The following is a 288358-nucleotide window of genomic DNA, read 5'->3' as shown; positions in this document are numbered from 1 at the left end:
CACATGTGTGCATATTTATAAACCCATTAGAGCAGAGGTCTTCAACAGGGGGTCCGGGACCCCTAGGGGGTCCTCAGAGTTACTACAGGGGGTCCGCCAAATCTTTGTGTGATAGGATTTTTTTTTTTTTGTACATTAACCACTTGAATATTATATCGCTATTCTGAGGGGAACATTAGCCGAAAATAGCCGATCTACAAGCTTTATGAGCTTGTAGATATTTTCGGCAAAGAGAGGGGGAAAAGAGCACACTAAGTACAGAGTGAAAGTTTACTTAGTGTTGATGGTTTAAGTGGTTAAATGTCTGAAAATACACATTAACATGAAACCAATGAAAAGCAACACAAGTTTATGCAATATAAGGATGAATTAGCTTTTGTTGAGCGTCAAATCCAGTACCACTGGACTTGTACTTTACTTGAGTATTTCCAATACATCTCATATGCAAATATTGTACTTTTACTCCACAATTCCTACAATTATTTGAAAACATTAGTATAACTTTACTTTAGCTTTCATTGTGATTATTATTATTATTGCAAAACATACATCCACTTCAGCCCTATATACATTTCGGCCATTTGAAAATAGCCCATCTACAAGTTCACAATGTGTCACATCATTACGAATTGTGAGCTTGTAGATCTGCTATTTTCATATGTTATACATTTGAGAACTTGAAATGGGACATTGTGCACAATGAGTACTTTACTTTTGGTACTTTAATACCAATACTTTTGTACTTTTTGCATAAGTACATTTTGAATTCTGGACTTTTACTTGTAACAGAATAAGTCTCAATACCACAATGTAGAAATACAAGTAAAAGTACTGTATTAAAACATGCTTGAGTCAAAGTACAAAAGTATAAGCATCAAAAATATACTCAAAGTACCAAAGTAAAAGTACTCATTCTGCAGAAATGTCACTTAAAGTTTTCAAAATGTATTCAAATATTTTGAAAATATCAAGAATGCAAGCTCACACCAAAGCAACACGTTGTGAGCTTGTAGATCTGCTATTTTTACTATCTCTCACACACACACACACACACACACACACACACACACACACACACACACACACACACACACACACACACACACACACACACACACACACACACTAATGTTTAGTGCTGAAGTGGTTAGTCCATGTTTTGTAATAATCAAAAGCTACAAAATAACTACTAACTCAAGTTTTCATATCATTGTAGTGGAGTAAAAGTACAATATTTATCTCTGAGATATAGTGGAGTAGAAGTAAATGTATTGAAAATTGGATCTCCAGTTAAGTAAAAGTTTCTCAAAATTGTACTCAAGTACAGTACTTGAGTACATGTACTTAGTTACTTTACACCGTACTAGGCCTGCAAAGCTGGTGTCAGCATCACGACCGTCATGGATTAACTTAAACCTTGTGTTTGCACCTTCCCCATTTACGGCCTGTACATCTACATAAACATTCAAATTTCAAATATAAAGTGCTTACTTCATGGCCACGGATGTTATAATTACGTACGAGCCCTCCAACTTACCTGCATCTTCCGTATTGTTCATTAAAAAGCATTTTAATCCGATCGGTGGCCATTTTCCTCATAGAGTTATAATGTAGCATAGTGCAATACACCTCCCAGCCGATAGGGTAGCGTAGTTTAAAGCATATGGTGAATAGACGGAGAAAATGGCCACTAATCAGATTAAAATGCTTTTTATTGAAAAATACGGAGGATATAGGTACTTCTGAGGGCCCGTACACTAGAATAACATCCGTGGCCATAAAGTAAGCACTTTATATTTGAAATATGATCGTTAATGTAGATGTACGGACCATAAATGGAGAAATTGCAAACACCAGGTTGAAGTTAATCCATGACAGTCAGTCATGTTTCAGGACTAAAAGAAAGACGGTTCATATTCACGGGAGGCATGCGTTAATCCGACAGACCTTTTCTCCGACTATGTGGCATCCGCGTGCGGTTAGGGTTAGGGTGATTCCATCAATTCCTTAATGCTAAGCTAAGTAGCTAACACACACCTGCAGAACACTTACCTGTTTTGTGGTCTGGATGGAGATGTTTTCACAGTCTGGTCACAGTGTGTTTTAACAGCTTTTTTCACCAACCTGTTAAACACGGATAACTCTACTCGACGTCCCTGTGGAGTAACGTTACTTTAGGAGTTGTTTATTTCACTATAAGAGTCTTTTTCCTAAGAAAACAGAGTGGGTCCTTTTAACTCTATGAGTGGGTCACAAACATTTGTGATTGCTGGAAGGTGTGAGGGGGAGGGGCTGACAATTAAAGGACTCTAATAGCCCCGCCCCTCCCTGCTTCCTAAAGCAGGGGTTCTCAACCTGTGGGTCTGGACCCCACATAATTTTTTTTGAGGGGGGGGGGGGGGTTCCCTGACAGTGAAGTGACAAATAAAGGACTTTTAAGACCTTTTTAATACCAAAAACACAAGTACTACATCAAAAGTAATCAACAAACCCAACATCAACAAAATACTATAAAAACTGGTCAAACATTGGCCAAATTGTCAAATAATATAAAATAGCCCAAAAAAATAGCCAATCTGCAAGCTCACAACGCCCCGCGTTGTGAGGCATTGTGAGCTTTTACATCTGTTATTTTCACAATATTTATCTGTGGAGTCAAACTAAATGTAACGCCTCAACTCCTACTTTCCAAGTTCTTGTCAGGGTGGGGGGTCCCCAGTTCAAAAATGATTATTTTGGGGGGTCCCCAGTTCAAATATGATTATTTTGGGGGGTCCCCAGTTCAAATATGATTATTTTGGAAGGTCACGGCCTGAAAAAGTTGAGAACCACTGTCCAAGGGCAGGGTTTCTCAAAGTAGGTGCCCCGGCCCCCGTTGCACCCTAGGGTGCCGTGACACAAGTCCAGGGCCCAGGGTGGGCGCAGAAAACGTTGATAATATTTGCAAATCATCAATATATCACTTCAGTTTAACCACTTCACCTCACTGCGTTCTTTTTCCATCTACTGTACACCAAATCTCTTTGCCAAAAATAGCCGATCTACAAGCTCACAACACGTGATGTTCCCCCCACACAGTGGTGGAAAAAGTACTCAAATGTTTTACTTAAGTAAAAGTATCAATACTGCAATCTAGAAGTACTCTGTTACAAGTAAAAGTCCGGAATTCAAAATGTTACTTGAGTAAAAGTACAAAAGTATTGGCATCAAAATATACTTGAAGTACCAAAAGTAAAAGTACTCGAATGTTTGAAAATAGCAGATCTACAAGCTCACAACGCGTCGCATCGCATCTATGTCTGAAAAGTAACTAGTAACTAAAGTTTTCAAATAATTGTTGTGGAGTAAAAGTACAATATTTGCCTCTGAGATGTAGTGGAGTAGAAGTAAAAGTCCTGAAAATTGGAAATACTCCAGTGAAGTAAAAATTCCTCAAAATTGTACTTAAGTACAGTACTTGAGTAAATGTACTTAGTTACTTTACACCACTGCCCCCACAATAGGGATGCTGGGGTTCAGGTGGTTAAACGACGAGTATAAAGTCCTTTTCAATCTGTCCTAATTTAAAGGAAACTGATATTCTGATATGAAGTTTTCCCCGTGACATGCTGTATCTTTGGGGGAAAGACTGTAAGAATGTAAGGCGCTTTAAAGTAACATTGTCATTCAGGTGGTGCCGTGGATGGAAAAGTTATTTACAGGATGCAAACAGAGCTACAGTATAACTACAGTACAGTGGTGGGAAAAGTACTCAAATGTTTTAATTAGTGTGGTTGCCCAACAGGGCAACCAGACTATTGTTATTAAGTATAGGTATCAATACTGCAATGTAGAAGTAGCCTACTCTGTTACAAGTAAAAGTCAGGAATTCTAAATTTTACTTGAGTAAAAGTACAAAAGTATTGGCATCAAAATATACTTAAAGTACCAAAAGTAAAAGTACTCGAATGTTTGAAAATAGCAGATCTACAAGCTCACAACGTGTCGCACCGCAACGCGTTGTGAGCTTGTAGATCGGCTATTTTCAAATAGCCTAGGTATAAAGTGGTTCATGTATGTTTTATAATGTAATAATTTATATCTGTGTTACGTCCCAGATGGTGGTCCAGGAGGAAGGGACGGTAACATATACCCAGATTATATACTTGAGACAGACATAGGATGAGGTTAAAGTAAAGTTGTTTATTAACCAACTGAAGTGAACAGAAATAAATGCCAAGTAACAAATACAGGGAGGGTCAGGTGGTGCCAAAGGAAAGAATGTAGTAAACTCAAGAGAAACAAAAATCCTTCCTACTCCAACAATAAACGGAAAATACAATGGGTGGCACTCACCTCTAGACTAGTGGGATTAAACACGGGAATTACCTACATGCAATATGTACAGGGTACCCCAGAGCTAAACTACCCCCCCCCTGTACTAAACTAGAGTTGGCAAAAAGGTCAACAAGTCTTTAAGAGACTGGAGGTGAATTAGTTAGGACATGTGCATGGAGCAAACAAATGATCTTGTGGAAGCATGATGGGGAAAGAGAAAGATGGCCGCCGTCACAGGTGCTTTATATCTGATGACGAAGGAAGGACCAACCGGTGGTGAGAGGCGGAGTTGAGTTGAGTGAATGGGCTGGACCTGAGAGTGAGTGAACAGAGAAGCAGGCAGAGTGTAGCAGGGAGAAAAACAGCATACACAGTCTCCCCATAAACATACAGTCTCCCCTTAACCATACCCGTAACAATCTGCAAAGTGACTAGTAACTTCAAATAATTGTACTGGAGTAAAAGTACAATATTTGCCTCTGAGATGTAGTGAAGTAGAAGTAAAAGTATAGACAACTGGAAATACTTCGGTAAAATAAAAGTACCTCAACATTTTACTTAATTACAGTACTTGAGTAAATGTACTTAGTCACTTTACACCACTGCAAACCAGGAAGTACAAAAATAAGCTTTGGAAAATGCTAATCACCACACAGGAAGTACAGGATGCACAGGAAGTCACCATCAAGTCAAGTAATCTTTATGTACAGTATATAGCATACTTGAGCATAAAGAAACGATAGGAGTTGACCCAAAGTTCTTTCCAATCGAGGATGGCCAAATGAAACACACGATAACCATAATAAATTGTAAAATCCACAAAAGCAAGACTAAAATGTAAAACACATACCAGTAAATCACAAGACTATTAAGAGTAACTAAACAAAACAAACAACTGATTAAAACGCTGTAAGGTATTACAAATAAATTAAATTAAATACATTCAGAGAAAACATCAAAGGTGGGGCAACCTCAAACTAAGCTAAAACCACGAGAAAAGGGTGGGTCTTTAGATTTGATTTAAAATCGTCAACGGGGCAGAACTTAACAGTGGTACAGAATGTTATGTTTCTCAAAACAGATTCTCAATCATAGAGCCATGGAGAAGCATGCATAAAGAGAATTAAAGAGTCCCTAAAACGGGGGGATGCCACATGGCAGAGTATGACAAGGTCCCTGATGTCAAAGTTTCAATCTTTAAATAAAGGCCTAATAAAGAACACATTTGTTCTAACGAAACCCTTACAGTAGACTAATAGTAGCCTTACATCACATCGTCTAGTTAGTAGTTGCGGGGTTGTAATGTGACGGTCAAGTAAGTGGAAATAACATCTTATTAGGCTTTGTTAGGTCTTATTAGGCTTTGTTAGCCTCTAGGAATTATGTTCCATAATTAGCGTATAACTGTGTTTGTTTGTTTCTGTCTAATAGCAGAGAACACCATTTCTAATAACACCTTTTGTTACGTATCATTTCTAATTAGAAAATAATTAAGGGATAATAGTGGAAAATAAGGGTATAACAACGTTTGTTTCTTTCTAATAAAAACATTATTGCTAATAAGAAACACATTATTTGTAATAACGGCTTATTATGTCAAATTAGTGTACCGTAAATTGTGCTGCGACCCTTTAATCAAACCAATCAGCGTATCGCTGCCATTCCCTTTAAGATCAGTGAAAGACGCAGCGCTATTTTCTGTGCGTCATGTGGTGAGATCAAAAGAGAAAGAAACATCAGGTTGAAAGGAGACATGTCCAAGTACAAGCACGGCCGTCATAATCTCTCTAACCTCTGTCTAATTATGTGACTGTCTCATGTCCAAAACACATCCGTGATATCTCTTGACAAACCAACAAATATTCACATTCTCAGTCGCCTATTAATAAAGCATCTCCCCCTTTCAATTTATCCCAGCAAATTTGCTCAGTGCTGCTACTGCTGCCCAAAAATATCTGATATCAAGCGGAAAAAAACGGTCGCTGCGTGACACGTTGTATGCTTGTAGATCAGATATGTTTGCCCAGTGAAAGTGAAAGCAAATTCTGCGCTTGGAGAGACGGAGGAAGAGAACTCCATTTGTTTCACTTCCAGGCTACGGGAAAAAGCTGTATAAACCTTAATTTTATTTTATTTCATAAAGGCGTGCATAATTGGATCTAACTGATACTATAAAACTGGATAATGAAAATAGTGTGAGTAGAGTTGATTATGGGGACTGCACTGTCCACACACAGTAAAATCCTCAGTTTAAAAATGGTTCCAAATGGACACAAATACGTTAGATTTTACACTCTCTGATTATTAACACTGAGGATTTTACTTTGCACTTACACATAGAGATACACATATTGTATAAGGGATTGGATAAGTGCCAAATGTATAAAATGTTTCAGTATAAAATGTGTCTCTGCAGCGTTGAAATTGAAATCCCCCATGTGGTGTGTTGCTGGGGCCTTTGTTATTTTACACAAGACTCACAAGGCTATACATAACTAAGAGGAAAGGGGAAAGATATTCAAGGGGATCTCTAATGGCTGATGATAATGATCTAAATCTTTAATGTCTCAGTAAGGGCTGCCATAAGTCATCTTTTGGGTGGCTGGGAGTTGCTAGAGGTGGTTCCGGGGAGCCAGGGGACTGCATCAGTGAACGCACTGATCATGCAGTGTGGTACTGCGAATGAAATCACTGCTATCATTAGCCAACGAGCTTCAGCCAGCACGGGTGGCTAATGGCCAAACAGAAGGCTGTGGGGAGGAATAGCTGGCAGGACGTATTGTCAAAAAGTGTCTTTTATGCTTCTCGTTAACTCCCCCGAACCAACAACCCCCCCAGCTCCAATGAGGCTTGGGAGAACAACGAAGTCATTTACGCGTGTACCCAAGCTTGGGTGTGGGTTTCATTCTAGTCTTTGCAGTAAGGACCAGCAGTCGTAAGATGTAGAAGGTCACAGGTTCACAGTTTCTCTATTCTCTTTATTTCAGGAACACCATGCCCTCTTTATGGCCCTTTTCACTTTTTATCTTACCAAGGCTTTTCTTTGAGATGTGAATGAGTGTTTTATTTTTATTTTTTAAATACATTTCACAGCACAGAGGAGAGATACAGCATATGGGGAAGATATAAAATGTTACATGCAATGCAGGTCATGATCTCTCTCTCTCTCTCTCTCTCTCTCTCTCTCTCTCTCTCAAAAAAAGGTTGCGAACCACTTCTCTGGCTACATCCTCATTCCAAAAGATCAACATATCTCATAACCTAAAACCCCTTTCCCACTGGATAAAAATAAAAACACTAACACCCACTAACATGGCTATTGTCTTTAGTGGGAACGGTTAAAGGGACTACACCATGCATTTAAAAACATATATTTAATATTTAATATCATATTGTTTATGTCCCTCAAACGTTTTTCAAAAGGTTTGAGCCTAAATCAAGCCTCAGATATACTCATTCCAACTAACTTCTCTCTGGCTTATAAAGCACTTTCACCTGCAATACCACATTGTCCTGTTTGGCACGGGGCGCTATTGAGCCAGTTTGTATGCATGTTATCTCCTGGTTCTTTGTGGAAAAAGAAACAAATAAAAAAAGGAAAAAAATAAAAAAAAGTTTGTTTTTTTTAACTGAAAAAACAGGAAGGATTGTCCCAGACCTGATTGTCTGGGTGAAAATCAGTTTGGTCTGTTTTGAGACCAATTTACAGAAAACCCCAGATATGCTGTGAAAGCCTGAGTGTTCAAAGTGGGGTATTTATGGGGATAGAAGAGAGGTAGGGGAGACCAAAAACACACAAAAAAGAAATTCATGGTGTAGTTCTCAGGAAAATGTAGTCTTCATTAGCAGTCACAGGTATTATCAGTTCCAGCTCCGATGGTTAGTGATTGAAACAGGACAGCCAGGTAGATAAGCTAATTTTAGACACTTTTCAGGTCCAATGCTATGAGAAAGCTTCTTCTGATTGGAGGAGAAGAGGACATAAGCAGAGCAAGAGCTCTATTGCGCAAGTAAACCATAATCACCAAACCGTAATCGTTTCAGTCCAAAGTAAAAGGGAATTTGTTCGAAGTAATTCAAACTTTTTTGTAATCAGAATCGTCTAGTATAACCCCCCAGCACGATGCCTTTTCATAATCACATTCAATCCCAAAACAATTACTGTCATCGGTTTGGATAGTTATAATTGAGAGACGGCAGAGAGTCAGTGTATGTGTGTGTGTGTGTGTGTGTGTGTGTGTGTGTGTGTGTGTGTGTGTGTGTGTGTGTGTGTGTGTGTGTGTGTGTGTGTGTGTGCGTGTGTGACAGATACAGAGAGAGTGAGAGAGAGAGGAAGAAGAAGAGAGGCAGTGTGTGTGTGTGTGTGTGTGTGTGTGTGTGTGTGTGTGTGTGTGTGTGTGTGTGTGTGTGTGTGTGTGTGTGTGTGTGTGTGTGTGTGTGTGTGTGTGTGTGTGTGTGTGTGTGTGTGCATGCTTGTGCATGTGTGTGTGTGTGAGGGAGAGTAAGAGAGAGAGCGTCTATGAAACACACTCATTTTTTATGAAAGAACATCACGACTGCTAAGATGACAGACATTGTTTTATGTATAATCTATTCTCTAACGTTAAAGTTGTCTGTCTGTCACGATGTGATGGGTCCCCTTATGTTCGTCTGAACTATTACACAGAAGTACAGTCTGGAGTAAAGGACTCATCTTCCTGTATGATGTCATACTCTACTTCCAGGTGATTGGTCTCACTCGTTATTTTTTCAGAACAATTTGGTCAATAACGTGTCCACCAGAGGACCGGAGCACAGGAAGACACTAACAATTGCTTTTCTCAGATCTAATCAATTTCTATACTTCATGATCTCTATTCAAACAGTCAAAGCCACGTCTAAACTTGCTCTGGTAAGACTCGGGCAGACATACAGTACCATATAACCCGTCCACACGTTCAATTGGGTGCTCTCTAATTTGTACCCCCATTTCAAAGAGCTTTCCTCATTTACCAGGAAAGCGTAAAGAGTAGATTATCACATATGTGTGCTTTTAATAGCAGGTGTGCATGTGACATTCGAGAAGATGCTTTCTCAGCACTGAATGAAGGGGGAATTGGATTTGATAGAACTCTTCTATTTAGTTGTCCGTTTAAAAAGGCAAAATACCCTGAGGTCTTTCAAATTATCTTCTTGCACGTTAGAATCTCTGCCTACGATTTTAGATGTAACTAGGTCACCCTTATTTTAAAACTTTCCAAAACCTGAAAAGGAAAGGGAGACTACAGCCTTATCCTTTAGTGTTATGCTTAGTAAGCTATTGGTAAAGACTTTTATGCCATCTCCGAGAAAAAATAGATATAACTATAATTGAACTGTGCCATCTGAGTGTCTTTTTAATCCCAGTTAATCCCATTTTTAGCCGTACGTTTTGACAATGTGAATCAGTCTGCCTTCCAAGAATTTGTGTTTTACTATGAAAGAAGAAAAGAAAAAACTACGATTCTAGGCCTATGGATATTTACCGTATGTTTGACGTCAAAAAAGGATGATTATTTTAGCTTGTTTCTTTGAAAATTCTCATTTTCCTAAGGGTTACATGGCACAGCATGAATTGCTTAATGATAGCAATTAGCTTGGCCAGCCCTCATTGAACCATAAACATTTCAGTTGAGGTTAGGGAGCAATACAATCACAGAGAATAACTTCACTGTTTGTTGTTAATGTCCTTACTTTTCAGGAAATGGAAAAAAATAACCTGTGTTCCAATGGATTCAAAGTAGATAGTATATAGTCAAGACATTTATAAAATCCCCAGACTTAACCACTTTCACTAAACCTGGCATTCCCTATCTTCAGAGGTGGATAGTAACTGAGTAAATTTACTTGAGTACTGTACTTAAGTACATATTCTGAGGATCTGTACTTTACTTGAGTATTAGATTTCTTTGATACTTATTGCTCTTACTCGAGTACATTTCCAAGACAAATATTTTACTTTTACTCAAGTAAATTCCTAGGAAGGCTGAAAAGTACCGAGTACAACCAGCCAACCTGAAAAGGTTGGCTGGTTGTTGTTTTTTCCCCCTAAAATGCAATTGGCCACACATTGTATTTGTCAAAGAAGGAACCCTATCCAATGTTCCCTGTAGCTTGTGCCCATGCGCCCACGCTCACACGGCCGAACGTTGATGCGCACACGGCCGAGCGATGAAAGAAACGCTGATATCTGTCGCGCACAGAAAAATACATCCACATGTGCTCCACTCAGTCTGTGTCAGTTCAATGTGTGTGTGTCTGTGTGTGTGTGTGTGTGTGTGTGTGTGTGTGTGTGTGTGTGTGTGTGTGTGTGTGTGTGTGTGTGTGTGTGTGTGTGTGTGTGTGTGTGTGTGTGTGTGTGTGTGTGTGTGTGTGTGTGTGTGTGTGTGTGTGCGTGCGTGCGTGTGTGCGTGCGTGCGTGCGTGTGTGTGTGTGTCAGTGCGTGACACACACAGACATTCGCTCCACATTGCAATCGCTCACGTTGTAGACTGCTCACAATAGTGCCTTGTTAAAAAAATAATCCAGCAAACAGCCCAAACAAAATAGTCCATTGAAGTAGATAAGGACAACACTTGTTGTCGAGGTAAGCACAACATTTTAGATCCCTTTAGAGAGTTTTGGCTAGCACTAGTATTTAGCAGTAACATAGGTACTTTTTTGCCTTGAATATTCTTGAAAGGCAAAGAGTGACATGGTTTTTAGTTTTTCACCTTGAAAACAATGCATGCGCCTTGAATGGGGAAACGTTTTTATTTTATTAGGACTCATAAAATCACAAAATGTCCCTCGGCTGGGACCCATTCAAATGACCACTCCTGGCACCCACTAACTACATTGAAAACCTAACATCACTGCTACTGCTTAGATCAGTGGTTCTCAACCAGTTGGTCGGTCCCGATTTTAGGGGGATCCCCAGATGACAGTGAAGTGACAATTTAAGGACTTTTAAGACCTTTTTAATACCTAAAAAAAGAAAGAAAATAAATGAAAAAGTCCATTCTGCATCAAAAGTAAGCAACAAACTATACTATAAAAAATGGTCAAACATTGGCCAAATTGTCAAATAATATAAGACAGAGGCAAACATTTTGAAAATAGCTGATCTACAAGCTCACAACGCCTGCGCCTTGCGAGGCGTTGTGAGCTTGTAGATAGGGTATTTTAACAGTATTTATCTGAGGTACTGAGTCAAACTAAATGGAATGCCTCAACTCCTACATCCCAAGTGCTTATACTTTAGTTCAGGGGTAGGCAACCTTTATTATCAAATCCCAAAAGATTATTAAAAATCTGTCTCGAGCAGCTTTTTTTGTGTGCTTTTTCTGGTGTTTCGATATAACTTTTTTTTTATTGTTTGCTAATTTCTCAAAGCAGATCAAGTATACCAGTAAGCTAGCAGCGTTGGTGGTGAAAGCAAACAAACCAAGCATCAATACATTCTTTATTTTCCTTCAATGATTAGTTTCTTATTTTTATCAGGTGTATGGGCGACCCTTTTTTTGTACTAATAACTTTACTTTAATAACTTAACTTTATGCCTAAAGTTAAAAAAAAAAAAAAACAGAAAGAAAACCTCTTATTCCTTTGCATACTTCTTTGCCCAAGCAACTGGGAGCCACGGGAGAGGTCCCAAGAGCCACATGCGGCTCTAGAGCGCAGGTTGCCTACCCCTGCTTTAGTTTATTTCAGTCAATTTTGTGGTAACATTACAGTCAGGGTGGGGGGTCCTCAGTTCAAATATGATTATTTTGGGGGGTCACAGCCTGAAAAGGTTGAGAACCACTGGCTTAGATGAGGAGTTATTTTGTTGAATTGGAATTGCTGAGGTTTTAGACATATTTTTGTTTGTTCAAGACAGTATATTTAAATGTAATATTTTGTGGTTATTTGGTTATTTTGTGCTGCACCACTAGACTATAAAGATATTAATTTAGTTTACTCGTTTTGAAACAATGCTGCACTAATTTGAAAAAAATACAGAAATTCATTGATGTGAAAAATAAGAAATGTACTTTTATTTTTACTTTTACTTGTACTTAAGTATTTTTAAAAGCATGTACTCTTGAATACTTAAGTATATTTAAAAGCAAGTCTTTTTTTACTCTTACTTGAGTAACATTTTGACTGAGCTACTTTTACTTGTAGTGGAGTAAATTTAACCAGGAGTACTCTGAACTCTTACTCAAGTACTGGGGTCGAGTACTCTATCCACCTCTGCCTATCTTGGGCATGTTAAATATATAGGTGAACATTTTAATACATTTTTTTTTAAATAAGTGAAAAGCGAAAGTTGCAGATCTACAAGCTCACAATACGTTGCACCGTGACACATTGTGACGTTGTAGATCGCCTACGTTTTCAACTTTTGTGTGATGCTGTCATACAACAAAGTATAAAATAGGGCATACATTTTTTTGACAAACACAAAATGATGAATATGGAGATACAAGGTTTATGACAGCGATGATATAAAACAACGTGGTGCTTCTGTGCTTCGGAGGTAACTAACTTTTCAAGCATGGAACTGATCAGGAACATGGAAGCAGAAAGCAAAGAGTAAATGATGCATGAGTAAAAGTATAATGTTTGTATAAGCAAAGGCTCCAGTGACCACACCATCTAGTCGTAAGGCCACCAATAGATCTATTTCACAAGGATCACATTTATCTAAGGGGAGAGTTTACTCCAAGTTGCTACTGCGACGCCACATGATATCAACCATTTTCAGTGGTGGAAAGTAACTAAGCAAATGTACAATTTTGAGGGTACTTTACTTTCCATTTTTTATACTTTGTACTTATTATAATTTGTTTATACTAGATTATTATACAAAACATACATTAACTGAAATCAATTAGCCCATGGGCCAGACCAGTGTCATTTGAGTGGGAAAAACCTTAGCGATATTAAATTGCTTCTAGGGTCAATGCAAGTAAATTAATGTACGTATGATAGCCTTTCCACAGGAGTAGCTTTTCATATTTATTGGACATTTTGTTATTTCCCCCTATTAGTGTATATATTATTTCCCAAAAAGCACACAAACAGCCAATATCAACCTAAGCCTAAGGCATCTAAAACATTTATAAAGGTAATGAAAGCAATGTGTTTGAGAACACAAGTGTGGAACTAAGAAGTAAAGCAAGTAAAAGTAAGGCAAATAAAAAAACAACAAAAGAACACTGTCATCTGGATGGGGGAGTTCCACATCATTTACAATCTACTTTCCATTCTAGTGAATTTATTCTGAGATGCAGGGTTGACGGACCTCTCTGTGGGGTCTCGTGTTATTGTGGAAGGGTCAGTAGCTGATGTGATAGAAGGCAGAAAGTACAACAGAGCAGCAGCACTCTATGCTTTTCTCTACAAAGCATTGATGAGGCTTGCCTGGAAAGGCTTCCTCCTCTGGCTAAAGAGCAAACATACAACAGAGGAGGAGCATTTTACAGCTTCCAACGTGGTGTCCATAAGGTGTCACTAACAGAGCTTTTTCATCATAGAGCTGCCAACATGGTCTTTCAGCTTTCTGGATGTTGTCCTTCTGGAGTTGTTGTTGCACCATGCACCCAAAAGGGTTACGGTTAGGGTACTTGACAACTTTCCAAAATCATACTTGTTGTATTTTCATCTGAATGCCTCAAGTCAAGACCTTATGATGTCCTCCCCACTATTGAAATTTGAGTGGTATATTCACCTTTGTTACACCTTTACTGTTCCTGGTAACCATTTGCTCACTAACACACTCAGACAGACACACACTCACTCAGTCAGTCAGTCAGTCAGTCAGTCAGTCAGTCAGTCAGTCAGTCAGTCAGTCAGTCAGAACACGGAAGAACAACAGAACCCAGGAAACACCCCGAAACCACAGAGGGAACGTCCCACCAGGAGGCAGACTACACCACCCAGGGACACACCCCAGAGGACAACCCAGGAGAGAAGGAACAGTGGAGGGAACCAAACAACACCAGAGGGACCCACCGAAGACACTACTACACAGAGGGAAACACCAGCACAGGAAGAAACAATCGAGACGAGACCTAGGAAACCACACCACTGGAGAGGCGGATCAAAGGATAATAAGGCCACATGGAGATTTGTACCGAACCGAAACATCATCATAATTGGGGACTCCAACCTGGCTCGGATCCCAACAATCACAGATGACAGAATCCAGATAGAATCCTACTCTGGAATGAACCTGGAATGGGCCGGAACAGTCCTGAGAAAAGCGGAGAAAAATGAGGACGCCACACACCTCATCATCTCAGTAGGAATTAACAACAAGAACCAACAATCAAGAAAAACAAGCTACACAGCCCTGAAGAGACTCCGCACTGCAGCCGAAGCAAAATTCCCCAATGCAGAGAAACGCATAGCACTAATCAACTACTCAGAAGGCCTAAGTACTGACCAAAAGGATACTCTGACATACATAAATGAGGAGATAAAGAAAGAGCCCCACCTCCCAAAATTGCCTGCAAACAGCTTCAAAACAGACAACGAAAACGTCCACTGGCTCAGGGACACAGCCGAATCCATGTTACAGCATTGGATAAACTCTTTAAACTAATAAGGCCCAACAGCTCAAACCGGCAGGGCCTTATGGAGTCAGATATAATCAATCTGTCTCATTATTTCCAACCAAACGAACACCAGAAAACACTTCTGGAAAAAGGTTTATCATTCGTCCCCACATTAGACCTCTACAGGCAACAATCACAAAACTTGAGAACAGATGTGTCAAAATACCATCGCAGACTCAAATTAGCCACACATTTTGGAGCTGGAAACGACACGGAAATTCCGCGCTTCCATCTTCCATCCTACTGGGAACCAGACAATGACAAACTACCGGACAGCCTAAAGCAATTGATCCAGATGGACAGAGCCACAGTACAAAATGTACCAGGACACCTGAAAGAAAAGAATAACATCACAACGGATCAGGTGAGAGCTCTAAGATCATTAGCTAACAACCGGGACATTGTGATTAAGCCTGCGGACAAAGGGAGTCGTATAGTCATTCTGGACAGACAACAATATGTTTTTGAGGGTTTAAGACAGTTGAATAACTCAAATCACTATGTGGAATTGGAAGCACCCATTTTTGAACAAACAGCAATAGAGGTGAGGGGAATCATTACAAAGTTAAGGGAGAAAAAGTTTATAGACCATAAACAAGAAAAATACCTACGGGGCGAAAATTCCCCCAGGGCTAGAGTCCTTTATCTTCTACCCAAAATCCACAAGGACCCAAACAGCTGGACTATTCCTTATGAAATTCCACCTGCACGCCCAATTGTCTCGGATTGTAACTCAGAAACATATGCCACAGCAGAATATATTGAGTTCTACTTAAACCCACTATCTGTAAAACACCCAAGCTATATTAAGGATACATATGACTTTATTGACAAAATAAAAAACATCACGGTTCCTCAGGGTGCCTTCTTGTTTTCAATAGATGTTGATAGCCTTTATACCAACATAAATACATTAGCGGGAATGACAGCAATCAGGGATATCTTTAAAAGGTATCCTGACAGACAAAGACCAGACGCAGAATTATTGGAACTACTAGAATTAAATTTGACCAAAAACGACTTTTCATTTGATGGGAAAACCTTCCTTCAGATCAGTGGAACAGCCATGGGAAAGAAATTTGCGCCATCCTACGCAAATATATATTTGGCTTTATGGGAAGAAACCGCCCTTAAAAAATGCAGATTCAAACCCACACATTATTTTAGGTTTCTAGATGATATTTTTGGAGTATTTGAGCACTCCACAGAGGAATTTGAGCAATTCATACGAGTCTTAAACACACATCATGCCTCAATAACAGTGAAATATGTCACAAACAAAGAACACATTGACTTCTTGGATGTTACAGTCTTCAAAGGGAAAGATTTTAACACCACCGGCAAACTGGACTCAAAGGTGTTTTTTAAGGAGACTGATACACATGCACTGCTCCACAAGACATCCTTCCATCCAACCCATTGTTTCGCAGGAATAGTCAAGTCTCAACTCCTACGTTTCAAGAGAATCTGCACACAAACAGCAGATTTTGAAAATGCCTGCAAAACTCTATTCACAGCATTAAGGAAACGTGGATATACAAGAACATTCCTCAGGAAATCATACAACACATTCCAGGAAGTGAAAGTAAGGAATGAGAAACCCACACTAGCCTTAGTAACCACATTTTCCAGCCAAAGTTTATTGGCAAACAGAGCCATCAAAAACAATTTTGAAAACAGGGGGGGAAACCTCCTACAGAACTTTAAGATAATTTCGGCCTATAGGAAAAACAAAAATCTGAAAGACTACTTGATCCACAGCAAATTGAAGCCATGGAACCAAGTAGCACGGGCAAGGCCTAACTACTTTAGCCCGAAACAAACGGTTAAAAACAGGACAAACAAAAACATTATTAGCCTAAGACAGAACATCACATACAACACCAGAAATTGTGTTTATCTGATTACTTGCCAAGTGTGTGGATTACAGTATGTAGGAGAGACAGGCAACTCCATAGCAATTAGAATAAGCCAACACAGGTACACCATTAATAATGAAAAAGATACCCATTTATTAATTGTTCAACACTTTATGACACATGGGATTGATGCCATAAAAGTATGCGGCTTGGAATTCAATGACTGCTGGACAATTGGACAGAGAAGATTCCATGAAAAAGAATGGATTACAAGACTTAGCACAAAATATCCAGGAGGCCTAAACTTCTAAACTGCCCAAAAAAACTGAAACTATCCACATACTCTTACTAAACTAAACAATAGAGTTGATCACCTACATCAACCACAAAGTGGAGGGGGAGATCTCATTGTTGAGCTAATGAGAATATCAATGAAGGCACATTGATACCAAGAGCCATCAACATTTGGACCATCAACAGGGAGCTAATTGTCTTCCAAATTGGAGGTGTGAACATCAGAACTGTGGATATGCTAACTTGTTTCCAAAAACTGTATCCCTTCAGTATCTACCCCATAGTCCTAAAAAATATAGTGTAAACACATCCTTAAATGGAATTAGGAAATAGTTTTAACCCAAGGGTATGCGGTCACCCTGACTCAGAGATTAGACGCCTCTGCCCTGCACAGTCTAATAGAAAGCACAAAGCTTTAGAAAATAAGTCTGCCTCATCCAGGCAGTTGGCCAGGAGCCACTTTGAGTGGCAGTTGGGATAAACGCAGTCAGTGGAGCAAACGCAGTCCGCACCAATAATATTTACGATTCTGTCCCTATCGGTACATAACTCGGACGGCGCTGAGTCGACTAGCAGCCCAGCGGCTGGTCGACGCGGGCACTCGCGCCTGGAGGCGCGAGGGCGCGTCTCCTCAGCCTTAAGGTCTGCTGAGTCGGCGCGCCTCCGTCATGGCCCATAACTTATAATTATAAATTATAGGGAAAACACATCCTTAAATGGAATTAGAAATTGGTTTTACCTTTAGTCTAGGTAAACTTAATTATTTGCAAAACATGACATCCCTTATTCAAAACAGATGGCGAATGCATTCTTCTCTTTATAGGGCCTACACAGGTAATAAAATTGCCTGTGAGACCTTCATGAATTGAACCTCAAGTCAGTCATCAGTCAGTCAGTCAGTCAGTCAGTCAGTCAGTCAGTCAGACAGACAGACAGACAGACAGACAGACAGACAGACAGACAGACAGACAGACAGACAGACAGACAGACAGACAGACAGACAGACAGACAGACAGACAGACAGACAGACAGACAGACAGACAGACAGACAGACAGACAGACAGACAGACAGACAGACAGACAGACAGACAGACAGACAGACAGACACACACACACACACACACACACACACACACACACACACACACACACACACACACACACACACACACACACACACACACACACACACACACACACACACACACACACACACACACACACACACACACACACACACACACACACACACACACACACACAAATCTTCATCATACAAAATCTAAAGTTTTAGATTTCCTTCTACCACAGCATGGCAAATTGCCCAATTAAGGATATGGGTTGCCAGTAGTGCAGACACACCCCAGGGAGAGGATATAAGGCGCTTTCCTGTTTTTGAATTACAGCAGGCCATTACCTTAAGAGGTGAAAACACTAATAAGCTATCAGTCAGCAAGGTCTATCATATACAAACATAATCCAGGGATATACTGTATAGGAATAAAAGAAATAACATTTAGAATTCTCCCACCATTTGTTGGCCCATGGACTAAATGGAAGACAAAATATACTGAAGCAGGGTCCAAGTTTGTATACGCTTGCTGGTGATTCCTGTGGCGTGACAGCCACAGGCCTAGTTAACGTGAGCTGATTGTTTTAGTTAAGACAGGGCAGAAATAGACTAACAATTGTTCTGCGGCTCCTCAGAGGCAGAGAACAGGTAATAGCCACCGTGACTGACAGTCCTTTGTGATGGCAGACGTTCCACCTGAGTGTCTAACTATCACGTTTCTAATCTTAATGAGATTCTCGGCGCTCATACAAATTGAAGCCTGGCGTATCATGGAGAGGCCTTCATAACAAACATGTAATAGTATCGATCAGAGTTATGTGGCGGTGGGGGTGGTCGTGGGGGGGGGGGGTGTAACCACGTGCAGGAAATTGAATTTGTGCATAAAAGAGGTATCTGGAGATGGATAGGCTTGCGCAGGGGAGTCTGTGCCTATTTGAATCTAGCGTGGCTATAAAATGACAAACTGCAAGAGGGGCTACTTATCTTGAAGTGCAACATAGGGGCCTTTTATTCCCTGAAAGATGAGTAAAAACCAGTGGGTGGTGGATTTAATCTCCAACCATAGACGGCTTCTTTCTCTGAAGCATTTTATGGGATGAAAATGAGACAAGTATTAATGTTCCCAGGACCCAACTGTGATAAAAAAAATTCGAGGAGCCACACTGCAAATTGGTAAACTTTGGAATTTACATTGTAGATCAAGATCACGCCTTTAAATAGAGCGTTTTTTGTCTCAGAGACACCTTCACAGTTCATTACCAGCCAAATCAAATGCTGAAAGCATCCATCTCAATTGATACACAGTGAATACAGCGACTGTACTGCAAGGCACCAAGCCAACGGAAATGTTACATCCACTGAGAGTTTGTTTCAAATAGTTTTTAAATGCAGCAGTCTATTTCCTACTTCAATCATAAAGATTTTCAAATCCATTAAATCTATAATTGTGAATGTATATTGCAATGGCCTTCACTTGTTTCATATACAGTAGGAGAGACAATACCATGCTTGAGAGATTGCTCATACTGCCTTGAACCCTGGAACTAAGAGTCCAGTAAATCAAGTTGAGTTCTTTTTTTCCCCTTTCATGTTCAAATGAGATTCATCTTTGTTTTGTTTTGACTGCCATGCTCATAACCTAGTTTTGCGGTGGCAGAGATGATGGTGGAGCGCTACATAGCACTCTTAGAAGAGCAAAGGAAGGCTGAGGGATGACACCCCCCAAAATCTAGATTAATGACAAGGATCAAGCAGCAGTTTCATCAGCGCCCGGCCACATCAATCTCCCGATGTTAGCCAAGACTAATGAGGCCCTAGGAAAACATCTTGATAATGAACCTTATAATGATGGATGATGTCAAATAGCGTAATAAAAGGAGGAAAAAAGGTTTATTTTCAGAGGGTATCAGAGGTTGACCACAGTAGGATAAATTTGTCTTTTGTTAGTTTTTTTGCATCAGATGATGCAAAGCATTTCTTTTGTCAAAAATGTTTATAGTGTGAGTTCACATTCACCCTCAGACATGGATGGTGGAGGCAACCAAACAAGGCACTAACCTACTATTCAGGAGCAGTTTGGGGTCCAGTGTCTTGTTCAAGGACACTTTGTCACGAAGCCAGGAGGAGCAGGGGATCAAACAGGGAACCTTCCAGTTCCCAGACTTACCCTTTAATGCAGCACACTTCTTTTGTTGACGTTTCTTTACTTTTGTCTTGACATTTTCTTTCATATTTTATTTCATCAGTACAGTGGACCAGGCCAAGATAAATACATATCTGTCTTAATAGTAATGTTTGCCACAAGCGCAACCAACAAAACACATTTAAGGGTAGGATTAGATCCTACCCTACCCTGCTCTGTTGTGTCCTTCTTTTGAGAAAGGCAGCAGAAATAAAAACAAAATATAACATTTTTACATGCAGAAAATGGCTTAACTTTATTGATTTTGAAAGTCAATTTTACTTCATACCACTGACCGCACCTCTCAGCTTATGTTGACAGAATGGCTTACAGCTAATTAACACTTTTCCATTGGCTGTTCTTAACCACACAAGACCTCAGGCAGGACAACCCCAATTTTCATGGTCAGCGTTATGTGTGATTACTGTAGGTCTATGTGGTACCATTATATATTGTACCACCTTGAAAAGTTAAACCTTACATGCCTTTCTTCAATACTAATCTTGCTGACAACTGAATGCCTTGGGACTTTGGTGCTGTTTTTCCTTTCTCCTGTGTTGTAATGCTGTTAACGCTTCAGCACAGTGGCTGACACTCTCATTATGCACTGAAAGAAAAATCAAGCCCCCTGCATTCTGACATCCCCAGTGAGAATAGGTGCTAATCTAATGCATGCAGCACACATTATTCACGCTTATATTTAGAGCAGCATAACAAAAGTGTTATTAGTGTTTTTTTGTAATTCAAAGTTCAGTCTCTCCTGCGGTAAAACCCTACAGGGAATAAAAGTAATCAGAAAGTCATCGGCCAGCAAGTCCAACTGGTTTCATGTCTGTATCAATTGTGTTGTGACCAGCCTTTTCCCCAGTGCAACGTGAGGGACATCATGTACACAGTAAACTCCTGATTTTAATTTGCAAATGGCCGGGGGATGAAATTGCTTTACTGTTTTTCTTTTTCCTTTGCCATGTCTTATGAACGAGTGCTAGGATTTCAATTTACACTCTGCCTTCTTGCTGATCTCTCTCATCACGTAACATGATGCTTCAACGGCTGACCCCGGCAATTGCTCTCCATTTTCTCACTTCTGAAACGGAAAAAGATTTTCCTATACGCAATTTATTTATTTTTGATCCTTCCGCATGATACTCCATTTCCAAGCATTAACCACATGAACCCTAGTAGCGTCCCTATTCTGGGCATATTATAATAGGCGAGCATTCATCAAAAATAGGCGAACGTTGGTCAAAAATAGCAGATCTTCAAGCTCACAATGGGTCACAACATGATTGGCTATTTTTGGCACCGAAACTTGGTGTAGAAGGAAAAAAGGAGGTGACCAATAGACCCCTGGGGGACACAAGTCAATGAAGTATATAGGGTTTAAATGGCTAAATAGATATCAGTAAGATTAACACAATGTGAAATGGCAGTCTTGATCTCTATAAGCATTATTATTATTTTTGTAAGCTAATACATTTTTACCCCTTTCCCCCTCCCAAATTAGTCATTGTGCCAATACATTCTTCCCACACATTTCTATGTTACCACTGCTATATTGCCCTACTGGCTCATCTGGAAGTGTGGAGCCCCCACAGGTACATTTCCCCTGCACAACCTCAGCATAAGCAACTCTGACATAGTAATTACATATAACACACCAGGAGGTCCTGGTGAGCTGCCTTCCAGACATGAAGTAAATCACTCCCATATCTCTAAGTGCCCAAAGGTGTTCCAGTAAAGTCTAGTCATGCTTCTGGGCTATTCCTTGTCTTTTGTTCAAAGGTGCAGTATTGTTTTGGTTTGAATAGACTATGATAATATAATTGTTCATAATAATGGGGATTTTAGTTTTTAAGTTACAGGCTTAATTAACCATGCAGTATTTCATTTTAGTTTGAGGCTAATTTCCTGAATAGCAAATACGTATTGCAGCTACAGTATCTATGCCCAGCGGGCATTTTTATTATTACAATTATATATTTAACCAGATAACTTCAAAGAAAATGAAGTTCAGTCTAACTGAGAGAGGAAAAAAAGGTTGAATTGGCTGTTTTGGTTTTGGTTATGAATTTAAATCTTCTTTGTTGGAGGACAGCATATGGAGTCAATGTTTGTGTGTACGTCAGCATTTCAAATACGATTATGACCCATTTGGATACAAGAAGAATACAATTGAGAACTTTGGCATGGTTGTGTAATGTCTGTAAGGTTGTGTAAAGTGGTGTGCGGTTTTGAAAGTTTCAGGTTGCTTAAGGTGAATGTATTTGTGTCAAGTAATCGTATATGTTGGTGATTTATTTGAATCTCAAGTTAAGCAAGTACATGTTGGTGCTTTTATTTATATCAAGTTTGATTAATGCACAGCGCTTTTCATAATACTCCAATCCTTAAGTAGATTATTACAGGAGAACAAGATGTATGCAATATTAGATGAAAATCTATTAGAAAACATTAAAGCACAAAGACAGGTGTAAAATAACAACTCAAGGTTGAGGAATTAACACCAGACAAGTGGTGGAACATTTTATCCAATTTGACAAGTAAGCGGTTATACAATGTTATATAAACTTGAAAACTAGTGAAAGTGGGTGGGGAATTTTGGCATCCCTTCGCCGCTGTCACTGGTGGACAAAGGAAGTGGGTGTCCTGCTGTGCTTGTAGCAGGCCTTTGTATTCTACGTATCTATCTGAAATGCACTTCATAATGCACTCCACTGCCCCCTTAGAGCAACACGGGCAGCAGAGGGACAAAAAAGAGAAGTCTACCAGGGAATAAGTCACCATTAGTATCTGTCAGAGTGTGGTGGGGGGTTGTGATGTGTGTATGTGTGTGGCTTTGGAATACATTAAAGTATATGCGCGAGAGCAGTCTTACTCAGTGCCCATTACCAACCATGCACGCTCACTCAACCATGGGTATCTATCCAGCATTAGCACTCCCCTAGCAGGCTGGAAACCGGCCTTCACAATGAACGCACACCAGTCATTTTCTGCAGTCATTTTCTGATTGCCTCTGAGTAATTTATATATATATATATATATATATATATATATATATATATATATATATATATATATATATATATATATATATATATATGTATATGTATATGTATGTGTATATGTGTATATACTGTATATGTGTATATATATATATATATATATATATATATATATATATATATATATATATATATATATATATATATATATATATATATATATATATATATATATATATACATACATATATATACATATACATATACATATACATATATATATAAACTGTATACAAACTTTTTCTTCACAATGGTCACAATGGTTTGTCAAATTGAAATGGCTTTATTTCACACGCGACTGGAAGGGATCTCTAATCGTTGAGGTGACATATTGTTGAGGGTGCCGAGAAGGAAAAGAGATAGTAGTCGGTTATATTTACATAATGACATATACATGATAAGAAATACAGACCCCCTGAGATGATCATTTTATGTTCAGCCCATCAAACGATCATTAGCATACTATCACACTGATGGAAAACAGATATATTTATATCTAAGTGAAGGGGGGTGGAGACGCACACACACACACACACACACACACACACACACACACACACACACACACACACACACACACACACACACACACACACACACACACACACACACACACACACACACACACACACACACACACACACACATTGTGCTTCTTTGAAATAAACAACGACTGTTAGATGACTATAAATAGTGAATATTTTCACATCATTTCTAATTTAACATGACTGCAGATATGCATATTGCTATTATGATGTTCTTTTCAATTAGGCCAGTAAAGGCCCCAAAGGCACCACATATATGTTCCACCCTCCCATGAGGGCGGAACATACTTGTACAAGCATGTACTATTATGCTTGTTCAGTATATTCACACTGCAAACTAAACCTCAGTGCATTTCAAGTCTGATCTTATATGTTTGTTGTTTTTGGTTTACTCTTTACCTTTACCACTTTGAACCTGGCATCCCTGTTCTGGGCTTGTCTTTACAGGCAATAGTTTTTTTTCTTCAAAAATGCAGAAAACAATTGGAAAATTACATATTTTAAAAAAATAGCAAACACAGCCAATCTACAAGCTCACAACACATCACGATGAGACACGCTCACTTGTGAGTTTGTAGATCTGCTATGTTTAGCACATGATACTGTGGTACGACAAAGTTTAAAATAAGGTTAAGTGTATTCACACCGGATGTGATAAAAACATATTACAGATACTAATTAGCACCCATGTGTCAGTAGCCAACAATGTTATTTTCACCCCTGGAAGCAGGCCTATAACATCACAAAGACAAGCACCCATGGTATCCGTATAGCTAATGTACTGTTTATGTAGGTACTGTAGGTAGAAGTAGCATCAGATGTATTTGTGGAGAAGTGGGGCAGGAGGTAAGGGCTTTGGTGTAAACAGTTGAATAGCTGCTGTGTGACTCTTCTTACCCAGGTACAAATAAGATACGCCATAGGAATAAGAATAATATTAATATTAATGTCACTATTCATGTCGCTTCAGGCGTAGATCCTGTACCGAGTTTAGTGATTGTAATGTTTGGTACAATTTGAACCTTTATTGTGAAGGTCACTATTGCCACTGCTGGAAGCAGGATGCTTTTATGTTGACAAGCACTAGACCGGAAGTCAGATAATGCCGGTACTGTAACCGAGACGGTAATAATAAACAAGAGCTCCCGTGCTAAACTATACTTGGAAGTGTACCTGTGTCCATTATTATACGGATTAGGCTATAGTACATATTGTATATAGTCAACCACAACATGGTGTCAGAGTAAAGAGTAGTTAGTTAGACTACGGACCCGCGTGAAACTTAAAAAAAAAAAAAAACGAGGGAAAATCGAAAATGGAGGCGTTCGGTGTCCCTACCCCGAAGATGGACTGGGATTCATCTAATCTTCCAGATGCCTGGCGGAGATTCAAGCAACATGCTGAACTCATGTTCACAGGCCCGCTCAAAAAGAGAGCAGAAGAGGAGAAATGCAGTTTCCTCTTGTTGTGGATCGGGGACAAAGGACGGGACATCAGCAACACATGGACGCTATCGGAGGCTGAAGCTAAGTTGCTAAAGACATTCTACGATAAATTCTCAGAATACCTCACTCCGAAAGCAAACCCCATATTTGCAAGGTACAAATTCCACGAGAAGACACAGGGAAGCGGTGAGACATTCGAGCACTTTGTGACAGAGCTCAAGCTATTAGTCAAAGACTGTAACTACACTAACAGTGATGAGATGGTCAGGGACCGTATTGTTTTCGCTACCAACTCACCCAGAGTGCGCGAAAAATTACTCAGCCAGGGGCCGGAGCTCACGCTAGAAAAAGCGATCGACATAGCCCGCTCCTATGAGATATCACAAGTGCAGCTAAAGGCTATGGCTAGCGACAGCCATGAAGTGCATGCAATCCACCATCGCAAACCTGGAAAGCCAAGCTTCACGAGAGGTGCTAGCAAGCACTATGAAAGCCCAAAGATGCAGGACAATGCCTGTAGTAAGTGTGGAGGACACCACAATAAATCAGCAGAGTGCCCAGCAAAAGGTAAACAATGTCTGAAGTGCCGAAAATTCAATCACTATGCAAAAGTGTGTAAAACTAAGTCCCACACCCCAGGTAGAGCAGTGCACAGAGATATCCACACAGTTGGAGAAGATTATGAAGATGATAACTCTGAGCTGTTTGTGGACACTGTTACTACAGGGAGGGATGATGAGGAAAGTGCATATGCAGACATAGGATTGGGGCCACAGAACAGAAAGTTGACTTTCAAATTAGATACTGGGGCACAAGCAAGTGTAATACCTGCCAAAGATTTTAATGCGCTAATGTCCAGCACACAATTAATGGCTGCTGACCGTAAGTTAACTGGCTACGGTGGACATGCGTTGGAAGTAAATGGCTACTGCAAAATAGCAGGCAGATACAAAGCCAAGTCAACCACAGAAAAGTTCTACATAGTGAACTGCAAAGGCCCACCCATCTTAGGCTACAAAGCATGCAAAGCCCTGGGACTCATCAAAGTGGTGTATGCAGTCAACAGTGACAAAGAGAGCAGCACCCAGTCAAACCACATACAAAGTGAGTACTCAGATGTTTTCAAAGGCATCGGCACATTCCCAGGCGAGTGCAGTTTCAGAATAGACCCCAGTGTAGCACCAGTTGTCTGCCCACCACGGAGGGTACCATTCGCCCTTAGAGATCGTCTAAAGACAGAATTGGACAACATGGAAAGGGACAGCATAATATGCAAAGTGACTGAGCCTACCCAGTGGGTTAATGCCCTAGTAGTGTGTGAAAAGCCAAAGACACACAAACTTAGAGTATGCCTAGACCCAAGACCTTTAAACAAGGCAATTCTGAGGCCATACTACCCCCTACCCACACTGGAAGATGTGACATCCAAGTTAGCTGGGGCAAAGTACTTTAGCATCCTGGATGCAAGATCAGGGTATTGGGCAATCAAGTTAAGTGAGGAGTCCTCACTGCTCACTACATTCAACACCACATTTGGAAGATATCGTTTCCTCAGGCTGCCCTTTGGCATCGTGTCTGCCCAGGATGAATTCCAGAGGAGGGTGGATGAGACATACGAAGGCCTAAAAGGAGTGGCTGGTATTGTGGACGATATTGTCGTGTTCGGGAAAACAAGGGAGGAACACGACAGCAACCTCCGAGCCATGCTCGACAGAACCAGAAAGCGAGGGATACGACTAAACCCAGAGAAGTGTCACATCTGTGTTCCTGAGGTGAGCTACTTCGGTCATAAACTCACAGCCAACGGTTTGAAACCAGACCCGCTTAAGGTGAAAGCCATTAGAGACATGCCACCGCCAACAAGTGAGGCAGAGCTTGAAACCGTGTTAGGCATGGTAAATTACCTGGCAAGATTCGCACCCAATCTGGCCGAGGTGTGTGCACCACTCAGACTTCTGCTAAGGCAGGACACAGAGTTCAAATGGGACACAACACATGAGAGTGCGTTTCAGCAGATGAAGGAGATCATCACAGCAGAGCCAGGGCCAGTGTTAGCCTACTTTGATCCTGAAAAGGAAGTGACACTGCAAGTAGATGCGTCAAAAAATGGCCTGGGTGCAACCATCATGCAGGAAGGCAGGCCAGTAGCATATGCATCCAAGCTGCTTAACAGCACAGAGCAAAACTATGCCCAAATTGAGAAGGAGCTATATGCAGTCCTGTATGGGTGTAAGAGGTTCCACGAGTACCTCTATGGGCGAAACATAACTGTGGAATCAGACCACAAACCGCTAGAGACTATTCTCCGCAAACCCTTAGCCCTTGCTCCACCGCGCCTACAGCGCATGATGCTCGCACTGCAAAAATATACCATAACTCTCATCCACAGACCAGGCAAAGAGATCCCGGTGGCCGACACACTGTCAAGAAAATCCCTGGATGAAGAGGACAAGTCTCTATCAGAGGCCATGGAGACACAAGTGCACACTGTCATCAGCACAGCTCCAGTGAGTGCAAACAGGCTAGATGACATTAACAAAGCTACTGCTCAGGATGAGCAGCTCTCCGCTCTAAAGCAAGTCATTCGGTCAGGCTGGCCGGAGACAAGAAAACAGTGTCACCCACTCATCAGCGAGTACTGGAACCACCGTGACGAGATCACAGAGGCTGATGGGATCCTTCTGAAGGGTGAGAAAATAATCATTCCACACAAGCTCAGACCCTACATGCTAAAATGCATACACACAGGACATTTTGGAGTAGAAAAGAGCAAACACAGGGCAAGGGACGTAATGTTTTGGCCAGGCATGAGTCAACAGATAGAGGAAACAGTCCTAAAGTGTGACATATGCCAAACACACCGTAGTGCCAACACTAAAGAACCCATGCTCTCACATGACATCCCAGAGACCCCGTGGGAGACTGTAGCAACAGATCTATTCACATGGAACTCTGAGAACTACATTGTCATATGTGACTACCTCAGCAGGTACTTTGAAATAGAACGCCTGCACAACATCACTACAGCCGCTGTCATTCACAAGATGAAGGCAGTGTTTTCAAGACAAGGAATTGCACGTACAGTCATTTCTGACAACGGGCCATGCTATAACTCACATGAGTTCAAGCTGTTTGCAGAGTCATGGGGCTTCCAGCACGTCACTTCGAGCCCGCATTACCCGCAGTGCAACGGCCTTGCCGAAAAGACTGTTCAAACTGCAAAGCGGATCCTCACCAAGGCCAAAGAGGACAAGAAAGATCCATACCTCAGCCTTCTGGAGTATAGGAACACGCCAGTCGACGGACTCAAATCCCCAGCCCAGATCCTGATGAGCCGCAGACTGCGTTCCATCCTGCCCACGACAACTCAACAACTTCGACCTCAGGTGACCCCCCAGGCCACTGTACGTGCAAGGAGAGAGAACTGCCAGCAGCGCCAGAAACAACACTACAACAGATCTACCAGACCTCTGTCAACGCTGCACGCCGGAGCGCCCATCCGTTTCCAGCAGGGAGATGGCACATGGAAACCAGCGACAGTCATCCGACCAGCTGAGACCCCACGGAGCTACCACATCCAGACCGGTGATGGACAGTCATACAGGCGCAACCGACGGCATCTGCTAGACAACCACGCACCCATCACACAGCAACCAGAGATCAGCGAGGACGACCCGGTCACTGCACAAGAAGACCCGCCTCACCCTGGTTCTGTCAGTGTACCTGCTCACACTGACCCTTGTCAACGCACAAGGTATGGACGTGTCGTTAAGCCGAGGCAAGTCCTTGACTTATGATTGATTGTAAAGGGTGTAGGCGGATCGCTGCCCTGAAATACATTTAAAAAAAAAAATAAATAAATAAAAAAAAGAGAGAAAAGTAAAAGAATTGTACAACATACTGTGATTTAATGTGTTTATAAGAAAAGAAAATAACTGATTTGTGATACTGTACTGTATTCGGATACTTACCTGTCATGAGATGTTCACCAGTTTAATACTGTCATTACAGTGTGATTCCCTGAAGTTGCTGCTAACATTTCACAGGAGTATTTCAGGATTTGTTCATCTGTTGGAAATACTTGTTCGCTAGTATTATTGTTGTTCCAGAAGAAGCACACTTAAATACTGCAGCACTTTCAGTATACTGAAGTTATATTTCTGCACTGAAGTTATTTGCACTGCCAAGGATTTTACAGTATACTGTGACTTGAATATTGTGTAGTTTGAGTGCCTTATTTTTCTGCATGTCATTGATGCACTGCACATCTTATTTTCTTGTTAAAGGGAGATGTAATGTTTGGTACAATTTGAACCTTTATTGTGAAGGTCACTATTGCCACTGCTGGAAGCAGGATGCTTTTATGTTGACAAGCACTAGACCGGAAGTCAGATAATCCCGGTACTGTAACCGAGACGGTAATAATAAACAAGAGCTCCCGTGCTAAACTATACTTGGAAGTGTACCTGTGTCCATTATTATACGGATTAGGCTATAGTACATATTGTATATAGTCAACCACAACAGTGATCATATGAGTTTCACCGTCGAAGTTACACCAGCCGAGTGTCGACGCATCTTGCACCCATTGTTTCAAATTAAAACAATACAGCGTTTCAGAACAAGCCATATACAAGGTTTTGACCTAGTCTTGTTTGTTTAGCCCAAAACCAGGAAAGCATCTGTGTCATTTTAGATTTATACGTTGCCTATTCAAAAATAGCCAACGCAAAAATAGTGTTAAAAATGTTCGAAAATAGCAGATATACAAGCTCGCCGTGCTGCAAGCTTGTACTGTATATCTGCTATTTTTGAACATTTAAAACAATATTGAAAGTGTGAGAACTACTGACTTATAGGCATGTATAGAATTGGCCTCAGGTCTTAATGGGTTAGTGGAGGATGACAGGAAGGCGAGGGCAGAGAGTGCGGGGGATATGATGTCCATCTACGGTCCTCAAAACGTTGATGATTATTGGTCAGGGCACTAACCATTCGTCTTTGGCAGCGGCCTTTGCATGTTTGCCTATGAAGCTACTTTTGTGTCCTGCAGGCAGTTAGCGTGATCCATTGACTGAAAATTGTATTCAAATGAGAGCCTCTAGCTCTTGTGAGCTAGTGGCTGATATGAAGAACTTTCTATAGCAGTGGTTCTCACTGTGGAGTCCTGCAACCCCAAGGAATACTTGAGGGTTTTACAGTGTAGATCAGGATCCCAGAGATAAAAAAAAAGAAGATAAAAATCGCATAAAATGGAAGTCCATCGCATAATGCATATCAAACTGGGGGAACCTTGAAATTAAAGAGACTGAAAATCACTGTTCTATTAGAATATGCTTGTTTAGTCAGATTCTTAACTTTTTCATGGGAAAGAGACATTTATACCAGGGAGTATTTTAATGTGGTGTAAATGCGACCTAGTTAAATAATATCCACACTAAATCTGGACCCTAGAGGCATGAACCCTAGAGGCATTTTAATCCTAACATCCCCATTTATATCTTTGCATACTGTAGTTCTTGGTATAATGCTGGTTTTGGCACCAACACTCATGGACCCTAAAATGGTGGTAATCTATTTTATTTTCAACGGACGTAATTTTTTCCCCCAACTTTTTCCTACAATTAAAACAGCAAGGGATGTCTCTGAAAAATGCTTTTTCGGTATTCAGCGTTTAGTTTGATATAATTAAGGCTAAATAGTTCTAAAGGGAAAATTACTGGAGTTTTATCTTCTATTTACTGAACTCCCTTTATCTTTAAAACACGTTTTGAACCTTTCTGGCATACAGAAGATGTTAATGAAGCTACCTATTATATCGAACATGAAGTCTACTTTGAGTGTTGTGTTAAATGTTGTTATGCTAATTGTGTGTTGTAATGCCAATTCAGTTACCTACAATAATAGCAAACAAATAGGCCTGTCAAAAGGGGCCGGACACGGGCACCAGTATTCATGTCAGTCTTCCTTTGCACGTGCTGGCAATGTCAACACTTTAATGGCACAAAGAATGAGGAGAATGACGTGCAGATGTACTATCCCTGGTTCAGGTGATTTGTTCTACTGGTCTGAGTGCCGGCGGAATGCAGAGAGAAGAGAGTAGCCTACAACAAGGTGAACAAAATAGAACAACCCCAGTGTGTGTGTGTGTGTGTGTGTGTGTGTGTGTGTGTGTGTGTGTGTGTGTGTGTGTGTGTGTGTGTGTGTGTGTGTGTGTGTGTGTGTGTGTGTGTGTGTGTGTGTTTTTGCGTTGCAGTGTCGCCCTCGTTCCATTCGGGTCAGTACAGTGCAGTTCAAATTATAAATAATTGCTTTGCAATTATGGTGAACAAGTGGACTCATGATGATGTTACACCCGCACCACCCCCACCCCCACCCACTCACCCATCGGCAAAATATTTCAACGGTCAACACATAATCAAAGCCACGGTAAGTGGTTGTGTCACCGGTCTGTGACAGATGCTTTTTTGTTTTGTTTTGTTTTTTATGGGGGCACTTACAGTATCTAAGCTTTTATCTAAACAAGGCCCAGGTGATATCAGCCCATGATTTAAAAAAAAGAATATTGTCACAAAATTGTATATCCTCTGTTTTTTAAAAGAGAAAGGATGCCTGTCAGAGGAGAGACAGGATGATCAAAGACCATTACTTGTACGTTGTTGAAGGTTATGTCATCTATCTCCATGTTCGGATTTTTCTGCAGATCTCTTGCATAAGCAGTTAAGTGAAGTAACTGGCTTGTCAATTATTCATCCCTTTGAGGGCTACCAGATGCCCAAGCCTCAAGGAATGCAATGTTAAGACTCCACGGCACATTTGATAACGTTGCAGGGAGCTGTTTACAGTGTGTCTAAACACTAGGGAGGTGAGCATCTGCCTAGCATTCTCAGGTGCAAATTCACAGTTGGATTAAATAATGAATAGATGCCAGTCTCACTCGTTTTGTAGTTTTTTCTCATTGACTTCATCAGATTTCATGTTGATAGATTTCCTGTCTCTCTGTTGGGGGAGAGTCAGCCTGAGCTTGAGTCCGTGTTCATAGCTGCATTTACTTCTCCCGAGTACGAGTCAATCGTTTAGCCATAAGTCGATCGGCTCTCTTGGAGGTGCCGATATGTGTTGTCCAGTAAGAGAGAAGAGGAACAGATCTCCACTGTCTATGAAGCAGCCATACTTCTTGCTGTGACTGATTATGATTCATGGGTGCATTTCATCCATCAGGGACGCATACAAAGAAGGCACCTAATGGCCCCCTTGGACAAAAGATCATTTGAGTTTTCGGCTCAGTTTATGATTTTTCATTGAGTTAATGTGTTTTTCATGGACTCTCAGGGTGAATTTGATGTGGTGTAATCTCTAGAGCCAGCTGCTAGTCCTGCTCTGATTAGCCACAGTTATCTGGGGTGGCAGGGTGAGGGATCGGACAGAATACGAATGGCTCCGCAGAGGCATCAGTGAGAGCTCAGAACCCATCAGTAGGAAATGGACCTGTCATTTACAATACCCCGGTGTTTGCAAATAATACACACTTCTTCATACACCATTCATTCACAGCGATGGCATGTGGTCCGTTTTCATGTTTTTCAGAGTGACCGTGATCCCTGCTTTGTCTCCCACCTCGCTGTTTAATGCCCGGAAATGCTCGGACATGACAGAAATCCCTCTGACCTCATCTGCATGGTGCCATGCCGCAAAATATATCTCAGAGCTCTGTGGACACAACTGTAGACTCACCGATAAGAGGATATGGCTTTTAATGTATTGCCAAACCCAGTTCACACAGAAATACCTCAGCTTAAGAATGTTGGTGGACAAAAGGACTATACAGTATGATGTGCGCAGCCAGTTAGTGTTCTGATTGAAATTACGCAATGCCATGCACAAGACAGGGTTTATTTCTTTTCTACAAATGGATGTTCGAAAGAATACATGATTTGAAATCACGAAAAACATCTATTAAACAATTTAAAATGAATGTCATACACTGGGTTAGTTATATCCGTTTGCAGTATAAATGGTCTGGTTGGTGTTTATTCTTACCCACCCATCATGTTAATGTTGTGTTTTGATTAAAGGTATCTACAGTAGAATTGCAGAATATGCTTTTTTTTTCAAATAACCACTTAATTAGCACACCCGTACAGTAAAAGGATATTGTCTGTCTTGTAAATTGTTTGGAGATTTTTTTCCGCACTATGTGGAAAACCACACTTGGGGGAAGATAATTAGCTGATGTTGCCTTCGTACATGGCAGCTGAAATGCACCCTATCACCCAAAGACACTTTATTATTAATTGTACAAGCAACTTCAGTGTCGTTGGACCATATTCCAAGGGAATTCCTCAGTCGTGACCACAGAACACGCAACAAATAGGACAGAATCACAAGTGCTCTCTTATGATTGAACATAAAAAAGAATGCATCAAAGATCTTACCACAAAAGCAAGTCTCTGGGCATTTTGGTGTCTCAGCCAGTTAGTGCACATGCCACATATAGATAGATTCAACCGCAGAGCCATGGATCCAAATCCAGCCCACGTTGTGTGTTCAGATCATCTTCTTTGTTTCTTTGCTGTGCTATCAAATAGAGCTGCAGCCATTATTCTTCTTTATTATTCTATCGACTACTATTTCAATAAACAAATTATCGAGTTCTTTGTTTGTCTATTTTTACATATCAACAAATCAGTAACAAGTCAGATTAACCGCTTAAGCGCTGTTGTATTAAAATAGTGGGGAAAAAATTGCCTTAAATAGTTTTCTTGATAATGACAGATTTTTTTTCGATTAGTTCAATTAACTATTGCAGCCCTATCAAATAAAGCATAAATGTGTCAAAAAATAGCAAGATATGGAAACGATATGGAGTATTATGGGTACAGTACGTACTGTATGTGTTTTATATTTTCATAAGTATAAAAATGGGTTTACAGTAATGCAGTTCAGATGTCCATGTCCATGTCTGTCTTCATACAGTACTTAGTAACAGTAACAGGGTTAGTCTGTATGTGTGTCCGTCTGTCTATGAGATTGTCTCAAAAACCGGGTACACTGTCTGCCAGTCGACCAAAGACGATCCTTCATCCATTTGACATTTTATATTTTTTTAAATATTTAACTTGCATTTCATAATGGAAGTCAATGGGGCTCAGATTAAACTGAAACCTTGCCCAAATTTGGAATCATACGTCAATCATACTTCTCAGGCTGACCACATTTACAGAGATCCACATAAAGCCATGCTGTTCACACGTGGATCGAATGGCTGACAAACAGTAGGTTGTTAATACTGATACGAGAGGCCTCGTATAAGCCCTTCGGGCTTCTTGCCTCCTCCTGGCACTTTTATTTTTATATTTTGTGTGCTGTGTTTTTGTATTGTTTTTATGTGTTGAGCTAAATAAATCAAATCAAATCAATACTTGATGGAATTGCATGGACAGCTTACAACTCCAGCTAATAAGCATAAGGTTTGATCTACCGTATATTTCCAAATAGTGGCCCGGGCGTTTAATACGCAAAATCGATTTGGACCCCGGGGTTTAAAAGGAACCAGGCGGGTATTTGCAGCAGGCTTTCTATTTATTTTTGTACCGGCCTGCACCGGGCCATTATTTGGTATACAGTTCCAATTAGGCTGAAGAAACTGCAAATAATAGCCTGGGCAGACCCAAATTAGGTTGAAGAAACTGCAAATAATAGCCCCCCTGCAAAAAATAGCCCCGGCGTTTGTACGGACCCGGGCGTTTATTTGGACGGGGCGTTTAATACGCAAAATGGTGTAAAACCCTGGGCATTTAAAAGGAACCGGGTGGCTATACAGTATTTACCAAAACACATAATAGATACTAAGGTGCTCTGTATATAGGGCATAGCAGTGGCGGCCATTTTGTGGTTCCACTCAAATTCAGTCTCCCATAGATTTTTCAAAAAATATTTACATCAATTATTTTAAGCCTAGAATCAAGCCATCCAGGGCCTTGGTGAATCATGGCCATAAAACATTTGATTCTGTGAAAAACTAAATTTTAATATATGATACATCATATTATTTAATAAATACCCTTTGTTTTGCATTTTTCAATATTTTTTTTTTCACGGAATCGAATGTTTTATGGTCATGATTTACCAGACTTAAAATAATTGATACAAATATCTTTGGAAATCTCTATGGGAAGAATGAATGGTGTGAATTTGAGTGGAACCACACAATGGCCGCCACTGCTATGCCCTATAAAAGAAATGAGCCTGTAGGATTATGTATGTGTGTGTGTGTGGTGGTGAGGGAGGGGAGAGGGTGGAGCAGTGATGTTATGGAGGAGCTGGGTGGGAGGTGTTATGGTGGAGCTCGGTGGGAGGTCTGCAGACAGTGTCTAGTGAGGCTCAGCCAGCATGCAGAGCCAATGACACACTCATTATGAAGACGAATGCAAAGCAGCATCCTCAGTCACCAGGTGCCCCCAGGAAAATATCTTTGGGGGAGGGGGGGGAGTGTGTATGTGTGTGTTACAAGTGTGTTTATTTGTGTACTGTACAGTGTGTGCATGCATGGTTGTGTGATGGTACTGTACATGATATATTAGCCTACCTATTGTGAGTTACCAAAGCATCACAGTAGTGAGCGAGCCAATAGGATTGCTTCCCAGAAAAGAAAGATCTACAGCATCGCATTGCATATGGGTACAGTGCAATACCATAGGGTAATTTTTGCAGCTGCCTTGAATTTGTCGTTAATACAGCGACGACAATACATCTTGAACACAATAGAGTGTCCCAGCCATATCATCTCTTTAAAGGGAAAAGTTAGCCAGAATAGAAGTGGTGGTGTATTTAGATATACAGTAATAGCTTACAGTAAAGTGATCTAAAAACTGAGCGATAAAACCACGTCATGCTCAGAGCAATTTATGCTTGTTCTATTTGCAGCTCGTTTTGTCCCCCCATTTCACACTGGTTGAGTACGCCACCACATCAAGTGTATCTCACTCAGAAGTAGACCCCTAGCCTAAAGACATCCCTTTGTGCTCAACACAAGGTCTTAAAACATGATCAAAGCCTAGAGAGAGTGTTTCAACTATAGAAGACACAGAGAGAGAGAGAGAGAGAGAGAGAGAGAGAGAGAGAGAGACACAGAAGCGTTGAGTGTTTTCCAGAATGTGGTTTGTTTCGAGTTAGCCTTGCTGACAGTGGTTTACGCTCACACCTTTCTGATAGATGAAGTCTAAAGCTTTCAGAGGTAGCTCTGGCAAAATGTCTTCTAATTATAACGCAGTCCCATCTAGTAGACACTATTAATGGATATGATCTTAAATTAGTAGGATTACTATTTTGATCTGATAATGGCAAAACCCTTTTGATTTTAAATTCCCCTGGTCAACAATTTCAAACGTTGCAACGTGAGGATGAGAGTCAAAGACAAAAACAGCTTGTGCGCAAATGGAAAGACAACAATTCAATATTCATTCAGGAGCATTTTGGTGTCCCCACAAAACCAAAACAGACATTAGACTAAAACAGAATCTCTAATGTTTGTGTCAAGGGTCTAAGAAGTATGCCTGTACTGTCCTTCCGAGCCCAATAATAATTCCTTACAAGAGCTATCAGCTGTTGGAGAAGAACTTAATAGCATACGAGAAATGATCCCCAACCTTGAATGTGTTCCAGACTTATGTCCTACAATTGCAAAGTTAAAGAAGCATTTCCTCCTTGAGCCCTGAAGCAAGCCATTTCACTGTCCATACACAGCCAGGCCATCAGGCTGCTGAATAGGTGCTGAGCTATCCTGGATTGCCATGTCAGTCTGGTAATCACTCACTACTCATTTTTTATATCAGCTGTTATTAGATATATCTTTTTTTTTTGCAGAGACTGCGGAACTCTTTCAATCACTTCATGTAAATGTTTTTGATATTTGGTATTTTTACACTTACTTTCAATCTTATTATTTATTTAAAATGTGACTGCAATTTGTGGTAAGCTTGCACAAAATGGTTTCATGTTAATGCTTAATTACAGTGTACAAGATAAATTTCGCCTTGGTTTCAGGTTTTTTAAAGGTACTAGACCGGCGCCCGTTGGGCATCGGCCTACTTGGGAACGATATGTTGGAAAGGAAATAATACAAGTTGGGAATGCATGCCCCCACCCGGTTATGCAATACCCATTGTACCCGTTGTCCTGTTGTACCCGTCTGTGTCCCTTTTATGCCCATATATAGGGATCTCTGTATCTATCTGTTCTTTTCCCTTTCATGCCCATATGGAGATCCCTGAGGTCATCATCGGTTGGAATGGTGGGTCTAGACAACCGGATCTCCATATAAGCCCATATGGGCATAGTGGTTGGATCTGCAGTTCTGGACAACCAGGTTTCCATTTACAGTATGCCTATATATGGGCGTATCAGTCGGATTGGCGGTTCTGTAGAACCGCCTGTCCGACCAACTCGACGCCAGGCACGGCGCTCCCTCGTGTCGCTGGCGGTTCTCGAGATACGTGAACCACAGACGCACACCCACACGAACAGGCGGACGGACAGAGATCATGAAGGAGGAAACTGAAACTGAAAAATGATCATCTGGAATTGTGAGTAGATGAGCCCCTGTGCAGCAAACACATTAAACTTAAACCCTATACTTAGTTGACGGCTCTATACTAGGCCCCCTGAAAATAGCAGATGTACAAGTTTGCGATGAATTGTGAGCTTGTATTATTAGATCTGCCACTGAATGCAGATAAATGTTTGCCTCAGTCAGTTAACCCCCAGCTTATCCCCCAGTTATCAGGATGCCCCATAATCTCAATCAGGATATTTGTGCATGTGCCCATGTCCATGTAGATCTGCGTGTGTGTCTTTCTGCAGCTGATCTTGTGTTCTAGTAGGTCGATCAGCATCATATTTCTGCATACTGCCAGCAGGCCAAGTATCTCAATTCCTAAATATTTTTCAAATAACAGTTGTCATTTTTGCATATTATGAATCGCAGAGCAATCGTTCCTCCAGGCTATGTGATACACATACAGGGGATATACTGTATATGGGATCTATACTACTACCTAGTGAATGCAAAAAGCAACTCTATAGTCCCTCCAGCTATTGGGATGTACCCGTACTGGCTAATCGCAGGCATGAAAACATGCCGGGGACAACTCCACTTTAAACACCAATGTATACATTAATCAATGTGTCAACATACCCCGATATCCCCGAAATAACAAGAGACTGTTGGCTATTTTGGATATTCGTCATACAACAAGTATAAGCCTTAAGTGGTTAAAAGCACACACGCACACACGCACACACACACACACAGAGTGAACTTCAGATGTGAGCTTGGACTACAAGGCACAATTCTATGTCCCGTTTCTCCCTCAAGCTAAAACAGCACAAGCCACCGTCTCCTCTCCTCCCGCTGTCCGTCTGGGAGCCAAGCGCCATGTTAAAGTTGATGAGAAAAGTTGGGCCCGATCGGCCAGCCATGACAAAAATAGATTAGTCAGAAAATGAGGGAGACAGACAGACTGTGTGTACGTGCGTGCGTGCACACCAGGTGTGTGTGTGTGTGTGTGTGTGTGTGTGTGTGTGTGTGTGTGTGTGTGTGTGTGTGTGTGTGTGTGAGAGACAGATAGAAGGAAATGGAGTAATAGGATATGAAGTGTAAAAAATGGGTGACACATTATCATTTCAGTTAAGTAAAACTTTTCGATTCACATCCTTCACATTGCTCATTACTAATGTTGGAGGGATATTCTGTTTTCTCTGTATTGGAACAAGCTTTTTTCACCCCCTGCTTTGAGCTAATTTTGGAGACCACTGTTTCATAGTGAAGACAGGGGAGGGTAATGATTTCAGCATAGAACTCCATAGTTCATCCAGCAGGTAAAGAAAAGTCATTATCATTGTTTTGTTTCTCCACCAGGTCAAAATGAAAACAAGTTATGGTGTAGGTGTGTGTTTACCTTGAAGTTCAAAATTACCATGCATGAACCATCAATTTTCTCTGGCATTTCTTTCCAACCCCCACCACTAGCTCTTTCCCCCTGCAATGATGAGTGTGGGCTTTCTCTTTAGTCTCATCTACATAAATAAATGCATTATGTGTGGGTCCTGGGGTTGTAGGGGGTAATTTATATCTCTAACATAGTTACTCTCCTCCTCACAGACCCTTCACGCTGAAATATGCAACCAGCGGTGAAAAATTAGCAGGCTGCTCCTTATAATGGCCTGTATTCTGATCTCGCTGGTGATGAATGCAATGATGGTCGGATGAAACTAGAATATATACCTACTGTGGTGTCATTAGTACCCTGGTACAGCATTTAATATGGCTTCAATATTCCAAACAAGCTAAAGACAAAGTCATTATCGTACTTCAGAAATCCACACTTTCTAATAGGATTTTGGTACTTGCCACTGATTGGAAGTTCCAAATGCGTAAGACTGCAGGTGCAGGTTTGTGGAATGCAGTGCACAGTGGGGCATTGAGGACAATGAAGTCTTGTGAATACTAAACACTGAATAATGCTGCACAGGGGAATACTGACCACCTGCATGCCAAACACAATTGCTCAGGTAGCCATGGTAACAAATATCCAATCGAAGTTATGAGTTTACTTTCCATCACAACTTATGAAACCGTCAGTTTAAACAAAGACATATTATATAATGAATACAGAAATATTACATTATTTTTTTATCCTACTCATAGACAGTCATTTGTATGTTTTACCTACCATTGCATCATTGTGCTCTCTATCATGTGCATCACTTTTCTTTCTCTCTTTGTGGACTTACAGTATGTGAAGATGGATTGACCACAAAGCAGACCTGAATTGGAACTGAGCTAATCTCAAAGGTTCCACCTCCTGTAGTTCACTCTTATACCTGTCAGAATAATAAAAGTGAATGACTTTTAATTATAGTCTTGGAGATACAGTGTGTGAGTTTGAATCGAACTAACTACCTGACAAATCACTGCAGTCTTGAGCCTCATCTGATTGAGTTTATGAGCTCAAGTTTTAGGTGTATCCATCATTATTAAACAGACAGCTTCCAGGCATGGCAGTAATAGAGAAATATGATCATTTACACATTTTGCGCAAGCTGACTATGTTCTTTAATTGCATTTTCTCAGCATGGGCTGAGCACAGTGACACATCGGCACTCACCTCGGATCTGTTATTGCTGATAAAGTTTTTAAATGATTGCTTTTGCTAATGTGAATAAATGATCCGGTGGGACGTCTTTGCGGTAGCCATTTCGTCTGCTTCACAATTTGCAGAGGAAACAAGCTTGATTTCCAAAACGGCGGCTATCGAGCCGCTTATATTGATCAGCACTCACCTCCTGGGGATGAGCGCTGCATATCATCATGGATCCATCAGGACATATTCTTTCCATATCAAGTGTAGGTAAACTGGGGGAGGGAATCAACCGTCCGACTGATGAAATCCTTGCTAACATTGCTAACTTTTCCTTCCAACCACAGAGGTGATTTGTGGAACTAACTTGAAACTTAATTGACTAGTTCAAGACTCTTCAGAAACTGTAACTGTTATGAAATGAGAATGGGAAAAAATAAGTGGGTATAATGTAGCCACTTATTTTTCCCATTTCATCACATTTGCACAATCATATAATGATTGAGTCATGGACTGAGGTTGTGCCGAAACTGAGCTACAGTAAGTTGGGTTTTAGGAGCAGAAGGGAGGTGATTATTTTGGGAGGAGAAGAGAGGGAGGTGGAGGAATGTGAAATGAGCAAGAGGGGTGAAGAGGTAAGCAGATGGCCATTTCCTAAATGGAACATACTATTATGGCATAACAGGAGAAAATGCATGGTATTTCCTCCCACCTTGGGGTAGCTATAGCTGAATGGGTAGAGGGCCCGTCTGGGAATCAGAATGACCCTGGTTCGCCGCCCCGGTCCGCCCAGTCTGTATCGAAGTGTCCCTGAGCAAGACACTTAAACCCTAACTGCTCCCTGGGCACTTAGAGTAATAGCGCCCACTGCTCCTATTAGTTAGAATGGGTAAATGCAGAGCACAAATGTCATGTATTTGAAGATGTACAGTGACATTAAATACCCCAAAGGAGTGGAGTTACAATAAAACTGAATGATTGTCTTGGGATAGGTGCAGCATTGCCATTGTGGGGTAATGGAGCTATAGAATATATCTTGGATACACTTGGACTTTTTGTCAGGGAACTCACAATTACAGCTGTTGATCCCGGCCTGGACCGCTACCGTAGCGGTCCAGGCACCTGGGCTCAATGTAGCCCGACAGCGCGTTGCGGGTTCGAGTCCCGATCCCAACGGCCTTTGCTGCATGTCACTCCCCATTTCCTGTCAGCCTACTGTCCTATCCATAAAGGCACAAAAGCCACACACAAAAAAGTTTTTTTTGAGGATTCTCCATTGTTTGAATGGCATCGTATCCTTAATGTAAATTCATATATCACTTATATCTTAGTGGATATTGTCCAAACCAGATTAGACTGACCAGTGATTCCAAACCTTTTTTCTGACCCCCCCCCCCCCCCCCCCACATCTGACAAAAGACATGCCCAAAATAAGGGTGCCAGGTTGAACGTGGTTGAGAAGTGGATGAAAGCAAGCCCCCCCCCCCAACCCCCAAAGTGATCTTTGGCACTTTGGCATGGGCCCCAGGTTGGGAAAATTCAGGATTTACAACCACAAAAGGTGCATAAAAGTGCATGTATTATTTGACCACATTTATAACAAAGTGTAAATGTGTTGGCATGCAGCTTGTACCATAACTTAAAACAAGGAACAGTCAAGAATGGGCATGCTATGCAATTTCCCAAGTGCTTGCCATCGTTCTAAAGGATATAAAAATTATGAGGACTGACAAGCACAGCAATCTGCATTTTGCATAGGCAAGAGAAATCCGATTTGTGTATACAAGGGATGAATTTTAATGTGAGGTGTGTAAATGTAATCTCTTGCTAACTTATATCTACATCCAATCCAAATGTGAGAGAATTATGTTAATGCTGTGTGACTGTTCAACAAGGATGAGGCAGTAAAAGGGTGGCTTAGGCCATGTCTATCTGCATTCTCCACTAGGTCCAACTACAGCGTGGCTTCATCTCTGACTTCACAACTCTAATCTGTATCTATGACATATATGACTCCATATTTGGCCAAGGTTTCATCCTGACTCACTAGGACATCTGTGTCATTTCAAGATTCATTTGACTATTCAAAAATAGCAGATCTACAAGATCATGGCCGCGCTACAAATGTGTAGATCTGTTATATTTGAAAAAACGTGAAAATGTGTGCAAATCTTTATATATATTTTTTAAAGCGAACATTTTTAACTCCAATCTTTGCTCTTTTTTGGGGGGGGGGGGTTCCTGGAACAAGATATTTTGAGATGGGGGTCCACGGCCAAATACATATAATTCTGGGGATCTCTGACATGAAAGAATTGGAGCACCACTGATATTATAGCAACATACTATTTAGAAAAAAAACAAAAAACATTTTTAGATATGTATTTATTAGATATGTATTTTAGAAATATTTTGTTCCCCTCCCAGAAGCAACAAAAGTTCGCTTTTGAAGAAAGAAAATAGCAGATCTACAAGCTCATAGATCCGGGAGCTTGTAGATCATTCGGTGCTGCGCTATGAGCTTGTATGATCAGCTTGTATATTTGCTATTTTTGAATAGCCAAAGAAATCTTAAAATGACACAGATGCGTTCTACGGATTGAATGGGTTATGGGCGGCTTGGCTTGAAAGAGTCTACCCAATGACGTCACCCGTGCCCAAATTCGTACTATCCAAGCCCCATTGACTTCTGTACTGTAAAAAGTGATTCAAAAAGTGAAAGTGAAATGTCAACAACGTATGTGAACAAAAATGAGTGCAATGCTATGTTAATCTAGTGCCAGTTGGCACAAGAAAGTTGTCCGCTGATCGGTCGACTGTGTGGTTTAACATTTGTGTGTGTGTGTGTGTGTGTGTGTGTGTGTGTGTGTGTGTGTGTGTGTGTGTGTGTGTGTGTGTGTGTGTATATATATATATATTTATATATATATATGCATACATATATATAGTGCCCCCTCACCGCTGTGCTCTGCTTGCCAATCAACCCTGTACATCCACCTCCACATTAATTAAACCTGACTTGTTCCTATTCCTATAACTCCCACGCCAGTCTGGCCGAGATATAACCGAGAGAATGTCAGACTTTCCCTCTGAGTTTAGTTAGGATATACACAGTGTCGTCCCCCACAGGCAAAGACCATATCAAAGATAGAGCAATTCACTTCAGAAAATAGTTTTTTCCCACTTTCCCCCCTTGAAACGAATCTGAAATACAGCCCCTCCTGTGCTGATTGTCCCTTCCAGCTGTGAAGCTTCCTCTTTGCATGAGTGCTCTCTTCCTCCTGGTGCCGTAATAGACTACATCTCCCTGAGATCGTCCATTGATGAATCATTCATTCAATGAGTATTACATTTATTGGGGCCTCTGTAACAACCTCATTCACATCTATTTTATAGGGCTTTTATTCTATGCCCCTGGAGTTGGCGTGCCAGAGTGAACGTAATGTCTTCCATGAGAAGAGTAGATCTTCCAAATGGAGTCTAATGTTGACATCCTCCATTTGCTTGATGTGCTTTACGGGTGCAAGGGGGCCAGCGGCAGCGGCGGAAATCCTGCCTTGTTCGTGCACAGGTGCCATCTTGGTAACAACAACTAACACAAGCATGACTCGCCTGTCTCTTTTACCGCCCCCAGCAAGCACTCATTTTAGCTTGAGCCACGTTGTAATCAATATGAGTTACAGCCTTAATTTTCCATGTAGCCTTCAGTTATCCTCTGTTACACACACCACGTTATTCCATACAGTATATACCACCTCTTCAACATGGAGACTAACACCGGCATGCATTAAGCTCAGTGGGAAATCAATGTGATTCCACGGGCCTGCAGAGTACGGTTACTCTAAGGTCTCCTGGAGGACTATTGTCCTGTGAAATGTGTTCATTAAGCTGCGTTGTAGTCACTCACCACTTCTGGGAACTCCTTCACACTCTCCAGAACCCCTTACCACAAAGACCTTTTGGGAGTACCCACGGTACAAGAGGAATTAGATTATTTCTGTTAATGGTTAATGAGAACAAAGTATGTGTCGCTGCTTGATTAATGAATTTCTTACAGCTAGATCACCCAGAGAGGTGGGGCATCATAAGGCCCAAGTGCGCCCTCCTTCTTTTCAAAGCGTCACTGTGCTGCGCCAGTGTTCATCAGAAGTAAAAACCTTGACTCTTAACCACATGAACCCTAGTGTCTCTATTCTGGGGTGAACATCCACTGAAAATAGCCAATCTACGAGCTTATACAGTAGATCGGCTATTTTCGACCAAGATGAGTGCAAACAGAAATATATACTAGCATAGACCCTGGTAGCTATTTTCGCTGTTTTTATTTTAAAACATTTTCTTTAAAAAAAAATCATTCAAACTATTTAATTTTAACCCCTAAAATCTATATATTCTTTAATTGATCAAATTGATTAGTTAGATTAACTGTTGTACCACCCCTACCCCCGTTAGGTAACATGGTTCTCTTGTGCAACAACGCAATGCGTTGTGAGCTTGTAGATCAGCTATTTTCAGCGAAGATATTTGGTGTAGAAGGGACCAAGTATAGATCCCTGGGACTCCGGTCAACGAATCAGACAGACAGAATCATATCACTTCAGTGGGACTATCCTTTTGTGGTCCTATTTGTAAAATATGTTCTCCTCGGTGGGAGATATGGCTCCCTCTTGTGTGTATTCAGTATCAATTCCCCATAAATAGTCCTGCCAGAATTGTGTTAGTTGATAAATTGATAAATCATGACAAACATTTATGGATCGATTAGTCATGATTCTCACAAGACTTGTTTCTTCTGCCCGATTCATCAGCATGGTCTGTTGTACTGTAAGTCCAGGTTCAACACACACACACACACACACACACATACACACACACACCAAGAGAGGAGCATGAACATCATTATAACAGGGGTGCTCAGTGGTGAGCAAATCTCCGCCAGGAGGCACGCCTCAATGATAATAATACTTACACTGTCTAACTGCCTCTCTCCCTCTCTCTGTATCTCTGTTTCTGGTGCACGTACATGCGCGCACACATGAACCAGAACGACAGAATAGGCGAAATTATTTTTTCTCTACATTGCAATTACTGTACAGAGTTAGAATTAGGAAAGAGACAATAGAAAATAACAGAGCAGAACTAACGGGAAGACACAGTCAAATCAATATACAAAGTCCAGCACCTTTAATCTTACAAGGTGCATTAACATGGTGGATGCAATAATACCAAAAACTGCACAATACAATAATATTGTGATAAGTCCATGATATGATATTTATCATGTTATTTAAAATAAATAAATAAATGAAAGGACTAAAATCTGTAGCACAAAACTTTTCCCATTTGTGTGTCATAACAGGAGCTGTGACTATAACGTAGCTTGTGACATTTGCCCATAACCTAAAACCATTATTATGTTGTTGATAAATTACTAATACTCATGCTAACAAGCAACTATTTGCAATAAAGTATTCAATCAAACTAATTAATGATTAAAATGTGCACCTTAAAATAAAGTGTTACCTTATTGGGCATTCAATATTGTTAGATAACCAGCAGAATGAATTTGTCTCATTCCTTCATTAAAACCTCACCAGCCCTTCTAAGAGAGGAATACTGATGTTTCCATTCTCCTTATCCTTTCTCTTAATGACTTATTAACCTTTTAACAATGAGGAGATTTTTTTTCTCCACCTGTTAATTTTATTCAGTAGTCTTATCATTTGCAAATTCCCTATTCCAATTCATGATTTGTCTCTTAAATGGAGTGCTCATGAAAGAGCAAACTGCTTCTCTGCTGTGTGCCCCTGGATAAGTAACTGATTATTGAAAACCAGATAGGCTTTAAAACAAAAAACTCCCCAGGAAAAACTTAACCCTTAATCACATAACAGCTACTCAAAAGTGGAAATGCAAAAGTCCTCCACTAATGTAGCAACCAAGTTGTGCATGCTGGGCCAATGGCAGTGAGTTGTTTGTTGAAGCAAGACTCACCGCAGACTGTGTAACAGTTCTCTGAGTCAGGCCTAGGGCGCACAACTGATTATAAATCAGGCATAATGCCTGATTTACACTCAGTTGCACGCCCGTGTCTCACGCCAAAAATAGCTGATCTACAAGCTCACAACACATGAGCTTGTAGCTCTGCCTTTTTTGGGGCGCGAGACACAATGCACAAACCAAGGATAAATCAGGTTTTAGATTGTCTTCACCCTCCAGGATGGTGAAGTCTGCTCACTGGAGCAATGGTACGCCCATCCAGCTTGATAGATTTAGGTGTCAACTGAAGATGCTTTGTTACAGAGCTGTCTTTTCTCTTTCAGATAGAAATGTATAGGTTGGGGGTTATTTATTTATCTGCAAGGGTGGAGTGGAGTGGAGTGGGGTGGCGGAGGTGGGTTGGAGCCATTTTCCATATCACCAGTGACAGTAAGATAAAAGGCAATGACAAGTAAACCTCTGCTTTTATGCTGGTGGGAACATTCCCTGGAATGATCAAAACATCAGAAATGTGCAGTATTATTCTCAATATGAATATTTCCATCAGTGCTTTTAGAATAGGATAGACTATATTAGAATATAATTCATCATATTAGCATAGAGTAATGGGGGGGAAATCCACACGTGGATATTTGTTGGCTTTGCTGACTTGATATAAATACATTTACATTAACAGCTTTAACCACATGAACCATAACACCCTGGACATAACACAATATGCAATCATTTGGAGAAAATAGCAGATCAACAAGCTCACAATGACACATTGTGTGGGAGCTTGTATAGATCGGTTTAGCGGGGGACCCCGGTCAACGAAGTACATTAGGGTTTATGTGGTTAAAAGGAGAAGACACAACAGATGCACAATCAAAACATAACATGCCAAAATACTTTACAATAACATTTTAAATAATACAGGGTCAGAATTAGGATAGTATACTGTATGAGATAAATGTAAACTTTAAAAGAAATAAACGGTCTGTGATACTGTCTCCCAGTGCCCTGTCACCAGGGATCGATTTGCTGGGGGGGGATCCATGACTCTGCTTTTGATATCCCCCCTCTTGGTCATTCATTTTTATCACCGGTAAAGATATGTTTTATCCCTGCTTCTGGTCAGACTAAATAAAATGCATTTGGAAAATATAGACTGTTTGATGTGTTTGATACAACCATCCTCTAGACTTAGTAAACTGGACCTGGACAGCTTTTTTAACCGCTACGCCAAATCTCTTCGCCAGAAATAGCCGATCTACAAGCTCACAACGCATAACAAGGCGAAGCGTTGTGAGCTTGTAGATCTGCTATTTTTGGATTTTTGTTTTTTATTTTGGGAGAATTTGTCAATAATGTATTTTATTCCAAAATAGTGAAAATAGCACAAAGCTCACAATTAAGCTTGTAGATCTGCCATTTTCTCTATTTGTCATACAAAGAAGTATAGGGCTAAAGTGCCCCTCACCCCTGCCGAGAGATTGTCAACGGTCATTATACAGTATTTCATAAATCCCAGATGCTCTCGACTGTGTGTGGCTAGTGATTTAGCTATGGCCATGTCTGTCATTTCATTACATGTATTAGTGTCACTGCATCACAACCACAATATTGTGATATTGTGATTTCCAAACATCAATCATTATTGAAGTTCAGTAGAAATATTTTAATTGGATAAGAAGATAAGAAAAAGCATCCCGCCATAAATAATATATACACAAATGGAATCTGATGAAAAATAATGAAATGGCAGCTACTGTGGAAAAAAAGAAATATGTGCCTGAGATTTCTTTTTTGGTCCCCTGCCGGGTCAGACCTCTGTGTAAATGTTTAATTAAAACATGAAGGCAGGGAGGCAGAGCGGGAACTGTACATGGGAGTGCTGTGCTTTAAGCGTGCTGTGATCTTATTACACAACCAAGCAAATTGGACATTAATTAAAAACAAAGCTGATTTATCTAAAAAGTCTACATCTAGGATATTGGCAATCACATGCTTTAGGGAGAAGGGTTAGACTTAACGCAGGTAAGAGATTTAGATGACTGACAACTAGGGCTAGGGTTATATTACTTCATTAACAATTGGGGAAAAAATCAATATTGAGATATAAAATAATTTTGTGGGGGACTCAATTAACCACATTAACTCTGGCTTTCCTGTTTTGGGCATGTTTTTATAGGTGAAAACCTTCAAATTAGAAAATTCTTCAAAAAAACTTCAAAAATAGCAGAAAATTGCTGTAATAGCATGGTTAACTTTATTTACAGTACTCCCACTCCAATCGCTAAGGTGTCCTGCTGTGAGAGTCTTACACTTGGTAATGCAAGTAAAACGACTAACACACAATCAAAGCCCAGAGAAAACGCAGGGAGTGACACATGGGCTTTGAGAGAACGCTAGATGCTTGTATGTATAGATCACTGCTGCTGCGTGGGAGAGTGTGTGAGATCAGTGTTGTTACCGTCTGGCTGAGCATTAGGTTTCATGGTACATTTCTCCCTGTCAGGATTGTCTCTCACAGATGGAAATGTTATTAAATCCCCCCTGCTCTGCAGCCCTGATTGATCTGATCAACAAATAAGACATTACTCACATGCCATCCATCATCTTGCCCAGACCTGCACACCCACACACACCAAAAATATCTCAATTTAAAACCACCACCAAAACAACAATGCCATGCCACGGGTTGAAAAACAAATGTATTGTTTGTTAGTCCCCCCCCCACACACACACACACACACACACACTCCTGTGCGCGCGCACTAAGATGTGTTTGCACAAGTGGATGTGAATGTGTGTGTGTGTGTGTGTGTGTGTGTGTGTGTGTGTGTGTGTGTGTGTGTGTGTGCGTGCATGTGTGCGAGTGTGTGCCTGTGTCACTACTTGTCTTGCAGAATATAGGTGTCCTGTGTTCCATATGATAGAACACTACATGCATTACTATGGTTTATTACACATCTTTGTTGAATGCTTGATTCTGATTGGTCAATTAAGGCATTCCGCAGTCTTTTATTTCCTGATAGCAGACCGATGTTCTACTTTGTCTTATGACCATTAACATTTTTATTTTATTTTCAGCAAGTGACATGATTAGGTTTAATAGACTACTTCCTCTGTTAAGTTGGAAATGAAGTGAAGCTTATAAGCCAATATAATCATTTAAAAACAGTATTTTGTGTCAAACGTTAGATTTTGTTTTGGGATCATGTACAATGACACAGCCATTTTAAAAAAATAAGCCCCTTCAGGACTTTACCCTCTCGGGGGCTTTATTTCGATTGTATGTTGTTCTTGTCTTGTCTTGGAAACAAATCTCAATAGTTTTATTTTGTTTTAATTCAGCCAGGCCTGGAATTTAATCATTTCAGGGGCTACTCATATTTCCTTGTATCTCCCTCTGTCTCTTTCTGTGTTTCTCCTTCTCTATCTACCCCCCCCCCCCCCCCCACCCCCCCCACCCCCACACCCTATAGCCTGGGTCTGCCTGACGTTTATTCCAGTTAAGGGGGAGTTTTTCGTTGCCACTGTTGCAAAAATTGCTTGCTCAGGGTGGGACGATGTCGGGTCTCTGCTCTAAATGTAAAGTGTTTTGAGACAACTTGTGATTTGACACTTTAATTAAATCGAATTGAAAATTGAATTGAAGGACTCTTGGCCTTTGGTTGTGTACATTTTTAGGGCAAAAATGCCAAACACCAGGGCAGCAAGGCCATCAAATGAAACAATGATTTTAAATCCACGGAAATTATAATAATTTAATCTTTATTTTACAAAAAATGACTGACTCCGGAGAGTCAGCCATTCTTATGCTCTTAGATCTCACATTGGCCTTTGACACTGTGGATCATAGTATCCTTATCTGGCGCCTCGAGCACTGTGTTGGCATAAAGGGTACTGCCCTAGAATGGTTTATGTCTGAGAGAAGCTTCTCAAGCAACTATGGTGGCTCGTCATCGGCTTCAGCATCCCTGCCATGTGGGGGTACCCCCGGGATCAATCCAAAAATAAGAATTAAATAACATAACCCTAACCTAACCCTAAAACCAAAATAAAGTAACCAGAAAAAAAAACGTATCAAAATCCACCCAGAAGCCTAGGGCGCTGATCAGCCCAGAACCGGCCCTGCTCCCAACTATATATACCTCTGAAAAGAGATGACACCAATGCACTGAAGCCACTGCTTGACTGTCTTGTGGACATCAAAGCCTGGATGGCCTTATATTTTTTTCATTTTAATGACAGGAAAACAGAGGTCAGAAATTTTACACCGGGTACTACTGGCAAATCGCCTCACCCTGACTTAGGCCCCCTGACTCCCTACGTGAAGCCCAGAGCGAAAAACCTTGGTGTCATAATGGACAGTGATTTTAAATTTGATAAGCAGATAAATGCTGTTATAAGATCCTCCTTCTTCCAATTATGGCTTTTATCCAAGGCTAAGTCCTTCCTGTCTTTTAGTAACTTTGAAAGAGTGATACATGCTTTTATTACGGCTCACCTCGATTACCGCAATGCCCTGTATGCCGCATCACCCAAGCCTCCCTCTCTCGTCTGCAGCTAGTTCAAAACGCTGCAGCACGCCTTTTAACAGGAACCCGTAAGCGTTATTGGATCCATTTGTCCAGTTTGTTTTTAAATCCTTAAAGACAGGGTGCCGTGATTTTCAGTGATCCCCCCCCCCTAAAACATAATCATCAGGTATTATGGTTATACTAGGAGGAAGATATTTTTTCAAAAAAGTGTAAAGAAAGTGTTAAAATTATGTTTTTATGTGGGCACGCCTCCAGTTCATTAAGTATACCTGGTTCTCACCTGCCCTGCTTCTGGTCTGACTGAATCAATTTTAGACTGTCTGATATGATTGATAATTAAATATGCAGAACAGTCAACCCCTCAAAGATATAGAATGAATATAGGCTCAATACTGGGGCCTTTGCTCTTTAGCCTATACATAAATGATTTACCAACTTGCTGTAAAAGCACTACCTGTCAAATGTATGCTGATGACACAGTCATTTATGATAAATGATAAATGTCATTTATCGGCTGAAACCCCTTGTGAAGCAGCAGAGATACTATAATCTATGAAATGGAGGATGTGTCCCAATGGCTTAAAAGGAATCACCTAACTCTGAATCTTGAAAAGACATTAGCAATGAGCTTTTCAATAAGAGGGAGAGTAAATTATGAACTAAACATAACAATAGATCAAGAGGAAATTGAGGAAGTCAGTGATTTCACATTTCTGGGTGTCATTCTTGACTCTGAACTTAAATTTGATAAGCACATAAAAAAGTTAAGCAAGACCCTAAAAACGAACCTGAACTGTTTCAGAATGATCATGCAATATTATGTACCACTGCACGCAGCCCGACTGTTTATGCATGCCATGACATTTTCTCGTTTATCATACTACATGTATGTTACTGTTTGGAACTATAAAACCAATTACATCACTTTATAAACAACTTAAGCACTTACAGTGACAATAATGGATAAAAAAACTAATGAATTGGCACCATTGCATAATTCTTAGGAAATACAACATTCTTAGTTTCGACATCAAATTGATTTTGAAATGTGTTAATGATCTCACCCAGCTGTACTTTGTCCTAATATGAGAAAGACAAGCACTAATAGAATCACCACAAGGGGATCAGCCAATGGCAACTGCAGGGTAGCAATGCGCAACACCACAAAGAAACTGATCTCAAAATATGTAATGATAAGGTTAAATACTGGTTGAAATCAAACCAAAGCTGCGAACACTAACGCTGTCACGATTACAAATGTGAGCTGACGATTAATCCAATTAATTGTCAGACTAATAATTGCGATAAACGATTTAATTGTGTTTTTGGCATTGAACATTGGAACATAAGAATAAAAGATACATTTCTGTTTACCTTTTAAATAACTGAAATAGACAAAGACATTTCTGACATTATGAATTTAATACAAAAAAGGTAATTATAGGAGAAATAGCTGATAAGCTTACAACGCGTCACAAAGTGACCATTATATGCTTGTAGATCAGCTATTTCAGCTTTTTTTTATGTATTGCAAATTTTTGAACATGGAAACGATAATGACAAAATAATTGTGATTATCTCAAATAATTGTGCTCATTGTAATTGGATATTTTTTAACTAGGTAACTTGATACAGTCTTTTTTGTATTGTCCCTGTCAAATATACAAATACCAATAAATCCCCAATACTGCAGAGCTTATAAGCTCCCAGCAGACAATATGGGAAGATAAACTGTTTGATGAGGCACAGAAGAGTCAGTGATCAGACAACTGAGGACAGATTTGGGTCAGGGTGTCATGGATGGGTTGCGGTCAAATCAGTTGAAGGCCACCGAAGTGTCACCCAGACACGACAGGCACACAAACTATGCTGTGTGTGTGTGTGTGTGTGTGTGTGTGTGTGTGTGTGTGTGTGTGTGTGTGTGAAGCATTTTTGTATTATGTACCAATATTATTGTACATGTCCGTACAAGACAGAAAGAGAGGAACTGATACATGCACACTCACTCACTCACTCACTCACTCACTCACTCACACACACACACAAACACACACACACAAAAGCGAAGCATTTTTGTATTATGTACCAACATTATTGCACCAAATGCAAATCAGGCTATACTGTGACACCTGTCTCAGTGGAAAGTCACCCAAGTTGCCAGATACAGCAACCAGAGTATCTGTAACAACTGAGTTTCTTCCATATCTGTTCTCCACCCCTTAACATATTTTCCTATCTATACACTAACGTTTGTAGAAATGTGAGGAACTTAGTGGATATGTTTACATGAACACTAGAAGGGTGGCGCTGAAACTCAACATATCATTCATCATTCAAAAGTTGATTCATAAATGCCACATTAATTCAAACCTTATTTAATGTTTATTGGTGGAAATTGTTATTTCATTCCATACAAACATATTAATTATGCTTACCAGATGGAGATTATTCACACTAACTGCTGCGTACTGTGTGCATTTTAATGCAGGTGCTGTTTAGATACCAACACAGAGCGAAGTGTCTGATTAAATACATGTAAATTGTTTTGCTGTTTAACCTGAAGTAAGCTTATAAATCTAAGCGCACAACAAATACATCTAATAAATAAAATCAGATCATCTGTTTGTGTTTATGCAAAGTTTTAATCATCAAAAGTGAATAAAACCAAGGTTTCTTGTACGTGCATCTATCACCTGACGGCAGGCTGTTGGAAGGAACGAGAGATGGAGAGAAGATCAAGTACTGAGTTGGCCTAGGGCCACGGAAATAAATTCATGCCATCAACCACAATACAATAATAATAGTACTTGGTCAATAAGATACAGATTCTTAACTAATGGTATATTACTTTGGTTAGGTCATAGTTACTTCAACATTAATTGATGATGAAGACAAGGAATTCATGATTAAAGCTTAAATAATGTATTAGTTAATCATAAATTAAGCGTTAATTCAGCGTTATTTATCTAGCCCACTCACTCAATTCTCAATTGGTAATGGCAACAAAATACAATATCAGGATGTGTCTACTGTGGCTAGTTTAATGTTGCAATGCATATAACTGGGTTCAGGTGCAAAGAGGCCCGGGTAGCTTATTGTAGCTATACTATTATTTCACCGGCTTCGAATGCTATCAATGCATTGAATGGGAGATTATCACGTTTTATCAGACCATTGAATGGGCGAAGTAGGCGAGCTACCGTCTACCCCGCGATTTGTCAGACCATTCATTGGGCGTAATCAGGAGCAACTGACCTACCGACGGAGGCGGAGCAGTCCCCACAACAATATTTACGATTCTGTCCATATCGGTACATAACTCGAACGGCGCTGAGTAGGCACAGGCGAGGGTCGCCTGAGACTGCGCGCCTCCGTCATGGTCCGAAACCGAAACAACCAAAACCAAAACCGAAACTAAAGTATTTAAGTCATCTCCGTCGGTAGGTCAGCAGCTCCTGATTACGCCCACTGAATGGTCTGATAAATCGCGGGGTAGACGGTAGGTCGCCTACTTCGCCCATTCAATGGTCTGATAGAACGTGATAATCTCCCATTCTATGCATTGATAGCATCCGAATCAGGTGATTATTTTATATATTCATCAGAAAACTCACATTACTCATGAATCACCCAACACAAGAATTGAATTTTATAACAAAGAGAATAGCATTTATTTCACAACATGTGAACTGAGTGACCCTGCCTCAAAATACTTCTGACCCTGATAAAATAAAACAAAATAAAATACAATAATTCCCCAAAACAAATAAAGAAAATACCCCAGGGTTTGTTTGACTCAGTTTATGGTACCAGTATCGTTGGCGCGCTGTTGGAGCTCATAGGAAGAATCCTCACAGTTAGGTAGACTATGGTCTGTACTCACAGTTCCTTAGAAAAACCTGTGCAGGAGCTGCAGTGTCCACACTCCTAGTTCCAGGTGAGTAGTGGCTGTGCTGTAGGCAGACCCAAATGCACCACTCTGTGTGCACGTGGACCCTCTGTATGCAGTGGCGAGCTCTGAGCACTTCTATTGCTACAGCTGGTGCTGCAATGTCCTGAAGCACACTATATCCAAAAGGAAAACCCACACACTAATTAACTTTCTATCCTTTACAACAATGTATTTTTTTAATCAATTCTCACATACTGTAGTATTCATACTCACTCAAAACTTGGTGCAAAAAGAAATATCCTCCTTACACTTCTCCTCCTGCAGTCACAAGTGTTAGTGGACAGCTCAACTTGTGTTTGTTTATGCTTTAGCTTAGCATTAGCTAGGTTACACTGTCAGAAACTGGTTGTGCTAGACATCTGACTGTAACACACAACTCTCCCGTTTTTCCTTAAAGGCTAAACTGGTACAAAACCACTCTGATGCAAACCCTGTGACTCTTAACTGAAATGCAATTGGATTTGACCAAAATCCGAATGTATTTAAACACTGTTTGTCCACTAGTTTTTTCCCTCTGAAAACACCACAGTGACTTCCTGCTTTGTTTTTAAGTCCCACCCTCTCTCTCTCTCAGTAGGTTGGCTCAGGTTGATTGACACCTCTATCCCCCAATAACATTTCTTCCCTGAACAAACAGCAGTATAGATTGAAAAGAATTAGGAATAAAATGCAAGCACATCTGTAGCAGGGTTCTCAAAATAACATTATACAGTGTACACAAATGTAACCAAAATTATGCAGGGTACTACACTAGTGTTACCGAATTGGGACTTCCTGGGAATACAATAGCTCCTAGTTGTCCATATTAATCCAGTCAACAAAACTACCAAGGATTCAAGGAAGATGCAGAAAACAGAAAACAGTTGTGTACAGATGATCAAGTGATCGGCTGTGGCAACCCCTGATGGGAATTACCGAAAGAAGAAGCAGAAGAAATCCATATTAGTCCAGTCAACTAAACTACTTTGCACACAATATCCTATTAAAATTTGGCTTAAGGGAGGACCTCTGACGTCACGTTCATGTCACCATGACTCAGCCATAACCATATAAGGTGTTCCCAATACAGCTACGCCCAAATATGGAGTGTGTTGTCTAACCTCAATGTGTCGTCATGGCATCAGGCGCAAACAAATCAGTCAGCTCCATATATGGGCATAAAAGGGACAAGGGCTGGCTGACAGATAGTGGGCAGAGTAGCGGCCCAAACCTCTAGTGAAGAGAATCTTCTGAAACAAAGAGCGCAATTAATCTTTACCCCCCCTTGCATAATTAATCATACCTGCTAATATCTGTTCTTCTGATATCTCCCACTGCAACCTATCATTATACAGCAAGACAGGGTCTATAACGGTATGGCTCTCATGTGGATCTTGGACATCATGTGGACATTACATCAGTCATCCATCTATGACATATGACTCCATATTTGGGCAAGGTTTCACCCCAATCCGAACACCTTTGACCGCAATTATAAATCAAAGGTATACAAAATAAATGATATACTGTATTATGGAGGTACTTCCTTGGCCTACACACACACACACACACACACACACACACACACACACACACACACACACACACACACACACACACACACACACACACACACACACACACACACACACACACAAACATAATATCCATGGCCTTCAGACTGGCCGAGATAACTACTTAAAATGTGAGAACTATTATGCACTGTAATGCATAGCATTCTTCCAGACCTTCCCTTTTTTAACTAGCCTCCCTTTTGCTGGCACAGCCAGCTGTCCTTTGCTCCCTGCCTTTCCTAATTTCCTTGGCACAGCTAGACCAGCCAGCGTCTGGCTTTCTAATTTACTCTGGCATGGCAAAGTGAACAGGTGAGCTCCACTAATGGGGCTGATTACTGTGTGTGTACCACGCTGAGGAATCGACATGTGCAGGGCCATTTAAACACCAGGAAAGATTGAGAAATATGTTCTAATGACAGCCTGCCCACCCCTAGCACCCCCTGCCCCCCCACGGCTTAATTCTAAATCATGTGGAACAAGTGCATATATATACACATTTGAAAACGGGTTCTAATAGTCCGGCTTAAAAAATGACAAAACAAAACACTGAGAGACTTAAATAATTTGTCACCATTTAGAATGCAAACTGCGCAAGGCATTTCTGGAGACTGTGATGGAAATTTCTCAGCAGAACCGTAATGATCCTCTCAAATTAATGCTGGGTAAATTAGTCTAATTAGACAAGTGTGCTTTGCCCTAATTATGGGCTGAAATGCACCATTGACTATGCCAGTGTTTTTTTTTTAAAGTTCATCAGGGACTTGCGGTGCTAGGCTTGCGTTTCAGGGCTCTCGGCCGTGCTCCAAATGCTTTATATCCTGCAGTTCAAAATATTATTCACAGTTGACTTGACTGTGCTCACAGCAAAATCCTTTACTACAGTATATGATGCCAAGTTTTACCCCTCTCTTCTCTGTCGCTCTTTATCTCCTTCCCTCTCCTTCCCTTTTCCGGTCTTTTCATTTTGCCATTGGAAAGGCCATCCAATGTGATTTGAAATTGCATGAGAGTTGCCCTTCAGATTTAAGTAGTTGGGCACCTCTAGTTTGAAGCCAATCTAATCCTTGTAATCATGGATTGTACTCAAACCCATTTTTCCCAGTGGCTGGAGGGAGGGAGAGGGTGGAAATGTGAAGAGAACACAATCCGTGCTGGCGAAGAGCTGTGACCCATACATGCAATACAGTGCCTTATTTCTCTACCTTTTAAGAGATATGTGCTAGGGGAGTAAAAGTGACAGATAATGCTTTCTAGCCTGTTCCCAGATCTGCATGCAACCTATACAGAATGACAGGTGCATTTCCCAAAAAGAGAGACCGTAATGTTTTTCTATTTAGAACTTGACAGTCTGCCTTCATCATAACATGAGCTTAAGGGCTTCCGAAGCAGCGTGATTATTGTAGCCCCCCCCCCCCCCCCCCCAGTGTCTCTCCGCACAGGAATTGAATTCCTTTATGGGGAGATGGAGGCTGTTAAAGGCCTTGCCTGAGAGGGCATTGATAAATCAGCATACTAAGTGAATTTTCTGTGTGCCGTTTCTCTGACCTCCATCTTTGCAGTGAGACGGGAAAATCCATTCCTTTCCCCCCAAAGAGCGACCTTACCTATTTCTATCTGCGAGAAGTTTATGAATTTGCAAACAGTTCATCCACGCAATGTTTACTAAAGTGTCTGATAGCTCTTTTCCCTACAGGATTAAATATTTGAGTGACCCAATAGCATGCTGTTATCCGTCTATCCTGCCTTTGTGTAGTGTCACCCTAACCCCTATTACATTGTGGTAAACTCACTTTGCTGTGTTGAGGGATAGAATGGGCTTCATAAAATGGTTCTATTCTGTGCTGTACTTATTGTGCTGGACCAGTGCTTTTTAATTGGGTTCCCACTGGCACCAGTAAGGGATTAACATTTTAAATAACACAACATTAGTGTTTACCCATTAGCTCTTTGTATGACCCTGTCAAAAGGGGTTCTGACGATTATTGGTCCCTGGCCTAACAACCATTTTCATACATTTGCACAGGTTATGGTGCGGAGAGCATGAATAAAGCTTCAAATATGACATAAATATGCTATGGTAAATATTGATGTAAACTTCCGTTGTTTTCTATCAGCTGTGTAACTGAAATAACAAACAAAACAATGTAATCTTGTAATAGGTAATTGAGCACTAACAACACATTTGCAGCACCACAACCTCAAATAATCCAACTTTGGGATGTTATTCTTACAACGTGCCCATTCAAGATAATAGCCCCTGAACTGAAATTGTTGTGCTGCCATTTGGGAATTGGATGGAAATCAGGTTTTGCTTAGGTTGAAGACTATTTAGCTCCTAGAATGTGATTGCAACTCCACAGTGCTGTGTGCAACATTACTTCTGTTTTTGAGCACTTGACTTTAAAATCATGTGCGGAAGGACATTTAAAGTAACTGCACGTAAAAAACAAGGCAGCTATAGTAATCAAAGGGTGGGGAGGTGTTGTGAAATGGTGGTTTTCATCATCTGCTGTATATTCACTGCATGTCCACATTAAATGTTTGGCACAATATGTGACAGTAATTCAAGGTAATCTGATGAAAATGTTTTCTGCCTGTGTCTGATGTAGTCAGTAGATACATACTATATCCTCTGACTTTGATTGAAATGAAGTTATATTTCACCCAGGTGAATGCAGTGGTCCAAGCAGCAATGTCAAAAGTAATGTCACAGCGTACAATTTGACGGCGTACATTATAACTAAGCCGAACCATAACCCTAATCCTTACTTTACACTAACCAAATTATAGAATAATATTTTTTAGGGCTATTGGGAAGTCAGAAAAACACACAGGCCTCTAGTTTGAGGGCTGTAAAGTGTCACACTGGGCTGATAACTACCTGCAGCGTTTTCACCGGGTTCCACGTCAGCACTAAACAGAATATCCTGTCAGCACCAACCTTCCCAAGTATCATGAACCAAAACACCATGGATGTGGCATTCGGATAGGTGTATCAGCATTATTCTTCTGACAATGTGCAAGTTTGACTATGTATTGCAAAGTTTCCCTGACGGCTATATCTAACCTGCAAATATTACCTCTGTATTCTGTTATTTGGAAAACCACATAGACAACCGCATAGACTGAATTGGGTGCATTGACCAAAAATAAAAAGTGAAATACAAGATAAATCAGTGTTTCTGTGGTTGATTAGGTCCACCTTTTTAGTCCCTTAGAACCATCTGTACTAATTCCACAGCTGTGTCAAACTTAAAAACCTATAAATCGTGCTTCTTTTAAACAGTACGATTTTAAACGTGTAATACATTAAAAGCCCAGTGTTTTACATGCATTTACAGTACATGCACATTAATAATATGATCATACACCAGTTGGACACTCAAAACCAACACAATACCCCCTAAAAATACAACACACAAAACTTGACTGTCATTGTCACACATTTGTGAGTTAGCATAATCTTGCTAAAGACTTGCTGCTGAAATGGTCTTTATCGGGTGACATGGTCCATATCGAGACGTTTCCTTGTGAAACAGAGGCTCGGTGCGTGAAGTCCGAGATCCACAGTGGAGCCAAGTCTGGAGTCCACATTGGAACAATGGACAATGAGATCCACATCATTTTCTTAATAAATATAATGCTATAAGAATTCTTCAATAAATTACAAACTAAATCTGATATAGCAATTGCAACGAATGACACACTTGTCCAAGCGAAGTATAGTGCACTTAGTTAGTCAATTATTGGGACAAAGGCTTTTATACTGAATATTCCAAGTATCATGAGGGTCATACTTTGCATGTCAATTAACATCAGTGACATTGGCTTTGAGGTCTCTGAAAATGATTTCACATAATTAACTTTTCACTTTTCACTTTGTTTACCAGATGGCAAATAATAACTGGCTTGCACATTTCCAGTGTCAATGAGACTTAAAGGCTAGGGGGCACTTCTGTTCACCATGGAAACAACTTCAGTTTTGTGGTTTGGAAGATGAGAGCAGTGGCTTGCCTTTAGGCACAAAATGTCCCTATTAACACAAAATCAAAAGGTTTCACATAGACAGTGTAATGTTTGAGACCATGAAATCCCACAAGAAACATACAGTATGTCCCATGTTTCTCTAAACCTCTCAGTCACAGCTTTCCGACTCATTTTGTCTCAATGAAGAAAAAACATCTAAAAAGGGATGGATCGGACCGCTCTCCACACAGAAAATACAAAAGGTTTCACAAATACAAGACATACTGTAACGCTTTGGAAACTCTAAGGAGAAGCAGGCAATAAATAAAAAAAATACAAAAATGCATGATGCAGAGGCTAATTACCCCCGATATGATGGGGAGGGGGTCATCTAAAATAACCTTTGATCTGGTAAAAAATGTACTATTCAGAATTAACTTTGAAAGATGATTAGGCCGCTATATCAAAGGTATAAAATTTGCAGAAAATATTGCACACCCTCCGGTTGATCAGTATTGAGTATTATCCGTGGCCACATTAGTTAATTATAAGTGTTAATATTGGGACTTTGGAGTCATATCTGATGCTATGTTCTTCTCTGTAATCATTGTGTTTTTTAAAATGATTTGAGCTGTGCTTCAGAGTTTGCTAACTGAAGTCACATGACAGCATTACTTAGAATATTAGATATACGGTATGAGGAAGGCTGTTTATATTTAGACCTGCAGGTGTTTATCTCTTATGCTGAGCAGGACATTGGCTGTTAATTACATTTAATTTCCGTACGGTACATCCAAGCTGTTTTGATCAAGGTTGAGTGTGGGGGGAACGGGCTGTCATCAAACATTGCCTTCAGCTAATGTCAATCCATGTGAACAGTCACATAATAATTATGACAGTGCAGATATGCAGTTATGTTCATGTATTTTTCACTATCAGGTTTAATCTTTGATGATAAAATAACTGAATCTCTCCTCCATTTGTGATTCATCAGACTATAAATTATGCATCCAAAAATGTAAAACAGTTGTTTGGAACACATGGCTCTATTTCTAGGAAGAACACAACAGCAGTTGAAGAACAAATTGAGAAAAAACATTTAACGTACACTCGGAGGCGTGAATATTGATGCATTCAGTTTTGGTATCAAGTCCCCTCAGTGTGGACCCGCTCCCCCCCAAATCATGTGTTTTTTGTTAAATGTCTATCTGAAGCTTCCCCGTGAAGATCCTGGTAGTTTCTTGTGTTTTGCATATCTCAAATCATTAATATAGTGTTAAAATTAAATCTGGTAAATCTAAATCTTAGTGATAAAAGAAACAAGCGTTCCTCGATCCTTGACAAGACACTAGGCAAGTTCTTTGACATGGGCCTGTCACTGAGGAACAATTCAATATTAACCATTTTAAGCTCTATACTTCATTGTATGACAAATAGCAAAAATAGCCGATCTACAAGGCTTTGCAAAACGTGTTGTGAGCTTCAAGATAGGCATGCTATTTTCATTATTTGTTTTACATGTAAAACAAGACTGTCTGTCTCAGGCGCACTGGGGTTTCAGACGATAAATGCACGCAGTTGTGTTTTAAATGCGGAATCCCAGATTTGACGACCAGGCAGCACAGCAGCTTTACTGTTCTACCGCGGTTCTGGGGGCTTGGTTCAGAGTATGGGAAGCCATTGGCGACCCTTCATTAGCCAATAGGGAGAAAGTGAGAAAGTAACGAGAAAGTGACGACTATTTGCAGCGTCTGTTTATTGACAGCTTTGTCAAGCTGTAAAAAGAAAAAAATAAGATTTGTGTAAGAACTGTGAACAAGTGTGTGAGTGGGTGGGTAACACTTTACTTAAAGGTCGGGTCTATAATGCATTATAATTGCATTTAAAATGCATTATAATGTGGTTATAAGGCATTATAACACTCGTTATAAATGTTTATAATCATGTATGACAAGTTGACAACGTATTATATAATTTATAACATATTATAAGTGCTGGTCATAATGCATTATAAGCTCAGTGGAAGTATAGGAGTATAAGTGTATTTTAATGCATTATGAGGTGTTGCAACAGTTTTAGTCACACTGTTTTAGGTTTTTTGTCTCCACCAGGTCCAAGGTCGTCCGTCCGCCCGTCCGTCCGTCCGTCCGTCCGTCCGTCCGTCCGTCCGTGTGTGTGTGTGTGTGTGTGTGTGTTCGTCCGTCTGTCAGCGGACAGCAATCTCCAGCATCGTTGAACCGATCGGTGTGAAATTGTGCACACTCACACCCTGGAGGCAAACTTTTCACATCGGCCTGTTATAGCGCCACCAGGAGGCAGATTTTTGCTAAATTTTGCTTTTTTTCATGCAAATCGGTATGCATTATCTCTGTAGTCATGTGATCAAGATGCATCTGTCACATTTCTCATATTCCATTCCGATTGGCTAAGTTTGGCCTCCAAAGTTTGTGGGGGTGGCCGTTTTGCACAAAATGCCACACATCATGAATGCAGCGCCCGATTGCTGGAAACTTGTACGCACATCCCCACTAAACCAAGGAAGAATGTCCATCCCAAATTTTTCAAATCTCCTCATGTTGGCGCTACAACAGCCCACTTGACGTTTTGGCCTATAACTCTTGAACCGTAGGTCTAATAATCAGCATATTTTTCCCCTGGATTCCTTGGATCATGACTTATAGGCCCTGTTTGTGCCAGATTACATTTTCTGCAATAATTACGTTTTCTTCAAAACACACTTTTTGTTACTATTCCTGCAGATTTTGTCCAAACTCACACACATTGGTACACATTATCTCTAAGGTCATGTGATCAAGATGTATGAGTTAGATCTTTTAGATCCCATTCTAAGTGGCTATGACCAAAGTTTGCAGGCCCTGTGCTCCGAGGAACACACTTTTCTAGTTTGTATAAGAAGTTACATTAAATGCAGTGAAATGCTTTCTTCTAGGTGCTTTCAACAATGCAGACAGAGAACAATCAGAATTCAAGTAAAAGTATAATGAAGGCAAGTAAGGAGAGAACATATCTAAAACAAATGATAGTTTATGTAAAGACATGACACATGACAGATTTTATGACAAAAATGTTCATTGTGCAGCTAATCAGGGAGAAATGGGCACAGTCTGGTTCAAAGCTGGTAGCGCTTTCTCTAAACCTTCAGAGGGAGTTCCATTGTACATGGGGTTTGGTCCCTTTGTTTTCTTTTTTTAGAGGGAATTAATCTACTTTGTACTGTCGTCTTGGTCTCCTGCGTCCCTGTCTTTCCTTGACGAGTTGGAGAGCATCTGTCACGGAGGTCTCTGGTCGTTAGCTCGTCTGTCAGCCTCAGACAGGGGCTGGCTTGTCACTTGTCATTTCGAGCGCCGCATTCAGTCTAGCAGTTTTCTTCGGAGACCCACCGTCTTTGTCATACATGCCAATATTGATTCTGACAACCAGGGTTCTTTTGTTTTCCACGGCCCCCACTCTCGGTATCTATCTGTTTTCTTCCTTTTTTCCCCCTCCTTTCCTTTTGTAGGTGTCAGTGCATATCTGTTGGGGGGGCTGACGGTGTGTTTGGGTGTGTGTGTGCAGGAGGTTTAAATGTGGATAACCATGGGAGCATGTAGGAGATGTATCATCAGTTCATGCCTGAACGTGCTCTAATATACTAAGCGTCAGATTTGCTTGTATGTTGTAGGAGGTTTGATTCACTGGCTCCCTGCTGTATAGTGGAAGTCACCAAGACTTGCACGTCCCCCTTCGACAAAAGAAAAATCCACCTCAGTGAAGACAAAGGTCAATTCCATGTAGGTGGAATATAAACTCTATTCTGCTATAGTCTATTGTAATATATACTTACAGCGACTCACATCTCTGCAGGCAAAAGCTCCACAATTTTCCTGAGTCCGCCAAAAACAGCTGATCTACGACTACAAACCTCACAATGCATCTCAACATGTCACAACATTTTGAATCACGTCTGACGGAGTATACATTTTTGTTCCAATCCAGTACTTTTTAAATGAATAAAACTTTATTTTCTTTATGGTAAAGTAAAACCAGCACACCTGCAGTGGTTAAAGGTGGTCTCCTTACTATTTCACTGAGGGATTTAGAGTAGGACACCTCGTTGACAAGAAGCCCTGCCTGAAGCGCATACATCAATCTCTCCCGTGGGCCAACAGCGGATTCCCCTCTTGTATGAGTGGTAGATGTTTGGTCTCAGACCCGGTTTCAGTTCTCTTTCGGGAGAGGGCATAAAACGTATGGATTGCAGCTTTAAGCATCCTGGGTGAGACTGGACTCTGCAGACCTCTCTCAAAGACATCTTATCAGTATCTGCATTAGCAGCACAATTCGTCGGTGTCGGTGGGAACCTTGTATGTCCAAATCCGTTCATTTTTTATCATTTCTTTTTAATTTAAATAGTGAAAATAGCTGGTCTATAAGCTCATAACTTGTTGCATCGTGACACGTTGTTAGATTGTAGACTGGCTATTTTCACTATTTTGTGTGACACTCTTGTATGGCAACGTAGGGCATTCATTTACGAAAAAACATAAGAAGTTGAAACACGGAGATACAAGGTTGTTGCCCGACGGCGACAACATGGACGAGTCAATGAAGGAGCTGAGTCGTGATAACAAAGTGCCCTGTTAATAACCCAAGACTTGACCTCTTGGAGATGGGGGACATTGGCTTAATTTGAATGGATTACCTGCCGTGTGTCAGGGTCGGAGATGTTATGGGAGTCCAAGTACACTAGAAGGTCTTCTTTCATTTAGAAACAGACAGTAGGAAAATACTTAAACACTACACAATCAACATGCACAAACACTGCTCATCCAAACTACCGAATTTAGGCTTCTAAGAGAGCAATTTGCCCTACTCTCCTGATATCGCCATAATGCATCAAATCTGTTTGTTCTAATTAATTTATATATAAAACCCATAAGCGAGAATTTAGTGTGTGTGCGTGCGTGTGTGCGTGCGTGCGTGCGTGCGTGCGTGCGTGCGTGCGTGCGTGCGTGCGTGCGTGCGTGCGTGCGTGCGTGCGTGCGTGCGTGACAAAATGGACTTAATTCCTGAACTGTTAAGATAGATGCATTTTTGGCTGCGGAAGAAAAGCTAATTCAGCACGGTACATCCTGGAACAGGTTAAAGTAATAGTCTGATCGTGATTTGTCTTAAATGTTTTAGCTTTTTTACTTTGTTTATTGCGTATTGTTAATCATTGGGCCTTTAAACTCCCATTTGGCCCTATATTGTGGCGACAGTTTACGAATCTGAGGGGGAAACGAAAGCACTGGTGAGTGGTGAGATGTCATTTGAGGACAATAAGGATCAATCTGAGTCTGGAGGCTGAGGTCATAATCACCACAATACATGAATAAAGAGCATGTGATCACAAAGACTTTTGTCTAAAACAATGAATCCCAACCTGTTGGCCAGGGCCCACTGGTGGGCCGTGAGGATATTGCAAGCGGGCACAACACAATATAATTAATATTATCACAACAAAATGTCATGGTATGTTTTTATTTTGATACCGATAAATATGAACTTAAAGTATACTACGTTAGTTAGTTCCATGGATCCAAGCTGGAACAGAATTGATTGAAACATTTGAGATTTTCAAGTGGGCCCTGATCCAGAAAAGGTTGGGAACCACTGAGAATATAATATGCATATTTCACTGAACAAATAAGCTGTGAGTTCTTATCGAAGACATTTGAAAATAAGCACCTCTCAGACCAGGCAGAGCTCAGACAAGCAAGCATAAACAGATTTGCTTTTAAACCATAATATTTTAAAGTCCCCCTCCAGACACGTATTAAAGCATGTGAAAAATGCTCTGCTATGATTAATATGTTGTTTAACATGGTTTTCCCCACATCTACTCTTTCTCCCTCATTGAGAAAGTCTGTAGCCATGAATATTAAAATATACACATGTCACATGACTGCCTCACACCCCACCCACCCACTGCTGCTAAGCAAAGTGGTGTCAGGTTTCAGCAAGTGGCTAATTGTTCATATTGGAACATGATAGGTTTGAGGGATTGGTTGACATCACACAGCTGGCTCATAGAGCTCCCCAGCTTCAGTAGAAGAATGTGAAAATGAGGCTCTGGTGGAAAGTTCTGCATATAACAATCTGTATAATCAAAGTCATGCCTCCAAGAGGAGTAAACTGTAGGTGGCGAAACAAAATGAGCGGAGGGAGACTTTAATCGGCTGTAGCTTAGACAGGGTTGACAAGCAGTCTGGTAATCAGAAGGTCACTGGTTTGCCTCCCGGTCCCAGGGGGTCCCCAGCTAAATGATTGGTAGTTAGGAAGCAAATGGATCCTTACGGCTCTGTAACTCAGAGAGTGTAAGAATTGAACCAAAAGGACCCGTAATTCAGAGTTAAATAAACACTGAGGATAGAAAGCACTGAGCAGGTTAAATTGGGGTCCCAGAAATATATTTCAAAAACAGGGCACTGTGGCTTAATGCATATCAAATTGGAGGTCCTTGAAATTTAAAAGGTTGAGAATCACTGCTATAACAGACTCGGCTCCATGTCAACTCCTCTTTGGGATACTTCTGCATTTTAGATTTTTCCATTTAATGTGTCTTGTGTGATTATTGTTCAGTTTACTGGGTGTTTTATGCCTCCGCTGAAAACCAAATTGCACTTTGTACGACAAACAATAAAGTGGTGAATGTGATATGTGGCTGCTGAGAAATAAAACAGGACAGGAGTATGACATGGTCAATAACATCGCAGCTGTGCTGAGGTTGCCAGCACAGCTCATAAGCCCGAGTTGTAGATCATCACAGCTGTGATTTTCACCATAATGTACACTCTTGTGTTCTATTGCAACATGAATTATCATAAAAGTGCCTTGTATTGTAGAATACGACACCAATAATTTGTATATTAATAACAGCTTAATCTTGTTAACATCTGTTTCCTTGTCACCGGTGCAAAAACGAGAGCTTTTTTGTCTTGGCTAGGCAACGCAAATATAAGCCAACTAGTCTTAGAGGCTGTGACATTATTTTGGCTTATGGCTGCTGTGACAGAAAGTTAATGGACAAAATCTCAGGGGCAAATCAGGGCATGATTTCAGCAGTTTTGCAATGAGCAGCTTCAGAGCAATATTGTTTTGTCTGGCATAATGTTGAATGTGCATATACGGTACAGTAGTATAGCCATATGTAAAATTAACATTATACATAGTATTTCTTTTTTTAAATATTGAATTAAATATAGTTGGGGATCTGAAAGTGGATGGATATTGCATTTGAGGTGTTACGGTATATCATTAGATATATCATATCAATTAGCATCACAGGTAGGAGCTCTTTCTATCGTCTGAAATACAGGGCTTGCATAACATAACATACTGTATAATTGTGACTATACTGTACAAGACAAACCTCTCTTGAGAACACATGCAGAAAATAAGTATATTACCAGCATAGTTTGATAAACAGTGTAGAAAACCCCTTACAATATTGTTGATAAAATAAGATTTGTGAGCATGTAGATTGGCTATTTTCGGCAGAGAGGTTTGGTGTAGAAGGGGGGGGGGCGGACTAAGTACAGAGTGAAAGGTCAAGTTTACTAAGTATTTAAGTGGTTAAATGTCGGAAAATACACATGAACATGAATCCAAAATACATCGATGCTCGTGTTGTCAAACAATGATTCATCTCTCTCTCTCAACTAAGGGGTCCTTGGTCTGAAAAATGTTGAAGACCCCTGTATTATTCCATAAAGTGCATATAGGCAAATGCTATCACTGCCATGACAATCTTGCTATCAACACTGCAAACTTGTAGGCCAATCTTCTACCTGTGCTTGACTTCTTTATCAAGAGGTAACCGAAAATATTGATCAAGACAAAGTTGCTGATGATGAATTTGCAAAGATGAGACATTTTGTTTGGTAAATTGTCTGCATTTCACACATTCACACACTGATGGCAAAGGCACCCATGCAAGGCACCGACCTGCTCATTCAGAGCAGAGAGGTTCGGTGTCTTGCTCAAGAACACTTAGTCACAAAGACAGGAGTAGCCAGGGATCGAACCGGGGACCTTCCAATTCTCACTTCTCAGGTGGCTCATAATATTGACAGGAATTATCTGGGATTGCTTGGACTGTGAGGTCGAAACGCAGAAAGACAAATTAGTTTTTTTTTCTTTGTTATAAGCTGTCCTTTGTCCATCACTGGTTGAGAAACACTGGTTTAAACAATGCTAATCACTAGGCATGTAACGATTCACTTAACTCACGATACAAATCACGATACTAGGTGTCACGATACGATTTTCCCTGTGTTTTCTCTTATCCTCTTTTCAATACAGTAGCAAATGACTGAAAACTCTTTTTTATCGATTCTCTTACAAAGATCCTGTATTTTCTTCTTTTTTTTTTTTTGCATCGTGACAATGTTTTTATCAAATCGATTTAAATTGTCACCAGTTTGAATTGATTTGAATCGATTTATGATAAATCGTTACATGCCTACTAATCACACTTGTTTCTGTTGTGAACGAACTCTACGGGTAAGTCTGATGCTGTGTGGCAAGAAGCCCATTAATCACTCCTGTGTGTTGCCAAGACCACACCGCAAAAAGTGTGATTCTGGTACAATCACAAGTTTTATCCACATATTATCGTGCATATTATTGTATTTGGGTAGCAAAACAAAACAAAAAGTTTTGTTTTAACCAAAAACTCTACCTTCAACTCATTAACCGCCAGAGTAAAACATTGTCTATAGCCGGCTTTGCCAGCGATTCAGAGCGTTTTCACTAATCTTTGAAAAATCATAAAATATTATTCTTCAGTTCAAACGATCCATCATCGCTGTAAGAGATGTATCCGAGTCTCATAGAATCGGCGGGGGAGGCATTTTTCCGAATCCATTAGAATGGGTGTGAATGTGGCAGTTATTTTTGCGATCACGTGATTTCCTGCTTCACTTCTTCACTGGGAGTCAAATGGTGACTCATAGGTTAGCGAAGAGCGCCATCTAGCGTATAAACTGAAAACACACAACATGCGTCAAAAGACGCCATTGGCGGTGTGGGCGTTGGGCAGACATACGTCAAAACACGTCATTGCCAGTCAATGAGTTAACTCACCATAAACCACTCGGCACAAATGCATCTGCTAAATGCCTAAAATGTGATGGTTAACGTTACTCTTTACAGAGGAGAAATAGAGGGCCTGTCTGCCAGTGTGCCTGTACTGTAAGGACCTGCACACCTGACAAGGTTTGAGACAAAATGCTAATTCTACCAACTCAGCGTTCAGCCAAAGCCCTTCTCTCTTGGATTACCCACTTTAGTTTAGCAATAATACGGAGCAGAGCTCCATGGAGCTGGCACGGTGATGAGGGACACATGTGACACACACACACACACACACGTTTGTATTACTATACTTGTGATCCACATTTTATTATAAATCCAGATTTAAAAAGAAAAAAAGTAAATTTTGACCCTAACCCTAGAGACGATCTGCTGATCTGAGCTTGTAGATATGTTTGGTGTGTGACGCCGGCACGCAACTAAGTATAAATCAGGCAACTCCAAGCCTAACCCCTAAACCTACTGTAACTTCTAAATGACTAATCCTAACCACAACCTTTTACCAGAAAACAACCATTATTCTTGTGAGAACCAAGAAATTGTATTCGATGTCTATTTCTTAAATTCTGCTACATTTGTGGGGACATTTGACCCACACAATTATAGTAATACAAGTACACACGCACTAAAAGAGCACAGCAACAAAGTACTTTGAAAAAGTGATGGATAGAAGTTGCCATGACAACACAAATGAAGAGGACCTGAGCTAAGTCTATCTGTGTGTGTGTGTGTGTGTGTGTGTGTGTGTGTGTGTGTGTGTGTGTGTGTGTGTGTGTGTGTGTGTGTGTGTGTGTGTGTGTGTGTGTGTGTGTGTGTGTGTGTGTGTGTGTGTGTGTGTGTGTGTGTGTGAGATAAAAGGTAAGGAAGGTAAAGGAGACATCTCAGTTAATGAGGGATACATTGAATCTCTCGCGGCTCTCTTAAAGTGCAATGTTTGTCTTCCTGGCATGGCTTACGTTCAGTCAACCTCTTAGAAGGTAGGATAAATGCCAGGAAATGGAAGAGCATTCCGGATGTCCACTTTAGTCTATATGGAGGCAATTCTGCCAGAATTACAATTCCATAAAGGGGAGATCATTGTGGGGATCTGCTCTTTAGCTCAAAAACAACTTCAGTGAACCACTTTCAACCTGGCATCCCTATTTTGGGCATGTCATTTTGACAACTTTATTTATGCATTTTCAAAATGTCAAAGACATACAAACACAAAAGCAATGCCCCATAAAAGAAAACAAAAACAAATGCAAAGAAGAAGAAAAAGATAGATGTGCAAACTACTATACTAAGGGTCTTCGAGTATGCCCAGCTGCTCCTTTAACATACACAATCTTAAGAGGCTGCATGATGACATATAGAATTTATTGACCAAACCTTGTAGAGTGTATTTCATTTGAAAATATAGGACATCTTTGATCCATTCCACTGTGTACGAGACGGAGCCACGGAGGAGATACTTCCTTCCATTTCAGAAGTATCAAGTGTTGGGCAAGAAGGGTTCAGAAAGCCACAAGATCACATCGCAGAAGATTACTCCAAAACGTGAGGAGCAATTATATGAAGATAAGTTGAAAATGGGTGAAGTTGTCCTTTAAGTGGTAACTTTTCTTTGCCACCCCCTGTTTTTTTTTCCTTAAATGACGCCTCTAAATGGATCTATATCCGGGAATCTCCTGGACAACCTTGCTTTAGTCCAGTGCGCCCGGTGTAGTATAATAAATGTGTTTACTATATTCTCCCAGATCTCATCTGTGAGTATATCATCACACAGGTCTTGCTCACATCTTTTCCAAATAATACTAATAGAAGAGGATTGTAATGTTTACTATAACTCTTAGATATCATGCCCTTGAATGACCTAACTGACGCCTGAAGAAAATTTTCAAAATATTTTCTTGCTGTAACAGTAAGATCCATCTAAAAGTACTAAACACTTGACACTCCATAATTATTGTCGACCTCAACCACGATTGAGTATTGCCATGGGACAGCTGCCAGTTAAAATGCAGGAGATGTTTCTACAGGTGTTGACATGGAGCTTGTTGAAATGCAATTCAGCATTGAATTGATGGCCAGGTCTAAAGAAGAGGAGGACTTTTGGTCACTTGTGAGTAGAGAGCTATCCACTGATTATGTCGTGTGCACTAAAGCTAAATGCTTACTTTGGCTCCACCTTCTTTGTGTAAAAGGGCCTTTTCACAAATGAAAATAATGAATCCAATTATAGAACTCATATGACAGTCTCACATCTCACATCTCAGACTGCCAATCACTATCAACCAGATTTCAAAAGGCTTGCAGATAAAGTGCAGTCACAGCAGTCTCATTAAAGGTGGGCTGACAGTATTGTATCTGTCATCATATCTGTCAAAAGTATCAAACTGATGGATGTACAAATATATGGTCATGTGTATGCTTTTTTTGTGTCAATAGAAATCTATCAATTGAACAGAATATCTGTAAATGTGAATATTCATTTAACTGAGAAACTGAATATTGTGCATTTGAATAACAATTTAAGTTTAATGTCCATGTGTGCTTTTATTTGTTTTCTTTCTTCCTAATAGTTTAGCATTGGCATTGATTACACAGATATCCGTGGTTATTCTTATTTAGACTACTAGCCTTTGTGTGGCTGTTTCAACCACCTCCATCACCTCAGAACCCTACTGCCTTCCCCAACACCAGTGACCATATAATACAGACATCAAGACCGTGGAGACGATGTGCTACCTAGGGCAGCACCATCTCTAGCAGGATATCTGGATAACGAGATCTCATTGTGTTAGCCTGGTTCCAGACGAATCTGCCTTTGCAAAATTGCATGCACTTTAGCCCTCTGCAGATTAGGTCTGGCCCCCCTCCATAGAGATTTCAATTCTCTCCCTCCGCAGTTGTGCGGAGCCAACCAGGGGCCAGTATCCAAATGTGGGCGGGCTTATCACCTTATTTGGAGCAATGACGTACAAGGAAGCACTGCTCTGATTGTTTCGTTCAAGGAAGCACTGCTCTGATTGGTTTAGGTCTAACCAATAGAGTCCGATTGGATCTTTTTGTAACCGCCCCTTGGAAGAAAATCTACCGTTGATAGGGACCAGACTAATATCCACGCAGTGTGTCGTGTGATATTGTCTGGCTACGCGAGGCTATCATTGTGTACCTCTAAAGCCACCTCACCAGTTTGAATCGATTTTAATCGATTTACGAAAATCGTTACATGCCCACGGTACGGTTGCTAAAACATGGGACAAACAAGCTACCGTCGTCACATCCAGCAACGGTTTCACCAGAGGTGCCTGGACAAGGTATCGAATCTCGAGGTCCTGCAGAGGTGTCGTCTACCCAGCGTTGAAAACATGATCATCAAGACTCAGCTCCAGTGGGCAGGTCATGTTGCCCGGATGCCTGATCCGCCATAGCCATAGCCATAGCCATACTGGAGACGTACTGAACGCCTGACGTGGCAGTGATTCTCTGCATGTCATGTGGGAACCATGGAGTGATTAATATTTAATATTCCTGCTCCGATGATAAATATCTATTATCGGTACTGGCTCATTTATTCCCTGGAGAGTCATTGCAGACTTGTTATTATGTCTGATAATAGTGACTTAGGCTGACTTCTATCTTTGGAGGATATACAGTATGTAGACCACTTAAACCCCTATTCTAAGTGACACATAAATGAGTTGAAACTGTACTTGGTCTGCTGTAGTTTCCTTCTGTATCTCTTTCTCTCGAAATATTTCATAACATTGGATCCATTTTGGATTCAGTTTTGTAATAAATCTCTAAGATTTCTATATTTTAATTCAGTATTTCCAGTCCGTCTTTCTGTCTGTCCATCTACAGCATCCATCTATACATGTGTCTATTTAGCTAACTGTGTCTCTGTCAGTCTCTCTTTCTCTCCGTCGTGCCACCTTTATCACACGCGCGCGCATGCACAAAATTAGACACATTGGCCTGTCTGTCATACTGAAGTGCTGTACTGTGCTTGATGTGTAGAGTAGCACAGATCACAGCCCTATAGCCGCCCAGTGTGTGGCGAGTGGTGCTTTTTCTGTTTAATGAGGATTGGCACAGAAGGTGAATACAGCTGCCAGGGCTGCCATTAGCCTGAGCATGGCGCTCACGCTCACCGACGACTCTCTCTGCATTTGAAGCTGGAGGCAGATGGCTATGCCATCACCCAACCACCATGGAGTGTGTGGGGGGATTGACACAGAGAAAAAGTATATAGATGTACTGGATAATTATGTGTGCATATGTATGTGTGGTAGTTGGAGTTCATGTCTACAGTATTTCTATACCGGTGTGTGCGTGCGTGCGTGCGTGCGTGCGTGCGTGCGTGTGTGTGTGTGCATGCCTGCGTGTTGGGAGTACAAGAGTGGTCGACAGGGGTTGTTGGGCAATAGGAGGATCGTCATCAATATATTTGCATTATTTTATTCCTACAAGCCCTCAGGTATGCCTGAGGCCATGTTCTCTAGACTGCTATCCTTTGTTTTATCTACTGTAAACTTGGCATCATCTCAAATGCGTGAGGTGACTTCATATTTCTTCCCCAAGCAAAACGCACACATACTGTACATATACACCTGGAGGTGCTTTTTCCTTAAATACCTGTATATATAACCCTGTTTGGTAGAGCACGCCTGCAACGGAAATGTCGGGAGTCGCACAACATTAAGAGGTCTCCCTCACTCCTAATTCTCAACAAATCTCTGTGATTCAAATGTTCCTATAATCAGCAGAAATGAGTGTCTATTCCTTGTGGAAATTGTGTTTATATAAGATGTTAGTCTATAATATTCAAAGACAATGATTTGTGCTGCGCAAAGCCATTCGCTCCAAACCCACACACTTTTTATTAATCCATTGCGCAGGAAATAAAGGATGGATTACAATAATATAACATTCTCTATAATCAGTTACAGGTGGATGATACTTAAGCCATCAAAAATGTTTTTATTGAAAGGCAATCAAAGGCCAAAGCTTGTGACGCAAACGTCGGATAGTGTACATAAGCGCCTCAGTGAGGCTGCAGAGTTTTAACACCGTCCGCGGTGCTTCTGAATTAAGTTATTGTCATTACAATTTTACTGTAATGCACAAAAGAGTTAGCCTGGTATCCAGCCTGCTTCGCAACGTTCGGCGGACTTTTTTTTCTCTCTTCGCTTCTCAGTCTGGAATGCCTCCTATCTCCAAGGAGGCGGGACATGACAAACGTTTCGAGTCGTGCCGTGGCTTCTGATTGGTCTGTGGTACAAAAAAAAACAGTGTGATCGTTGTGATTCGTCATTCGTTTGAACAACATCCAATCAGCAACGACGTTGCCTAACGTAACATATGTAGTTCCAGTGTAGTTCTGCAAAACGAGTCAATGGGGTGCATTCCAGACTGATAAGCGGAGAGAGAGAAAAAAGTCCGCCGAACGTAGCGAATCAGGCTGGATCCCAGGCTACAAAAGAGTGACTGTTAATTCCTTCTGTCAATTAGTTGTGTTTTCTATCAGCAGTTGCCAGTTAAGCTTATCAAAGAAATAAAATGTCATTTGATCTATGTTTGCTATAGGCTAACCACACCGACAAGACCATTCAGTAGAATTAATCCAGAACACAATGTGTGAGTGATAATTCTGTGAATCAAATATATTTTTATTCCAAGGCAACGTCGGACTGGACTGCCTCTTTGCTCTTCCATGGGCAGAGAGGGAGAGAGCGTAGCACTGGACCTAACGGCTTACGCAGCCTGCTCTGAAAGGCAATGGCATATGGCACGCTGATTGGTTTTATTAATGTAATGCCCAAACCATACCAATGCATAATGTAACGGGTAGTGCAGGTGTTGGCCCCTTCCGCCATGCTAAATCCCCAAATAGTGGGTATCGCAACTTGGGCGCAAAATAGAGCCCTATCTGTATCCTTAAACCTTTTTATAACCATCACTGTAACTTTACCCTTGGCCCTAACCATGACATATCCCTAAATCACATTAAATGTGAATATACTCACTTTCCACGATTTTTCCCACATATCTTTAAGGGGATAGTTAAAAGAAAAAAAGAAAGAAACAAGGCCACTCACAGACATGCACAAACACCCCCACACACAGGCATGCACATTCCACAGACTCACTTTTCAGCCATTAATCCATCTGCTTTTTCCCCGCTCCTGGGAAGCCATTAGCGATGTTACCAAAAATTACGCTCTGATTAAAAAAGAGCACGGCTGGTTTCCAGGGTTCCTGCCAGAGATGTGGTGAAATTGGCCTCCCAGTGCATTGCAACAACACTCCAACCCACCCTCTTCTGATGCCAGTCCCCGTCCTCAAACACAGATGGAGGTGACTGCCATATCGATTTTTTTTGTGGCATCGTGGCTAAAATGCACTCTTAATGTCCTAATTCAAAGGGTCATTTTCCACCCCAGGTACGGATCACGTCTAATTAGCACCGATCATTCCCGTGTGCCTCCTGTAATTAAATTATGAGGAGAGGATGACACATTTGGCACAGCCTGCCGCTCAATCATGGAGACTCACAGATGATTATGTGTTGATTTGAGCCTGCAGTGCTGGAGGGCCAGGAGGAGGGAGGGAGGCGAGGTTCAGCACAGCTGTCTCCAGATGTGCCCACAACTGCTCATGGGTAGACCTCACTATAGACCCTTGTTTGTTACTTTCATGACTGCCTGCTTAAACGCTATATGTCATTGTATGGGAAATAGCTAAAATAGCTGATCTGCAAGCCGCATCAGCTACATACAGTATAAGCACACACTACCTTCAAGAACCTTAAGCGCTAGGACCAACGGACAAACTGTTATTTTTCTTAATACTGCTGCTATTCATTGATTATTCCTCTCTTTCTTTTTTCTTTCCTTGATGTTGTATATATGGTTTTATCATTATTATTATTATTGCTGCTGCTACAATGCCAGAACAAAGTAATTCACCGGCTTTGAATGCTATCAATGCATTGAATGGGAGATTATCACGTTTTATCAGACCATTGAATGGGCGAAGTAGGCGAGCTACTGTCTACCCCGCGATTTGTCAGACCATTCATTGGGCGTAATCAGGAGCTACTGACCTACCGACGGAGGCGGAGCAGTCCCCACAACAATATTTACGATTCTGTCCATATCGGTACATAACTCGAACGGCGCTGAGTAGGCACAGGCTCGCCTGAGACTGCGCGCCTTCGTCATGGTCCGAAACCAAAACAACCAAAACCAAAACCGAAACTGAAATATTTAAGTCATCTCCGTCGGTAGGTCAGTAGCTCCTGATTACGCCCAATGAATGGTCTGATAAATCGCGGGGTAGCTAGTAGGTCGCCTACTTCGCCCATTCAATGGTCTGATAGAACGTGATAATCTCCCATTCTATGCATTGATAGCATCCGAATCAGGTGAATAATCCTACTCGTACAGATGTGCCACTTCAAAACTTCACATGTCCTGCCATCGCCAAGACAGTACATTTTCAGGGGATTCCCAGGGCAATAAGAGGGACAAAGAAGGGCATTTAAAATGCTGAATTATTTTGATGATCACTGCTTTTATGATGCTAATTAATTTGAGAAACTGGTCAAATCACCTTTCGCCTCATAATGAGTCTGACACCTTCTTCAACACACATTCTTTTGTTCGCATGTATATGGATGTCTGTTGAAGGGAAAAACGGGGGTGTGTAGTGACAACTTCTTTTCAGGGGGCAAAACAGTGCATTTTAAGGGCAGAAAAGGGAGGAAAAAAATGCATTTTCAGGGCACTTTCAGGGAAAGAACAGTAACGTGTGAAGTTTTGAAGTGGCACATCTGTATGTACCCATACACAAGATGTAAGAATAAAGAAACATTGAACCTTGAAATCTTGAACCCTGAACATTTGACAACCTACAGTACCATTTCAGCTATCTTTGGAAATAATGAAAATTTTGATCATATAGTTTTAAAACCCAGTTTTAATTAAAGAATATATATAATCTTGTCTCGGGGCTTTGCGATCTCTTGTATATAACCCTACTCTACATCCTGTTTCAGCAAAGCATGAGAAACTGGTACTCGTACTCAATGTACTCAAGCGCTGTATGTTCTGCTGATGTGCAGTGGTTAGCAACCTCCACTCCTTCACTCAAGACAGCTCTGGTCGGTTTATCTGGCTGCGGTCACTCTGTCTGCTCCTCTCTCGAGTACGAAACGATTGACTCGAAGACGGAACGTAACTCAAAACAAACACAGGCTTTTTAATATTGTCTCTGTGCAGCGAGTTCTACCAGGAAATTGTCCTTCACTTCACAAACAATTCTCTGCGGCTGTGTGGCCGTGCTCCACTGGGTTGGGTATTGCATAAGCGGAGGGGCACGCGTTCCCAATGGCTATCGTCCCCAACGTGTGTCGGCCGAGTATCCTTATAGGTTACGTTCTAATCTACCTATAAATGCACAGATTCTCAGCATGTATGTCTGTGTGTCCCCCGCATATCTCGAGAACTCTCCGACCGATGGACTTTAAACTTCCTGTGCGTATCGTATCGCTGAGGACCTATGATGTCCTCAGTGATACGCAATATGATGTCATAGTACTGACGTCAAAGACTGGCCACTATGATAATAGGTACTGAAGTACTCTGACAATGGCTGCAATGGGTACTAGGATAACAGGTACGTACAACAGGTACACTGACAACATGTACAACGGGTACAATGGGTACTCTGACAACGGATAGTCTTGGACCAAGACTGATAGAGATTTTTGCGACTAAGTATAGCGTTTAAGTGGTTAACAATGCAGAATATAACGGAAAACAAGGTACCCGATGTGACGGGTAACATTTGTGGCTTTAGGCTGCATGGATATTTCTCAGAATAGTGACAATGAAAAAGGGTTTTTGGCTATTTTACCAACCTACCTCATAAAAAAGGGCGAGAATGAAAATCTGACACAGTTCAAATATTTCACCAAACTCAATTTTTTCCTATCATGTGCCCCATTGCACCATACAAACCAATTTGGCATCATGGCTACTGTGATCCCATCACAAGACATTCTCCAGTTAGTATCTCTTTTGTATTATGTTCATGTACTTGATGGACCATCACTAGTTTGAATTCAAAAACTCACCCAGTAAAACATGAGTTTTTACTTGAGGTGGGAAAGTAAGAACTATTCTCAAATGATAAATGATGGTGCATTTATATAGGGCCAATGTACATTACACTCACACCCCAACGGCGGAGGAAACCATGCAAGGCACCAACCTGCTCATTAGAAGGAGTTAAGTGTTCCTTACTCAAGGACACTTTGACGCACTTCAAACCGTGGATCTAACCGATTCTAAGAAGGCCGCTCTACATCCTGAGCCACTGCTGCCCCTATTTTAAATATGTTTAATGGTATACACTCATATACTGTATGCATCTCTCTTCATATATTATGCACTGCGCACACGCGCTTTTTTGGGGGGGGGGGTATGTTTATGTTTTGATATCAGTGATTCTATGACTAAATAAGTAATTTTGTGGGGAATACCACTTGCTATCTTCTATGTCTGCATATGCATTACGAATGTGATCCAGTCAGTAAATGAATGTGGCTGTTTAGTGGTCAGGTCTATTGTTAGGAGTGATATTAAAGTCCCAGATCAAACCTCACAGCAGCCATGTCTCCTGGAAAAGTACTCAGTAGTCAGGAGCTGCTTTGGATAAGAATAAATGAATATAAATGAATACAAAAAAAGGAATTAATCTTTAAAGGCAATATGAAAGTATCACTGTAGAGGAGAACGTTGTCACGAATAACAAGACTCAGACATACAGCAATACCACAACAAAGGATGCAGAATGATTATTAGAACACCACAGGAAAATGGAATGGGTTTGTCTACACGTATATGATGCCCTAACAGCCTTTCCACAACTACACCCTATGCAACCTGCAAGAAACAAGCAAACACAGAGAGAGAGCCACATAAATCAGTATTTCTCAAAAGTTTTCATGTTAAGGATGTATATGTATTTGGCCGCGGACCCCCAGCAGACAACAATTTGTGCCAGGGACCCTGAAAATAGTCAATGTACTGTATAAAACGGTTAAAGTGGTTAAACTGATTCTGATGCCATATTAACACATTTTGCTGGGGACCACCTGGAACCCCCTCAAGAACCCCTGGGGGTTCCCTCACCCCACTTTGAGAACCACTGACATAAGTAAACCACATTTAACCACTTGACCCCTCGTGTCACTATTCTGGGGTGAATATTTAGCAAAAATAGCCGATCTACAAGCTCACAACAAGTCGCAACGTGACATGCTGTTTAATATATTTAGTGTAGATGGAAAAAAGTAATGGGCCTAGTAGCCTATAGAGCCTTTGTGGGACTCTGGTAACAAATTATACTAGGGTTTATGCTGTTATGCTGTTACAGACAACAATTCAAACAATCAGGGCTACTTGAGCTGCCACTTATGTACCCTCAGTGGGAAAATTACTTTGTTATGATATGAATGTCCAGCACCGTACCACTCTGAGTCAAATGAACACAATCCAATAATAATCCAGAACTGAGGACTCCTCACCTGACAGCTGCCTGCAAGTGGAGCGAAAAGCCATCTTGGCGAGATTGATATTGATTGTTCTTTTTACAAGGCACCCCTTGTGCCTTGTTGTGCCTTTTAATCTGGCAATAAACACCTTTAAACCATGGAAGAAACCCAATCCCTATGTATCCAGGAGTGTGTGTGCGTGGGCGCGTGCGTGCGTGCCTGTGCGCGCGTGCGTGTGTGTGTGTGTGTGTGTGTGTGTGTGTGTGTGTGTGTTTGTGTGTTTTAAACTTTTGGTCCTCTCTTTTGAAGGCAACATTGTTTTGGTTTTGTTTGGTTTTAAGGCTGGATTACGAGTCAGGCACAGACTTGATCAAGGCATCCTGTTATCTTTGAGGAAAGACTGAGACTGAAATCTTTCTACTACTGTGAAGTCAAACAAAGAATGCCATGAAAATAATCTTTAAGAAAAGGCTGGCAGTTACTGTGGTATAGGAGCACACTCTTGGGATACAGTGAAGTTCATTATCATTAATGGGACATTAAATAAAAGTCAGAGGAAGGCCACCCTGGCCTCAGGGTGTGCAGTAACAGCCAGGGCAGTGAAAATAGGCTCATCATACCATCATAACGACCGCTCTAACGTGCATAGAATATACAGGATCCTCATTAGCTCTCACCTCACAGCGGCTCTCCCTACCAACAGGGTAGATCAACTTACCTTTTTTCTTCGCCTGTTCCCCTTTTCCCCCAATGTAAGTAAGTTGTTATGCCAATTCCCGAATTCCCCTCACACTTGTGTGTAATCTGTCACTGCTGACCCCTAGTGGTTGGTCTCGGGCTGGTTGGCAGGGATGCTATTGGCTGTTGTCCCAGGTTTCCAGAAGGTAGCATACCCGTTTCCTGTTCCCGTTCAGTGTCCCATAAGGTGCATCCACACACAGATGTCGAGTCATCGGAGGTTCCATCCACTCCAATGAAATGGGAAAAAAACTGAAAGAAAAAAAATCATGGGAGTGGATGGAACTTCCGGTGACTCGACGTCCATGTGTGGATGCACCTACAGTTACGTTAAACACAAATGACACTTTTATGTGTTTCCCATTCAAATCTGATGCCAAAACTAAGATATGGGAACATGAACCTGAACAGGAAATGGGTATGCCACCTTCTGGAAACCTAGTAAGCACAAAGCCTATTGATACCCCAAACCCTTATTGACACACCTGGGATTGCCTGACAGGCAACATTTCTGCTGACAGTTGCCCTGACCAACCTGTAGGAGTCACTGGTGTAATGATAAAGATTGCCCTCGCTGTCTGGATGCCTGGCAAAGCCAGAGGCACAGTGAAGGATTCAGGACAGATGAGACTATAATGATAACATAGTCTTGGACTAATAATCATGATGACCTCTGTGTCATAATTACAATTAGCTGATCATCCTTGGTGATAATGTTGCTGAGCACAAAGGTCTATTATCTTGTGTCTGTCTGGCCTTATGTAGATGCCCTTGCAAGAGGCAAGACGACATGACTGCCTCTGGAACGTGGTGCTTCAATTTCCAATAATGCACTACCACAACACATAACATGTTAAGACTTTTAGTTACTGCAATTCAAAACAGCATATTCACCCAGGATAACAGTTAGATACATTTTGTCCTCTCTCCCAATATCCCATCCTTTGTCTCTTTCTTCTCATTCACTCTGCAGATAAAAAAGAAATGTGCTGTAGAACGTAGAAGGCTTCTACATTCTTATGGCTTATTATTTGATAACGGAAACCATTGAATTGAAATGTTCATTCACAGAGGCCTACGCTGTTCTTACTCTCTTATGGATCCAATGCGGAAAAAAGACACCTTGAACCTGGTTTCCTTTCATTGCTGTGCCTTTGGCATTTGTGTCCCTCCCTGAAACAGCCACAAATAACTCTGGTACTCAAACCCACACCAACATAGGCTACACACAAAAGTGCACATAACATCTCTCCTGGAGGTGTTACTCTGCAAGATTACAAGCCTAAGAGATGTGAGCCTCCGCTGTGCCTCTCATGCAGACACGGAAAATAAAAAAGACAGCTGTCCCTAATGACGGCTTTACCGCCCTAATCAAGCACTCATAAATGGCGCCTGAAACATCAGCTCGGAGCTGTCACACTGCATTCACTTCAGGCATTGTGTCTATTCATTTAGATGTGTTGTGTTTACCTTGCTTATCCTTCAAATAATCTCTGTTGAGAATAAGCTAATTGTGTATTTATTAGAGTGGGGCTGTGTATTGTTCCAGTGTTTGGGCACAGTGTTTGAGGTTGTCACAAGAGGAAAAGAAAGGGATTCTTTACATTTACTTTTAAATTATTTTTATTTCACCTTTATTTAACCAGGAGCAGTCCCATTGAGCTTCAGAACCTCTTTTACACGGGAGTCCTGGCCAAGACAGCAGCATAAACAAAGTTTCCCCCTAAAATAAATGCAGTATGGACTTTCACCAAAGACTGCATGGGTTCAAGGAATAAGAAATTGTCCATGTGATTGAAGATTAAAAACACTAATGGGCTTAAGAGTCAGTAAAGGAACATAAATAAGCAAAACGGCCTTGTAACGAAAAATGTACTATGTTTCATTTTTGCGATTTTGCAAGGATGATCATAGCCCTAGCTATTTCAGAGACTTCCATAATGTTGAGGGTTGTTCTTATTCTTTGCTATCTTCAAATCTGTCGTTGCTTAAAGGACATGCATGTTCAGTTGCTGGTCAATGCAAGCACCATACATAATCTTGACGTGAAAGAAACTCAAATTTTGTTTTTGGTTCATGTAAATCAGATTAACAATGAAGGTTGAATTGAAAGTTGATATGATGATATGAACAGAAATAATGGTACAGTTTTACAAATGAGACATTCAGTTATTTTCAACAGTTGGTGAAATGGGAGTGGAAAGTGGAGGTGCAAACTGATAGCGGCAAGAGTCGTGGAAGAAGGTCTCAAAAGTTTTTTACTTAAGTAATAGTATCAATATCACAATGTAGAAATACTCTGTTGCCAGATTATCATAGCTTTCACTACATGCATGAGTAATCACTAAGAGAACATCATGTACCGATACAAGTGTCAACGTGTAACGTATTGTATTTTTAGTAGCGTGGCAGTGTCGTGCACCAAAAATAGCAGATCTACAAGCCCACAACTGACTATTTTTGGTGTGCCACACCCGCACGCAACTAAGAATACAGACATAACTTTCTGCCTAAAGTTAGTCTCAATGTCAGTTCTCAAACAACACTGAAGTTAAATCCAGGCAAATGAATAAAATAAGAAATGTGTTATCTAACACTCATTAGTAGCCTACTTAAAAACAGCTGCTCACTGACATGATATAAAAATTATGTTTCCGTAAAAAGATTTCGCATTTGTACGTTTAATTAAAAATAAGGTAAACCCAGCGAAATTATATTTTCCAACCGGGGTCTCAGTCTCTCAGACAACGGAATGAATATTATTCAGATGTTAAGATTTTCATTAGTCTGCCTGTGAGGGTGCGAAGCGCTGAAGTGTAAAATCATTCAGCTTGTGCTTTTCTATCTGAAGATTATTGAATAAGGGCCACTCGTGGCTGTACTCTACACCATCTATGACAACCGGTGCCTTTTAAAATGTGGCATTCTGGTGACACAATGTGATCTGTGCCTGTGATGATAGTGCTTGCTCCACACCATTCATAGGAAAATCTCATTATATGGTTTAATTAGCTATTTCTTCCGTTCTAATTCACCCTATTGATACTTATTTCCAAACTTTGATTTTTTTTTTTTTAATTTCTTTTTACACACAGATTGATTTTCTTCTTTTTCTTTTCATGAAAAAGAGAAATCCTATAACCCATTTTTGCTGCCCTATGCTATAATATGAAAGTGTAAGATCTTCTGGGAAATCAATTAGTTTTCCCAGAGTAACTCTCATGTTATATGTGACTGGGGTAAAGCAGGTTTAGAACAGGCAATACTGTAGGTGAAAAATTCAAAACAAGTACATTTTTTATAAAGATCCCCCCAAATCTCACCAAATCAAAAGAAAATTCTAAAAACTTCAGAAAAAAACATTGTGTTCCTCCACCTTTTTCTTTTGACCCACCCACAACACATACATGCATCACACACTGTCATTTTGAAGCAGTCTCGTCACATGCATTCTTTCATTTGTATGGAAATTGGTGATACTGCACTACTGTAGTGACAGCCTTTGAATGCTGTAGTCCCTTTATGTTTTTAGTTATCTTTCTCAAGCAGAGATGATTGTCTACTCTAAAGAACTAGGGGACAATAATGATTGCCCTCTGCCATTTGTGGAACTGCAACAATGACGTTAACATGCAATATGTGCCCTTGCCAGTGGTTGAATGTTCAAGTACAATGCTTAGAGACCTTAGCTGATCAACAATTAAGCACTGTGTTCTGTAACTTCCTTTCACCGTCTTCCTCTGTGGATCCTCTAGTTTGGTAAATATAGTTTCTTCACAAGCACCTGACGCAGGTCTGATTCCCTTCTTGGGGTGCAACGGTTTCTTGGGGTACAAATCAGTTAAATCGATAATATTTTGTCTTAATCTATTTTAATAAAATCGATTTTTCAATATTTTTCCAAAACAGTGAAGATAGCCGATCTGTGACACGTTGTGGGCTTGTAGATTGTCTGCTTTTGCATGACACGATTGTACAATAAAGTATAAAATAGGGCTTAAGTGGTTAATCGGAATATTTGATTTAGTCAAAAACATTCAATTCAAATACATGTATTTAAAAAAATAAGTATCCCCCAAAAACGTGCTTCTCATTTGTTCGATTAGTCTAAAAAGTAATCGATAGAATACTCACTAATAAAATAGTCAATAGCTGCAGCCCTATTCCCTTCCAACAATACCAATGCTAATGTATCCCAGGTCATCTGGGACAGATCTGCTTCCTCAACCCAGAGTCAGAACTAAACATGGAGAAGGAGTTGTTATGCACCACATACTGTATGGAACTACCAGAAGACTGCAGGTCTAAAAACTCTTATTCTTTAAAATCAAAGTTACAACTTTTCTGTTTGCCACAGCCTTGTACAAACTTTTTTTTAATTTTGTTCTTCAAATGGCTTTTTATAATGTGCTTAAATGCTGTGTCTTAAAAGTCTCACAGTGCTTAATATTTTGTGTAAAGCACTTTGAACTGCCTTGTTGTTGAAATGTGCTATACAAATAACCTTGCCTTGCCTTGGCATGCCTTGAAAGTGCAATGCAAATTTATTTTTCAGATCACTGTGAAGAAAATAGGCTCTGTAACCTCATATCCATCACCTGTTCTGAATGTTAACCATAATTGGTGATTTTGTTTGTTTGTTTTGGATGCATGCTTGTTAGGAACAACTACTCATTCATGCAAGCTTAAAGTCAGCCAGACATCTTTAGTATTCTTATGCACCCAGGTTACCATCACCACATATGTCCCATTTTGGCCTTCTATGCAGGAACTTTTCTTTTTTTTTCATATCTTTAAAAGGCTTTTCATGGAGGTGAACTCACATCCGTAGAACTACGTTTTTTCCTCCTGTTCTCTGTATCATTCTCTCTCAAACAATGTCACCTTTGTCCTGTTTTGTTGAGGAAGCTCTGCTGGGGTTTGAGTACATACCTCTGTGACGTAAAACGCGTCACTTCTGTGACGCAGAACGTATCACAGTGGCCCCAAATAGGCTACGCCCATCACACTTTACAACCCGGAAGAAGGGGTGAATTCGCTTCATGCGCTGGGTGAGCAACTCGATGCAAGTGGATGGGAGGCGATATCCGGTGCCCTCTCTATTATTTTTAACTCTATGGCAGACCCCCGCCAGTCCTTGGGGAGGTTCAAGGAGATTTACATGAAAATGAATTAATATATCATCAAAATCAGTTTAACCATATTAACCCTATATACATCGGATATAAATGCGATGTGTTGTGAGCTTGTAGATCGGCTATTTTTAAAAAATCCTGATTTATTTTTATTTTCCAATATTTTTTTACCCCAATCTTGTATGTGGGTCCATGAAACAAAATATTTTCAGATGGAGGTCTGTGGCCAAATGCATATTAATTTGGGGGTCCTTGACATGAAAAGGTTTGTCCTATCTATACAACAACCTGTTATTAGAGAGTCGAAACATCTCACTGCTGCTCAGGGTGGACAAACCAACTCTATATCCAGTTTGTAACCACTGGCACATTTGTTTAAGGCAAGGATGGATTTAAGAATAATTTCTGTTACTAATCCCTTTACAACTGGATCACAGTTGAGACAGAGCATTTCATTGCTTATCTAAGCTGAGGCAGGTAAGAGACAGCATTATGGCCAGCATGAAGAAGTCCACAGCGACCACCTCTCGTCAGTCGTAATATTACACCAACCATACACTCATTACATATTCATCCCAGGTGCGAAAATGTAATTCATCACTTATTCAGAGGTGTTCCTGAAGGAAATCAATTTGCTTTCCAGAATTTCTTCTGCCATATTAAATGAAGGTCCTTTGACAGATGCTGTGTTATTCATTTCTGGTAGGCCTACAGTATGAGTCCCTGTAGAATCATCTCTCCCTGTTGCCTCTCAGGTCCCAGTGTAGCTTGTGTTAATGGAATTCACAAAACGTCGGCCTTTTGGATAATCTAGGTCGAACATCACTGAACAACACATGAGATGCAAAGTGTTGTTCCACTTAAATGTGTCAACCACCAGACATGTAGTAGGTTAAGCTTAGGATGTTAATAAATGTCTTGAGCGTGGCCACGCACGCACGCACGCGCACGCACGCGCACGCGCGCGCACACGCACACGCGCGCGCGCGCACACGCACACGCACACACACACACACACACACACACACACACACACACACACACACACACACACACACACGTTATCTCCCCAACACCCACACACGCTATGGCAAGTCTTACACGTTACAGTTGTATACTGTCTAGTGTAAGGTTATTCAACTGGTGGAGCGCAGAGCAGATCCAGCCCCGAAAACGATTTGTAACAGACTTTTCATCATTTCTGAAAATTCATAAAGAAATTAAAAACTTGTTTTAAAAAACAGCTTGAGTTTAATACAAAAATATGCACTCATTCAGTATTCTCTAATGGAAGAATCTGTTTTGCAGTACACCCAGAGGCTAATTGTTGTCAGTCAATACCTCCACATCAGGGGCATGTCAGGGGCAGGAGCATTCTCGAGGGGCCCTTTTGACAAAAATCATTTAAAATCATGTAAAAAAAAATGTATATATGATAACCTATAAATACAAAGGCTGCTATTGAACGAAGTAAGCGGCAAGACAAGCTTGTTCTGAGGGACACAAAAAATAAGAAGTTTCCAGTCGCATGTTTAGATGTTTTTAAATGATGTATAATAGACAAAACCACAAGGGAAAAGGTGTTGGATTTCCGATTTAAAATGACACTCCCACCTAAACTATATATATTTCTGGTCACAGATGTTGTGCAGTTTGACTGACTGAATGCTGTTGTTGTGACTTTCAGGGTGACGTGACCAGTTATCTGTCTCAGAATAAAATGCATGACCTTCTTTCCACTGCATGGCATGGTACTGTACATGTCAAAATGACACAATACACATCTGGGGCTAAAGCGCCTGTGTGTAATACAAATTGTCATAAAAGAATAGCATAAATAAAGGGTTGACTTAGAAATGGTTGACATAGACAGGTTGACATATATATATCATACTACTACTACCTACCACTAATAAGCTCAGATTCTCAGGAAAACTGTTAAATACGAAGTGAAACTTTTTCCCAATGTGTGGCAGTCATAGCTATAATATATCAAATCAATTTCCATATAAAAAAAATACATAATGAACCACTTAAACACTACAGAACTTTGTTGACCAGGGTCCCCATGGCTCTATACTAGGTCTGCTAGTTCTCTCAACACAAAATCCTTTTGCTGAAAATAGCACCTGCCAATCTACAAACTTTCAACATGTCGTGTTGCACTGTGAGCTTGTAGATGAGCTATTTTCATCAGATGTTTGGCCTAGAATAGGGACGCTGGGTTCATGGTTAGTTAGTCCCTCCAGAAAAACTTGGGCAAAAATCCTTGATTATGCAGGCAAAATCCTTGATTTTGTGGGCAAGAATCCTTAATTATGCAATGGAATATGCAGGGGTTTTATTTAGTTTGAATTTGCGGTTATTTGCTAAAATCACAGGAACTCGCTAAAGCTGCAGGAACTTGCGAAAGTTGTGAAAAAATGGGTGTAGGAGAAATGTGATTCTCCTACACCGTGTTCTTACTAGGCTACTAGTAGTATATAGTATACAGCAATGGTTCTCAAAGTGGGGTCCGGGGACTCCCAGCGGTCCTTGAGGGGGTTCTAGGGTCCCCAGCCAAATTAATAAATATCATAAAAAACTATTTAACCACTTTAATCATATATACATTGGCTATTTGAAAACAGTCAATCTACAAGCTAACAACATGTCGCTATGCGACGCATTGTGAGCTTGTAGATTAAAATCTTTAAAATAATCTTAACACAAATCTTGTATGGGGGGTCCCTGGCACAACATATTTTCGGATGGGGGTCCGCGGTCAAATACATATTAATTTAGAGGTCATTGACTGAGTTAGCTATATATGTCTGTTAGCTATAACAGACATTTTTGTCTACCTTACATTATTTTCAAGGCAAAAAAGCAAACCTTTGTCAACTCTCTGCCTTTCAATTATTTTCAAGGCAATACAATTACCTTATGTCACTGCTAAGTGAACTGCTATGCTAAACTCCTGTTTTACTCTCTCTAAAGGGAATGTTATGCTTACAAGTGTTGTGCTTAAATTCAAAAGTGGAATCGAATCATGGATTAGCCGTATCGTGACACCCCTAGTTAAAAACATGCTTGAACTGGGATCTCAAATTCATATTCTCAATTAAAAATCTAAATTGTTCCTCAGTGCACTCTGGAACCAGGCAGTTACTAAGCTAATATTATAAATCCTGATATCTTATTAGTGTGTGTGGGAGAGACACAGAGAGAGAGAGAGACGACAGACAGATTAGATACCGTTTCTGAAAAAAATGTGTTATAAAACCTTCAGAACGATAGACTGTTAGATTAATGGCATGACTCCGGGTTACCTGGTAACCTCATGTAATTTAGAAACCCCACATCTGAGTTTTGTGTGAGCTAGCGCATTCGCAGGGGATAAGCGCAGACTGTATTTTACTGTAATTGACTTTACAAATTAGGGACAGGGTCAATTTGCACTGCATAAAGGTCCCAGATGACCTCTGCAAGGTTCCTCAGGTAATAAAGTCCTGAGCGAATAGGGCTTTAGTCACTGTTGAACTCTGGATAAAGTTGTGTGTGCATGGTCATGCCTGTCACATGAATCATGCACAGAATTTGAGAGCAGCTTTCTATTGAGAAGTTACTGTCCCAGGATGTACAATGTGAAAAATGTATAACCCGTGTCCCCTGGTTACGCTCAAGGGCTGCTCCCTCTGACTTCCCTGCATACATTTGCACATTCCATGTATAAGATGACGTAGTCCATATTATGTTTCCGTACCTTGCTGGTGTTTACGTCATCATACTGCACGAAGGGGCAATGGCCTTTAGACCATTATTTACCAAACCATTGGTTGGATCCATTGTTATGGGTTGCAATTAAATAGCCTTTAAAAATATATACATTTCAAAATGTTCTCAAAAATCTAAAAGAAAAATCACACCCAGTATGACTAAGCGGTGCCTACTCTGATGAGTGTGCGCTGGTATTCAGACGGTACTACTCTGTTGAGTGTGTGATGGTATTCAGACGGTACTACTTTATTTGATGTGTGGGTGCTGGTATTCAGACGGTACTACTCTATTTGATGTGTGACATACAAAAAAAAAAGAATAAAACAAACCCTTTTCTAAAACGTAAAATATAGTGAAAATAGCAGATCTACAAGCTCATAGGAAGCATCGCAACCAGGCCTGGAATTTCATAATTTTAGGGGCAAGGCCACTTGGCCTTTGGTGTTGTCCATTTTTTGAGGGCACAAAGGCCAAATGCCATCAAATAAAACAAGATTTTGGTCCATTGAAAGAATTAATTGAATTTAAGAATTAAGGATTTAATAATACATATGTAGACTATCTGCAGTGAAATAAATAAAGTATGGTATTTACAATCTGATCCAAGCTCAGCCCTGCACCAAGACACTGGTGTCTACATATTGACAAGAAAGAGACAGAGGAGAAAGTGGTACAGTCAGCGGGGGCATTAAGGGCACTGTGGCCTCAGGGCATGCCATTTTTTTGAGGGGCACAAGGCCAAACTGAGGGGCAACGACGGCCATGGCCTTCGTGGCCTCCCTGAAATTCCTGCCCTGATCGCAACACATTGTGAGCTTGTAGATCAGCTATTTTCACTACTAAAAAGTGATTAAGTGGTTAATTCCTCTGGATGTTGTACATAGTGAGTACAGGATCGAGGTTTGCACAATACAATAACAAGTATTTACTTTGTGATTAGCTGAACTTGAACAGACCAACCGGCTGACAGATAAAGTGGTTTATCCACTTAAACACTGTATACTAATGTCATTGGAGTCCCACAGGGCTCTCTAATAGGGATGCTAGTACTTCCCAGTACACCGAAGCAAAATGCAGATCTGAAAGCTCACTTCCCTTTCTACCTTTTAGTCTTAGCTTAATGTTTTTATCTTTGCTCAATTTCTAGCCTTTTAACTATTTATCTAAAGTTGTTTATTTTGTTTTGTTTTGATGTAAAGCGACTTTCGGTACCAAGAGAAATGCTATATAAATCTGATGTTAATCATATTACTTGTAGGTCTGATATTTTTGCTGAATGTTTGCCCCCAGAATAGGGACACTAGTGTTCAAGAGTTATACTGTACTAGCTGCATAGTCACAGTTCAACCTACAGTACCAGTGCCCTGATGATCAGTGTATGGCTACAAGGGCACATCAACAGAAGTTTAGCTATGGGAAAGCCATACTTATTTAAGATTAAGAGTAATGACCCTTCTACCAATGTAGGACACAGGTGCAACCTTCTTAACCTACTTAGGTTAAGGTACATCCTAAGGAAATACCTTATTCTCCCGTCCTGGGAAGACTGACTAGGCACATTTTTCAGTTCAGTTTTATTTGCCAAAGTGCAGTGAACAACAGCAAATTAGCACATCACAGAATGACACATGGTATGAGGATTCAGCACATTGCAAAAACTGCAACAGTTGCACAAACATTACTCTACAGCAGCAGGGGGTCTGCAACTTGTCATGAAGTGCCTAGTGCCATGTTTTTGTTTTCTTGATAGTCAGTGTGCCATATGAATACAGTATTAAGTTTAACAAAGACACATTAGAAAACATCAGGACATTGTACCGATCATTAGACTTATAATAACCCCTCCTATCTCCCAGACTCTCACCCAGTCAGAGTTCAAAGTTTGCATCCCTGGACAAAGCATGTTTGATTGGCCCTGTCTTGTCTGCTTAATATTTGAAAGACCCCTCATGTTTTGTGTCTATCTTATTATTATTAGTCTTTAACATGTTGTTTGCTGAATGTCCAATATTAAGTGCCACTTTGAGGCGAAACATAAATAAATCCATATCTGTCTGTGCATGAGGGCTGGAATGCCCTAAGATCTATTTTAGTTTCTTTACCATTTTTGTCATTGTTCTCTGAGCCAGAGCTGCAGCAGTACAATCATTGCGAGCCAGTGTATGATGATGTAGTAGGCTACAGACTCCATGTTAGGGATTTAAAATCACCAGAGTAGTGTGGATGCTCAGTAGGTACAAATGAATCAAAAGTTAGGCTATGCGTTTTCAAACAAAAACATCTTAGTGTGGATGTGGCCTTACTCCCATACGCAAGCATCATTTATATTCAAAGATCGTTCCAGAATTACCATAGACCGCCACGGATGCAGGTTCAACCGCCTTGAGAGGATATGATTGGTTATGGCCTTGGCCTATCAAGTACAACAAAGTCCGTAGCCAAACCCCAAAACTCGATATTCAAATGTATAGCCGAAACCCCAGGGGCCTGCTGGACCTGGCCATGGAAGCCTGGGAGAGCCAACCGTCACATCACCACAGTGTGATCGAACACATCGACCAGCTGCAAGCCAGGGCGAGGAAGGTCTGGCCATTGGTTCGGGAGCCCAGTGCCGCACCTACAACCGAGGCACCAAGGTGCGCGAGTTCCAGGTCGGAGAGAAGGTGTCGGTCCCCAGCGACGAGTGCAAATTCCTGGCCAAATGGCAGGGGCCGTATGAGGTGGTAGAGAAGGTGGGGCCGGTCGACTACAGGGTAAGGCAGCTGGGCCGGCGTAAAGGCCATTAAATCTACCATGTTAACATTATGAGCAGGGCAGGGCAGGGCACCGGGTAGGCCCGCTGCCCAGCCCGGCCCTACTAATATCAGTCTCTCCCTAGATATTGCCTCTGGTTCCTATAGGTGAAGAGCTCTCCCCCTCCCAACAGCAAGACATCAAGGAGCTCCTGGGTCAAAGCCAGGACATTTTACAACGTCTTACATTTCGGGCCATGGCCCGGCCACCTTTCAGAGGCTGATGGACCAGGTGCTACGAGCATATGCAGCCGCCTACCTTGATGACATCGTCATCTACAGCACCAGTTAGGCCCTCCACCTACAGCACTTTGAAGTAAAACGTTCTCAGGTCTAATTTCATATTACCAAAACATGTATTGAAAGCTATGCTACTATTGCAACCCTGCTGTATGAACTGACCCTAAGAAGAAATGCCACCCTTCTCACATTGGCCTATTTACCAGAAGGCCACAATAACCTACCTGACCTGGCGGAGACCTGTCTTTTTTTTTCCCCTGACATTTCTGATTATGATTATGACTATTATTATTATTTACTATATGCCTTATTATATTTATCATGTAAAGCCGCAACCACATTTGTGTAAAATTCTGATTCTGATAACTCTGAAATACAATAAGAAAAGAATAGAAAAGAAAAGAAAAGAAACTGAAGAAAACTAAACTGGTTGAGAAAAACACAACTGACTTAGTTGCTTGCAATGCTGGCAATTTATAAAATATATATATTACAGATGTTCAGACTCAGTAGCAGTATACAGTTTATAGGCACTTATACACTCCTCTTGACTTGATTCTTTCCAGCCAGGTCAAGGATTTAATTAAACAGTCTCCCAGGCACAGCTTCTCTGAACTACTGGTAGGCACTCCAACTGGCTCTTGAGATATGTTTAAGTTGTCAATCAGTAAATGTTTGCACTTTGCATTGATTTCAGCGCGAAGTTCTCTATACCCTTTATTGTGGATGGTAGAATAAGGAGAGGACAAGAAAATAGTGTTGTTGAGGATGTAGAATGAAAGAGAGGCATTCCCCCTTTCTTTCTATGATATAACCATTTTGATTGCCATTTTTAAAACAAAACCAGAGACTACGTTCTATATGCACATGGTCCATTGGCATAAAATGAAGTCAAATCTATTTTTTTCAGTCCCGATTAGTAGCTTCCAGGTGATTAAATGATAAGTAAGCCAACTGTCTTGCATTAAGACATCCACCTGTTAGGGTCTTTGTAATGATTATGAGCAAGGATAAGGATTAGAGAGGTGACAGGGGGATGTGTGTTCCTGCAATTTGCTCCTAGCAAAGACTGTGGTGACTGTATTGTTGTAAATGCAAAACTATCTGGCCAACCATTATATTTGGTGAATAGGTTTATTTACATAGCAGAAATTATACTGAAGGATTCCATGTTTGATTCACCATCATCAATCAATATAGTACTCTAGTTTATGGAATTACTGGAGTGATGTAAAAAAAGAGTGATTGTATAAAAACAAGTGCTTCTGCGGTTCTTTGGCTCGTAATCATAGGAGAACTGTGTTTGGTGCTATATAGAAACACAACCATCCCAATTAACCACTGAGGTGCTATAGCACCTCAAACATCCCAAAGAACCACTGAAGAACACTGAGGTGCTATTTAGCACCTCAACAATCCCAAAGAACCACTGAGGTGCTATATAGCACCACAAGCTTAACAAAGAACCACTGAAGCGCCAATTTCTTTTAGAGTGTAGAACTGTCTATATTACCAGCATAATCGTTTCTCGTACACAGCCAAATCATCTGTTAGTTTCCCTCTGAGAGCATATACTTATAGGTTCATTTTTGCCGTTTCTGAAAATATTCCTGGTTGGGTGCAGGAGGTTCCACTGCAGGCTGTCACAGAGGACATGATGCTGCATTTAGTGATGGATGTGTAGATTTGAAGCAGAGTGGGTGGCGAGACGCTGAGCCTCTTCAATTTCAACTGCTCTAAACTTTCTCCGCACAACTTCCCAGTGAAGAGATCAGCATTTCACTTGGGATAACATGAATGAATGTAAAAATGATAGTAGTCGACACCATAATAACAGTGTTACAAAATGGTATGATATTACAATGACAGGATGAGAAACATGGAACTGTGGGCCCCCTTGTAACTGCTGCATGCTTGCTGCCATAATCCACAGTAAAAGCCTCCTATCCTACTGCACAATGTCTGTCTGTGCTTATTGATGGCATAGCGGTTTCAGACATTTCCTCCAGAACCACACATACCCCTGCTGGATTGTGATTGAATCCTGCCTGCTGGTGCAAGTACAAAAGGGCAGCACACTGCCCATTGTGCTTAATGTGTGTTCCTTTTGCTGAATCTATAAGCTGTGGTGCACTGAGAACTCTGCACAGTATAAGTCCATTTGGTTAAATTTGTACACTCTGAGTTACAAACGTATACATTAACACTATGTCCATGGTCTTGGTGAAATTTGATGGCACAAATAGTGTGTACTGCAGCAAGCATGTCAGTTACATGTAGTAGTACCGCTTTAATACATCCAATTCATGTCTGTTTCATGCAGTCGTACCATTGTAATTCATCCAATCTAGGGATGTCCGATATTGGCTTTTTTGCCAATATCCGATTTTCCGATATTGTCCAACTCTCAATTTCCAATTCCGACATCAACCGATATATGCAGGCTTTTTTCAACAAAACTAATGTCAGGCAACAACATCACATATCTCCTCATCAGCGTCATCAAGTGCGCGCCGGTGATCGTCTCATACTGCATTCATGCAGGCTCAGAAATGCTGAAGCCTACAGCAGTTGAACTAATAAATAAAAAACGGATACCAATATTTTCCAATATTACATTTTTATGTTAATATCGGCCGATGATATCGGGGGGCCAATAATATCAGACATCTCTAATCCAATGCATCCATCTGTAGGTATTTATAGTATTTATGTGAAAGTGATTTCATAGATTATGCATGTATTTTTCCATAAAGTTATAGTGTATGTATGTATATTATATTATTGTTAGTTGTAGTAGAAGATGTGTTGTATCCTTCTTCCAAGTTGTTGCCTTATTCTTATTAATGTGAAGACAGGAAGCTAATAATTTAATGAATGATTGGAACTTTCAATGTACAATCGAGACACTGCAATAGCGCCGAGATGTATTTTTTGTTGAATGGTGCCAGACCCTGTACTAATGTACAGGGTCTGGCAGTCTTCTCTAAGCAGGCCATTTCAAAATGTAATAATCATAACTGTAAAATCCTTACTGGTTTTATAGTAGCAATAGCCCAAAACAGCCCAATTCATATTGTGTCACTCACTGAAAATAGCTGATTTTCAAGCAAAAAATATGTAAATTAATGACAAAGTATAAATTGTGATAGTATAAAAAGTACAAACACTTTGAAACAGTCAGCAGAGCCTCAACTGCAGTTATATCAAATCAGATACAGAACACATTATGCAAGCAAACAAAAACAGAAAAATGTAAACCCATCAGCAGTGCTTGTGTATTTGAAACAACACATTTGTTTAGCACACACACACACACACACACACACACACACACACACACACACACACACACACACACACACACACACACACACACACACACACACACACACACACACACACACACACACACACACACACACACATTTCCCCATGAAAAGCATTCACCATACTCATTTGAAAGTACCACAGCTCTGTTTGCACTGACAGTCAAGCAAACGGCAAAGCAGCCCTTGACGATAACACAAACCCTGAGAAATAATAATTGTATACTTTTCTCAATACAGTGGTGTGTGCATGAACCATATCTCTCCATCACAAGTCTTATAGTATAAAAAGCCACAGTCGATTCCCTGCTTAATGTCTTCAATCTCAGGCTGATGAACACATTAGTTTTTGTCCTTCACTTTGTGTCACTGAGATGTTGGCTGTTTTTGGTCTTACAAGCTTTTTATACTTCTCTTAAACATCTATAATACAGTTCTTGCTATATGGGAGTCTACGGTGTAGCAACACTGACACCATCAGACCAAAAGTTGTACAACAGCCCTCATACCAAAAGGTCTGATGGCATATGAGAGGTCCATTCTGTACTAGTATACAGTACTAGGAGTTCCATGTTTGGACACACCAACTCATCCAAGGGTTTTTCTTCATTTTTAATATTTCCTACAATGTAGAATATCTTGGCATTTTTTCAGCCAGCTTCATGAGGTTGTCACTTTTCTATAAATGAGTGTATTTTTGCTTTTCTTAGATCACATGAACAGAGTGGAACAGTTGGCCATGCATTTAAAGCAGGGAACCATAGTATTATCCTCATCAGAGAATGTGGAATACTTTATTACTGAATGTGACATTGTATGACCATCAAAACATTACCAGTACAACAAGAAACAATAGCATTAACATCTCATTTTAGTGTATGGTGTGTTTGTGCTAGCAGTATTTGAAAGAAAATGTTTAACCACATGAGTCCTAGAGTTCCTATTCTGGGTCATAATAGACAAACATTTAGAGAAAATAGGTGAACATTCTGCGAAAATAGCTGATCTACAAGCTCAGAGGCTATTTGACATACATTAAGTGGTTAGGCATTTCAGTAGATAGCTGTCACAGTGCATCCCAGATCCCCCCTGGTAGCACATGTTAGAGACATGCATTGTAAAGGGTGTAGGTTCAAATTCATATTTCACCCTGCACCCTTCTAAAGCCCTTTTGTTTGTTACGTTTTGGCATGAAATTAACTGCATACAAAATGTCCACACACACACAATGACTTTTCCTCCAATGCTCCAATTCCTCCGTTTAGGCAAATCGTTTCAACCACATGATATCTTAAAATGTAACATGGCAGGTTGCAGGTTGCCATGAAACGTAATGCACTCAGCAAGGATTCGCCATACTGATGGTGACCCTGTGTGCTTTCTGCTATAGCTGCTAGAGGAAAGGGCATGAAACTTGCTGAGCACATCCATGTTCCCTAGAATATGAACCCTATATCTTTGAATGACCCCATGACCTATCTTAAAGCGACACCCTCAGGCCAAAATGTGTGTGTGTCAAACAGAGAGACACACACACACACACACACACACACACACACACACACACACACACACACACACACACACACACACACACACACACACACACACACACACACACACACACACACACACACACACACACACACACACACACACACACACACACACACACCTTTTTTCAACTATAAAAGTTAACTGTAAATTAACTGTGATTAAAGACATCCACAGCACGCAAAGATTGTGGGAGTAAACCATAGAGTAAACGGTAAGAGGCCGCCATCTAGTGGTGATTTCATAGCACCGTGATCTCAACAGAGGAACAAATAAAATACAATAAATAAACCTATTTTTGACGGTGTTAATACAAAACAGATTGTATGTTAATACATTATTGTATTTTTGTGATATTCTCGTGGAGTGAACGCAAGGGGCACTATAGTCCTTTCCCACCAGTATGTGCGTTATACTGAAATTGGTAACCTATCCAATTTGTGACATGCTTGTTTGGAGAAGTTACAACCTGTCACACATAGCCTAATAATACTGTTATTTCACCCATACGGTAAACAAAGCCGGTTGGATACAGGGAAAGGGAAACCATGGAGAGGAAAAACGCGGCGCGAACGCTATTTCGTTAAGTCATAATATCCTTATTTTTAACTCTATGGCTGGGTGAGCAGGGCACCGTGCCCTCTCTATTATTTTTAACTCTATGCATAATATTTGATGTCACTCGTTTCGGTGTAACACAATATTCCGTTCAGTGTTGCCATGTCACCTTATTATAAGCGACTTTGGGCTTCTTTTTCTGTTTCTAAAGTGTACCTTGCTTATTTAGGCTTGCTTCCAAAACATTTTATTATTATTTAAACCAGTGGTTCTCAAATATTTTCATGAATGTTTTGTGCCAGGGAGGGAGGGTGCATTTGTGTTGTTTGTTATAATGATTAAACCATATATATATATATATATATAAATATTCCACATTTTATTGCACGATTTTTTTTAAAGCAGATCTTCAAGCTCACAACGCGTCGCATCGGAATATTTGGAATATTTTCAAATAGCCGATAAAGTACTGTGCTCATGTGGCCGTTATGAGCTTGTTTTCTTAGACCTGGTTGCTTATTTCTCTCGCAAAACCTGGCAACACTGACTCCATTGCTATGGATACGGTCAAAGCTTGAGAGGAAGTGACTGTACTGTTTACACAATGTCTGCGAGCGCCGACGAAGTTGAACTAAGCAAGAAACATGAGGAAATGTGAGCTGCGCATCTCGTTTTCAAAACAAACCCTCACATTCATTTGACAAATCTTGTATGTAGACTACCACTTGGATCGTATTTGAGGATGTCGTTTGCATCATGTGCTAATGTTACGCTAAAGCTACTGACGTAATGTTGTCCAGTCGACGTGCCACGGCTGGCTATTATACCATCCATAATTGTATTCAGTAATACAGCCATAGATTAGAACCACTACTTACCCAATAACTGCTGCGACTTGGGAACAGCTCTTGTCATATAGTTTAATATCCATCTGAAAGGCAGAAAATGTGTATTTACCAGTGGTTAAGTACTTACATTTTTTACTTAAGTAAAAGTATCAATACTGCTCTGTAGAAATACTCTGTAAAAGCCCAAGTAAAGTAAAAGCCCAGAATTAAAAATGTACTTGAGTAAAAGTACAAAAGTATTGGCATCAAAATCAAAATGTACTTAAAGTACCAAAAGTAGAAAGTACTCATTATGCAGAATGTCCCATTTCACAAGTTTTCAAATGTATTAAATGTATACAAATCTTTTGAAAATAGCAGATCTACAAGCTCAAGGGTCACAATGAGTCGCATCGCGACGCATGCGGTTGCTCAGCATCTCCATTATAAAGCTCACCATGTGCCTGTCTGGGATGGTCTCCAGAAGCTTCATATGTTGCCCACACAGCCAGAAAGTGTCGTTGGCAACTGTGAGATTCCAGGCAGGTTCTCTCCTGCCTGGAATCTGTCTTCTATGCCGTGGCACATGAGGGTCACCTGGTTTGTTGTCGACCTACTGCTTCGAGAGCCAGCTTGTTCTTTGGGCAGATGGCCTTAGCACAACGCCAGATCTTTGGCAGCTGTGAGTACTGGAGGCATGCAGAGAGGAAGAAACGGAGCCAGTCGGTTGCCTTTTTGCCTTGATGTTTTATGTACTCAGGGTGGATGCCGTGTATACTGTACAGGTGCACTACCAGTCTTCAGGCGTTGGGTGGCCAGACTCGATTTCTTGAGTCGTGAAGTTGATGGAATCGCATCCTGGGGCCCTGAGCAGTTCATGGACTCTCGCTGATGTTGTCCTAGTGTCTGCATTAGGCAAGCGGCGGCCATACTCGGCTAGAGCGACGCCATGGAGTTTGCAGTAATGGGACACTGCGCATGAGTTGTTGACCTTCCGGTGAGCTTGTTCAGGGACAGGGTCTGCCACGCCCGGTGGCTGATTCCACAGTCTCTGTCCATCGTTGTCTCTACGTTTCTCGTTAAACCTGCAAAATAGGTGTATGTATGTATGTATGTATGTATGTATATTACATATTACATACACATTAACTCACAATGGCTGGCCAATGCTACCAGAGATTGAAATCTCTGTCTTGTTATTATTATTAGTAGTAGTAGTATTTTATGTAAGTCACTCTTCTTTTATTCATAATTATTAGGCCACATACTGTCAAAAACTAAGCTTTGAAAGTGTTCTGTGCTGGGTCCAGTTTAGGAAGAAGAGCAGTGCTACTTGGATTGATGCAGAGCAGAAATGAACAGCAGAACAGCAAGAAGAGTCAGCGGTTGGTCGAGAGCCAAGCCGCCCAAGAGAGGAACGGCAGGCTCCTAGAGGTAACTCTTATGAATAAGATTTATTGTCACATCACAGGTTTACGGGTGTAACAAAGTGGGTGAAATTTATATTTTCAGTAGGTTCACTGCTCACTGGCTGCTGTAATAATCCTGTTCAGTGGGGATCAACACAGTTTTATCTTATCTGCCTACAACAGGATATACAGAAGCTAGAGGAGCGGCTCAATAGAAGGCAACTGCCACACCCAGATATCCTGGCATTGGAGGTGAGGTGCATCCACAACAAAATAAATAAATTGGATTGTTGTCATTTTGAATTTCTTCTCAATCTTTCAACTTCATTACAAGTCTTTTAACTGAATTAAATGAGTATAAACCTTTACAGCAATCAATCTACCATATGATTAAGCATTTTACATGGCATGTGTGTTATAATGTACTTTCACACAACACACATTACCACAAAATACATGAGGATACATGAGTCAGGACGGTGGTTTGTATCTATGGAAACATAGAAATAAAAGCATAGAGGCAACATGTCAAGAAAAGACCATACTGGTGGTCTGGCATGTTTAGATTTTCATTTGTCTATCAAGCCACACAACTATTCCACAATCTTCAAATACATAGAGTCTGTAACTACACCATGTAAAAGCCGCAAACGGACCGAAGCTGTCATCTGTTAATTATTTCCATTGATGAAAAAATATATATACATATATATATATATAGAGAGAGAGAGAGAATGTCCATTTCTGATACGCAGCAAGTTATATATACTTTGACTAATTTGATTTAGAGTAGGACAAATTTACGCGCCTGCAAAGAAACGGAAGTGGGCGGGAGACGGACATCGCTGTAGTTTCTTGTTATTTCAGTGGTTCTGTTGCACAAAACTTAGATCTGATTAAAGTTTTTCAAAAATAGAAAATTCTAAAATAGCCAATTGTAGCGGACATGGCGTAATAATTATGGGAAATATTAACGATAATTATGAAAATATTAAAAATATTTTCTGAAAAATCAAAATATTGATTTTCACCAAAAATTAAGGAATCGCGCAAATTAAGGGATTAATTCGCACCTCCACACAACCATGAAAAGGGCTACGCAAGAATCTTGGACACAGTAATGATGCATGGGTTCTGGTTAGAAAATGATTGGAAATATATGCGTTGAAATCAATTGGAAAGGACTTCCGTTTATACCAAAATAAAGTGTTTATTAAGATAAATCCTATGTAGATATTAAAACAACCAATGAAATGGGGAAAAGAACAATAGATCAATAACTCAAAAGATGATGAAACTGGTTAAAATCTCAACAAAATACAAAATCACAGATCTACAGTTCAATCAGGTCAAATCAGGAAATGGCCACATTTTGATCTACTAAAGGAGAAAGAGGGATTAAAGTCATAAAAGAAAAGAGAAAGATCAATGACTAAAAATAGCTAATCTACCCTTACACTACACTCAGGTTGCCACACCACATGTGAATGCATTATGCTCGCCTGGTCCATTGGGATAGGAGAGGAGATGATTCCATTGTCTCTGGGGGAGAGACCATGAGGCGTTGGCTAGCAGGTTTGGCTAGCATCCGGCTACCTCACTGCGTCACGCAGTTCTTCTCAGTCTCCACTCAACTTGGATTGAGGAGACAGTATGTGTGGCTTTTGGCCCACGTGTAGAGAGGGAACAGTTGGTCGTGGGCATCTGGTAGCGGTTCAGCAGTCCTCAGTCTCCATTCAAACTCGGATTTGAAGAGACAGGATGTGTGGCCGAGGGCCCACGTGTAGAGTAGAGGGAGCAGGGCGGTTGTTCCGGGTCAGCAGGGCATCTGGCTTTTGCTGGCTGGAGAGCTGGACGTAGGCTGTTGGCTCTTCTCGTTGGGGGGAGGGAGGACTCCGATCCACCCTTGTAGGAGAGAGAGAGGCACGGGGGAATGTTCACCCCGGAGAGATCGTCGTGGGGGGGGACGTGGCTATCGTCTGCCCCTGGGTCCTTTGAGAGCGTTGAACTGGGAGCCACCCAGCATGTAGAGCAGGAAGAGGGGACTTGGTCAACCCTTGGATCGTCGAGAAGCGGTGGAAGAGAGCAGCGGGGGACGGTGTCGGCTCGTCACCCCGGATTATTTAGAGAGTGGGAGAGGGGACTCTGTCGACCCTCAGGACATCAAGCGTGCAGTGGAAGAGAGAGAGAGAACTGGCTGAGCAGTTCTTCTTATAGGCAAAAGGAGGGGTCTCCTTCTTGGCCCATTGGGGGGTGTGTTGGAGGCAGCTGGGGTGGCAACCTCCTACCTTACAATATGAAAAACTAACACTTCTCTGCTAACTATCTTAGGGACTTCCTATTAACACATTTGACTGGATATTGGGAATCACAATGAAATTAGAATTCTCTAGATATTAAACATGACGGCATTATGTCAAATAGAAAGCAGGTAAGCATCAAAGTGTAATTAGCATGGAAGCATTTACATTTTACATCACCAAAGTTCATATTAGTGTTGTGGTCATAATGCAGGACAATAATTATATATTTTGAAGTCACAGAACATAATACATAAGCCAATTTATTCAAAGTTCTTGTTGCTCATTGTCTTGTGCTCAGTGAGTCTGTGTGTGTGATACTGTGTGCGCTTGGCAAGACATTCGTTGCATGTCGTAAAAATTCCATCCTTATCTCTTAAAAGATGCCGGACAGAGAGAGAGGTAGAGAGGAAACCAAAGAGCCTGTGTGTGTGTGTGTGTTTTCTGAAGACATTCCAATGGCCCATAAAGGTCCTCTTATCTGAAGATGCAGTTCTCTATTAGTGAGCTTGTTGGAGTTTGTTTTCCCTCTGAAAGGAGGGGGGGGGGGGGTCTTTTATGATGAGCTCCGGGTCCATTTGGTTATGAACTAAAAACAATATTAATTTGCTTTCTATGTTCACACCTGGCGGCCTCGGCATTATCATTACACAATCTACAAGGTCACAACGTGTCGTGCTGTAATGACATGGCAAATGGTGATGCCAGTGATAAATCCAAAGGTACACGCACACACACACACACACACACACACACACACACACACACACACACAGACCCTCTCATGAAATTATAGTAATTGCTTTGTAAACAATACCCAGGTACGATGGATGGCGATTATCCCACCATAATTGATGGAGTAATTCAGCATTTCTGTTCTATATCTATGTGTGTACCCATAGTAGAGACACAATCCTATCTCTGCTTGAATTCAGCCCAGCATGACCTGTGTTACATGTCATTCATTAGTATACTCTTGTTCTGGCAGATAATGTGGACATTCAGTGAGTCCGCATTTAAACCTAAAGCATTTAAACGTATCATGTGCAGATGAGATACTGGACATCTGTGGAGGAATCCATCCCTGACTGGGAGCAGTTCCTCCTGGGGAAGGGCCCCCACCCTACTGATCCACCCGGGTCATGTACTAGGAGAGCCAAACAGAGGGCTAGTGCAGCCCCAGATCACAGCTTGCCTCCTCGGCCAAAGGCAAAGCCTGTTAAATAACTGAATGGATGCGGTATATGTTGTTAAATAACTGAATTATGGAACCTGGTTGATAGGCCTATACTATATTGTATCTCGTGCAGGTAAGGACCAGCCTTTTTGCCATGTGGTTCCTGTGTGTGTGAAAAAATATTTTGTGAAATGAAATATGTCTTTGAGGTCTATTTGTGTGTGGTGTACTGCTGGCCACAAGAGGGAGCTAGTTTCATAGCTGAAAGAGAAAGAAAATTACTTCCATTGTGAGCTGTATTTTAAATCTTGATCAGGAACTTCACTGACCATCTGTTTATGTATTTATTGACTATTTGTATGATTATTTTGTATATAACTAGTGAAAAGAAACTGTATATTTGTAATCTATATTTAAATACTGTAATAAATATACTGTACATAATTCCACATTGGACAGCTCAAGTTGTTTCCATTGCACATATGTCCAGATCATCGTTGATCGCATATTATTTGCACATGACACTGCACTGTAAGGTACATACACAGTTTATAACTCTTTTCAATTATCCTGTTATTATAAATTTAAAAAAGTGAATTCCCTCATACTGTATATTGCACTGTCAATGGAATATGCTACGAAGCATTTCACTGCATCATGACAAATAAAACCTGTCATCTTAACATTTTGTAATTAGGTCTATAGTACTAATCTAAACATAAGCAACATTTGAACTATTATATATATCATTATTTCACCATTTATCATAGTAGGCTAATCACCTCATATTTTCATAAAAATGTGACTGTCTTTTGTTCTTATGTCATATTCCTATGCATAATTAGCATAATTGTTTATTTCATACCCTTTGCTAATTCCTTCAGGTTATTCTTTTGCAATTCTGCTCTCTTCAAAAGCCATTTAAACTCTTTATTGTGCTCTCGTTTGCACTTGATCTTGCCGTATATCTAATGCATTAGACAGGTTAAAATTATTAGCCCTAGCCATTGGAGCATGGTCTCACACATATCTCAAACCTTTGTGTAGCGTGTGGAGAGCCCTCTTTTGTATCTGAGCTACAATAAAGTTGTCCCTTCTCTATTACATAAAGGGCTGCCATAAGGATTTCTGTGTCCCGTGTTCGTTACACAAAAGACTTAACACAAGGACCTCTGTGTCCACTGAAATTGCTTTGTATTGTCCCTTTATTTAAGAATAGCTGGAGGTCAACCAGTTGGCATATGCTCATAATGCTCCATAGAAATGGGCATCCAATGACCCATTCACATCTGCAGATCCTTTAGGCTGTGAGGGGAAGTAATGGCAAGGGGAGAGTGGGGAGCTTAATATGATTGTAATACACCATGAAATCCTCAGTGTTTATTTAGTGTTACGGGTTCATTTGGTTACATTTGTGCACTCTGAGTTACAAATGGATAGATTTACTGTATCTTTGATAATGAGTTAATGAGTAAAAAAAAGAAAATACTCAAAATATCCATAATCTTCTCAAGTACATGGCAATCAGATGACATGGAGTAAAAAAGAATCCTCCCAAATAGTTTGGTTTACAGAACTGTTCAGTGTGTTATAACAAGGCAGACTAGTTTTGTGTAGGTGTAAGCAAATTGAAATGATTAAACGTTCATGACGTAAATAATAAACAAAAGTGTTATATTAGTCAGTAGCACTTAAAGGGATATTTAACTTTCAAAACAAAATTGGGTCATTTTATCGGACACGCCCCCCTTCCTATACAAAGTCCATTTTTAACATGTTAGATTCATCAAAAACACCCGTCCTTGGTTCTGGTGACTCATCCTGCCCTCCTAATACTTGAGGAGGCCGTATTTTTTCGATAACTTTTTTCATTTATTTGATTTATAAAAAATAAATGAAAAAAAAAACGTATTAGAAGGACAATATGAGTCACCAGAACCAAGGACGGGTGTTTCCGATGAATCTATCATGGTTAAAATGGAGTTACAATGGATTTGTATAGGAAGGGGGCGTGTCTGATCAAATGAATAATAAATATCTAAATAGAGAATCAAGAAACTTAAAAACTGTCTGGGGGGCTCACAAAAGCCTGAGTAGACTATAAAATGACGTCTGTTTGAAAGTCAAATATCCCTTTAATCTTGTAAAAATAAAAACAGCTAATAATGCGTTATAATATACGTGTGAGTTGTCCAAATATTGTGGTTTTGCATGTAGCATTGTGAACGGTATACTTTGAATAAAATGGTACTGGAGGCCTCTGTCATTTGCTATTTGTAAAATGTATAAGCTTTGCCCTATGACTGTTTCCATTCATGGCATTACAAAGTGGTCACAACAAGTCCCACATGTTAATTGGCTGATATAATATGAGCTCTTGGTTGGACATTGTAAGCAGACATGGGCAGTAGTGACAGTGTGTGCGTAATGAGAGTGTGCATGGGGACAGGCTGTATTAGCATGCTCTGGTGAACGCCAGGTTCTCACCATTTTGTGGATGGATGAAAAAACACAGCGAAACCTTCCACCTGCTTGCTGACTGTCAACATGGAAACCCTGCCACCCCTCATCTGTCCACAGAACACACACATACCGCACACACTCTCCCACAAACCCCCCCTTCTATCTCTCTCTATCCATGCCAGAGATGGATCCCCTTGCTTTAGCCTAATTGTAGTGATCAAACTTGTGGCGGGCTGACACGGAGTGGCGGCTTGACAAACGCAATCATCCGGATGGCCGGGGTTGAAGTGGCCATGGTTGGCAGCTGCCCCGGCTCCTCAGCTGGGGCCCGGGCGCCCAGCCCCCGGGGTCAACCAGCCACCAGTCACCACTGGCTGGACTGGCCTGGACTGAGGGATGGTGGCTGTGGTGGTGAACGGGTTGGAGGAGGGCATTTGGTTCTGGTTGTGGAAGGAGCTGTACGGGAGGGCTGTGGGGAGGTCATGGGCAAGATGGGGGGGTTGGCATTGGGGTATGCATGCAATCACAGGCGAGCGAGAGCACAAGGGATGAGGTGAGGTAGTAGTGAATTCTCTAAAATGGTTTCGAGGAACACGTTTTGGAGCCCTTCCAAATGACTTGCTCTGCATTATGTATTGTAATGCCGAGGGGCCCTGAGGTGGATTAGCCACGGACACCACAGTCTGTCCCCCCTGATGGTCCCAGTGGCTGGCGGGTGGAGGCTGAAGGGGCACCAGACCTCACTTAACTCTCTGCCTGCATTAAACAACAACAAGCCCTCAGACACCTGGTTCCCAAGCCCGCCAACTCTCAGTCTCAGCAGGGTTTTACCACTCAACCAAAGTCCCTTCTTCACCCTAATGGCAGATACATTTGGAGCCATATGATTATGCAATGTGGCCTGGCTATTGAGAGCCCACTGAGAGCCCTGTCGGATAATTGGCTGAGCCCAAAGCCTAGTAAATGGTTAACTGTCGTCTCCAATTGATTGGATAATGTGTAATTGCATGCTGCATTTCAGTCAATCATAGGCACTGGTTCTAGTGTGGCCGGGAAAGAGGGAGGGAAAAAATGAAAGAAGGAAAATATTTTCGCCAAGCTGAATTCTGCTTTCTATTTGTTTTTTGATATTTTTTTCAACTAATCTTTTCACATACTCATCACACATGTTGTTGTTTTAGCTTAATGTGATTTCTCAGATTACATTAAAAGTAAAGTTTTACATTCTTGCCTGTTGTATGGCTTGTGTACAGCCCTATGATCAAGTGGTATTTCCCTCAGTTGTCCTTTGATCATGGCATGTCATCTCTACTTAAGTGCCTTGCATCTAGCAGCTCTTTGTCTTTGCCTACACATAGGCCATGACTGTTGTCCCATGTCATGTTGTTCCAGATTAAATTGAATGTTTCATGTTGTACACTAAAAGGAAGGAACATTGGCCTTAAGGGAGCCTCGTGCCACTTGCCGTCAACTGCACACGTTTCAAGTATAGCATTTCCTATCAAATTGTCATTGGTTTCCTTGTGTCAATATGCCTCAATGAACTTCACAGGGCACCCCACCTCCTTCCAAATAATAGGTTTTGGACGGAGACACCTTTGCAGTTCTAGTGGGATATGCTTAAATTGAAAGGGCTTTTGGTCTAGTGTGAAAACTGTTGTCAAGCCTGATTTGAATATACCTAAGCTATTGGACAAATACCCTGTGGGGATGTTTGTGCTTGGTGAATTGCATTCAAATCACTGTAGGCTTATTGATCTCGCTTCTGTGGATGTCTTTTTTTTATTCTTGCCTGGTAAGTCAGAGTGTGTAGCACTATTAATATTGATAGATAGATTAAGTGAGAAACTGTGAGGGTGTGTGTGAATTTTGTTTCTGCCTGTTACTTGCGCCTTTTGTTGATATTGATTTCCTTGGCAAGGATCTGTTGACTGCACCTGGAAATGCTGCCTAAATAAGTGTACAATCTCAACACAAAACATTTAAATCAGACCTTTAAATAGATGATTCCAAAAAAATATTTTCTTTTTGGTAATGAAATTACTTTATATTAGTTATCTCTAGGGGTTTCTGTAGCATTTCAAATGCTCATCTATTAGTGAAGCAGATTTGTAAGTTTGTATTGGAGTTCATTCTAAGGGGGTCTTTTAATTGTGTGAACTCACAGAGCGGTACAGCAGAAGTAGACATTTCCCAGCAGGGCCAAGTCAGGTCAAAAGGATTAGCAGCCAGTGCCACCGGACATCCCCAAATTAACTGATCCTAGCCAACAATGAAGCACTGGTTTAATTCCACTAGAATAGGACTCAATGCAGCTAGGCTGCGATGGAGAAAATCACTCATTTGTTTGCAACTGGACCGTGTAAATTTGCTGATTAAATTGATATTGATGTGTTCATGATTTGCTATATTCAAGTGTTGACTTTATTATGGTTTGGTTTGACCATGTCAGATGGATCCAAAGCACTGAGAAGGAACCAGTACCTGTTCTGTACAGGCAAGAACTGCAAATGGATTGTATGGAAGCAGAGAGTTTGGAGGTCAGGGTCTCCTTTCTCGTTAAAGATGGAGGCTAAGAGAGAAGGTGATGGGGGTTTCATCAGGCTGCGTGGCCCCGAGCAGTTAGGACGAGGAGGCAGAGCGATGGATGGACGGATGGACAGACAGGTTGTGAATAGAGGTCAGAGTGGAGACTGACAACAGATCGGTGATGAGAGCTCTCTCCCTGCTTGGTTCCCACCAGAAGCATGTAGCCCAGCACCCAACACACCTCCCAGTCACAAAGCACCTTCTTCCAGCCAATGTGCCCTTGAGATGCCAAGGCGCATACAAGGAAGAGGGGTCCAAGCATGCACTCTCTGTGTGTGTGTGTGTGTGTGTGTGTGTGTGTGTGTGTGTGTGTGTGTGTGTGTGTGTGTGTGTGTGTGTGTGTGTGTGTGTGTGTGTGTGTGTGTGTGTGTGTGTGTGTGTGTGTATGTGTGTGTGTGAGAGAGATGTTTGTTTGTTTGTGATTAGATTTACATTATACAGAGTTTGGATTATTAGGCTAGCCATTCAATGGATTTGGTAACAACAAACATGGCATGTGACATGTCAATAACATTTTCCATAGTTGAAAGTCTGACTTTAAACAACATAGGCTACATCACATTTATCATTCCAGGTTTTTTTGTGTGTGTGTTTTTTAGCCAAAGCTTCTGCTCATAATGTTACATCTTGACCTAGCCTATACTGTTCCAATGCGACAATATAGGTCCAAGCGGCCTACACGTGCCTCCAACCGCGAAATAAATTGCTTTCCAAAATGATGTCGCAGCCAGGGAGGCTTTAATTGGAATTTCATGTGTGCTAAACTGCGGGGGGAAACTTGAGGCAGCTAACATTTGGTAGATTTAATTGGTCCTTTTCTCTCCTCGCTCTGCACTTATGAAACGCCGAAGCAACCCCCCCCCCTAATCTCTGCCATTTATTATCAATAGAATTGGCCACACAAAAGTACGCTTCTTCTTTTCTTCCTGTCTCCGCAGAGCCCTTTTGTGGTCCGTCAAAGGCTCAATCTTGGGTGATCCTGGTCGCGGAGATGTACTCGATTGTTGACAGATGATTAACGCGCTCTTGTCCCTATAATCTCTCTCCTCGCCGCGTCACGTGTGTGCAGCGGTAATGAGCTCCGTGGTCAATTAACGTGTTTCTGGAAACCAAGCCAGTTGCTCAGACGTCTGAGAGGCAAAGTGCAGAGAAAAGGGCAACCTGGCCTGCCTTTAGCTTGTTTACTAGGCCGACATTCTTTTCACTCGAGGAGGCGCACAGACTGGGCCTCGTGTGTTGTAGTCAGATGAGTTTCACTACAAACATGTCTCTGAGAGACTGGGACTACTTGTTAAACCCCCCTCGCGGTCTCTCTCTCTCTCTCTCTCTCTCTCTCTCTCTCTCTCTCTCTCTCTCTCTGCTCAGTTTAATACAGAGAACCGGGGATTTTGGATCTGAATTATGTGGACATGTAACCTGATGATCATCATCATGCGGTTGATATGCCTATTTGTGTCGCAATATGTATGTATGTATTTATTTATGTATGTAATTTGCTTATTTATTTAGGCCCGCCTACTCCTAAACGTAGGCCTATTCCTCTTTATTTATTTATGTAATGTTAGGCTAATCACACCACGTCAAAAACAGCCACGTTGTAAACTTGAAATAGTTCGTTTTCTGTATTAACCAGTTAATGTGCCATTTTCACTATATCTCACAGAAGTGTAGGCCTATATGCCTTATAACTAGGCTACTCGCCCCCATTTGAATAGTGTGCTTTAATGAAACAGGTGAGGCTGAGCGGTTCATTTGTCTAGTAATATTAGCCCACACTGCGGCTTCCCAAGGTTTGGCGCGGCTGCTAATTAGGGTTCTAAATTGCGGCGTAATGGAAAGAGCGACATTTGGGAGCACGCGTCCGTCTCTCATCAGAATGTGTGTAAGGATAATATTGTTCCAGAAGCCGTGTACAGCATCCCTTCAGGTTGATTAAAACGAGACAGATGAGGAGAGCGCATGGTTGGTGTGGCCCAAGTGCTCCATTATCTCTCATTGTGTGATGAACACGACTTGATGCGCCCAGGCTCCCCCTCGAGGGCGTTTAGCTGATTAATGTAATTCGCTTTCAAGAGTCCATGTTACCTCTGATCATCTGTGCCATTACACAGAAGTCAAGTGTAATGTTGCATTAGTGGGATCGTGTCTGTCAATAAGTGCCGAAGCAAAAGTGTCTGCATAACACACACAGTGGGACTGGACAGCTTTCTTTAGACTATCTTATATGTAGGCGCGTGCATATGATATAATGTGCATGCATATATATATATATATATATATATATATATATATATATATGGTAATGTGTGTATATTTATATGTATATAAATATACACACATTACCATGTGCACCATCCTGTGGTGTGCACATATTAATTTGCATTAATTAATATTTCAAATAGCCATATACTACCTATACCTCTCCTTAAGTTATAAAGTCATGCTGAAATGTCTGTCTCTCTGTGTGTGTGTGTGTGTGTGTGTGTGTGTGTGTGTGTGTGTGTGTGTGTGTGTGTGTGTGTGTGTGTGTGTGTGTGTGTGTGTGTGTGTGTGTGTGTGTGTGTGTGTGTGTGTGTGTCTCTCTCTCTCTCTCTCTCTCTCTCTCTCTCTCTCTCTCTCTGTGTGTGTGTGTCTGTCTGTCTGTCTGTCTGTGTGTCTCTCTCTCTCTCTCTCTCTCTCTCTCTCTCTCTCTCTCTCTCTCTCTCTCTCTCATAATAAGTAACATTATATAGGCTATTTTGATTATTCCGTTTTATTTGCAAAAATGTATTCAGAAGATCGAAAGCGTTCACACATTCAGTTTTAGGTATATACATATAACTTAGATATATGTACACATTAACAATTTCTGAGAAATTCATGAAAATGTCCCCAATAGTTTCACATTGATTAAATAACATTTTATTTATCCTATTATTTACAATTGCATTTTCACATATCACGGAATAAGATATAATGTTATATTATAGTCTTGTCTGAGGGCAGTACAAATATCTTAAATAGGCAACCCAGGAATATATATATATATATATATATATATATATATATATATATATATATATATATATATATATATATATATATATATATATATATATATATATATATATATATTAAACTTAGGGGGGGCTTAGGGCTCAGGGGGAGGTTCCAAATATATGATGGCAGTATGATGGAAGTTCATGCGTTTTAAATATCCTAGTTATGCAACCGGTGATGATATGACCACATGGAAACGACATGGATACAGGATAGGTGGGCACAAGGGACATCTGGGCACCTCAATGTAAAATTGGTTATTTTGTCCAACATGTTAAAACAAATGTTTTAAAATATATATATTTGAAAAATGGTCTTAAGTAATGTAAAGTTGTGAACATGCACAGTACATCATTACCAGACTTAATTGTATCCTTCAACTTCTTGTTTATGCGCTAAAATGACTGGATATACAGGTTTCGTAGCAATTTGTAGCAATAGAAATATTAGACCTTAATTGCCTAATGTTTAAGCATGTTCTCACATAAAAAATTGGCTACAAAATAGCCAATTTTACATCGAAGTGCCCAGATGTCCTATAGTGCTCACCTATCCTGTTACCAATAACATCATAACGTGGCTCAACTTTTGAGTTCTCTGGGGGCGGCAGAGGCTGCAGATAATGCTGAGGCGTTGTTATCATGCAGCTTTCGAATGTGCTTTTTCAGATCAAAGTTCCTGCAGAACCCTTTGCCACAGATGCCGCAGGTGAAGGGCTTCTTGTCATTGTGCGTGTGCATGTGGAAGGTCAGGTTGTAGACCTGATGGAAGGCCTTGTTGCAGATGGAGCACTTGTACTGTTTCTCCCCGCTGTGTGTCAGCTTGTGGTTCTTGTAATTTCCTTGAAACATGCAGAGAAGAACGAACAGTGGTGAGAAAAGTATACTCACATTTCTTACTTTAGTAAAAAGTTAAAATGTACTTAAAGTAACAAAAGTAGAAAGTACTCACTCATTGTGCAGAACTTATCTTATTTAAGTTTTCAAATGTATACAAATCTTTTGAAAATAGCACATCTATGATGTGATGCATTGTGAGCTTGCAGATCAGCTATTTTCAAATGGCCGAAATGTACAGAGCTGAAGTGGTTAATGTATGTTTTGTATTAATAATCAAAATCTACAAAGTAACTAGTAACTAAAGTAGTCACAAAAAAATGGAAATGCTCCAGTATAAGTAAAAAGAAAAAAAAAAAATGTGTCAGCCTACTTGAGTAAATGTGCTTAGTTACTTTACTTACTAGCTATTTCAGATCTGCTATTTTCAAAAAAATCTTCAACACAAATCTTGTATGGGGGGGTCCCTCCCTGGCATAAAATGTTTTCAGATGGGGGACCCAGGCAAGGCAACCTATACACTTTGGAAACAATCCCAAAACTGTAGCCTATATAAAGTGCAATTTTGCAAAGGCAGATTCGTCTGGAACCAGGCTACCAAAACTGCAACCCGCAAAACTATACCAATATTTACAAGCAGCTTGGCAGAAAACAAGCCCAACGTCGCTTATAATAAGCGGACATGGCAACACTGGAACAAACGCACTATATGAGCATCGAGTGGGCCCTGGTCATAATTGCACATGAAAGAGGCCCCGTTTTTGGACGCAAGGTCACTAGTTCACTGTTAAGTTATATTCAACAATCGTCCCGACCCCCAGCCTTCATTAATCGGGAGTTATCCGCATCGAAGTCAAGAAGTTGTCAAACTTTGTCAAAATCAAACCCCACAACAAGTAAAAACTGATTTTCAAGTCGGCTAAGGTCTGCTAACTGACCCATAGCAAATCCCACCGTCTTGTAGGCAGAGTTAGTGGGTGTAAAGTGACATGTCCCATTTCCATTGATCGCTTCAAGCGACCTGAGGCCAATTCTACAAATGTCTTCTGAATCCTAACAGTTTTCTGAAAAAACGTTGCTATATTGCGGTGCTCAAACTTTTCCATGTCAAGGACCCACAAAATTATATGTAGGCTATATGGCCGCGGACCCCCACCCCCAAGCAAAGATTAGAGTAAAACATTTTCCTTTTATAAATATATATGTATTCAAATATTTTCACAAATGTTCGAGATTTTTCAAAAATAGTTCGCGGCACCGAGTGCCACGATATGAACTTGTATATCTGCTATTTAAAAGATAATAATTCCTCCAATATTTTTGAACAGCCAAAGCCTATAAAATATGGATTTATACTCACGATGGGCCTCCCTATACGACTCTAGGTGAGCATGCTTTTTTTTTTGTAGTGACAGTGACATGGATACCAATGGTTCTCAAACTTTTATATTTCAAGGTCTCCCCTTAACTCTGACAGTATACAAATGGAACCAAATGGACCCGTTAGGTTAGGGTCCATTTGGTACCATTTCGTATACTGTTCCCATTTGGTTCCATTTGTAGCTGTCAGAGTTACATACTTGTAAGGGTAAGTTCCCTAAAGGAACCCAGAGAGTCCCTGAAATCCACTTTGAGAACCACTATATACAATAACAATAAGATATGATGTGGTAATTAATACAGTATTTTTTTTATCTTAAACTCTGATATAAAAACTTCTGTCAAGTTGTATTTTGTGTAGCCTAGACGCTGAGATTTGCATTGAATTAATGTCCAAAACAACAACCACACTAGAGAAAAGGGGAGGGGGAAGAAGCTTTTGTTCATAAAAATGGTTCAGAAACAATAAGTCATCCCTATCCCTATATGCCAAGTCAACATGCAAAGTGGTCTAGCATATGGAGCCAATGCCTATTTTGCACATGCGGTGTATAGGCTACAATAGACCATTGCAGGCTTCAATTCAATCAAAACACAATACTTCAATGAAACCTAATTTACAAAAACAATGTCCTATCGTACTCAACAATAGGCTACTGCACATGTTAGACACAGGACAGCTGCATTACTGCATAAAACACATACAAAATGAATGATCCATTAATGAGCTAAATTGTCATTACTTTAACTGTGAATTACCTTTCTGATGGAAACCTTTCCCACAGAATTCACAGACGAACGGTTTATAGCCAGCATGAATCCGTATGTGAGTATTCAACGTTGAACTTCTGTTGAACGCCTTCCCACACTGGTTGCATTTATGGGGTTTTTCCTGGTACAACAAAAATACAAAAACAGACATTATTATATAGATAAGACATATGTATACATACATACATACATACATACATACAGGCCAACATTATATAGGGTATATACACCGTGTGTGTGTGTGTGTGTGTGTGTGTGTGTGTGTGTGTGTGTGTGTGTGTGTGTGTGTGTGTGTGTGTGTGTGTGTATATATATATATATATATATATATATATATATATATATATATATATATATATATATATATATATATATATATATATATATATATATACACACCATAAAGCATAATTATATAAAGACCGATTACCTGCGTGTGGATGATTTTGTGTCTGCAAAGCGTGCTCGCCTGGCGGAATCCTTTCCCACACACTTTGCAGACGAAGGGCCTCGCTCCAGTGTGCACTGGCATGTGTCGAGTCAGGTTATAATGGGCATTGAACACCTGCAGAGCGAGTACAATTATGTAAATTGTGCTGAGGAATCCTTGTGAAGACGATTTTACCCCCGCATTTTCAAAGCATTGGCAGGTTCTTCATATTTTCAACAGTATAATAGTCCAGTGATTCCCAAACGGTTTAGCTCGAGAGTCGAGACCCCAAAAAAAGAGAGCCGGGACCCAAACTAGTGAAAATAGCCGATCTAAGCTCACAACGCCACACTTTGCACCACGTTGTGAGCTTGTAGATTGGCTATTTTCACACCTTCTTAAACATTTGTTTTCTAATTAATGGATTATTTTTTTTAAATGTAGTTATCAAATTATTTTGAAAAATCTTTGAGCTTTTTTATTTTCTTTACAAAAATAAAAAGAAGATTTACTCGCAAACCATAAATATTTGTCCGCGACCCGCAAATGGGTCTCGACCCACTGTTTGGGAAACGGTGGTGCAGCCAATGCATTGTTATTTCGTTTCGAGACCATAGTGTGGACCCACAGCAACACAGGATATTACAAATCTAATGTGCATTTTCTCGTTATTGATGACGGTTCCTCAATTTATTTTAATTAAGAATAACAATCCATTCATTTTATGAAAACAGTAACATTGTAAACAATATTTGCAAATAGCTACACATTTTCGGAATGCCTTTTTTTTCTTTACACAGAAACATTTTCCACATAATTGCGAGTCAACAAATATTAGCAGACTATTAGTTATTATATTTGTTTGCATACCTTTCCACACACTTCACATGTAAAGTTTTTGGGCTTTCCGTCTTGGGCGGCGAGTTTGTTATGAGCTTTAACACCGTTTTTCTCCGAGGTCTGCAGGCTGTGGTTCTCCTTGACGATCTGGTCCAGCTGCCCGGGCAGATGTTCCTTGTGCGGGTATTGAGGTGTGGGGAACTTGTCGACCGGCGCTGCAGTCCCGCTCAGCTTGGCGTTCTCCAGCAGCAAAAGTTTATGGTGCGCTGCCAGCGACGCCTGATGCGAAGTGGCCAACGCCGAGGAGAAAAACTGTCCGGTCAGCAACTCCGACTGCTGGTGGTAGGCAGAGTCCAGATAGTTGAGATAGTACAAGGAACCGCTGCTGGGCATCGCCATGGCCTGATGGATGACTTGGGGTTTTATCACCCGGCTCCCTGGCAACAGATGATGATGTTTCAAGGCCGCGTCCGCTTTGCCGCACATCCCGCAGTTCGCCTTGCACATCCCGCAGTTCACCTTGCACGTCCCCCTGAAATTAGCTTTCCAAAGCTCCGAGTAGCTCATGAGCGCCTTGGCCTGGAGGTCCAGGCTGAACGGCTGCAGCGGGATCATGCACGGCAGAGGCGAACAGAGACCGAGCAACCTCTCCTTCGGCTCCGAGGTCTTGGACATGATCCGGTCTATGGAGAAGGCCAGGGTCTTTGGAGGAGTAGCGGATCCGATTCCTGGCCCGTTCCTACCGCCACCACCGTCCAGTAGGGCTGTCACGATTAAAACATTTTAAATTGACGATTAATTGTCATACAAATAATTGCGATTAACGATTTAATCGTTTATGTCCTTGAAAACTGCATGGAGCATATGAACACACATTACGTTTCTGTTTTGGCGTTTAAGCTTTGTAATCAAAAGTTGCACGGGGCAATAAATTACTGACATGTTTAATCATTTACTTTTCTTTTTTTAATGTAAAAATAGTGGAAATAGCTGATTACAAGCTTACAATGCACATTGTAAGCTTGTAGATCAGCTATTTCAGCTTTTTTTTAATATTTAAAAATGCTTTTTTTTTTATCATGGAAACGATTTTGAGATGATGCAAAAAAATTATTGCGATTATCTCAAATAATTGCGATTAGACGGTGATGTAATAATTGTGATATGCAGGCCTACCGTCCAGTCGTGCAGGGCAAGCCATCGCCTTGTCCAGAGGAAGAGAACTGGTCATTATTATATGGAGCGAACTTGGTGTGAGCAGAAGCACCGCAGCAGCCAAGCAGCAGCGCCAGCCTATACTGCCTCCTCAGCTGCAAGAAGACACAAGAGGACAGACAGACACATCAGTTTAATAAGCACCTTGCTATCACAGTGTCACGCCATTTGCATTCAAATGACCATCCCCCGCAACAATAGCATCCAGGGGGTACCAGATTAATGCTCATTAACTAGTACACACAAAATTAACAGGACATTTCAGAGCTCGTTAGGAAGGAAGGATGGGAGAGGGAGGGAAAAAAGGACAAAAACATTCTCTTATTCAGCGCCTCGAATTATGTGGATTGGAAAAGTTTACCAAAAGATGAAAAAGGACAAAAAAAATACAAAAACATTCTCTTATTCAGCGCCCCGGATAATGTGGATTGGAAAAGTTTACCCCCCCCAAAAAAAAGACTAAAAAATGACCAAAAAATACAAAAAGGGACAAAAATCGTATTCAGGAAAATGTGGAATGGAAAGGTTTACAGCTAGAGAGAGTCAGTCAGTGTTGAAGTTTACCTTTTAGCAGCGACAGATGGATTGGATGGAAGATAGCAGCGTTGACTGCTCGCTGTCACATCTTGGTAGCGACCGCCCTCATCAGTGCTATAGATCACTGTCTCCTGACATCAGAGCACTACAACTCTTTAACTGGGTGACAAGGAGGACACGACATCAGAGTTCCCATGCATGCGTGCATGCTCCTGTTGGTCCTTATATACGAACACGGGGGTCGTGTGGTATGAGCATTAGCTAGCCTACTGCAAAAAAGTCCGATGGCCAAAAAAATATTTTTTTTGTTTTTGTTTTTTTATTTAGGCCTACATTGTAGACTACAATGATATAGGCATTACGTTATTATAATTATTATTTTATTAGGCTATTATTAGGTTATTAGGTTATTATCATTAGGCTATTATTATCATTATTATTATCATACTACTACTACTACCAAATTACTATTGACATCATTATTTGTTATGCTCAATTATATGATTATTTGTTATGCTCAATTGGAAGTGCCATGTTTTTAGATAGGCTATTATTTAGTTTGTTGAAAACATTGCATGTCTTTTTAGCCCCCATTCTTAATTTGAGCTGCTTTTGAGAGTTTCAAATTGTGGACTCTCTCACAAAACAATGATCTTGGGCCTTTTGCTTTTGACAAGTCTCATTTTTTTTCATTGAAAGTTCCTAATCCTCGGAGATGGGATAGCTTTTCCATGCTGGCTTATACTTACTATTTGTATAATCGAGAGCGTCCAATTTCCACCTGTTTAAGAGCAGGTTGCGAGAGCAGAACCTCCCTTGGATCCTATTAAACGTTGTTCCTCCTTCGCCTATTTATTCACAAGAACCAATTTTCCAGAGCGATTCAACAAGGCTCGGCTCAGCACAGAAAAAACAAGCTCTTTCACTTTTAGCCACTAAAGCACTGCGTGAACCTGGTTTTGTGTTCTTCTGAAATGGAAGGACGGATTAAAGGGGGTAAAAAGAAAAGACTTAGCCTGGCCAGAGGTATATAGGCTGTGCCGACAAATGAAAAGAACCCCTTTTTTTAAAATAGCATAAAGGTTTGCTGGAATCCACAGTTTTTGTGTGCTTGGCTACAATGACCAGTCGCCCTCTCGACTGAGGACGGTGTTGATTCCAATGTTCATTTTGACAGCAAATTCTGATTTAGTCTTTCGTCTTAGTCTTTTGAATAACACACCATTTAGTTTTAGTCCTATTTTAGTCTTAGTCTTACTCAACAAAATGAACACTGGTTGATTCATGTGTTTGCACTTGCAGGCGAATTAGTAACTGAAACCAAACACATTATAAGGAAAATAAAATGGTCTAATGAAGGGAACTTGGACCTGTTTGTCTTAAAATGCCTATAGGAATGTAAACTAAAAACAGGCTGTGAACTTTGATTGATTGATTGATTGATTGATTGATTGATTGAATACTTTATTAACAGTTTGCAAAAAAAAAAAAAAAGCACAGAAAGTACAGTTTAATACAAATACCATGCTAAAAGGATTTAACCCAAGACAGCACTATGCCTAGTTTCCATTGGGGTCCATGTGTATTCAATTAATTGAAACATTTAGCGACAGGCATTTGAGGCAAATATACAATACTATGCAATTCATTGCTATGCATTTCTGGTGATAATACCGGAAACCAAAACAATTATAAGGAAAATAAAATGGGAACTCGAAACAAATTGACTTGTTTGTCTTAAAATGCCTATAGGAATGTAAATGTAAATATAATGTAGGCCTACATGCAAGTGGAATAAAACATTCACGAGCGTGCACGCGAGAATGATGCGCATTATGATGGTACTCCGGCACTGTTCCCCATTTGTGGGTCGCGGACACATTTTCATGGGTTACGAGTAAATATCAATTTATTTTTTGTTTCCTACATTTTGTTTTTGATTATTATTATTTCAAAACATTTTCCAATCATTATTTTTTAAAGCAAGGGAGACAGCACATTTCTCTTTTGGGTCTCGAGCTAAAACGTTTGGGAACCATTGGTATACGGGCTGTGAACCTAATGCATTGTGTCAAATATAGGCCTATTAAACTATAGTCTATTATATTCCTCATTATACTTACTATAATATGCCTATGCCATTTTATATATATTTGTTTAAAGTATGCTGGACGCTGTCTGTATACCTGTACACCTGCTGGTCAGTGCAGAAGGATTACTGTTCTAATGCCACATATGTAAATTAGAGTACTCTAATTTGAGTGTATTCAGGCTCAATTATTGGCTCATCTACTGCACAATAAACATTGATCTATTGCTGTACCCTTGGCCCCTGCATTCAGCGCCACTATCACAGCAATTAGCTCAAGCATTGATTAGACGACTGTCTAATGACGACTGTCTCCTGCAGGTATGAGCCAGGGCTACCTGCAGCATTCTTGTTTTTATTATGGTATCATTAACAGACAGGCACTTTGTATTTATTTGTGTAGACCTATATTTATGTTTTATAATTAAAAATGACTGTCTATGCCAGTGGTTTTCAACCATTTTCATATCAAGGTCCATTTTTATTTGGCATTTGAGCCCAGGACCATCGTTTGATGAGATTTAGCCTCCCAGACCCAAAACTTAGAATATTTTGTTGTCGTTATAAGATTTTGTCCACAATTCCATGCTGTATTGATGTTGGTACCATAGGAGAGACAACAGGCAAAATAACAATTCTTCTACATTCTCTAATTATGTAGACTTCTTGTAAATTAAGTAATGCAGATGTTTTACAATAATTTAACTCTGGAGATCGGTAAAATGAAACCAAATGAAACCAAATGGACCATTTGGTTACCAACTCTCCATCATTTAGCTGGGGACCACCTGGAACCCCCGCAAGAACCACTGGTGGTCCCGGACAACTGGCTGAGAACCACTGGTCTATGCTACACCCCTGACTATGGCATGCAGGTACATCAGTAGTCTCCAACCATTCACTAGTGATGATAGGCTACATAATTACATAGTTGATATCAGGTTGGCACCAGGTTGAACATGAGCTATAGAACATTAGGGCTATATGCATGAGTAATTTGTGTGCAGCAACTATTACGCCCCAAATATGCATCACTTTGCCCTGTTTATCAATGTTTTGGTTGCACACGTTTTAATCCAATCCAATATTAACTTTGTACCAAATATTAAAATGTAAAAAAAAATGGACACCTTAAAGAAACATTGGTTTCTGATCCTCTTTTTTCTGTCAATTTGAGCCTTATCCAAAGTAGCCTACTTCACTGCATTAGTCCATATTGCCAAACATATCATGGTGGATCTGTTGATAGTCAGGGGTTATTAGCAGAATATTTTCCAATCTTCGAATAAATTCCTTACCAAAAAAAATCTTCACCAATGTGTTTGTAAAGGTGTCTAGTAACACATCTCACAAAGACTGAAATGCAGTCCCCCTAGGATAATTTTTGACAGCTCCTTAAAGTTGGGGTACCCACCATAACCTTGGTTAAAAAACAAACAAAAAAAACAACAACATTTAATTCTGTTTTAAGTAGCATGTGATGGGTCAAACTAGGGTGTTGTTATGATTCTGAATCCATTGCAAGCATTTGTTTTGCACCAAAACCACTCCTTGGGCTAAAAACGGCCATAGCCATCCTTTTCCAGGTATACTTTTTGTGTAAAAAGCCCATTGAGATTGGGTCGTTTTTAGCCCAAGGAGTGGTTTTGGTGCATAAATGCTTGCAATGGATTCAGAATCATAAAAACACCCTAGTTTGACACCTCACATGCTACTTAAAACAGAATTAAATTTTGATTTTTTTGTTGGGTACCCCAACTTTAAGGAGCTGTCAAAAATTCTCCTAGGGGGACTGCATTTCAGTCTTTGTGAGATGTGTTACTAGACACCTTTACAAACACATTGGTGAAGATTTTTTTTGGTAAGGAATTTATTCCAAGATTTTTTTTAATATCCCCTGACTATGAGCTTCTTACACTGTCCAATACCCGCCATCTTTGAGCCAGTGGGCAATTCATTGAAAATGCGAGCATCCAAAGACTGGACTCCAAGCAGTGCTGGACTTTGACATGTTGCAGAAATGAGAAATACATACATACAGCAAGACAAAATGTCACCATAAGTTAAGCAGCTTCACTGGTTCATCTGTTTTCACAATATAGTAAAAGTAATGCCGCTCAGCCTCAGAATAGTTGATGGTAAAATCCATCTCTGCAGCATGTCATGAAGTAATTGATCATTCACCTGTGTAGTTTGGCCGACAGTCTTTCCCTGCAGCACACATAATGGCCTGCCATAATTATGTTAACGATTTGCCAGGATTGATCAGTCAACTGAAAGGTGTTTACCTGTCCCCATAAGCATATTACATAGACAAGCTGTATTACACATTAAACTGTAAGATGTTGCACCTCAGCAATATACTGGACAATAAGCTGATCTTTGTTCACCACTTCACAGACATCCATAAACACTGCAACAAAGACTACCTGCCCACCAAAACGTATAGGGCTCTTTCATGCAAAATTAATACAAATAACTTGACTTTCAGTCAAAACCTGTGCACCTTGTACTCGCATATAGAAGGTTTCTGTTGAACCGGTCCTCCTGTCTGTGCCACCTACTACTATGCTCAACATATCCTCTAAGGACCCCCAAATGAATATATATTTGGCCGCAGACCCCCATCTGAAAATATGTTGTGCCAGGGACCTCCAGAAGAGAAGATGTTGTGAAATTCTAAATCATTCCAAATGTTTTCAAGAGTTTTCCAAAAGTTCCACAACAAGCTCACAGTAAACTTGTAGATCGGCTTATTTTTGAATAGCCAATTAAGTATAAACAGGGTTAAAGTGGCTAAACTGATTGTGATGCTATAGTAACTAATTTTGTTGGGTGCCCCCTGGAACCCCTTCAATAATAATGATAATAATAATCTTTATTTAGAGCACCTTTCAGACATATATATAGTTCAAAGTGCTTTACATTCAAGTTAAACAAAGAAATTAAGATCTTAATTAAAAATCTAGTCAAGAGTAAAATTACTCTTGACTGACCCCTGGCCTAGGCACACTGTAAATTCAGACACAGTCATATACGATGAGGTTCTAAATATGTCTTAAAACAGTTTTGTCTGCATCGCAAATCTTTGCATGAGCTATAGGCTTAACAGTCCAATGTTGTTGATGATATGTTTTGGGTTTTGGTTATCCCCTGTTTTGAGTGAAACGTGAAAACACATTATCCATGAGGACAATAATAAAAAAATCTGAATCTGAATTACAATATTTTTTATCATTATATCATAATCAATAGTACTGTCACTTCAAGAGTTATAATGGAGGGAGGCAGGAATTCCAAAGGCTTCAGCCTACCATCATAGACCCTATGACAAAATAATGTCCTGAATCGATAGTGTGCCTAACAGTAGCCTAGCACGTCACAGTCAGTAGAGGAAATCGCAGACAGTTGTCCTCGCACTTTCCTTCTGTGGTGACAACTTTCACTGATGTTAACCCTGAGGAAATGTAATGGGAAAGTGTGACTAGAGGGGGATTCTCTCAAAGAAAGCGTGGTTGTTCGATCTTGCCAATGCAACCTACTGTATGCTTTCACTCCATATGTTCACAGCAGGGCCTCAAGCTTGAGTTTTATTTTGACACCAACCCAGAAATGGCATATCTCTGTTCCCTCTGCTACAATTTTAAACCCTATACTCACACCAGTGTTAGTTAACAGAGCCACAGCCAAACTTAAGTGTCAAAATATTAAGTCAATTACAAAAACACACCTGGGTCCACCAGGGGTCTATCCTTTTCTCCCTCTCTTTGATGAAAATATTAGCCGATATAGAAGCTCACAAAATGAGCTTGTAGATCTATTTTTGCCGAATGTTCAATCCCAGAATAGGGACGCTAGGGTCAATGTGATTAAAGCGGAACTATGTAACTTTTCTTTTATGAATAAAAAGTAGTTTTGTCCAATCTGTATGGTATGTAGAGCATGTTAATACAATACAACTTGGGGTGGTTGTATTTTGTCTCCCTACTCTTCTATTGAGACATTTAGATTGTGTCAAAAGGTAATGTCTCACCGAGACACAGCATCTGACACAAATTTTGACCTGATGGTCAAGATTCAATTTATCTCATGAGCCAACAGGCAGGCTCTATTAGCTCAATGGTAAAAATGTCAGCACTTGCGTAGGAAACAAAGTTCAAATCCGGGGTAGAAGAGGAAAGAAACATAGAGCAGCTTTAAACAGGTTTGACCTGTCTTCGTAATTTAGCACCACTTACATTATATATAGCCTACAGTAAATTTATCAGCAGGCAAAATAGCAATAGGATTACGAGGGCCACAAAACCTGACAGTTAAAGTAAAAGTAAAATCTCACCCTGAGTAAATTCTCACCCTGTGAGATTTATTAAGGTAATAATTACCAACTGAAATGTTGAAAAGTATAAATATTGCAGTGGGAATTATGTATCATTGATCATCTCATTTTATATATATGGAAAATTCTTATGGGCATACATAGTGTATGCCATATCACATAGACTACAACACTACACAACATACTGATCATCCTCACAAGGTTTCATGAATATCCACCCAAATGTTCTTGATTTTAACCTTGACATTGATTGTGACCTTGAACCCAAAAGTTAATCATCCCTTTGAGAAAGCCTACTGATCACATCCACCACTGAAAATACGGCCATCAGTTCTTGAGTTATCTTGTTTACAGACAGACATGCATTACCCCCCAACCCCCAGTATGTATTGCTCCAGGTGGGGTTATACATTTTCCAGGTAAACACAAACCAAAGGATATTGTATATGCACTATGCAGGTATCACAACATCAACATGATTGACAGCTGGTTGCCATGGAAATCTATGGAGTCGCAGCATGCTATAGAAGGTCACCAATTTCGGTTTGTATGCGCACCATGTATGCGCTGCTTGCCAAGATCAAAACTAGACCATGCAAGATTACCAAATCAGACAACACAACAACATTTCTTATTCACATTACACATGAATGAATAATGCAGGTAGACCACCGCTCCACTCGGCTGAACATTTGCTAAGGTGCTGGAAGCATCAATAAGTCCAAACTGATAGAGCTTTCCACACGCTCAAAATAAAGTGAGACATTGCATAGATGTGTACCGATTCGACCAAATCACTAGGAGTAGTAGCACAAAGTGTGTTTTAAAGACAATGCCAAACTGTGGAAAATCTAGTAGGCTGTGGGGAGTTGCTTCATGATTTCTATTGTATGACCTACGGTTCAAGAGTTATTATGTTTGTCAGTGGAGACTAGCTTGGGATCAAGCCGCTTTGCAGGTTGTTGTTCCGGTCTGGGTCTACACAACGGATATGGAAGTGGTGCGTGCATGTACAGTATGTGTGTGCAAATTACCGGATATGGAAAGTGGGCTTTTTCCGGAGGCCACTCACAGAGTGGGTTCACTGTCAACCAAATTGACAGTGAAAATAATTGTCACATTGACATCATCCACTGGTCATAGTATCTAAGCTTAAAACACTGAGGCCCAGCCAGAATTTTCCAGGCCCAGTCATATTAGACATGGTCTGTATCCACCACTGCTACAGCATGTGGAAAACATATTTATGTCTACCTATATTGGCCTACCAAAGCATACTCTACTAGCTCCTCACAGTCACAGAGGCACTCATGCCACTCAAGCTGCCTCCCACTCCTTATCCTTCTTGACCTATTTACAGCATTTGATACAGTCAACACCAGCTCCTCACAAGGACCGAATTCAAGTGGTTCAAGTGATACCATGGCCCTATCATCTCTGTTCACAATTCTTCTATTACTGTAACATGGACAACACACAACAGTTTTTCTCCGTCCCTCCCGTCTGCCACGATGCAGGTGGAAGAGCTCAGATTCTGTATGCCTGCCTGACACCTCACAGTGAATGTCCTTCCATCACCTCAAGTTCATCACAGAGGAAACTAGAGTGACAAAGGGCCATGCACCAACCTACCTGCAGGATATGATCCAGCCCTCTATGCACAGCAGCCATATTGGACAGTAATTGGGCCCCTTCCTTGCTTCCTTCACAGGTGTTACCAATGATACTAATTAAGGATCTGTTCCATTTAGTGGTTCTCAAACTTTTTAATTTCAAGGACCCCCATAACTCTCAGAGTTACACCCCCTCAAGGAACCATGAGGGTCCCTGGACCACACTTTGAGACCCACTAGTGTTTCTCGTGAGCCAACATGCACAATATCAGCACCCTGACTCTGTTTGACCAGAATGGAACAGAGCCTTCATTAGTATCATTGGTAACACCTGTGAAGGAAGTAAGAAGAGGCCCGATTTCTCTCCAAAAATGGCTGCTGTGCATAGAGCCTATACAGGACATATGTCCCTCCCATCCCGACTAAACCCTGGCCAGTGATCCAAGCGACCTAAACTCTCCTGCCTCCCAAGCCGTGGAATGACCTCTCCCCCTAAGTAAGGAGTTCAAATTCACATCAGCCTCAGTCTAAACACTCATCTTATGTTATCCAGATGTATGTTGATTACTCGTTCACATACATTATTCAAATATATGTACAGTATATGCCGTTTGCTTGTCAACAGATGCTATGTTATTTAAGTTATATTCAGCGCTCTAATTGTAAATCTGTACAGTATATGACAAAAACACTAAATAAAATAAATGATTTCATTTAATTGTTTATTTTTTTATGTAGAATAAGCATAGAATGTTGTTATATATATTTTTTTTCTGTATATCGGTATATCTCAAAATGACCCCATTTAAAATTTAAAGTGAGTTCATTAAACACAGGAGTCCTTCCAAGGTGGCAATCTGAATAACCCAGAAGGACCTGCCCTCCGCCCATGACACCGCCAGAGGGCCTGGCCCCACACGGGCCCCCACACATCACGGGCTCCAGCACAACTGCACCGCCATTTGGGCCCCACATCCCACAGGCCCCAGCACAACCGCACTGCTCACACCATTCATACCCAATTCCATAGAGTACCCACTTGAGCAATTCAATCTATTATTTCCCCAGCAGTCTTTTGGTGCACATTTTCGTCTCCCACTCTTTTAAGGGCTCTCTCTCTCACTACCTCTCCCTCTCTCTCTCTCCTAAACATTAATCCCCTGGTCTACTTTTACTAATTTCCATGCCCCCAAACATTCTTGCTTACATCTATTTTCCTGACCCCTTCTCCAAGTGCAAGAGGTTCTCTATATAGTTAGTGGAACTGGCTCATGGCCCTTTGATACCTTTAACGGGGTGGTGCTGGTACAGTTGAATGGGGCCCCAGCCAGGGACAAAGAGCTCAACATGTAGAGGCCACCTGACAGCCCATGGGTCTCTGAATGGGACTAAACACATGGAGGGATTTGTTATTTCATTTCTCTGAAACTGAAAAACACAATGGACACCAAAGCCATGGGCCTGTTTTATGACCATCAGTCTGCCTCTGCTGTCTTGCAGAAATGCTTTACCAACATTTCACTGCTTGTACCTGTATGATGACTGAGTGACGAATAAAACCTAGTCGATTCTTGAAAACATATTATTCTCATTAAGTCACTCAAAGCCACATCCCACCTATTTGGATGTGAATTGTCATTACAATTGCATGCTTATTAGCATCCTATTGTAATGACATATTGTAATCCTATACAAGACCAAGCATCCCATTGAAATTGAAGATCTTGACATTAGTTTTCATAATTTCACCAACGAATGATTGAAATTCATCAATTTAAAAAAAGTGCCATGTTGGTGCTCTTCATCACATGATTTAAGAACTGCTTTAAAAATGTATGACATTTTGTCAGGCTCAACTCAAGAAGGTCCCAATTGCAGGAACTCATTCAAACATCAAACTCAAGAGACACCGACTAAATGCAGACTAGACTTGAAAGACACAAAAAACACAACATACATACACAACACTTGATTACAACACAAAACACAATATTCAAAAACTCAAACCAAAAGCCCTGACAACAAAACTTTGCACCAGCAAAGAGCATGCACACAGACAGCTGGCTCTTTAGCCAGACCAGGCTCGGGTGGACCAGGTGAGTCACCTCAGGGTAATCAAGGTAATGAAAGGGGAGGGGCAGAGGTGTCACACCATGACAGTCTTATGTAATGATGTTATGTGCCAATGTCAGAATGAGTGGGCCAGAAGCTACTGTGCTTGCTCTACCATGTCAAGTTTAAATGATTCACTGTGTGTGCGTGCGTGCGTGAGTGGCCTCGCACACAGGTGAGTCAGATGAAGCTAGACCATGTTCAGGTGTCGCTAGGAGGATTCGGGACCCTAGTGCATCGTACTGCAGCCTAACTGGAATCACAGGTGCACTACCAATACAAGGGCCTTCGCGGCAAAGAAATTACAGTTGTCCAGGTTCATTCAAATTCAAGGAAATGTTCCACAGCAGTAAATCTGTTACCTTGAAGTTGCAAATCTTTCCGGAAACATACTGTATGCGATATGTGATGTGTGCGATATGTGAAATGTGTGCTCTATTTATTTTAATGAACCTTTATTTACTACTGTGTCCTGTCAAAAGGCAAGGCCTCTTGAGGGCAGATGTTATAGGCCACTGGTGCTCAACGTGAGGTTCCGGAACACCCAGGGGCCCTTGAGGGGGTTTCAGGGGGTCCCCAGCTAACTGAATCGTACCAAAAAGGACACTTATGGGTCTACAAATGGAACCAAATGGACCTTTACACGTACATTTGGTTCCAGAGTTTAATTTAATAATTAAAATAAAATAAATAGATCACTCACAAGGGGATCCGTGGCCTAATTCATAACAAACTGGGGGGCCTTGAAATGAAGAAGATTGAGAATCACTGCTCTAGGTGAAGGATTAACTCCTGACATCCACCTCATAACAACAGTGGCCTCAGCAGTCCCAGGGTTTGACGATGATATGGTTGATCCACATATGGGCTTCACAAGCACGAAACAGGACAAACAGTCCAGTGCAATTTTCATCCTTTCAAAGGTACAATAAAATCTGCCTCTGAACATGGAGTGAGATTGCGTTAAACTGTAAGCTACTCTTTTCATGGAAAAAGATCTAAAATTAATCAGCGAGCTTGTTGTTCCCTTCTTAAGGCTGAGATAAGAAGGTTTGGTGGGGCAGCAAAACATAAGAGGCTTTATGGGCCGTCTTTATTAAACGTATCTGACATCTACCTGCCCTCACAAATGGCAGGAAATTCTGACACCTCTGAATACGCAGAGCAACAAAACAATGAAAAAATAAGTTGTTTTGCAGTCCTATACCGACTGCCCAGATGCCATTGTATGCAGTATAATGAATTGCTTATTCAAAACAAAGCAGAGGCCAATATATTTGGCAGCTTGAAGTTACACATTTCGGTTGATTTATGTGTTTGTGTTTTCATTTTTCATTATGTGCACATATGTCAGTGAGATGGCTTGATGGAATTGATGTGTCAGAACAACGTGTTGTCACATTCGTATCACTGCAGGACTCCCTGCTGCAGCGACGCGCCAGCAGATCAGTGGCCAGTTGTCACTGTGGTGGTCAAATGGAAATGCCTTTATTTGGATACCATTATCATTTTCCATTTCCTAGTTGATTGGAGCTTAAACGCCAAAGGAGCTCAGATCGTGCCAGCATAAATCTCTGGGCCCATTAATCCGTCTCGCTGTCCGCTCTCACATAAAACGGCCCCACCGTGCCTGCATTTCTCGGGATATTAAATATATAATATTCCAAGGCAGCTCACTGACACGGCGGATTGGAAGTTACAAATAGGGTATTTTGGGTCTACGCTGTTGATTATTATATAGTCTAAGCAGCAGCAGGCAGGGCGTGAAGCGAAGGGCCTCAGTTGAGACAATTAGGTCAGGGTGAGTGGTCTTCATAGAGCACATTACCACAGTGGGAAGCCTCACTTCATTCTCTCCCACATCCTCTAGCTACAGTTATGGAAACTGGGAAACTGATGTTTAACCACTTGTTAAAAAGAATTCTGTAATTCATGTGTCCTAAATTTCCTTTTTCCTCCAAGATTGAAATCCGAAGTCTATATAGAAACAAGGACATACCATGGTACTTATTCTCACTGGAGAGAAACCACTCTCTTATTATTATTATTATTAATAATAATAATTATTATTATTATTATTATTGGGGTACCTCATTTAAGGCCAGCCATCCCAAGTCTTATTTTCTTTTGATTTAGCCTGTGGATTAGTTTTTCCTCCTTCTACAGAATAATTAAAAGCTATCCTATCCTATTTTAATTTATGTCTACATTATATCTAATCCTCTTGCCTTTAGTTATATCTTCCATCTTGACCTCTTTGGTTTGGTTTTAGCCATTCTTGATTTGATCTTCTGATCCTTCTGGGCTCTCAAGATGATATGAAGCCTTAATCCAAGGCATTAATCTCAGACTCTTTCTTAGAGAAGGGGGGATTAAAATATGTATTTTTTGCAGTCTGGCACTCTGGCTGCAGAACATCGCCTTGTCCACTTTGATCAGTTAGCCATCTGTGCACCATTGCCAATCTTTGACTGACTCAATGATATAAGTATTGAAACTCAAGTCAGATCTTATGGACAAACACAGTGGTGCTGAAAAGCGTGAAGCACATGCGTTAAAAAAAGAAAGAAATGATAAGCATTTTGGTGTAGGTCATAAGAGGAAGGTAATCATGTTCTATGGGTTCCCCAGTTCTGACAAAGGGTCCTACGTTCCCATGTTCCCCAGTTCTACTTTACCCACGCTCTCATAGCTGTGGTTGTTGTATTACTTGACAACAAGGCAGGTGTGCCAATAGTGAGGCCTTGAGGCTCATGAGGCATGCCACAAGATGAGCAAGTGCCCACCCAGAGCAACCGATGGCCGAGTTGACAAGCACATACGTCGCCCTAGTTGGCAAGCCATGGTGGATGGAATAGGTTATCACCTGTTTCCAAACTGCACAGCACTTGACAATGACTTGCATTAGGCTAGATAACGTTAGTGGCCTATCTAGCTAGCGAGCAACAGACATGGCTGCAAGCGGGCAACATTAAAAACCTTTAACATAGGACCCTATGATATAGGACGTGGGGAGTACAGGTACACTCCTGTATGGAGTACAAACGCACCATTTGCATTAAAATGATAGTCATTTACAAAGACTTAAATATACGTTTGACTGCCTGACCCGAACTTGCCGCCTGATGGCCCCAACTGTGCTGTGGGGGAAAAACACAAAAAAACAAGGAATATAATTGCTTTCCACATTTGTCATTCACCTTTATTTCTTCTTGGCCCCTAGTGGTTTCTCCTAAGAGGCAGAAGCATGATAAATCCACCAGTAAATTTACACAGGGAACAAAACACTTTGGCCAGTGGATACAGTACCTGGGACATGCAGTACTTGCGCACAGGTAACAGGTACAACTCTAGGAATACAGTATAAAACAACAGTTGGCAGAGGGGAAAAGACAGGCAATCTTCACTTTCCTTTATAAAAATGTGAAAAAGAAAAAGAACAACCACCACACGTCCTGGAATGAAATAGAGGGCACATAAAAGAATGTCTCTTTTACTTTGTAAACAAATCAACTATTATTTAAATGCTATAAACATAACTAATAAAACATGATTTAAAAATATTTTCGATGTTTAAAAAAAAGATTCTGTAAGTACATAAGTGAGATAAAATAATCAAACTAGTTGTGTATAGTATATTGCACTGATGAATCTAACCTATAAAAAATAGTTGAGATTTTCATCTAGATAGGGAGAAAGGATTTAAAGGAGTATTGGGCTGGAACAGAAAAAAACTATGTAACAAAAAACATTGATAAATGAAGAAACATTGATAAATGAAGAGAGACTATAGGCAGTTTAGCGCGTATTTCAACACATACAATTCAGTGATTATTCTAGCGTCAGGCAGTTTATACTCATCCTCAGATGAGCAACATGGTATCACTTTCTTTGTAAAGGGCATGCACATTGCACAATACACCTCCATCTTTAGTTTAACCATTTAAACCCTGTATTGACCAGGGTCCCCCAGGGGTCTATACTTGGTCCCCTCCTTTATTCCCTCTACAGCAAATCTCTTCGCTGAAAATAGCTGATCTACAAGCTCACAATGCAATGTGGTTTCAGCAGATCTGTCATTTTTGCTGAATGTTTGCCTATTTTTGCCGAATGGTCACCTATTATGACATGACGCTAGGTTTCATGTTTTATATTTGGTGTCATCATTTGTTTCATCCAAAGTGGCTGGGAGCATTTAAGAGAGGGAGGGGACCGTCTACAGGCACAATTCTTGAAATGGGGTTTAAATTGGCAAAAATATTTGATGTAATATTAAAGATGGTCTTTAAGCCAAAGAAGCCAGTGCAAATACTGTAAATTGTTTATTTGAGCCCATCATGAATGAGATATGCAAACCCTTTACAAAAATGTAATTCATTGTATTTCGATTGCAGACATCATGGTCGTAAACAACAGGTGATTTAAATCAAATAGCAGGTTATTATCATTAAATGACAACCATTGTGCCATATTGTATGGCAAATCACATCATGAGAATACAATGAATACATTTCAGATTTTCGCACCACTTACAATGATGTACCATAGTATTCACTGCACATTAAAAGAAGCACCTGGATAGTTCTTAGATTTGCAGAAAGACACATTTATAGCCTTACGTATAAACATGGTACTGGACATTGCAAATAAAATGGTTCTCCATATTGCTTAGAAAACATTCAGGAGTGATGTTAGGCAAATTTGAAATTTCAGAAAATCTGAAACTCTTACCATAACCATACAAGATATATTTGAACAGTTTTAGTAGGTCAAATTGTTTTAGGAGTGGTAAAGTTGACCTGAAATGCAATAAGTAACCATTTGTTCTAATTGGTGTTTATTCATGGACATAGGATTGGTCACAACTGTGACTTCATACATAAGTAAACAGTTGGTACATGCATTGATTGGCTGGCTAAACACAGACACCAAACATTTTCACCCTCTCACCCTGAACCATACTACAGCATAATGGCCTTTATATGGATGTGCAACATGAGGATGGTATTAGGTATATTGTAGGATGAGTGAAGGGGTAGTTTAGTTAGGGATAAGTCAATGTTCAGAGTACTTTCTCTCATCTGTTCTGCCATCTTTGGCCAACATGTTGAACTAAGAAGAACTAACCTTTAAATATGAAACAATATATTCTCCCATGACTATTTTGTTAATTGCTCCACAGACTGCACTTTCATAGACAATATTCAAGAACTGCTAGTCCTAAACCTTCTTCATATGTGAATCACTTCTTGTGAAGCTGGGTTTCATAAAATCTCGTAAGACTGTGTTTCATAAGAAAGTTGAATCTTGCAGTGTGATTCCCTTTGATGATCATATAATTGATATCTGAATTGTAACCTAGAAGGGTATTTGAATGATGTGTAAAGTACAATAGAAAAGTATAAAGGTTTCCAGGTGTAGTAGAGACTATGGCTGAGAGTAGGTGTGGTTCAACAGGTAGCGTAGCTCTTCACGTCTGACAAAGCATTCACATTCTCATATTCTCTGTGGGTGTCAAACTTCTGCTTTATTGGACTGTACAATGGAGACAGACAGGAAAGCAATTGGGTCGAAGGACAGTATGACACGTGACGCAGTTCCTGAGTGGAATTTTAACCCAGGACGACGCAATGATGCGGTCAGTAACTGGTTGAACTATTAGGATGCCCTGCCTTCAAACTATTTTTTAATTACATAATCAGGCCAGTGTAGCATAGCTCAGTTGGGCAGTGTGAAAAAAGGTCAAGGGGGACCTTAGCTTCTTTGATCTAGTGGTCATCGTCCTCTTCGTCGCTGTCTTTCATGGATATGCCCTGCATCCCGCCTTCCCTTACGGAAGCAGTGGCCTCCTCCAGGGTCAGTCGATTTCTCACTGTATCGTACATCTTACTGTTCAACGTTGAGTCCAGAACCCCCTGCAGACGGAAGTCCCGATACTTTTTCTGACAAAAAGAAAGAAAAAGAAAAAAGATGATTACATATAAAAGACATGAAAAGCGTTGTTATTAGAGGTTTCAAGACATTCAAGATAGTACTCTTCTTAATTGTGTTTTCTTTGTTAAATGTGGGCCTGTTAAGCCATTTGAGACTGTGACAGTGATTATGGGCTATTCAAATAAATGTGACTCGACTTGACTTGACGTTGCTGTATATGCACTGGTTTAAATGTACTTAAAACAGATAGAAGTTTAGGGGATGAAATTCCTGAATTATTTTAACTGAAATTAAAGTTACATGTCCACATGACACACATAAGCAAAGCGTCAATGGGAGCTGTGGGTACCACGCACCATACAGTATGAGCAACAATGTAGAAAATTGCCTAGAATATCGTTCATAAAATAATATACATCACATACTGTTACCAACTATTGTCCATCAATAATTCGCTCTTCAAAGTGTTTTAGAGAGATACATGATTTCACTAGCTTGCACCCATATGCTGGAAATGCTAGATTTGTCCCATATGATGCATACAGTATGTTCTTGGCAGTGTTCTTTGTGGTTTGCGTCAGGTTACGGCATAGATTACCACACAGAACTGGGAATCTGTTAACCACTCACACCATTCCACTATCACACTGCAATATTATCACCTGGCTCCACATCCCAAACCTTTCTACATCCAACCAAGACAAAATGGGTCACGACTCCTAGCTCTTTAGGGCTCACGGTCTGAAAACCTTGAAAAATGGATACAGTAGACATTTCTGGTGGGGAGTTAGATCAATTCTGCCATCTGTGCTACTGGATTGTTATCTCTGTGGCAACTGGAAACTTTATTTTCCATATATATCCATATATTTTTCAAATGAATGGATACATTTTTTTCGCTCCACCAATAAACCAAAATGAGTTGTAAAACAATACAAATGTAAGAGTAAAACATGTGTCCTCACCTTTACTATCCTGATGAGGATCTTCAGTTGGTACACATGAAGCTGAAGATCCATGCGATCAGTCAGCCACGTTGCTAACAGATTCATGGTGCTGGTGTACCATTGCTGCAACATATACACAGACACACACACACACACACACACACACACACACACACACACACACACACACACACACACACACACACACACACACACACACACACACACACACACACACACACACACACACACACACACACACACACACACACACACACACACACACACACACACACAGTGAAGTGAGTAAGCATTGACATGCAAACACACACAAACACCCATGTGCATCCAAATTTGACTACATTCTCTATATTTGTCTATATGAAATATGCACAAATAAAAGTTTCATTCAGCATCTAACTCATGAAATCACAGTATATTAATTTCAGCAAACACAAAGAAAAATACCAACTGACATTTCAACTGCTAGAAAACAACACTGATCCAGACCTTTGAAGCTCTCTCTGAGTCTTTCTCATTGCCTGGTGCACTTGACAAGGAGGGATTTGATCACATCCTTAAAGCACATACTTTTGACACTAGTAGATTATTAAGGGAAAGGCCAGAGGATCATGTTGGTATACAGTCATTAGTAGGAAGCTGTCTGTCTTCACACAGACCTTAGCTTCACTGTTTCTATACAGAATCACAATAACCTCTTGAGCTCAGACCGAAATCCTTGAGAATACCCTTGAGGACCTATCAAATTGTTCCATTGACCCACACAACCTATTAAGGTCTTCTTAACCCAAAACCTAACACACACTTTAGCTTTAGAAACAACCTAATATGAACAAATAGATAGATACACATAAAGCATTCAGATTGCTATGCCATTGGAGGCAAAAATATTTTATTTGAATAATAATGTAATAATGTCAGTGAACTTTCAGATGACTGCAAACAAAACCAAACAAGCATTGTAAATTGAGTAAATGAGTAAATTGCAGTATCGCCCTTCCGTAACCTACTCAAGCCCCTAGTAGTCTCTAGGTGAGACAGTGTATATGTCGGAAATGGCTGGGAAAAGGGATAGAGTTCTGGCTGACAGAAAACCAGGAATTCCACGTTTTTTATGTCCACTTCCAGTTTATACCACGCTTACTTCCAATTTGCATCTGAATACAGATACGTTTATTTTTTTACTTGACAGATGGCTTTTCTCTACACCCCCACTGGGCTTTACCATACAACAATAGCTACGCGTGTGCTAAGCCTTTAGCCAAAGTAAACCGTGGTATGCCTCGGGGTTGCATTCTGGGCCCCTCACACATTTACAGTGGTGTGCAACACTGTCAAACCTCAAATGTTCAAACGCTGCAACTTGACAAAATCGCTCCAAACATCTACATCTGTCAGGGACAGTGAACTCAAATACCTCCTCCACAGCTAAAACAGAAGCTAAGCCGAGAGGGTGCAGATGTTCCTCTGTGGCCCCAGTGCAGTTACAGCTCTAATTGATGTGTAATGACGAGCGCAGGCTGATACTAATAGAAGCCGACTGACTTTCAACAGTCAGAGTCGGGGGCCAAAAGGAAGGGGGACGGGGAGGGGGACGGACGGGGGGGTCAGAAAGATTCTGGAAGACAGGAGAGGAGGAAGGGGTAACCACAAAGAGGAGGAGGGGGAGAGGACGGAGGGTAGAGAGCTAGAATGAGATAGAGGAAATGTAACAGGTTCATTTGATATTGCAGAGGCTAGGCATTTATCCTTGAATAGGATACAGCTTTATTAGGTTCATAGATAGAACCTAATAAAACAGAGCAATGTCACGGGTGAATCAGTGTGGTGACCTGGTGCCAGGAACTTCCTCTGCCGCTGTGTTCCTGTGAAGGCATCGTCATGGCAGCAGGCCTGTGATCTTGTCCCAAGCACAGCCCCCTGTGGAGAGGCCAGGCCTGGAGTGGCTGACTGATGGACTGTTCTCTTTCTCTCTCCCTCTACTCCACTTTTCTTTCTCTATATCCCTGGCAAGCCTTGTCATCTGCATCCATGGCGTCGGTCGTGACCATGGTAATAGGCTATGTGAGCATTTTTGTCGGTGTCAGTGGCACGTGTAGTTATGTTTAATAAAGCTCCCATACGTTTATCTTTTTTTTTTTTTTTTTTTTTATCCCTCGATTTTGTAACCCTTTTTTCACCCGGTGCCAATTTGCTAAGTGATCCTGGGCACTACTCTCCCGACTCCCCCCACCAGCCTAGGGAGGCCAGGGCCGAGCTCATGCCTCCTTCAATGCATAAGAGCCAACTGACCTTCTTGTCACCTGACAGGGGGGAGTTTCCCCGGTTGGACGTAGCGCGTGGAAGCAACACGTTATTCCAACCAGTTCCCTTCCCCTCCATCAGGCGCCCCAGCTGACCAGGGGGAGGCAGTATAGTGACCAGGATTACTACATGTTTTTGTGAGGGTATTAACTACCCTAGGAGACACGGGGAGAACATGCAAACTCCACACAGAGTAGGCCCTTTCGCCAACCCCACCTAGGGTATGGGCGCTGGTGACGCGGAGGAGAAGACACACCCCAAGCGCCCACAGCGTTCCCGACGGGAATCGAACCCAGGACCTTCTAGCTGTGAGGCGACAGCACTACCGACTGCACCACCGCGCCCCAGCTGTGAGGCGACAGCACTACCGACTGCACCACCGCGCCCCCCCCATAAGTTTATCTTAGTAGCGGGACGTGTATGTTCTGTGTTTGCATGTATCAGTGAATACGCATCAGAGAAAGTGCATGTCAGAGGGAGATTACATTAATTTGGAGTTTGGCTTTGGGTCGGGCTCTGGACAATAAATTGCAAGCCCGGAGTTTTGGCCCATGCAGGGCTCTATTGAGAAGCTGTGCATAGTCAAAGACCATTGTATCATCAAGGACACTCACCACCCTAGCCTCAATCTGTTCACAATACTACTACGACCACGGCCAGGCAAGCTTGACCGCAGTATCAATGGGTTACTTGTCGGACTGCTCTTCGTTATGTTCCTTTTGCGGACTACTTCCCTATGTGGATTTTACCCCATGTGGATTATATCACCTGCATAAGACATTTTTGCACAATATCTCTGCTCTAGTGCAGCACCTTATGTAGTGCACCTGCTGCCATTTTTAACCTCACCTTATTGCACCACATGTCTAACTACATACCTGCTAGTACTGATTGATTTGGTTTTGTGTCTTTTAACCTGTTTCTACCCTGTGCCTTTCACCTTGCTTTTCATGATTTCACCCACTTCTTGTGAGGTGACAATAACCTTGATTCTGTTCCCATGCCAGGCAGTGATGCATGCTCTCGATTTTGACTCTGTAGAAGGCCCGTAGGATCTTGGGGCCCATACCAATACCATCACCTGAGGTAACAGAGGAATTGCTGAGCCTTTTTCACCACATGGCTGGTGTGCATATTCTGGGTGAGGTCCTTAGTGAATGCAGAGGACCTTGAAGCTATCTCTACAGCAGACCCGTTGATGGTGATGCCGTCCAACCTCTCTCCTCTCTTCCTGTAGTTCATGATCAGCTGATTGTCTTGTTGACAGTGAGAGAGAGGTTGTTATCCTGCCACCACTGTATCAGGTTGTTGACCTCTCTCCTGTAGGCTGGTTTGTCATTGTCGTTGATCAGGCATATCACTGTTGTCTTCGGTGAACATAATCACAAAATCACAAAGTTGTTACAGTGTCTGACGGTCAGGCGATCAGCGGATTGTCCTCATGGTGGGTGCTGCTTGCTTCAGCTTCTGCCTATTGGATGGAGGAGTGATCCGATTCGCCAAACAGTAGGCGGAGGTGGGGTTTGAAGGAACTGCAGAAGGCAGAGCAGCAGTGCTTGACTACACTATCTCCCTGTGTGTTTAAATCGATGTGCTGAAAGTATTTTGGTAACATTTTTCTCAGAGATGCTTGTTGAAGTTCCCAACCACAACAAAAGTGCCTATGGGTGCAAGTATTCCGTGTTTGGCCCATAAAGTTCCTTGAGTACCATGTCGGCTTGTGACAGTATGTACACAGCTATCACAAATTAATAGCCATGCACTCCCAAGGCAGCCAGAATGGCTAATGTAAGATAAATATAAGTCTGGGAAGCAGAAAGAATGAATGTTTCTAGGATCACACTAAGCATTGTAGACATACCTTCTTGCCCTGGGAGCTCATTTGACCTGTCCAAACTAAATATGGAGAACCCCGGGGGTACAATGGCATGGTCTGGTATCTTCCTACAACCAAGTCTCTGAAAGGCAAATGATGCAACAATCCCTTGTTTCCTGCTTGAAGGAGATCCCTGCTCTCAATCTACACAGCATGTTGTCCAGGCACTGTCTGTATGTTGGCTAGCAGAACGCTGGGAAGCAGGGGGCAGTTGGCATGCTGTCTCAGCCTCACCAGCACCCGGCTCTTCATCCTTAGCCTCTGGCGATATCTCAGACAACGCCTCGACAACGATAAACGACGGTGCCTCCATGGTAGTGCCACTGTGGTACTGTATGTGGGTCCTCTCTATGTTTCAAGTGAGCAGGGGGTCCCAGTGGGAAGAAAATAAATCTGGATTGGTGTAAGTGATTTGTCAGATCTTTCATGTGCAGTACTGTACTTCTGTCATACCTCAAGTGGGTAGGTGAAATTAATACAAAGAATAAACATAAATCTCTCCCTCTCCGTTTCTCACACGCACACGCACACGCACACACAAGCCCTTCAAAGTCACGCTATCCTAAAATAGTCACATGCATCCCAAAGCTGCAGTTCCACAACCGCAGAGAAGGTCACAATACTTCAGGGAAGAATTAAGACACGTGTCTCCCTAATGGGAAATTTGAGAGCAAATTTGAAGCTTGCCAAGCTTGTCAAATGAACAGTGATGGCCCCTCTTGCTTTGTTCCTCTCGGCAGAGACTAACAAAAGCATCCGTTGGAACAGACGATCACTCCCCAGCTCTCTTTTTTAGGCTGCGTCGGGATCAGCAGGGGGTTAGCACTTGCTGACTGCCAAAACAAGCGTAATATGTCTCTGAATACATAATGCCATAACCCGACAGGGATCAAATCTGTGACATTCTAACGAGTTCCATCTGAAGGAAGGGTCTTGGATGGGTTGAATCAGGTTTTATGTGTGTGTGTGTGTGTGTGTGTGTGTGTGTGTGTGTGTGTGTGTGTGTGTGTGTGTGTGTGTGTGTGTGTGTGTGTGCGTGCGAGCATGTGTGCGTGCGTGTGTCGTTGCATGGTGTTGAACCCAGAACCTAAACACAAATGACATGCATGGCCTTCGTTATCGATACGCACGCGCTCACGCATGCATGCCTGCACGCACACATGCACGCACACGCACACGCGCGCACACACACACACACACACACACACACACACACACACACACACACACACACACACACACACACACACACACACACACACACACACACACACACACACACACACACACACACACACACACTCCTCTGCAGGTCCCCATCCCCCTCGGAGTGAGAGCTGGGAGACAGAACGACCTCCTGCCCCCTTCTGACACCCTCCTCACCACGCACACACACACACACACACATACACAAACTGCACGTCGAAGCTGGCGTTCACACCCAAAGCTTTACATGTTCCGGGAAGCCATGCTGCCTGGCAGGGGCTGGCACCAGGAGGATTCTGTGCAAAATCCACACACCTCTGCACTCATCCCCATGCACCTCCCCACCCCTCTGCGACCCCTTCACATGTATAGGTTATGCAGAAGCACACACACCGGTCCCCAAAGCCACACGCAGTCTCCAAGACTCTGCTGTCTCTCCTTCCACACATGAAGATCAGCATTGCAAACTATATGGTTAGAGTAGATATGAGCCCTCCACACCCAGGCCCACACGCACACATGCATGCACACACACCAGGCAGCCAACACAACTTATTGTAGACGGAGGTCCTCCTTTTGTGGGGCAGCTCCGGGCCCGGGCTCCAGGCCTGGGCTCTGGGTCTTTGTGCTGCTGAGAGCCAGGAATGTTGTAGCTGAGGAGGGGCCCCTCCACAGGGGGTACACAGGGATTACAAGCAACCTGGGACTCTGCCTCTTTCTGCCTCTGCTCCACTGTGTGTGTGTGTGTGCGTGCGTGCGTGCGTGCGTGCTTACGTGCTTGAGTGAGTGAGTAAGAGAGTGAGTGAGCTTGCTTGTGTGTACTGTATGTGTAAAAGAGAAAGAAAGGGAGATCGTTGGTGTCCCTGCTTGTGTTTGCCTGTAGTCAGCTTCCATTCTCTAAAGGTTGTTCTCCACCAAACCCGGAGCGTTGTTCAACCCACAAGTGCACGGCCGGCTAAAAGAGTCAAACGCCGACGGTGAAATAAAAATAAACAGCCGATCCACAAACAACGCCGTCGCGCAACGGATCGGAAAACAGCCTCGAAACGGCTAACCGGGTCCCGACGGTAGCTCCGGTAGACCCCGTCCAGCCCCGTCCTCGAGTAGAAAAAAGGCCGTGGGAGCCGAGACGGCCCCGAGGAGTCCCGTCAGCTTAGCGGTTTAGCCTCATGTGATCTCACTGCAAACAGCAGTGAGCTCTTTATGGTTTCATTCAAATAACAAATATAAATCATTTGCATGTGTTGATTTATTAGGCCATATGATAGGAATATCATAATATGACAGGTGTGTATAGCAACTTTAATTCATTTTCAACTGTTATACATTGGAATTAAAGCAATGTTTAGTTAGTGTGCGTTTGGCATGCGTGCGTGTGCGCGCGCACGTACATGCATGTGCGTACGTGTGTGCGCACGTGCGTGTCAGGGCTGTAGTCCTGCTGAGACCCAGCTGTGTCTGCAATTAGCAGGAGGCATGGAATGGTGATTGTTGCCACGGCTACACTAATGCCAAGTGACAGGCTTCCTTGTGAAGGAGAGGGAAGGCCGCTGTGTGCCATAATACAGAGCCCCACACACACACACACACACACACACACACACACACACACACACACACACACACACACACACACACACACACACACACACACACACACACACACACACACACACACACACACACACACACACACACACACACACACACACACACACACACGCACACATGGAAACACGTAATGAAACAACCCTGTCCATTAAAAGAAGAACTGTAGACGATTGAAGCTAGAGCCCACTTCTGGGTCGTGGCGGTCGCTTGTTAGCACCCCAACACGTCCACATCGCATCCCTGTTCAGGCACAGCTCGGGACAACTAAATTACCCCCCCAACCCCAAGGGGCAATTTAGGGGAGGGCTGCAGTGGTGGTGGGGCTGGAGATTTGAGAAGTCTTTAAATCTGACTACAAGACATTATGCACTTAGGACAAAGGCTCTGTCTAATCCTACCTGCTCTGCTTTTCAGGGGCCCACTGCTGGTCCATTCTAGTCCTGCTCAGTGTAGAGGGCCCATTGATGACGACACTCAATTACCATAGTAACTCACACTGGCAGGTTATCCCAACCACCGTGAGACCCCCCCACATACACCTTCAAATCCTTGCTCACCTCGTCACCTTAAAGCAGGACTAAGCTGATCCCCAGACCAATGGCCTTTCACTGGGAGGCTGATGATGCCCATCAACGCCCAATACTGGATGTTGTCATCCTCTGAGCTCCAACCTTTATTCTTTCTCTCTGCTGTCTTTTCTACACATCTTGGAATAGGGGTGGGTTTGGGGGGTGGGGTATAGGGGCAAAGGCACAGGGAGCTCTGAAAGGCAGAATTGAAATGGAAGTTTCAGGGCTCAGTGAGCTTGCGGGCTTCAAACTGTTCCTTGTGCTGCCCACACAAAGGCCATGGCTGACCGCTGCTGTGCCTGAGCACAGCCGTGATGCAGACAAAACAGGCCCAGTGTGCGTACTTAGAGCATTAGCCAGACGGCTGTTAAAGACAGACCACTGAGGAACAATCAACACAGCCTCCGTACATGCAGAAGCATAGGGAAACTTCACAAAGGCAAATGTTTATGTCCCTGAACAGCACAGAATCCTGTTGATCCTGAGTGTCCCTTTCAGGGCAGCAATGTGGGTCTTTTACAAAACAGCCATCTCTCCTTCCACTGGCAAGTGTCAGTTCTACCAGTAAAGAGAGCCCAGATAGGGAGCGACTTTATGAAAGCATTAGGTTCCATGGACACACACAAACGAGTGTGTGTGTGTGTGTGTGTGTGTGTGTGTGTGTGTGTGTGTGTGTGTGTGTGTGTGTGTGTGTGTGTGTGTGTGTTCGTGTTCGTGTGTGTGTGTGTCAGGGGGAGGAGGAGTAGGTGGGGGGCACATGTTGTGAGGAACTAACCAGTTGGAATTATGGTCAGCAGCGCGTCATTGAGTAAACACACAATGAGCAACAGAAAAGCTATGTGGTAAAAAAGAAAAAAAAGAAAAAAGCCAGCGGCTCCGGGGCCCTGAGAAAAGCGAGCCATTCTGCTGACAAAGAGCCGCTTAGAGGTGGATTGAGGGAAGGAGAAAGAGGGCTAAAGCACTTCTGGGCTCAGGGGGGGCACTACAGGGGGAGCAAAAATGGAATAAGCTAGCAAGCACTTGAGGGTCCTGCCAAGCACCTGAATGGGAGCGAGGGGCGGAGGGGCTGAGGGGGGTATGTGGAAGGTGAATGGCCTGCTTTTTGGGACCAATTTGTCTCTTTTCACCTCGTTCCCCCTGCCCCTGCTCTGACAGATGTACAAAGACGGAGCGGCACTGGGCCACTTATTCAAGTACACCCGCAAGCAGCTGTCACTTTTGTCGGACAAGTTAATCAAACACATGCCACCATACCTCCCTTTTGACAAGGAGAGTTGAGAGAGTGAGAGAGGGAGAGAGAGAGAGATAGAGATGGAAAAGGAGAAAAAGTGGTGATAGAAATGGAGAGATAGCATGTATATCCACAGTGGGGCCTGACAAAGAAGTTGTCTCCTTTAAACTTCCATTTCCCTCCTCAGGACCTTTCCAGAGTAGTGTCCTCAGTCTGCAAAGAAGCTCTGCAAACGCTGATAGAGGATTTATCCCTGAAGAAACGAAGAGGGAAAACAGAATGCTCTCTCTCTCTCTCTCTCTCTCTCTCTCTCTCTCTCTCTCTCTCTCTCTCTCTCATTAATTATAAAGACACTAAGCTGCTTACAGACTTCATTAAACAGAAGTGAAACCTTTTTTTGAGCAAGTTTTGAACAGTCATACACAGTCAGTCATGCTGTACTTACCTCATTCAGTTGGCCTTTTATTCATATTTTATATTTTCATCATTCTGACTGCAACTGTTATTTTCATGTTTATATTGGTTGTTTTAATCCTTTTAGAGTTCTTAACCTAAAGACATTATTGTCTGGCATGAAAAACAAAAACAAGAAGATGCATTAATGGTAATGGACTTGTTTTGAGATGCTGGGTTTCTACAGGATTAAATGTTGTTTTCTTTTCCAAAACAACAAACTAATCTGAATGGATGGGCCAGCATCGAGGTCAGCATAATGGATAACGGGAATTGACAGGGGGAAAAAAGATGAATAAACATGAATAAAGATGAAATATTTGAAAAGCATAAATACGTATATATTATTTTTAATTGAAAATAAGATATTTTCACTACTTTCCACCCTTACGATGTAGTGGCTTTTTACCCCCCCCCCCCATTCTTTCAAAATGCCTCCACTGAATAGAGTCGAACTAGAACAGCTCATTTCACAACCACTGGTGTTGTTATTGACACATTTCTGGTCTGGCGGGAGTTAAGTTTGCGTGTGTCCAAAGCTCAGAGTTGATTAAATTGTTCACTTGGTGCAGCAGTGGGGTGGGCTTCATGATCTGAGACAGCAAAGTGGTAAAGCGTCTCGGACAGTCAAGTGGTATGATGGCATCTCTCTCTCTTTCTCTCTCATCGTCTGGTGGCCTTCTCCTCATCATCGCCACAGTAAAGCCCTGACTTCAGCAAAGCACGACAGCATGAAGAACTGTTAAAATCTCCAATCTCAATCTGACCCCTGCACTCTCACCCTCCTTCTGTCAGTGTTGGAAGAAGTGTTCAGATTTCTGACTTAAGTAAAAGTAGCAATACCATAATGTAGAAATACTCTGTTACAAGCCTGTATTAAAAAAAAGTCTGCCTAAAAGTATGTTTATTATTATAATTCTTTAAATACTTAAAAGTTAAAATATTTGTTTAATCTAAAAATAGCTATTTATTGAAAATAGCTGATCTACATGCTCAGTGTGAGCTTGTAGATGGGCTATTTCCGAATATAAGGTATTCGTATAAGGGCGTAGCTGTATGTTTTGTATTAATAATCAAAATCTGCAGAAACGAGTAACTTAAGTTTTAACTGTAGTGGAGTAAAAAGTACAATATTTGCCTCTGAGATGAAGTGGAGTAGAAGTATAAAGTATAATTGAAAAGTAAAATTATCATGACCTATTTTTGAAGTACAGCACTTAAGAGTAAATGTACCGAGTTACTTTCCACCACTGACAGCCGCCCACCAGTTGGCAGTGCAGGGAGGTGCGGCAGTAGCGGCGGCGATTAAAAGAGCTTTAACTTTGGTCACACATAAGTGCAATCTCGCTGAGGCTTTGTCAATCTGATAACTACCCAAGGTCAACGGAAATACTTCAAATCAATCAATGAGCTGCGCTCCTAATCCGCCCACCAGGCAAAGGCAGATTAAGTGTATAATTGACCCATGTAATCCCAGTATCTTCAACCCCAACTCCCTGGGGAGGGGAGGGGGGGGGGGGGGGGGGGGGTTGGTTGGCAGCTCCAACGCTGCTGGGCACCGGCAATCACCGAACAGAACATCATTATTGCTCTGTCCTTCTTTCACTCTCTCTCTCCCTCTCTCTCTCCCCCTCCCTTCCTCTCTGGCTGGCACTGGTGGTGGCGGGTGCATCTTGGGGCAGGCAGGAGGCCACTGGATATCATTGCAAGGCTGGATTTGTCTGAGGCTAAAGAGATGGCTTTTTTTAATCAATGATCTCCACGGGCTGCTAAGCCCCTCCGACCCACACCACCACCACCACCACCACCACCCCACCCCCATGTCTGTTCGTGTTTAAGCACAGCTGTTTTAATCCGCACCACTCTTCAGTCAGTCTTTCAAGAACCCAATGAAGGGGGGAGGGGGGGGGGGGGGGGGGGGGGAGTGGGGGCGGTGGCAGGTTGGTGAATGTGTGTGTATGGGGGAAGCAAATAAAATATTCCCATTAATTTTGCATTTATGGATTTGATTTAGATTGTACAGTGTTGAGCGGGGGCAGAGAGAGGGAAGACATGCAACAAAGGCATCCAGCCGGGAATTGAACCTTGGATGTTACCTTCCATGTGGTCAACATACAATCCAGTCAGCTACCAGCACACACCCCAGGGAACAGAATATTATTGTCTCCCTTTTAATCTTACGCTCTACACACTCTCATAGCATGCACACACAAACGCACGCACACACAAACTTAATTCCACACACAAACAAGTAATCCAATTCAGTGAATGTAAATAGTAAACTGTCAAAGCACAAACAACAGCCATACCATAAAACCCATCTGTACGGTAAAATCATGAGTTTGAATTTAACCCTGAGAACGATTCCAGGTCCATCTTTACACTCCCAAGAGTTAAATGAACACAAAGGATTTCACTGTGTACAGATGGTTGAGCTTTCTATGTAACAATATTTAATCATTCCGGCTGAATGTTACGCACACACGCATACGAGCACTCACACACACACACACATACCTGTCTTAGCAACACTTTTCACAACAATAAAAGGATAATACTAAAGAGATCACTTGATTGGATTGCGGGTCAAGGATAAGTAAAAAATGGCATAAAATAAATCCGATTTGAACCCGTGAAAAATAACACTTGGTGAGGAGAAAAACAGCCAGCAGCAGCAATACAGGCACATAATTATTTTCTTCTCAGAATTTCCACACCTCTCCAAGTAAAAACCAGCGAATGACTAAATAATAAGGACATTGTGGGTTTGAGTCCAGAGCCCGTCCTGTGCCATCTCTTATTTTCAATCAATTTAACACTAGCATCCCTATCCTGGGCTATAATAGGTGAACAATCAGAGAAAATAGGCAAAAATTTAGCAAAAGTTGCAGATTTTGTGAGCTTGTACACGCTATTTTCATTGAAGAGATTTGGTGTAGAGGGAAAAAGGGGTCTAGTAGACCCCTGGGTGACCCCACTCAATGAAGTAAGTGCTTAATTAATTCTGTGTGCGGGTGTTGCGCAAAAACAAATTTGCAGATCTGCTATTTTCCGGATAAATCAAGCTTTACGCTCTCATTACCAGTTCTGCCTGATAATAATTTTAAGTTTTAACATCAATCTAAAACCACATCAGCCTTAGATTGATGTGGTACAGAAGCAGGTCAAATATCAGTAGAACATGTTCTAACATGCCCCCCTATACCCAGAAATCTATGCCACAACATGGGTATTAGCCGCGCATTAACATGACTAAGATACCAATTTGTGTCTTAAGACGGCATTGTTTGTTTAACAATAGTGTTAGATCACATATGGGCTGTCTGGGTGTCACAATAGATAGATCTGAAGTCCTGACACATTTATCAAAAAGTAAGGCGGCATAATCTCCTTATTGTGGCTGATATGAGAATGCAGGTCTAGGGAGAAAATAAATCTATGTCATAACCCCAATTAACTCCAAATGAACCTTGTATCTCACATCCCCTGGCAAAGTCCCACTCAGACATCACTCCATTGTTATGCCAAACTCTTCACCAAATGTCCTCTGTGGCACATGGGATGGCACAGCTTTGTGATTATTTTGAGCAATAAGCAACGTGTTGGGTTGCAGCTATTCCTTATGACTTTTGCCAATCCAGAGCAGGGGGGGGCAGTGACAATGCTACCTTATCAAATATCACCTGTCATGCTCCGTAGTGCTGAAGTCACCTCTCAAAGCTAGGCACACTTAACTTTGGTGATTTATGTTCTATTCTTAGCTTATCTACCACCTATGACCTACTTACGTATATTGAGCCACAGTGGTTCTATTCTATTCTATTCAGTTGTTACAAAGAAGTGTAATCTTTTTACAATCAGCTATACAACCTCAGTTCTTCAGGTCCAAATTATAACCCATTGACTGATTTCACCATGGTAATCTAGTCACCAAGCATAAAAGATATGATGTACTGTATTTATCAAGTGCTCAGACATCCAAGGGATTATACACATGATTGTTGTTCATATAATTTTTGCTGCTATTTTACTTTTTGTTGAACTATTTGCAATGAAATAATAATTAAGATTTTGTAATGTTTAACAATAAGTTGCGGTGCAGCCTGTGGAGGTGAGTGGAGGTGAGTAGTGAGTGTGTCTTCCAGGATAAACGGCCCTGCTAGGAGATTCACAGAGGAACATTATTTGATGTGGAAATCTCACCACCTCTCCCCAACATGTTAAAACAGACTCCATGTGTGAGATAAGTTCCATTTGTTAAATGATGAATATGCCAGCCAGAAAAAGGAAAGGAATGGAAAGAAAATCTAAGAAAAGCTTCAGAGAAAGGACGACCTACGGGCGCGAGCACTAAATTCAAATACATGCTCCTTCCGAGGTCAGGGTTCGGACAGGCTTTCCGAACTATAGTTCAGAGAGTCAGGCCATCTGGAGGTGTACGAATTCTGAGAAATAGTTCTGAGACCTCCCATCAGAAGTTCTGAATGACGTCAATTTGCAGTTGTATCACCTCCCTTTTCCGAAGAAAAGTTTGGACGTCTGAAGGAGCATGTATTGGCCTGTAGCCGGAAAATTTACCGAGTGAATTGTTCAGAAAGATACATGGCATGCAATACAGGCCCCGCCTCCATGCTTCTTGATCAACTGCTAATCATGCTGCTAGCAGCTAGCAGCAGCAGTGAAGTGTGGCAGTGCTTAGACAGATAAATACGAGAGAGGGGGGGAGAGAGAGAGAGAGAGAGAGAGAGAGAGAGAGAGAGAGAGAGAGGGGAGAAAGGGTGTCAAGAAAAGCACATCAGAGCAGAGTTCCAGAGTGCAGCCAGAGACACTTGGTGGGGGGCCAGTGGTGCCAGAGGCAGAGCAGATAGGGAGAGACAGGAGCGGCGGTCTGGACCACGGTCAGCAGCAGACAGCGCTCTGCTTGAAGATGGTGAGAAGTATACATGGCAAACAGTGGGTCAAGATGCAGTGACAAACACAAACACCCAGCAGAGGACACTTCCCCGTGGCTCACTGTCAGGGCAGCCGGATGCAGGGGACAGACACGATACCACAGACAGACAGACAGACGGTTGGGTCAACACTCACACTCACACACACACATGCACGTCCGCGCACACACACACACACACACACACACACACACACACACACACACAGGCAAACAGCATCCCCAAAAGCACACATGAGAGTCTTACTCACAAACACAATCAGAGAGCTTGGCTGTATAGGGACAATAAGTGACATTCGGTAACATGACAATTTCAGAGGATTACGTGACCTGGATCAAGTCACCGGTGATTCCTTAAGACAGTGTTCTCTCTCTCTCTCTCTCTCTCTCTCTCTCTCTCTCTCTTTCTCTAGCTCACTCTTCCTCGACTGGATATTACTCTCTGCTTGTCCTTATCCTCTTAAGCCTTCATTAGAATGTGTCCTAGGTGGGGCGAGGGGGGGCCTTGGTCTTTGTGTAAGATGTACATGACACACGCACAGTTTTTAGCCATACATCCAAATTGATCCGAAAAACACAACAGTTTAGGTTCTGAATAATCTACAAAGTGTATGAAATGATACAACAAATCTGTCAATTAACATTAAGAATCTACCATCTATCTACCAAGAAGCTACCATTTCATCATAATGGTCAATATCAAGTAATTACAGTATTTATTTATCACTATTAACCATTATTAGGCTAAGACTGCTTTAAGGACTATATGAACTATACTATACTAACTAATGTACTTCAGAATAGGACTACGTATATGCTGAAGAGTAACAAATAATTTTACATCACATCTTGTATGGTTCACACTTCCTGAAAGTAAACATCAGAAGATGCTTAACTTTGTGCATGCAAGCGTGTGTGTGTGGGAGAGGCTGTGAATGTGACACTAGACCATCTTTTACAATGAGGTCTTTCTTAACTCATGTTTGCTGAGTCACAAACAGAGAACACTGCTTGAGATAATCACTCCTTCAAGACTTGTCCACATTCCAAACAAACACGACAAGACAAAAGACAATAAACACAAAGCAGCACGCAGTGTAGGAACAAGAAGACCGGGAGACACAAAGTGAAAAGAGAGACCTGCAAGGCAGCTGTGCAGAGGATTTAAGAGCTCAAAGAAGAAGCAAGTTAGGGGAGCTCAAAAATGTGACTTATCCCACTGCAGTTCTTGTTTTATCACATTTTAGGGGGCCAATCCTCCGGCTTCATTCAATGGGAGGCTCAGCAGTGAGGCTTCGTCAGACACAAGAGACTGTAAGCAAGGTCTTTTGCAAGTGTGATTATTTGTTGCTGACAAGTTCATCATGAAACAAAAGAAGACGCCATCTCACTGTCTCTTTGTTGACGTAGTACAAGTCTCCTCACTGCTGAGCATCCCTTTAATGGAGGACATGCCATGGTTTACTTACATCAAATAATCTCTCTACGTACACCTCCTCATTGACCTTGTCCCTCAGCATGTCCTGGGAGTGGCGAACGAAGGTCACATAACCGTCTGCCACGTCCATCCCCGGTTTCTGCAAACATCGTGGGAAAAAAAGAGAAAGTCAAAAAATATAAAACTGAAAGAGAGGTACCACCGCTGTTCGAACAACACAATACAAACTTGACTGACACAAATGTACGAGTCTTATGCGAAAGGGTGCGAGCGATTGTGTTAGTCAATTATACGAACATTCAAGAGGCGTTTCTAAATTGTCAGTTTTATAATTTGCAGAGATGAAAGGTTTATGGTTATCTCGGGAGAGGTATTTCATTTGCCAGGGCACGAAGACCTAAGGCTAGAGGGCTTTCTTTTTCAGTAGATTTTCTGTCACAGAGATTTTCACTTGGCCACAAACCAAGTGACACAAACTGGGCATGTGCAAAGTGAGCAGAGGTGTTGGAAGCACTCGGCTGGTTTTGAAAGGGAGGGCAGATTGTCAGGAGACCTGCCATTTTAACATCTTTACATATTCTTTCTCATCCCTTTATTCATTGCAGTCTTTTGGCACATTTCCACTGGTACCAGCTCATCTCGACTAGACTAGTTTTTTTCTTTTTCATTTTTTATCGCATGGATATGCCATGCCATGGATTGTACCTGCTATCTGGTACCTGCCTACCTGGTACTTTTTTTGGTATCACCTCCATAGAGGTTCTGTGTCTGGCCCTCTTCTTTTTCCCTCTATACCAAATCTCTTCAAAGAAAATAGCTGATCTACAAGCTCACAACACGGTGTGAGCTTGTAGATCTGCTATATTAGCAGAATATTTGCCTTTTTACGATAATGTTCACCTAGCATGCACAGAATATGGACCCCAGGGTTGATGTGGTTAACACAGCTGCCACAATTCTCCCAATGTGAAAATGAGTTGGGGCGAGGTTCCCAACAAAAGTCTAAATTTGTACATTAAGCGTACAATTAACATCATGGGCAGGAGACAGTGACCCCATTCAGAGTAGGCAATGTAATGGCAGAATCTCTGACAAGGTGTTCATTTAAGAAGTGGCATGTTGATGGGGCAAAAGTGTTGGCAGCCAAGTACTCAGTTCTGAGGTGTTATTTTAAGTAAAAAAACTGAAGTCTCCCTGCTTCAAGCTGTATGAATAATCCTAAATAGTAACCTGAGATTTCTTATCCTGATAAGGATTTTTTATCCGACAAGGTAAGAGTACAAAACAAAATAATTGCAGATTATATAGCCTTGATATTTTGATAGCTGTGCAAAACAGCTGCAAACCCTTAGTCATCTTGAATTATTCAATGAAATGAAACACTGCAAATCTTTGTCAATGATCTATCTAGCTATATAATCTGTCAATCGATCGATCACTGTCTGCTTGTCTATCCAACAAGCCGAAGAAGAGATGACAACAACATGATGTGATTTGATGTGACGTCAGTAGGTCAGAGTAGGGAGTTAAACAAAGCTTGTTCTCAAAAATGGGAAGATCTGAAAATATCAACTTTGTCTGGTTGATATTTCTTCTACATGAATGCAAACTTGATCAACATTGTTATTTTATTTCCATGCAGGTTTGTGGGCTGGGAAAAAATTAAACACCTTTGCCACTTTGATACCTAACTTTGAAACCCCAGACAGACAGCAACATTGAAGCATTTTACTGTGTAAATTTGGATCCCAGAGATAAAAATCGTATCAAATGTGTCCTAGTGCATATCCAAATGGGGGTCCTTGAAATTGAAAGTGTGTGTGTTGTGAACAGAATCAGTGCTTTTGAAACACAGACACAGTCTGACCCAACAAAGGTAGAGCAACTGACATACAAACCCATATGCACACACACACACATGCATCTGCACACACAATGAAAAAATAAACTCTCACTTACAGGTACATCCACGTACTTTGAGGCAGCTTTCACCTTGAGTTAGAGAAGATTGGGTGAAAAAGAAAAGGGTTAGATCTCCAGCTGTGGTGCCACTTTTCACAACAAAAGCTGCATAGTGAGACTGTAGCCTGTGCTCTACAACCTGCTGAAATGGCAGCAGAGCCTCATGTGGTGCTCTAAAACTGTAAAAGTGCACTCACATATTCAATACACTTTCTCTTGTTATGTACTGGGGAACCAATTGAGGCATTTAGCTATTTGGTGCTGAGGGAGACTGATCTGACTTGAACACAAAATACACTTTAAGAGAGATGATGATTGCTTCTTACTGTGAAAGATAGGAAGGAGGAGAAAAGTGTGCCCTCGTCGTATCTGGATAGCTTGGCCAGGACACTCTCCAGAATGACAACAAACTGAGGAAAGGTGGAGAAGATGAGAATGGCAGCATTGTCAACATGAGCCCCATTCATCCAAAGTATATAAAGGGAAGAGTGTTTGTTAACTATGCATGCATGTAAATGTTTAATAAACCTCACAGAGGCGTAAGATCTTTTTTTTTACCTTTGCTACAAGTAGGGTTATCATCTCTTTGACTGTCTCTTCAATGAGATTGTCAATCTGCGAATGGTACTGTCTCTGGAAATACAGTACAAACAGGTTGTTACCAATTTAACCCCAAAGTGATATTCAAGGGGGCACAGCAATCCTTTTTGTAGCAACTTCATCATGTGTTATTTGTATACCTCAGAGCTTATCTATCAGCATCTGTAACAGCCACAAATAAGAAAGTGACACGCATCAGGGTGAAGAGTTGCTACCGTAAATGTTCACTAAATGCTATCAAATGGGCCTGCACCTTCTCCACTGAGCCAGTTCATAGGGCGAAGGAAGAGTGGTGGCAGGGCAACTACCAGAGGGGATTGTATAGTACTGTATTGTATTTTATTGTATTGTTCCTTATTATTCATATTATACCATAATTGTTTAGTTTTTTGTACTATGTCTACTTATATTGTATTGCATTGTATTGATAGGTTTAAGTTTTGTATTGATAGTTATAGATCCCCCAATTCTAACAACCTGCTCAGGGACTGCAGATGAAAATTAGCTCTTTGCTAACGCTGGTCCATTTACATTGATGTGAAAACTGAAATGTTGAAATACAGTATGTCGCAGCATGCTGGCCTGGCGCTGTCCATCATCGTGGTGCTGAACCAGTGACCAATAGGTGCATGTAAGCTAGATCAACGTGGATATTTGAATGTCCAGTGTGGTTACAACAGTGAATGTGCGTATGGTTTCTGAGTCTCCCATGTACACAATTACAAAGGATAAGATGGAAAAAGGTTCATCGTCAAATTTGTTCCTGCAGTGCATACTGTAACTTAGCCTGTGCTGCAACGGGAAATCGGGGATACAGACGAATCTGCCAGAGCTATAAAAAAAAAAAATCTGGGGTGATATTAGTCTGACCATGCCAGGCTAGGAATACATACTAAAGGCAGTGTGTAAGAGAGAGAGACTGCATAAAAACGAAGACTTATTGTAAATTCTTTCTCTCGCTCTCTCTGTCTCACTCTCTGTCTTGAAAGCAATTGAATGGACTTGCTAGCGTGGTGTGGTGTGGTGTAGGCAATTAAATTCGAATAAGACAAATCTGTTTCGAATTACATGCACATGCGGGATCTTGAGACAAGGGACATGCTGTGAGCACATACTGTATAAACAACAAAGTATGGCTCTGTGGCCCATCACGTAGCCTTAGCTAATAATAAACCATCTGTCTTATTTACACAGACTGCAAGTCAGGACCAATCTCTTCTTTACAAAACACAATATAACATAATAATAGGCTACATTTGCAACACATCAATATTCCTTTGTTTTTGACCTCCTGGGGATGCTAACCAACAATGAAGAATATTTTGTGACAAATTTGTCTGTTTATTTAGCTCAATCCTGACTATAGTACTGTAGCCATTATTATTTTTTGTTTGGGTCGTTGATTAATATTGTTTCCAGGTCGGTAAGCCTTTCATAAAGGGTCAATTGGGTCGGGTTTCAAAAATAAAACCAACCTGCGCATCACTACTGTATAGAGCTGGGCGATATGGACAAAATATTTGTTTTGACCAAATAACTCAATATCGATATTGTGACAAAAATATATATATTTTTAAAAAAAATCGAAATGTTTACAAAATAGTGAAAATTGCCTATCTGCAAGCTCATAATGCGTTGCATCGTGACATATTGTGAGCTTATATATATTTTTTGTATAAAATGTGATTAACACCAGGAAAAGACAACACTTATGCCATATCACGATGTCCCAAATCCTAGATGATATCTGGTCTTATTATCACAATATCGATATAATATTGATATATTGCCCACCCGAATGCTGTATACAAATGTTGACTTATTAAGGCAGTCAAATAACACAAGAGTTGAAAATGGACTATGTTCCCCTAATTGCATTAGTTAGAGTGATAGCATTTTATTTGAAATCCCCCACATTGTTGGTGTCCATTTGACAGTGACATCAAAGGCTATGCGTACCCGCGTCAAGCTCGTATCAGATATTGAAGGATACAGTAACAGGAATGATTATTAGGGTCTTCTATGTAATTGGAACGTTAGGAAATGGGAGGTTAGGAAGTGAACAGGCAACCACATGAAGGGGAAAGGCAAATTTGTCTTAAATAATTACCACACCAAATGTATAGCATTTAGCTCAAATGGCTGAATGCTAGTTGCTGCAGCATGCCTTAGACTGCTAACATACAGACAGCTATAGCATGAAATCACAGTCTACCGTATTCTTTCATGAATAGATTAAACAGTGCATTAAATGCTTTAAAGCAAATAATTCTGTTTGATTAATTGGCTTCAGTCTCAACGTTCTGCAATTGATAATGAATAGTCTTGGGAGCTCTTGCTAATGGGCAAGTCTGTTTTAAGCTTTAATAAGTTAAATACTAAGCTGTATTCCATTTGTTTCACTCAGGCATGTAGCACCAACAGCAAAGCGAAGGAGGACTAAGGACTAATTAATTAAACTTGGGTAATTGGTATCAATCTCAAGACAGCGAATATGTGAACTCACACTTCTACTCCATGTATATTCAAACTAATCTACACATATGCTAATGAAATCCAAACAATTCAAGTTCAGGGAGCAGGGGAGGAATAAATGCAGACTAATTATACATATGGGACAGAGGGCGAGATTTCAATAGAATTGTTAGCCACACTTACCCAGTCTCTAACAAACTTTCACGAGACAGTAAAAAAAAAAACGAAGGAACAAAAAGATAAAAGATATAGAGGAGACATGATAATGATATATAGGCATTGAAATACTGAGAGAAGAGACCAAAGAGGAAACAAGATGAATGAAAGAAAGAAAAAAAGAAAATGACAGAAAGCTGCTAATCGAATGGATATCATTATCAGAAGAACTCCTCAGGAAATAATATGAGAAAATACAGTATTTAACATTTACTTTGACCTATCTGTGTCAGTGTCTTCAAAATATACCATAAATCAAATATGTTATACTATAAAATCAAATAAAAAAAATGGTACATTCTTCAGACTCAAATTAACAGCGGGATTTGACTGTGTGGCAGTGCAATGTGTCATTGTGGAGGAAGTGTCTTAACCAGCATGTCGCTGGTCAAAGCCAGACAGACATGGTGTGGAAAGATGTGTCGTACCTCCTGACCCAGTTCCATGGCACAGAGCTTGGCAGACTGAGCCTTGGCGTCCACCATGACGTTGAACATGGTACATATTGACTGCGGCACGCGGAAGTCAGTCGCCCGGCTACTCTTCTGAAGCTTGGCCTCAAATGCCAGCCGCGTGCTGCAGACCAGAAGATAGGAAGGCACAAGGAGGACGTATGTCAGGTAAAGGTGATGTTTTCAAATCAGTCAAATGGCTTCATGCTCTAGTATTATCAGTAGGATGTTGCGATGGCTCAGTTGGAGAAAAGAGTTTACACTTTACAATGTCTAATTGTTGTATTTTTTGTATTTTATTCCCTTTTGGTTCCCATATTTATCTAATATTTGGTGTTTGAGTGATACTGGCTTTCATTCATTTTAACTATTTAAAACCTCCAGTTAAAACCCCCAGTGTTAGTATCATTATAGTATCTTACCGTTTGACACAGGACTCTATCATGTCACTGGACATCAGTTTGAGTCGGGTCTCCAGGTGTTTGCCAAACTCCTCCTCGGGCCAGTGGAGATCTCTGATGAAGGTTTGGAGAGCGTCCAGCTTCCAAAACAGGTCCTCTGATGTCCCCGAGCCGTTACTGGAGGGGCCAGAGTTCAATGTCAGTTTCACATAAGAAGAGTCCCAAACAAGGAAGAAATCAGGGTTGGAAAAGAGACAATGAGGAATGATAGGTCTGAGGATTGAATATTAGGGATTGTTAGTATTTGCTATTTTCTGAGTTCCAGACCTGTACCTCAAGGAATCCTGATGGTCCCTGGACCCCACTTTGAGAACAACTGTTCTAAATGATTTACAGCCTTCATTGACATGTGTTATGGTTTTGAAATTTGGCATATGGATTATGGCAGTCAGTCCAAGGTAAATAAGCAAGCACAAGCCCATGCAAGCTCTATATCGACACACTTTAACATGGGACTCAGATATTGTTTTACTGCCAGTCAGTAATGACATGTCTATGCGTACGTGTGTGCACGCGTGCGTGTGAGTGTGAAATTGGATACAGAGATAATGTATGTATAGAAATAATAATTGGGCATTCAAGCAGCAAACAAACTAAGAGATTAAACTCATTTTGTGACACAGGAAGTGTGCTTAAAGTATGTCTTAGTTAAAAAAAAATTAGAAGGGAAGAAGAAGGGACGGATAGAGAAGGAACGACGGACAGATGGTTAATCTAATTTCATCTCAATGAACTGTCATTGTGAACCGTGGAAGAGGCTTAAATTGGGTTAATGCTGTGTGGGGGCCAGCGTTGCTGGGATTACTTGAAGTAGTTTGTACCCCGTTCCCCATTGACTTATCAAGTCACACACCCCCCAATAGAAGTTACCATTATCCCCAACTTCTACAGCCACAGTCCAGGGCACTGGTTCTCAATGTGCGGACTTGGAGCCTCAGGGGTCCTTGAGTGGTTCCCAGCTAAATGTAGTTGATAGTTAGGAACCAAATGGACCCTTACAGGTCTGTAACTCTGAGACTTTACACATTTATGTATTTTCTGAGTTACAGTAAATGAACACTGAGGATTTTACAGTGTAGATTGGGGTCTCAGTAGTCTCTTAGGCAGTAGGCAGACTCACACAATTTCCAAATGCTTCTGCCTAACAGTCTGGACATCGGAAGTGCTGAGAATTAGTGATTCCCAGTAGCGTTCAAAGATTGTGCAAGAGTTGCCTGGCTTGAGAGACCAAGGTCTCAGAGAGAGAGAGAAATCCTATCAAATGGGGGTTCTGTGGCATAATGCATATCACACTGACAGTCCTTGAAATTAAAAAGGTTGAGTCACTGGCCCAGGGGATGTCAGGCCAACAGACTCCCTCCATGCCAGAATCACCAAACCCCAGTACCAATCTGCCCCTTCACAGCCTAGTGAATAATTGGGGGGGGGGGGGGGGGGGGGGCACGGTATGGAGGATGCATGGAAAGATACAAATTCATAACATAGGCCTATTGTCAATATGAGAAAATGTGGATTTGAGGTGTCAGATTGTTACTAAGTCAATATAAACTCTGTAAATTCACATAAATTGTTTTTATTTTGGACTGAGTTTTTATAATTTCTTCGGTTTGTATTTGTGATTTTCTAAATATGAATTATGAATTTACAACTTTCCACTCAAACACGTGCAGAAAGAGAAAAATGGATTGCTGTCACAGGTCCTCCATTTTTTTCAAACTGCCTACCTATACTCTATCCACACGCCCCATGCTGTCACGTTGGCATGAACATGGTTTCAGGTTGGTGCACAGGAAGGAAAGCCCGCGGATATTAACAGAAGAGTGACAGATCTACAGGACATGCTCTCCAATAATGTCACATTCCTTTAGTGCCCCAAGCACTGCATTTGCTTTGAGCGAGTTTGGCTCACGAACAGATCACCTGAGCTGGGGAGTAGTTCCAAATTAAACAGGTCTAAACATTGCTGATGGCATCCTCTCTTTGATGGGGAACTGAATTAATTACAAAGTGGAATGTGACGGTGGAATTGCAGCTCTCATCATGTTTTACCCTGACAAACGTGAGAGTAGATACCATTGGCTGCTTAAACACAAGGTCCCAGGCAAGGGAGTTGGAATCCTGAGCTGTCACAACAGGGTGACACTCAGGGAAGGTACGTTTTTTTGACGCCTTTTTACCCTGTTGTTAGTGCAGACAATGTTTCACTTAAGTTTGGAACGTGGCATGTATAATGTGTCAAGTGAATCAAGAGGTGTGACCAGGGTGCGTTCAATTACCATGCCTAAACATACAGTAGCTTGATTATGACTTTTGCACTCCTCTACAACCTATGCTTGCTTACACAAATAGAACAAACTACCATTCATATTAACTAGATGCATTTTACAAAGTGGCAGAATAGAGTATAGAGTATTTAGGCAGGAATAGTTTTGTAAATAAAATGCAATACAGTAGTAATAATAATTAACCACTCAAACTTTGTTGACCGGGGTCTCCAGGGGTTTATCATTGGCCCCCTCATTTTCTCCCCCTACCCCAAATGCTGAATGTTGGCATAATTTTGATATGCCCAGAATAGGGAAAGAAAGACGGGGTGCACAGGTTCAAGTGGTTAAGTAGTAATAGCACATCAACTGTAAATGCTCTCAATACTTTGCATCACAACAATGAGTGTATGCATGCATATTTTTTTGCCTGGCACCTATCATCCCTTACAAAAAGCAAATGTAATAATCATGCAATAACCAATAATTAGAAATCATAATTTCAAGGGCACCTTGCTTGTACAACATATTCACACCGTGCAGTATTCAAATATGCGTCCAGACATGTCTTTAAAGTGCACAGTCATCCACACTTAATACGCTCTCCTTCCTCTGCCACTGCAATAAAGACTAAAAAATTGACAAAATCTCTCAAAGGAGTAGGCCTACTCTGGTGGCCAGGGTGTTACTTTAGGATCACCGTAGGTACCATGTTCATGCCAAGGACATGTGCGCATGTCTCAGGCTCTGCAAGGCAAATACACACTCTGAGTCATAAATAGCAGACATCCAGTTGGGCGCAGAAAAGCTGGGCATTTGTGGAAGGTTAACACTTGGCACTGCTAGATTTGGTACTTTGGGCATTTGGAGGTTGACATTTTGCAGATTACTTGTTATACTCCTGTGGAGAGGAAACAGAAAGTGGAAGAAAGTGAGTCTATGACAAAAGTAACACAAATGGATTGGAAGAAGAAGCAATGTGGCCAGAGGCCCCGTCGAACAAAACAAATTGCTCTTTTTGACTACGAAGGGTAACCCAGAACCTTCTGTAACTTGGACCTTTCAAGAACCTGAGAAGTTCTGTGATTTTTGTTTTGTTTGTTTACGACGCGATGTAGCTTGTAGCTTGTAGGTTCCTAGTTAGTACTACCTACTGAGCAGGGCCCAAATTAGGTCCTGAGAACCCTTATCTGAAACTGAGCCATAGCGTATGGAAACAAATCCAGAACCTGTGACATACATTAGATGGCACGGCACATTTCGCTCAGTTCTTGTAGTTGAAAAGAGCCATCAATCGCATGATGGAGAAAATATTAGTTAACGGAATTTGTAATCTCAGCCGAATTAAGATTAATTAAATTAAATGAATAGATCAACTCAGATGTGAAAATTGAACATTTGAATGTTCTGACAAATCTTTAACTGCAGGAAAATGACTGTGATGAACATGTCTGGGGGCCAATAGCTGAACATGTGTCCATCACTGTCTTTGCAGGAGAACGAGCTGTATACAAAGAGCCTCACACACTTATCACATGTAGGCTGATATCAGCAAGTAAAAACATGCAATTCTTGGTTAAACAGGATGTGGTCCTTTTCAGGTATGCTGATAAATTATTAAATTATTAACTCTGAACATCATGCAGTCCTATTAGACAATTTTGCCTGATTATTAAAATGTATTTCTACATGTTTGCCTTTTATCACTCCCAATACCTAAATTGTAATTCATTTCAACATAACGTATGTTGTCAAATGCATTGTATTACTCGATGACACTGAAATGAGTTTAATTACTCAGTGTAATTTAGAGAATAAATAAATCTGGAATGAATAAATTAATATATCATTGTGTAAGATTTGACTTTGTACTTGAGAGGGAGTTGAAATTAAGAAGACATAAAATAATGTGCACTCACTTGACAGGCTCCCAGGATTCCCTTTCAAAGCCCCTGTGAATGGACTGAGCAATGGAGGACTCCATCAGGTCCACATAGCGCACCACCAAGGGAGCATAAAGATCCTGTAGGTGTTTATGGAACTTCCCATTGCACAGATTGTCTAAGAGCAGAAATGACAGCAAAACACAAAATGACCTCAATGTTAATAAATGAAGTTAGCGGTCTAATTGGAAGCAATGGAGGACTGAGCAATGGAGGACTCCATATATATATATATATATATATATATATATATATATATATATATATATATATATATAGACACACACACACACACACACACACACACACACACACACACACACACACACACACACACACACACACACACACACACACACACACACACACACACAGTATATCTTATCTCCTGTATATTTCTGATAATAAAAGCTATTATCTTGGAGTGTTTCTGAATGCCAGTAGTCATGGTCTAATCTGTGTGGCTTGAGTCCCAACTGGTAAAAAGGCAACACTGACAAGACCACAGGAGATAAAATGGACGCCAGTGTGTGCTAATGTGATGCCTCACGGCTCCACGCCATGTGTGTCTGCTTTTCTCTTTTTCTCCCTTTGAGCATTCTCTCCCTCTTTCTCTCTCTCTCTCTCTCTCTCTCTGGCATAGGAGTCAAGGTCAATGATACACAGTAGGTGCTATGTTTGTTGTGGCCCTTGATTGCCAACATCCTCAATTAGCCACTTGAGTGGCTGCTGTCCACTTGGATGTGTGTGTCCGGCAGTATGGACGCAGGGCTCGCCGCACTACCAGGCAGAGACTGCCGTGGTCCTCATTAGCTCCTCCAATGATGTCCCACTTTGTCGCCTGTCTAGAGCCAAGGCTATTTACTGCCACATAAGTAAAGCGCTATGTGGAGACAGAATAGATGACCTTCTGCGAGAACATGCCCTCGTGATATGGGTTTAACCACAGGAACCCTAGAGTCCCTATTCTGGGGGAGAACTTTCGGCAGAAATAGCAGATCTACAAGCTCACAACGTGTCGTGACTGAGCTTGTACATCAGCTATTTTCGTCAAAGAAATTTGGTGTAGAGGGAAAAAATGAGCGGACCAAGTGTACGACCCCTGGGGAACTTGGTCAACTATACGTAAGTATATACTGTAGGGTTTAAGTGTAAGACTTTGCGCGGTGAAGGGAATTGTGTTGATTGTGTTCTTTGCATGGTTTGATGTCCGCTTGCTCATTGAGGTGCAGTTTGGTGTGTTAATGAGTCTTTCAGACATGACTGTACTAGTTTTGATTAATACAAACAGTTTGATAGGGGGCAATTATGTAAAAGGACCTATACTATATATATAATTATAATTATATATATAGTATAACTATAATTAGCTACAATCTTATTCACTATGACAGGACAGTGAAGAAAAATTGCATCCTATTACATTTATTATGTTAAAAATTAAAATGAACATTTCCTACGTTAATATGATTGGTTACGTGCTAAAAATGCCACACTCTTATTTTATCGACTTTACTATGAGCTGTTGTAGCTATGTCCACTGCTATGCACTTAATCTGCAGCTTTTATCCCCCACAGATGGCTGTAGCAGAGAATCGAACAGCGGCCAATTTGCAATGGCTCTAACTAGCAAACGTAACAAGCTATTTGTCATCCACCGTGTTCAGCTGGTGAATGAGAGGACAGCACTCTGTCTTCTCCTTGACTCCCAGATGACAAGTTAAAAAAGGGAAGCATTCCCTAGGGACAATTAGCGCCCTGCGTCAGTCTATGTTGACGACAGTGAAGTGGATCCCTTTACAGGACTAAGCTCTCCTAAGGCAGCCACGCGGTTCATTAGAGAGATGCCTGCGGTAACCACAGCGAAACCTGCTTCATTGTGTTTTGTGAATCGCTCATGGCATCTTTTAACACAGACACAGTACAAATGTGCGAAGGCTTTGGGGATGAAGCAAAAACACTGGACATCTGCTGCATATAGTATAGTTTTGAGGTTTTACATACTTTTCTATTCAAGATTAATTAGAGCTTAATATGGCATAGCGTGTGTGTGTGTGTGTGTGTGTGTGTGTGTGTGTGTGTGTGTGTGTGTGTGTGTGTGTGTGTGTGTGTGTGTGTCAGGATGGATGGCACCGGGGTACGTCACTCTTCACTCACAGTCAGTCCTCAGGAAGTCGTTGAGCAGCTGGAAGAGGGGGAAGCTGTCCCAGCTGTCGGGCGGCTGAACCTCGAGAGCGGCATCCATATCCACCGAGTAGAGGGACAAGAAGGTTTCTGCATGCTCCACCATCAGGTCGGACCACCATGCGAAGGCCTGGAGAAGGAGACAGGGAAGGAGGGGGAGACAAAGAGAGACAAATAGAGGGAGGACGAGAGGAAGGACGAGACAGTGAGACCGAAAAAAACAAGAGAGAGAGAGAGAGAGAGAAAGAGAGAGAGAGAATAGAAGTAGAAGTGGAAAAGAGAAAAGGCCCAAGAGTGGCAGGAGAAAATAGAGTAGAGTTAGATGAAGAAAGTGTACGTTTGAATTCACCTGATGAGCACAGACCTTTCAAAGCACCAATGGTTAACAGTTTGACTCTCGTTCAGTAAAAGGTCAGGAGAAGGGGGAAGGAAGGCAACTCCACTGATCTAAAGCAAGGCTCTGGTTCTCTTGCTTTGCACAATAAGAACTCAAGCTGTTGCCTCAGAGCTTTCACTGGGCGAACTCCGGCAGGGACACTTCACAGCTTGGAGCGGGAAAATGCGCTGCTCTGGCACAGAGATTCACATGTTTTTTTCCCTTTTTTTCCTGTTGGCCCACAGAGGAAGCAGCAGTCGCTACTTGACAACCGTGGCGGGGAGCTACTTAAACACACACCCGCAACTCCTTCACCGAGTCAATCATATAAGAGGCTGCGGGCGCCAGTGCAAAGTCTCCCTGTAGAATAGATGCAGTGGAGTGACTGTTAGGGGTTAGCTCTCATGCACGTCATCCAAAAAATAAAGGCGAATAAACAACCTCAGCTTCCCATGCGCCTCTGCTCTCAGCATAACCTCCAGAGATGAAGTGCAGAGGATCCATTGAGTTGAGTTATTCACATCGCATCGCATCTACACCGTGATGTGAATGTATCCATTGGGAGGTAGGGGGACATGCACTGAGGTGTGTGTCACAGGAGCTCTTGTCATTGGTTGGCCAGTATGTAAAAGTGGGCAGGTAGCATGAGCGTTAACCAGCGTCAGCACTGTGTCCATTGCAACTCAATTCAGTTCCAGCACAATGATGCTGGAACCAAGACTATGTCTCGGATTCAAGTTCCACTCGTTTTCAAATCGGGAGTTTGGTGTCTAATGCTGAGTAGGCTGGGTCTACGTGCTCACTACGTGCTCACCTCATTTGAGGGCCTCCAGGATGCATTTCATTGAAATGTAAAGGGTGTGATCCCTTTCTAGGTGATCATAAGATGATGACGCATGCCAGAGTAATGTTCTCCATTGCGTGTCTTGGCTGATCCAATGGAGAGGAACAGGTTTGTTTGGGGAGGTGAATTGGACCTTTCATTCCACATCAACTGCCCTAAGTATTACTAGACTCGGAATCATAGACTCAGACATCATACATTGATCAACAGATAGGCCAGAGGCCAGTTTAGATGGTTTGACATGGATAGTAAGGTTAGGGAATTAATGTGTAATGGGTTCAGTATTGACCTTATTCAGCCCCATCCAGTTTGCCCAGTTTGCAACAAAAATGTCTTTGTAAAGCCACTTCCCATTTAACCCGTGCGGACCTGTGCAGCAATGCAGCTGAGATTGATGTTCAAAATAGTATTGCTTTATAATTTTAGCATTTATTAGTTATTATGGCAGCCTCTAACAGCACATGCTACTGGCTATTTCACAAAAGTGTGTATGTTTGATAGAACAACCATAAGACAGGGTAGCTCAATTATAATTGAGTGTTGCATGATAAAATGTGTGAAGTGATTTCACAAAAAACATCACAGTGTCAAGTCCTTCTTTGCATTGGCGAATAAGGTGAATAGAGTTGGGATAGATTTGGGTCCAATACACACAGACACTGCCCAAGTGCTTGCCATGTTCAGTAAGGGCAACACTATTGCTAGCTCAAGCTAACAAATGTTGTTACAAGCACTTGACCGGCAGTATGATCACACACTGAAAGGAGCATTAAGATTCATGATAAAGTCTCATGACCTCATTAATGACATGCACAGGTCAGGACTTTAAGGGAAGGAAGGCAGGACATTATGACCAACCAATATCAGTTAAAACAATCACGTACCTCTTTGCCCTTTTCAAATAATCCCCCGTGAAACAAACAAATAGTTAAAAAGCAGAGGAATTATGTCAATTTGCTTTGATCAAACACTGAACATTAGCATTTGACAGATAATGTGATGAGGACTGTGAAGAGAATAATATTTTGAGCACAAATAATGACTTAAAATGCATAAAATACTTAATACATAAACTGTGACATTTTCTTTCATCAGTGAAGGGTCTGTGCAAACAGAAGATGTCCATGCATCTTGTTCCTACACTGCTAACGCCTCACTAATTGGAGGTATTTCTGTCAGAAAGAGAGAGTCATGGTTTGTGTCAAAGCAGGAAGGAAGTGGGCTGGAGCTTTGACTTAGAACAGCACCCTTCACTCTGCTATGACTTGTCATGCGTATGGTGGCAGAGCCTGTATAGTCGCCACCAGAACGAGCAACTGTGAGGATATGACATACTGTACAAGGGAAGCCCTTTATGACAGAGGACTGACTCAAGCTGGTGGGAGGAGAGGGACTTTTCTTCCTGCTGGGAAGTGAGTGTGCAGGGATCCTCAAAACACCCATTCAGGGGCGAAAAAAACTCCCCCAATTAGGTAATTTTATCCTCTTTGGATTGTTCATGATAGCTCTAAAACAGGCGAAGCCGCAAGTCTGATTATGTATCTGTTAAAGTCATACTGTGTCACTTTTTTTAATTAAACAAACACAAGTTTTTTTTTAAATATATTTCACTGGTATATTTTTCACAAAGACACATTCCACATAAATGTGTTTTTTGTTGTTTTTGTTCTATAAATAAATACTCATTTTAATTGGGAGTCTCTGCCCCCTAATAAATGTATTTATTTATGTACAGTATATAGTGTATATATCTGGGAATCACAGTTATAATACACAACAGAGCTATCAGAGGTGTAACCAAAGAAGACGACTGAGATGGATGTTACACAGTGGGACTTTAAGCTAATAGCTAGGTCAAAGCAACTTGACCTACTTGGTCTACTGGACAGTCAGATGAACACATTGAATGGAGCCTCTACAGAGGGCATTCCCCTCATAAAAAAAAACTTTTCAATCAATAAATCATCACCCCATAGTACCGCTATATATTTGATTTTATTGATTGATTCATAATTCTTACATCATGCCAAGTGCTGAGCGACGGTTCACTGTGTCCAAGAGGTTTCTACTTTGTGACCCATGGACACGTGAAGCCTCTCTCTAACACAAGGGCCTGTACTATCACAGGCCAACATGCACTTATGAGATACACAGTAGAATTGAAGATCGATACTGTACCGAGTGATTTCCACTGCTTGGACTTGAAGCCTGTTTAATATTTAATAATGTTTAGTTTAATAAAGAGGCAAAGATAGATTCTTCAGAGTTGTTAACCACTTTCCACCTGGCGTTCCTAATTTGGGCAAAGTTTTCTATTTAAAAAAAAAATGCAAAAATAGCAGATCAGCTATTTTTGCGTGCAATAAAGTATATGTCAATTAGAATGTGTGTGTGTGTGTGTGTGTGTGTGTGTGTGTGTGTGTGTGTGTGCACGCGCGCTCATGCTTGTGTGTGTGGGTGCGCATGTGTGTATGCGTGTGCACGTGTGTGTGTGTGCATGTGTGTGTGTGTGTGTGTGTGTGTGTGTGTGTGTGTGTGTGTGTGTGTGTGTGTGTGTGTGTGTGTGTGCGCAAGAGTGTACATGTGGTACACCGCCACTGACCTCTGCATGGTGTTCTTCATTCTGTTGAAGCACCTCAATCACCAGCTCCGCCAGTCGAATTGTGTCCTCCAGTTTTTTGGCAGGGGTGACTAACCGCCCTACATTCTCTGGAGCAAAAAGTTCAAAGGTCAGAGCAGGCAGCCTTAAAGTCACTAAAGTTTCTTCACATTTATTTAATTTTGTCTCAAAAAATACCTTATCCTATATAATGGCTACTGTATGCATGCAATGTAATGAACATTAACGGTTAGTCATATGCACAGCATATTCAGGTGCTGGGTTGACAGGAAACTTGCAAAAAAAGACAGCACCCACACGCTATGTTCCAACTACACCTTTAATTTTCCAAATATCTGACACTTACCTCCAAGTGGAGCATAGTGAGTGTGTTATAAACCTCTTTTTTGCATGCAATTAAATAACGTTAGAGACAACTTAACAGCTGATAGGACTTGTTGGGTTTTCTTGGAGTGAGACATGTAAAGCTTGATTTATACTTAGTTGCACACTGGTGGTGCGCAAGTAAGTATAAATCAAGGGTTAGATTGAAGTATTGACACTGTACAAGACTGTCCAAGAGTTCAGAAACATGCATATTCACAAACTCACCCCATCAATGCTAAATTTAACTGATTAGATATTGGATTTAGATTTAGTCTCTAAAAAGGTCCTTAGTTTGGTCTACAGTCTTAGATATTAGAATCAATCTCAACTTAAAACAGTAAAAGCATATAATGTATGAAGTTGTTATATTATGACAATATAATTTGAAATATATTTTTAAATGGGAGTGGTTTCAACCTTAACATTTTCTATACACATTGAAAACACTGGAAATAGCAAAAGGTATAAAGTCTGTAGAAAGTCCCGCCTGTCACTCTACCAATGCTTCACAGTGCAGTAATGAGTCCATCCAAAGAACAAATAATGGACGTTATGATACAAATTAAAAGAGACAAAAACAAACGGGCAAGTTCCACATTCATCATGCAGTAATGTGATGATTATGTTGCACAGTTCTGCCTATTATTCATCTACCGGCTAGCCACATCCACACCTTAACTGTTGCATTGCAATTTGACTGTCACAGTCCAATGAGGGTGCCATTTAAAAACTACCTTCGGTCGGAGTCAGATGCAACCGCTGCAATCAAGACAGGCTCAATCACATTTCAACCTGCTCAATGTAGGAAGCGAGATTGCATTTTGATTGCGCTGATAAGAAATAAACACGGGGCTTCACTTATAGAATGATGCTATCTGTGACTATACTGCAAATCAGGGGTTCTCAAAGTTTTGGGGAGTTTGACAAACTTGTATCAGAATTTAGCACATTCTTGAACAATGTCAGTCACTTAAGCATTATTTTGTGGCAGCTGCCCACAAAGAACTTGATTATTATGTAATTCACTATGATTTGGCAAATGGTCATGTAAATTATGTTGCTGGACTGTACTGTTGGTAGAATATGTTTAACTAAGTACATTTCCCATGAGAAACAATGAGAAGCCTTGTGTTCCATTTCCAGTAGATTACTATTGTTTTGGAGAAATGCACTGACATTTTATTACCACATTAATCATCACATAACCGCACAAATTGTTTTTGCGGGCTGCCACAGGCCTCACTTTGAAAACTCCTGCTGTAAATGAAACAGCATAATGAATGTTAAATCACTTCAAGTGTGTTCAATTTATTGAGTGTGTGTGTGTGTGTGTGTGTGTGTGTGTGTGTGTGTGTGTGTGTGTGTGTGTGTGTGTGTTCACACATGGTCGTGTGAATAAAATAAGTGCGAGGGAGCAACTGAACATTGGTTCAGTGTTTTCTTTCCTTACTATGAAGTCAACACCATCATACTACACTGATGTACATTCAAAACTTAAAAACACAACAGCATTTCTTGTAGTGTCCTTTCTACACTATAATGCATACAGTACCTACCCAGGCACCCACACACATACACACATGCATAGTTGTCATCAGGGTTTGATTTAAAAATGTAATTACAATTAAAAAAATGTAAACGGATGGGGGGGACATTTTCTTAACCCCCTATATACATCTTTGTATGACAAAAATAGCAGATCTGCATGCTCTCAATGTGTCACAATGCATTGTGAGCTTGTAGATCTGCTGTTTTCGTTATTCTTGAATTTAAAAATATATATATATTTTGATACATTTTGACAAATTTGCCTCAACTAGGGACAGTAAGGTGTTTTTTTAATTAAATTCTTAAATTGTGATGTATCAAACATAAATACTGTATCAAACAAAAATGTAATCCCAAAAGGAAATGCGTGTTTGCATTGTATTCAGCCAGCCAGAAGCAGAGATAAAACATATCAAAAGCAGAGACATGGATCCCCCCGCAGCAAATCAAACCCTGATTCTTAGGAGATGCATTGGCTGACTTCAGAGCCACAGCTCCATGAAGCACGCCCACTGACAGAGTACCCTATTCACATACTGGCCCCTTCACTCTTAGGGGTAGTAAACCACCCAAGTATAATGCGTGTATTATTCGTGTACGCTATTCCAAAGGAAGTGTCCCACCCCCAATCGCTGTGATTGGCTGAGGCGTGCAGAGGGAGCAGGTGAGGTGACACACGGAGGGAGTGCTTTAAAAAGTCATGCGTTTGTTCTAAAACCTTGCACAAATGCAAGATGTTGCACGAACCAACCGAGCGCTCCCCAAAAAGATTTCCATGGGAAATGACAAGTGTAATGCAAGTTCAATATGGCAAGTGTATACTGTATGGTGTGGAATGAATAGTTAGGCAAATTAATTGCTCTACTGGACTACATTAATAGAAATTAAATAGCTTGAATACAAATACAAATCCTTGTAACATAGTAACGTCAAAGAAAGTTATATGGTTTGTGCCTTTGTCATTATGTTATGCTATTTGACAAAGTGCTTAGAACATTCCCGTTGCTGCATCTTCAAGGTGTTTCTGTTTTTACAGGTGCAGGACTTGTAAAGTACATTTTCAACTGATTTAATCAAGAAAGACTTACCAGCCTTACGTATATATCCACCATCTTTCATTTCAAAGTGAAAAGAAAGAGCATACAGTAGCTGTCTGCAGTAAAGAGCTGATAGCGATCAGTGTGAAGCTTAATTTATACCCTATGTCGTGAGCCGAAAATAGCAGATCGGCAATTTTCGGGGTGTGACAAAGTATAACTTGTGCTTTATCCTCAACTTCAGACTCATCATCAAAATGTGTCAAAGCTAGAATGATATCAGTACTAGTAGGTACAGGAATACATCCGAGATTCCTCTTACTTTTCAGGTGACATTTCTAACACAATTTGTAACACACAAGGAAAGTGTTTTTCAGGTCAAATTAACCTCCTGGAGAGGAGGGTTGCAATAAATTAGTGATTCTCAATATTTTTAAGGACCCCTGGGGGTCCCAAGACCCCACATTGAGAACCACTACAATAAAGCACTGCACTCACTCTGTATCACTCTGGCAAAATTATATTCCGTCTTATGAAAAGTGCAAAGTAGATGTGCTCCAATGCGCACGTGCGTGTGTGTGTGTGTGTGTGTGTGTGTGTGTGTGTGTGTGTGTGTGTGTGTGTGTGTACGTAGGCCTATGTATGTGTGTGTGTGTGTGTGTGTGTGTGTGTGTGTGTGTGTGTGTGTGTGTGTGTGTGTGTGTGTGTGTGTGTGTGTGTGTGTGTGTGTGTGTGTGTGTGTGTATATATATATATATACACACACACACATATACATATACACACACACACACACACACACACACACACACACACACACACACACACACACACACACACACACACACACACACACACACACACACACACACACACACACACACACAGTATACAGACTGAGTATACAGACTGACTGTGTGTATGTATATACGGTATATATACACACACATTTAAAATATATATATACTGTATATATATATATTTATTCTGTATCAGACAGAAACAGGGGAGGTGGTGAATTTTGATACAGGTTTATATGCACTGCATCATTGTGATTATGCTGACAGCACATTAACTGGTTGAGCTGAATATTTTCATTTAGCTATGAAAATAGCAGTTTAACAATGGTCTCTTGCTGCAGCAATAGGCCATTGTTAAACTGATGGGAGAACTATGAGGGTTGGTCCAGTGTCAGTGCTAGGAAACTGCAGGGTAGGTAGGAAGCCATATTGTTTTCCCCACTATAGTTGGGGAAGAGGATTGCTTGTTTTTAACACCTCAACAAGGCAGGCTTGAGGCCCAAGGAGGCCGCTATTATAAAATGCCCATGGATAGCAGCATTTGGCCACGTGCGCCAATGTGTGCGCCGTCTGAGTGCACAGTCTGAGTTGAAAAGCCGTTGTGGACAGAATTGTTTACCACGTGAAGCAAAACAAGCGCCCCCCCCGTCTAAGCCAATCACAGGCTGAGTCCTCCCCAGCCATTCCCTAGCCATAGAGGGGAAAACAATATGGTGGGTGGGAAGCGTAACGCTGTCACAATGTTCCTGAACTTCCAGTAACATTGAGTTCTGTCAGGAAATGAATCAGGAAGGTTGCGAGAGGTCATGCTAGGGTTTTAGCTAAGTTCAGGGATGTTCTAGTCGGGGATGGGTTACATAAATACAAGAGACTATGTGAACAGCACATCACCTGGATCCTTAAGTTTTTTCTGATTTTTTTCCTCTGAGAGAGAGAGAGACAGAGAGAGAGCGCCAGAGCGGGCAAAATCATTTCATGGATGGAGAGAGGGGAGGACCGGAAAAAAGGTTTCAAGAAGAAATGGAGAAGAAGATAAAAGAAGACAAATAAATTCAACAGCGTGTAGGAGGGAAGAGAAGAAATGAAGGTAGCTGAGACCCTTTAAAGGCAGGTCACTCAGCATGTATCCAGAAATGCTTGGTCAAATATCTCCAAGATTGTAATACAAAATATCTTCTTTATTTATGTATAAAATAAATAAAAAACATAGCAAAAGCTGTCAAAATAGTTTCAACAAGTTAATCTTCTGAAGTTCCCTTACAGCACAGAGACACAACATGTTTCCACACGCTGCTCCCATACAGTATCTCTTTGTCACTACATCTCAGCCAAACCATACTAGACCTGATTTTCTTTTCATGCTAAACATCTGCAGAAGACAATACAATGTCTTTTGGAGTCAGGGTGTGGATATCCTTTTACTGCTGAGGTGCCTCTCTACCATGTACCATGATCTTAAACAGTGAACGGGTTTACACAAAAGCAAAGTAAAAATGCATTCAAATCACAGACAGACAGAGAGAGGCCATGCCCACACAGCAAAACTTATATATTATACATGGGTACATTTCATTTTTTACTTAGAAACATATGAAATACTGTACTGTATATATATATGTTTTTGTTTTCTGTAAGGGCAGGACACAAAAGAAAATGACAGATACAAGGACATGGACATTTTTTCCCCCATAGATCAAACCAATCGGTTTACCAGGAAGTGTTTACGCAGACAGAAGCAACAGATTCAAATAGACCAAAGGACTCCAAGAACGAAGAAAAGACACAAAAGACAAAGAGACATGGGTGAGAGTAAGCAACAGGAAAATATGAGGTAGCTTCTAGTGCAAATCGTGCAGAAAGTTCTAAGAAAAAAAGGCCATTGGAGCGAGAGGGCGGGATGGCGTGGGGTGGGGTGAGGAAGGTACTCACGAATGGTTAAATCCATGACTTGAGACGCCAAGCAGAAGACAGGGTGCTCATACATCTCTCTCTTTTTCCCTACAGAGAGAGAGGGAGGATACCGGGGCATGCAAGAGGCCGGGGTCAGAGAGGACGAGCACAGACTGTACCGTTGTGAGGCCATGTGCCTGCAACCAGTAAAATCCTGGTCATTTAACTCTGACGGCGTGCAAATGCAACCGAACACACCCTACAGGTAGGTCCGTTTGGTTCCATCTGTAGCGCTCAGGATTTTACTGTGTGGCGGAGAGGGGAGAGAGAATGGATGGTCCCTCTATTTGTATGAGAGATGGGGAAAAGTCTGAAACCTCTTAGTTAACCCACGGTTGAGGAACAAACTAACATGAGGAAAATAATTTGGGGAGAATTTACGATCCCAACTGAGACACTAAAGGTTAGTTTTCCTTAGCGTCTTCAGTGTGGTGATGGTATTTCTTTACAGGCATCAGGTAGAATTGACCGCTTAAGCTGGAAGTGTAGTTACTAATTACACACGGTAATTGTCTTTAAATGTAGTGTACAATGCTATTGAATCTTTGAGGCACACATTTTATATGCCCCATTTGTGACATGTTGGTGTAAGAGATACAACAGTCTCCCAGTAATACACAATGTCTATGATGCCTACTAAAGAAAACCCATGCAACAGATAGAAACGCTGAATTGCCATGAGGGGCAATCCCATCATTCCTTGTGTATTGGCCAACCCCGTTTCCAAACTAACTGAGAATGCCAGTAAAGCCAATAGACAAGGAATACAGAGGGGAGGCAGTGAGAGGAAGATGAAGATTGTCTGAGAACAAGGGAACAGAGAGGGGGAGAGGAAAGCAGAGATAGGACAGGAGAAGAAAAGGGTCACCCCAACTACTAGGCAGGCCATAGTTGAAGACAGAGAAACAGATCAGGACTCAGGCTGGAAGAAGCTGAGGCATGGTGGACGAGATCAGCATAAAAAGGATTGTGGGGAATTGAATGCATTTTTACTTACTGTAAACATTGCTAAGTAAACAGGTTGTTGGACGTACATCAAACACTGCAATCGTCATTTTGAGACAAGAGATATCAGTGGCAAAAAAAAATAATTTGAAATCTGATAACAAGCCTCAAAAGAGGGACCTTTTCAGCAGCTGTGGAGAAAACAGTAGGGTTAGAGAGATGGTAAACAAAGCACCACTCCAAACAAACTCAAAATGTTAGGAGCACCCACCGAAATGTAAGAAGCACCAAAAATGTATCTTATTTGTTTTCTTTACTTTTTTCTGATAAAAAAAACAACAATGATAACAGTACGGTTTACAAGTAGCATACAAGCAGCATTAAAATACACGATAGGCCACCACTGGGGCTTTAGGGAGCGAATAATATCCTGGGGTCAGGATTTCAAATGTTTTCCCGAATCTCTGTCCCTGTTCCATTCATCTCTTCACTGAGACTGTGAGGCATACAATGTCTCTAGAGGAGGGCCCTCTACACTGACTAATTCCAATCACATCTTCAACTGTGGTTTTTATTTCTTCTCTTTGAATACAAAAAAAATGAAAAGAGAAAGAAACAAGGGAAAAAAGCAACTACTGTACAATAACAACCAAAATGTCTTAGTATTACCCAGGGCAGGAATTTCATGGAGGCCACAGTGGCCACAGTGGCATTGATGCCCGCCCTGGCTGTGTGCCAGCTGATTTCACGATTTTCTCCTTAGCTTTTTTCCTGTCAATGGATTTTAGACACCAGTGTCTGAATTCTAAAATTCTTTATTTATTTTGCTGATAGCTATACTATGCATTTAAAATGAAATTGTTTTATTTTATGGCATTGCTGCCCTGGCATTTGGCCTTTGTGCCCTCAAAAAATGGACTGCACCAAAGGCCAAGTGGCCTTGCCCCTAAAACAATGAAATTATTACCCTGACCCCACCTTACTCATTGCTTCACCTGGGGACGACAGCAAGAAAATAAAACAAAATATATATTCCTGATCTTTCCCCTGCCTTCCTGAAATAAATAGCAATCAATACATACTTTATTCCACAATCACTAGGAAACTGTATCTTTTCAACTGACAATGCTGCCCTTCTGTGCAGAAACTCTGAATTCTCACATGTGGATGTGATCATTACACTTTGTCACACAATTGTTGCGTCATCCACAACAGAATTTACCTACTGTCCACGTTTAGTCAAGACAGTGATGATGACCTACCTTCTAACTTGGCGTATTCAGACAGACGCTGGTAGTTCACCAGTGCAGCCTGCTCCAGGCATCTACGGATCATAGCTTTCACTTCTTCCTGAGGAACTGGGGTCACTATGTCTTTCATCAGAACCTTCAAACACAAAATGACAAGAATAAGGCTTTCCATTTTCTCTGTAAACATAACTCTTTTACAGCAGTGGTATTGTGGATCAGTGCCAACTTGAAAAATCTCGATAAAGATGCAATCCACAGCTTTGTTTAGTGAATAAAACATTATTTGAACCAAGAGTATGTCAGTATTGTATGTTTTTTTTATTTTTTTTATGTGCTATGGACCACCTTAATAAAGTTTGATTGAGTACAACTAAAACAACCGCAGTGGTTGTAGTTGGTCTCATTGCTCTTCTACTGAGAAATTGAAAGATACGCAGATAGATTAGACAGACAGACAGACAGACAGACAGACAGACCGACAGACAGATGGATAGTATATAGATAGATAGACAGATAGTTAGAACATACCCTTTCGAGGAGGGACAGAGTTGCTTTCAGTGCTCCTTCAGGCCGACCAAACGGAAAGCAGTATCTGTGAAGGCAAGTATGGCAAACATAAAAGCATGCATTTTAAATACACTGACTAAGTAATTCGAGGTCACACCATCCCGATCACAGCAAATCACAGAACTTTCTTTAATCATTTGACAGAATCTCCTTGTGACCCAAACTAGAGAAAATAGTCGATCTTCAAGCTCACAACGTGTCACAATGCGACAAGTTGTGAGCTTGTAGATCTGCTATTTTCACATGTCATGGAATTTCTTACATTTTTGTATGTATGAATTTGAAATGTTATTATGTTTTAATGTTTTGAAATAATAATAAAATGATAACAGTGTCGGTTATTTTCTTGTGACCCACAAAAATGGGTCTGCGGCCCACAAATGGGTCCCAACCCAGTGTTTGGGAAACACTGGTCTATATGGTTTATTATACGCCTGATAAAATACTGAGTGGAGCCCCACTTCCTACATCTGACCAAAGCTGAGACCCCCAACACATGCACACATTTGTGTTTTTCAGAATGAACGTAACCACTTTAGCCCTTGTATTATTCTCATACAATGAATAGCAAAAATAGCCAATCTACAAGCTCAAAACGCATCATATCGAGACACGTTGGGAGCTTGTAAATTGGCATTTATTTTACTTTTGGAAAATAAATTACAATAATGTTTTATATTATGACAAGTTGGACTGATATCACATTGCAGAACAGTACAGTACAGTACAGGCAGACAGTGGATGAAAGCAACTTAAGATTTTGTAAAACAATTCGTAAATCATTTTGGACTAACTCCAAACAAACATGGCCTGAGTTGTACCCCCCACCACCCGAAGGGACCCCGGACCCCAGGTTGGATAACACTGCTTGCAGTTCCTACCTGAAGTGTGTGATCTGATTCTCCAGAAGAGCTCGCAGCCTCTCTTTGATCTCCTCAAAGTGTTCCTTCTCCTCCACCGTCACTGTACCGATGCCATCGGGTCTGAAAGACAACAGGCCAAACCTGCTTCATGCACATAAGAAACATCTATAAGATACAATTTAACAGGAAATCTTAAGACTGTCGCGAATACTCTGGTGTATTCTCGCTTAGATTACTGTAATGCCTTGTACTCTGTTCTCAGCCAAAGCTTAATACATCAAACCACTGACCTACACTATATGTTATAAGAATAATAAATCTGATGACACTGTGAGAAATGTATCTTTTTTTCATTTAAAAATATGCTAATGCTTAACTACTGGCAAGGTTTAAGCTACCACAACAAGGCAATAACTTCTGCTGTCTTGACAATAGTTATCATACAGCAAGACCATCTGCTGTATGGCCAAAACATACAGGTGGCTATGAGAGAACACTGACACAATATCTGTACAAACTGGAGGAGTCTGTCTGCCATGAGTGTTGACACTGAGCAAATTGGTATCCCTCTTCTCATAATGGTGCACACGCACACGCACACACACACACACACACACACACACACACACACACACACACAGGGTGTGAGGTGGGGGTAGCTCCCCCCACTTGCTCACTGTATTTCACTAATAACATATTTTGTGTGTGTGTGTGTGTGTGTGTGTGTGTGTGTGTGTGTGTGTGTGTGTGTGTGTGTGTGTGTGTGTGTGTGTGTGTGTGCGCGCGCGCGCGCGCGTGCGTGTGTGTGTGAAAGATAGAGTGTCATGTCTTTTGCTTCTCAAGCCCCCCCGTCATGACCACCAGTACAGCGCCTCTTCTGTCACATGCACTCTGCTCACAGTCTACCCAGACCCCAGCCATGTCACAAACAATAAGGAGACCAGCCTTTTGCACACTCACACACACACGCACACACACACACACACACAGCTGTTTCTAATGATAAAATACAATCGGCTACTATGTACAGTATTTATCAAAGTAATTGTGTCTGAGAGAGAAAAAGCATGACACAATGGTGTGTGTGTGCGTGCATGCGTGCGTGCGTGCGTGCGTGTGTGTGTGTGCGTGAAAACAGAATTATACAAGACTGAAACAAGAAATTACTGTTCCCTCTGACGACGTGACAAAATCAGATGAGAAGAAGACTTCACACTAATTAAGTCCTGCGGGGCCTTGTCCGCAGACATGCTCTGTTCCGTGTCGACAATTTCGTCACTATCGGGTGGAAACCTTGTATGTCCCAAACAATTACTTTTCAGAAAATTAAAAGAAATAAGCTGTTCCAATGGATCCAATGTAGTTTTGTTCAGTCCTCCCAAGATCTTGCCAATACGTTTCTTTGGTTCAATATTTATAAAACCCACAGATAGACTTTCACCTTAAAATGTTTGAGGAAATCATAAAGCAGATCTGCAAGCTCATGTGTCGCATCGCGAAAAAGCATATACGGTTTAAATACGGAGATACAAGGTTTCTGCCCGACAGCATCGACGTCCCGTCACTGGCGAGGAGCATGCACCCACAGAGGCAGCTAGGAGACGTTCATAATTGATCTACCTGCCTCTGATTGGCTTTCTAGCAGGGGGGCGGGCCAGGTTCAAATAACATCCAAAACCATGATGGAACAGTGACCTCGGTAGCTCACTGTTTTAAGAAGACATTAGGTCCATATTCCCAAGATCATGCGTTTAAATCCCACAGCGGGCGTACTTTTTTTTTAAACTCCGAAGCATGTCCCGACAAACGTTAGGTTAGTGTGAGGCATATATAGCAAAATCACTGCCATTTTGGACTGAAAAGCATGCATTCAAGTAAAACACATGTGGGGTTTCTTGTCATCAGCGAGCTTCGCCTGGTATCTCTGGCATGTTCCGGGGAAATCCCTCCCTTACAGCTCTCCTGCTGCTAGCCATAATTTCTTCAACTAAATTTACAACACAACCCCTGATTCCACTGCGAGCTGGACAGAAGTCAAGTCCTGACACTTCATCAGAATTAAGTTGCCTGGGAGAAAATGGGGAGTAAATATTATTTACTCTCCATTTCCTCCCAGGCTACTGGCTCCAACTTACAACAGTCCACATCACTCGTGGCTTCAGGCCCAGCAGGCTATTAGGAGGTGGGGGAGGGGGGGGGCATGGTGTATATGTGTGTATGGGCAGCGATGGGAGCGGAGTTGGTGGTGGTGGTGGAGGGGGGTGTCTGGTGTGGTCTGACGTGGAAGAGGCACAGGGGGACACACAGTGGGACTGGCAGGAGAGACACTGGGCCGTCGCATATGACGACCTGTCATCCTGTCATGCCTTGACCTCCAGGCACACACAGTGGCTGGACTGGCATGGTCCCCCTCTCCTTTACCGTCATGACATGTGGACATATATGCCTGAATATGTTTATTATTATTATTATTATTATTATTAGGTATGGAAGTGTGTCTTTCTTCTATGCATTCCTATTTCAATTTCAGCCCTGATCTGCATCACTCCATTATTTGTATTCATCATTCTACCTCTACCCCCATTCCATCCACTTCCTTCCTTCTCTGCCCCCCGCCCCCCCAACTCTCTCTATCCCTCTTTTTCTCTCTGTCTTGAAGCTAGTGTTGTCCATCTGTCCATGCTGATCAGAACAGGCCTCAGTCCTCAGTCAGCCCCATCAATGTCTGTCAGACCGATGGAGGATGGGGAGATGGAGGGAAGGATGGATGGATGGATGGATGGATGGATGGATGGATGGATGGATGGATGAATGGATGGAGGAACGGACATATAGACGTAAGAGGGTCTGGGGTGTGTAGATGTCAAAGCAGGACACACTGACAGACAGCCCGCCCTGACCCTTGCCCTCGGCACTGGAGTGGCCCTCGTTTATCTTTCTTACAGCCAGTGGTGGACAAAGTATACTCAACCCCAGTACTTGAGTCAAAGTATATAGATACTCCTGGTCAAATATTACTCAAAAACAACTGAACATTGCTCTGTCAAATTTGGACTTGACTGAGTTTAAGTACTTGAGTACTTGCTTTTAACAATTCACTTTCAAACATGTTTGGGGTCAATTTAACGTCTCCTCAGGCTTTTGTGAGCACCCCAGACAGTTTTTAAGGTGCTTGATTCAATATTTTGATATTTGATATGAATTTGATCAGACACACCCCCTTCCTATAATACAACCCCATTGTAAGTTCAAACTCCATGTTTTAACCATGTTAGACTCATTGAAAACACACGTCCTTGGTTCTGGTGACTGATAATGTCCTTCAAATGCGTATGGGGGACGGGTCTTTTTCAAAAAATGTCTCATCTATTTTTTAGCGGCGCTAGCCGCTCTATACCTTTAGGTATAGAGCGGATATTAGCCCTCTATACCTGGCTTTTGCGTCAACGTTCTGATTGGTCAGGCTCGCCAAGGTTCTGATTGGTCAGGTCCGTCAACGTTCTGATTGGTCAGGCTCGCCAAGGTTCTGATTGGTCAGGTCCGTCAACGTTCTGATTGGTCAGGTCCGTCAACGTTCTGATTGGTCACTATTCATGACATCACTATGTTACTATTCATGACATCACTATGATGGTAGTTATCCACAATCCACAATGGCTCAAGAGGAACCCTTGCCGAGGTGATCAAAGACCAACATGAAAAGGTCATCAAACTGATGGTTAGATTTGATGAAGAATATCAAGGGGAAAACAAACGTAAAACACAACCTGCACTCCAATTCAAGTACTCTGGTTGTACACCAGTGGAACGAGTTCAATTCACATACAGCCTGTCAAAGAAGCAAACCCATGCGTCGAGCTCTGCAACAGTCTATCAATTCCCACTAGTACTTTGCTATGCGGCAACATGCCACAAGTTCCAAGGACAAGAAATTTCCAAACCCCAAACAGCAGCTATGGACTTAACAACAATATTCCAGCCAGCCATGGGATATGTCATGCTGAGCAGAGTCCCTTCCTTAGAACAACTCTACATCATCAACCATCTACCAAAAGAAAAGCTCCGTGCAGATAAAAATGCCATGCAGGAACTGAAGAGGATGGAGAGTGTGTCCATTAACATCAAAACCCTACAGAATGGGAAAAGACACATGAGTGGGCTGTGAAGGTGGCAGCTCTCAACTGCCATTCCCTAGTACCGAAATTGGAAGAAATTAAAGCAGACCCTGTTCTGGCTTATGCTGACATTATATGCCTCAGTGAAACATGGCTCACACACAACAACTATGTCCCATCTCTGCAGATTGATGGGTTTTCACTCCATCTAAACAGTATTGGACATGGCAAGGGATTAACCACTTACTACAGAACAGCAACACTAAAACATCACACAGATTTCACGAGTGACACGATGCAAATCACCATGATGGTCTCAACAGACATAGACATAATCAGTGTCTACAAAAGCAAAGGACATACATCCTCGATCCAGAATTTGACACGGTTAATCGACCCATGATCATTGATCAGTTTTTGCCACTTACCTTGGAATGCATTTGGTGATTCGCTTCCAATGGCACTATTTAGTGCCACTGGAAGCCTTGAATTTTTTTTACAGAGATTTAATATTGTTTCTCTAGTATTTCTCTGTGTGTACGTATGTCCGTGTCTATGTCCAGGTGTATGTCCATCCTTATGTTCGTCCTCTGTATTCTTATTAACTGGGGTATAAACTAATATTGATATTATATATTAGATATTAATATTGAAACACATATCTATGACAAAATGTACCAAAGGCGCCGCTACCTTCACACAGGTGTGATTTTTATAATTTTGGGGGGAAATGGAATATTTTCTGATAAAATTAATATTAAATATCTAAATACTGAATCAAGCAACTTAAAAACTGGGGTGCTCACAAAAATCAGAGTAGACATTAAAATGACCTCAAACATGTTTGAAACATGTATTCAAAAGTACAAATTACAAAGTACATTTTCTTTTTTATATTATCAATACATTTCTGTATTAAAATAGAACATTTTCCAAAATAATTCAATGATTTTCCAGAACTTAAGTGAAAAAGTACAATATATTTTTTAATTATTTTTTGTTTTTGTTTTTTAATTAATTAATAGTCATGAGTAAAACATTTAAATACTCAAGTCAAGTATACTCAGAAAAAGCACAGTAAAGCAAATGTACTTTGTTACTGTCCACCACTGCTTACGGCTCACTCAACAGAGACGGCCAACTGTGATGCGAACTGTGAAGCCTGATTTATACTTAAACCTTGCTGATCTACAAGTCCACAATGTGCATATCATCATGTCAAATCATAATGCGGGCAAATGCTGTAGAGCCTTGTGAACCAAGTGGATACAGAGTTCAGGAAATGGCTGCTATGTAATACTCAATGCCCCCCTTCAAAAGTCAACTAAAAAGGTCAAGGGACTTTCTCTTGATCTCAGGTGACTGAGATGATAATACTGCATGACAAAGTAAACATCTTAAGACCTACACCAGTCAAAATATGTCTGCATTTTTTCATAGTTCTGTGTATGTTCCCATTCCCCCATTGGAATTAACTCCATAGATTACTGAAGTACTTACCTTCTGCTTCCAGAGGAATTCTGGGACCTGACGTCCTTTTTCTTCATGAACTCAATGATTTTGTGTTGGTTCTTAGCAGTAGGGGTAGTAGGGGGATCAGGGACAGAGGGATAAAGAGCTCTTTCGAGTTCGGCCTGAGATACAGGCCAGCTTAGCAACTCAGACACTCGCTCTCTAGTTTTGGTATTATGGAAGAGTGTGGTTCATGGGAATGAGGCAGGGGGGGATTACATGAACCCAAAACAAGGTAAAGGGAAAAAAGAGACAAAGAGAACCAAGAAGATTGAGCATGCAAACGATGTAGCAAAGTAACAACGAAGAATGGATTAAAAGAAAATGCACCAAATAACATAAATAGTACCAAATGAGAATGACACTTAAATCGACAAAACATAAAGACAGAAGTTCATGGGTAACAGAAAATGTGTTTGAAATCAAGTTCTTAAAAGTGCAAAATTAATGGTGAGGTTGTGAAGAGTCATATCAAACAAAACCAAAACGGTTTATTAAATTCTATACAGTGAAACCTGTTCTAATTGCAGGCGACAAAGCTAGCTGTGCTGAGATAGCAGTACCAGCAGGGAGATAAAACTTTAGCCGTAGCTGTGTTTGCGTCCTGCCTACCTGTTTCCGTGTACATGTGAGGCACAGAAGGCGAAGCTGTAGTGTAGCAGAGTGGGGTCGATCATGGCCCCGTTCTCCGCTCGCTCCAGGAGATCGCTGAGGTAACAGAGATGTCTGTGGCAGCCTCTCACCCCGTTACGAGCACAGTACTCGTCCATGACAAACACTTGACCTGGACTGAACCAGCCCTGGAAAACACACACACACACACACACACACACACACACACACACACACACACACACACACACACACACACACACACACACACACACACACACACACACACACACACACACACACACACACACACACACACACACACACACACACACACACACACACACACTTTATTATTTATTGTATCTTTTCAACGCAGACCTTCAGAGCCAACTGCAAGTTGTTCTTGATCAGTGGTTCTAGGTTTCAGGGTTTCCTCACCAGACAGGAGTAGGAGTCATTCAGCCTATGGTCCAAAGTGAGGCGCTGCACCAGCTCAAATAGAGAGCAGTGGTCAAAGTTACAGGGGTTCGCTGAAATGAACTCGTCCATGCCATGCTTCTGAGCCCGGTCAGCGTCTGTGGACGCCACCACCCCCGGAGCAGTCCAGGAGAGAGAGCGAGAGCGAGAGAGAGAGAGATAGAGAGAGACAGAGAGACAGAGAGACAGAGAGAGAGAATGACAGTAAGAAGTAGTCCGAGGAATGAGATCCTTATTTAACACATTAGGGAAATAATATTCAATCAAAACATTCGCCATCTCATCAGACTAGTTTAGCATGAATGCATATTGATTTACATTTAGGATTGATCAACAGGACTTAAGAGTTGAATGGGGCTGAAAAGGATTTTCCTGCTGACAGTTTGCTCGAATATAACCTAAATTAAAGTTGTCAGTTTTGATTGAATAAGTCTCTCAGGGCATAAAGGTAAAAAAGGGTGCGGGGGTGTAAGTCTCACAGGCAGCTCTCAGGAGGTGAGTAGAGGTCTAAAGGTTAGTACTACTGGTTAGTTATCACATGTGAGGGCTCAGGTAGATGTGAGTTATGTTGACATTCTGTTCATGCAGAACCTTACCTAAAAGAAAAGGAAAGCCAGTGGACCACTGGTGCAAAAAGGCTTATGACAAGGGTTGATCCGACTGACTGAAATAAAATTTCCTACAGCCATGTGTGCTAACCCAACCCACACCAAAGTGGGGTCGCGGGAAGATGCCGTTTTCTTTTTAATCAAGAAACAAAAAAAAACACAAAAAAAAGATTGATGGAGTCGCCAAAAAATATCCCTCATAACATGGGGTCGTGGTTTAAATAAAATGGAGAACCCCTGGCCTAAACCCATAACACCATCCCTTAATTCTCTTTCCAATAGAGGTATCCTACTCTACACACTCCGTCCCACCAAAGAGCCTGTGGCCGTGGGACCCCTGCAGTGGCCCTAATTAATCACTGCCCAGAACATCCCATTGCAAGCCTGGGACGGGGTCCTGCTGTGGGGGGCACTCTGGCTAATCTTCTTTGTCCCCATAATTTGAGGCTTTGAATAAAATTTCCCAACAACTTTTCTCTTGCTTTCCCAGTTAGCAGGCAAAGCTAAGGCAATAGGCCTAATCCTGACATCAGGGTGCTAGTTTTTGTCTCTCTGGTTGTAGTCTTGCGTGGTCTCGCTGCCCTCCAAATGAAGGTCTGGGGAAACTAATTTCAAACAGTGGATAGAATGAGCAAGCAGCACGCTGGGGCCTGTTGTTCACTTGATATAGATGGTAGATATCGTTAGCCTCATATAGCATAATTGCCAAACTCACTTTTTGGTGAAATTGACATTTTTGCCTAGCTCCTACTCTCCTAACATTGCTGCATCATTGTGCCTTATTGCCTCTGTCCTAAACCAATCAGAATGCTTGTTACATACCAGAAATTAATTAGGCAGAAAGTGCTTTTAAGTTAACTTTTTGACTTAGGCAGAAAGTGATTTTTTTGTAACAAGCATTGTAATAGGCTGAGAACATTGGCAATAAGGCAGGATGAATTAGCAGTGTTAGGAAAGTAGAGTTAGGCTGATATAAATAAAGGCAAATAAACATGATGTGACTTTTGCAAAAAGTGTTTTTTTGGTTTTGTCTCTCCTGAAAACCTTACAAACATGAGTTAGGCAGTTATGCTATGAGGCTAACAACATGTTGTTTACTTTTATACAGATGCTAGATATACTGTTGACTTGTACATAGATGCTAGATATGTTGTTTAGTTGTATATAGTACTAGATACTAGATATGTTGTCTATTCGTAGATAGATACTAGATATGTTGTTTACTTGTACATAGTTGCTGCTAGATAGAAAGTCAAAAATGAATCTGGCATGATGAAATAAGATCTAGTCTATAGAATGCCACATATAGCAAATCAATCCTGGGATTTGTCAGCTGACGTCCCTTCACCACCGAGTGACGGCACCCCAGCTGTCAGTCAACAGGAACAAAGCGCAGTGGACTCTCTGCTCAGAAAACACGCCAACGGTGTCCCCTGTCCAAGTCACCCCCCAAAATCTATAAGGTGACATTGCGGTGCCCCTTTGGTCTGTGGCTAGTGGCCTGTCAGGTCCATTTGATTTGAGTGAGAGGGAGTGGAGGCATGAGGGTTGGACAGTAACTTGCAGTGACATTAGTCACCCCTGTCTGTCTGGGCTGGGCCATGGAAGGAGAGGTCCTGACAATGATTGACGGCTGCTACTCATTTATAGATCCAAAACCCAGCTCGCGAGCAGGAGGCAAGAGGGAAGTCAGGAGGGCAGCGGGCAGTGCTGGTGGTCACAAAGCATTTGGGGCTATTTAGCATGCAGCTTGTTGTTTTTTGTGTGTCTTTTTCTTCTGATGGACTGGCCATCAAACATGTACAGCGCCAGCACAGCTGCAACAACCACAGCTGTCCACACACGTAGCAGAAATACATGGGCGTCAGTTTGCACACATGTACATAATGTGGACACACACACACACACACACACACACACACACACACACACACACACACACACACACACACACACACACACACACACACACACACACACACACACACACACACACACACACACACACACACACAAAACTGTATAGCTTAAGGTTATGTTTTGTTTGCTTTCACTTAAATGCAGGTAAAGCAATTTGTATGCATTAATCAACCATATGATTTCATTTTAATTTGTACTTATAGTAAGCAGTAAACACAACAAACTTTAAGTCTTTAAGTGTCTAATTTAAGGTACGGTGCATTTTATTTAGAGTTAGAGTTATAAGGTGTGTTGTGCTATAGTGATAGTATACTTCACCCGTAGAGGAGGGAACATCCACAACCTCTTACTGAAAAGGGAGGTACATTGGATAAGCACCCTCCACTACTAAATGAATGAGGACCATTATTGGTAAATTGGTAAATGACCATGGGGGTGAGGTGATTATGATGTTAAGTGGTCAGATGGGTGGTGAGATTTAAGTGGGCCCTGATCCATAAAAGGTTGGGAACCACTTAACTAATATAGTTTTGATGTGAAATACTGCCACGTGTTGTCTATTTGTCACGCACTCGGTGTGTAGGGACCTTAAAGGTTGTGGAGCAGCAAGCTGTTGTGCAGACATTTCCTTTTGATCTTGTAACTTTGTCCTGCACCAGCACAAAAAATGGATGTACGTAACATTCTTGTGAACTAGTAGCTGTAGTGAACGACAACGATGTCCTTTCATACACACGACAAGAGCAGCATGGATACATGTGGAGACTTTCATATAGTGAAGAAAGACAGCAGGAGATAGAAGTGGGGCAGGTGGTGAACAAGTGTTGTACTACACCAGATGTGTGACTGTGGTGTCAGACTCTAACACCACAGTCACACATCTGGTGCAGACAATAACCTTTAACAGTTAGAGGTTATTGTCAGAGTGTCGGCCTTTCTGCAAAGCAGAGACACGGACCAGGAAGTGGTGTCACAACACTTACCTCATCATTAGAATTTAATATTACTCTAGGTGCGTATTTGCCAACATAATTTGCCATTAAAGCAAGCAACGAAAAACCAAGTAATAAAGAAGTAAATGAAACCCTCTCGAATGGAAATGGAAAATATTGAAAATATGATGTTTAAGTTATGACCCAGACTAGCTAATAATTACTGACCGTTAATATTAACACATTGGACATGCTGCACAGTGAGCATTGCACTCAGTAACTGTCATTGGTCGGCAAAAAAAAGAAGAAAAAAGCTCTACTGTTTCTTTTTGTTTCGCTATGATTTAAGGTACTCTATTTGGTTTTGGGGGTCTTATTTGTCATGTTATATTATGCATTGCACCAATCCAGGTGTGAACTGCAAAGTAGTTATTTGGTAACATTTTTGTCTGATTGCTTCCCAAAATAATTGTGCAGCTATCACACTGTATTATTCATGGCACGGCACTTTTAACTTGGTAATTACCAGCTGCTGAGACCCAGTGGGACTCCAGTGGTTGTGTCAAAAACAGCTTGTTCAAAATAATTCACTTACAGACGTGCTGGATGCACACTGCCTACTGCCACTGGCAAATACAAAAGTATTTATTTATTTAAGACATTCCCTTATGTATATTTGAGTTTGTGTATTTGAATCTGTGTTTAGCTGTAGGTGTATGTATGTGTGTGACTGTGTGTGTGTGTGTCTGTGTCTGTGTCTGTGTGTGTGTGTGTGTGTGTGTGTGTGTGTGTGTGTGTGTGTGTGTGTGTGTGTGTGTGTGTGTGACGGACATGAGTGGGTCTATCTGTGTGTGTTTTCTGTTGTGAATTATTTCATGGGTGTTTTGGTCCGATCATCCATATAGTTTCTCCCAATAATAGACACACACTGGTAAAATGCAGTAAAACTATTCTAAAATCCCCCAAAACAGGGGCAGAGCTGTCCTGTGACACAACATCTCTGGTGGACAGGTGGCAAATATGCAAACAGAAGCCAGTTTGAACCAACGAAGACCAAGTCAGGTTAGCATGCTTCCTAAAACTACAAAGTGTGGAGGAGCGTGACACTCCTTAAGGGTAGAGGAGGATTTAAGATGATATATGAAAAGAGGCAAACGTAGCGTGGCAAAGAAAGAAAGAAAGAAAGACAGAGAGAAAGAGAGAAAGAAAGAAAGGGGAGGAAAGCACTTACCCTTCAGTCCAGCTACAAGATAGCAGAGTGGGGTGGGGGAGTGAAGAAGAAGAGGAAGCGGAGAAGGAAGAAGTACAGAGACACATAAAGACACAGAGCAGCCACTGCACACTTCAACACTTCAGCTTTTCAACAACAGTGACATAAAGCACAGAAGCAAAATCAGGTGTAAAGAGAGAGAGATAGGGAGGGAGGGAGAGAGAGAGAGACACACACAGAGATAAATAGCGAGGGAGGGAGAGAGAGAGATAGAGAGTGAGGGAGAGAGAGAGGAAGGCAAATAGAGAGCGAGGGAGAGGGAGACGGTAAGAGCTCAACACCTGTACGTGAGCAGCTCAGTGTGGACACGGGGAAAGAAGTGGCAACGGAACATAGAGACTGGAGAAGGAGGAAACATGGTAAGTGATCTGACAGGTAGCATGAGAAAAACTACAGTGACCCCAGGGCTACACTGTGAAAAGTGAGTTTACTGCAGACGTAAAATATGTTGTGTGCACCACACATCTTGAAAGATACAGTCACTCATCCAAGCTACATGTACACCCCTGTGAGCATAGAAGCTATACTTTTATGCACTTACCGGTGTACACAAATGGCCAACAAAGTTATACATACTTGGTTGGGCTATTTCAACATAAAAAGGAAATTAATAAAAAAGAATCAGGCTTTCAGTATACACTGTACAATTGCTAAACTAGAGGCCATTCACCCCATTACAGGCCATTAAGATGAGATACTTAGAACTTCATTCATTTCACATTACCAGCCATTAACTGCAGGCTATGCTATTATTATCTCAGCAAGAATAACGAATAGCTGCTTTCCCGAGAACATTTCTTTTATAGACTTGCGCAGCCTTGTGTAGCAGCAGGAACATTTTTATGTGCTGCACATGCATCACACACGCACGCTCCGATGTAGCCCCAGGGTAAGGAACCAAAAAAGAGAATGGAAAAAACTAAGCAAGATATGGACGAAAGAAATGCTTTCTTATATATATATAGATGAAATATTATAGAAGTGAAAATCTGCAATAATTAAAAGCTTCTTTTTTTTACAGTTTCAGTCTAGAGAGTCGATGTTTTTTTCGTTTTTTTTTTGACTAACCTAACAGAGTTGTGGTTTGTGTGGACCCTTTATAACACATTCATATGAAGTCTGTCAGAAGGTACTAAAATAACGCAACTCAATCAATCAAGCTACTTCAGCATTTCCCATGTCGTAGAATTAGAAAAGTAGGTGTAAACATTCTCCCCAGAGAATGAGATGAGTCAACTGATCGAATGGGTGAACTTCTGTGAATACATCACATTCGTATGAGTCGGACTCAAATCACTGAAGTCAGTTGGAGCTTCCTATAAGCTGTAATGTGAAAAGGGGTTGAACACATACAGAACTGGGAGATGGGTGCGTCGAGCTGCACGGCCCCCGTGCCGCCTCTAGAGTTCAGCTTCTGGACCTGGGTTGGGGGGATGGGTTTGTGAGACTGGCCGGTGGCCCGGTACATGGCCTGGACCCAAAGGATGCGGTCCTGCTCATCATCGCTGGCAAAGATCACAGTGTCTCCCTCCTTCACAGCGTTGAAGAACGTCCGACCGCCATCCAGACCTGCGGTGTGGAGAGGGTCACGATACATCAACACATTCTCACAGATGGGCGTCAGTTATTGCTGCTCTGTCATTTTCACTCCGTAATGCGTCACTCCCATTATGCAGAATGTCCCATTTCAAGTTTTCAAAATGTATAAAAATCTTTTGAAAATAGCAGATCTACAAGCTCGTAGATGGTAGATCTGCCATTAGATCTGCTATTTTCAAATAGCCGAAATATATAGATAGCTTAAGTGGTTAATGCATGTTTAGTAATAAAAATCTAAATCTAAAAAGTAACTAGTAACTCAAGTTTTCAAATGATTGTAGTGGAGTAAAAGTACAATAGTGTCCTCTGAGATGTAGTGGAGTAGAAGTAAAAAAAAATGGAAATACTCCACTAAAGTAAAAAATATCTCAAAATTGTACTTAAGTACAGTACTTAGGTAAATATACAGTACTTAGGTAAATGTACTTGGTTACTTTACACCATTGGTCAGATGTTACCTGGCTGAGGGTCGGTATAGTCCACAGTGTATCCATCCAATTGGAGGAGTTCCACAGGCTCCGCCTTCTTCTCTCTGTAGCTGCACATGGCGAAGGTATACTGGCTGACCTGAAGAGAAGCACACAGCCTTTTCACACGCAGCAAGTATATGTTGGTATGTAGACGCACAGTAAAATCCTATGTGTTCATTTGACTCTGACAGTGTACAAATGAAACGAAATGGACCTGTATGGGTATGGGCCCATTTCTTTTCATTTGTACACTGTCAGAGTTACAAATAGTACCCCCCCGCCCCCCATGGAACATCCTAGAGGAGGTATTTAATGTGACGTTTACTTTGTTCTATACATGCTAGCAATTCCTTCTTGCGAACAAATTATCCAAAAAAAAGATTATTATTCGATTCATCAAAAAGTAATCGACAGAAAATAAAAAATAATGGATAGTTGCAGTATGTAAGCTACAACTATGGGAACAAAATGTATTCTAACATGAGATTAACAGTAAATGTATGTGCATGCGTATGTGTATAGGCTACCGTACGTATGTGTATATAATGTGCATGCTAATTACACAGGCGACAAAACAAGGGAAGGAAATCTATACCATGCACATTAAATAGTACTTTGTGTGCCCAGTGAAGACATTGTGTCGAGAAACCGATAACACATATTGGAACAAAAATCTTTGGTTGTGTCTGTGTGTATGTGTACACGTGCTTGTGTTTATGCATGCGAAAAAGGGAAGCTTTAGAAAAGAGTACGTGACAGCTGTTACCCTCTCATTGTGTGTGTGTGTGTGTGTGTGTGTGTGTGTGTGTGTGTGTGTGTGTGTGTGTGTGTGTGTGTGTGTGTAAATGATAATCACATTATAATAAGCTGAATGAAGTGTCTGGATCGGGGGGGTTAAACTATGAGAGTTGTAGTGATGATAAAAGTGGTGTTAATGGGTGTTCATGACCAGCAATAATGAGTGTATACACCATGTCCATGTCTTTATGCAGGCCCTCATTTCAGCTCTAATAGGAATGAAAGAACCAATCAACAAAGCTGCCACTGAGCACATGGCAGCTGGGAAAGTGTGTGTGTGTGTGTGTGTGTGTGTGTGTGTGTGTGTGTGTGTGTGTGTGTGTGTGTGTGTGTGTGTGTGTGTGTGTGTGTGTGTGTGTGTGTGTGTGTGTGTGTGTGTGTGTGTGTGTGTGTGTGTGTCTCACACTCTCTCAGCAGTGTGCTGATGAGACCTGCGGCCGACTAGGGCAGTGGTTCTCAAACTTTTTTCTCATGTGAGTGAAGGACCCCCAAAATGATACATATTTGGCTGCGGACCCCCAACTCATATTACGTGACAGGGGTGACAGTGACCCCCAAGAAGCAAAAATCGGAGTTAAACATGTTCGCTTTAAAAATATATCTATATTCAAAGATATTGCCCAAATGTTCACGATTTTTCAAAAATAGCAGATCTACAAGCCCACTCTGTGCCGCGCAATGAGCTTGTATATCTGCTATTTTTGAATAGCCATAACATATGGTTAAAGTGGTTAAAATAATGGCGACGCTAATTTAGTAACTAATTTAGCTGGGGACCCCCTGGTACACTCTCCCCCCCCCCCTCCCCATGGGTCCCCGGACCCCACTTTGAGAACCAATGGCCCCAGGGCCCCTGCAGAACCCAACCAACTCTTGGGTGGCCTATTGGCCTCCAGGACGTCCCACGGGCTCATCAGAGTCTTAACTACCCACACCACCCCCACTCATCATTTCCTAATTGTAAGCCCAACTCCCCAAATTTTAAGTATAGCATTAAACACACACCTTCCTGTCTCCCAACCTCCATTCCTCATCATCTGTTAACCCATTAAAACCGGAAACGCATCTGTGTAACCAGACTAACCACCATTATTTTATACTTATAAACAAGACCCCAGGGACTTTTTTGTGATCCTTTTTAGCCTAAATGTCTTTCTATTGTCGTTTACATTTCTGACTAATAAAGTATTCAATCAATCAATAAAAAAGTATTCAATAGACATACTGTATGGGGCATATGCATCAGGAGGCCCGACCAATATGGCGTATATACACACAACGCACTGTAACGCACTTTACACAGGCTTGCCTAAGACAACTACTGAGGGGCTGCAACTCATTCAAAATGCAGCAGCCAGAATCCTAACCAACACCAGGAAAAGGGACCACATTACCCCTGTACTTGCATCCTTGCACTGGATCTCTATGAAGTTTAGGATAGATTTTATTGTCTCCGCCAGGAGACATTGTTTTCACTTTCCGTCAGCCAAGCTAACATTGGTCAAGCCTCACGTGACACGTGACAATACGGTGAAATAGTGTGATCTGATTGGCTAGTGACGTATAACGGCCTATAAATACATGTGTCACTTTGAAAGAGTCTGTGCCTCTTTCAAAGTGAGGTAAGACAGGAACAATCACGAAATGGCTGAGAAATGGCGGATACTGTAACAATTGGATAGGACACTTACACAGACAGGACAGATAGGACACTTACACAGAGATAGGACACTTACAGAGACAGGACGGATAGGACACTTATACAGACAGGACGGATAGGACACAACACAAGTCTGCTGGCGGAGACTTGTGCTCCGAGGAGCACTTTTTCTAGTTTTACTTGTTTTTAAAGCCTTGAATGGTCTCTAGTACCTTCCTATATGTCGGATTGCCTGCAGAAGTATGTCCCAGGCCGCCCCCTCAGGTCACTCGGTGCTGGACTGCTGACAGAGCTATCGACAAATGGCAAGAGACATGGTGATGCTGCCTTTGGTAGCTATGCACCAAGGATGTGGAACTTACTCCCCCTGCATATCAGACAGGCAACCTCGGTTGATGGCTTTAAGAGGCAGCTAAAAACCCACTTCTATGAGATTAACTGATCTCCTTTTTTTGTTTTCCCCCTTTTAACTGTTTATTTTCACTGTTTTAATTTTGCTCTTGACTAGATTTTAACTTATTGCTTTGTTTAACTTATGTTTTTAACTTGAATGTACAGCACTTTGAACTACATTTATGTCTGAACGGTGCTCTATAAATAAAGATTATTATTATTATTATTATTATTATTATTATTATTATTACTGTATCTATGGTTCCACACACCAACAGGTCACCATCATCCATTCATTAACTTGTGAATGTGTTTGTTTGTTTGTTTGTTTGTTTGAGGATTGCTTGTTGGTTTGTTCCTTTGTGATATTGTTGTACTACGTGTCCGCCATAAGGGGTGATGATGAACTCATTGATTGCAACCTACAACCGTAGAGACATGTAGAAGAAGACCATCTGGCCCAAAGTGTTAATTTATCAATTTGTAACTCCCAACATTTGGTTAGATTTGTACCAAATGGAGTTTACTGTGCATTGGTAGAATCTGAACTGAGGGCAGAAAAGGTGTGGGTTTTGAGGACTTGAGGACTAAACCACTACCACACGATCGATTGATCGATAGATAGATGGAAGGATAGATGGATAGGTTTTCATGTCAAGGTCCACCCAAAATTATATGTATTAGCCGCAGACCCCTATCCCCCCCCCCCCCCCCCCCCCCCCCCCATTTCAAATTATTTTGTTCCAGGGACCCCCCCCCCAGAAGGAAAGATTTGAGTTAAAGATGTTTGCTTGAAAAAAATACATATATTCAGATTTGCACACATTTTCAGGATTTCTCTTAAATAGCAGATATACAAGCTCGTATCGCGGCACTCGCTATGAGCTTGCAGATCTGCTATTTTTGAATAGCCAAAGTATAAAATAATGGAGTTTACTGTGTATTGGCAGAATCAGAACTAGGGCCAAGGTGTGGGTTTTGAGAACTAAACCACTACACTTTCAATAGATAGATAGATAGATAAATAGATAGATAGATAGATAGACGTGTAGCCAGATAGACAGTTAAGTAGACGGACAGAGGGGGAAGAGAGGGAGGCTAGTGTCGTTCTACAGATGTTGCCTGCGGACCGCTCAGTGATTAGACATCACTTTGCATCATAAACACAGGCTTTAGCCTTCCAATCTGTTCTCTAACCCAGCAGAGGGGACACGCCAGGCCAGCATCAAGCACTTCTGGCAGGAGGAGGAGGAGGAGGAGGAGAGGAAGAATTTAAGAGGATGAGGGAGGGAAGAGAGAGGGCAAGAAACAAGAGATGTAACGATGACATTGACAATGTCTGGCATTAGCCTATATGGGTGAAGTAAAATAAAATACTTTTGAATAGAACAAATATTTGTGGTACAATGTCAGCCACACAAAAGCCATTCACAAAATTAAGTGACAATTTGCGGGGGAGCACCAGGGGTCCAAATGGAGCCTTACAGGTCTGTAACTCAGAGTTTAATTAACACTGAGGATTTTACAGTGTATTGGGGTCCCAGAGATTTTAAAAAAATGGGTGTCCATGGTCTAATATGCTTGTCAAACTGAGGGTCCTTGAATTATTATTTTTTTGAGAATCACTGCATTGAATAACACATTATTCCAGTCAGAGTTACGCATAAGCCAGTTTTGGGTTCCAACTCCAAGTCACACAGTCCAAATCTGTTTCTCCGAGTAGGCGACCAGGGCTTTGGATGCGTGGCCTTGTGAAGTCCAAAGCTCAAGTGTGTCACGCACTCACACACACACGCAGGCTGTGTGTGAGCTGAGGATGTGAGAAATGGCCTGTACAGCACTATACTCTGTGAAATGAATGCTGGAAACATTCTGAAGATTCCAACATGATGAGAAGGCGGCATCAATTAATGTGAAGTCTTGAACATTCGAAAACGGTGAAATGCACGTTTTCCCCTGCTGTCATTGCTGCACACGAAATGTGGATGCTGGGATCAGGGGATTGTGTTTTTTATGGACTTGCTCTGGAGCAACTATGTAGCTGTGGTCGAATCTAAAGACAACTTCAGGCAAGAGCAAATATATTTGCTCTTATTTGAACATGTTTTATGGCGTGGCTTGCCGTCTATGAAATGTGTCTGTCTGTGTCCAAAGCTAATCTTGCAGACTGCTAGAGCGATCAGCACCAACCTTTGTATGCACACTGCCAGTCCACAGAAATACCTTTACTTTTTCCACATACTGTACAGTATGTTTAATACTTTTTGAAATATCTAACTTGAGCAAAAACACTAGCAAAAACAGGAGCAAATCTAATAACAATTGGTTTGATGTAATGGGTCTTGATCTCAAATGCAGTTTGGTGAAAGTGTGAGATGATTGAGACAGATGTTGTAAAGTCAATACTTACACGAGACTTCACATAAGCAAAACAAAAAGTGCAAATGGAAAGAAAAGAAAGGAAAAAGAATGTAGAGAAATTACACACAGGCATGCACGGTAAATAAATAAAACTTAAAATTAAAACATGCAACAATAATCAGAACGTATCTTTCCTTCATATGTGGTGAATAGCAAACATGTGCATATTATAACAAGCGCACACATACGCAAATATTTGTATGGGCACAGATACACAGGCACACAAACATACACACACACACACACACACACACAAAAAAACAAGTCTACACACAAACACGCACAGAAATATTTTTACGGGCACATAGAGACACACATACAAACATGCACGTATACCCACACACACACACACACACACACACACACACAGTCTATTGACCGGTATTTGTCACTTGCTATATGTATAGCTGGGAGCGAGTGAGAGGCTTGAAGTTGGCGGCGCTCAGGCATTCCTAGCTGCGAGTGCTAAGCCAGCTAGTGTTCACTCGGCTTTGTCAATCCACTGTCAACTTGTAGCTCTGAGACATATCCTGTCCAACACATAAGCGACAGCCACCCGCCCCTCATACACCTCCCCACAGCCACCAGGAAATGGCCGCTATATCCCATCCTCCTGAAAAAAGCCTGTTTGGCCTCTCCATCATTCCTCTGACAGCTTGGTTGCACATCTCTGCCTCGCTCCTCACGCACAATATTGTGTGTGGGGAAAATATTAGCCATAACCCACAGTTGACGGGGGAATGTGAAGACATTGGATAGCTGCCCAGTTTAGTGGAGTAATATGGCATTCTATGTTGCAGTTATCAAAGTCAATGTGGCTATGAATGATGCAAAACAACAGATTAGCTCTCATAAAAGGCAAAGTAACAACCAGCCCTATAGGCGATAGTAGACTAAAGCTAATTCTAAAAGTGAAATTGCCTCCAATTTCCTGTAGGCCTATAGCAAGGATGTTTGATTACACACACATTCACACAAACAAGGCACTTTCTTATGTTACTTACTGTATGTTTATTCAATGCTCATGTTTTTTTTTGCTTTTTTGAGGTAATGATACATATTCAGTGCCAACACATTTACATCCCTTTTGGGCTTACCTGAACAAGCACAAAGAAACGCTTCTTCCATCTCTTCCATACGTTTTTTCCAATAGCCCATAGGTACCTGTGTAATAAGAGATTCAGATTTAGAACCTAATTGGGAGCTCAAGAAATAACATGTTGTAGTATCTAGCAATATAGTTCAAAACTATTAGAAAACATGTTTATTTATAGTTTGAGGCTTCTGCGATTGATGTCCTTCAGGTTTGATTTGATATGAAGGGGGAAAGTACCGTAAGTGGTGCAACTTTGCCAAGGATCTGCTGCCCTCTCCTGTTTAAATCACATTACTGCAGTCAGGCATGAACTTATTTCACGAGCTCTTAACACTGCCAGTCACTGTTAATGCACCTTATTCTTCTGGAATTCATATCTAGTCTGACTGGAGTGGTGAACATGGCCATGCACAGACATTTTAGGGGGCAAGGACCACTATTTCCACAAATGACGGCTCAGGAGGTAGAGCGGCCCTCTTGGAATCCGACCGAAGGTTCCAGGCTCGATTCCTGGCTCCTCCTGGCTTCAGTGTCCTTGAGCAAGAACCCCTAACTGCTCCCGATGAGCAGGTTGGTGCCTTGCATGGTTTCCTCCGCCATTGGTGTGTGAATGGGTGAATGTGAAGTACATTGTAAAGCATTGGAGAAAGGCGCTATATTAAATGCAGTCCATTTACTAATGATGCTACACCGCCATTCATAATCACACATTATGTTCTTAACATGGGCCCTATTCAAATTCTACTGAAACATTATTCCTTGAAGACAATCCAGATTTGACTTGTTTTCTGTAATGCTTGCAGTGTTTTATTGTAACACAGTACATTTTCTATTATTTAGAGCAGTGGTTCTCAACCAGTGGTCCGGGAACCACTAGTGGTCCTTGAGGGGGTTCCAGGTGGTCCCCAGCTAAATGATGGAAGAGTGGGTAACCAAATGGACCCTTATAGATCTTTAACTTTTGAGAGTGTAAAATGATTTTTTACACTCATTCATTTTACACTCAAGAGTTAGTTTATTGTAAAACATCTGCATTACTTAATTTACAAGAAGTCTACACAATTAGAGTATGTAGAAGAATTTATATTTTGATCAACGTTTGCCTGTTATCTCTCCTATGGTACCATATCAATACAGCATGGTATTGTGGACAAAATCTTATCCAACAATAACAAAATATCAAAAGTTTTGGGTCTGAATAAATAATGGACCTTAATATAAAAAGGGTTGAAAACCACTAGTCTTGAGTCTAAGCTTTAGACAAGTGCAATCAAACACCATGGTTTAAAGACGGATTTATGCTTAGTTGCACGCCTGTGTCGCAAGCTGATCTACAAGCTCACAGATCGGCTATAGCTGGTAGATTTTCGGCGTGTTCACAAGCAAGTACAAATTGGGTGTTAGCTTTCGGACCACAGCTCTCAGATTAGATTAAATAAAATGACCAACGTGGCGTGCCACCACTGCCAACCCACACACTAAGCCAGTGCAAGGGGGTGCATGATTCTCATCTTTTTCTTATCCTGGGCTGGGGCGCAAGCCTCAGTCCCAGCTGTTTCATTTCAGTTGATTGAAGCTAAAAATTGATATCACCAAGGGAAAGGGCAATAATTCAATCAAAGTTTGATCTATGCTGAAGCTGCCTTTTGAACGTATGGACCTAAGGAATGGTCTCACTCTCGATCTGATTATTTTGAGTGACTGCATCAGAATCAGAATCCCTTATTTTATGTTTATTTGCACATAATGATGAATACACATTTTCACAGTGGCAATTTTGATGAGTAAACACAGTTGAAGGTAGGCCTGCTAGCATTAATTGTGGCCCGGGGGTGTTTAATTTCATGTTTCAGCATGGATAGCTCATGTACTGTGAATGCCATGCTGGCAGGCACACAGTAACACCTAAATGAAACAAACCCACAAATAACGTTAGCTACATTTACCCGTCAAACGGGCTGCTGTGAAAACACTGGACTCTCTGCTTTAACCTAGCCCCCCCTCCTTTTTCCCTCTCTACACCAAATTTGCAGAAAATAGCCAATATACACAGGGGTGCACATAACTGGTGCGCAGGTGCGCATGCGCACCCAAAATAAAAAAAGAGCACCACATCAGACGACGTGAGGCGCTTTTGCGCACCAACAGCTGGGACAGGAATTTCCAAGCTTTTATTTTTTAGCAAAACTAAAAAATAAAAGCCTGGAGATCGAGGACGCATGCTGCACGTGATTGTGTCAGTGTCTCGCATCGCCTCTCTGCGTGCACGCAGCCAGCAGCGGCTGTTTAGAGGCACTCGTCACCGATGATGAACGCACCGTGATGGTGCAAAATATGCCGTGAACGTCCCAATCTGGCGGATAAAAGCAGCGCAGCACAGGGCACCAACCTTGGGGGCTTCACCAAACGATGTGAGAGGAAAAAAACGTCGAAAACCGGCGGAATTTGCAAGCAGAGCGTCCTCTTTTTTTCCCTCGCGCAGCTGCCCCCCCCCCCCGTTGACAAAACTCTCCGGTGTGCACCGTGCTGACTCCCCCCCCCCCCCCGTTGACAAACGGGACCATTTATTTGTTGCGCACCAAGTCACATCTCCAGGTGCGCTTCTGCGTACTAGACCTAAAAAGTTATGTGCACCCCTGAATATACAAGATCACAACACGCCGTGTTGCAACACATTAATATGTTGATATACTGATTGAATTAGTTTATTTAAATTAGTGTCTTCCTTCATTTTCTACATCATCTCGTTCATGATAAACTGTACTGGAACTTTTTCCAAAAAGGTCAAATCAGATGAGGCTCTTTGAATCCTTTCTTTTATTATTTTGCTACATGTGGTATGAAAGCAGAATGGAGAAGGAGAGGGCAAGGACAGTGTTGTAAAAGAACATCTGAGAGTTGAGGACCTAATCTCCCAGGCTAGCTAGAGGTACAACCCAGCATGCCTGCCTTTGCCTGCCTTTCCTCCATCATTCCCCCAAGTCCCTCCTAGGGCTGCTGTTGCCTGTCGTTCTGAATAAAACCGTCTCGGTTGGGACAGCAGATGAGGGTTCTGCCGAGAGCTTGACAGGCTGCCAGGCAGAGGCTGGCATAAGGAGCATACGGAGCCAATACAGTGCTAGCACAGGCATCTTTAAGGCCAGCCTGGTGGCCCTCTTTAAGCCCCTCCCTGAATAGTAAGCATATGGAAGAGAGAGAGTGAGGGAGAAAGACAGGCAAGCAGCCCCCTCACAGCTACAGACGGCAATGGTGATCGATGCATGTGCGTGTGCGCGCGTGCGTGTGTGGGTGTGTGTGTGAGTGTGCGCACACATGCATGTGTAAAACAGTTCCTGACATCTCAGAGCTGGCGGTGTCACATCACTTTTGGTCCTTGGCAATTAGATTAATTAGGAATCATTATGTGTTATGTGATCTGGGATGAGAAGAGAAGCCAGAAGTCACTTAGGGTTTCCACCCACCCAAGTTCACTCCCAGTTATTGGACTTGATACTGATATGAGCTGTTGGCGTTCCATCTGTGACCAGGGCCAATACTGTAAAGTTTGAGGCCTGGACGGTAAAGGCTCATCATTGGAAAGTGTACAATGGCGTAAAAGATATTTTTACTAAGAAACCATCTTCAAAATCACAGCAGCTTGTGAGCTGTTGTAGGTTATTGTTAAGTTAATTGTATTTTATACAATATAGTGCTTAAAGTGCTTTATTGTTGATATTTTGTATTTGTTATCTCATATTTGTCTTATTTATTCTTTTTAAATATGTCTGAAGTCTTAAATACAAATGTACCATTTGATGTTGAGGAAATTGCGTTGTGCCTGCAAACTGATGAAGTTCTTGAATCTTTAATGTTGTTTGGTGACCACTAGAGGGCAACAAATTATTAACTTGGTTCTAGGCCTCCAGGGTGTCTTATTCTGCTTAAACTAATTAAGTGCTATGGATTTTGATCCTAATTAAGTTGCTCTGCTTCAGAGCATCAGCTACAGTACGTGCCTGAAAATGCAAACACTTCTAACAGATCCGCTGGCAGCAGACTAGGTATGCAGAAGAGCTTCGAAGCTTAGTAAGACCTTATTGAAACTAATATGTAAGCTTAATTTGAGTATTAGAAGTTAATTGCTCATGACAGACTTTTTTTCTTTTGCATAGTTAATTACTCTGCCCATTACTGCCCACCAACCAACATCTCTTGTTCTATGTACAGTAGTGATAATTTCTGTGCTCAAAGTCACCTATGTAATAAGGGAATTAGGGACTTTGCAGTGTTGCACATTAGCTTCCCTTGTTTAACATTTCCTAACTGGACCACAAACTCAAACCACTTCTCCAGAAAGGCTAGCGCCCCACTGCAGAAGACAAAACAAGAGATAAAGTCTGTGAATGTTGTCTATAGTATTTACAGATTCGACTGTGTGCTTGTTATAATTAAAGTGATGTACTCATTGTCAGAGTAGCCAACTTAGTGCAGTGCCCATGACTACGCAATGGGAGTCTTTGCTAGTGCTTATCATTAACAATATTGGTGTAACTAAGATAATTTAACCAATCAAAAGGGGTTCACCAAGGTCTAATTGGTCCACTCCTTTTTTCAGTCCATAAACGATCTACGTATAAGCTCACGTGACACGTTGTGAGCTTGTAGATCTGCTATTTTTGCCAAAAGTTCACCAATATTTGCTGATTGTTCACCTATTACGACATGCAAACTAGAAATAGTAATAGGGACGCCTGGGTTCATGTGGTTAAGTGTCAAAATATACACATTTTGGTCAGTGAAGCTATATTTTCACATCCTGGCCATCCAAAATATATGTTTTTAAAAAATACATGTTTAGTATGTATAAAATATATTTGTCCATGTTTTTATATCATAGCTGTCGGGGTGGAAACCTCATACTGTATGTCCAAAACTATTACTTGTCAGGATTCAAATTCAAAAACAGCAAAAGTAGCAGATCTACAAGCTCAAAATGCGGCGAGAACGAGCTTGCAGATCTGCTACGTTTGATGCTTTTGTGTGACGCTGTAGTATGAGGGCATAAAGTTAGGGGAAAAAATGGGGAACGCTGTCACTCACCCGCAGTGCTTCATGTTCTGTGGCTTGTCCATGCGGATGGCCAGTTTGATCTTGAGGTCGTCTGGACAGCCTTTGGACACGGCCATCTTGTGAAGCTCCGACTGCTTGGGGCTGTTGGGGGTTGGGTGTAGCACCACCTGAGAACATCCCCACAAACATGACACATGGAAGCATGCAGAGAAGGCATTACACACCTAAAACTGCAAGTGGAGCATTTTGTTAATCAAAATTGGAAAATCAAGCTGATTTTACATCGATATGAGCACTTCACTTTGTGGTTCTATGGTTCCCTTAGGTTGTTTAATGTTTAGTTAATACATGGTCATCACAAGGAGCAATGTACAATTATGCAAGGGAGAAAAAGAGGCTTTAAAAAAGAAAATATACTGTACTGCAAACAATTTACTAAAAGTAGAAAGAAAATGTAGAAACACATTCTTACGACCAAAACATTATTAATTTTATTAATTTGCATTGTACAGGACAACTCTTACCCGGCCTAGTTCCTTGTCTTCCAGGGCCAGAACCCCAGTGCTCTCTGTGAACAGCTTAACTTTGACTGCAGGCAGTGGCTGGGTGGTTGTGAAGTCTCCCTGGGTACCCCAGCTACACACAAACACACACACACACACACACACACACACAGGTTTAATTAATGCACACAGGTTTAATTATCAAAATATAGGCTACTGTTGTCATTGACTGAGCAGCGTTCACGGGCGTGCGCGAGCGCACACACACACACACACACACACACACACACACACACACACACACACACACACACACACACACACACACACACACACACACACACACACACACACACACACACACACACACACACACACACAGAGCTACTTATGATCCATTACTCAACTTAACTCAATTTAACTGGGGAACCATAAACCATATGTGAGCATTTGTGTATGAGAGAGAGAGAGAGCGAGAAACAGTGAGAGAGAGAGGTTTGAGACTGCTGCTGTGTATGTATGAGAGACGGATGAGCTGACTGACTCCTTCTGTCAGCTCTACTTGCTGCACACGCACACGCACGCACGCACACACACACACACACACACACACACACACACACACACACACACACACACACACACACACACACACACACACACACACACACACACACACACACACACACACACACACACACACACACACACACACACACACACACACACACACACACACACACACACACTGAAGGAATGGCTTATTTGTGTCATCTCCCCTGCTGTCACACACAGTACCCTAAAGGAATGGCAGCTTTGTTAGAACCATCTTAAAAGCAGCCTCTCTCCTGCATATGATCTACATGATAACAGCAAAATACAGCAAAACACTGGAAAACAACTGATGTGGAGGTGATGAAGTATTCATCAAGGTCCAAGAGATGAGCTTGTGGACAGAAACATGTCTGGCAGAGAAAATAATGATTCATCATCATTACTCTACCCACCCTGAACAACTGAGGTCTATTTGATGCAGAGAGCTTAAAAATGGACCCCTAAGACCGCAGAAATAGAATCTGGCATCTGACAACACAACTATAACAACTACAACATTCCATCGAAAACAACATCTGGTATCTAACATGAAGAAAGACAAGCAAGATTGCATGATCATTTCATGAGATAGACAGACAGACACACACACAGACAGATAGATTTAAAAAAAAATCCCGTTGGGGAAATTCAGTTGTCATGGCATTACCAGTTATGAAAGAAAAACCTCTGCGCAGCCTTCAAATACAAGATATTTAATGGGAATGCAACAACGTTTCGGTCTATTCGACCTTCATCAGGTTATCTTAAGATAATCTGATAAAGGTCAAATAGACTGAAACGTTGTTGTACATTGGGGCCTCGACTGGTCTTCTCCTACGCACCTGTCGCCTTTGTAGGTGTACAAAAGACCTGTTTTTTTATTACACCAGTTATGAATCACAGGATTCATAACTGATGGTACAGAAAAGAGATACAGCTAGGAGTAAAACAAATAATGCTATGAATAGAACATAAAAAGAATCAGCAGATACTAACGCACAGGGATTAAGAAAAGAGTACCAGAAATGAGGTATACTACAGAAATTAGCGCGGTGAAAGAGCTTTTAATAGGTGTAGATATAAGTGCACTAAAAGTATATTAACAGTATACTAACAGGTATAAATGTTCAGAGAAATAGAAGAAAATATTTATTTTTTCCTTCATATTTTTTCATTTCACAAGAAGAGTAATAAAGTACTATTCTTCTGCATTGGGATCAGATGGATGGTAAAACTAATTTAATCTACTTGAATATTTGATGTTCTATGCAAGACCTGCAGATGGCAGTCTTCATGCATCTTTAAAATGGTCATTTTGGGTATGTGAGTGTAAATAGTGTTCTTTTGTTGGCACTCCACTTTCATAATAATTTAGCACTGCTTATTTTCTAACTCCATCCAGTCTTCATGTGAACATTACCAAATCCAAACCATAAATGAACAGAAAATGCAGCATAATTTGTGCATATTGTACATGGACATACACCATTCAACACTGCATTCGGCTATGTGGGTGTGTGTGAAGGATGTGAGCACTTGTCCATAAAGCCAAAGAACAAACAATCACTAAGTTTCAGCCACAGGGGTTCATATAGCCTTGTTGCTCCTTGTGCGTTTTAGAAGAAAGTGCTGTAGATGATGTGTTTTTGGCTGAGTAATCGTTTGTCTTTCGAGAAGTCTACAATTTATCCTCCCACACGGCTGTGATCTGAGGACCTCAACTCTCCTCTGTGGCAAGGCAAGCAATCACACACATTTTCTACCATACAGTAGCAGACAGAACAAAGACAAATGCAGCCCATAACTGGACAGAAAAGAGAGAAGTTTTGCATTATATATGAGAGAAAAGCATTCCCCTGACAGCCAATGATGAATTCATGTGGGCTCGATTATGTAAGGAAGCTTCTCGTTTCTATTACAAATAATGAACTCATATTTCCTCTCAATTTCTACCCTTGCTTCCAGCAGTTTTATGCTCTGCCAGGGGAGTGTTCTCCCACTCTCCAACTAATTGACTTGTTAAAGAGGTGAATGGTACACAGGGGAAGTTCTCACTCTCTCTCCCTCTCTCTCTCGCTCTCTCTCTCTAGCAACACAAAATGTTCACCGTTTTACATGTAGAATTTTTACTGGGATACTAGCATGGTAGCCCAGGCAAGATTTAGTCGTGGAAAAAGGGGTGTGGCTTTGATGTTGTGATTGGTGCGAATGACATTGGGGGCGTGCCCGTGACTTTTTGACGATTGGTTCAAATGGTTGAATGTCTACGTCCGATAGTGCCCAAACGGTGGGTCGTACCGGGACGGGGGCGGCTCATTGGATCCGGGCTGGCGAGGCGCATCCCGAGGCTGTCCTTCGCCTCGTGGCCGGGCCTGGGCGTGAAAGGTCGCCTTCCGCGGAGGTCGAGGGAAGGTAACAAGAAGAGTGGGCACTAAGGAAGAGTGCGCATCTCGATGTAAAATTGGCTATTTGGTAAAAAAATCTAAATTATAAATCTAATTATAATCTAATAATAATTTTAAACGGTCTTAAGTAATGTGAAGTATACATGATTAGAACATGAATGAACATTTGACAATTAAGGTGTAATATTTCTTATCAATTACCAATCATTTGGAAGAAGTTGAAGGGTAGACTATGAATTTAAATCTGATAATGATGTACCGTGCATGTTCAAATCATGTATACTTTACATTACCTAAGACCATTTTTTTTTTACATTTTCAACAAAAATAGCACATTTTACATTGAGGTGCCCACTGCCCACTCTTCCTTAGAGTGCCCAATCTTCTTGTATCCCGAGGTGAACAGGACAGACATACAAGACTGCAGTAGCTTGTTTCTAAACAAACTGTTAATTTTAGCTGACAAATAGATCAAATAAACAAAATGCTTCACATGAACAATGTTGATGTAATTAACACATCGTGTGCCAGAGGTTTATTAAAATAGGGTACGTTCAGTGCCAGCATATCTTCCATCCACTTACGTTGATATGTTTCGTGCTGTAGAAGCCCCGACGCGGAAGTGCATGTAAACAAAGCGTGCGAGACGGCGGAGGGTCCCGACTAACGCCTGGAACAATAATATTTCTAACGCGATCCTCCATTGAAGAGTGATCGCCGATCGAAAACGGCTCACTTCCACCACGTTAAAAAGAAATGGAGATATTAAGCTTTTAGTCAAGGAGTTAACATTGGAGCGGCCGACCGGAAGCATTTTTGACATGGATCCACATCCGGCCTCTCCTTCTCAGAGACTCCTTGGATGATCCCAAAGTTTCGTTAGAGCGCCCTACGTGGGAAAAATATATATTTTTAAAAATGGGCCAAAAACGGTCCGGACCGTTTATGGCAATCAATGTGTTAAGAGATTCGCTAGGGGGATAGCCTATATGTTTTATATACACATATTTACAAATAAAAGAGCGTCAGAAACAATATCCCAGTCAGAATGACATTTATGTCATTTGTTCTTGTTGTTTGTAAAGGCAACAAAACAATCCTTGACTGCCTCTCAGACCCATCAGTGCAATCACAGGATGCCTGTTACCCCCCTTCCCTATACACTTTGTATGTCGTTCTGGATGAGGGTTTAATGCCTACATTTTAAATTGCAATTGTGCTTAATACAAACATGTACCAACAGTGTACAATATGAAGCTATTCCAACAGAGCAACAGACCATCTTTCGAAGTTGACTCATCTGTAACTCTTCCAACTCTTGTTTTGAATAAGGTTTATTTTTTGTCTAACTTGCTTCATATTGATAAAAACAAAAACATAGCCATTTTCTATTTGCATGCTACTGAAACCCTCTACAGCCAAATCATTCATGTTAATTTATCCATGTGTGTCTCCCTCTGTGCTCAAATGTTTCTTGAACTTGTGATCACACGTAACCCTGAGCAGGATGGAATACCCAATCATTCCATTCTTCCAGGGTGTCAGCTAAACAAAAAAAACTTTATGCAGAGACCTTGTGAGAAAGGAGATGAGGTGAATCAGACTTGATTGAATACCAAGAAATATGGATAAACTCTGAATGTCATAGCATTTGAGACTGTCAGAATGTGCAGATAAGCTGTGCTGTTGTCACTGTGTGCGCACTAGCACAAGTTCTGCTAAAATAAAAAAAATAATAATGATAATGCCACCACTTGCATGACTCATAATCATATGTCAGTGCCAGTCCAAGGTGGATGAGGGTGGGTGCGTGCGTGTGTGCACTCAGACATACGTGGGTTTAGAGGCTTCAGCTTGGTCTGTCTGCAGCTTGTGTCCCCCCTCTACCTCCATGGTACAGTACACAATCCTGTTAGGAGCCAGAGACTTCAGGCCTTGCACCTCCACTATCACCACCTGAAACAGAGACCGGAACGATTCAACTTTAAACCACCATACTGTACTTGTGAGATATGCTGTGTGTGCGCACGTGCGTGACTCTGTGTGTGTGTGTGTGTGTGTGTGTGTGTGTGTGTGTGTGTGTGTGTGTGTGTTTACTTTTATTTTTTTTAAATGTTTGCACCTTCAAAGTAATAAAATGCCATACTGGTACTGTATGTGTCTGAATGGGAAAACCTTATGTTTTGCTATTAGTCAAAATAAATAAATAATTGTGCTATATTTTCGTCTAAAATATTTTGTTTTGTTTCAACATTTCAGAGAAAGTCACACAACACGAATTGTCGTTTGCAAAATCTGTTGCAGGCTACATACAGTACAGGAATATGTAAAGCCAGCCAATAATGAACATCCCTTTGTTTTAAGCCAGTTCCAAAGTCACCCCCATTTCTCTGTGCATTATGTTGTGCATTATGTTCAACTGGGAGGGACAAGTGGTGTCTGTCTACATATGCTTCTCTCATACAGTGGTGGGAAAAGTACTCAAATGTTTTACTTATGTAAAAGTATCAATATTGCAATGTAGAAATACTCTGTTACAAGTGAAAGTCCGGAATTCAAAATTGTGTTGACTAAAAGTACCAAAAGTATCAAAATGTACTTAAAGTGCTAAAAGTAGAAAGTACTCATTATGCAGAATTTCACAACTTTTCAAATGTATAAGAAATCTTTTGAAAATAGCAGATCTACAAGCTCACAATGCATGTAATAATAAATCAAAATCTACAAAGTAACTATAACTAAAGTCAAATAATTATAGTGGAGTAAAAGTACAATATTTGCCTCGAGATGTAATGAAGTAGAAGTAAAAGTACAGAAAATTGGAAATACTCCAGTAAATTACAATTAAGTACAGTACTTGAGTAAATGTACTTTGTTACTTTACACCACTGCTCTCATACCTGCTCGCTTTGCTAGACACCATCTGAAAAGTCATTTTATTGCAGCAAAAGCAGCTTCTAACAACACCCTGTGAGCTTGTATGTAGATCATTGGTTCTCAAAGTGGGGTCCTTGGGGGGTTCCAGGGGGTCCCCAATAAAAGTAGTTAATGTAGCATCAGATCACAATCATTTTAACCATTTATCCATTACGTTGGCTTTTGGAAACGTTTCAAATTTTTAAAACATAAATCTTCTCTTCTGGGAGTCCCTGGCACAAAAGATTTTCAGATGGGGGTCCGCGGCCCAAATACGTATCAATTCGGGGGTCCAACGAGTTTGACAACCTCTGACGTAGATCAGCCGAAGGTGGTCCGCTAGATTGTGCATAATAAAAGCCTACAGCATTGACGAGATGCCTTCTTGTAAGTCTCTCCAGCTGTAGCTTGTTGAGCTCATTAAGCCTCGTGGAAGAGTTGAACAAAGTGCACCACCATGGGACAAGCCTGGTAAACACCCCACCCTCTGGTAAGTTTTTTCCCCCCTATCAAATAATTGAAAGGCAACAGACTAGACTCACGTAAGGTTATTTTTCACCTATTTTTCACAGTAATTTAAAATGCAGACATACTATGTGTCTGAATTGGAAAACATATTGTTTTGCTATTAGTCAAAATAAGGAAATAATCTTAAATATATCATTTCTAAAAAAAGATTCTAAAAGATTTGATTGTTAAAAAAGATTGAGACACACACACACACACACACACACACACACACACACACACACACACACACACACACTCCAGCAGAGGCTGGAGGTGCTAAGAAGAGGACAGGTGATTGATCTTTTTTAGAGGGAAGGGATACAGTGCCACAGGGAGACACTCCAGGGAGACATGTGCAATATCTGCCCAATTAGTGTGAGGTTAGAAATCTCTATACTTGTTACCAGTGCTGGACGATCGCCCCATGGTACCCAAGGTTCTCCCCATGGTATAGGGAGAAAAGCAGGGTCAAATGTATTGAATATGTGTCATCTAATAATCTCACTCTCCAATGTGTATCATCTAATAATCTCCCTCTACAATGTTTATAATTTAATAATCTCATTATCCAGTGTGTACCATCTAATAAATATCACTGTCCCACTAAATAAAGTACTGTACTGCGCACAGCCAGCATCCCAGCCAACCCCGTACGTACTGACCTCCAGTGTGAAGGAGAGGACCACGTCGGACTTGGACAGGGTGTTCTCGTCCTCCTGGCCCATGTCCATGATGGAGGTGTTGTGGCCTCGCTTCAACTTCTGTAGCTTGAACTCTCCTCCCTTTGAGACTGGCATGCTCTCCAGGTTGGCCATCAGCAGGTTGACAGAGGAGCGCAGCTCTTCGATGTACATGGCCTCCATTTCCTTGGACACAAATTTGGGGAACTTCCCACCCTGGCCAGAGAACATGAAAGCCATTAATCATCTTCTGTTTCCAGGTTTACTGCATTGTAATTCAAAATGATACGACAGGTAGTCCTGACCAAGACATCTGATTGGTAAACTAGACCGGCGGTATTCAAAGTAGGGGGACCCCGAGCCCCCGAGGCCCCCCGAGCGGTTGTCGAGGGAGTTTCAGGGGGTCCCCAGCAAAATGATGTTAATGTAGCATCAAAATCAGTTTAACCACTTTAACCGTTTTCAAATAGCTGAAGTCAGCTATTTGAAAATAGCAAATCTACAAGCTTGTTGGCTATTAAAAAAACAACATACATACTGTAGATATTAAATTAATTTACAAATCTTATCACTATAATCTTCTCTTACGGGGGTCCCTTGCACAAAATCTTTTCAGATCACGGTCTGCGACCAAATACATCAATTTAGAGGTCCTTGACATGAAAATGTGTGAGAACCACTGAACTACATAGTTAGAAAGTGCTCAAATCAGCAAGACAGCATACTTAGTTAGTTAAACTAGGACTCATTACTATGCTGATGTGACTTATTGTTTTCCAGGTATGAGTCAGATCCCAGATGTGTTTACAGGTCCTGACTCTTGACACACTGCGAGCGTCAGCGGCGTGCGTTATCAAACACACCCAATTTTTACAACGTCTGCAGCCACACTGGAGGAGTCAATTGGACGAGGCAAAACCTGTTCATGTGTCTCTCAGAGCTCAGTTCTATTTTGGAGCATCGACACGTGGCACAGACCATCCAAGAGGTGGTTGGAGCAACGCAGAAAGATATCCTTTTTTTATTTATTGACGCACTTCAGTATGTCACAACGCTTGCAGCAGTGACGCTTGTCACTGATGTGCCTCTGCTTTAAAATTCTGTTGTTGTTTTTTTTGCAAATTGCCCCACAATATGAAAACATTGTAATTACAGTATATCTTAATGTTGCAGGCTATTAAAGGTGGGGGAAGACCTCCCAGCATGCCCCGGGGCGTGTTAGGTTCTGTCATAGGTGCTGTCACCACTTTCAAAGTAATAATGCCAGGGATGAAGCATGCCAAATTTGGGGGGGATTTTAGGGGGGCTTTTACAGTTATGTTCTATCAATTTCACACCAGAAATGTAGTACATCGCATGTCTTACACTAATGGGGGCAAAATGTTATAATAACCCTAGCTCCTCTGCCTGCTGCATCGAATCTCTACCACAGTTGATTAGCTCAATCCACAACAGTTGTGTAGTCACGCTCACAATTTCTCAAGGTTTTAAGCACAATCAACAAATAGCTTTCATCATTTAAATTAGACAAGGCATTTTAAAGGCATTTAAGGAGATGCACAAGGGAACAGACGTATAAGATGTACAACTTTTCGCATCACCACACGTTGTTAGTTTGTAGATTTGATCTTTTTGGCCATTTATGCATCAGCTCAAGTCAGGTTGCAGATCACGTCGCCGGGCGGCGGGCACCGAAAGTAGCAAATCTACAAGCTGTCTACAACATGTCATGGCATTACAGTAGACTACATGTTGTGAGCTTGTAGATCTGCTACTTTCAATGACTCCATCAAAGCGCATTGCGATTCACTGCCGAAATAGCTAAAACTAATTCATACCAAATTACAAATCAATACAAAATCAATTAACTACCTGCTCATCATTTATCCATTTTAATGGGACAAGCAGCAGCATCATTTATAACGAAACAGCCGGGTATTAGAACCACCAGGGAGACACAGACACTAACAGCCGCCATAACCCGCCTGCCGCCTACCACTGAATCTGGGTGTATTTAGTTTAGTGAGCTTGCTCTGGAGTCGCCAGAAGGAGTTGATCAGTTTACAATACAACACAACACAACACAGTGCATGGGCCGTGGGCGCAGTCGTTGTGAAGTGTGGGGCTGCAGGAGCCAGGTATGGCCTGCCTCCCAATGCTCCCATGTCCATTGTCTGGGAAGACGTTGCTTCCCTTCGCCTGGGAGGCGTTTCAGGCGCTGAGGCCGTTTAGGACAATAATATTAATAATATGTTGATGCAGTCAGTTCTTCATTAGAGGTTTAATACTCAAGTGTTCAATAAATAAAAATGCCATTTGGTCTGGAAGAAAAAGTAGTATTGCCACTGCCAGGCAATACTTGCTTGAAAAGTAGTGTTGCCATGGCAATACTGGCAATAATGACGGCGGCGGTGGCCATGGGTTCAGTTATTGTTGTTAATTGTGTTATTATTTGTAACAGGAATATGTTTTGGGGACTGTTATGGGCATTACTGTGCTATGTTGTTTTGCGATGTCCTGTATTCATTTATTTAATTTGTGTTTACACCATGGGTTAAAGGAGTGGTTACAGGAACCCCCAGCCTTCTGTATCATTGAGTTGGGTTGGTTGGAGCTGTTGTATGTGATTTGAGCGGTGTACAGGGCACAGTTTGGCACAGGTTACGAATGAAAGGGTGTTCCTAAGGAAAGTCGATCTCATGGCTCTTCCTTCAGAGCAGAAATCCACTGTTCATTACTACAATGTCTATTATTTTGTTGGAATCATTGTATAGTCATTGTTTTGTGTATTATTGCTAAATTATTATTACACCATGCATTCCCGAGTATTTTGTTTCTTTCTTTTTTTTTCAATAACATGACCTCCATTTTTCGTCTGCTATTTTAGTTTTTACATTTTTGATGTCATGAAGGTGTTTCTCAACTCCAGTCCTGTGGATCTAGACAACTGGTAATGTTCTGTTCAACCTGGTTATATATACAGATAATAGCCTAATATGAAGTGGGCTAAAATCAGAGATTACTTTACCCTGGCTATCTGGTCAGCCATTTGCAACCGTCCATCCAGCTCTCTTCTGATCTGGGCAGCCTGCTCATCAGGGTTGTCCAGCTGTGGAAATAAAAACATCACATACACATTAAGATAGCTTAAATTTTATTTCTCTCTCGCAGAAACACGCACACAACACGTGCGTGTGCGCACACAAACACACACACACACACACACACACACACACACACACACACACTCACGACACCTTGCGATGTGACGTGTTGTGAGCTTGTAGATCTGCTATTTCCGGTGTGTGACACTGTGCACAACTAAGAATAAATCAGTCTTTATGTGTCGGCAATGTGTGGCAACAATTCATCTTTTAGACAGCATGGTTGACACAGGTTAATTGTCTCACTAATCTCAGCTGAATCGGTAAAAGATGTCAAACGGGTTCCCAGATTGTCATCCCACTAACATATACTCCCGGCCAAACTATACCCGGGGTTAAAGTGGGCTCGCCTGTTTCAAACCCAGGGGTATATTCTGGGCTATTAGTCCAGTTACCCCGGGGTATGAAACAGGCTGGCCCACTTTAACCACAGGTCTAGTTTGCCGGGGGTATATTCTTGGCTGTTACACTCGCGTGCAACACCACGCAAACCACCAAACACACTTCCATCCCACTGGGAGAAAGTCCTCAGTGGCTCACACCCCCTTTTGCCCTATCACGAATCACGCCGTACATTAACCCATTAAGATCTGAGGCCGATTCTACAAATGTCTTCTAAATCAGTTTTCTGAAACACTCATGTTGCTATAATATCAGTGGTTCTCAAACTTTTCCATGTCAAGGACCACGCAAAATGATATGTATTTGGCCGCGGACCCCCATCAAAATATTTAGTCTCCCCTGTCCCCCCAGAAGCAAAGATTTGAGTTACAAATGTTCGCTTTAAAAATATTTGCACATATTTTCACAATTAAAAAAAAAATTGCAGATCTACAAGCTCATGAGCTTATATCTGCTATTTTTGAATAGCCCAAAGTATAAAATAATGGTTATAGCTAAAAATCTAAGATGACACAGATCAGCGTTCCCGGTTTGAATGGGTTAACACCAACACCCAAGGAAACTTCACAGCTTCACAGCTCGGTCGTGCGCCTCAGCTGTAGGTGGCATGCCTACCCATAATCACAGCCGAGTACACCCCTCTAGGGCATTGTGTAGCTAGCACACATCAATACCTCACATCTCCCACTCTGGCTGAGTGAGGCCTTTGCCAGTATACTCACACAAGCCAGTGAAAGTAGAGGCTTGAGATCAATCTGATAACAACATGGAATTCCTCAGGGCCTCACCTCACCCCAGGACTATGATCAATACTCACTACAGCACTGTCTGCTGATTAACAAGGTCATGCAAGGCTCTGAGAGGAATGCTATTTATTGTATTGGAGTCTGTTGTGAACCATTACACTGAAAAATGACAATCCTACAACAAATGACCCTGACCAGTACATTTGGCCGCGTGTGTCCGGTGTGTGTGTGTGTGTGTGTGTGTGTGTGTGTGTGTGTGTGTGTGTGTGTGTGTGTGTGTGTGTGTGCGCGCGCGCGCGCGCGCACACACACACACACACACACACACACACACACACTGGAATAGAATAGAATAGAACGTATTGTACTAAAGTGACACAAAGTAAGCAGGACTGGTCTTTTGGCATACTGTTCACCAGGTTACCCATGGCCAAAATGCCCAGAGTTGGCATTCTGCAGGCTGTATACCAACCTGGGCCTCAGTCCAAAAAAGCCTTATTGTGCACATGCCTCCACTTCCCTCTGCCCCCCTATAGGGTGCTGAGGCATTCCTTGGAACCACATTCCAAGAGCCAGGGAATAGAGAAACCAGCACTATAATACAGTGAATATCTACATTTTTTCTCCTTTTCTTTTTTTTACATGGTATATTTTCATCCCTGGGACCCCAATCTACTCTGTAAAAACCCTCGCTACTGGGCAGCACAATAATCATTGCTATTTTCCAACCGACACAGTTGGAATTCTTACAACCAGTGCCCACGTTGTCTAGATACCAAATGGTTTTGTATTGATGGTTACATGCCATCAAGTTTAACAACCTTCTATCAGAGACTACATATGACAATTAGCTCTTAGCTAATTCATTTACATCAATGTGAAAATGATGAAATGTTGATTGATCCCTGGTAAAAGAATGAATAAAGTGAGGTGGGACCTGGCATAATGCTATCAGACACACAGAGAGAAGAGTCAAAAAGAAACTGTGTTTTAGACCAGCTCCAAGTTAGTCTTAACTGCTGGTGCAGTGACGGCACAGATATCACCTTACTAATTAGATTATGATTGCAATCGGTGTGCACGCTTGTGAACCCACCTATGTAGGTGAATCTTAATCCAAATAACACGCATTATTTGGATTAAGAAGCACACACACTGATTGCGATTACAATCCATCCGATTTCAACAGAACACTCAGGTTCAACAATTTAGATGACTTTTCTGAGACACTCAGCATTGAGGTTGAACAAATAATGTATTATCTAGGCCATATTAGCCCTATATTAGCGCAAGTGTTGTCATGCCGGAAGGAAGCCTACCACAAAAGAATGTAAATAGTTTTTCTGTTTAGAGTTTTCAAGCAGTTCGTTTTTCATTAATAGGCTTTATAACAGTGACTTTATGGGCAATGTCACACCATCACTCAATGTGTGTTCATAAGCTACAGTATCAACCACACACAAGGTCTGACTACTACCTCTCATAGCAAAAATATAGATAGAAAAAATAAATGCTGACCACAGTTGGTGGGATGTGTTTTCAATGTCAGTTATTATGCTTTATGCACATCCTTTCCATTCAAGCAAAACTGGTATGATGTGTAACTATAGGGCATAGAATAGACAGAACACAAGTCCCGTAATTGAGGACCAGCAAACATTCACAGCCACCTCTGAGAGGGAGTCGATAAAGCAATTCCTGCTACAACCAATGGATAATGAGGACAGAAATCACCATGGCATCTGTGTGAGGGAATGTGTGTTGTTCATGTGTATGTGTGTGTGTATGTGTGTAATATAATTAGTAAGTTTGACAGAAGTACTGTATGTGTATACAGTACTTCTGTCAAACTAAGTACCAACTACCAAGTATGATTTTTTTCTCAGAATTCCCAATGGTAAATGGTGTAATTTCTACAGTAATTAGACACATACAGTAAGTACAGCAGGCAAGGAGGCGTGAAAGACTGTATATGGCACAGTGGGTCCATCATGTTAGCTACATTAAAGCCTGTGTAAATGTATACTTAGCTGCATGAGAGTGACTATCTACAAGCTCACAACGAGTCACACTGCGACGCATTGGAGGCTTGTAGATCTGCAATTTTTTGGTGTGCGACATCAGCACACAACTAACCACTTAAATCCTATTATATGGTTGACCGGAGTCCCTCATCTGTTTTCACTCTACTTTAAATATCTTCACTGAAAATAGCCGATCGACAAACTCACAACGTGTCGCAACGTGACGCGTTGTGAGTTTGTCGATCGGCTTTTTTCTGCAAGACTTTTCCCCAGAATACGGATATGCTGGGGTTTAAGTGGCTAAGTATAACAGTAGAAGGTACTGTACACATAGGAAGGGTGTTACAGCTCAAATCATCCAACATTTTACTGTTTCTTCCTCTTCAATTTGTTTAAAAGGTCAGAGAGCTTTATTGGCATGACATGTTTACAGAAACATAGTATAGATAATTAAGTATTTCAAATAATTGTCATATCTGCACCCCCCCCCCCCCCCCCCCCCCCACACACACACACATTTTCTACTTATCTTTCAAACACTTCCCTCCCTGCCTCTCTCTCTCTCTCTCTCTCTCTCTCTCTCTCTCTCTGTCTCTCTCTCTCTCTCTCTCTCTCTCTCTCTCTCTCTCTCTCTCTCTCTCTCTCTCTCTCACACACACACACACACACACACAAAAACGGACACATTTGTGATCCATCGTCTGACGACGTCACATGCCAAAAATAGCGATCTAGAGCGCTATTTTTGACACGCGACAGACACCGCCGTACAAGGAAGTATAAATCGGGCTTGACTCTCTCCCTTTCACCTCGCTCTCCTCTTCTTGGTATTGATTTCCTCCCATCAGCTGCATTAAAGCATGTTTCCTGAACACCCACCTCTGCTTCTACCACCAAGCAAAGAGCACGTAGGAATTACCTCTGTTTCCCAAGCAGACAAGCTTAGACAGACATGAGCCACACAGACACACAATATGCACAAAAGGATATGCGCCACGCTCCAGTGGTGCAAAAAGTAGGCTACTCACATTTTTCACAAAAGTAAAAGTATCAATACAGCAACGTAGAAATACTCTGTTACAAGTAAAAGTCCGGTAATCAGTAATCGGTAATTGGTAAACCTGAGTAAAAGTACAAAAGTATTGGTATCAAAATGTACTTAAAGTGCAAAAGGTAGAAAATTGGACACACTCCAGTAAAGTGAAAATACCTCAAAATTGTACTTAAGTACAGTACTTGAGTAAATGTACTTAGTTACTTTACACCACTGGAAACACACACACACACACACACACACACACACACACACACACACACACACACACACACACACACACACACACACACACACAGACACACACACACACACACACACACACACACACACACACACACACACACACACACACACACACACACACACAATGTGCAATGTAAAGGATATGAGCACATCAAAATGTGTGCAGAGCCAGTGTATAATTATGCATGCTGATGATTGTTGTGTGATTGTTTCTTGTCATTGTTTGTGCGCTGTGCCTGAGGACACCCTCGAAAACCATGATGAGATGATCTCATCTCAAGGGGTTTATCCTCCAATCGAATTTTGATTGGAGGATAAACGAATATTATTTATGAAAAGGCTACTATAGGCTACAGTGAAGTCGGACTGAATAATGACTTCACTGATATTTGTACTTAGGCTGTCCTGAAAGTTTATAATATTTAGAGAAATTTAAAGTTTCTAATACAAAAGTAGTAGTAGTAGGCGAGAATTAGCAAGCTGTACACTTAGACTGAATGTTTCCTTTATCCTCATCTTGTGCTAATGCACGCAACTGTTTTGTCATGTTTTATTTTTGTTGTTTCTCATAAGCGTGCATCCGTTGTCCGTCAACAACACAGTAGTCTGTGCCTTGACTTCAGTGCGCTGACTCTCCCAGCCCCGCCAGCCCCGCCAGCCCCGCCCCCTTGCTTCAACAATATGGGAATAGGCAGTTCGCATCTGTCACAGGCATCAGAGAGGTATGGATAAATCTTCAATAATCTAGCATTACTAAAATGGATGAAGTACATTGAATTGAATGAGGGTAAGCCACAGACAGGAGGAGGATGAGTTTATTGCATTTACCGCATCAACCCACCATTTATCTGACAAAGTGCTGCCCGGTTCAGTCTTCCAACCTGTCTTGATCTTATGCAGAGCAGGTGGAGTCACTGCTGATAAATGAAAATATATGAAAGCTCTTTTTAACAAGTCAGTAACTGCAAGAACATGGTCAATGCCTGAGGCTGAAATGGTATAATGTGATGGATTTTACAAAGTTACAAATTTGGAAATACCTAAACGGATCCGAGTTCTGACGGTTGAATGTGGAGCATGATTGTTCAAAGCTAGCCAACAAGCCATTAACAACATAAAGGTCACCCAGACAGGATAGGCCGTCTACACCAGGCAAATCTTGAATAAATCTTGGCTGGTTGAAAGAGTTTATTGTTACAAATGTGTGTAGCTATCAGTAGGGGCAGAGAAGTCTGTTAGTTGTTGCCAGATTTTCAGGCAAATCCACCAAGGCGGAAAGAAAGCGGCACTCCAAAATAAAAGTTGCAAGACAGTAAAGCTCAGTTAGACATTTTTCTTTTCAATCTGCCGCGTTTCGGCACCCCACTTTGAGAACCATTGATTCAGAACAGGTGGACCACCGGTGGTTTGTGAAGGTATTGCATGTGGTCACTGACCATGCCTTCAGTACTGTAGGATATATAATATTTTTTCCATTATTCCATTTTGGAGAAACTTAGAGACCATAACTGTTGGCATGAGGACACTACATATCTGCAAGAGTGTTTTTCTCCACACTGACATACCTGAAGAACAGGCCTACTGTAGGTTGGAGCCAGAAGATGATATGACACTGTAGAGTAGTCCCTCTCCACCACTATAGCCAAGAATATACTATTATAATGGGCAACTCAAGAAAAAACACTCTTAACCCATATCACCTGACACAACAGCGGTCCCTAGGTTGATTCTTACTCAGGATGGGTGGGTGGTCTCTGGCTCACAAATCACTTTGAAAGCCCCCTGGTTTAGAACATTGCAGAGAAAGATTGATTGAATGTTACCGTAGCGAATGACTGACGTACAGGGGGACAGGTGGAGTGTGTGTGTGTGTGTGTGTGTGTGTGTGTGTGTGTGTGTGTGTGTGTGTGTGTGTGTGTGTGTGTGTGTGTGTGTGTGTGTGTGTGTGTGTGTGTGTGTGTGTGTGTGTGTGTGTGTGTGTGTGTGTGTGTCGGGGGGGGGGTCAGTGAAGCTCAGCTAAGCTGTGCTTCTTGTGGGGAACTCTGACTTGGACACGTTTCTGCCTCAGTAAACACGCTACTTGTCTGAGCCTGTTGTCATGGCTACAGGTTCTCCCAATCGACTCCTCGTCTGCCTTTTTTAAATGGCTGCACACACGCTCTCTCTCTAGTGTGAGCACGCATGCGCACACGCACACACGCACGCACACACACACACACACACACACACACACACACACCCACACACACACACACACACACAGGCACACACACACGCACACACACACGCACACGCACACACACACACACACACACACACACACACACACACACACACACACACACACACACACACACACACACACACACACAACTTGTGAGGACATCAACCTTTTAGGACGGTGAGTTCATTCATGGTATTTTTATCATTTTGGGCAATTTTTACACCTAACACTAAGGGTGAAAATAGCAGGTCTATAAACTCACAACATGTCACGCTGCGACAGATTTGCTATTTGCTATAGCTTTGCTATTTGCGGTACACGGCACTGGCGTGCAACTAATTATAAATCGCCCAGAACTCCAACCCCAACTTCTAAACCTAACCTTGAAATGTCTAATCCTAAACCTATAGCCCCAACCATATGAGGACCAGGAAAATTGTCCTCACAATTCTGTTATACTTGTGAGGACATTTGACCCTCAAGGGTTACCCTCTCACACACACACACACACACACACACACACACACACACACGCACACGCACACGCACACGCACACGCACACACACACACACACACACACACACACACACACACACACACATACACACACACACACTTTTTTGTTTCTCTTTCTTTCATTTTCATTATTATTTTACTCTCTTTGTTTTTTTCCCTCCTGTTTCCTGTTGTGAATGTATGATCCGCTGATATATCTGTACATTCGGAAATCGTGACTACATCTTATGTCAGATGTAGATGTAGATCGATATGTTATTAGGTACAGTCGGTAAGAGGGCTGGAAGGAAGATAATTATAGATAGCTTGTTCGGAAATCAGGCTACTGTAGTTTGGTTGAGTGGGTAGATGGAGCCTGTATACAGTAGGTGGAGATACTGTTTGGTGTAAACAGGATTGATAAATATATAGTTTATTATTACATAGATGGATGAAGAGATATTCAACTGTGCTCATTTAGGCCTTGTTCAGACTGGCAGCCCAAAACAAAACTAAGGAATGTGATCCAAATTTGCAAAAATCAGCTTTTTGCTGTTCAGACTTGATAAACACAATCTGATTCCAATCTGGATAGGCCACAAATCTGATGAAAGTGTGAACATACTGTAGCCTTTATTTTCAGGCTGCAAGGAAATGTTTTGGCCCAAAAAAATGTTAAGCCTGATTTCTGCTTTGTTCACAAAATGTCATGCAATGAATGTGTTGCTAGACAAACATGTCTCATTGATGCGTTGACACTTTTTATAGTATACTACAGTGACAGTGTCGCATGACACTATTAGTGTTGCCATGTTCGCTTATTATGAGCGACTTTGGGCTTGTTCTTCTGTAATGTTGCTTGCAATATTGGTGGTTGCGGTTTGCAGTTTTTATAGGACTGTTTCTAAAGTGTAGATTCTTATTTGGGCATGCTTCCTAACGTTCTTTAAACCAGTGGTTCTCAAACATTTGGGCCATCCACACCAAGAATGATAACGATAATTACTGCATGTGTGCATACACACTGAAATTATAATATTGTGATCCTGGAACATGGTGAATGTGAGTGATGTGTTGAACCTAACGTGTTGAACATTGGCTGTCAGTGTTTGTAAGGTTCATCATCACTTTAAAAGTAATCTCAAACATATAGTTTGTCACTGTTTTATGTTATAGTTTGTTATATGTGACCTGAATGAAATGAAACTAACTAACTAACTGAAATGAACTATCATTCCTCTCCTAACCTGAATTCACTATCACTCCTCTCCTAACCTGAATCCACTAGCACTTCTTTGTTCTTCTTTTATGCCACCCATGCCACTCCTCTTTAACCTTCTCATTTACATCTTCTATTCCTCACGTCCTGCTCTACCTTTTTGTCTGTCTCCTCTTTTGTGTTCTCCTTTCCCTTGACCACTGCATGGCTTTTTTATTCCTCTTTGCTTCTCTCCTCCCCTGCCTTTTCCTCTCCTCCCATTCTCCTCTCCTTTGATATGAACACATTACAATCTCCTTTGGAGGGATTAGCACACCAAACCCCTGATACCACATGTGATTAATAGAGAAGCAATCACTTTTCTGTTGCCCCTGAGTCACACATGGGGACAGCAGCTGACAGGCCCCTCCTGTGCCTGTGTTTACAATCACCATGACAACTAGAACAAAGGCACAGGGGAGTGTGTGCGTGTGTGTGTGTGTGTGTGTGTGTGTGTGTGTGTGTGTGTGTGTGTGTGTGTGTGTGTGTGTGTGTGTGTGTGTGTGTGTGTGTGTGTGTGTGTGTGTGTGTGTGTGTGTGTGTGTGCGTGCGCGTGCGCGTGCGTGTGTGTGTGTGTCCACCAGTGGAAAGGTTTCACATACAAGATGAAAGGACATAGCTGCAGACTCAAATATGTACACAGACACAAAGACATAAAAACAAGCAAACAGTTTCTGATTAACTAAATGCAGCACCACTGTGCAGGGCACACACACACATTTGTATTACTATACTTGTGAGGACATCAATGTTTTATGACAGTGATTTTATCAATGCCAATTTTTCCAAGAAAAATAGCAGATCTACAAGCCCACAAGTGAGCTTATAGATCAGCAGATTTTCAGTGCATGGCATGACACCAGTGAGCAACTAAGTGTACATCATCCATAACCATCTAATCCCTAAACCTAACTTCTAAATGTCTAATCCTAACCCTAACCACAACCTGAATCATTTTGTAATTGTAAATCTCTAAAAAAGGAAAGAAAAATGGTCATTACAATGTCTATTTCTCAAATTCTACAATTTTGTGGGGACATTTGGTCCTCACAAGTATAGTAATACAAACACACGCACGCACGCACGCACGCGCACACGCACACGCACACACACACACACACACACACACACACACACACACACACACACACACACACACACACACACACACACACACACACCACACCACACAATTTGTGAGGCAAAGCTGGACAGTGGAGATTGTGCTTCAAAGCTGTTTTGACAAAAATAGGAAGATAATCATTTTGGCCCCGCCTTTCTCATTCGTCTAATAGGCCCACATTTATGCACAAAATAGGGATTTGCAGCTTTATTATGTGGCTGCGCTTGTTCGTGATTATCAAATAAAGCACATGTCCTCCTTCTTTGTGTACCTGTGAATATGTCCCATATGATCGAAGGGATTGAGCACAGCAACTTGTCACATGGGTAGGGTGACTACATTATCCAAAACCCATAATCACTTAAATCCTAAAATAGCTGATCTACAAGCTCATAGCCTGGTTCCAGACGAATCTGCTATTGCAAAATAGAAAAATGCCCTTGGCAGATTAGGTCTAGCCCCTCTCAATAGAGATTTTATTTCTCACTCTCCGAAGTTGTGAGGGACCAATCAGAGCCCGGGATGGAAATATGGGGCGGGTTTATCACCAGAGGCATTTTTTTTTATTTGCCCCTGAAATGCAGGTTCCATTCAGAGATTCCAGACTATAATATCTACGCAGTGATATTAGTCTGGCAATGCCAGGCTAACAAGCTCACAATGTGTTGTGACTTTTGACAATTTCTTCAGATTTTGTCAGTTAAAATCTATTTTAAAATTGCACACAGACAAACAGGCAATCTGCCATGCTGAAAGGGAAAAGGTCGCATGAATCCTAAAATTACTTTGTGGGAGGGGCAAGACCTTCAGGGCGGGGCTTGACTGTCCAACTCCGCCTTCCCGCAGGCTGCAGCCATTAGCTCCTCTATGGCAGCGCTGCACTGTGTTGTCTGCTTTCCATTCTGACCAGTTAGAGGCTTTCAGGGAAAGAACACTCAGCTGCTGACTTCACCGCGCCCATAATGGCTCAAACCCATCTGATAAAAAGGAAGAACACCCACTCTGTTCTTCCCGGGCTACATATCCGCTGCCATGGCCCGCAATTCAATTTGTCTCCTAGCTCAAGCCATCATTACTGCCCAAGGCACATTCATCAAAAGAGATGGCCTTTCGCTTTCTGACTCCCAACGCTGTTTACAGTATGTGTGTTAGTTTGTTACCGTGTAATCATATCATTTTGCTGCTCTGAGGCGCTTACTGGCCTGATAAGAGCTAATAGCTGATTGGCAGGGGTTTGCAACATGCATGCACAAGCAAAGACACAAACCCAGCATGGTACTACTGTACCATCCTACACATACAGCAGTAGGGACAGGCATACTCTGTCCACAGAGTACAGTAAGCATACGCATTTTGCCAGCCCATGTTTGTGTGACAATAGAGGTGCTGCAGCTACAGAGCGGTTCAGCATCAAATGGCTCTCTTTCTTCCAATGCGTGGGTGAGACTATAATGGCTCCCCTAATGAGGGAAGCAGCATCGTGCTTGAACCCATGCGGCGGGAGGGGAGTCCTCCGCTCATCACTACTGGTTCAAAAGCATCTGGCCCAAAGCAGATGGGAAGACACTGATATAACTGGTTCCTAATGGGGTCAATCACAGGTCGCAAGGATTATGTTTTATTGGTAAAGGATATCATTTAATAGAGGGTTGATCCATACAGACGATGGTTTAACCACTTAAGCCCTATTTACTTCATTGTATGGTGAAAAGCGGATATAGACAAGCTATAAGCTCACAATGATGCATTTTTTGATTTTTGATCAATTTGAAATGGATGTTTTAACATAAAAACATATTTGGACATTTCTGACATTTTTTAAAAAGTGGTTAAAGGATTGCATAATCCTTAAATGGCATAGCAGTGGCAGCCATTTTGTGGTGCCACAGATAGAAGCCCCATAAATCTTTCCCATATAGAGATTTCAGAAAATATTTATATACATTATTTTAAGCCTGGAACCAAGCCATCCAGGTTCCTGGTGAATCCAGGTCCATGTTAAATATATCTGCGGTGGCCTATCATCAGTGATACATGACATAATGCCATAATGCCATCTCTGAAGGGTAATTTCCATACTGTATCTGTAAATGCTGGTGGAAAAACAAGGCTAACTAGGATTATTCTCACTCTCAACCTGTCCCTCTGGGAAGTCCCTTTGTGAGTAAACATAGACAGGTATACAGGAGAAACCAGCATATATATATATATATATATATATATATATATATATATATATATATATATATATATATATATATATATATATATATATACAGTACATCCAGACAATTATGTAAAGGAATATCCCTAACCCTAAACAATAACTGGCTCAGGATAGCGCTACTGTAGCAGCATCAACAGTGGGAAGCAACAGCCAAGACACCACAAATGCATCCTCGCATCCATTCCCCCCTTCCCCCGCTTGTAGCTTTTCCACTCGTCTATTAACACACAGACGGAGACAGATTTCTCAGCTTACAGATCATTAATTCACAGTGGTAACTCTGGAAATGGAAACTGTACATGACAAGGAGAGCAAAGAAGGAAAATGCGGCTGACAGTGAACACGCTAGACAAGTTTCGTTGTACGGGAGTAGAGCACTCTCCTGACAGAACATCAGGGCCTATCACTGCTGCTGCAGTGGAGGAGAAGATGAGTCACAGCTCTTCAGGAAGGAGGTTGAGCTTTGGTGATTGACTTTCCAATATAATATCATAAAGGGCATTAACCTTCCACAAATACTGAAATAACAGTAAATAAAAAAAGTACTCCTACAACAAAAGGCCAAAGGAATGTTCACCTTGAAGGTACACTATCGATACTATGTCCCAAATCTCAGTATTCAACACCACCTTCAAGCTCGTCATCAAGCTCAGAGATCCATAACTCAACAGAATTCTCACTCAGAATTCAACACCATTGCCCCAACAAAACTTGACACAAAGCTCCAAGACCTAGGGCTACACCCAAGCATGTGCGACAAGACTTCCTGTCCAACCGACATCAGGTGGTGAGAATGGGCAGCATCACATCTGACCCCCTGACCCTCAACACTGGAGCACCCCAGGGATTGGTGCTGAGCCCTCTCCTCAGTCCTCTACTCCCTGTACACGCATGACTGCACAGCCACACATGACTCCAACACCATCATCAAGTACGCGGACGACACGACAATGATAGGCCGAATCGTCAAAAATGACGAGTCTGGCTATAGAGATGAGATCAACTCACTGGCACTCTGGTGCCGGGAGAACAACCTTTCCCTTAAAGTCGACAAGACCAAGGAGCTGATTGTGTACTTCAGGAGGCCGCGGAGAGATCATGTGCCCATCCTCATCGATGGCGCTGCAGCGGAAAGGGAGGAGGAAAGGGAAGAGGACCTCAAATGGGAGACACACACGTGAGGAAAAAGGCTCAGCAGCGACTGTACTGGCTCCGCCGCCTGAAGAAGTTCGGAGTAGGACACCGCATCCTCAGGCTGTACTACAATAGCTCAGTTGAAGGCGTTCTATCAGGCTGTGTTACGGCCTGGTATGGAAACTGTACGGCCCAAGAAAAGATAAGCATACAGCGAGTAGTACGATCGGCAGAGTGCATAATGGCGAGCTCCCCGCACTCCAGGAACTGTACAAAAAGCGGTGTGTAGTCAAAGCCCAGCACATCATCAAGAACAAGCACCACCCAAGTCACAAACTGTTCAAACCCCTACAACACATTTTTGAGCGGTGCAACCGCTCCTATAAGAGGGTTTAGGACCCATCCGTGGTGAAAGTTTTTCTTTACGTCGTGAAAATGTGTCTTTCGCTGTGACGCCATGCTGTGGAAAACACGCCCATAGGTGTGAAATTAATAATAATGTAAAAAATGTAAGCACGTCACTTCGCAGGACGTGCTGTGATTGGCTACCGAGATGCATGATGAAATTAATAACTCATAAATATCACCGCTCACTTCACACTGGGTGTGATTTTTTCTTCTTTTTTTAAAGTTCACATTTGTACAATATCAGAGTTAAATGAACATGAAAATGATTTTACTCTTACTGTGTGTCTGCCCTGCTCAAGCATTATAACAATGGTGGCTTCAGAACTGACAAAAGGATAACTGATTACCTGGCCTTCTTCAGCCTCCTCTCAGAAGTGGCCTTTGACTGGACACCACCATTACCCCATCACACTTTTCTCTGGTTTTCACATCCAGCAGCCATCCAAACCATACCATGCCCTATTATTACCAGTGCACGTCGCCGTCGGGTGGAAACCTTGTCCAAAACCGTTACTTTTCAGAATGGATGTTCAAATGGATCCAATGTAGTTACTATTTAGTCACAAGCTCTTGTAAATACTTTTCATTTGTAAAATATTCATAAAAAACAATTGCAAAAATGGCACAAGATTTGTAGATAGGCTATTTTTTGCTATTTTGTGTGACACTGCATATGATGAAGTAAGGCATTCATTTATGGGGGAAAAATACATACAAAGTTGAAATATGGAGATACAAGATTTCTGCCCGACAGCAGTGACACATTGTTGCACTGCACACCATGTTTTTACAGGAACCCTACAGTACATTCACTAATATACCTGATTTTCACAGTGAATCCCCCACGTTCTGAAATGTGTTTTATTGTTCCTCCCCCACAGATATAGCGGCACCATCTCTTTTTTTTCAATTTCTATGGTAGCAGCGGCAAACAGAATGTCTTATGTCAAATGCTCCCTTTCTGCTTTACAGAAATCTACTCTCGTAGAACATATTTCACAATAGAAGAAATGTGAAATGCAGAGATTGACCTAGGTGTGAAGTGAGCCGCTTATCCTTCAACGCTGGTGGAACTGTATTGCATAAGCCACATCAGTGGTCGTAATATAAAATATAAAATAGGGCTATGGTTAAAGAGCTATATAATTGGGACTGGGAGAGAACACGTTTTATTTCCCACTGATTTGCACCGTACTATCCTGGCACAGACAATTGCATTAAAACATTTGCCTTCCTGTTCTCCTGAAAAGAAAGCAGGATATCCCATAATTGCTCACATGGCGCACATCCCCACATTGCACATGTATTAATTATGCAGGGGAAGCTGCGTTCATTCAATCCATTTTCTACAAAACCAAAGCAATGAAGTGCTCGTATTTACTGTGCACTTACACATCTTCCCTTTGTTCGTGGGGGTTTATGAATACTGAATATGGACAAGTTACAATGCAATGATAAAAGGGTCAGCAAAAGAAACTTTGTGAATTGTGCACATTTGCATCAATGAGGTGTGTTCTTGTGAGGTAAGGATTCACACAGGTTTGACAATAGACACAAGAGCAAATAAAACATGTATTGCCAATATTTAGAATGTTTAGCAACTGTTAAAAGGTCAAGAAATTTCGAAATGAGGAAATGTTTGGTTTTCATCAACCAACAATAGACATACTGTGATCTGAGAGAAACTGACCTGGCAGGCATTGTAGAGAAGCTGATGTTCAAACTTCTTGATGCCTAGGATCCCCTGGAACATCTCGTACAGCTGGTCCTTGCTGAGGATGAGCTCGGAGGCGGCGCTGGCTGTCAACCTCTGCTGGTGCTTCCTCGGGTCCTCTTCCCCGCGGTAGATGGTGTCGAACTTGGCCATCCAGGAGCTGAGCACCGTCTCTTTACTAAGGCCGTCGATCTCGGGCAGACTGCGCACGCGCTTCTCTATGTGCTTCTTGAAGACCTCCCGCGAGTCACTGGCAGAGCAGCCGCCACTCTGTACCATCCGAGACACACGGTCGCTTTTCAGGAATATCTGAGGGCCAGAGGGTTGAAGATGAATTACCAGTATATTACACTATGACATCTTCATCTGTACACTATGACATCTTCATCTGTACTCTCTCTGCTCTCCTCCCCTCATTCCTTCATCCCTCAATACATTTTCTTTCTATCTTCAATAAATACAACCCACACAAATGTTCAAGATTTAAAAAAAAAAATAGCAGATCTACAAGCTCCTAGCCGCACTATGAGCTTCTGCTATTCTGCTATTTTTCAATAGCCAAAGTATAAAAATAATGATTATATCTAAAATCTAAAATGACACAGATGCGTTCCCGGATTGAATGGGATAAAGCCTGCTGAAGTGGTGTGAACTGGTAATTTGGCTCACATCAGGACGGAGCTTGCTGCAGGGGACAGCTGTCCCTGTAGCTGTGTAGGCTACAGGTCTGTCTTTACACGAGGATGGGTTCAGGCAATAAATAGCCCACCTTTTAGCTTTATTTCCATGGCTCTGATGTCATCTGTCATACTTTCATAACACTGCAGGCCCCCACCACACAAAACAATCTTCAATGCCAAGAGAGCCTAGAGGTAAACATACTGCACATCAGTGATTCTCAACCTTTTTCATTTCAAGGACAACCATGTTTGATAGGCATCAGGCCACGGACCCCCCTATTCGATCCGATTTGTATCTCTGGGACCCCAATCTACACTACAAAATCCTCATTGTCGATAAGGTTCCATTTGGTCCCTAATGATCAATCATTTAACCGGGACCCCACCACCAAGGACTTCTGGGGGTCCCCATGTTGAGAACCAATGTTGTACACAAAGCTTCTTCTGACTTTGAATGTATGAACTACACTGTGACTGAAGCATGTAGCTTCTTCAGCGTAGTGTTGCACAACACCTTCTCGCCGAAGCATAAAATTGCCTTCAGATCAGTTCACAGTAGAAGGCGTGTTATTGTTGGGTTGAAAGCACTGTTCTAATGATGTGTTGAATAATTCACAGGAAGGTGACAACAGGGGCCAAGTCAAACAGAAATACAGTGAATCACAGTGGTGGAAAGTAACTAAGTACATTTACTTACAAGCACTGTACTTAAGTACATTTTTGAGGTATTTTTACTTTACTGGAGTAATTCCCATGTTCAATACTTTTACTTCTACTCCACTACATCTCAGACGCAAATATTGTACTTTTACACCACTACAATTATTTGACAACTTTAGTTACTAGTTAGTTTGCATATTTTGATTATAATTACAAAACATACATTAAGCCCTATACTTCGGCTATTTGAAAATAGTGATTCTACAAGCTTATAGATCTGGCTATTTTATCTATTTTTGCTTTTGTTAGACATCTTTAGTAAATGTTTTGCATATAATAACATGCCCAAATCAGTGATAGATTACAAATCAATTATTTTATTAAAATATTGATTGATCAATTAAATAGATTAGTTCGATTAACTGTTGCACCCCTAAACCGCTCTACCTTTTTAAGGGGTCAAATATTGTGAGCACAATACTGTATATAGAAAAACCTTGTTGGCAGATCCAGATAAGGAATAGAGTTTTCATGCTTCATCAGGTTCTGATTAAGCCCTTGCGGGGGAAACGTTGTTTTTATCCTGAGCTTATAGCATCAAGATAAGTGATGAGAGAGAAATTAATAGAGAGCATGCTAAACACAGAAACTGCATAATGAGTGGTTGATGTGACTTGTGGCACACTGTAAGTGCTCGCCTGCTTATATTAGTAATAGTTCATTTAACGCTGACATCTGGTGTTTACTTTTAACTTAGGTTATTGTTTTTCATTCATTCGTTTCATTGATCATTTCAATCTTGCTCAGGGAATGATTTGAATCTCAACCATCAGGTCAGAATTTGTGTCAGATCCTGTGTCTAGGTGAGACATGACCATTGACACGATCTAAATGTCTCAATAGAAGAGCAGGGAGACAAAATACAACCACCCCAATTGTATAAATGATATCGTATTAACATACTCTACCATACAGATTGGACAAAATTACATTTTATTAATTAAAAAAACGTTACATTGTGCTACTTTAAGGCCCCTGTCATCTTGCAACCTATATATATAATCATTATTATTATTATTATATAATTTCAGAACATTCTAAAGCCTAAGGGAAGTGTGCACAAAGTGTGCAAAAGAACTCAGGGTGTTCAATTCCTTGACATATTCCTCAGTCTACAGGAGATATGAGGTGTACACAGAGAACACAAAGGAACCCAGATTTGCCAGTCCCTCATGTGTGACCTTTGTCTACACATCCCATTGTGCAGGTCTATTCTGGGTTGTTCAAATTAGTTTGAACGTGGCCAAGCAAGGAGCACATTATTAAGAGTAAGACTGCCCTGAGGTGTGTGTGTTCCACATCATTTATCAAACCAAAGGCAAGTGGTCTCCACTGAGACCGCAGCACACTGTTTTTGTCCCCTTTTAAACAAGAGGAGTATCCACTGGGAGAAATTAACAACACACACAAACATACAAATGCAAATATGTGAGATTACTCACAAAGTCTACATATAAAAACTATAAATGCGCAAAATCACAGTCCATCTGTGTGTGCACTGTGCACGTATCACGTATTTCGAGAAACATCTGTCCGTCCGACTCACTTCAAACGCAAATCCCCATATAAGGAGTACCCCCTGATAGTAGTGGAGTCATAGACTGGCCTGGACTCCATATTTGGGCATTCCTGACACAGAACTCCATATATGGGAATTAAAGGGACACAGACAGATACAGAAATCTTCATATATGGGCATTTTAAAAAAAAGCAGACAGACAGACGGGTACAAAGGGTATGCACAATCCGGTGAGGCATGCATTTCCAACTTGTTCCCCGTCTTGCATCGTTCAAAAGCAGGCCGGTGGCACCGGTCTAGTTTTATAAAGCGTCACTTTGTCACTCTATAGCCACTTTATCACTGGACAAAAAAAAACATAACAACAACTTACATCTGGATTCTTACTGGGATTACAATCGGCATTCATTCCCAGGACAAATTACTCTGCAGTAGTCACAGCAGGCATTTATCGGATTGAAACATGACACCTAGATAGATAATTATGTCAATTTATGCCCCCTTTTCTGGCGTAATGCTATGAGAGAGCTTCTGATTCTAGGGGAAGAGCAAATAACAACTAACATCCCTATTCTGGGCATGTCATAATAGGCAAACATTTGCCAAAATTGGTAGATCTACAAGCTCAAAACACATCACATTGCGACATTCTATGAGCTTGTAGGTCGGTTATTTTGGGTGTAGAGGGAAAAAAACGTAGTAAAAAAAAAAGTATAGACCCCTGGGGGACACCAGTCAACTAAGTATTTACGATTTAAGTGGCTAAGGAGACCATGGTCTCCTCTACAGGTAATTACAATGTATCATTGAAAACAACAGTGATATTTTATTCAGGCTTTCTCTTCCAAACCTGCCCTTTCTTGGGTCTCAGTCAATGAACTTCTAAAATGGCAAATGTTATTGATGTTATTGATGCATAATGGAGATTCAAATTGTATGGTCTCAGATGTTCTACAACTGTCAACCTGTCTCTTCTCTAAGGTTTCTTCCAACAGACCCTGGAAACTGATATCATCAAGCCACTCTTAAACAAATCAAATTCAAATTAAAGTTGGAAAAAGTGAAAATAATATTTAAAATATGTGAAGATTCAGAGAGATACTTCATTTGCCTACAGGCACCATGCACAAGAAATCTGGCACTGAACGGTCGGTTCAGCGGTTTGCGAGATTAGCCCCAGACACATTGCACAAACAGAGACACTCACAGAGACCCTCTTCTAGACGACTTGGCCCCTACGGTGCCACGAATGTTGACAAGCGGACTCTTTGGCTGAGTTAAGTTAGTATTTTTGTTTATCCATTTAGCAATAGGAGGGCTGTAGCCAGAGGCTATGGCTAATTGGGTGTCCTTGGTATTGAAAAGTTTGGGTAACCCTGCCCTGAGGTACCTCCAGTAATCCAAGGAAATGAGGGACCTTGGTCAAGTCTTGGTCCAATCAGTTCATCAGTCTCTGAAACCATGATTCACATTCACTCCTGAGAACCAATATAACTAAAGCAGAACTTTGTATTTACTGGAACGAGCAATTCCATAATTAAACATTTTATTACTTATATCCCAAATATTCATTCCTGAAAAATGGATGCTCAGAATTCTTCATATTTTTCCATATGGGATGAATCAAATTCACATGCACCATGTAATGATAGCTTGGCTTATAGGCATTAACATTGCAATAGTCTACCAAATTAACAAATGCACTCCATGTAGGCAATTTGATCTAAAAATAAAATAACATAAAATCGCAGAATAAACAAGTGTGTCACTTTCATTGTAGGTGTTTCCATTTGGAATCATGTTTCAGTAAGAAACCACTGCAGGCGTATAATTATAAATCTCAGTAATTATTTCAGCTGCCAAACAGTCTATTTAAAAACTCTCTGCATCAGTGAGGAATGTATTTCATTGGGAGAAACACATAGATCAAGTAATATAATGTAGGTGGCATGAACTGGCCAAGAGGCAGAGAAAGTCAGGGCATGTATGAGAAATTACATCAGTGCTGTAATGGGAAAGGCTTCCTGCCTTCTGATTAATAAAACATATGAATTAATCTTTGAGATGGTCCTAAACTTCTTGAAGGAACTCTTCGCCTCTTTTAAATATCATCTCATACTGTATCGGCCCTATCGGTCCCACTAATGCTTACTAAAAGAAAATTAATTGTCAGGGATTCAAAAATAATGGAAACTAAAACCTTTCTCTTCCTGGGACATTAGCATGATAAACTATAGTAGCCATGGTTGTTGCCTCAATAAAAATGTTTTATCTAGTATAAAATCATTCAGTCAGTCATTGCCTGTTTTATGTTTTTGTCTGTCTCAGACCAAGGACCATAATGGAAATAAGTCACTGCCTTTATTGTGTTTCCTTGACGTTTCCCTGAGAAGCATGTAACATGCGTTTTTCTTTTAACCATGACGTCTAATAAATCAAATCCCAAACTATCCATAACCTGCCCCTGAGACTCAGAGCGAGTACAGACTGAGAAATGGTACTAGTGAGCATTAGTGAGGACCAATATACTGTACGAAGATATGAAAAAAGGTCTTCCTTTAACCTCTTTCAAACAGGTGTCCCCATTATAGGCAAGTCATTATAGATGACTTTAGAAATAATCATTTAAATGCTTTTAAATCATAATAAAAAATAGTGTAGATTGTCCCAAAGAAAAATAATTTGGTTCCATTTGTACACTCTCAGAATAACAGACCCATTTGGACCCGTAGTGGGCCCTGGACCAGATGTTGAGAGACGGTGTTGTAGACATAGGTCTCACCTCGTAGTAGCTCTGAACAGCGTTGATGAAGGCCTCATCTGCAGCGATCTGGGTCTCTCCATTCAGGAAGGCCTGGAAGCGCTCCTTCACTGTCTGCAAATGCTGCTTACTGATCTGAAGAAAACGGAGACAAAAGGACAGAGAGATGAGCAATGTCTCATTTATGTTTCAATTTACATTTTACAACTTTGGCATCTAGGCGCTTATATCCAGTGCGACTCACAAAGTGTAAGATGGGTAAGTGCCTTGAACTCTTGTAAACAAACAACAGAGAAAGATCAAGTAATCAGAGTCCCAAGAAGAAAAAACGTAACTATGAAACAAGTAAACATCAAACCTATCTGTCTAAACAACATACTATGTACATAACATCTAAAGCAGTGGTTCCAAAACTGTATTGACTCAGGGCTCACTTGAAAATCTCAAAAGTGTTGGGGCCCACCCATCTGATCAATGAACACAGCTGTGTGGTCATTGTAAGTGGTGAGATGGGTGGGCCGTGTGCATTTTTAGAGCATGTTTATTTTATTGATCAACCAATCGATTGTGTTCCGGCTTTGATCAATGGAACTACCATAGTATACTTTTGATTGATTGATTTGGAATAGTTTATTAACAAGATCTACTTTAGAAGGGGGGGAGGTGTATGAGAAGCGTACTTTCTATTTTTGGTACTTGAAGTACAATTTGATGCAAATACATTTGTGCAAGTTTAATGCAAATACATTATTTTTTTTACTCCAGTAAAAGTTTGAATACATTACTTTTACAGAGTGCTACATTGTGGTATTGCTACTTTAATATTACTAAAAATCTGAGTACTTCTTCCACCATTGGGATTACGTTTTCCAGTCCACTCCATAACAAACTAATATAATGTTGCAGAGTTGCCTGTCCCCCCCCCCCCCGCCCCCTCAGATAATTGGTCAAATCATTCCAGCAGAAGCTCTACTCTCACGCTGATATTTTCCACCAGCATCGACAGCAGACAGATAATTAAGTTAGTCATCGCGGACCCCAATCATAGCCCTTCTATAACTCAGTCCCCTGATGCAATTACCAGCCTCCATTTCATGCTGTGATTTGGTCCGCCCTGCTCGGCAGCCACTTTCTGTTCATAAAGCAGAGACCAGAGAAGAACCCTGTCTCATGCAACTATGGAGATGTACACAGCAAACTCTTCACAAGCAAAACAATGGCTATAGTTGATCACATATCAACCCATTCAATCCGGGAAAACCATATGTTGCTATATATCAGTGGTTCTCAAACTTTTTCATGGGAAGGACACCCAAAATGATTTGTATTTAGCCGCGGAAAATATCTGAAAATATTTTGTTCCCCCAGAAGCAAAGATTTGAGTCAAAAATGTTCCCTTTAAAAATATATATATATATTCAAATATTTGCACAAATGTCCAAGATTAAAACAAAATGTGCAGATGCTGCTATTTTTGAACAGCCATAGTATAATATAATGGTTATAGCTAAAATGTAAAATGACACAGATGCGTTCCCGGTCTTAATGGCCTAATCCTATTATCATTATTCTGGGCATGGCATGATAGGCAAACATTCTGCAAAAATAGATAAACATTATGCGAAAATAGCACATCTACAAGCTCACAACGAGTCGCATCCCGGTCTGAGCTTGAAGAATGGATATTTTGGTGTAATTTTTCAGATTCCATTCCGATTGGCTATGACTAACTTCCAAAGTTTGCGGGCCCTGGGTATGGGCAACCACTTCTCTAGTTGGCGAATGTTATTCCCCAGAATAGGGATGCTGCTAGGGTTCAAGTGCTTACGGCACTCAGTAAAGATGCTTAGGCATTTAAGTGGTCCTGCAATTTAAAGCAACGAGTGTGGCAACTTCAGTGCGCCGGTAAACGAAAAGCCCAGACAAGCCAACTATTTTAGTCTGCCTGCTGTCTGGGCATTTTACGGCCGAGGATTAAGCTGATTGACATACTCGGTTTTGGGAGGCATTTAAAGAGGACAAGCTGATCCCAGAGAGTTAGCCCAGAGCTGGATGGTATTCATCTCCATGGTAACTGTTGCATTTCATTGCCTGATATGATGCTATGGTGTCTGTGCCCAGGATGAGCATGTGTTTTAGATGTCCCCAGGGTAATGTGACAACGGTAATGTTGACAAGAGTACCGGTAAGGGACATGATACAAGGCAGTGCACGGATTGGAGGCGGTGAGGACGGCTTTGCAGGGAGTGGTGAAGCAAAGTATTGTGGCCTGAAGGCAGATCTGGAGATAATAAAGCCTAATTTAGACCGGACATCTTTTTTTCTTTTCTTTTTTTTTGTTGTTCTTTTTTTCAACTGAAAAACGTGACGCACATGGTCAGTTGATGAAGTATGAATTGGACTTACGTGCAGCAGCTACTGGAGAAAATGAGATGTAATGAATCAATACATTAACACTAAAAGGGTTTAACTGTGCATGTGTGTTAGCTTATACAGTATGTCTGTGTTTATTCAGGCGTGTACGTGTATGTCTGTTGCTAAAACTCTTTCATTTCCCCGATAAAGTGTGGTGAGAACTATTAAAACACTTGTTTTGACATTAAATGAATTTAACAATGAATAAATACAATAGTCACTCATTATAAAGAAAAACACCTAACATTTCCCCAAAACCTCGAATTAAGTTGTGCATGGCGAATCAAGAAGTCTGTCTGTCTGTCTGTCTGTCTCTGGCTGTTTGCATGTATTCTGCATGCACGACACAGCACCTGTAGCCCAAAATGACCCTTACTGCACAAGCCCCACCCTCCTTGCTGGACAACTCTGCTGCCCCTGGTTACTGTTGCTGCAGACACCACAGCAGGATATACAGATTACAGCTTGTTTAATAGGGGTCAAAGGTCATCTCAAATCCACACTAGCCAGCTGCTTTCTGTACTTTTATTTGCCTTCAATGTATGTCCTTAATCTATGAAAGGTGTAATAAAACAAAAAATACATATATTTTGTGATGTATGAGTGATGTGTGATTATTATTAACTGATCAGAGAGAGGAGCCTTTTGATCTCAAAAGCAGAGACACTTTTTTGTTTTATACTAATAAATTCTAATTGTAGATAATGTAAACAGTGAGGTTCTCTTATAAGCCTTATAGGGTTTCTTACCTCACCGGCACAACAACTATATCTGTCATCTTTCCTAGGAAAGAACTAGTATACTATGCATATGTACTGTATATATATATATATATATATATATATATATATATATATATATATATATATATATATATATATATATATATTCTGTTGTGGAAATCAAATAAATCAAATCTCCAATCTATAATAAATTAATGCATATCTGAACAGAATTGATGGAATCTCAAAGCTCAGAAAAGGAGCATACATAAATAGAAGAGCCCAGAAATAAATACAGGAACAGGATCATTAGCATAACATTTAACATGTACGCGCCAGCTAGTCTGTACCTTCAGGAGACTGTGAGAAGACAATGAGATATTTCTACATTATTCAGAAATATAAAAATACGCTTTTCTCCCCGGGCAAAATTGTAGCGTATGATCTACTGCTACGCAGTAAAATCCTCACTGTTAATTTAACTCTGACCCAAACGGACCCAGAAGTCAAGCATTATATTAAAACTGAGCCTCTCGGGTGGCGCAGTGGTAAAGTGCCTGCCCACGACCACAGAGATTGTGGGTTCAAATCCACCGTGGTGCATCCTGCTTTGTCGAGCATCTATAAGAACACAATATTGGCCTGTGTTCGGCTATGGGAAGCCGGGCGTGGAGGGTGTTATCACTGCATGTATTCCTGCTGTCAGCAAGGAGTGTTGGGTGGGAGGAGTAGTAGAACGAAGGTTCTACAGTACATCCTCCTGGTGGGGACTCCTTACCGGCAGGTGAGTCAGTAGGATACAACAGCAGTGACAGGGAGGAGGAATTTTGCAATTTACATAATGACAAATTTGGGTAGAAAAGTAGGCAAAGTAGGTAAGAAAAAGTGTGTGTGTGTGTGTGTGTGTGTGTGTGTGTGTGTGTGTGTGTGTGTGTGTGTGTGTGTGTGTGTGTGTGTGTGTGTGTGTGTGTGTGTGTGTGTGTGTGTGTGTGTCTGTGTGTGTGTATGCTTGCTTTAGAGCCAATCTGGAAGCAAAGGATAGCTCATCAGATGGTGCAGGTTTTTGTCCACAATTGCATAATATACTGTATAAGTTTGTACAACTGAGCTTTTCAAAGAATGACATGCATGGCACAAGGAGTCTTTTACAATGCTTTTGGTTTATGGTTGTATATTATCCATAGCAGATATAACAGACCAATTAAGCCAGCTTTTGATAGAGGACCCTAAAGCCTCTCTGTCTGTATTCATAATTAATTTAAAAAAGTCCACACTTAATCAAATTGTTGAGTTATGATGGAGCTAATTTCTGCAGAATGATGGATACGTTTTCCATGCACTATATACTAACTAAAATGAACACATTATAAAATATTTCCTAGTTTTATTTCAGCCTTTAACAGACATACTGGCACACAAACTCATTCGCGTACACATTCACTCACACATGCTCATTGTGTGCATATTTAGTGATGCAACGCGTTGTGAAGCTTGTAGATGAGCTGTTTTCGGTGCGCGGCACCCTCATGTGACAAAGTATAAATCACACCACTTGAACCCTAGCGTACTGTACCGGTTCTGGGGCTAACACTACAAAACATTGTAGGCTTGTAGATAGGCTGTTTTCGATGCAGTGATTTGGTGTAGAGGGATATATTAGCGAGAGTATAGAGCCCTGATGGACCCTGGTCAACTAAATATATAGGGTTTAAAGGACAACTTTGGTTTTTTACAACCAATGTTTATGTTTTAGATTGTAATTAAAGTAAATAAAAGATGAGTGTTAAAAATTTTAAATGTACTGCTTTCTATAGTTTTAGCAATTTTCACAATCTTTTTTACAGTGTTTTCACAGTGGGCGGGGGCATTCTGTCCGGTGGCTAAATATGTATTTTTTTAACACAATAACCCGGCGTTTTCTTTATTATTATTTACAGTAGCTCTTCTAGCCCCCAATAACTCACATCTGGCCATCTCAGACAGCCGGACCTTTTTTATTGTGTAAAAAAGGCATATTTAGCCACCGGACAGAATGCCCCCGCCCACTGTAAAAAATATCGCAAAAAATGCTAAAACTATAGAAAGCAGTAAATGAAAAAAGAATTACACTCATCATTTATTTACTTTAATTACAAGCTAAAATATAAACCCTGGTTGTAAAAAACCAAAGTTGTCCTTTAAGTGATTTTAAGGCCAGGCAGAGGGAGACAGCCTTTAGGTAACGGTAGTAGCAGCATTCTACCTAGAACTCTACAGGCTTCAAAATCAAAACAATTCGAGCACTCAAGAGAAGATGCTATTCACCAGCTGGTCCCAGACCAGCACAGAAATCTATACTTCCAAACCCACAACCCAATATGTGCTGATAGTGTGTAGACTACAAATATACTGTATGTGTAGATCCAATCACACGGGCACACAATTACCCACATTTACGTGTCTGTCTGTCTGTCTGTCTGTCTGTCTGTCTGTCTGTCTGTCTGTCTGTCTGTCTGTCTGTCTGTCTGTCTGTCTGTCTGTCTGTCTGCGTGCGTGCGTGCGTGTGTGTGTGTGTGAGTCTCTCTCTCTCTCCTCTCTCTCTCTCTCTCTCTCTCTCTCTCTCTCTCTCTCTCTCTCTCTCTCTCTCTTAGACTTCATACACGGGCGCGCGCGTATGAAGTCGTTCCACTCCAGGTGTGCAATCTCTCCTGGGTGGAGTACGGAGGCATCTGCTGTAATGTAATGCTCTGTTGGAGGAGATGACAGAGAGAACAAGGGGAAAACAGGTGGAGTAGCACAGAAAGCCTGGAGACAAAAATAAAACAGTGAGAGAAAAGAAGCAGGGGGTTGAAAGAGAGCAAATCAAACAGATAGTAAGAAAGCTAGACAAGGTAAGTAGGGCAAAGACATACCCGGTGAGAAACAGAAAAACGATCAGAGTAACACGAATAAAGGAGAGATAGGTAAGGCAGACAAGCAGGCAGACAGACAGACAGACAGACAGACAGACAGACAGACAGACAGACAGACAGACAGACAGACAGACAGACAGACAGACAGACTGATGGATGATGGTGTCATGGGAGAGGGGAAGGGCTAGTCACTATGGGTGCCATCTGGGAACTAGCAATTTGAGATAAGGCTGCGCGCGCGCGTGTGTGTGTGTGTGTGTGTGTGTGTGTGTGTGTGTGTGTGTGTGTGTGTGTGTGTGTGTGTGTGTGTGTGTGTGTGTGTGTGTGTGTGTGTGTGTGTGTGTGTGTGTTTCCTATAATGGCCCAATGTTGCCTGCAGGTGGTTTTGCAGCAGACATATCTGACTGGGAAGAGAAAGGGAAGCGATGCAAAACAGCAGGAGTCAGATTGGAGCTTCTTGGGTCCTTGTGACTCACAATTTGTGACTCACAAGGAACATGTGGTTATAGCACTGGCCGTGCCACTAGGCACAATTTGGTACATGTAGTTGTGTGTTGCTGGAATTGTACATGTTTTGCTCTCTTGTAATCTTTGATGTTGAAGTGTTTAGTTTAGGTGATCATCTTCAATGCATGCTGGGTGTATTTATTTTAATTTGATACATCTAAGAATTCAATTACATAAGTCATAAGAGTCATAAGAAAGACATTCTCAGTCAGTTTATGACTTTTGGAGACACTTGGTTATGCAAACCAATATGGACTTGATAACCAGCAGGTTATTATTAAATCCACCGGCAGGTGGATTTAACTAAATCCTAATGAATGAGTCTGTGTAATTTGTTTGATTACAGTTTGATGTTAACAAATGTGGTGGGTTTAAAAAGGACCAGATTAAAATCTGTCCTCATTCTCGTGCATGTGAGGTAAATCACATCAGCATTTAATTACAGTACGTCCTTGTGCAAGCTCGTAAGATAACCAGATGCAACCCACACATACAGTATGTACACATTAACTGCTATAGGAAACGTATCTCCAAACTTCAGTCAAGAAGCACATTAATAATCATAATTTGTGCAGCCTACCAAACACAACCTTGGCCAATGGTATCTGTCTGCTCATGGATGTAGAATCTCATGCTTTCAACAAGAAGAGTCCCACTCTGCTTAAGATGTAGATCAAGAGGTCAAGAGGTGCAATGGATTCCCAGTTCCCATCAGGGTTGACACGGTGGATCATCTGTTTCCATATGTTTCTGTTTTCATCATCTTCCTCAGCCACTCCAGCCCCCCGTATATCCTCTCTCACCGCATCCATAAGCCTTCTCTTTGGTCTCCCTCTGCTACTCTTGCCTTCTCCCAATGTACCCCTCATGCCTCCTCCGCACATGTCTAAACCATCTCAACCTCGACTCTCTTGCTGTTTCCAAGTTGGCTGGCCTCCCTCTCACTCTTGCTGGTACCCTTCTGTCACAAATCACTCCTGACACTTTCCTCCATCCGTTCCACCCTGCCGGCACCCTCTTCTTCAACTCTCTTCCACACTCCCCATTACTTTTTTTTGGGTTGTTTTTTTGAATAGCCAATTAGTTCTTACCTCCTTTTAGTCATTAAGCCAATTAATTCCTCCACACACACATTTCTGTGTGTTGTCATTGCTGTTGTATCCTACTGAACGCTGAGGGAGACCTGTTTGGTTGAAACATGTCTGTTGTTTCTGTCCGTGAGAGGTAAATAAAACCATGTGAAAAGGACATTCATTGTGTGCTGGCCATTTCCTCACTTTTACATCCTACTACTGGCTCATCTGCCAGTGAGGAGCACCCACCGGGAGGACAGAGCTTATTCCCCACTACTTTGTACAGTTGATTCCATGTATTTAAACTCCTTCACCTTCGCAACCTCTACTCCTTGCATCCTCACGGTTCCACTGTCCTCCCTCTCATTCGCGCACACATATTGTGTCTTGCTTCTGCAGACTTTCGTTCTCTCCAGTGCAAACCTCCACATTTCCAGACTCAATTCAACCTGTTTCCTCCTCTCATATCACACTGTCACACTGTGACATCATCGTCCACAGTGCCTCCTGCCTGACTTCATCTGTCAACCTGTCCGATGTGAACAAGAAAGCGCTCAGAGATGATGCTTGGTGTAAGCCCACCTCCAACTTATACCCATCCATCACTCCTACCACACTCCTCACACTCCTGTCACTAGGGTGACCACCCGTCCAGCATCTCGCGGGACAGTTCCGAAATTGGACCGTTTGTCCCGCGTCCCACACAAATAGAACAATGTCCCGCGAATCAAAGATATGAAAAAAAGAAGGAAAAAAACGATTTTGAAAGTTAGTGAAAGTTAGAGGAGTTCTTAATGTATGGTGTGTGTTATATGAAATGTGCGCCTACCATAATGACAGTAATACTTAATCATATTCCATCGTATTAAAGGGCTTTTGGAGAGAAATGAGAGGGACTCCAGTCACTTTCAGTTAAGAGCACTGCATAGAGCAGGTGTGGTGTCTGTACCCAGCTGACGCTCTTTGACGCTCGTGGGCAATGGGCCTGTTTGGAGGTGGTCACCCTAACTGTCATGCTGCCTCATGCATCCTGCACCATCCTGATATATATATATGCCACTCCAGACTTCCTCATGCAGTATAACGTGATATGATTCTTCATTTTAAATTGGACTGGTATGTCGACACAGTAAAGCTTTACACTTGACATTGTGAACTTTTCCTACACCACGTGATCATGAAAGTGTCACTTAAATGCCTATAATGTGGCACTTTGCCACTCATGACATGTGACCTCCATGCTAGGCATGTTGGCATACACAATGACCTATATATGAACGCACGCACGCACGCACGCACGCACGCACGCACGCACGCACGCACGCACGCACGCACGCACGCACGCACGCACGCACGCACGCACGCACGCACGCACGCACGCACGCACGCACGCACGCACACACACACACACACACACACACACACACACGCACACAAAGACACCCACAGACACATAGGCATTAACATAGACTCTTTCTCCTGTCTTTCTTGTTAAAGTGCAAGACGAGAGGCCCTCTGGTGATTATGTAACATCAAATGGATGGGTAATCCCAGATTACATACAGCCATCCAACAGAGAATGGAGAAAGTGCTCATCAGGCCAAGAGCTTGAATTCACCCACACCCACACCCTCACCCACACACACACACACCCACACACGCACGCACGCACACATACACACACACACACACACACACACACACACACACACACACACACACACACACACACACACACACACACACACACACACACACACACACACACACACACACACACACACACACACACACACACACACACACACACACAGGGATGTGCACAACACATCCATACACACACACTGCACAAATGCAGGACACTGGCTAATGCTCACACACATGACTACACACAGACAAGCGTGGCTCCTCCCCCACCCCTCGGTGACAACATACAGTATAATACTCAGCTATGCTTCTGAAGCAAAGAAACGGTGAACTACAAAACACAACTATTTGATTATCTAAAGACTGGAGAAAGGGTCTTCATTTACAGCATTATCTAGAACAGTCATTCTCAAACTTCTGAATTTCCTATTTGCTATCTCTGGGATCCAAATCTACCATGTAAAGGTGTCTCTCCACCAAACAGACTACTTCAGACTGATCCTCAGTCATTCATTTAATTTAGATCCGTAAGGATCCGTAGGGAGTACCCACATGTTAACAACCTTGCTAACTGAATACCAGCTAAACTGTTGATAGTGGGTTATGTGTGCATTGTGCGTGTCTTCTGGTATTTTCGTGGCCGGAGAAGGACGGAACAACCCAGGTGCAGTTTCAAGATGGTTTGGATTAGGTTAAATATATTAGTGGGTGTAGTTGCAGGCTGTTGTTGAAATAACCATTCAACTATCGTCCTGTCCCTCTAAAATGATTGTGATCTGGGCCATGACTGTTTATGGAAGCTTTGGAGTAGGTGTTGGGCCAGTTAATGTTTTTATTCCTGTATCACAGTCTAGGCCTACTTGTCTTATAATAATCAGCATTATTCACCTTTGTTCAGCATCAGACTAGGTGGAATTGCATAGTATAGTATAGTATAGTATAGTATAGTATAGTATAGTATAGTATAGTATAGTATAGTATAGTATAGTATTTTTGAATAATAAAAGTTCAACAATAAATTAAATTGTTTTATTGGTCAGATAACACAAGAGGTGCTTTAATTCGAAAACATCAAAGCAGTTACTAGTTGTCGTTGAATAAAATTGCATTTCTTGTCAAGAAAAAATAAGATTCATTTCAAGAGGAAAAAGTATAGCCAAGTCATCTCTCTTAATAGAGCTAAGACTTCTCTCCCAGTCCCTCAAACCTCTATATCTGAATTCAATCCCTCCCGTGGGGACAGGAGGAACCCCCCAGCTGGACATGACAGAACGGACCCCCATGGACTTGGTCAACAGCTGACATGATAAGAATCTTTTCACCGGGATTCCCGAAATTATCTCCCTCAAAATGTTGATGGTCAACAGATGTGAGCTCTGCTTATCTCTAAACCTCATCCCGGCCTCAGGCCGGTCTCCAGACGTACACGAGGAAACACACAAGAAGTGGGAATAAGTGAATACAGAATATTGCATTATCTCATAATTCCCTCGCATCAATCTAACAATAGTACAACCGCTCTGTCAACATAGGTCGCATTCCACAGCAGGGGGCTGCAAGATGATGGATGGATGAGGAGAATGTTGTTTCCTTGTCAACGATCTAAGCATCGCTCTGTACATGAATGTTTCAGACGCGCGGATCAGACACACTTGGTTATTTTCCAGATACGTAGAGCCCACCCTGCAGGCAGAGCAGTGCAGAGCAACAAACAAAGCAAATGTTAAGAATACTATTTAGATAGCATTGCGTTTTTGACAGATGCTAGGTTCATTGTTCACCTAGTATCCTTATGGCACTACATGTTCCTCTGCACTCTACTTGTAAGAATAATTGTACAACAGTTTCAGACATTTGCATAAACAGTTTACCCAAGCTTAGACAATTCTTGTTTCATGATCATATCCGATCTGAACTGTTGGTTCCATATAAAAACGCACACACACACACGCGCGCACGCACGCACGCACGCACGCACGCACGCACGCACGCACGCACGCACGCACACACACACACACACACACACACACACACACACACACACACACACACACACACACACACAATATGCACATTTATAAGCCTGTAGTTTTATTATGCATTTCAGCAACAGGCGCATAAACAATTTTACTACAATCTACAAATACTGTAGTGATTCGAAATGATATTACTGTAGCACATTTAAGCTTTTTTTAAAGACTAGAGGTTCGGGCCTCACATCTAGAGTTCGGGCCGCTATGCAGCCCTCACACCTACGTGAGACAACACACTCCATATTTGGGCGTAGCTGCATTGGGAACTCCTTATATGGTTATGGATGAGTCATCATGGTGACATGGGTGTGACAACGTAGTGACATGTACTTTGGGTACTTTAAGTATGTACTTTAAGTATATTTTGATGCGAAAACCTTTATAGTTTTACTCAGGTACATTTTGAATACTGGAATTTTACTTGTAACAGAGAATTCCTACATTGCATTATTGATACTTTTAGTAGTAAAACCTGTGAGTACTTCTTCCATCACTGTTGGTACCTCGTTAGTACCATGATAATTCACATGTATCATACATGAGCATCTGAAAAGGACCAGAATGTTACAGCTCAGTTCATTTTAGTTCAGATTTGACAAAGCAGTGGGAATGCAGATGGGGCTATACAATGTGCTTTTAGGTGTGAACCACGTCATCAGGTATAATGGCTTTGCATGCTTAAATGCTGCCGCCCTGCTGGGTGGTGAGGATGGGAACTTTATTACAGTTTAACTCGATCAGATTGGCACAAATGAGTCACCAGCCAGTAGGGTGACCACCCGTCCCGAAATTCGCGGGACAGTCCCGAAATTGGACCGGGTACGTCTGTCCCTCAATGGGTCTGTTTGAAGGTGGTCACCCTACCAGCCAGCCTGATTTGGACCACTCTTACTGGGCCCTATGAGTGGCTGAGGCAATGGACTCACTCTACAGCAGGGGTCGGCAACAGGCGGCCCGCGGGCCGAAATTGGCCACCCAGAAATAATATCTGGCCCGTGAGATAATTTTGAGAAAAAACATTTTTTGAAAAAAAATATTATTTTTTTTTAGAAAAATATTTTTTGATTTTGAACCCACTTTTGAAATCATGCACTCATAAACACGATGCATTTTAAAGGATTTATAACATTTTATAGCTAGATTAGAGGAAAATGGAGAAGAAAAAAAAATCACCAGAAAAATCGCCTGTGCTGATATTTAAACCGGAAAAAATGTTGATTTATATTGGTCAAACAGAACCGAATTAGACCCAAATTAGACCCGAATTAGACCGAGTTAGACCCGAATTAGACCCGAAAAATTTTGCGCGAATGCACGCGCGCTGCGCGCGCGTGCATGTTCGCGGGGAGGCCCGGCCCGCGATGGAATGTCTGGGAGTGATATTGGCCCTAGGCTTATCTCAGTTGCCTACCCCTGCTCTACAGTGTGTGGGTGCGTTCTTGTGTGCGTAAAAAGTGGAAAGAATTGTGGGTGCTGCTGTTTGTACTGTATGTGTGTGTGTGTGTGTGTGTGTGTGTGTGTGTGTGTGTGTGTGTGTGTGTGTGTGTGTGTGTGTGTGTGTGTGTGTGTGTGTGTGTGTGTGTGTGTGTGTGTGTGTGTGTGTGTGTGTGTTAAAAGCACAGCAGGCCAATTGACATGGATTTCCTCATCATTAGCACTGTACTGTACTCATGAATTATGCAGGCTGTATTGAAACACTACAATCGAACACAGCTTGGCACTCACATGCCAAACTTTAATTTCATTTTAGTGGCATAACTCACAGAGATATATTTTCCATAGCCTGTTTTTGTTCTACCAGAGGTGCATGCATCTGCTCAACACGTGAGCTTGTAGATCATCTATTTTCACTATTATGTGCACCACACCGTGTGACGACAAAGTATAAGATACGGCTCAAGTGGTTAATCAATTCAAAATATATTTTTAAAAATAAATCTAAACGTGCCTTTTTCCAATTAATTGGAAAAATAGAATAACCGCCATGAAATTCATGGATAGATGCAGCCCTAACAAGGGATGAGCAAGAAGGGTAGACCACACAGCAGGTTGAGGGAGAAGTAAATGAGGGACAGTTTAATGAAAGGGGGACCTCCAAGTGAACCTGCCTTTAAATGATCCCCGGGAGATTGATGGCTAAACTGTGATGCCAGCTGACTCATTCAAGTCCCTCTGTACCGCCCTCACACACATCACACTCCATCAAGCAACTGCCAGTGCTGTGACAGTCCAAAGTGCACCGTGTGAATAGTAAAATTGAAATAATTGTCTTCAAAGTGTGCCTCCTGTCCAACTAAAACATTGCATGTTAATTATGTACTGTAAGTTTGTAAGTTTAGGAATGTACATGTATTGTACATGTATGGTGCTTTTGTAATTGTTGGTACAAAGTCATATTTGAGCTTTTAGTTGTTTTGTTGTTTTTAGATTTAGATAGTCATTGTCTCCGCCAGGCCGAAGGCATGGCGAGAGAGTATGTTTTACCCTCCGTCCGTCCGTCCGTGTGTCCGTGTGTGTGTGTGTGTCCCTCCTGTCTGTGTGTTACCAGCTAATCTCCGGCACCGTTGGCCCGTTCGCTCCGAAACTGTGCACACACACTCCCTGGATGCCAATTCAGAACCTCTGCCCCAATGTTTTCACATGGGCCTGTTATAGCGCCACCAGGAGGCCGATTTGTGCATTTTTACATTACTCCTACAGATTTTATCCAAACGTCATGCAAATCGGTACACAGTATCTCTATAGTCATGTGATCAACACGGATCTGTCCGATTTCCCATATTCCATCCTCATTGCCTATGGTTGGCTTCCAAAGTTTGCAGGATTGGTCCGTTTTGAACAAAAAGCCTCAAACGATGCACGCAGCGTGCGATTTCCATGAAATTTCACACGCACATTCCCACTAGGCCGAGGAAGAAATGCCACCCTTTTCACATTGGCCTGTTATAGCGCCACCAGCAGGTCTAATTTAGCAAAACACATTTTTGGAACAAAATGCCTCAAATCATGAATGCAGTGTCTGATTGCCGTGAAAGACCTAAGAATAAATGGCACCCTTTTCACATTGGCCTATTATAGCACCACCAGGAGGCCAGAATAACGTACCTGACCTGGCGGAGACCTGTGCTCCGAGGAGCACTTTTTCTAGTTTTTTATGTTTTTACCATTATTGGCTCTGATCTGTGACCTCATATGTTTCACAAAAACTATCGCTGCAACTATCGATTATCTTAGCGATTAGTCTTTCTATTACTTTTTCTAGTAAATGACAAGCTCATTTAAAAATATGATTCTTAACTTAACTTAACTTAACTTAAAGGACGACTTCACCCATTTTCAACCTATCTTCATATAATTGGTCCTCACTAATACTCATGATAAAATGGTACCATTTTTTTCTACTTGGTCTGTAGGAGGGCTGTGGACAGTCCAGAAACCGTCTACCAGTGACATCATCATTAGGCAGGATTTTTTTTTCCCAACAAGATTTCAAGTTTATTATTTAGATTTGTATTGACGCGAGAACAATGGCTTCTATTATTGCATTGCAACTTTCCAGGAATAGAAAGCCTGCAATTTCTATTAGCTTGGATTCCTCATCACTGGTAGACGGTTTCTGAACTGTCCACAGCCCTCCTCTGAGACACAGACCGAGTAGAAGAAAATGGTACCATTTTATCATGAGCACTAGTGAGGACCAATTATATGAAGATATAATTATAGATATAGAAGATATAAACTTAACTTAACTTTAAATATCAATTCATGTACCTGAAAAGATTTTAACAGATTTTTTTATAATCGACTGAATCTACTTTGTTGTAAAACGGTGTTGTGCGAAAATGGTTTTTTAATGGGTTATTTTATTAAATTTAAAATCAATATGTTTTATAATCGATTAAATAGATAAGTTCAATTGACTGTTGTACCCCTAGCTAAAATCTACAATGGCTGAATGAGTGCACCATCGCAGCTCAACCACATAGTAGCCATGCTACAGCAGACTGACTGTAGTGCAATGTTCTGGGTGAGAACCCAGCTGTCGTTCCCTTCTGTCCTTATACAACTGAAATGAAGCCGCAATGCCAAGAGAATCTTTCCAACAAAGCATAATGTAAATGCTATAGAAGCAGAGGAGAACAGGGAGACAGTGGGACTGGAATCACTGGGGTCCCATTGTGATGCTGATGACAAGCAGGCGGATAGTGGCCCCACCTGGGCACACTGATCCCCCAGGCCTTATTAATAACAAAGAAAAAGAATACAAAACAAAGGAGAGAGGAAAGCATGGCAGCAACTTGTTCCTGCATCTTAAATGCGGTAAGCCCAAAGAACACGAGGGCAACAAAACAAGAGCTAGTTAACATATTTCATACTGAGCCATGGGCCTCGCAGGGTTCACGGTTAATGACAAAAGCTGTTTCACCAAAGGGAGTATAAAATGTGTCTATCACAGATTAAGCTAATCTCCTCTAAAGACAAATGAGAAGTGACCTAACTTTAACGTGTTCCCTTCTTTCCCGTTTTAGTCTCTGATCTATGTTAAAACCAAAAATCAGTGAGTGTCTAAATCAGTTGTTTACAATAGATGCAGTTCAATTAGCATCTGGGAACATAGAACATTGAACATACATGAATATATAAACCACTCTTTCTATTTGGGGATTTTTATTTTAAAGCAGTACATAGTACATACAGATGCCCACGTCATCCATTGATGCTTTGGCACTGCACACATACTGCAGATGTAAACATGTAATTTGACTGGTGAATGTGTCAGACTGGATTTGCTGCTGACTTAAATCTCTCTATACTGTACGTCACACTGACATCAGGGTACTGACATCTCATCTTCTTGTCCTCAGGCAAGAAAGCAATGAAAAGATCAGATACACTCCTTGTATCTCATATCCAGTGTAACTATTGGCAGGTAAAATCCAGATTTACACTGTGATAATCTACATTAAGAGTGTATGTTGTGAAGAATTTGCACACACATTCTGTAAGTCATTACGGGTTCAACAAGAGCAGCCATGTACAGCATGTATCACTCACTATGAGCAAATGAGCTCCAGCCCAGCTCCAGGGCAAAGAATGACATGGCTTCTGAGAATAGGGATACTGATGTAGTCTGACTGAGCAGGTCTCCTTAGCTACAATGCTACATGTTTTTTTATATAAGCACTTATAAGCAACATGGATTTAAAAAATAATAATTTTGCAACAGTTGCAATTTATGATCAATAGATGTTATGGTCAATACCAGCAGATCAAATGGTAAATTGCATTTCTAGTACATTTTTCAAGTCAGCCACCCAAACACACACGTACACAAAGCATTTAAAAACCATCTCTCTATCTAATCTAGTGTGCCTTTGTCTAAAGCACTTTACAGAGTGCATTAGGCTACATTCACCCATTCACACTTTTATGGCAGAGGCAATCGTTGCGAGATACCAACCTGCTCATCAGGAACAATTATGGGTTCAGTGTGTTCTTGCTCAAGGGCAGTTTGACAGGAAGCCAGGAGGGGCTGGGGATCAAACCAGGAATCTTCTACTTCCCAAACCACCGCTCTACCTACCGAGCTACTGCTGCCCAAATTAATCAATGTTGTATGTTCAAAAGGGAACATTTAACCTATTAAGATCGGGAAAACCACTTTAACTATTACTTTGTACTTTTGGCTATTAAAAAATAGCAGATATACAAGCTCATAGCGCGGCATCGAGTGCCGCACTATGAGCTTGTAGATCTGCTATTTTTGAAAAATCATGAAAATGTGTGCAAATCTTTGAATATATATATATTTTTTAAAGCGAACATTTGTAATGTTTGGTTCTGGGGGGTACTTGGAACAAAATATTTTGAGATGGGGGTCCGCGACCAAATACATATCATTTTGGGGGTGCTTGACATGAAAAAGTATGAGAACCACTGATATTATAGCAACATACGGTTTTCAGAAAACAGTTTTAGAAGACATTTGTAAAGATGTGTTCCCGGATTGAATGGGTTAACAAAGAATCACTTTGGTTCATGTATTTGCATTTCCCTTCCAATGTTGCTGTACACAATTCTGCACCAATACGTAACTCCCGCAACCCAAGATAGGGTCTCGAGTCCGACCCACAGTTTGTGCACCACTTATCTGTAAATATCATGAGACTTGTAAGTAAAATAACATTCGTGAAACAAGGAGCAGCCTCCGTTTTCTCAGTTTTGAGGCCACAGTGTCTCTCCTCCAGACTGTCACACTGCCCACACCACCCACTTCACAGCTGACTGCCAGAGTCAAGAACGTGTGTTTGTGCATCAGTGTGTGATCTAAACACAAACTGACACATTAGAGACTAAAAACAGGTAGACACAGGTGGTTAAAAAAAGCATTATCTGTCATTCTTCAGTTATGTTAAACCGCCCTAAAACCCCTCTAAAAGAGCACCTACAGGTGGCTGCAATTTGTAACTGGCCCCTGTAAAATGTCTAAGCTTATCACCGGAAATTACCCCCACCCCCCAACAGTTTACTGTACATATATATTTTTTTTATTACTACTCGTATATATTATGATGTTTTGCATATCACTGTATATTATTGTTTGTCTTTAAATGTCTCGATGAATTGAATACACAGGACCTCAATGGAAATAAGCCCCTGGGCTTATCGGGTTATCCTTTTAGCATTATATTCAATAAATCTGTGCCGCCGTGCCCTTTTTGCAAACAGTATTCAATCAATCAATCAAGGTACACTCTTCATGCATACTGATTATGTTCAATATTGTGCATTTCAGTGAACAATACCAATAACCTTTAGGTGAACTGAATTCCATCACCACCAGTAAGAGAAGCCTTCTATTCCATCTATACAGTACTGTATGTGTTCTAACGATAACCAACAGTAAAATCCTCAGTGTTAAATTGTCTTCTTAAAGCTTAAACCATTAACTATGACATACTGGTGCACGTAAGTAAGTAATGGGAGAGACATGTTCCTGGAATGTTATTGTGCATATAGATCAGTCCAGATCAGAACCAGTTTGGAACAACTGGTCTTCGGGACCTCTATAAGCTACTGCTGGTTTTTCCAACCTACAATGTCAAACTAGTTACAGCAGGTGAATGCAATTAACTTCTTGGTAAAATAAAGAATTGCAGTACCAGGTGTCCCAACGACCGAGGTTGGGAGTCTACTACTGACTTCTGACTGATGTTGGCTAGGTGTATTCTTCATTATCTTGTTAAATCTGAACTGTTGTATCGATCACACGATCATTACAAATGGCTCTGACTGTGCACACTTATAATACTACATGCATTTGTGGACAACCACATCAGATGCTAAAAGTGTCTTTGAGCCTTTGGGGGGGACGAACAATATTAGTGGTGTGCTTTGTTGTATTATATAGTGTCTATGTCTGTATCCCACTGTATTTTTATGTACTTTGCAGTAATTCGTTCGTAAAGCACTTCTAATTATAAACATTTGTGTGTTTGAAGTGGCTGATGTCAACGTCGCACCATGTTTTCTTGGTTCCCTACAGTAGATGTATTTGTCTGTACTGCTGCATGAATGTCGGGCCTGTACTGTTTTATTAACTTTAATTGAAATCAAATAGTTTCAACTGTATTTAACTAAATCAATCTGTATGAGGAGACACACACGAGCATGCACGCACGCACGCACGCACGCACGCACGCACGCACACACGCACGCACGCAGACACACGCATGCACGCGCGCACGCACACACACACACACACACACACACACACACACACACACACACACACACACACACACACACACACACACACACACACACACACACACACACACACACACACACACACACACACACACACACACACACACACACACTGCAGTGACAGTTTAGCAACATATTTAGCAGAGTGGAGCTGTAAGGGTCAACAGTCCACCCAGTCTAGTTCTAGGCAGTGAGCAAACATATGGCTTCTGCTCATGTTGATTTTTAATCTGATGAGGATATGGGGATGGTGACAATATGGTTTCCAACAAACCTTTGAGTTGCCTGTCTGGGCTATAGCTTCCTCCTCTGACAAGAAGATGGCAGAACAACTCTTTCAAAACTCAATTCACTCTGATTGCAGCAACTTGAGAGGGCAGGGTAATGATCTGAGATGGTACAATATGGTTGATTGTGGCATGTATGATTTCAATAAGACAAAGTGACAATGAACATGTGTGTATACTTGCTACACAATTCCATACATTTCATGAGCCTGTACACATTCCTGTCACACCTAGGCACTAATCCTCTTGCACATAATGTGTTCATGCTGCAGAAATATCCTATATACAGTGGTTGTATTTTATGCCTGAAGCTCACCTACAGTATTATTCATATATTTGCAATGGTTTGGGAATTTGCAACAACTATGCATACTTTGGATTCCATTTCAGTACTGTGCTGAAGTGGTCCTTACATACCAGCTGTCTAGGTCTGAGTATTCTAAGATGTGTCTATTCTATTTTGTTGGTTATGTCTATCAAATATCAGTTTGTCCATAAGCATAAGTGTGTTCTCTCCTGCTACATGGCTCTACCTTCCTGTTAGTGGCGGCCATATCTACTCAATTTCCCTTTTGGGCATCAAGAAAGTCTTATCTTGCCTTACCATCTACCAATAACAGCACCAATCCTTGCTTCAAACAGAGAATGGGAAGTTGAACGGAGTAGGTCCCCTTTGCAGATGAAGACACATTATTGTCTGGTGTATTTCATCATTCCCACCCCAGAGTAGAGAGTCTCTTGAGGTCAACAAGATGAACATAACATGTTGACACTCAGGATTCGATTTGTAAAAAAAAAATCTTCTCCCATTTTAACCTGGGACCCCTATTAAATGGCAATCTACATGAGCAAAGTAATGAAAACATTTGTTTGTTAAATATTTACTCTTATACAATATTGAAGCATTTCTATGTTTCTAAACTGAATTTGCTGATATTCATTTGTTGTTTACTGGAATGTGTTGCATGCAATTATTTGAGTCCTTTCATGTGAAGGCTTTGGTTTGCCTTGAAGAACTTTACAAAACCATGTGTTTGCCTGACTTGGTTTCTGGGCGAAACATGTCATTTGTTTGTCCTTGTACACTCAAAGAAAAAAACTCTTAACACTGCCAAACACATAATTGTTAATTAATTCTCATGAGAACATATTACATTGCCTTTGTTTTGCAACAAGCATGGACCAACATGTCTTGGTAATTGCTGTAAAGGTGTGTGCACTGCACCCCTGTGCTATTATTCTCACAGACTTACTGTACATTACATCACATAATAATAAACTGTGCTTAAATCTTTTCTTAATTATGTTCCTTCACATTTGCCAGCGGAGAATTGGACATGTGCTATAAAATCTGCTTAGGTTCCAGGAGAGGAAATAACTTGAGCAAGTAGAACAAACAGCTCAACCATAACAGAGAAAGTAGACTTATTCATGTGGGCACACTTGTAGCTCAACTAGCTCTCATCGCAACTTCTTGGGTTCTGGGTAAGAGTCTGGCTCATTACCTGTCACTAGCCGCTTTCCTGTCCCTTTCTTCTGTAGTCTATTATTGAATAAAGCAGCCACAGCTTGAAAAACATCCCTAAATAATAAATATAGGTCTGCAGTCAATTCACAGTTCTACTTCTTGTGTGATGTGGCCAAGATTTTGCAGATAAAGCAACTATTACCTTATGATTTACTGTAATTTCATGCTTTTGAAAGTGGCTTCTCCTGCAAGACAGCAGTGTATGTGTGTGTGTGTGCGTGTGCGTGTGCGTGCGTGTGCGTGCGTGCGTGCGTGCGTGCGTGTGTGTGTGTGTGTGTTTGGGGGGGTCTACATTAACATGAAGTTCACATTGGTTGTTATTGCTCAGACAAAGGTCATGTTCCTATTCATTGTTAATGGAGTAGTGGGCAGTATTTGTTGATGTCTTCACAATTTTGTTTCTCTTGTCAGCACTTTGAGACTTGGTTTTAATGTGAAGCACATTTATCATCATTATCAATGTTACTACACATCTCTCTAACAGCAATATCTATTGCCACTGAGCATAATCAATAATGAAACAATACCTGATACAGAGCATGTAATTCAGTGGGCTTGCTGAGGGGCACTTAGATGAGTAGAAAACCTATTTATCATGTTCTATATAATGTACTGGCAAGAGGTTGACTTGATGTCAGTATAGACTTGTATACTTGCATGCCTACAGGCCAATGCACTTATGCAAGACCAACTACAAAGGGTGGGCCTGGACCACTACATGTAGTGTGCATCAGTCTCTCTCTCTCTCTCTCTCTCTCTCTCTCTCTCTCTCTCTCTCTCTCTCTCTCTCTCTCTCTCTCTCTCTGCGTGCGTGCGTGCGTGCGTGTGTGAGAGAGAGAGAGAGAGAGAGAGAGTGAGTCCTCTAACTGCAATGTAGGGGAAAAAACATTCATGCTTTTTCTGAGACCTTTGAAAGGCCTTTTTTCCATTTCATAATTGAGCTTTTAACTACTTTACAGGGACAGTGAATTATAATTAAAACAGCATGACATATTGATCATCAGCTGATGAGGAATCTCAAACTACTGCTGGTCACTGGTGTAACATAAGGAGGCAATTTTCATTCAAGTAGTGATATCATCACCTCAACATACAGTATGCATGGTGCTTCTTTGGCCACCCCTTAATATGAGCAACAGTTAGTGTGCTGGAGACAGAAGGTGCCTATACAGTATTATGAATTTACAACGCCTTAGGTTGCACGTATCAGGTTATTGGAGTTAGTTCTGGGTGATACTTCCACACTGATCTTACCTTTTGCTGTCGTCTGGCCATATCAGTCGGTTGTTTTGCGTTAAATGGATATGCAATGCAGCGCATGACAAACACATACAGCTGGAGTCTCCTTTTCCTTTCTTCCTCTTCCCTCTGCATCTTCTCCAGGTCCTCTTTCTCTTTGTCACTGGCCACCGAGGGGCTGGGGCTGGAGGGTCGGCCGCTGCTCCCTCCTCGGCTCGGGGGCTGAAGCCCACCGCCGCCGGTGTCTGTGGCTTGTTGGCTTGGTGACACCCGAGCTCCGCCGTTCTTTGGAGACGCAACCTCTTTCCTTTCCACTTCCACGATCTCGTCCCCTTCCTCCTCGCTGGAAGACGGGTCCAACATGTTGGTTCTTTGGTGGGGACTGTGACACACAGAATGTGACAGAAGAACAGACACCGATGATGAATCTCAGTGCCGAGAAGACCAGGGGTTAGAGACTATAGTCACCTATGCTCTGCTGGCAACGTCAGCGAGAGGAAAAAGTAGGGGGAAAAGATCCAGAAAAACTCGGCAACTGAAGACGGAAATGTTTACTTGACGAGAGCGCTTGATACCCGAAAGCAGAGCGATTGTTGTCTAAAATACAAACTGTTACCAGACGATTCAATCCCTGCTTTAGTTGGTTGCGTGTTCCCAGCCTTTCAACTCTCCATCATCACCATCGGGGATTTGCTAGGAGGAGATATATAAGGGGGAGGGGTCGGTCGGATGGGAGAACATTAGAGGGATTGCTTTCCAGTGCCGGAGCGTCGCTCCTCTTTGCCTGATGTCTCTTTAGCTGGTTTTGTCAATGATGGCATAGTGATCTCCACGATCCTTAAAAAGGCAAAGCCTGTGATCATTAACGGTATTGGGAACTGGCCGTGGTGCTGAAACGGAAAGCTAAAAATGTTGAGCTGGTGGGGGCGGCGACAAATGGATGTGCGCACCCACCTGATGATTTCCAGACGCATATGGAGGGACAGATACGGTTCAATAAAATGTCTTCTTTGTAGCTGCATGGTGCTTCAATCCGCGACAACGATTGTATAAACCGGTACATAGTGTATGTTGTTGAAACCATTCCGCTTATTTTCCTTCAGTGTCATGTTAATTCTGTCCTGTGGATCTTAAAAGAACACGTCACTGTGTCGATTATTAGGCTTTTAATAGCCTGTCATTGTCTAAAATGAAGTCTATAGGAGACGGAGAAAACGCGAGAGGGGTGAGAGCAATATAGAGAAAGAACTAGAGACATACAAACTATAAAACTGAGGGATTATAAATGAGTTGGCCGAAATTAAACCGGATTTATTATACTGCTACTATTGCTGCTGCTGTTACTACTACTGCTAGCCTACTACTACTACTGCTGCTGCTGCTGCTGCTACTGCTGCTGCTGCTACTACTACTACTACTACAACAACAACAACAACAACAACAACAACAACAACAACTACTACTACTAGCCTACTTACTTAATAGGCTGTACTACTAGTAGTAGTAGTAGTAGGCTAGCCTATTTTTTTTGCACTTTGCATATATTATTGTACTTTGCTGGCAAGAGAAAGTCGCTGGTGTAATTCAGTCCATGAGTTCAGTTCTCCTTGGAGCGCATGTCTTCGGCAGGTTGGGTGGCCTACCAGGGCAAGAAATGATAGACGCTGCAGGGGAAATTTTATGACATAGGCTACGGTTGAACTTTTCACATTTTTGGTGCTTTTGGAGGTGCTCTCTATAGAGGCGCCTCAACATGCAGTTTCAATTTGGAGGTGATCATTCATGACATATGGTAAGTTTCGTAAGAAATAGGCCAAATCCACCCACAACAAATTCATTTTGTGGCACCCCCCCTAGTAAGTGAAATTGATTTTGGCTCTGTGTTGTTTAGAGGCCCCTCTATGTGTGATTCAAATTTGGGGTAGCCTACTGTAGATCAGGACAATTTTGACAATTTGACAATTTTGACAATTTGACAATTTGACAATTTTGACAATTTTGCCCAAAATGTTGCAAAATAAGTCTCAATATGTCGGAATATATGATTCACGATTCTGTGCCTATCGTGACATAACTTGGACACCGCTGAGTCAGTTCAAAGCAGTCAAGCGGACTTCAAAACGCTCAGCACGGTGACTCGCTTGGCGGTGCCTCCCGTGCCTCAAGTCCGACGTTTTAACAATTCTTTTGACGGATGGTCAAAAACGTTGACAACTGGTGTTGCTGAACGCAGAAGTTGCCCCAAGGCACATGTTGACGTTTGGTCACTATATACCTTTTGGGGAGTGAGACAGTGTTGCAACAAAAGTTCATGATTTTGAGGGCAGTATCTTCAGCACCAATACTACGCACACACTCACCACGCACTGTGCACAGGGCACCACATTCTGGAGGTGGCACTGAAATAATCTGATCCAGTCACCATAATAATGCTAGGTCGCTACTTGCTAACGTCACAGCTCCCCTATATTGCGATGTGTGGGCACGGGCCTCCATTATTGTACAACATCTCACTGGCCACCGATGGACTGGGGCTGGAGGGTCGGCCGCTGCTCTCTCGGCTCGAGGGCTGAAGCCCACCGAGACGTAAAAGAACCTGTAAAAGAACCGTTCCGGTGCTGCGTAGCTAAACTGTCCAACCAAGAATGGTGGAAACCTAACTTCTGGGGAACTTACATTCTTCTAAAAATGAGTGATTTTTACACAGTCAAAACAACTTTCTTTCCTCTGTTAGCCTAGCTTGTAGCCTGATACGCTATCACTAGCCTCAGTTAGCTTCTTAGCATAGTCCACTAGTTCATGAAGCTGCTCAACCTGTGCAAGATTCCATGGATGATACCATGGAGGGTGGCCGACCCTGCACCAGAAGAAAACTTGGCCTCCGAAGAGAATCTTCCCCTACCGGACAACGAGCCTGCTGCTGCAGAGGCCTCCAATCGCTTTACAGATTCCCTCAATTGCTCCGATGACCCCGGCCAGGCCAGGAAGGCACACCCCATTCTCATCCCCCTTCCAGTTGCCTGTGACCACGGCCGTGGCACCAGTTTCAATTGAGGGGGAATATGTTGTTGACTAGTTTTAGATTTTTGGCATGGTGTTAGGTATGGGCATAAGGTTTTCAAAAACCATTGCAAACGAGTTGGGCTCGCCCCCTAGTTGTCGGTTTGTAATAACTCCAATTTTAGATAGGCCAGTACAGTATATGGTTGAAACCATATAGGCCGAAAGGCATGGCGAGAGAGTATGTTTTGCCCCCTGTCCGTCCATGTGTCCGTCCGTCCGTCCGTGTGTCAGTCCTTCTGTCTGCGACCAGCTAATCTCCACCACGTTGACCCGGTCGCTGTGAAACTGCGCACACACACTCCTTGGATGCCACAGCCGAACCTCTGCCCCACATTTTTAAGATCAGCCTGTCATCCCACATGCCACCATGAGGCCGACTTTTGCTAAACACATTTTTTTATATTACTCCTACAGATTTTGTCCAAAAAACACGCAAATCTGTACACAGTATCTCCATAGCCATGTGAGCAACACAAATTTGTCTGATTTTCCATATTCCATCCTGATTGGCTAAAATTGGCTTCCAAAGTCTGCAGGATTGGTTCATTTCGAACAAAATGCCTCAAATCATGAATGCAGCATGCGATTTTCGTGAAATTTTCCACGTAGATTCCCACTTGGCCCAGGAAGAAATGCCACTTGAAAACGTTCAAATCAGCCTCATGGTGGCGCTCTAACAGGCCGATTCACGTTTTTAGCTATAACTGCACCGATCTGCGTGAAACTTTGCACGCACACTCCCTAGAGGCCAAGCAAAAACATTTGCCCTGGATTTCTCACATATGCCTTTTAGAGCGCCACCAGGAGGCTGAGTTTTGTAAAACACATGTTTTACTTTTACTGCTTCAGATTCTGTCCAAAAATCACGCAACTCGCTACACAGTATCTCTATAGTCATGTGATCAAGATGGATGTGTCCGATATTTCATATTCCATCCTACTTGGCTAAAATGTTTAATCTGCCCCTTGGCCAGTTCCCACTTGTAAAAGAGACTCTGTCTCAATGTGTTTTACTGGTTAAATAAAGGTTAAATAAAAAAAAGTTTGCAGGATAGGTCCGTTTTGAACACAATTCCTCAAATCGTGAATGCAGTGTGCGATTTCCGTGAAATTTTGCACGCACATTCCCACTAGGCCGAGGAAGAAATGCCACCCTTGTATAGCGCCACCAGCAGTTCTAATTTAGCAAACCACATTTTTGGAACAAAATGCCTCAAATCATGAATGCAGTGTCCGATTGCCGTGGAAGGCCTTAGAAGAAATGGCACCCTTTTTACATTGGCCTATTATAGCGCCACCAGGAGGCCACAATAATATACCTGACCTGGCGGAGACTTGTGCTCCGAGGAGCACTTTTTCTAGTTTTGTTTCTGTTTCATAAAGTGACTTTGAGTACTTAGAAAAGCGCTGTTTAAATTGTATGTGTATTATTATTATTACTGTCTGAAAGAGTCGAAAATGGGCTGGAACAGGCCATTCTCAACCCCTGTGCTGGGACCCTATGGGAATGTGAGAACGCAAAGGAGCTGGGATGGCTTCACATGCCGCCCACCTAAGCCACAGGCCTACAGTACGTCGCTCACCGAGCCCAAATTCTTCTCCAGGCCGACTTACAACAGTCTGCCCCGGCCAAGAGGGCCTACTTGTGCTCTCAACATATCCTCTATACTCCTGAAATATGGTTTCGACATGCACATACAGGCTGGAAATGCCCCACCATCGCCCGTCACCTGGAAGGAGTGCTTGCCTGGTGGTTGACCAGTGTATCAAAACGCCCAGGATGGTGTTACAGAGATGGTGCATTGCAGCGAAGAGAGGTAGTCCTTCACCCAAGCAGCACTCGAGGGGAGTTCAGAGTCCTGAAGAGGCCAGTGCAGAGAAGCCCTCTAGTGGACCCTAGGCAGAAGAAACAGATTCCTGACATACAACATCCCCCAACCGCGGCACGGCCCCCACCCTGGCAGCAGCCGCAAAACAATCGGTGAGGAGGAAGAAGTGCACAGCATAGCAGATGGGGACCGAGTTGAAAAGTGTCCGATCCCGCTCCACCGCTCTCCATGTGGGCTCGTCAATGGGGTTTCCTTCGGGCCTGACAGAGGACAGGCTTCTCTGCAGCCCGCCCAATAGAAGAGACAGACAAAATTACTGTATGTTCACAATGTTTGTGTTTAGAGTCCTAATGGCTTGGGGGAACCCGTCTGGCTGTCCTGGCACAAATGTCTGAAACCTCCTTCCAGATGGTAAGAGTGTATGGGAGGGGTGGGGTCAACTCTAATGTTGATGGCCTTTCAGACACACCATGCTTCATAGCTGTGTCGGGAGAAAGACATCTACAGTATGATGTTTTCCGCAGTACTACTAGCTGATACTTACTACTACTACTACTACTACTACTACTACTACTACTACTACTACTACTACTACTACTACTACTACTACTACTACTACTACTACTACTACTAGCTGATACTTACTACTACTACTACTACTACTACTACTACTACTACTACTACTACTACTACTACTACTACTACTACTACTACTACTACTACTACTACTACTACTACTACTACTACTACTACTACTAGCTGATACTTACTACTACTACTACTACTACTACTACTAACTAATATTACAAAGATGACTACTACTACTAACACCAATATTACCACTTTTCTATTTCTGTACTCCAGAATCACGCTAGGAATGCAGCTCAAACTAGACCTGTACACAATAGCAACAATAAAGAATAGCTATTAGCAACAATGATACATACTGCACAAGTCATGGTGGAATTCAACTACCTGAGGTAGAAGAAAATTGCCAATACACAATGTAGCTACAGTGTCATAAAGCATTTTATTTTTCTATTTACACCATTTTATTGTCAGTTTTTTGACAGCAATGATTTCTGGCCACACTATAGTCCCTTATCCAAAAGCTTTGAGGCTCTTATAGGTGTCGTACAACAAATGCATATTTTCCATACAGGTGGACTGGCCTCTCAGTTCATGTCGCATGTTCTGTTGGCTATTTTTCTTGAATTTGTCACCTGTCTTCATGTTTGCACAGAGACGGAAATTATCTCAGTGAGGTTGTTGCTTTGTTAACACCAAAAGCAACAGTATCAAAACATCTTCAAATGATTAGCAACTATTTTAAATATCAAATGTAAACATATGCAAATTCATGGAGTTCAGTTCAGTTGTTATTGTCCCACAATAGGAAAATTGTCTTGCAGTAAGGTAACACACACACACACACACACACACACACACACACACACACACACACACACACACACACACACACACACACACACACACACACACACACACACACACACACACACACACACACACACACACACACACACACACACACACACACACACACCTCTGCCTCTACTGTGAATTGTCATCAAATTACATTACTTGCTGTAGGGTCTATCTCTTTTTTACGCCATTCTGGCCATAGTGAATTCTATTGTGAATATAAACAGAATGACATTACCCTGCATTCATCTTTTTTCCACACTTGACCTCTCAATATGTAAATTGTTCTGCCAGGAAAAGATGTCAGGCCCCACTTTCATCATCCCTCACTTTCTTCCTGGGTCTCTCAGTATTGGCTTAAGCGGCTCAGGGAGTGAAGCAGACTTTTCATATAAATTACGCATTGTGCCACAGGTTGTTCTATCTCTGAACAGCCCAAATTTGACTGTATTGCCAAACTGTCATAATTGTGCTCAAGACACCCATAAGTCTGTCATGCACTCGTCAACATATCTGCCTTTAAAGGGGCTACACCATGAATGTAAAACAAATATATTATATATAAATATTGCCCCCTAATACGTATTAAACAGATATTCTTTCTCACAATCTGACTGTCTGTCATTCCAAGCTTTTTCAGCTGCAATACCAAAACGTCCTTTTGGGCAGAGGGGTGCTACTGAGCAATTCTGTCTGTCAATCATCATAAAGTCCTAAAGGAAAGAGAAAGATCAATAATGATTCAAAATAGCTAATCTACCCTCACAACTAGAATGAAATGCCTCACACATGTCGCAGTGTTGTAAAAAGTACTTGGAAAACCATACTTAAGTACAGATATTCTACTTGAAAGTTACTTGAGTAAAAGTAAAAGTCACCGATAAGAAAAGCACTTGAGTAAAAGTATTAAAGTAGCTCACATTAATTGTACTTAAGTATCAAAAGCACCTGGTGTTAAAATGTACTTAAGTATCAAAAGTAAAAGTACAAGTACAAGTAAAAGTACACAATGCTTTTCAAAATAGGCCTACAAAGAAATTAAGACAAAATTGCCATTCTGTCAAAAGTCTTTAGTTTATTCCAGCAAGGTGCTACAAATAGAAACATGTATAAAATAAATTAAAAAAAAGCATACATAATAAAATAGGACCCCCAATAGCATGCAAAAACAAAATACAGGACCTCCATGATGCATTGCAAAATTGGCTATGCCGTGGTTCAACCAGCACTGGGGCACCCAGTTCCTCAGTGCTATTTGAACCTCTGCATCCCAGTTTGAGACACGTTTGGGCTCTGTACATTTTGGGTTGAATCTTTATCAATTAGCCACATAAACCCCAGCGTCCCTATTTTGGGGTGAACATTTTGTGCAAATAGGGGATCTACAAGCTGGATCTAGAAGTAACTCCAGTGGTCAGTGAAGAAAAACAAAACATTTTGAACCTGAGATGCTGAGGTTCAACTAGTACTGGGGCACCCAGTTCCCCAATGCTAGTGTGATGCTACATTAACAATTTTGACTGGAACACTCAGTGACCCCTGGGGGCGGACACCACTTTGATAACCACTGCTGTATTTAAAAAAAAAAAGAAAAAAAAAATCACACCTAACGAAAAACAAAACATTTAGAACCTGAGATGCCGAGGTTCAACTAGCACTGGGGCACCTAGTTCCCCAATGCAAGTTGAACCTTGCCATCCCAGGTTTACTTTCCAAACTTCTGGGGGCGACACAGAACTGAGACCCACATACAAATAGAGGTAGGTATAACATTCAAGATTCACAACTCTGGCTCATAGCCCACATATTATCAGTACAACCACTTCAGGCCAGCAAGCTCAACTGTAATAATCACTCAACATTAACCCCTGGCTTAAGTTTCTAAATCACTAGCATCAAAGCTGACTGGCTGCACGCAGCAGCGAAGTGCAAAGACTCATCCAACATAAACCAGTAAAGACTGCCATCAATAGGGCAGAGCAGGTTCTGTTGGTGGCTGGTTATATAGGCTGGCTCCCTAACTCCTTGAGAGGGGGAGCCAAAAAACAAAAAAAACAGAAAATGGGGCAGGAAGAGGGGATCTCTGTCTAGGGAGAGGAAGTAAGAGGAGATCTGTCTCAGTCTACGGAAAGAGAGTAACTGACGGCACCAAGCAACTGGACGGATAAGAGAACCACTGCTGTATTTAATCACACTTGGAAGAAAAACAAAACATTTTGAACCTAGGATTCCCAGGTTCAACTAGCACAGGGGCACCCAGTTCCCCAGTGCTAGTTGAACCGTGGCATCCCAGGTTCACAATGTTTTGTCGAGTGTGAGTAAGAGATGTCTGTCTGTCTAGGGAGAGGAAGTAAGAAGAGATCTGTCTCAGTCTACGTAGAGAGAGTAACTGACGGTATATCTAGGGAGAGAACCACTGCTGTATTTAATCACACCTGAAGAAATCAGAATCAGAATCAACTGGACTGAACCTGTGGAAATACAAAAAAATATATAACACTGTTTTACCATTCTGTACAAATAAATATTTGATCAAATTCATCAATAACTCAGAACATAAAAAACTTTGTTTTAACCCATTAAGACCTGAGGCCCCCCTATCTGGAAATGTTTTTTGCCAGGGACTCCCAGAAGAGAAGATGTGTGTTAAAATCATTCAAACATTTTCAAAAATAGCAGATGTACAAGCTTGCAGTGCAGCACTAAGTGATGCGCTGTGAGCTTGTAGATCTGCTATTTTTGAAAATAGCAGATGTACAAGATGTACACTCTTGCAGCGCAGCATTAAGTGATGCACTGCAAGCTTGTAGATCTGCTATTTTTGAATGGCCAACGCTAAAACGACAAAATGCTTTCCCGATTTTTAATTGGGTGAGCCAATTGTGGTGTTGTTAAACCTACATTGGAACCTTTAGATCAGCACACAGAGTTCTCAAGGCCGGCTCTCCCTTATCCTTCAAGATCCTGAGCAGCCTCTCCACAGCCATGAACAGAGAATTCCACCGGGTGGCATTTGGGCGTAACAACTGGATGGAGCAGGCATCTTCCACAGCTTCAGCTGCTTTGTCGGATCTCGCGCACTTATTCCACAGCCCATGACACTTGCCGAATGCTGAGCGATACACTCTTTTGTATGTATCGGCGGAACATGCTTTGTCAGCATCAACAGTAGAGACTAAATTGAGGAGATGGCAAGCACAGCGTTGATGCTTTGGGAGCTCAAATTCAAAGCCATCATTCTCATTTAGGATATCTGACACTTTGACAAACTGTACTTCTTCTTCCTCCCCCTCCTCTTTTTCTTCCTCACCGGACTCTGCGTCAGCCTCACCAGCGACTTCATTGTTGTTGTTGGTGTCAGCACTGTAAACACGGAAAGCCTTTAGGAAGTTGGAACCGTGGTTGTCTGTGGTCGTCCTCTCAATTTTGTTCCTGATTCCATATTCACAATGGATGTCGTTGAGTGCGTTGGCCAAAACATCAAACGTGTGGGAACCTCTCAGTCGTCTACAGGCCAGGGCTGCTGAGATTCTAGTTAGGTTTTCAGGGTCAACCCAGTGGGCAGTCACACCAATAAAGCTCCGTCTTCTGGCTGACCAGCAGTCTGTGGTGGTGGCAACGTAGTCCACAGCCTTCATGGCCTCAATGACCACCCTTTTCATTTACTTGGCAGCATCGTCAATTCTCAAACGCAGGGTGGGCCTTGAGATAATTTTTGAGTTAGGCTGAAGATCAGTGACACTGGTTGTACTGGTTGTAAATGTAACATCTTCAAAAAACAGGAACAAGTAGCGCCATGACGCTTACAGACGAGCGTCATGTGAACCATGGCTAGGTCTTTTCAAATGTTGGCCTTATTACTTTTATGGACAATATTTAGCTACGAATTACAGGCACATGACAACTTGTGATGAATTGCTAGATTCACTTACCCTAAGGTGCGCCTTGAGGTTCGACAGAGAGTTATTGAACGCCAGGAGTTCTTTGTTGAAAGGCAAACACAAGAGGCACTTCACTCGATAGGATCCTTCCTTACCCATGTAGCCAAACATTTTTGCCAGGTAAGGCCACGGGTGTGTTTCAACTGCTTCTGCAGTTGTGACAGTAACTGTACTAACTTCGTCTTCTGTATCAGACGACGAGGAGGAAGCCATGGCGACTGACTTGTGAGTCGTGTAAACTTAGCTGGTCTTCTTCTGTGTCTGTGAGGCGATGTTCAGAACTTAGCTGGTCTTCTGTAGTGTGTTTGTGAGGCGATGTTCAGACCATAGACTGTATAAAGAGAAGGTTCAGACATGTCCATTCTGCACGCAGCTGCAACAGCCTGGTGGAATTAGAGGAACTCCGCCCCCCTTTTATCTCTGAGCCCCGGCTGTTGTTCTTGCGCGCAGTCAGATAATCCATATGAGACTGATATTATATCATGATTTTAATTTGTAGCGAGTAACGAGCTGTCCAATTTTAATGTAGTGGAGTAAAAGTATGTTTTTTTTCTCGTAAATGTAACGGAGTAAAAGTACAGAAAAATAAAATTACTCATTAAAAGTACAAATTCTCAAAAGTTGTACTTAAGTACAGTAACGAAGTAATTGTACTTCGCTACTTTACACCACTGCACATGTGATGCACCATTCGCCTGTATCCATTGGTTTGGAGGAGAGGAGAGGAGATGATTCTCTGTGGAGAGACCATGAGGTGTTGGCTAGCATGGGTAGCTAGCGTCCGTGGTGTAACTTTGAAACCTCACTGCGTCATGAGGTAGAGGGAGAGAGCAGCTGTTCGTCGTCATCTGGGAGGTCATCTGGGAGCAGGCGTCTGTCTGGCTCAGCTTAGCGTCCCCTGGGATGCTGACTCTGGCTTGAGAGCTCTTCTCATGGGAAAAGGGGACTCCGGTCCACCCGTCTTTGAGAAAGCTGTGGTGGGGGGGACGTGGCTCGTGGATCGTCAACCCCCCGCGTCCTTGGGAGGCGTCGGACAGGGAGCCACCCTGTCTTCTGGGAGAGCGTGTAGAAAGGGGACTCCTGTCAACCCTCGGTCGTCGTCTTTGTGTTGGAAGAGACTCAAGAGCAAGATGGGGACGGTGTCGGCAATCAAAGTGTACATAACAACGAAGCATCAAAATTTTCATCACCAAAATATATATATGTTGTTGATATCCATCATATAGCAACACTGATATATATATACTGTATAAGATCACAGAATGTCATAGCATAAGCAGTTTATTCATATTTACTTGTTCCTCACTGTATTGTGCTCAGTGAGTCTGTGTGTCAGACTGTGGGTCCTTGGTGACGACATTCCTACATGTCATAAAACTCTTAGGTTTCCCTTATCTCCCAAGGATGAAGGAGAGAGAGAGAGACCCAAATAACATGTCTTAGATGGGGAAAGAGGAGCTTGGTAGGACAGACAGCTGTCAGGGTCAGTAGAAAGACAGGCTGTGTGTCTCTTGAAGACATTTCATGGGGCAATTTCATCTTCAATGCGCACTCGGCTAGTTTCATGGCAATTCACCCATTAGATGTTGTTGAGGTATCTTGTATGCAAAGCTGACATTTTGGCCTGAAGGTGGTGCTAAAGGAAAAGTCATGAGGTCATTCAGGTGTTATCACAGGCAGCCTCTGCAGTCAAAATGTTCATGCAGTAGGCTACTTGTGACTGCCTGACATCCACACATTGATAATCAATTTATGCATTTTCCACACCTTGTACAAACCCTTCCAGCAATTTAGAGTACCTCATTTCTCCTTTTACATTTAAAGTCCACTCATTCCAATTACAGGGCCTCCAAAGAGACCTGGATTGCTGTTTTTTTCTTTTTCTTTTTTTGTCACTAGCTAGTAGGCTACTACCTCACTGTGCTGGGAGTGGGTAATTTGCGCACCTGCTGCCTGCCTTGTTCTGGAACCTCTTTGATGTGGTAGGCGTTTCACGGGCTCCCTCCCTGGAATCGAATCCTCCCTGATTCCCCATTACCTGTGGTCACCATGGTTAGTAATGGAAACAGGAGTGGAACCTGTGTGACGAGGGTGAAATGAGGGGTTCTTAAAAGTTTTGTAATTGTTTTATTGGTGGCTAATGTGTAACTATTTCCTCATTTAAACCCATCATCTTATTATTTGTGTGTCCTTATATTTGCACTGTATTATATGTTACAACCGTTTTCCCCCCCGGCTCATTCATTGAGAGACATTCACTGGACGAGCGGCAGTCACGTGGTCACGCCCAAGGCCACGGTCATGGCCAATGTCCCGAGACAGCACGTCCCCACGGGCGAATGACAGGCGAGGAGGAGTGGTTTTCCCAGGTACAAGAGAGGAGGCGGGACAGTTGAAGAGAGACGCAGAGCCCAAGAGAGAAAACAGTGTCACTAGGGAGAGGGACAGCAACGGGAGAGGTTGGGTACAGAGACACGGAGCAGTGAGACGAATAACCGAGCGTAGACACACCAGCCACCTGGGAGTTTGGAAGCCGAGGTGTGCCTACCTACGAGGAACAGAAGGAGCAGCGATTGAACCGAAGGGGAGGAAGAGAGCGAGACCAGACCATAAGCGGATGACCATATAAGGAGCGCTGAGACGAAAAGTGGCGATAACGTTGCATACGCAACCTACTCAGCGCCAGGTGTAAAAAGCCTGGCTGCTAGCGGAGAGAAGAAGAACAGAAGACAAAGACGACTGGCCTCAAATCCTCTTCCCTTTCCCCCATATATGGACAGACAGAGTTTCCCCTGAACCAACCCGTGTTGAGTATCCCAAAAGCACTTTATTGGCACCGCACTTTACTGTGAAGTAGTTGCTGCATAGAACCCCTGGTGACCCAGCCTGCACATTTTGCACAACTTTATAATTCGTTTTATAGTTGTTGTGTAGATTGTTGTTTTGTGTTTTAGATAGGTTTTATTAGTATAGTTGTTTATTTTTGATTGTTTTTATGGCGCAGATGCCACCTGTTAGGGCTAATAAATGATGTACTTACCTTGATCCATTGTATCCGTGTCCAGTTCCTCAAGGGATTTCTAAGTGTGTGTTCTCAAAACCAAAGTATTGAACTTACCAGTAACTCGAACCTGTGAAGCCTGTGAAATAAGTAAAGTGTATTCAAAAGGGGACTTTCCCTCTATAACAAAAGTGGCGTAGTCGACAAACAAACAAATTTAGATTAGACTCACAATAATCACGCACCCAGCACTTTATTGTGTATTTATATTTTATTGTTGTGAGTTTGATTTGAATTATTTATTAAAGAGAAGAGTGTAACAGCGCAAGCTGATTGCAAGTCAAATGTGATACAATTACGGCCTTGTTCACATATTTGGCGTAGCGCGGCAGGACTGGTTGAGAACACACAGAAATTACCCTTGAGAACTGTACTGTTATTTTGTTTTTGTTTTTGCTTTTGCAGATTTAAATAATGATGATGCCTGTGTACCCTGGTGCCCCTTGGTTGCCCACTTTTGGTGGAACAGAAGGTGAGAGTAGATATAAGGAATGGAAAGAGCAGATCAAAGGATTATTAAGTACCCAGGAATTAACAGAAGCAAAAAAAGTTAACATTATAATCAAAACACTCACGAGTGAAGCTAAACGGCAAATTGGTGTGGTTGATGAGGGTGAACGCGACACAGTGGCAAAAATCTTCGCATACCTAGACACTTTATACAAAGAGACTGTTTCGGTCGCAGAAATGCGCTCTTTATTTTTTGGATGCGCCCAGCGCACAGGAGAAAATGTACAAGCTTATATCCTGAGACTTAGAGAGCTGTTTTGTGGGCTGCGGCGACACGACCCAAGCACCGCTCCCTCCGATGCCATGCTGCGTGATCAGTTTGTTATGGGCTTAGCTGAGGGCCCTCTGGGCCAAGCTCTAAAAGTATATGCTCGACGACATCCCGATGACGATTTTGCTGCTCTACGTGAAGAAGCCTGTCTGTTAGATGCTGAACATGGAAAGCCTGAAATACTATGCCACGCTGTTAATCCTATTTCTGTTCCCAAACCTTCTCAGGATCCTGCTTGGAGAGAAAAACTAAAACAGGAGATCATGGATGATGTTAAGACCCAAATGCAAGGAATCACACAGGAGCTCATGAAAGAGATCAGACCGTTCCTCCGCTCTGGCGCCGCGGACACACGACCGCGCACTCCGCCGCCACCTGAACGACGGTACACGGCCTCTCAACGATATGAATGGGACGAAGGAGGTAGGCCAATATGTAGGCAGTGTGGACAGGCTGGACATATAGCGAGGTTCTGTAGATCTGACCGCGCGCAGTTAAACTAATACACCCTGTCGCCGAGGTCCAGGGGGCAGAGGTGCAACGTTCACTGAAAAAGTTAAGGGCCAATGAAGTGTTTATTGGGGAATGTCCGGAGATTGGGATAATGATGGGAGGGGTCAAACTGAGGGGTTTATTAGACACGGGGTCCCAAGTAACGCTCATGCAGCAGAGTCTGTTTAATGAAAAGTTCTCGCAAAGAGAGATGGAAAATGGCCCTCTGTTGTTTAGCCTACGGGCAGCTAATGGACTTGATTTGCCCTACTCTGGCTATGCCATATTCGATTTAGAATTAGAAGGACTGAGGATACCTGGAAGAGGGATAGTAATTGTGAAAGATGAACATTGTATCCAGCCGTTGATCATTGGAATGAACGTGGTCCACGCAGTGTGGCACGCACTCTTTAAATTACCTGGGAGGTCTGTGTTTCCATGCCAACAGGAGAGGACGCCATGGAGAAAAGCCTTCGCCGCCTGTAGGAGAGTGGAGGCCGTAACCCACGAAGATGGAGCCTTGGGGTATGTGTGGCCTGTCGGCCGACGGAGAATCCGAGTCCCCGCCCGCAGTGAATTAGTAGTATGGGGCCGTGCCTGGAAAGGCCCAACTGGAGCAGAATACCAGGCCCTGATGGAGGCCATGCCAGAAGGGAAGGACCTGGGAGTGGCCCGAGCATTGGTCACCGTGCGTAATGGGCGAGTCCCGGTGCGCATCTGCAACCCCCATTCGTACAGCGTAGTCGTGGGCCGACATCAAAAACTAGGGAAGCTGTATGCGGTGGAGGAGGCCGACGTCCATGGGAGGCGAGACCTGAACCTGTCCCTGGGAGCCGATGGAGCAGTGGAAGTGTCCCTGGTGAGCATAGAAGACGATGGGCCAGTGAAGACCTTACCTGAGGAGATGGAGGAGTTGACCCGACGTCATGACTTACCTGACCAGCAGAGGAAGGAACTGCATGCGATGATGTGTAAATGGAAAAAGGTGTTTGCAGTCCACGATGAAGACTTCGGGCAGACGGACGTTGTACAACACCAAGTACCGACTGGAGATGCGGCACCCATTCGTGAGAGGCACCGGCCGCTGCCGCCCTCCATGTATAGAGAAATGAAGACCTTATTGAGTGACATGCTGGACAAGGGAGTGATAAAAGAGAGTTGCAGTCCATGGGCGGCGCCCATTGTCCTAGTGAAGAAGAAAGATGGCAGCTGGCGGTTCTGCGTCGACTACCGCAAACTGAATGCAGTAACGCACAAAGATGCTTTCCCCTTACCTCGGATTGAAGAGACATTAACGAGCCTGACCAAGGCCCAGTGGTTCTCCACACTCGACCTGGCTAGCGGGTATTGGCAGGTGGGTATGGACCCTCGGGATCGAGAAAAGACAGCGTTTACCACCCCTTTAGGACTGTTCGAATTCCAGCGGATGCCGTTCGGATTATGTAATGCCCCCGCAACCTTTCAAAGATTAATGCAGCGCTGTTTGAGCGGTCAGGTGACGGAATCGTTATTAGTGTATCTTGATGACATTATTGTTTATTCACCTGATTTCTCCTCTCACATGCAGCACCTTGACCAGGTCTTCGAGCGGTTGTGGAGACACGGACTAAAGTTGCGCCTGGACAAATGCAAGCTCCTCCAAAAGGAGGTAAAATTCTTGGGTCATGTTGTAGACAAGGAGGGAGTGCGCCCGGACCCTGAGAAGTTGGCAGCGGTAAGAGACTGGACCCCACCCTCGACTGTTCGTGAGGTCCGCGCTTTTCTAGGGCTAGCCGGTTATTATCGCCGCTTCGTGTCCTCATTTGCTGCCATAGCCAGGCCGCTAAATAGTTTGTTAATCGGAATTCCAAATGATGTGAAGTCCCATCAGTGTAAAATAGAGTGGTCTCCTGAATGCCAAAATTCGTTTGATGCTCTTAAGACTGCCCTTACGCAGGCTCCAATACTGGCTTATGCAGACTATGATCAACCATTTGTAGTATATACCGACGCGAGTGGCCGTGGGCTCGGCGCGGTTCTGGCGCAGGTCCAAGATGGCCAGGAGCGAGTAATCGCCTACGCCAGCCGAAGTCTACACCCTACCGAACAAAATGATGCGAATTATAGCTCCTTTAAGTTAGAACTTTTGGCCCTTAAATGGGCCGTGACAGAAAAATTTAAGGACTATTTAACCGGTGCTCAGTTTACGATTTATACGGATAATAACCCCGTTGCGCATCTTCAAACAGCTCGACTGGGTGCGGTGGAACAACGCTGGGCGGCTCAGTTGGCCTCCTTCACGTATGATATAAAGTACCGACCTGGAAAAAACAATGCGAATGCAGATGCCCTGTCTAGGTTCCCTGTTCAACCTGTAGGAGTGGCCGCGGTGGAGTTGACGCCGGTGGCTAGAGAGGACGGGTGGGTTGGAGCTGAGTGGCGGGAGGCACAAGACCGGGATCCAGACCTCCAAGTGGTGAGGGGTTGTGTAGAGCGGAGGCGGCTGCCTACCCTTATGGAAAAGAGAGGTTGGTCACGGGAAGCCAGACAGATGTTGCGACAGTGGGACCGGTTACGCATAAGAGACAATGTATTATATAGACAAGTGATTGATCAACATACACAAGAGCCATACTCACAACTTGTTTGTCCAGGAACACGAAGAAAGGAGGTGTGGAAAGGACTCCATGAGGCCGCGGCGCACGCCGGGTTGGACCGGACTTTGGCACAACTTCGCCGCCGGTTCTACTGGCCGGGCATGGAGGGGGCGGTGCGACAGTTCCAGCGAGGTTGTGTCGCTTGCAGCCTACAGAGAGACAGGACAGAGCCAAGGGCCCCCTTACAGCCTTTTGAAGTATCGTATCCCATGGAGGTGGTAGCTATCGATTTTCTCACATTTGGTAGACCTAGTGACGCATGGCAGAATATTCTTGTAGCCACCGATTTATTCACCCGATATAGTTGGGCTATTCCAACGCGTGACCAAACTGCACCCACGACTGTCCGTGCACTTTGGACACATATCATTCAGCCATTTGGCTGCCCGGCTCGTTTCCATTCTGACCGAGGCCCAAATTTTGAATCCGAATTAATGCAGCAATTGTGTCATACTTACGGTATTACAAAGAGTCGCACCACCCCTTACCACCCAGCTGGAAATGGGGGGGTGGAGAGGTTTAACCAAACTCTGTTGAATATGTTGCGTTCTTTAGATACTGATCGCCAGGGGAGATGGAATGAACACCTACCTGAGTTGGTACATGCTTATAACAACACTGAACATAGTGCCACAGGCTATGCCCCTGCGTTCTTAATGTTCGGTCGTCACCTGAGGCGTCCGGTAGACGTAACATTAGGCGTACCACTGGCACAGAATCGAATGGGAGTGGGAGATTGGGTGCAGGATCACCAGAAGCGAATGGCCACAGCGTATAGGACAGCAGAGAAAAAAATGGTGAATATAGCAGCGCAGCGTAAACAGGTTTATGACCGCCGAGCTGGCATGCCGCCGCTATTACCAGGAGAGAGGGTATGGGTGCGAAACAGGAACCGTCAGGGACAAGGTAAACTGGGCCCATGGTGGGACCCAGAACCATTTGTGGTGTTGGAGAGAGTGGGGGACGCGGGGTTAGTATATAGGATCCGACCTGAAAAAGGAGGGCGAGATCGAACGATCCATAGGAATGCATTAAAAGTGTGTATAGCCCCCAGGTCCCCGATGGAGAGCCCCGCACCTGCCCCAGTGTCAGAACCGGTGGGACCAACATGGCCGCCTTATATAGGGTTTTTCCCCGGTCCTAGGGAACCTGAAGGTCCGCGACGCTCTGGGAGAGCGAACCTAGGACAGCCACCTGCGAGGTACGGGCATGACGATTAGAACCAGTTGCCAGGGACTGCCAACGAAAAAGTAGGGGGGAATGTGACGAGGGTGAAATGAGGGGTTCTTAAAAGTTTTGTAATTGTTTTATTGGTGGCTAATGTGTAACTATTTCCTCATTTAAACCCATCATCTTATTATTTGTGTGTCCTTATATTTGCACTGTATTATATGTTACAACCGTTTTCCCCCCCGGCTCATTCATTGAGAGACATTCACTGGACGAGCGGCAGTCACGTGGTCACGCCCAAGGCCACGGTCATGGCCAATGTCCCGAGACAGCACGTCCCCACGGGCGAATGACAGGCGAGGAGGAGTGGTTTTCCCAGGTACAAGAGAGGAGGCGGGACAGTTGAAGAGAGACGCAGAGCCCAAGAGAGAAAACAGTGTCACTAGGGAGAGGGACAGCAACGGGAGAGGTTGGGTACAGAGACACGGAGCAGTGAGACGAATAACCGAGCGTAGACACACCAGCCACCTGGGAGTTTGGAAGCCGAGGTGTGCCTACCTACGAGGAACAGAAGGAGCAGCGATTGAACCGAAGGGGAGGAAGAGAGCGAGACCAGACCATAAGCGGATGACCATATAAGGAGCGCTGAGACGAAAAGTGGCGATAACGTTGCATACGCAACCTACTCAGCGCCAGGTGTAAAAAGCCTGGCTGCTAGCGGAGAGAAGAAGAACAGAAGACAAAGACGACTGGCCTCAAATCCTCTTCCCTTTCCCCCATATATGGACAGACAGAGTTTCCCCTGAACCAACCCGTGTTGAGTATCCCAAAAGCACTTTATTGGCACCGCACTTTACTGTGAAGTAGTTGCTGCATAGAACCCCTGGTGACCCAGCCTGCACATTTTGCACAACTTTATAATTCGTTTTATAGTTGTTGTGTAGATTGTTGTTTTGTGTTTTAGATAGGTTTTATTAGTATAGTTGTTTATTTTTGATTGTTTTTATGGCGCAGATGCCACCTGTTAGGGCTAATAAATGATGTACTTACCTTGATCCATTGTATCCGTGTCCAGTTCCTCAAGGGATTTCTAAGTGTGTGTTCTCAAAACCAAAGTATTGAACTTACCAGTAACTCGAACCTGTGAAGCCTGTGAAATAAGTAAAGTGTATTCAAAAGGGGACTTTCCCTCTATAACAAAAGTGGCGTAGTCGACAAACAAACAAATTTAGATTAGACTCACAATAATCACGCACCCAGCACTTTATTGTGTATTTATATTTTATTGTTGTGAGTTTGATTTGAATTATTTATTAAAGAGAAGAGTGTAACAGCGCAAGCTGATTGCAAGTCAAATGTGATACAATTACGGCCTTGTTCACACCTGTAGCTCTCGAAGTGTTGCTCTATTGATTCATGTAACATTGATTGTTTGTGAGTGTGACTGCAGAATTGAGGGGAAAAGCAACTAATGCTAACTAATGATTTTTGTCATATTATTTGACATAAATAACATGAAACCGGTGCAGCCATTAAATTGTAGTTACCCAAGTTAACCAAAATTATCCCACCAAACAAAACCACATTTTCTTTTCTTTCCACCAATTATTGTCAACACATGACCTCATTGTTGAGCCAGTCATTGATGTCACCATAAACCTGGTCACCTAGTTTCATTTTATGGCTTGTGTATGACCAGGATTGAGACTTTGACCATGACTGGATGAGGAGGGCACAGATGACACCACGCACGCACCTATTGTTCATTTATATGATGCTATAATACTGCAACACAACTGACAATAAGAAAAGAGTAAAAACTAGAAAAATGCTCCTCGGAGCACATCTTAGCCAATCAGGATGGAATATGAAAAATGAAACAGATCCGGCTTGATCACATGACTATAGAGATCATGTGTACCGATTTGCGTGAAATTTGGATAAAATCGGAAGGAGTAATATAAAGAAATATGTTTTACATAAGTCGGCCTCTTGGTGGCGCTATAAAAGGCAGAAGTGAAAAATGCAGGGCAAAGGTTTTTCCTTGACCTCTAGGGAGTGCACATACAGAGTTTTACACAGATCGGTGCAGTTATAGGTGAAAACACAAATGGGCCTGTTATAGCGCCACCATGAGGCTGATTTGAACATTTTCAAGTGGCATTTCTTCCTCGGCCTAATGGGAATGTGCGTGCAAAATGTCATGGAAATTGCATGCTGTGTTCATGATTTGAGGTATTTTGTTGAAAACGGAGCACTCCTACAAACTTTGGAAGCCATTTTTAGCCAATCAAGATGGCATATGAAAAATCTGAAAGACTCGTTTCGTTTAATGACTATAGAGATACTGTGTACCGATTTGCATGATTTTTGGGCAAAATCTGTAGGAGTACTGTCAAAAAATATATTTTGCACAAAGCAGCCTCCTGTTGGCGCTATAACAGGCCTATGTGAAAAAAGGGGGGCAGAGGTTCTGCTCTGGCATCCAGGGAGTGTGTGTGCACAGTTTGGCTGCGATCAAGCCAACGGTGCCGGAGATTAGCTGTACACAAAATTGCAGAATGACACACGGACGGACGGACGGACGGACGGACGGACGGACGGACGGACGGACGGACACACACACACGGACGGACGGACAGGGGGTAAAGCATACTCTCTCGCCATGCCTTTCGGCATGGCGGAGACAAAAAGAAAAAGCAGGTGTAAAGAGAAGCATCAAGCAAGCTTTAGTGTTTGTCCTCCAGTGAATAGATTTTTAGGTACTGTAGGCCTATACAAGTTGACATTTTGACCTGGACAAAAGGCCATGTGGTCATCAATATGGGTCGTCCTTGGGGGAGCATACCGTAAACGTGCACAGCTAATTCCATGGCAATCCATGCAGCCAGTAGCTTTCTAGATATAAAGGTGAAAACATTCGCTTGAGGACCCATTCTCCATTAGTTTCAGTGGGTTTCAATGCATTTTCAGGAAGCATGTTTGCTGCTTCTATTAAACCTCAGCTTGAAATATTGTAATTACTGACTCTCAAATACATATAGGAATCTCTTAAAACCAAAAAAGCTTTATTGGCATGATTAAGTGCTTTACGTTACGGTACTTGGCCCCTTGCCTTCTTTTTTAACCTTTAAATATCTTCACCGAAATTAGTACATTTATAAGTCACAACGAACAAGCAAATAATAAAACAAAAACAAAAAAAAACGTATGGAGAAATTACTCAGGGAGGATTGTTTGTTTGTTTTTCAGACAGATGTGCTTGGCTCGTCTGTTCACTTGCTGTCTCTCAGTTGATGGCAGCCCCACACATATTTTGCAGCCAAAAAGGTTTCTTCTATATGATTGATGATGAATAGAAATTCTTAGTATTGTTCTGTACTTTTAGGGAAGAACGTCTTTGTATACTGTTATGTATGTCACAGTATAACAGGATATGCAGCTCCTCTGTCTCCACCTCTGCTTGGGAGCAGAGTCAGAGAGAACAAAGCCTATCTTCTCTAGGCAGCCAGGTCTGGCTGTTTGTACTTACCAGGCTGTGGTCACTGAGTCTGTAAATCATCAATGTCTCCCTCGGTTTTGAATCAGTAACAGTGGACAGGTAGTCTGCCACTGCGTACTCTCGGTTTATGGCCAAATAGCATTCTAATTAACTTCGTTTTTTTGTTGTTTTTCCACTGCGTAATATCATTTTCTAGTTATGTTTTTATAATTTGGTTAGGCCAGGTTGTCAGAGGGCAGTCCTGTCTCAATATTTGTCACATTCAGCCTTGGACTTCACTGAAGTAGGAGTCACATGAATAACATGATGAGATGTAATTGTATTTTCCTCACAAAAGTTATTTTCATTCAAGATTAATTGTGATTGGACTTGCAGTAATGACTTGTTGATTTTACATAATTTAAAATATAGTACTTATAGTATTAGTAACTTTATTGTAGATCATTAATTTGGTCAGCTAAATACACATTAATGTTAACATCAACTGTCATCCAACAATCTACTTATTATCAATTTTTCATAATCTATCTCTCTCTCACTCGCACGCACGCACGCACGCACGCACGCACGCACGCACGCACGCACGCACGCACGCACGTACGCACGCACGCACGCACACACACACACACACACACACACACACACACACACGTGTGTGTCGCGTCCTTGGTTGTTGCAGAGTTTAACTTGTATAAAGCTCCATGATCCATGAAGACCTTGGAAGTCAGTAGCACGTGTTGGACCCTTGCTGCACGGGCCTGCACTTTTTTTCCCCGCCATGTTAGACAGACGTTTTTGGTGGACACAATACAGTCTTGTTACTGTTTGGCAAAGCAGAGCTATGTAGCTCGCTCCACCTCAAAGTCGTATAATGTCACTCTCATGGACTCAGTCATGACACCCACATACAGGTAGGCTACAGTCTAAATTCATTCATTTAACTAAGCTGGTGGTTTGATTGATTGAATACTTTATTAGACAGAAATGCAAACAGCATGGGGTACAGTCATACATTTCGGCTAAAAGGATGACACAAAAATGTCCATGGGGACTTTTTCCATGGTGGTCCTATGTATTCAATTCATCAACATAGCATAAAAAATAACACCAGAATACAATATCCTCAACAAATATAAAACACTATATGTACGGAGTAGGAAAAGCGGGGGACGGGGGACGGTAGGCAGTGTATGCCATCACCTATCTACTTCACCTATCTACTGGGGGGTATATACCTAACCCAACGTAGTCTAGGTGTCTACTGCCTCAGGCTGATATTACCCTTTGTCAGCACAATCTTGGTACTGTATCAGATAACACCCTCGGTTGAAATGATCCTGCTGCATACAAGCCAAACCTGTGATTCAATCAATGCTAACTCAATGATCGACATCATCATCCATTCAATGTGTTAGGCTTGCCCAATTCAGGGCCTCAAGAGGTATAGTGCAACCAAAAGTGCTTTATTCACCAAAAGGTTGACAAATGACATGAGCAGCAAAAAGGTGGCAAGGGTGATATCACTGCACATATTCCTACGGGCTGGGGTGGCACCTGTCAGCAGGGAGTGTTGGGCAGGAGGAGTAGGATAAAGGCTCTACATCCTCCCGGTGGGGGCTCCTCACTAGCAGTGAGGTGAGTCAGGAGAACAGCAGTGACAACACACAAATGTGTGTGGGGAGGAAATATTTGGCAGAACGACTGAATTGGGGAGAAAAAGGGGTAAAAATCACCTAAAATAAAAATAGTAGTGAAGTAGTAGGCCTAGTTCCTAAGCAATTGAAGCTCCTCCCAAACACAACAAAAAGCAATAACGTTCCAAAACTAGAAAATGTGCTCCTCGGAGCACAGGTCTCCGCCAGTACTGTTCCTGATTAATCCTGTCTTAAGTGTTACTTGATTAATCCTGTCTTAAGTGTTACTCCGCCATTTCTCAGCCATTTCGTGATTACTCCTGTCTTACCTCACTTTGAAAGAGGTCAAAGTGACACATCTATTTATAGGCCGCTATACGTCATGCGTCTCACTAGCCAATCAGAGCACACTCTTTCAACGTATTGTCAAGTGTCACGCGAGGCTTGACCAATGTTAGCTTGGCCGAGGGGGGGGGGGACGGAAAGTGAAAACATAGTCTCCTGGCGGAGACAACAATAATCAAAAAATAAACCCATAAAACAAATCACATTTATGTGATCTATCATTGTGTGATGTATCTAATGATGTCCTGACCCTTTATGTTTAGTATCTGTTTAGGTGTTTCCAAAGTGTATGCTATCAATTGTGTGAAATATGTCGTTTTTGCCTTACGCAATTCTCTAACTACCGACTTTCGCAACCCCTTAAAGATAAGGAGTTCTGGTTTTGATGGGCATTGACTTCTTCAGTGCGAGATCTCTTTTTAATTAAAGGACCACTTCACCCATTTTTAACCTATCTTCATATAATTGGTGCTCACTAGTAAGTAGTAAGTAGGTCGGAGAGGCTTATTGTCGCGGGAGTCTATCCCCGTTTCACAGTGTGCTTGACAAGGAGATGGATTGCTTAGGTGGTAGTTTCGATTAACTTGGAATCCCCATCGATGATGTCATAGGCAGGTTTTTCAACTGTCCATACCACACCACATTTTCAGCAAGAGGGAGTACACAGAAATTGTGTCATCTTATAATGAGCATTAGTGCAGACCAATTATATTATACAGTTTAAAAAAGGTAAATATCATTATTCAGACAGGACAAAGTGGCCCTAAATCGTATATATATTGAAAATGTGTGTATATTTCTTAAACAAATCTGAGTGTTTTCATTAAAGTGATAGGCCTACGATAGTAGTCTTATAGCTCATTGGTTTGTCAGTCCAGTCTATATTATTTAGTTCATTTTCACATTTTATTTTGGAGAATAAATGCACTCCCTGGTTTATATTCATTCATGAATACAGGCTGAAGTTGTTTTGTACATTTTCCTATAACCTATGTATCATACAAAGGAAAACTCAATCCTCTTCAGTTGCTTGCCTTGAGCACCCCTATGGATCAAAAACACCCCGAAATATTGTAATAGCATAATGACTCTGCTCTAACTTAAGTATAGGCCTATCTTGTGAGAGGTTAGCCTATACTCTTGAGATCCTGTGGCAGGGCAGATTAAGACTCAAGGAGGCCCAATTATGTTTAAGGGCCCTCTCCCACCCAACCCCATGGTACCCAGAACGGGCAGTCGGGTGGGCACTCAAACACACTACTAAGGCATGTGAGGGTTAAGAAATCACTTGCAGATATTTTATCATACAATATTTAGTCTATAACCTACAATATTATTTACAGTATATTTATTTGCAATTTTGCATGAAAAAAACAGTCTTGAAAAATCTTGACAGCTCTATTTGTCAGACATTAGTCCTGTTAGTCAGATGGCTATACTTGATCCATATAATTGATTGTTAACCTATATTTTATATATATTTCATGTAAATAATATGGCCCCCAGGGGCCCCTGGTAGTTAAGGTCAGATGAGAGCCGGATAGACCAGTGGTTCTTAAACATTTTCATGTCAAGGACCCCCAAATTGATATTGTCCTATGTATTTGGCTGAGGACCCCCATCTGAAAATATGTTGTGCCAGGGAGGGACCCTTATAAGAGAAGATTTGTGTAAAAACAAAAGGTGGAGAAAAATGATTTAAAAAGAAATTGCTGATCTACAAGCTCACAACGCGTCGCATCACTGATAAAATAGGGTCAAATAGGTAAAACTGATTTTGATGCTGTATTAACAGATTTTGTTGGGGACCCCCTGGAACCCCCTCAAAGACCCCTGGTCTGGAGGTCCCTGGCCGGACCCCACTTTGAGAACCACTGGATAGAAGACTCTTAGTCTGTCGCAAGGAAACTAAATTTAAGGAAAAGCCACACAGGACGCCGGGTATGTGCCATGCACCAGAAGTTCGGTGAAATTACATTAGAGTCAATGAGAACCGGCTGGACAGCTTGTGAAGAAACTATTTCTGAACGATTGCGACTGAATCTGTTCAGGAATATAAAAGAAGACATAGGCTATCACAGGTTGTTTTGTGACCACTGGTTTTTCGATGTGCACACACGACATAATAGCGGCAGATATCGATTTGGTGTCAGACTGGCAATGATGGACAGTCTCGCGATACTTTGGCATGTTCATAAACGCACTATGTGCTCTTTAAATACCTCTATAAAATTATACAGTGTAGGTAGGCTACACATTGAAAAGCAACACAGCAGATTTTTTTTGATATATCTACTTAATTACTTTCCTGGACTGAGCATTTTACAAAGGTCTCAATCATTCAGAAATAGTGATTATTTATAAGCTGGTCCACCTGGCTCTCATTGGCCACAGTTACATGGACCATCATGTATTCATTCAGAATGAATTCATTCCGAATGAACTCATTCCGAATAGAGGACCTAAGACTGAAGAATAATAAAAGTGTATATATTTTACTGTTTAGCCATCTTGACCTGGCTCCCATTACTACACATTTGCTGCCTGTGACCTATGCCCAGGAAGGAGTAATGATTACTCTGATTAGTTTAAATTAATACAAAAGACTTCTTCTGATAATCAAGACAAGACAGAGGTTGTCAATGCCTCTAAACCAAGGAACAAAAGGTTTATCAAAATGACTGTTGAACATGACTGTTGTGCCTCTCACCTCTTACCTGGACTCTACAATGGCCAGGAACTCTGTAGTGATTGCATTACAGCTGAGCCCACACAAAGTTGGGTGAAATCTCTCTCTGGCTTACATTATTTGACCAAAGGTCAAACTCAGTCCTAAATACAAACCTTCAAGTGTTTTACCAATTAAATGGAATATCATAGAAATACATGCTCTCGTGTTTGAAATGCTACTTTTAGTTCTGGATATACCATACTAGCCTATACGATTTGTCACATCTCTCATGTAGGTACGATGACGTCATCGGCTCATCGCGCATTCGCACATGGTCATTATAATAATAAATAATAATACATAAACACCGGACCACTCATGGTCATTATAATAATAAATGGAGAGAGAGAGAGAGAGAGAGAGAGAGAGAGAGAGAGAGAGAGAGAGAGAGAGAGAGAGAGAGAAACACTACATAGTCTATGAAACAAGGCACGCTCATTTATGGCAAAAGTAGCCTACAAAAGTATTGGCATCAAAATATTCTTAAGTAGAAAGTATAAGCTACTCGTTATGCCGAGTGTCACGTTTTTCTTGTATTATTATGAAAAAGCTTTGAAACATGCTGTAACTCATTCACTGTGACGAAAACCCTCTTTCTGCGCCGAGTAGCGCGCGGAGCGCACACGAGTTGAATGCGGGGTCTGTCCATAGTCTGTCGCCCTAAAACACAATCGCCCCGGGTCAAAATCCAGCGACCATGGAGCAGCCGTGGATGGCCCGCTCAAAATGTGCGTGGGGCGGGGTGTTTTGGGACGACCGTTCCGGCTGCCCATGTAATGAATTGATGAAGTAAAACTCATCTGTTTTCGCTGCAGCTGCGCCCTAATAATGTTGTTTTCATTTATTTTTGTTCACGTATGCTATTAAAATAATGCAGCTATTGCAGTATTGGGCCTTAACATGTGATTAAAATGTATATGTATTTGGCCCCTCATATATAAAATAAATAAAAATATTAAAATAAAATCTGATTTAATTGAAACTTGCAGCTGATCAATGCGTTTCTGCGTTTACGTATGGACAGGGATTTAAAAAAAAAAATCTTTGTCATGTGGCCAGGGATTTTAAAAATTGAGGACTAAAATACCCGTTTAGAAAAAGGCTTATTAAATGACGCTATAGAATAGAATCATTCATTTTATCCCGCAGGAGCGAGCGCTTCTCAGCACCAACCGTGGCCGAATTAGAGATTTGATAGGTCATTTTTGGACAATTCTGACAGCACTACTAAGTACGGACATGCGCAAAGGAATGCACGTCGTATTCCAAACAGAGAGGAGCGTTCGGAATAAAGTGTTTACATGGTCAATTCCGATTGGTATATCCCGATTCAAACGGTCTATACCACCCCTCCAAACCAGACTGGAATATTCTATTCCAATTGAGGTGTTTACATGAGCATTTCTATTCTGAATGAATTCATCCATTCATTCATTCCGAATAGAAGTGTATTCATTCCGAATACAACTGTCCATGTAACAGCAGCCATTGTAACAGCAGCCATTGACTCCAATGTATCCCATCGAAGTGCATTTGGCCACCCAGTACAACGAATCTGTTGGCTGGAATCGCAGGAAGGAGAAAATGACGTTGGCGACCTTTCCTTAAATTTAGTTTCCTTGCTCTGCTGTATTGCCTAATGGCCGCTGGTCAGCGCTGTCACGCGTGCTGGTGATGACGAGCCAGGGGGCGGTGCTGACGTGCGACGTGCATTTTGACATGATGCATACCCGCCCCTTTACAACCAACCCCCAGTCTCACATCCGAACCAATGCTTATAAAGACCGTCGCGTTTCACCAACAACAGCCGAATTTATACCCGAGATATAAAATTAGTAAATTGAAAATTCCTAAAACACGGGCGTTGCTTTTTCTAACTCTGTTTGCACCACATCCGTCCAGTTTGGCTTCTTTTTTAGCTACTATTCCAGCAAGAAGGGAAGGAGACATAAAGTCACATTCAGGTCATTCATTCACAACAATGGCAGCACACGATTTTAATTTCTTGCTGGCGACCGATTCCTACAAGGTGAGTGAGTGGAGCGACCCGCATGCACTGTCTCTACGCCTCTTTGACATTTACATCCGTTAATGTACCATGTTTCTGAATGGCGAGAAAGACTGGATCTGTTTACACAAATAGGGTCGTTGTATCGTTGTTTACTTCAGACTTGGAACAATTCCTCTACGTTGTGATGGACAGAAGGCATAGTTGTGCGAGAAATTGCATTATGCCAAGTATATTGTCTCTTATTTCTTGTCGAATAGGTGAATGTGCAGTCAGAAATCACTAGCCTTGGATCAAGACTATCATAGATGTATTTGTTTTCATTGATTTTGACATTTGCAGCTCTATACGAAAGTTAAAGTCAGACTCGATAACATACATCTATGATAGTCTTTATCCAAGGCTAAGGAAGGACTGTATTTCAGTTTCATATTCAGTTAACACGCAGACACAGTGTCGCATTTGGTGAGTCAGGCAGAGCAAGAAAGCCCCCACAAAAGTCTGCAAATTGCTGCATGTTTGTTGTTCTTCTCCAGCCAGGCAACATTATTTGAAGTGAATTTTCAATTCAGTCAACTTCAGTTGCCTTTGTTAATGTCAGCTGACCATACTGTAGTGTACAGTAGCCCACACACGGCACACAGTATACAAATATGACATTTTGCCCTCTCTTGTTTGGGGTCAAAGTAGCCTTGGATGAAGACTATCATAGATGCATTTAATCGAGTCTTGACTTTTACTTTCGTATCTATGCAAATGTCACAAGCGATAAAAAATACATCTTGATCCAAGTCTAGGGTCAAAGCATCGTACAGTAGCATATATCGTAACATGTCTGTATGTTACGTCAAGCTTATTTGGAATGTAGCATAAGCATTTGCATCATACTTGGTTGAGTCCACTTCCATGAGCAGAGGGGTGACATTTTGCCCGCACATGTTCAAGTCTTCCCTCACCTTGACTGGCTTTTTACATTGCAACATAGCAGATAAAGTTACTTGTTAAATTGATCACACTGCTTCATGCAGTATAAATGTCAAACCATTTAGTTTGATATTTTGTATCATCTTGTTTAGTTTGAGTTTCTATGTTTCTGTAGCAAGCCTATAGCTAACGTAGGTCAGTTTTAGTTTCACTTCATGCCAAACAGAAACTGTAGCCTGAACTGTTTCTGAAGTCATTTGTGAGCCTCAGCCTACCCCAGTGATTGTGGACACGGGCTTATAGTGGGTAGATGGCAGCTCAGTGACTTTAAATGTCAGATGTCACAGTTAGATGCCACACATCTGGTAAAATGCCAAAGGTCTTCTTGATGATGACCGGCCTGGCTGTTATATTGGCACCAGGACTAGCTAACCCCTGAAAAAGGGGGGGGGGGGGGGGGGGGGTAAAGGCTGTCATCATAATGACATAATGTATATAGTAGGCCTATGGTGTAAGGATTTGCATGCGCCAAACTGAACAAACACCGATGGGGTTATCAGCTTTAGTGTGTGTGTGTGTGTGTGTGTGTGTGTGTGTGTGTGTGTGTGTGTGTGTGTGTGTGTGTGTGTGTGTGTGGCACTGGCACCCCACCTTGATTTTGAGAGATAAGAGACTGGTGAACCCACCACCTACTGCCTTATCATTGTTATGAAACTTCCATGAAAATGAAACCTAACTCTTTTGTTGATTTGTAAAAAGGAGGCGGTGAAGTGGATTGCCATGGAATTTTGTGCACCCTTGGAGGGCGAATCTTACTGATTTTAGTGACCCCATGACCTTTCATGACCTTTAATGACTATACAATATCTCATGATCTAATAGGTAGTTTGCCATTAAACGTTCTGAGAATATTCATGGTTCCTGAAGGATTGAACCCTACTTATTTTGTTGACCCTGTGACCCTTTGTCTAGACCTGGGGTGGGCAGCATTTATTTCCAGAGGGCCACACTGACTTCGATAAAATGAGTGAAGGGCCACACATTGTACAATTGAATTGAAACTTGAAACACATAGTGCTGAATGATGTTGGTCCGGCCCCCGGGCCGTATGTTGCCCATGTGTGGTCTAGACCACCCAAAATTTACAGTCAAACTATTTCAAAATTAAAGATTGCTGAGACATTCAAGCTAAAGCTATTTGGTCCTAGAGGGATCTGGTGTAATAGCAGCAACAGCAGTAAAAGTGAAGCACAGGAGAGGTACACATCACGTAAGAGGAAGAGTCAGAATGAAACCTAAAGTAATATCATTGGACTTAGATTGAGCTTAGACTTTGGCAGTAGACAGCTACTCTAACAATATATATCAGCAATAAAATACACTTGTGTATACAACTTTTCAGTTAATCAGTGGTGTAAAGTAACTAAGTACATTTACTCAAGCACTGTACTTAAGTACAATTTTGAGGCATTTTTTACTTAACTGGAGTATTTCCAATTTTCTGTACTTTTACTTCTACTCAATTACATCTCAGAGCAATGCGTTGCGATGCAACGCATTGTGAGCTTGTACAGTAGATCGGCTATTTTCAAAAGATTTTTATACATTTCATACATTTGAGAAACGAATAACTTGAAATGGGACATTCTGCATAATGAGTACTTTCTACTTTTGGTACTTTAAGTACATTTTGATACCAATACTTCTGTAATTTTACTCAAGTCATTTTTTAATTCCGGACTTTTACTTGTAACAGAGTATGTCTACATTACTGTAGTAGTATTACTGCAGTATTGATTTAAGACTTTTACTTACGTAAAAAATGTGAGTACTTTTCCCACAATTTATGAAACATTATTGTAAAGTGTTACAGATTATCTTTTTGGATGGATATACAGTGTGTACTATAGGACTGTGCCCGATTCAGAATTTTCTTGGTTGAATCGAAGATATTCATATTTTGTGACGTCATTGAGAGCGCTGGGGTGTCCCGTCTTGGGCCCCCACAGTGTCCCTCTGCATCCACCAACATGAAAGCGCTCTTCTTCCTGTTCAACAGGGCTTTAATGTCCACATTGTTCCAGGGCTTTATTGTTGGAGAAGCAGCACACCTTTTTGGGTGGGTACAGTGCTCTCCTTGCATAACCTCGTGCAATCTGTAATACAATGGGAGTGCCATCAGTGTCCTGGTGTGGACTGTGGACCCTTGCAAATAAGTCCCGGTCTGTTGACTATTCCCTCAGGTCCTCTTCCACCCCCTCAGTACTGTACACTCCTGGTAGGGGTGGGCTGCTGAGCCCGAACAACAGGCTCAGCAGCCCTGAGCCTGTTGTTCAGTACTGTACACTCCTGGTGGAGGTGGGCTGCTGAGCCCGAACAACAGGCCTGCAACGTTGGGACAACCTTGCTCGGTTGTGGTCTGATGGGGGTTAGCATTGTCTAGGCTATATCCACTCAATACAACACTCTTTCTCATATGAACTCTGGAAAATGTCGGGGGAATCAGGTCAGGTCAGGACAGTGTCTGGTGTTGCCCTTTCACACATGTAGCACACAACAGGACATTATCCGTAGCAAACCTGTTCTAACATAACTGTCAATACTCTGTTTGATTAGGCGAGGGGCAGTGTCTGGAGAGATGCACACGTTAGCTCCTCCCACTTAAAAGCATGAGGGAGATGCAAGGATTCATTTCATTAATTTCTTTCCACAGATCATGACGGATGTGAAAATGAAATGAGAAATTATGACATGCAGTCTCCCATTGACGCACCCATGCACCACTAAAGTTTTTCAGTGATCAAATCTCTCTCCACCTCGTGACAACAGTGTAAATTCATTGAATAAAGTGGACATTGACCTGGTCCATTCACACATTGAGCCGTTTAGGCTGAATCGGACATTACACCGACTTAACTCAATGGTGCCAGAGTCTGTTGCATGTCAGGGCCTACTGAGCTTGTACATTTGTGTTCTCACACACAGGCCTACCGCTTAATGTCCAGATAACTTCCAGGTTACAGTGCATGTGTGAATGAGGCTTAAACTCCTAATCTTTGGCACACTACCTTTTCTGGAAGCCGTGGTGATTGGCTCCACACAGTCCACAGTGGCCCATTCTTGGGGTGTATAGGCTCTAATTTATGTAATCCATGGTTTCAGAATGAGTCATTAGGCAATAGCCCCCTGTTGCATAACTAGGGTTCCACAACAGTGAGGATGCGGATTATAATGTGGAATTGGATGCCTGCTTGAGGCCTTTCACCAGCCAGAAAAAGTAGTGTGCAAGTATAGTAGGCCTGTTGTGTTTTGTTTTTCATTGAGACGCTGACTTGCGTAACCGGCATATTGAATAACCAGCGTATCTAGTAGTCCAAATCATAACTGTACCAGACGCATTGTCGCATACTAGTATCAGCAATGGCTTTTGCTCTGATGAGGTTCATTGGGAATGCATTTAGGCATACTGGCCTGTGTGAAGCTATTCTAGTCCATATCCGAGTATGCACACTGTGCACCCCCAACTGTACAGACACTCTATTACCAATCTTTTTTGATCGATAATTTGTATATTTTTGAAAAACATGAAAAATAATTATTTCCCTTCTGTTGCCGTGGTTACTTCTGCTGGTTACATATAGAATTCGTGTCATAATGTGAGTGTGACCCATGTTTGTGAATCGCCATAGTAGCTA

The 288358-nt window shown here is 41.7% G+C and overlaps 4 protein-coding genes across 4 annotated transcripts in view; 2 read left to right on the top strand and 2 right to left on the bottom strand.

Annotated features, from left to right (window-relative positions):
- Positions 1 to 98925: 98925 nt before the first annotated feature.
- cep15 (centrosomal protein 15) lies at positions 98926 to 104649 on the top strand. The gene is made up of 5 exons (XM_084062473.1): positions 98926 to 98972; positions 100456 to 100579; positions 100738 to 100806; positions 103517 to 103576; positions 103905 to 104649. Exons 2-5 carry the CDS (start codon positions 100487 to 100489, stop codon positions 104079 to 104081), a joined length of 399 nt encoding a protein of 132 aa, XP_083918599.1. The 5' UTR covers positions 98926 to 98972; positions 100456 to 100486; the 3' UTR covers positions 104082 to 104649.
- A 2162-nt stretch (positions 104650 to 106811) lies between these two features.
- fezf2 (FEZ family zinc finger 2) lies at positions 106812 to 126227 on the bottom strand (the record flags this gene model as incomplete). Its single annotated transcript, XM_084061779.1, has 7 exons — positions 106812 to 106963; positions 112709 to 112963; positions 115098 to 115230; positions 115540 to 115674; positions 116410 to 117143; positions 117584 to 117689; positions 126189 to 126227. 7 exons carry the CDS (start codon positions 126225 to 126227, stop codon positions 106812 to 106814), a joined length of 1554 nt encoding a protein of 517 aa, XP_083917905.1.
- Positions 126228 to 134049: 7822 nt separating this feature from the next.
- On the bottom strand, positions 134050 to 255463 carry cadpsa (Ca2+-dependent activator protein for secretion a; the record flags this gene model as incomplete). Its single annotated transcript, XM_084061778.1, has 31 exons — positions 134050 to 134223; positions 135181 to 135285; positions 150854 to 150961; positions 152782 to 152814; positions 153111 to 153194; positions 153343 to 153417; positions 156043 to 156057; positions 156504 to 156651; positions 156950 to 157105; positions 160019 to 160153; positions 161172 to 161313; positions 163353 to 163509; positions 167181 to 167308; positions 172900 to 172968; positions 175128 to 175251; positions 175644 to 175707; positions 176564 to 176665; positions 182785 to 182972; positions 183226 to 183362; positions 187956 to 187967; positions 189348 to 189563; positions 190052 to 190160; positions 196433 to 196499; positions 201511 to 201647; positions 202005 to 202116; positions 206817 to 206938; positions 209071 to 209304; positions 212117 to 212197; positions 227285 to 227617; positions 233010 to 233123; positions 255116 to 255463. 31 exons carry the CDS (start codon positions 255461 to 255463, stop codon positions 134050 to 134052), a joined length of 4029 nt encoding a protein of 1342 aa, XP_083917904.1.
- A 28044-nt stretch (positions 255464 to 283507) lies between these two features.
- nampt2 (nicotinamide phosphoribosyltransferase 2) overlaps positions 283508 to 288358 on the top strand; it is a 21749-nt gene continuing 16898 nt past the window's right edge. Inside the window, exon 1 of the mRNA XM_084062387.1 lies at positions 283508 to 283760. Within this exon, the coding sequence (XP_083918513.1) occupies positions 283713 to 283760 (48 nt within the window). The 5' untranslated portion in view covers positions 283508 to 283712. The remainder of the gene's footprint in view (positions 283761 to 288358) is intronic.

This window comes from Gymnoscopelus microlampas (genome assembly GCF_963454915.1).
Source record: "Gymnoscopelus microlampas genome assembly, chromosome: 7".
Taxonomy (NCBI): Eukaryota; Metazoa; Chordata; class Actinopteri; order Myctophiformes; family Myctophidae; genus Gymnoscopelus; species Gymnoscopelus microlampas.
The sequence above is the reverse complement of the archived record's forward strand: the minus strand, read 5'-3'. Positions and strand labels throughout refer to the sequence as shown.

Coding starts and splice junctions, on each gene's coding strand:
- cep15 (XM_084062473.1), top strand. CDS start 100,487: ATGCAGAGCAGAAATGAACAGCAGAACAGCAAGAAGAGTCAGCGGTTG. Junction 100,807..103,516: donor CAGATATCCTGGCATTGGAG/GTGAGGTGCATC, acceptor ACAATCTACAAG/GTCACAACGTGTCGTGCTGT. Junction 103,577..103,904: donor TGCCAGTGATAAATCCAAAG/GTACACGCACAC, acceptor TATCATGTGCAG/ATGAGATACTGGACATCTGT.